The following is a 275188-nucleotide window of genomic DNA, read 5'->3' on the forward strand; positions in this document are numbered from 1 at the left end:
TGTTTATTACTAGCTAGGGTTTCATCTCAGATGTATGCAAATATCAAAGATTGTCGCTGTAGAAGGTCTTGAATGATGATCTCTGGAGCTTATGATGCTTTTAAATAAGATACCATCTGGCCTTTATTGGGCTAAAATCCGGACAGTTGGTGGCAGTAAAGTGCCTTTAATGGCAACAATTCTACATTAATTATGGTGAAAAGGGTGAAAATGCTGTGACTTAAGAACGTTTTCAGTGATTTAAATGAATTGTACGAATGTTTTTGGAATTAAGATTTGAAAACGGTATTTGCAGGTAGTCTGAAGGATGTGTGGCGGACAAAAAATGTTTAAAACTTCCAAGTTGTTGCAGTCGTCCTGGAGAGTAGTGTTTTCCTTTTCTGTTCAACTAAAAGCACGAATGCAGGTGATCTCATTGGAACAAGGTTTGGTGTTAACATGGTAGCTTGAACCCCATCAGAAGAATACTTTGCACATCTATTTTATGAGGTGCATTGAGAGGGAGGAGGAGTGGATCAAAAGCTGCAAACCAACTCAAGCACTGTATAACATGCAAATTGTTTATTTGCTGGGGTTTGTTTGCAGCTTGACTCACAGGACCTCTAAGTTCACCGGCCATTAATACGATTTTACAACAAAAAAAATACAATTTGAATATGATGAATATAAGCAGAGGTTTAATTACTACTAGTTATGTCAATGAGTTAAGTACTTGAACTTATCACTGATTCGTACTGTAAATCACCATCGAAGCTATGAAGAAACAGGTCATTGGTTGACCTCTTAGAATGAATGTTTTATATTCCCCTTTGAATAAGGGCCCCAACTGATAATGGTAACAGTGACTGTAGGGGGCAAAGGTCAGAGGTGAGAGGAAAGGTCTTGCAGCTGTACTAACAGATGGCTCTGGGTCACTCTCCTCACTGTGTGGACACTAAAGGGTGTTTTTTCGTGTGTATTGGACCGAAGCAGTGTGAGGGTAAATGTTGGCAAAGGGCAGCACTGAAAAAGTACTGAACCTTTTACCCCTTAACTTTGTAAATACATCAAAATGTGATATTTGCTCTGATCCACTGCCTCAAACACAGAACAACATATATGTCTAGGTTCTTGCAGGAAGGCATCAGGGATTAACAAAACTACAAGTTAAGATGTTCTCTTTCAGTCGGTGAACTATCTTCTTGGCTTCGGATAGATTACATTGTGAAACTTGTTTTCATGTTTTGCTGATTTTGGCGCTGTTGGGTTATAAAAACATTTCCAAACCCAGCTGGAAAAATACAAAAAAGCTAAGAAAGCAAGACTGGTCTACTTTCCTGCAAGAGCTACATGTTGAGGAGTCTGAAATGTCTGCCTATCAGTGATGATCTGCTGGATTCTACTTGAATACCTATATCAGGGCTGAAAGGTTGATGAGGTAACCAGGCCGGCGGCCCCTCACGACCTGCCGCGTTTGAGTTTCTGTCCGTTGCAAAAGATGGATGTTGACCCCAGTCATCCAGGGACCTGTCAGCTAGTTCTCAGAAAGAAGTCAATTAAAGTTAATGTGTTACGTTTGTGGCTGGAATTGAATCACCAGACTAGACCGATAAAATGTGTTTGCAGTCTTCCCCATTCTGCCAAAAAAACATCTGGATGTAACTAATAATCAAATTGGATTACTTTTGTACTCGAAATCAGATGCATTGAGATCAAACAAAGTCAAAGAGATAGGATGAATTACTGTAAGCCCTACTCGAGCTTCAATGTCGAAGCAAACTGCATACTGCCCTTAGGAGCACATTTGAGGTACTTGTATTTAACTTTCCACTTTGAGGAACTTTATACTTAAAAATGACTCCTTCACATTTATTTGACTCCCATAGCTTCTAGTTACTTGCAGATTACATTAAATTAAACAGGTTATGAGGTTTTTTTTTTACTTGAGACAGTCTTGGTGAGCTGTTCCCCCAAAGAAAGACCCTTAAACGTCCCAGATTATTTCATTATAATAACGGTTTGGGACCAAATTAGGTGCAACTATCTTCTCATATTTCATTAAAAAAGCAAACGTTGTCTACATAACCACTACCTACATTTAGGATCATTTGGTTGATACTCCTTATGTAGCCTATCTTGAATTAAGGACCTTCCTTTTTATTGATTGTGGTATTGGTACTTTTACTGATGGAAAGTATTTGAGTGCCTCTACCAACTCTGGTAAAAGCTTGGCATTGCTGTGACTGTGAATAACATCTTAACATCATGAACAACTAGGAGCAGCAGTGTCTGTTTCCTGATTAACCAGCCAGATGAAACTATTTTTAAAGTACCGATCGAAAGCGATATCATCATATGGGAATATTAAGGTGAAATATCACTGGCTGAGCGTAATGCCAAGGCTCACTCCTGCACTTGTTGCTCTAGAAGCTTTTAAAAGTGCCCTGCACGTAAAACGTTACAAAACATTCCTACTAAAAAGAAGGAAAAAAAAGAAATGTTGCCAAGGGAAAAGGTGAGGCTGTGTATATTGCAAGCTGAGTATGAGTGCATGTGAATTTCAGAAAGCTTACGATGGAAGTATTTGCTTGAGGCTTGCTCTCTCACACAGAGCCCTGCATCACAGACTGAGACTGAGTGTGTAATGTCCAACCTATAATGCCTTGTTAACCCCCTGCTCTGCATGTTTCAGGAGAACTATCATTGATAATAAGCTAACCCGCTCTGAATTAGCACAGTGAGGATGCCCTCAGGGCTGTATCACTCTCTGACATGTGGCCAGTCAGAAGTTTCTCAGAGGCATTTCAGGACCTGTGTCAGAAAACTTCATAAAATATTAGAATCTATTTGTAACCCTGAAGAAAACATCAACATTTACTACAAGATTTTTTTTTTTTTAGCTAGATCATTTGCTATTAAATTCAACCTGTCTGGTGCACAAGCTGAAATTCTGCCCAGTCTGATTTCTGTATGAATAAAGCATGCAGTGAATGTGAACCTGTGCCTGAGTATAGGACCGTAATGCTATTGGCTCGCCCCGGCTGTGTTATCAAGAGGTGTGATTACAGTTATGCTGCTGAAGTGTCAACACAGATTGACAAAACACAGCCATCTGTCTCAGGGATAAAGATTTAAATCCAGACTCACGGCAGATAATAACAAAAACTCTTTAATCAGTCAAAGAGCCAGAATAACGTTAAGGTATATACTAAATACAAAGCACGATAGATCATCATAGAAATGATATGGCACAAAGCAAACAAAAGAAAAGAAAATAAGGATAAAGAAATGATAAAATGGCAATCGACAAAGCACAGGAAAAAAGAAAATAATAAAATCTATGTATAGGATATAATCGACAAATAAAAGACAAATCATCATCAACAAATCATTTTGTTACAAGCATTGATTGTCACATCTAACTAGGAATATTAGTAATGATTTTCGTTGTTTTATTTCAACCATTTTCCCCTTCTTTGGTCAATGTTATTTTAACATACAGGACTCCACCATTTTTAAATAACTAACTAATCACCTTGACCAATTCCTTGTAATTTGTTCAATTATTGCTACTCTTATTAATAGGAATAAGTGAGAATATTTATCTTTAACATAAACGATCTGGTAAAGTGAGTAACCTCAACACACTTTTATTGAATACCATCATCAGCAGAATTTGCCATTTACAATATTTGCAGCATTTAACATGGAATTCAATACTTTTCGTCATTGCACCCATGTTCAGGTTTATCTGATTACAAGAAATCTGCATAACGTAATTACAATACAAAAAAAATAATGAGCTTTAATTAGCCAAGATCACGTTTGAAAAAAATGTGAATTTGGGTTTCTGTTGCATTGTTACCAATCCTATTACCCTGTGTAATTTAAAGAATATGAATTTAGTATATTAAATGAAAGAATAGCCTCTTGAGCACATCAATTCCAAGGTTGTTGCTCTTCTGCTACAGCAGTCCATGTGGCCTTTAATTAAAAAAAAAAGAACATACACAAAGGAATCAGCATCTCTCAAATGTAACACTACACACATTACTCCAGTTGTTCGAGCCAGTACTGCTTTTTTGGCTTACGTGCCTGATTACATTTAGAATTAATCAAAATCTACAGATGTTCAGTCTGCACAGGAAAATGAGAAAGCATGACATCAAGTATCTCTTTTCAGGTATAACGTGCACTGCAGTTACTCCTTTGATATCTCTGTGTCCTCTTTTAACAGTCTATGCCCCTAAATTAACTCATGTGATACAATATTGTGGAAAGAATGTTTATGTATGCGCAGGGTCAGGTTTATTTTGAGGACGAGGGTGGAAATAAGGATTTAGTCAGGTCGTGGGATAGGGTGAAAGTCAGGTCAGTGTTACACAGTCTGTATGTTTCAGCATAAAGGCCATTTTTAGGAAACTGGGCACCTGATCAACATTCAACTATACAATATAGTTGAATTTGTTTAAGTATAAAACATTGTGTGGTGTGTTTTTTTAAACAATGCAACATTTCAAACTGTTTTTTATGGGCAAGCATTTGGCTATGACTTGATAGCTTAAAAATAAAGTTGTGAGTATTCCAATATCCATCTTCCTGTCTATACTAAAAACATAAAGAGTATACATAATGCCTATGTCCATGATTGAAAACATAATGTATGCACTCGTCCAGTATTCGATCGTCCAAAGTTTCACCATTTTTGTTCTATTTAGGTTATTGGGTGATTTTTCAACATTTGGCTGATTGGAAAAAGGGAGGTGTCGCTAAACAGGAACCTTTGCTCTAGTGTTGGGCAACATTGACTCCGTAAACACAACTCTTAAAGTATGTGGGTCACACTACAGCTTTTCTTAGTAAAATATTTAGATAAATGTTATTCACAAGCTTTTGCCTTTTTACTTCTGATGGTAACTGATGTGAGTCCCATGGTCCCCTAATGTGGCTGAATTATTGATAAATATAGTGTATAAATTCAGGTTCACAATACATGTCCTATTCCACCCAAAGCTATTTACTAACAACATCATTTTAGGAGGTCTTGTACAGTTTTGAGGCAACTTTATACTTCGACCTCAATACTGAAAATGATTTTGGCGTAGTATTTAAATCGCTATAATTTCATCCATATTATAAACATTTGTTAAGATTAGCTCCACCATGACCAACTACAGGAGTTTAATGCAGCTCACACATTTATGATATTATTAGACTTATACAATAATAATATATATGAGGAGTTTTACTTCCAATAGATAATTTGTACTTAACTGTATTGTTAATACCGCGTATATACTAATACAAAGTGTACCATATTTGTTCTGCATTAGATCAATTAGAAAGTTACTGAATCACAGCACAAGTTCACTTTACTTAACTTGCTTTATTTATTTTTTCTTGTATAAGGACCTGTCTTTAAACCTTGATTTAGCAGTCTTTATAGATTGATTATTGAATAATCATTATTCAATCAATCAGTCACGATATTTGTCCTCAAAGGGCAACTAGAAAGGCGACCAAAAAGAGTTGGAATAAACCCCAAACCCCAAAGCACATGAACACACTATACATTTCCATATAAAAGTGTTGGCATTAAAATAGTAAAACTCTTAATACAATTAGGTCATCTGTGGATTTCCATTATGTGGACATGTTGAAAAAGTAACCCTTCTGTTTACTCGTAACAGAAAACTAAAGTACAAACACTCACGCGCACGTGCACGTACACATTAGGAAACCTGAGCAAACTTTTTTCGGCTGAATCAGAGGTTTACTATAAAAGACCCAGCTGCCTCCCGCACTTTCTGCACTGCTGACCTGAGACCCAACATGCAGACTCTCCTCCTTGTGGCGCTGCTCGGATCCTTCGGTAAAAAAAAATCCTATTCATGCACAGGGATCGTTTAATCACATATTTACTAAACGCTCTATTATTCTGAGTTGGTATTTAATTTACCCGTCTATATGTGTTTGCAGCCGCTGTGTTCGCGGCCCCCGCTGACAAGGTGAAATGGTGCGTCAAGTCGCAAAAAGAGCTGGACAAATGCCTCAACCTCGCGGCCAAAGCTCCTGCATTCTCCTGCGTGAAGAGAGACAACACCATCGACTGCATCATTGCCATTAAGGTGAGGATAGTGACCAGTGGTGTAAAGTCACGAGGTTTACTCAAGTACTGTACTTTCAATTCAAAATTGTACTATTTAAATGTTTTGCTCCTTTGTCAACTACCACAAATATAATTCAGATATAAATCGTGTACCTTTACTCCACTACATCTATTAAATATCTTAAGTTACTTAAACAACACTTTAATAAGAATTTAGTTACACCGGGTGTAACGTTCACAAGTAACACTGCAGCATGGAAAGTAATTACAATTAACTGCACCTTAAGCAGCTTTGATAACACATGAATGCATTAATAATAATTACTTTTGAAATATAATTCAAACTTATCATCTATTATTGTGGAATGGGACAATTTGCATGAGTACTTTTACTTGGGGTACTTTAAATACACAATCTGAGTACTTTTCCCACCTCTGAGAGTATTATATCTAGAGAATGCATACACTTAATGAGATGTGATCCATAAGGAATCACACCAAAAATATTCTTCAAAACTGTCTTCAGTTTGATTTGATATTTCAGCCAATGAAAATGGCTGATAAATGGAGATTGCAATGGCGAAAAGTGGTGATTTACCAAGTGAAGGAAAGTAGGGCTACACAATATGCAGGATGGCCCTTTCCGTTACATAACATATAATAATCATATTATTATTTATGAAAGGTGTTAACAGTTTTATTCTTTTAGAGCTTTATTTGACTACTTTACATATTGTAATTGTCATCGATAACATTAAAAAATGAGTTGGATATGTATGAGATGAAAGTTCTCAAGTATAGTACAAATATTGTTAAAAATAAGAAAAACTGTTTTGGCACAACTGCATTTAGTTTCTCACAAGTTATGCAATATAACCATTGATCACATGCCTCTGAGCTGTTGGTGCTGGTTGGTAATAAAGTGTGCTTTATAACAGGCTGGTGAGGCAGATGCCATCACTTTAGATGGAGGGGACATCTACACTGCTGGACTGATCAACTACGACCTGCAACCCATTATTGCTGAGGACTACGGTACCAGTAAGTAAACTTATCAGCTGCCTCTATTGATGAAATTATCTCGAGAAAGAAGTTGTCTTATAGCATTATGTATTAAACACATGTTTTGACTTGCTCACAATTGTTTTGCACTCATCCAGCTTCAGAAACCTGCTACTACGCTGTCGCTGTGGTGAAGAAGGGCACTACATTTGGCATCAAAGGGCTCCAGGGGAAGAAATCCTGCCACACTGGTTTGGGTAAATCTGCAGGCTGGAACATCCCTGTAGGCACTCTGTTGTCCATGGGTTTAATTCAGTGGACAGGCATTGAAGACACCCCTTTGGAAGACGGTGAGTAACACTGAATCTTAAGACAATCCAAAAGTCAATTAAGTCATGACTAATAGAATGTACTTTCCTCAGTATTTTTTCTTGGGAATTTGTGTCATTTTTTATCCCTGCAACCTAATTTATTGTAAAGTTCTACAAGTTTACTGTGGCAATGTTAAACCTGTGGTTAATGTTGGACATTATACTAACTACAACAAAACCACTTGCTTCTGTTTCTTAAAATGTTATGGTTTGACTTTAAAAGGAAAATGCATTTGTTGTGTCATTTAAACTACAGACAGAAATTACAAAAGTGAACATTAACATTCGGTTTTACCATGGTATTTGTGACACGTCAAAAAACTAACTTTATCTGGGAGAAAACATGTGTTTGACTATTTAAGGGCAACACAAACATAATATAATATTTGAAACAGCTCCATCTTGTAAAAGAACTTAGAACAGTATTTCTAAAATCTCTTTTTTCATGCAGCGGTGAGCAACTTCTTCTCCGCCAGCTGTGCCCCCGGGGCAACACCTGGCAGCAAACTGTGCCAGCAGTGCATCGGAGACTGCTCCAGGTCCCACAATGAGCCTTACTACGACTACGCCGGAGCCTTCCAGTCAGTATCGCTTCTACGCAGTTAACTTTGAATATGATCACAGCTCAATCCTGGGACATTTTTGTTTAATGGACCTGTTGATCTGTAACAGGTGTCTAAAGGACGATGCTGGAGATGTGGCTTTTGTGAAGCATCTTACTGTCCCTGGTCAGTCACACATGTTCATCTATTATATTGAGTTTTTGAATAATTTACTTATATATTATGTTAACCAAGCTCATGTGTTTCAAATATGTTTTTACAAATTGTTATTATTTATGAATAATTGTTTTTCTCCAAGTCGACTAATTCTATTGAAAAGCTTTTGAAGCTTTAATCACATACTGAAATGGGAATTAATTTTACTGTTAGATTACGCTTGGATTTAAAACCACCGTTTAGATTCTCACTCTTGGTCATAATTGGCATAACTGATATCATATTTGTGGGATTTGACCAATAAATAGAACAAAACTTGACTAAATGTGCTAGGTTAAGACATTTATTTTTGAATGATTGTAAAAATTGTTGTGTCACACATTCAGATTCCGAAAAGGCAAACTATGAGCTGCTGTGCAAGGATAACACCAGAGCGCCTGTGGAAGACTTTAAGACCTGCCATTTGGCCAAAGTACCGGCTCATGCAGTTGTCACCCGCAAGGACCCGCAGCTCACTGAATTAATCTGGAATAGCCTCAGCTCAGTACAGGTATGACATTAAAGATGTACTGTACTGCATAAAGAGTGAGAAGTAAAGTTGAATAAGTGAGGAGATGGAGAAATACCGTGAATGAGGACATAAAATGACTGATTTAAACATGTTACTTTTCAACATTTCAGGGCTTTGATTTGTTCTCCTCTGAAGGCTATGCACCTTCCAAAAACTTGATGTTCAAGGACTCAGCAGTGAAGCTGGTGAAGCTGCCTGCAAACACAGACTCCTTCCTGTATCTGGGTGCTGAATACATGAGCATTGTCCGTTCCCTTAAGAAAGGTAATGTTAACACAAATAAAACACACATAGAGACTAGACATAACAGGCAAAAAAGAAACATTCTTCCACTGGTCAATTTTGAGAGTTTAGGCTATTATATCACTTTAGACTAGTGAATAGAAATCCTTCAAATTAAACATAAAGGTGTTTATTTTACACTTTTTTTTGCATCTCAGGTTTTAATTTCTAAATATACAAAAAGTTAGCATTAGATAATTCTTCATTTGCACATTTAAACATTTCAGAAAATTCAAAAAAGAAATGTCATGGTTAAAAACGTTTACCCTTTCACCTGTAGTGTTTCCCCCTGAAAATACAAACCATCACTCAAACACACTTATTTAATGGCAGACAATGACTCTTGTTACATATCTTCTCAGAGCCAACAAGCGCTAGTTCCTCCGCCATTAAATGGTGTGCTGTGGGCCACGCTGAGACCAGCAAGTGTGACAGTTGGAGCATCAACAGTATGGGTGATGAGAACACCGTCATTGAATGCCAGAATGCCGCCACAGTAGATGACTGCCTGAAAAAGATTATGGTAAAATTCTTGATGATGAAAATATGGGAATATCTTGAGATATACTTTTAATTTAATGATGTTTTATTCTGATTATATATTTTCTCTATTATCCTGTAGCGTAGTGAGGCTGATGCGATGGCAGTGGATGGAGGTCAGGTGTACACAGCGGGAAAGTGTGGCCTGGTGCCAGTTCTGGTGGAGCAGTATAATGAAGGTATGAGGCCTACTTAGAAACCATCCCATACAATCCTGTAATTGAATTCAACATTTGCACATGAATAATATTTGGATCTCTGTCTTCACAGACTCGTGCAACAACCCTGAAGGTAAAATTAAATGTTAAAATATTGTTGTATATTGGATAACAAAATAACATACATTTACTTGTTACTTTTAACTTATCTTGAACCATAAAGATTAGTAGTGTGTGATAAAATGCAGCCTTGACATGGTTTTAATATCAGAATATAACAATACCTGTTTGCACATAATACGCTAATTTATAATAATCTCTAGAGAAGTTTCTTGGATTGAGCTGTTGTTTGATTCTACAAATGAGAGGAGAGTGAAAACGTTTTATTTCCTTATATAACACTTTGTGAAAATGATTAGGAAATTACGGAGCAGATGATCTTTCAAATTTAATTAACTGTAACTTTAAATGATCTGGCACAAAATGTTTGTAATTCGAGTCCTCCTGTACTTCCACTCTTGCAGCTCTGGCCTCCTCTTACTATGCTGTTGCTGTGGTAAAGAAGAGTTCAGGTTTGACCTGGGAAACATTGAAGGGCCACAGGTCTTGCCACACAGGTGTCGGCAGAACTGCTGGCTGGAACATCCCCATGGGTCTAATCTACAAACAGACTCAAGACTGTGACTTCAGTAAGTGACCGTGTGCTCTTCCAAAGTGCAAATACGTTAGGAAAGAAGCCTAAAGCTGCCAAGATCATATTTTTGATCAACAGTATTAAGACATATTTGTATTGAATGTGCAGTACTTACTGTTGCAGTGCGTTTAGACAACTCAAAGCGCTTGGTTGGCAATAATGTTTCCTCCAAAATGTGTCTGAATGTAACACCTGCCCACTTTGTCTCCTCCTCTCCTCAGCCAAGTTCTTCAGCAGCGGCTGTGCCCCCGGATCAGTCCCCAGCTCTCCATTCTGTTCAAAGTGTGCTGGTAGTGGAAAAGCAGTTGGAGATGAGTCAAAGTGCAAAGCCAGTGCTGAAGAGCAGTACTACGGCTACGCAGGAGCTTTTAGGTAGGACAAAGGACAGTGGACATTCATCCAATCAGCACTTTTTTTGCAGCTGCAACGCTGGTAGCCCAAAAAATAGCACAAACTCCTCCTAAAGCCCCAAACATGTAGTTTTTACATATACTGTATGTTTGGGCATGGATTAAAAACTGAAGATATCTTGTATTAATGAATTAACTTGTTTTGCTGCTTTTTTAAAATTTGTATTATTTCACTTTTCAAGAGACCCAGGCTAGCTGTTTATCCATGCTTTATTCTTTAAGCTAAACTAATCTAAGCTAACTGCCTCCTGACTAGAACCCTTTCCTCTACATTCAGGGGTACCAAAGGTATTTCCGTGGAATTTAATTTTTTCATCTTTGTGTCGTTATGTTTTGCTTCTCATTGTAGGTGTTTGGTTGAGGATGCAGGGGAGGTTGCCTTCATCAAACACACAATTGTTCAAGAAAACAGCAACGGTGAGAGACTGACACTTACCTGTCTTAATCTCAGCTATTAATGTGTTATTTATATAAAACTCAACATTCCTCCACCTCTTCTTATCAAAGGCAATGGTCCAGCATGGGCTGCAGGACTAAACTCTAATGACTACCAGCTGATCTGCCCTGGGAAGAGCCCAATGGAAATCTCAGATTACGCATCATGTCACCTGGCAAAAGTGCCCGCCCACGCTGTCGTGACACGTCCGGAAAGAAGGAACGATGTTGTTCGAATCCTTCAAGGACAGCAGGTCAGTGATGATTATTTTAGTTCATGAGGCATAAGATAAATAATAAAACATGCATTTTTCTAACTTACAACATCATGGTTTTAACTCTAAACCCGGGTCGAATTCTTGCCTTGATATGAGTGTTATTATATTATATTAGAATTAGAATAAATCTTAAATATAAATAGGTGTGTTTCTAAATCTTTGTTTTTGTTTACAGACCATTTTTGGTAGCAGTGTCAGTGGTGCCCAATTCAGGATGTTCCAGTCAGAATCAGGGAAAAACCTGCTCTTCAAGGACTCCACCAAATGTCTCCAGGAGATTGCGGCTGGAACAAATTATAAAACCTTTTTGGGAGAAGAGTACATGAATGCCATTTCTTCACTCAGAAGTTGCGGTGAAACCACTCCAGGTTAGTACTATTATTGTTCAAATGAAAACTAACACGCAAAGAAGATTAACTTCAACATTGTATCTTACACACAAAAAACACACATTTGCATCTGTTCGGCATACCAAAGTACATTTTAATTTTTTTTTTTCTTCAACAGATCTGGAGAAATCTTGCTCTTTCCATAAGTGCCAGCAAAAAAACTAGTGGCTACCATGGACCATGAGGTGCCTTATTCAGCCATCAGTGATACTGGCACCTCACTTCACAACTTCAACCCCCTAATTGCCTTTTGTATTTTCTTACTGATCCTGCTGTAGACCCATTTTTAAAAGAACAACCAATAATTGCAATACCACAACTTACAGATCAACTTTCATGTAAACAACCACATCTAGCTTTTTCCATGTTGTTGAAACATAATGTTACATTACCTTTGTTATTGGATCAACTATGTTATGTTAACACGTGCTTGACTTTTCTCAAATAAAGCCTTTTAATGCTCTTTTGTGGTGACAGTATATTGTTTTTTGGAATAGTGCCCTGTTTAAGCATTAGTATTAAACGTCATCAAAAAGCACACAGTAGTATCGTAGTGAAAAGAGACAATGTTTTTGTCCTCCAATGTGCTTCCTTTGCCACAAACTGGAACAAACGTGGCTGTTATCTGTAATTTAAAGCTCTGTTGTAAAACACAGCTGGAGTCTAAGGTCTTAAGAGTGCATGGACTTGATTAACAATCTAACAGGTTATTTTAGTAATAAATAAATCCTTGTAAAAAAGATGCATTAAAACATTTCTTACAACCAAATAATCACCAAAAAGTCTTTTTTGGGGACTCTGATAAGCTTCCAAATATCAAAATAATCTTGTTGTAGACAGACAGAAAAAGCAATATCACTAAGGGGAGGTTTCATCTGGATCTTTTTATCACCTTAGGAAATAGACAAACAAAATGTCATTGACTTTCATTGATTACCTGGCCAAATAAGCACACAATGAGGCCCTGTGGTACACATGAACTTTGAGTCCTTTTTGACCTCCTGTTTGTGGTAGTTTGGTCCAACTCAAACTTACTTAATGAAATATGTCTGTTTAATGTGAACACAGGGCCCGTCTACAAATGATATTTTCCACGCAGGTATAATGGGCCTTTCTTACTTCAGGTTATATTGTGTTTTAAAAGAGCACATTCTCAAACCATCTGCTGAAAATGTTTTATCATGATGGTTTTGGGGGCTTTTTAAAAAAAAAAAAAAAAGGAGCAAAAGGCTATTGATGAAGTTTTAATAAGCATTTCAGTCATTATTAAATTGAATAAGAATTGCTCCAGCTTTCTTTAATGTGGGAAGTTGATGTTTTACACAAAAGCTGATTGTTAACTTAACATATGTGAGTAATGTACTGTCTGTGGGAACCACACAGTAAATTAAATAGGCTTACATTGAGCTCCAAGAAAGTTATTATCTGATATTAAAAAAAGTGATTCATTAACAAAATAATTGGAAGATCAGTTAATAATTGAAGTACTTAAAAAAGTTAATTATCCCTTTTCCATAAGCCACAGGTACAAATGGGCTGTCCTTAGGTAAAAAATAGAATACAACATTTTAATATGGGGCATTTCATTGGCTAAATCATACTAAACTATAAAAAGGACATGATTAAGCAGTAATTAATTTAGGATTTCCATTTTATGTTACTTTATTATTATTAATAATAATAATTAATTCCATTTATTTTAATGCGCTTTACATTACATATTACATATCAGACATGTAATACATCAGTACTGTGGACAATATACCCACAGGAGCAATTTAGGTTGAAGTGTTTTGCCCAAGGACACAACAGCAAGACACTTCACCCTAAATTGCTCTACTATACAACAGTATTTCGAGAAAATATCAAATGCATGCAAATTATAATAACTAGTATAAAATAATAGTCAGATATTGGTAATTTGACATACTTTTAGTACTTTCAGTATGATATGATGATTATAATTAGTACTTTAAAGTGAACAAGTGGAATGAAGTTCTTTAGGAGTAGCTTCCTACTACTCCAATAAAATGTTGGAATATTTTTTCTATCCCACATCATTCTTGAATGTCACATTATTCTGAGGCATTGACGAATTTATTCGAGCTCCTGTATCACATGACCAAGGAAACGGCCTCAGAATTAAATTTTCCCGGAAGTTTGCCCATGCGACTGTGAGGCGCACCGGCTCCATAGACAGAAACATCGCATTATGGCCTCACTCTGAGCCTCCTGATGCGACAGTTGTGTACATACCTAACCGGCAATCCGTCACCATCGACGCCCTGATCATGGACCTCCAGTCCAGAGGCTTTTTTGGGGGCCATCGGAGTTGTCATTAGTACTCCCAAAGTACGATATTATTTGATTTTGAGCACTTTCACTTTTGCACGCCCGGGATTTAAACCGAGGTGACAGTAGTAGCACTCACCCCATCTGCCGGTCAGCTAAGCTAGCTCGCTAAGTCCATAGCCAAGAAGGGCATCACTTTTCTTTTGGAGTAAAGGACAAGGAAACTACAACACCACTACTTTCTATAACAGAAGACTGATCAGAGGCTGATTTCCCGAGTTCCCATCTAACTGCATATTCTCTATTGATTGCTGGTAAGAATAAAACTCACGTTGGTAGTGCTAGCTTGAAGTATAAGCCTGGCTTCATTTTTGTCAAAGGCACACAGGCTAGCTATGCTAATGCTAGTAGGTTGAACAGGCCCTGCCGGCTGTCAGTCCTCTCACTGGCACAGCTAGCCTGCTAATCTTGCCCAGGACACGATAGCCGATCAGAGTAAATGTAGCCGTATCGTTTGAGGTTAGTTTAACGGTAGGTACTTAATCTGGAGGTATTATTTACAGTTGCTTAGCTGACATTAGCTAAAATGACAGCTAGGGGTCCTCGCTCTCGTGGTTTATCTTCATCTGGTCACCCTTATCACCGACGGCTCTCCGAGGTGACGCTAGTTAGCACTTCGTCGTGTCATAGTTATAAGACGATTTTCCACATAGTTTCACATCTAACGCATCGATTGTACCGGTTTGACTGGACGCTTGCCGTTATTTGACTTGTTAGCTTAGCAGTAGCTCAAGTTTAATGTCAGGTTGACTGTTTAATTTTGCTGGAGGAGCTCGCCGGGCCTTCAATTAAATACACTTCGTAGGACAGGGCTGGGCTACATCGCTAACCAACATTAGCTTAACTGTAACCTAATCGGTGTCAAGAGTTGCAACATGTTGGCTAGTACCGGCTTATCTGCTGTGCTCCAGTTTCGATTTGTCAACATATTGTCCATCACCACAGGAAGATGATCAATATGAACTCTGTAGTTTAAGGTTGAATGTGGACATATGGTTCAGCCACGTAGCGAAATGTCTGACAGTGGGACACGTAATGCTGGCCGGCTAACGATTTAACCTGCCTCGGCCGGGAATGCTGCCTAGTTAGCGGCCCAGTCAAACGTCATTTTATTCTGATACTTCGCTAAGAGACAGTCAGAAGCTTTCCCTTAACTATATGTCACATTAAATAGCGATTCATAAGTATGCTGGCCATATCTGCTGACAGAACCATATGGTAGCTTTGTGCATGGATGCCCTGTCTATAAAGAAGCATGGCATTAGCTAGCTGCTAATGGTAGTTCCTGTGTCAGCAGGTGGATGGTGGATGACACGTCTGCTGGTAGTATTCACCATATTTTATCATTACATTTTGTCATAGCTCCTATTTAACGATCCTTTTTCTTGAGGAGAAACTGTAGTCATTTATTTATAATGGGTATAGACTTAACGGTATTTGCACATGTAGCTAGCACACCCAGGGGGCATTAAAACCAATGTTAACACAGTAAATGAACTTTGACCTGAGGTATCCATTTTCTTAAATTCCCTCAAAACAACACCAGTCCAAGTGATTTGGTTCCAAGCAGGTATGCATTGAAAGTAGATCTCCTAACCATATTCCCCATTTTGTTTTTCCTGCTTGACAGTCAAAGTCCCCTATTTTATATTTGGACAAGAGACAGCTTTGGGTACACATTAAAACAAGCACATGAGTCAGTCTCTTTCTGATTTGAGCAATACATACAGATGAAGTTAACTCTATTTGCTCATAAGACGGCAAGCATGAGCCATGAAATATGCAAGGGACCAACATTGTGGGAGGTGGTGGCGTTATCATAGGCAAAACCAGAGACCACACCCTCACTGCTTGGTAAGATGATGCCACACTAAGGGTTCATGTCTTCATATAGTGTTGAGTTATATCTAACCTGTATGACTGTAGTTATCAAATGTAGCAATCCACTTTGAAATGAAAGTAATTTTCTCTTGATGCCTGTGTTGTACAATGTGTTATGTTAGTTGTGTATGTATGTATATTTACTTGTAGGTATATCTTTTTTGTAATGTATATTTGTAGTTTTTAACCCTTGGGATTATAGGAAACAGTATTTTATCTCTCTATCTGTACACACATACTACAAGATTGACAATAAACTTGACTTTGATTGACTTAGACTTAATGCCTAATTGTTTATTATCTCTCTCCTATTTTTCAAAAAGGCTGGCAACACAAAGCCACCCTAATGCAGAACCACAAAAGAACGTGAAATGAACAAACCACCACAGCCTATAACGGGACCCACTTCCGTCCCCAACCCCTCCCCATCCCCTGGATTGACACAGGTGAGACCCACTGACTTTGTTTAATACCAGTTGTTATTTTTTGTATAATTAAGTTAGGTAACATTTATTTTCATTTATTCTCTCCTGTCAAGGCTGCCTACGGTCCTGGACAGCCCCCTTCTCTTGTTTTTGCCACCCCCCCACCTCCACAAATGAACTCTGCACCGCAGCCAAGACAGGTATTGTTCACAGTGCAGTGTTTTTCCTTCTGCTAAAGTTTTGATTTCAGTGGCTTAACTATGGGATATGTTACCTTGTATGGGAACCCTCCCTCTTCTAGATTTCTGACACGGCTATAAGGCTTTGGCTAGGTCTCTGTGTGTGTTTTGGCCTTTTGCCATGTTTCTCCTTGAATGTCAATCTTGACTTCTTTCCTCTCTTCTGCTGTCCTCCCAGTTTGCTGCAGGCCCCCGTACTTTACACCAACAGGTACTAACATCCTGCACTTTTCCTTACATCCCCAATCTCCTCAGTGAAATGCATGCTTTCAGATCCACATGGAGAATAAATGAGCTTTAGTGTTTTATAAGATAAAATAACTTTCCTGAGGTCCAGTTGCATTTAACTCTAAATCTAATTCTAATGATGCGTATTTCTCTGTAGGAAGTATTTTTTTTTTTAAGTTGTTGGCCAGGTCACAATGTTTATTAGATATCAACAAGTCCTATATTTATTGTTTATCCATCATGCACCTAAAGATTTTGTTTTGAAGATAATTAGTTTAAGTACCTGCAGCATTCTAGCATTGTTTTACTGCACGCATGCGCCTGCAGCCTGTAAAGTGATTCTTTAACCACTCGAGTTGGGACCTGAAGAACTTGAGTGGATCGTACTTCTCTGCAGACCTGAACAGTTGCATGTCGTCGGTTTGCGCTTACTGTTCATGCATGGCTGATAAAATGTTTTGCTGCTGCCTCCCTTTCTTTTCATTCTTACAGCTTGTAATCTTAACCTTTCACATTGTCTCTTGTCCTCATTTTCACTTAAATCTCCCTCCCTCTCTTGCTCTCTGCTCATGTGTTGCGCGGCTGAAGGGGGGATACAGAGCATTACAGGTAACAGCTTTTCCCTTCGTCTATCTAATTCCCTCTTAACTCAGCTAACTTCAGTATAGCAATGAGATATGAGAGTCAGTACTTGGTGTAATTCAAATTAGACTCAGTGTAACTCAAGACCTGAACGTGCTGTACATATTGGCAGTCACAGTGAGTGCTCCAGCAGAGTTTAGGTCTGTGATGGAACACACAAGTATAACACATGGGTTAGGACCACAATAGCTAAGACACAAAAAAAGTACAAGGACCATCAGGTTTGCTTGTGCTTCTGACACTCTTCATCCTTCTTTCTTTATCTCCCCTCATCTGTTTTCTAGAGTTACTATCAGAACCGACCAGCCCTGGCCCCGAATGCTCCAAGGGTGCCTACGAGTAGTGGCCCCCGACCTGTCGGACCCACTCACGTCTACCCGCCCAGCTCCCAGATGATGATGATTTCCCAGCAGCAACTGTCTTTTGCTGGCTCCCCTCAGGGATACTTTCTCCCCCCTGGACAGGTTGGTTTACTTTATTAGTATTACTTAGTAATCATCCATTTGACAAATGAAATGCATATAACCAGTCTACCCAACAACCTGCCCACATGACAATAATTATCAAGTATATCTTAATGATCACTGGGATAATAATCTTGCTGACAGAACCATATGGTATGAAATGTACATGTTGTCCCACGCCTACTTTGCTCATCACATTGCCGTACTGGCACCAAAATGGAAGTATTTCCTCTTGAAGAAATACAATATGAATAATTGGGGTGAACGCCCAAGACATTTACATGTAAACAACTGTAAATGTTCTCTTTGGATCATAGGGATTATCTCCTCCTACAAAGTCAGAATAAGGAAGCCCCGTTTAAACTACTGCCACGGGGAAAAAAACTAAATTGAGTTAAAACTAATTTCCCATTAATATTTGTCAAGTAGCAAAGAGTTACAAGTGTCACAGAATGACAAATGGTAAACTCAAAAAGACTGAAACATCAACAGCCAAAGAAAATCAGTCTTCCTGCTTCCACGAGACTGACTAAAGTGAGGCTTTGACTTCTACAAAAGGAACTATAAGCTGCATTTCGAAACAAATTATGACAATCTGCACCAATGTGAGTTTATTATCTTCCAAAGACAGGTGTTAAAAAAAGAAAACTTCTCTTTTTTGGGTTAATACAGTGCTTTCCTGTGAAGATGAAGCATCATCTTTAAATCTTTTGTTGCAATCTCCGTCTCTTTATTATGTCTCTGCAGTACCGGGCCCCATATATGTCTCCTACACAGTATCCGGTGACCAGCGGTACAGCAAGCTTCTACCAGGGAACTAGCCCTGCTGAATACCCTGCTTATGGTAAGGGGTGACTACCATGATCAAGCACAACCAAGCACAACTATAAACATGGACCGCTATCAGTTAAAATCTTTAACACCAGAAACCCACATTTAACTTAAAGCATGTAGTTTAAGTCCATATCTTTTTGCGCGCCTCTTCGAACGTATGGTATCGCCGGGTGTGTGGTGGTTTTGCTTGGCTGCTTGGTGTGTTTAATGTCTCTGTGGGTGAAAACACTGCTGTATGTGGTGAAGTGCCAGTTGCTTGTAGTTTGGCTTGATTCTGCTTTGGCCTGTGTGCTCTCTATCTGCAGTCTCACCTGACACTGCCTTACAGGTTCCATGAAATGGCTCTGACCAGAATTGTGTCCTTTTGTTAGATGCATGTCTAAATAAACATGCTTTTGGGGTTGGATTCATGTAAAGAATAAATATTACTGATAGTATCTAGGCCAAACACTACCTGATACAAGCAAATATTTAAGTATTGCTGCTCATGCTACACATGAAACCATTTTTCAAACACACATTTTGTGTTACTGTTGAAGCATCTAATTTGTGAGGAATTGGCTATTTAAAACGTAAACCTCACATGTTTTGCTAACACACACCCCTGAGTGTAGAATGATTTAGTGAACACATTATAAAACTTTCCACAAAGAACATTATGATTTGAATGATTGATTTAAAAATAAAAAAATCTTAAGATGCATAAGATACAGACGGGAACACAAGGTAAGAATACGTCAAAGGCTTTGTTCATTTCATGGGACCTTTTTAACACCCTGCTTCCTCTGGATCCTCTCATTAACTCATTCTGCATCTGTCTCTTCCTGCCCTCTCTCCTTCTTTCCTCCCTCTCCCGTCCCTCACTCCCTTCCTCTCGTTTGCTGCGTTGGTTCAGAGCCCTCTCTTGCTGCGAGGGAGAGGCGGGGTGGTGGGGGGAGAGGGGGCGGGCGAGAGAACGGCCGTCTCTCTCTCCACGGTGCTCCTCTCACCTCCCAGCGCTACCCTGGTGAGTAGTGTGTGTGCTTGTGTGTTGTTCAGCAGGCTTTAGTGGCAACAATCTCTGCGGCCCTTCCTGTCTCTGGTCGTGTTTTTAAACGTGTTTTACTTTTCTTTGTTCTGTAACCCAAATGCTTGCGTTTAAATGTGAATGGGATACCAACTAAAGGGCGCATACATAAAGAAAACTTTCACCGACGATCATACCTTCAGAAAATACACCTTAATGCACACTGTCAGTGAGGTAAAGGTTAAATTGAGGGTTAAATTAACCTTTTGGCAACATTTACAAACCACACTTTGTGAGCAATGCTGATATCATTCTCTCTGACCATATCCTTCAACATCCGCTGGACAAAAAAACTAACCCTTGCCTCGCAGATTTCCTGCTAGCTGGACCGAAATTCACAACAAACTGATTTTTAATAAAGAATCTCTCAAGTTAATTGTTCAAATATTCAACAAGTCATGTTGGCTGTTTTCCTTCACTATGCAGCACTTTAACAACCTTCCGTCTGGATGTGAAGGTCATTGCTTCAAAAGCGTGTGTCATAGCCAATTTCATTTGTGCGTTTGAACCTTAAAATTCGCACAGGCAACCTTTAACATCCAGGGTTCATTTATCCAGTTTAATTCTACCACTTGAGTAATGGCGGTGTCATTTGATATCTCAACATATACATTAGCCTGTAGATGTGTATAAGCCTGTATGTTAATAATATGTACAAGTATTTTTTTTGCTTTGATCTTGAACAACTCTTATAGACTTTCAGTGTGGATTCCTGTTTTCTTTCCTACAGGATGTGTTTTATTTGTGTAAAGTTTAAATCATGAATGAGGCTAACATCCACAAAAAGCCATGTTTCCAAATATACATGGCAAAAAAAATGTTTTTTTTGTCAAGACTACAGGAAAAAAAATCTTGTAACTCTGGATCGGAGCTGCGTCTTACAGTTTTGGGATTGTTTTTCTTTTCATTAATGCTTTGTATTGTTTGATTTAACTGTTACAGCAGGAGCATACTATCCAGCACAGCCGCAGTACTCGACGCCTGTCCAGCCGGCACCGGTCATTATTAACACCGCCCAGCAACAGCCACAAGCCCCGCCTCCTCAGCAACCACCACAAGGGCCACCAAAGAGGGAACGCAAACCGGTAGTGTGTCTCAACAAAAGGGCAGCGCGCCTCTTGTCTGAGGTCAAAAAATAAATAATTGAATGGACAAAAAGTGTATTGTCAGTTCAATGTGGAACTTTCCCTTTCACCTGTAAATGACAATAGAGTTCACCATGATGGGTGGCTGCTATAGATCAGTAACGACCGCATCGTGACATACTGTCTGTGCTTTAATGCTGGGTACATGTTAGAAATCTAACAAATATGTATCCTACCTTTTTATAGATAAGGATACGAGACCCCAACCAGGGCGGGCGTGATATCACAGAGGAGATCATGTCAGGGGGAAGATCCACCACCACACCAACTCCCCCACAGGTGAGGAGACATTTTGAAAAGACTGTTTTTATGGACTCCTTTTAAACTTTGATCTGAAACGGGAGGTATGGTTATGGAAAGTATGTTTTCTTTTATTCTAAGTCTTGAATACTAACGAGTCATGGCTCTGTTAATCTGTGATTACAGTTTTGTTTTCCTTATCTAATTTCTTTTATCTCTAATTGTGAAACAACCAATAATGTATTATCTACATTTTTATGTTTTCGAATGTTTAACAGCATAGAAATAGTAATGATAAAACAAAACCTACAGCTTGAGCAGGTCATAACTACTTTTTTAGAGAAGATACATTACATTTGGTTGGCTTGTTAGCAAAGAGTAGTGTCAGAGAAAACAAAGCACAGCTTTTAAATTCTCTCCACACCTCCAAACTTTTTTATTTTTCATAGCTTCACATCTCTGTGGTATGGTCTTATCAGCACAATAAAAGTCGAGCGCGGTGTTTTAATAGAACAAACAATACAAAGACAGGCAAATACACACTGATGTTGAGCTGTGGTTATATTTTCTGGCTCGTTTGCCTCAACAGGTACACAGAGTTGCTAATTTGGTTGTACAGAAACACTTTAAAACACTGTTCAATACACAGTACACACTGCAGTCTTTACCATAGGGCTTAATAATCAAGTCTTTGTAACAGTCACAAAGGATTTCATAACAATTACTTATTAAAGGCAGTGATGTAATCTGTGTTTCCTTTTCGTTTATCAGAGATTTAAAAACCTTATTACTGTTTTGTGACTGCAGGCTTCCACAGCAGAATCGAGTCCTGCACAGACAAACGGTGAAGTTACACAGCCAGCCACTACAGTGATTAGTACAGGTCAGTACATTTCCTCAGTTTTGTTTTACATAACACATACAAGATGGCTATTACACATTTTCCAGATTGTGACTATTTTGTGTGTTTTGGTGCCCAGATGAAAACACTGAGCCTCCTGTGAGCGCTGAAACCCCACCACTTCCTGCCACAGCAGAAACAGAGCCTCTGGAGGAAGACCAACAGGAATCGGATGACCAGATGACACCGCCTGCTGAGTTAGCCGCACAATCTGTAGCCCCTGCAGCCGCTGCTGAGGTGCCATCCCCATTGAAAAAGGACCTGCCGTCTCCCTCTCCCCCCCCTGCAGCAGCAGAGCCTACTACTTCTCCTGCTAAGGCCGAAAATAAAGTTGATACTAAATTAAGTGACATGGTAGACGCTCCTGTCACCCCTTCAACATCATTAGCAGCAAAAGAGGCGCCTGTCAAGAAGGAAGAACCACAGGCTGCCCTAGCTCCCGCTGAGAAGGCACTAGAAAAGGAGGAAAAGGAAGTGAAGAAACCGGAGAAAGAGGAGCAGGTGGCCAGCGCTACGTTGGAGCCTGCAGTTGAGCTTGCTGCAACAGTAACCCCCGAAAAAGAGGCAGAAGAAGAAACGACTACAAAGACAGAAACCAAGCTTTCTCCACCCCTGCCCTCTTCAGAGGAACCTGCTGCTGCACAGACTCAGAGTGTCGCCCTGTGCTCTCAAACTGAGCCTGAACCCACACCGGCTGAGGCGGAAGAGCCTCTTCTCTCCAACGGTCTTCCTCAGGATGCTGAGGAACTCGCTGATGATGCGGCATTAACAGACACTACACCCCTTGAGAAGCCTGATGCGTCGCCATCTCAGGAATCCACACCTGTGGCTAAAGCGGCAATGCCTGCCCAGGAGGAAGTAGAAAAGGAGGAGGAGAAGAAAGAGGAAGATAGTAAGGAGAAAATAGAAGATGCCCCTCCTGCCACTGTAAGCTCCCCTACAGAGGAATTTACTATGCAAGGTAGGGTGGAGTTTATTTTGGCTCACGTGTATGTTTGTTACTGTGTTTGCGGTAGATTTAATTATCAACACTGCTTCCTTTTCATAAAGCTGCAACATCCGTGCCAAAGAAGAGGAAGAACATGAAGGAGCTCAACAAGAAGGAGGCTATCGGAGACCTCCTGGATGCCTTCACAGAGGTGAGTGTCAGTCCAGATGACTACTTGAAAGATTAACGTTAACAAAAGGTCACAGTGTTCAAGTGTCTTGCAGTTTCAGATGCATCGACAATACTTTTGAGGATATTTTATAACACTACATTCTGCAACAAGTAACTAGGTTACCGTAACATGTCCTCATCTCTTGGTGTTTTTGTTTGCCGCAGGAGCAAGAAGCCAAGCCTGCTCCCGAACCCTCGTCCGCACAGGCCGACCCGGCACTTGTTGCTCCGCCTGAGCCTCCTGCTGAGGTTGTGGATGAAACCTGGGAGGAGAAAGAGGATAAGCAGAACGAGAAACCTAAAACAAAAACTGAGCCAACTGAGCAGAAATACCAGTACAAAGAAGGTAGGCTGTCACCAACATTCTCTAGAATTGGCACTTGGCGCCCCAAAAATAGGTCAAATGTGTTCATAATTTAGTATGTAAACGCAACAGTAGATTCATATATAACATTATTCATACTACTCTTTCAGAACAATGGAAGCCGATAGACCCAGAAGACAAGAAGCGGTACGACCGGGAGTTCCTCCTGGGCTTCCAGTTCATTAGCGCCAGTATGCACAAACCTGACGGCCTGCCTACCATCAGTGATGTGGTCCTGGAGAAGGTAAGATACTTTGAGTGAATATTGGAAAAGAAGAAAGCCCCATAGAAGGTTTTCTTTTAGTTTTGGGAGAAAGTAAGAAGTCCTCCTTGTCCTGATATTTTTCTTTAACCATTAAGGGTCTTTTCTCTTTTTAACTTCAGGCAAACAAGACTCCGATGCGCCCTCCTGACCCAGCTCGAATGATGAATGTTGGTCCTGATTTTACTCCCTCTTATTTGGGGAACCTCGGAAGCAGATCGACGGGTGGACCACGAGGCCCAGTGAGTGAAATGTTTCTCTTCATTTTTTACTATGGTTTCAATCAAAATCCCATGTTTATGTTAAAAAAGGTTTCTTTTCTAAATATAGTTATAGTTGCATATAATATAGCTAACTATGTTTCCCTGCCCCTCTTTTTAGCCACCTGGACCACGTCGCTCCCAGCAGGGTCAGAGGAAAGAGCCCAGGAAAATCATCCTCAGCAGCATGTCCCTCGGAGAAGACATACAGCTCAACAAGGCTGAGAAGGCCTGGAAACCCGGGGTGAAAAAGTCCACACGAAGCCGCGCCGCAGAGGAAGCCGAAGTCGAAGATGAAGATCCCGAACAGGCCAAGACTCGAGAGCTGTTCAAGCGCCTGCGCAGTATCCTCAACAAGCTCACCCCTCAGAAGTTCCAGGAGCTGATGAAACAAGTGCAAGAACTGACGATAGACACAGAGGAGAGGCTGAAGGGAACCATTGACCTCATTTTCGAGAAGGCCATCTCAGAACCCAACTTCTCTGTGGCCTACGCCAACATGTGTCGCTGCCTTATGGGGGTAAGTCGTGTGATTTTATTATTTCCTCCAGTGTTGACTTGATGTTTTGTGTCTGTGCCTGATGAAGCACACTTTAAACACTGCCATTTTTGTTTAACACATTTTTTATCCATATTATTATAAATCAGATGAAATCTGTATACTAAATAATGTGTTTATCCCTCAGTTGAAAGTCCCTGCCACCGACAAACCGGGAATTTTAGTGAACTTCCGCAAACTGCTGCTCAACCGCTGCCAGAAAGAGTTTGAGAAGGACCAAGACGACGATGAAATCTTTGAGAGGAAGCAAAAAGAAATGGAGGCTGCCAAAGAAGTAAGAAATGTGATCTTTTAACGCGACTGTTGCAACCACCACATGTTTTCGTTGTTTAATCAGACTTGAATGATCCTATTACTAAGTACATTTTCCATTTGTATCTGCCCCCAGGGAGAGGAGCGGGAGCGCTTGAGAGTGGAGCTGCAGGACGCCAGAGACCAGGCCCGCCGCCGCTCACTGGGTAACATCAAGTTTATCGGCGAGCTCTTCAAGCTGAAGATGCTGACAGAGGCCATCATGCACGACTGCGTAGTGAAACTACTGAAGAATCATGATGAAGAGTCTCTGGAGTGTCTCTGCAGGCTGTTCGCCACTATCGGCAAAGACCTGGACTTTGAGAAGGCCAAGGTAGTAATAATAATACTTTATATAGCGCTTTTCCTAATGCTCGAAGACGCTTTACATACACTCTAAATATAAACCTCACGTATTCATTTATACTAATCCCAACATTTTAAAGACTCATACAATCAGTTTTTCTTGTGTCCCTGTTAGCCTCGCATGGATCAGTATTTCGCACAGATGGACAAGATCATCAAAGAGAAAAAGACTTCCTCCCGAATCCGCTTCATGCTACAAGACGTCTTGGACCTCAGAAGGGTAAATATGAATTCTTCCATCGTGGGATATTGTAATAAAAGTATCTACGAGTTTATGAGTTGCATAAGAACCATGAATGTCTTTAACGAAAATGATGGACTGTTTTATAACCTTCTGTGATCCACAGAGTAACTGGGTGCCTCGTAGAGGAGATCAGGGCCCTAAAACAATTGACCAGATTCACAAGGAGGCAGAGATGGAGGAGCATAAGGAAATGATGAAAGTCCAGCAGCTTATGTCCAAGAAGGACGGAGGAGGAGGAGGCGGCGGCGGTGGAGGAGGAGGCGGCGGTGGAGGCAGGATGGGAGGCAACATGGGGGGCCGAGGCTCACACACACAGGGAGGCCGTGGTACCAGCCAGCCTCAAGACGAGGGCTGGAACACGGTGCCCATCTCAAAAAACAGACCTATCGACACCACCCGCCTCAGCAAGATCACAAAGGTAACGCCAGTCACATTTTTTTCTTTAACAATATGACATGTTGCAATTGTTAAGAGTTCGTGTTCAATGACAGTGTCAACTGGTCATCAGATTTAAAAGCATCTTAAGTCATAGTTTTCTTAAAGGGTAGTTATGGTCAAAACATTAGTCTCTGAAAATCCAATTTAAGGTTTTCACTTTGTTTATCTCAAGGCCTTGTCACCTGTCAGAAATTCCAGTTAAGTGTTTTAGGTCTTGAGTGTTTTTTGGATGCAGCTTTAGAAATTACCCCAATTCTTTTACAGTTATTTGTCTCAATTACAACCTTTCGAATGAAGCTGTCTTCAGATTAACCTGATCATTTAAGACTTGTAATTGACTTGTTTGTTAATGTAAATGTTGTTTTTACTTTCAGCCTGGTTCTCTGGACTTCAACAATCAACTGTTGGCTCCAGGGGGAAAAGGCATTTGGGGCAGCTGGGGCAAAGGCAGCAGCGGAGGAACTGGAGCAAAACCAGCAAGCGGAGAGCCAGGTAAAACACCTACAGTAAAAAGACAGTGTGGTTTCAAGTGTTTTTAGCGATTGAGTGTTAATCTGTCCTTTTTTAACTCTTTTAGAAAGTGGTCGTCCTGCTACAAGCACCGTCAACCGCTTCTCAGCCCTGCAGCAGTCTGGCTCCGTGCAGTCTGGCACTGACTCTGATCGCAGAGCTCCTCAGAGGTATTAAAGCTGCACATATTTCTCATCAAGGAAAATGTTTTCCTTGATCTTTTCTACCAGAGCAACTGGCCTGAAATGGTTTATTGAGAGAGTTTTTGGACACATCATGAGTAATGTGGATCTTTCTGTGTCACTTACAACCTTTAGGTCAAGCTCGAGCCGTGAGCGTGGTGGGGATCGCGACAAGGATCGCTTTGACCGATTCGATCGCAACGAGGGACGGGGGGGTCGTGATGACAGCAGCAGCCGCAACCAAATCAGCAAGAGAAGCTTCAGCAGAGAGTCTCAGGAGCGAGGCGGGAGGACCGGAGACCTCCGGGCTGCGACTGAGCCGGTGCGTCGCGTCGCCAGCATGACTGGCGATCGGGACCGAGGAAGCCGCGATCGTGGGAGTCGGGACCGTGGAAGCCGGGATCGTGGAAGCCGGGATCGCGGAAGCCGGGATCGAGGAAGCCGGGATCGCGGAAGCCGGGATCGAGGAAGCCGGGATCACGGCAGCCGGGACCGAGGAAGCCGAGATAGAGGCGGCGTAGACCGGGCCCCAAGCAAAGATCTGCCAGGTGACCAACCCAGTGAGCAAAGATTTGAAATAGATATCATGATAGACAGACGTCCTGAAGGGATGGCTGCAAAATCAGTGGTTGCAATAATATTTAACCCTTACTGTTTCTTTTTTCTCTGCAGTTAAGCGTGAGAGCGCCCCCACTCCTCCTCCTTCTCTTTCCAAACCTGCCTTGAGTGAAGAAGAGTTGGAGAAGAAGTCGAACGCCATCATTGAAGAATACCTCCACCTTAATGACTTGAAGGTACAAACATGAAGCCATGTCAACTGGCACCGACAGTCATTTGACTTCAATGTTCACTTGTAATCAGGCAATGCTTGGTCTTGAAACCGATCCAATGGTCAACATCTTGTGTCTTGTTTTGCTGCTGCAGGAGGCGTTGCAGTGCGTGACAGAACTCAACTGTACCTCACTGCTCTACGTGTTCGTGCGGAGCGGCGTGGAGTCGACGCTTGAGCGCAGCACCATCGCTCGACAGCACATGGGCATGTTGCTGCACCAACTCATAAAGGCCGGGGCATTGCCCACAGAGCAGTACTACAAAGGGTGAGATTTTAACAGGAAATCATCATCAAAGATTTTGACCTGCACTGTTTCCATGCTGACTAACCCTAACTCTTGATTTGACAGATGAGAAATGTGTGTTTTCAAGTGAAACTAAATGCTGTGTTGTTTTTTGGGACTGCAGGTTGGAAGAGACCCTGGAGGCTGCTGAAGACACGGCAATAGATATACCTCACATCTGGCTCTACCTGGCTGAGATCATTACCCCCATGCTCCATGAGGGAGGCATCCCTATGGGACAGCTCTTCAGGTGAGCTACAGCAAAAATAATTAAATCAAATAAGTATCAAATATTTGGAGCAAAAAATGTCTCATAAAACATTGAAATGTTGAATAACCGGGATGTTAAGTAACATTTTTAAGAACAATTCTCTGGCTCTTAAAATGTTGCCAGATTCTACACATGCAGTTAAAAAAGCATAGATCCTGACACATGTTTTGTCAGCTTCTCAATAACACTCTTCACATTCACCTTTTTTACTTCAATCAACTCTTAATACTTGAGTATTACTGGTTTCCCTAATGATGGTAGTAAGGAGACAACTAAATAGAAGTGTGTGTGTGTTGTGTGTTCAGGGAGATCTCTAAGCCTCTGGTGCCTCTGGGGCAGGCCAGCGTAATGCTGATACAGATCCTCAAGTTGCTCTGCAAAGAAATGGTACGTCTCGCATGAGTATAGAATATTTTGAATGTAAACCTTATGTCATCAGATCCTGTTGTGCAAAATCTTAGTAATTTGTGAATATTCACGGTTTAGACACACTGGATTGAATGTTTGGTTTTTCCCCATCAGACCCCTAAGAAGGTTGGGGCCATGTGGACAGAGGGTGACCTGAAGTGGAGTGACTTCCTGCCTGAGGGTGAAGACGTCAACGAGTTTGTCACTGAGCAGGTCTGTAGTACAAAACATAACGATTTATTTTGTGTTGTGTGCCCGTTTAGCTTTTTGGAGGCACAGCGAAGTATCATTAAGAGTATGTTTTAAGCTGTGAGAGAAGACTTTACACAATCATGTGGAAATCAGACCAATAATGTGCCTATACTTGTCTGGATTATATATGATTAAATAAAGATATTTCATCCAGGATAATTGTTAAAACAAATGCAGACCTTATGCCACACCCACCAAAGCCTCATCCTCTCTGTCGTTTTGGGTGTTAATTGGAAAAAGAAGAAAAGAGAATAAAAAATGAAGGATAGCAACTGGCGTTAATATGAATAGCTCAATAGGTAAATTAAATAGTCAGCATGTACATTGATTACACTGGATATATAGAAATTCTGTAACCTTTTGGAAATTTGCAATCTTAACAAATGAGATGTAATGGATCTTTGTTTCAAGAGTCTGGAAAATGTTGGTTCAGAAACCATTTTAAAAAGGGAATTTTACACAGTTTTTTAAATGTAGAAAGGAAGTTTTACAAGTTGGTCACTTGCAAGATTATCCTTAATTGTCTGTCTTTTTTTTAATTTAGAAAATGGAGTTCACCATTGGAGAGGAGACAGAGGAGAAGAAAGACGAGGAGAAGAAAACCCTGACTGGAGAGGAGATCAGCAAACAGCTGGAGAGACTCATCCAGGACAAAGCCAACAACCAGCGCGTCAGAGACTGGGTTGAGGTGTGACGTAGTTCATGTTTTACTTCACAATCCCATTTTCTTTTATGCCATAAAACTGTGCAAGTCATTTGTTTTCCCTATTAAACTGTTGTTGTTGTTTTTAGGCTAACTTGGACGAGCAGCAGACCACTTCCAACCAGTTCATACGAGCTCTGATGACGTCAGTGTGTCAGTCTGCCATCATATGTAAGTGTGAACGATGCCGTCTGTTTTTTGGCTAAAAAGGATCCTATACATTTATCTGTTTGTCACCACTGATGGTCTTCTCATCACAGCATGTTAAGACCGTTTCAGTATTGCTGATCTATCGCTGTTCTGTGTTTATTGACTGAAGAATCACAAGGTGCAGTTAATTGAACAGCCCTCTAAAGAAGACTTTGAGATTTTGTCTCTCCTTGTTTCAGGTGACACCCCATACCGAGTGGATGCTCGGCAGATCGGCCAGAGGGCCAGTCTGCTGCAGAGATATCTGTGTGACGAGCAGAAGGAGCTGCAGGCCCTCTACGCCCTCCAGGCTCTGATGGTGCACATGGAGCAGCCAGCCAGTGAGTCATCATATTAATCTCCTAGTATTTATTAACTGTATATGGAAGTTATTTATCTTCACTTAATGATATCTTCATGTTGCATCTTATTCACAAAAGGACCCAATAATCAAACTGCTTATTGACGTTTATATTAATTTACTGTCATCTCTGTGTGGTAATGAGCCTGTTGCCATTGTGTGTTTTGCTTTTTAATATAAACGGCTACTTGGATCATTATTCCTCTAGTGAGTAATACAGTTTTGGACCTTATTAATAATTTTCCAAAAGACACGTAAGTAATGGGATGGAAGAGTCTAGATTTGACAATTAAAAAGAAAAAGACTTGTATTGGTTATATTAACACTGACATGCATCACAGACGCAACAGCCTGAGGTTATATTTGCTGCAGTAAGGCTTGTGTAAGCTTTTTTGCGCTTCCTCTGCAGCAAACAGTTTTTCATTAACACTGCCAGATCAGTGCTGACCCCTGTGTCCTCTCTCTGCAGACCTGCTGCGGATGTTCTTTGACGCCTTGTACGACGAGGACGTTATCAAAGAGGAGGCCTTCTACAAATGGGAAACCAGCAAAGACCCTGCGGAGCAAACAGGCAAAGGTGTGGCCTTAAAATCAGTCACCGGCTTCTTCACCTGGCTCCGTGAGGCCGAGGAGGAATCTGACAAAGAATAAAAAAGGCTGAACTAAAAGCTGCCGCCCCCCTTTGGCGACGTGGGGGCTCTGCAGGCGGCTGCAGAGAGTCATGGACATTATTGCCATAGAGGCAGACTCAAATCAATCCTCAATGAGGATAAATCTTTATTATTTGTTCTTTTCTTCGAGGAATGGACTCAGAAAACAATCATTTCTCTCTACCTTCCCTCTCTTGCTTCCTCATTATTCTCCCACCTGCTTGTCACAGCAAGTGTACTCTTCAAATAAACTTGAAAACTGATTCAGCAGGATTGCTTGTTAACGAGGTGTGAAGTATCTCACATCACTACAGAACTGTTTTCTCACAATAATACAAACCAACAGGCTGCTTTTTTATGGTTATAGATAATTTTAATGCCTAACATCTTATCTGATCTTTAAGAATAAACAGCAGGGCGTGTGGTGTAGTGGAATCCCAGAAACGTCATGCCATAATGTGTGTTCAACCCAAACTCAGCTCTTATGTCTTTGTCCCTTACTGGAGTGTGCAGCATGACTGAAGTGTGTTTCTATTAATGATACAGTGGACGAAATGTCGATAGACAAATGTACATGAACTAATCTTAATTTGATGGATGGAGTTTTTAAAGCAAAGGTTGTCTATTTTCTCTTCCTGTTTCACAACATGAACTTACAAAGGACAGAAACATGGAGGACCAGTGTTGATCTTTGACCTTGACTACTGGGGGGGGGGTCTTAATGCTTCCTCTAAGCCATCCTCTCCCATCCCCAGTGGTGAGCCACACTGACTGACTTTTCATCTTTACCTCTTCTATACTTAAACCTGAGCTGTCGTAGAGGACTAATGACCCAATCACCCTTAAAACTTGAAATCTACAGAAAATTGACTTGATGAAAATATATAAAGTGTAAAAAAAAAAAAAAAAGCAACACAGAAACGATCCGAAAGCCTTTTCTACTTCAAGTGGAAACTTATTTCAGGAGCGTTCTGTAAATATATAATGATAATTACTTCTTTTTTCAGTTTTATTTTTCAGAAGCGGTAAATTGCTGATTTAATTGCAGTGTAACCTTTTCCAACAGAAACAGCAGTTATCCGGATGCAGAGAGGTGCTTTAGATAATCCATTGATTATTAGTTGTATTGGAATTTTGTAAATATTTTTTGCTTTCTTTATTTAAGAAATTATGCTTCTTTTGCATCGGAAACTGGAAAGATGAGGTAACAGAACATTGCAAATAAAGGACTTATTAAGTTGCTGAGCTGAGTTTTGTATGATTCTCTCTGGTGTTTGTGTGTGTGTGTGTGTGTGTGTGCGTGCGTCCAAATCAACTGACCTTTCCTTTTTTTTTTACTGTAAATAGTAAAATGTAGTTTTGTTTTTTTAATGACAATAGGATTAGTAGAAAAACAACAGGTAGAAGATTGCAGCACAGTCAATTGCATAAAAAAAACTGAAGGGCATTTACAGATATAAACCAAAGTCAGCGGTATCAGGTCAAAAAAAGCGTTTACCCTAGTATGTTTTTGGTAAATGGAGTTCAGAAAGAGAATTGAGGTGAAAAAGTGAAATCCTAGCTTTTGATTTGGAAATGTTTGTGAATATATAAAATTGTAATTCTATATAGGGGAGAAAAAGTTGGATTGGATCCTCTGTGAAGGTTGAATCATGACTGCATTATCCCACTAGGTCACCTTGGAGAAAAATGGGCTGTAGACCCCCCCACTGAGCCCTCATTTTCCAACTGAGTGTATGCAGTCTGTTGTCTGGTAACATACATTTACAAACCCTGTAGCTTGAGTATATTTAATATATCAATAAAATGTCCCAAAACTTCAGCCTTTATATTTTTCCTTGTATGTCAATAACATTAAATGATTAAATGTAATATTAAGGGGAAATATCTTAAAGGGATATTTCTTTACAATGTAACTCAATTTTACCAGAGAATTACAACATTAAAAAAAGAAAACACAAAAAAAGCCTATCAGAATAATAAATAAAGCTTGGAAGGCTGAAACATACCTAATTTAATGTATATCATAAAATAATGGAAATAACAGGAACATGCATAAAAACAAATGGAATATGATAATGAAGGATAACAATACACTTGATGAAATAAGATACACATTTGTGAACATAAGTGGGCAAATAAGGGGAAATTGTTTTTTTCTAATTACAAAATGTTCTTTTAAAATATATTTCCAGCCTCTTGTTGGAATCAGACTGCAGTGAATTCCGCACATGAACCGCATGCCCCCTGCCGAGTCTGTTTACCACAGCACTGTGAAGTGTGCGGTAAAGTAGCCTAAAATCAAAGCAGAAAACAAAGAATAAAATATACATGCAAACATTGCAGCAGTGCTGTTCAGGAGCAAATCTGCAGGTGACTGTCTTGATGCTGGCTCTGCGGGGACGAGGGGGGTGGGGGGGGAGAGGGGGGATGTGACACCGCCTCGCGCTTATGACGCTTACCATTGGGAGACATTTGGACAGCCAAGTAACCCACATAGCGAGCAACAAATGGTGCGTCTGAGCTGGAGACCTGATGCTGAAGACAGGAGCATGATGTTTCCGCACACTGAGAGCCATTGATGCTGCACTGCAGAGTGAGCTGCAGGGGCTCAGCCCGCTATCATCTGTTGATCGGATTGGAGACAATTAAGCGCATTATCATGATGAGCGGTCCCACGTACAGGTAGGATCGTTACAGAACACCGAGCAGCGTTAGTTAAGGGGCATGCAGGGCAGGGGGATCCGGGGTGTTTACCCGATGCAGGTATGGAGACATTGGTATGCAGCTGCAGACTTCAGAGGTTGCCTGGAGACCTGCTGCTGCTGCATCTTGTTATTTTGCCCATAATTGAAGGATACAGGCCTGCAGCCGTCAATGGCGGTGATGTGTTGCTCAGCCGTCAGCGTGTCGCTTCTGTTGATTGAATTTCCCCAAAAAAACATCAGCACTGCGGCTTCATACAGATGCAGGTGTTTGGCTGCAGTCGACCCCACTTGTTGGTCCTGCAGAGAGAAGTCACACCACAGGCTGACGATCACCCTGTGAGACATTTTTAGTCATGTTTGTGTCAAAAAGGGCAACCTGCAGTCTGCCTCTGCAGGTACAATACAAAATAATACAAACATTAATGTGAAAAGGAATTTAAGCAGCACGATCACAATTGCAAAACGCTGCTACATGTTGTTGTTTTTAGGATAAATATCAATTAGCAGCATGTGTGTCAGCTGAGAATCAGCATGTTGAAGAGGGAGTCTTTTTAAAAAGCAACATCACATAATTAGCTGCTTCAGAGAAGCCAAATCATGCAGGGGCAATGGTTCAAAAAGAGAAAACAAGCAAATATAAAAGAGAGCAGTCACAACACATTTTACTACTTATCATTAAAATTATTGGTTCATCTTTAATTATTCTGTTTTTTGTCAGTAAGGCTGTACATTTTGAATATATTTACAGCAGAGTTTCCAAAAAATGGGGTCCACACACCTTAATTGGGTCACAGCCTAAATCTAAGTGTTCCCAAGATAATTAATTGTAGGACTGAAACAAATAAATACTATAATTACTAAGGTATCCTCCAATAATTGTATTGATTCACCAATAGTTTCATCTTTAAAATTGCGAGCATTTTTTAAACATGTCTTTATATGTCTTGTTTTGGCAGTCCTTAACCCATTTTTTTAAATAAAAAAATTAATTAAAAAAGCCTGAAATATCCACATTGGAGAGTCTGCAAAGGAAAACACCCTTTTCTGACAATCAGTTTTCAAAATAGTTTGCTATTATGTTTTCTCCAAATCAACTTATTGTCGCAGCTTAAACTGATTGTAAAGAAAAAAGAAAAACATTCTTATATAACATAGATTTACATTTGTTTCTGTCTGTGATGGTCTTTTCTTCTCCTAACCCTGTCAACTAGCTACAATTATCAAAATGAAACATTCAGAGAGGTACATTTAAATTTAGCAGAATCTATAGATGTAAAAATATATTTCCTCTGACAAGGAATGTTTCGATGAAACACAGACTGAAAAGGTATGGAGGGGAACTGCTGGTTTGACAGTGTAGGTGGTGACAAATGAGGCTAATTGGCACATGACCTAAAAATAAGCTGATTTTAAGTGTGTCTTATTCTGTCAACATGTTCTAAGACGTCCATGGTACTGAAAGTCTTGTGGTGTGTTTATCACTGTGGAGCATGTCAGACGTCTGCTGTGCTCACAGGAGTGTTTTACAGCATTGAACGTCACCCAGTCTTAGCATCCCTGCCCCCTCACTGTGTGCCTCTGACACACATCTACTGTGATTTCTGACTTTAATGTAAGCCAATAACTGCAGGAAGGTGGATCTCCTTTGGGAGTTGATCTTCTCAGGGATATCTGTCAAGTCATGCACATGCTCAGTTTGAACAGGCAACATGTTGTTAGACTCACCTTGCCTTCAAAATAAGACACATTCCCTTAGCTTCTGCAGATTTAGCTGAGCCACCAGATCGACCTCCTGCAGCCATGTGTGTCTTTGTTTCAGACGAGTAGTTAGTAGGGTAGCTATATCACTTTTAATAGGGATCAGCTGGCTGGAGTTGCTTAACGGAGCTGGTCAAACACCATATGTCAGCCCAGCCTACAACTATTGTAACAGGTTCCCCCGGCTTACAGTGACTTTAGCAGCTGTTGCAGTTAAATGTAGGGCATAGCTGTTTGCTCGTCTGCCTGGTGGTTTAATCCAGAAAACCCAGGCTGTGACTTTCAGTTGTGTGTGTGTGCTGCGTTGTGACACCATCGCTGCACAATGAGGCTGAAATCCAGAGGTAGAGAAACAAGTGAGATACTGAGAGAAGAGGTAGGAAAAACTTTTTTATATAGCTGTTTGGGATGGAGCACTTGTTCTGGCATGAAGGCCTCAACCGTGTTTGTTTGTGATCCATATTTGAATTTGAGCTTTTCATTGACATGCTTTTAGAAGGTTTCTCACAGTGTAAATATTCGCCTGGTAAACATTTACTGTTTTGTGCACAACTTTGAATATCTGACTAGAGCTGGGTATTACCCAAGCAACTAAGTTCATTTTCTGATTTGTCTATGTCAGGGTGTCCAAACTATTGCCCAGGGGCCAAATGCGGCCCGTGGTCTATTTTGAATCGGCCCTCAGCAAATTCAAAAAGTATAATGGAATAGAGACCCACAAATGAAACTTGTACTTGTCTTGTATTGTACTTCTTACATATATACATAAACAGACATTAAACAGTAGTAATCATGTGTTAATAAGCCCAATTTTCAAATCAATTCAGTCAATTAAAGCTGAAAACATTTTCTAACAAATCTTAGTTGATGAGAAAAAATCCCAATAACCTATTTGCATAACAAGCTTGAAATATACCCTTCATATTTCCCCTTATTATAATTAAACTGAGGCTTCTGTTTTAAAGAATGAGCTGTCAGCACAATAAATGGAACCCTGTGGAGAGCTATGATGTAGGCTGTTTGTTTCTTAAAGCGTATCCAAATATCAAACATTATTTACCTACATTTGATTTCTAATTTATAACTTAATCTATAAGGCAATATACCTCACCTCTAGTGAGGGGTGCAGCCCTTCGTATGTTTTTCTCTATGTGCAACAAGGACTTTTGCTAAAAGTCTAATCTGTCTTGCAGGTGAAGTCCGAGGAGAGTGAAATGATTCCAAAGTCAGGAAAATCTCCAGCAGACTCGAGGAAAAGTGTTGGCATCCATGAGTTTGCAGCACTTGCCAGATCCTCTTTAAATGGTATTGTCTTTTTTATTGTTTTTACTTGATGAATGAATGTCGAGAACTAAACGTCTCCTCTGTGTGCAGGTATCTCTCAGGCAGTGAGGGACCATGTGACCAAGCCCACCTCCCTGGCTCAGGGCCGGGTCGCCCACCTCATCGAGTGGAAAGGTTGGCCCAAACCTGCGGAGCCACCGCCAGCTGCTCACTTCAACTCCTACAGCCATCTTACCGAGGGAGAGAAGGAGGCGCGCTTTGCTGCAGGTATTCATCTCTGCCACCTTCAGCCAAGGATGGGTTTTGTATCCAGCTTTTACTGCCTATAGCTAGCTGTTTGCGTGGGCACGTCGTAGGTGTCATTTACACTGGGGATGTTGATTTGGCTGATTTTGTCTCTATTACTTAAACAAAATTTGCAAATAAAACTTTGCACCAAGAAATGCTAACTTAAAAGATAGTTTCTTGATTTTTTCCCCAATCCTGGTGATTAGCTAAATTGCCTAAAAGTGTTTAAAAAAATATTATGACCCCTCATGTCCGAACCAGAACACAGTGACACCCTTGGGGCACGTGCCTGCTCTTGCTTAGTTTGGTTTAGCTCCAGTATCATCTCCTGTCAGGCAGCTAATCCCGCGACACTCCTGCCTGTCAGCGGTCCGCTCCGCCCACCACTCTGTCTCTGGGGGGATGTCTTGTATTGGCAGCAGATGGTGGCCTATTAGACTCTCTCCCAGAACACTTCACTGCCCACCGACGGTACAACCACTCCTGCTGTTTCACTGTGACTCATCCTCTCTGGCGCCGGTGACATCAAGGGAGGGAGGGGGGGATAAAGAGAGAGGTAGTGACGGATGATTAAGTCTTTTTTTCCTTCACAGTTTGATCAAAGCTCCAAAATAAGGGCTCCTTTTCCTGCCTTTTTAAAAGCTTGTGACACGACCTGAAGCAAATAGTCGACAATTTTTAGTTAAACAAAATATCAACAAAGAGTTTTTCATGATCAATTAGTCACTTTGCTCTAAAATGTAGATGTCAGATACTTTAACGTGATTATTCAGTTTTTCAAGATCAAAAATATCATTAATTGAATATATTTAGGCATTTCGGTCTGCAGGTTAAACAAAGAAGCATTTTGACGATGCAGTGCAAGTTTCACAATTTATTTGATATTTTTTGGACAATACTATTTTCTATCAAATAATAGGCAGATTATAAATTTACTCGGTCTGACAAAAAATGGAAAAATGTCCTACTATTCTGTAAAAAATATCAATACGGAAAACAAATACACTTTAAAAAGTTGCAGTTTCATTCTGAACTTGTTTAATAAAGACATAGATGTACTGAGAGAAAAAAACAGAGTAATCCTATTTTCCTTTCTCCACTCTGTTAGATACATTTATCCTTTTAAACAAGTCATACAACGAATATGAAGGTGTCAACAGATGTTAGCAGGATACAAAAGACAAAGATTTATTCAATACTAATCTTAAATCTTTCCTTTTTATTATAGAAATATGTACATCTAAAAGTTCAAGTAAAACCAAGGAAATAAAATAACCATATTAAACGATGCAATAATCCCTTAAATTTAAGGTTGTCATTATTGTATTGGACTTGTTTTCCCTGCTAGGAGTGGCGGAGCAGTTTGCCATCGCAGAGGCTAAGCTGCGTGCCTGGGCGTCTATAGATGACGACGAGGAAGACTCCAACGATGAAGAATCCCACATCAACGGACAGACTCAAACCTCCACCAACGAGAGCTCAGGTACCCACAGTCTCTTCCATCTTGTTCATTTCATCATCTTCATCTTCATTTCTGAATCATCTAACAAATCGCCTCATCTTCCCATCCCGCTTCCCCACTTTTCCATCCATCTCCAGGTGTTCTGACTCTTTGCTCCTCCCTCAGACGGCGCCACGTCCCGCCCCATCAGCGGAGTGCCGAGCCAGCCTGAGGGCGATGGCGTTGAGGATCCGCCCTCTGACAGCCCCTTGTGCACCGGCAGCAGCAGCAGCAGCCTGCTCGGTGGTCGGCCTACGTCTCACACTGACCCTCAATCCTCCGAGACCAACTCTCCTACTCTACCCAGCGACTGCCTGAGCCCCTTCCTGGATGAGCAGGAGGTGGAGGAGGAGGATCAGGAGGAGCAGCCGGCTGTTTCCCAGGAGCAGCACAGTGAGGTCTGCATCCACAACAAGCCTGAATGGAGGCCCCGGGCCCGGAGCAGCAGGTTCGACTCCTGCTACTCCACCTCTCACTCCGAATCTCCTGGAGAGGAGGATGAGGAGGACGAAGAAGAGGAAGGCAGCGTGTTTCACGAGTTTAGAGCGTGGCAATCCAGCCGAAGAAGCTTCTTCTCCGACCGTGCCTCCTCCGGAGTGGCGTCCTTCGATGAAGAGGAGGAAAGGGAGGAATTCCTGGAGAAGAAAGAGTAATTGATGTGATGTGTTGTCCATCTTTATGTCTCTTTGAATCTGTGTTGATTCTGGATATGATGAGAAAGTATATTCTGCTTTCACTGTAAACCTCTCTCATCCTCCTCCTCGTCCTCTCTTCCTCTGATCATCTCCTCTCCACTCACTGCCTTCTGTCTCCCATCCTCAAAGCCTTTCATGTTCTGGTCTCGCTCCGCCGTTTATCGCTGCCGTGAAACAGTATATATATTTATTGGAGAGTTCAACCAGAATGTAAAGCTGTTGTTCAATCTGAGTTTTGTACATTTGTTTGTGGAGAGTCATGTGTTGCATTGGTTTTCTATGGATATTTTGTAGTGTTGTTTTCTCTGGGTCATGCTGTGTCATGTGGGTCGGGCTATGTTTGATACTGAATGTCTGAATGTCATGAATATATAAATAAATGATTTTTCTAAAAATGAAGACTGTCTTTTTTTTCCTTCAACAAACTGAACACACAAGACAGAAAGAAGGTGTTATTGTTTTTTTAATTTAGTCATTCACTCATGTACAAAAACAATTTCATGTCCTCTGAAAAATAACAATGGCTGTTGGATTTCAAATGCATAATTCTCCTATGTACAATATCATGTACGTAGATCTCATCCGTGTATTTTCATATGTACAAAGCATATACAGGCCAGTGTGCCATATAAAGGGAGAGACTACAGACTTATTGCTTAACTATATACGCTGCAAATTAGCTTATACACTCTCTACATTTAACTCCTTATACTTTGTCCTATATGGCGAGCTCTACGTCACATCCTATATACTAACGAAAAGTTAAGACGTTTTTAAATCAATGCACAAATGTTTATACAGAAAAAAATGTGCCGGAGTTGGTGTGCTGCGATGACATCACACAGGATTGAAATATGGCTTGAAAATTGTTGCATGAAAATAAAATACATACATCCATTTAAGGGTCTTAACAAGGACTCAAACACAGTTTGCTCTTTTGGCGATAGAGGCCAGGCTGGATTACATGTACTCTCATAAAGATACAGCCAGTTTTCCTCCGTTCACTCGGAGCTCAAATGTTGTTCCTTTATCGTGCTAGAATCACATTTAAACACACAATTAAATTCACATAGCAGAAATGTAGAGGCAGTATAAGTCACAGACAGTCGACATTGCCCTTAATAAATCAGCCCCTCTAAAGCCAAACCAGGCTACATGTGCAGTAAATTATACTCATGCTAATTACAATGTGCTTCACCATTACTTGGAACCCTGTTTCTAAGCTCGGCAGACCTTTGGAAACTGCCTTTGAACGCTAGATCTGTGCTGATTTGGGGATTTTAGAGGTGATATGGACACCATTATTTGGCAGTAAATGGTGTGTGGTAATTAAACAATGGAGTCTGGACAAACTAACGATGACGCATTTGCTATTAAACCCTCTTTTACTGCATTATTACTGTATATTTATTGCATATCATCCAACACTTTTATGTTTTAATATTATCAGCCACTCTGTAGTGTATTGGTCCACTTATAGTGAATAGGTAGTAGTTTCAAATCATACCATCATGTGCTAATTTGTTCTTCTGTGCTTTCTTGTCTATATATTAGTTATCACCCTCCATGATTTGTGTGTGACTTTTATTCTCCAAGAGCTAACGTAGTTGAAGACATGATAACTGGATTTTATTTTGGCATGAAGACTCAAAATATGTTTAAGAGTCCAATATCTGAGTATGGAAAGTAAAAAATGTCTCTTGCACACACACAAAACACGCAGATGGCTATATTCTACATTTTTCTTACTGTCAATAAAACCCCATGAAAAGACAAAACTAGTGTATTTGTAGCCCACCATAAAAAAAAGAGCTAAAATGAGTCCCCAACGAATGCACTAGTTACTTACGTTTGAGTATTATAGATTACAGTACCCAGCTTGCTGAAGGGTTTAAAATAATGTCACGTAAAGTACCATAATTATGTGCATAAGCTTTTGATTATTGGCACCTAAACAGAGAGCTTCAAAGGTCGTTCTTAACCTTGGAAACTGCAGTTGTACTCAATTTAAGACACACAATTTAACATTGGTTAATGATCAGTGAAAAAAAAGAAGGGATATTTTAACATCTACTATTCCATGATGACAAACTACTTCTGTAGATGAACATCGGGTGACATGATCAAAATCTCTAGATCTCCACTGATTGAGTATTGCACTCCTTTAACATTGTCCGACTCACAAGGGACAACCTAAATAAAGGTTCACAATTAATGCAGCAGATTGTTCTTATTTTAGCTGTGGCTAATGTAGATGCAAGCAAAGAAGACAACCTACAGAGGTCTGATAGTCTCACTTCTCTGAATCTGACTTGCCAATTGAATCGGATTTCATGAAGGATTTCTGAAGCCACAAAAGGCTTTGTATAGTTTTTATTTATACAAACGGTAGTACTCTCCGACTTCCAGTATTGGCCCCACAGCTATGTGACCCACCTACAAGCGCAAATGTACTAGAGTCTTCTCATTGCAGCTTTACGCGGTTTTGATGTTTTCAGGGGATTTGTTGAGTTATAAAAATATAGAGTAAAACCAGCTTTATCCTTTAAAAACAGGGAACTGCATGGTTTGACAGAAACAACATGATGATGATGATAAGTCACATGTACTCATTCTCACTCACTCGTTCACACAACGTTAGAAACACGGTATCTAGGCTGGACTGGGAGGTGAGAGCAACCTCTACGAATGTAAGAAACGTCGACATTCACGAGGTGGCAGCGAGGATCCCCTCTGGTCATTCTGATTGGTCCTTAGTGTGGGCGGGGGTACCCTCTCCCTCAGGTTCTGATTGGTCCTTGTTCAGAGACAGGCTCCTCTGTTCTTGCTCGGGGGGATCCGGCTCAGGAGTGTGTGTGAGTGGGTCATAGTCACAGGCCAGCTCTGACTCCTCAGTGTGGGAGGGGCTGCAGTCAAAAGTGAACTCTGATTGGTCCTCGGTGAACGACGGGCTCTCCTGGAGCACCAGCTCTGACGACTTACTCGAGGCGTCACCAGGGCTCGTCTCAAACTGCAGGTTTGCTTGGTCCGAGAAGTTGATGGGGATCTCTTGGTACGTGAGGTCAGGCTGGTTCTGCACATCTGGACGTTTTGGTTCCCGGGGCAATGAAAGCCCCCTGTGGCGAATGCACAGCTTGTGTAGTTCTGTTACCTCGGACACGTTCGAGCTGTTCCCACTGTCACGGAAACTGGCCAGCGGGGGGCGCACCTTCACTCCAGTCACCGTCACCGAGCCCTCGATGGCCTTACGCAGCTGGACATGAAGAGTGAGAGAAAGTGGCAGTAAATTTATTGCATACAAAAAGGAATGGGGAGGGACAAGACGAGCATTAAAAAAATACATTGAATTCTTAAGGAAGAATACATTTTTCTTGCATGCATCTACGTTGAATGAAGACTATAAAAAACAGGGGAAAATATTGTTTAACTGAAGTCAATTGATGCCACATGCCAACTGTGGCATCAATCCGTGTACAAACACACAGCTCAGGCAATGTAATCAACGTCTGAATGATCCAGTCGTATGTGCAGTACTTCTCAAATACATACATCTTCCATAAAACCTCACAATTCAACACTAGCACATAAACAGTCTCATTCTTGAGCTCTACAGTACGGTGCGAGACTGAAACGTTTTATCTGTTTCGCAATTCTACAGTTAACGTTGAGGTGAACTGAATAATTTAAAGGTAATCTATTATGCAAAATCCACTTGTGTTTTTCATTGTGGGTTGTGCAACCATTAGCCAATAACCAACCAAAGTAACACCTGCCCACCTTATCACCTGAATGACCATTCATTTGTATTTAAATCTAGAGACACAGAATCAGCACTTCTGGAACAGGGCTGAAACAGATGGCTATATGGCATGCTACAAGTCATGGTATGTTTGGTATTTCAGCCAAACACTTCAGAGACATGTTTTGTATATGTCTGAGACCTATAATATTGTTGGAAAAGAGTTTTACAGGGGACCTATTAATAAAAGATAATTAATCATTTTAGGGGTTAAATTTGTTTTAAATAATCATATCAAAAAGAATATTCTCCATCAGAAGCCTGAACCCGTAAAATAAAGACATGCAAACCTCTTTGAGAGAGACGACTCCAACCAGACGTCCCATGCTGGTCACGTAGGCGTGGTCCAGACCCAGCAGAGAGAAGATAGTGTGGGTCTGTGGAGGGGGAGAGAATAATGACCTTTACTTGATTCAGAGAATAATCTACTTTTACATTACACTATTGTTTCTTTTACAGCAATAAAATAATTGAGTACATCTTCCAGAACAAATGAGTGATGAGTGAGTGTCCCTCCAGATGGTAAATTAGCTGATATTTTGCAGAATGATCCCAACATTAGTCAACACATTAAAACACCATTAAGAATGACTTTATAATTAAAGTGACATTAAGTTCCTTCAAAGCACTTTGTAAATAATTCAACTGGGGTTCATGGACCTCATAACTCCCTACAGTTTTAGTGCCATGTGCTATAAGTTGTAACACCAGGAAAGCCCTTCAGTCTGATGGTGAAACTCACAATAAACTGCATTTTAAAGGCAATGTGTAGTAATTAAACACCTGTTCAAAGAATGAATGTGGTAAAACACATATGGACGGCATATTTTCAGGACATTGATTGTTTAATATTCATATCATATTATGAAGTCAATGTGATGTAGACTGATATTGTACCTTATGCAGAGATGTTTGCTCCACCAGCTGGAAGGGAGCGGGATCAATCTTGCAGTTCTTGAAATCCACCGGCTTGTCGAGCTGCTGCTCCTCCCACTCTGCTATCTGCAAGCAGAACAATAATGAAACAATTACACTTTTAAACTTCAATTTGTAAAACATGTTTGTATATTTCCTATAAATGTAGCTCTTACGTCTGATGGAGTCATGCCATCTTCCGTTTCAGTAGAGTCCTAAAAGACAAAATCAAGTAAGACATAAATGTACCCTGTTTGGACACACACAAAGGTTTATATACACAAAGTTGCACCATTAAGTACACTACATAGTGTACCAACACATACACATTGTGCAGGGAGCCTTCTGAGGGGAGGATCTGTTTGTTGGTGTTGGTGTTGTGTGTTAAATACAGAGCTGTACACAAATTAATCACTTATATTTAGAGTTTCTTAGGTTTACGCTGATATTTGATTTACATGTCAAACTGTTACATATTCCCAGAAAATGTATAACACCTTCAGCGTTAAGACTCAAACACCGTTCAATTAAACACAAATACACAATGACACCACCACACAGAACGCATATTAACAGCAGTCACAGAGGTGGCTGATGAAACACTTGTTTTACACTGATGTTGAAAAGAAGATGAAACCTTTACTACTTAAAAAAAAAAAAAACAGCCCCATCTCTCCTCTTCTCTGCAAAGCCACTCTGACGCTTTGTATGGTGCGCACCACAAATATTTTGGCCCAGCACTCACTACGTGCATGTCGCAAGGCAACGGTTACTAAGCAACAGTCTCTAGGCGGCAGACAATCTTACCGCCATGGAGATCCGCACTCGTTTGGGCATGGGTTGTCTTTTTTCTAGAGGAGCCGGCCCAGCCGGGCTCTTCCGACCGATGAGAAGACATGAGCACAGCACAACATTAACAGAGATTCACAGTGTTTCCCCTTTACGCGGCGCTGCTGCAACATTGGATCCCCGTCTGACTTCTAGGGAGAAGTCACGTGACTTGGGCACAATGTTGCTGAAAGGGTATAATTATAACAGTACAGAAGAAGATAAGGGCAGACAATCTGTAACAAAACCCAATGTTAATACAACATGGGTTATGCAATGCCAGAAAGAAGGGGTCTGAACACCTTACATTTTTGTTTGGGACTTTAAGTCGTTGTGATTCTCTCTATGTTCCCTTAAGGAGCTATAAAGTGGGAAAAAAATGGCATTGCACATTTTCACATACTGTTAAATCAGATTTTGGTTTTCTGATGAAATGCCTTGACAACTGTTGTATGGATTTATGTCTCCCTCAGGATAAACTGTAACAGCTTTGATGATCCTTTAACTTTCCCTCTATAATCCATCAGCAGGCTAACATTTTTATATTGGTCCAATAATGTGGTTTATCAAACAATATCTGCAAAACTATAGACATTGGAATTTGCAACACATTTAATGTTCATTGCCTGTTGGGAATGTGATGAACATTCACCTGATATACATCAGTATACTAACACTAGCAAGTTGATGTTAGCATTTATCTCAAATAACCACCTTAGTCTCTCAGTGTTCTTCATTAAAACATGAGAAAAAGACAAAAAAGTAGGAACAAATTTAGCAGCGTTAAGACTTCATTAAGTCAGAGGGTGTTGCACTGATTTATCCTTACTTACAAACAATAAATGACCCCCCAGTGCATCAATATTGTTTGAGGGTTGAAGATACATTTAAAAAATATCATACCCTGCATATTTACCAAGAAATGTGAACATGCTGGATGTTCAAAAAATGTTGACAGGCAGTGAAATGCTGCGCAATGCCTTATACAACTATACTGCACTGCATGATAGCACACAGGAAAACCCTGCTGCCGGTGGGTGGATCCTGCCCGTCAGCAGGAAGAGGAGGAGGGCCGCATATGGTGGACTCAGAGAGAGCACACGCCCACATGTAAGAGACACGTCACATTCACACGTGCACCCACACATATATATTGTATCCCGCTCTTTAACTCACCTCCATTAGATCCTTATCGTGGTCAGCACAGGACAGTGTCTGAGAACCTTGGGATAAAAAAAGTGTTTTTATTATTTCATGTTCTCGGTATCCAACGTCACCGTAACTCTGTATGTCTTAATGTGTGTGTGAGTGTGTACTGATGTTAATTACGTACTATTTGGCGTCTCTGTGTCGCTGATGGCGGACACAGTCTTCAAGGCGGATTTCAGAGGAAGTTGAGCGTTGGCAATCACAGGGCTGAACGAGGTAGACTCCTCTGTGGAGATCTTGGTGAACAAAAGATTAACAGACGAAGCCAAACACAAGCGCACATGCACACACACAGACAAACACACAGGGCAACAAACAAAACAAGGACAAACACGAGCACATGCAGATAAACAAACAGGACAGGTAATGGCACAGGCGACAGAGACACAGAAGACAAGTGTTAATGTTCCCGTGGAAATAAAGCATTTTAAACAGTTAACAGTTATCACTTACCACAACAGGTCCATCTGTGCCGTTACCTACTGCTACATGCTTCACACATGCTGTGGTTGATCCACTCTATGTCTACTGCTGTAACCCAACCCAATCCAGACTTTTTTCCCCAGCCCAGCCCTGGCGCCCCCGGACGCCTCACACCTGTTGGGTGCTCACCAGGAAGCGGACCGCTTGGCGACTGGTGGTGGAGGCGTTGATGTGGGAGCAGGGAGAGCTGGGCGTGCTGTCGGTGGTGAGGCTGGGCAGGTGATCCTGGGTGCCGTTGTCCTGGGCAAGTTGGCGGAGGTATTCAAGCCTCTGTTGGCGGCCCAGCTGAACAGAGAGCAGCGACTGGAGCTGTAGACGCTCGATAGAGCCCAGCAGGATCATGGACTCTAAAAGAGAAGGAGGAGACAAACGTTGACGGAAAACGTGTTAGGAAATGAGATAGAATTAGTGATGCGGAGAGTGGAATGTAGAATAGTTGTTATGGAGGGGTTGTGTCAGAATACTTTAAAACTAAAGTCAGTATTAGTCTTAATGTCTTACTGAAACTAATACAACAGTCTGGCAATGAATTCTACTTTATGAAGTTTATTGTTATACTATGCCCGGTTTTATTTTCATGTCTTTCATTTTTGTATTAATATTACCTGTCCCTTTTTAACCCTGCTCACCTAATCCTACTTCCCCAAGTAGTCCAATATTTATACCAGCCCTGATCCTTTTTGTTTGCTGAAAGTAGTTTTGTTTGTCTGTAAGCTGCCTGCTGTGCCTGCTTTTCAAGTATCTTCATTAAATCTTCATCTGTCAGTCTGCATGCGGATCCTTTCTGCTTGCCTGATCTCTAAATGTCAAAAATAGAATTTTAGCTTATAAGCATATTACTTTAAAATGTGATGTTTATTCAGAATGTGTGGTGCTGTTGAATTCCAATGTGTTTACATTAAATATAAATTATTCTAAAATGTATCCTACACTCATTTATATAAATGGGGGGAGAAACAAGGCTCAACCTTCATGATGATGTATTGCAATATCCTTTAATTACACTACAGAATGACTGAGTGTACTGTAGGTTGTAAATTATTCTTGTAAAACTATTTAAATAATCCATTAAAGGGTTGAAGCCATTAAGACTGAATAACAATTGAGCAATTTGTCCTGGGAAGGCTGGGTTGCTCCTGAATGATTGTTGCATTAAAAAAACTGTATTTCTAAAGTTCTTGACCAGAGTTATTCCTGGGACTAATTAGTAATTAGGGTATTTATTAAGACTTAAACATCTGAATATATTTTTTTTAAGTACTTACCCCTGGACTCAACCAGGGCGAGCGTCTTGAGCTGACCAGTCAGCAGCATCTCCTGCAGGTCCCGGTAGCAAGAGTTCAGAGTGATGTAGCGCACATCCCTGACCATAATGTCCTCCACACGGATATTATACTTCCTGAAACATCAGAAAGGGGAACCAGGAGGTGTTGATACAAGAGAGGGAAGGAAATGAAAGGCAAGAGAAGTGATACAAACAAATGAGGGCACAAAATCACACAGATAATAACAAATATAATTCCATCTGCTCATTTCTTGAAGAACAAACAGGTGGGTAATGACAGACACTCACTCGTGATGTCCCATGCCAAGTTCAGGCAGATAAGGGAGTTTCTTGATGCGAATGATCGAGTCGTAGAGTGATGGTTGGAGCGATTGGGCCACGGCATTGGCCAGGATAACAGCGATCATCACAGGCAGGATGTGAGAGATCTGACCGGTCAGCTCAAACACTATGACCGCTGTGGATACAGTGTGGGTGACCGCTCCAGACAGCGCTGCAGCACCTGTGTGGGAGGGAATCAGAGAAAATATGTTTCGGTCTTGTCTCTATAAAGCTATTCACAAACTTTTATTAAAAAAGGATTACGTGTGTGAGGAGGAATCTGTCTCAACAGGAATACAAAAGTGAACAGTTTAATACGTGGTGTGTCTTAATAAATCAGAGAGGGAATGCTGCATGACAGCAAATCCAAACCAGATTTTCTGCAGGATGTCGTTCTGATTCATAACATTTAGCGCCATCCTGTCACACTAACCAGTGAGCCAAGACTGTGGCAATTTTGTATGAAACGATTTTTCTATTTTACTTCGGAACAAATGTGGTGTTCAACTTAAGTGGAATCAGTTTTCATCAATCTTATTCTATAAGTGGGCATGAAGTGATAAGAATGGTTGCAGCTTTGCAGTGGGGACAAATTCAATCGCACAGGAGAGAGGAAAATTGGCTTGAAAAAATAATTGTGAAATTAGAAACAAGATGAATTTAACAAAAGGTACAGTTTGTAGAACAAGACGAAAAGAACTCACCAACTACAGCATAACCACCGGGAACTATGGGATACACGCTGCCATCAGCATGTATGCCATCAGGAAACATGGTTGCCATGACCTCTCCAACAAGTCTGCCAAATCCTGCACCTGCTCATTGCACAGAGATAAATTATTTAAAAAAGTAAGGCAAGATTGTGGGTTTATCAAAAGTGCAGAAATAATTACATAACAAAAGGATATTCAAATGCAATCAAAAGTTAGTTGACAGGTATAGAATAACAAGTATATTGCAGTGAAAGAAATCAATTATTTGAGTCAATTAAAGGACATAAAAAAATAGAAAAGTCCTAATTTAAAAGAACCAATTTGCATCAGTTTGTTCCATATATATGATGCATGAAAACCGAACGCTGCTTCTCCATGCTGAGATTTGACCCACGGGGACTGAAAGAAAACTAGACTACTTAAGAGGTCCGGATGTTTTATGAAGTAGCAATAAATATCAGAAATGTATTTTGGCCCTAAAACCTTTCAGTGCTTTTTAAACGGACAGTAGTATAAAAAGGGGTTGTTACCACTGCAGTAGAATCGTTAGGAAACACTGAATAATTTACTCACCGATGAGAAAGACTGGCATAAACGCCCCGCATGGAACAGGCATGGTGGTGGCCACAGCAGACATCCAGAACTGAGACAGAGACGAAGTGTGTATGACAATAAGTAAAAAGGAATCAAATCTTACACATTTTCTAGACATATGTCAAAGGCCTACCTTCATAACGATGAAGAGGACGAGGGTGATGAAGACATTGACCTGCGGATGTTTCCAGCCGTTGTGGTGGCTGATGTAATCAAACTCCTCCGCCACGCCCTGGCGGCACCACGTACGGTTGTCAAACAGAGCGACCAGAGACTCATGCTGCGTCAGCTGTTCGGTCGACACAATATGAAAAGGTTATCGGAACGTTATTATATAGATGACAGTCTTACAGGAGAATTAAAGGTCAGCTTGGGATCCACATCATCATGAAATCCCTTCAGCTCGAAATGCTGAATGTGGTACGTCTGGTGGATGTGATGTAAATGTTTTATTGTTTGTTTTTAATGAATCCCAGACTCCCTTAATGATATCATTAATGAAAATGAGTGGAATACCTTGGTGAAATAAGGAGCAGGAATTGAATCTTTTCTGTGCACTGCAAAGACACTCAATTTTGAACTTGTGATTTTGGAGATACAATACAACTCCACTTAAAATATTGCCTAGAAACTAGTATACCTTTCTTGAAGGCAGTGCAAAAGCTGGTCTTTTTGTCAAGATTGTTTCAATAATGAACGTCACAACACAGGACAAATAAAGGATGTTCTCTCCCTCACAAGCAGAAGTTTCTTTCTTTTGACAGTCTGAGAGGATCAAAGTGAATTCAAATGGCTTGTTATCCAGAATGATTGTGGAGTGTACAGGCAATATCAGCCCAAAAGTTGTTTGCTTTGCAACTTTAAAAAAAAGCTCAAACTACATTTTGCTTTGTTGTTTCAATTGTCAGATATTTCCAGTTGCAGCACAAGGTGTCTGAAAAAGACATTTCTTTGCACAAATGCCGCAGTGCTGCTTTAAGCAAGTTATGTATAACACTATGAAAATGAACATTTGTTTACTGTTGGTTGCATGAAAAAATTTGAAGTTTTTTGTTTTAAATGTTCCTTTATTTAGAGCAATCCATACCAGTTACCATGGCAGCTATTGAACTTCTTCTCTTTTAGGATCTTATAGGAGAAGCACCAACTCTCTATTCATTCAAATTACCATCAATCATCTAACAACAGTCAGCAGGCTTCAATGGTGTCATAAGAGTGTGAAAGTATTTTCTCACCTGTCCCGCCATGAACTGCCCTAAGCCTGGAGGGAACGTGAGAGTGGAGACCAGCAGGGTGACGAGAGCGGGATACACCAGACGCCTGACAGGAAGAGAGGGACTGCGGGGTCATTAATGGGGCTGCCTGTCACACTGTATGTGCATGCTTGATTTCTGGGTGGTGAGATATAAATAGCTCTCTGTATTTATATGAAAAGACATTACCTCCATTTCCCATGAATACATTTAACAGGAGCCCCTTGAGTGTCTTACACTGACTATGGATAAGTACTTATTTGTATTAAGGAATAATTCAATACTTGGAGAAATTTGCATATTCCCTGTCTTGCCTGAAGTAAGAGAAAAGGATTATTACCACTCATGTCGGAAGAGTATCAATCATCTTATCTCTCGGCAATAAGACAAATAAGTGCATTTCGTAAAATGCCAATCCACAAGGGTTTAATATTCTCTGTATGGTCAGAATCAGTTACTCACTTCCTGAGCAAGAACTTGTTAATAGTCTTCTGCTTCCTCATGCACTCCACAATCAGCCGGTTCAGGTAGACAAAGAGAGCGCCACCAAAACCACAGGCAATCCTGCAGACAGACAAAGACACACCTGTTTGAAGGAGCAGAAAAACCTCCCAGGACAAAACAAAACCAGCTGCACTGAAAAGCAATCACACTGCCACTGAAAACCAATTTTAGTGCCTGGTTAAAGAAGAAGTAGGCAGTTTTTTTTTGGGCATCATTGGGCAAAACATTTCATAGTGACTTTTCAGCATATTCAACTGGTCGGAAAAAAAACAAAACAGTTTGAAACCCCTTTGAGCGTTTCAAAGATTTAGAAAATCTAGTCCCCAATGGGAGACTTTGGTCGATCTCAGGTCATTTTACAGCGCAAGTGTTCCTATTGGCTGTTCTATAAATGCACATCGCCTCCCTACAGGTGGTGAAGGTCTGTAAATCCTGCAGAAAAGCCAAACCTGCCAAAACTTCAAAGCAACCTGCAAAAAAGAAAGACATACTTCTCAAAACAGAAAGCATTACAATATCAGGTAGTGTTACAAAAAGCAGAGCATGTGCAGATTGCTCATGTCAATGCTATTTAATACTAGCATCAATTGTCATCAGCTCTGAAACACTTTAATATTTTAGCTGGGGGCTCAAATCAAAGTATGTCAGTGTATTTAAGTCTACAAGGAAAATAGGACGGAGATCCTCATATAATACTCGCTAGAGCTTTCAGATCACAATAATGATCAAGATGATGTTTGAAATAAAAGACTAGTAACTAGCATGTGCATATGCCCATGCTCATCAGTGGGAGGGGCGAGGAGTGAAGGGCTCTTTATTCAAATTCTGTTTATTTTGCCATTTTCAGAAAACCTCAAATAAAATTACTGAAAGGGTGTTATTCATTTTTTCCCAATGATGTCAAAAGATACAGCTTTAAATCCCTTTTCTGGGACTCTTTGACAGGTGCAAATAATTGTTAATCTTTGTTTTTATACATTTAATGGGTTTTCACATCAAACAAATCCAATTTGGCACATCACAATGGTAATACAGTCACTTATTGTAATCAGCAGAGTAAGAAGTTAATTTCATGCTCTGTTCTTTGACTACAAATCAACCTTGAGCCTGCAGCAGGAATGTGAATGTGCCTATAAGGAGACTACAGAGGGACTCGGGGCTCAGATCTCCTCAGTAACAGTAACTGCTCTGGGATCAGGACTCAGTCTACTGTGGCGTCAGTCCAGAGAAAAACACTCACCCGAGGATGGCGAACGCCGGCAGCTCCTGAAGGTCAAACGGGAAGTCAAGACGGAAACGGGTCTTAAAGAGAGCAGTGATGGTCTCTGAAGGAAAGAGAACTGTTGTAGACTGCACAGCAATTTGTCTATTTGTTACAGATGGAGATACGGACTTGTGAATTGGAGACTCATTCTTATTTCTTTATATTTATATAACATCCTCTTACGAATACAGAATCACATAATTCTACCATGCTAAAGTCTACACATGTATAGAGATGCTGTCAATAATAATATTTATCATGGCCCTATAGACATGACTGTTAACATAAAGTACGTATGATAAAACTCAAAACTTTCAAATAACATTCTTTATCTTTTTAACAGATCTCATTTATTTTATATTATGTAGAGGCAAATCCATGACAAAAAAGTGCCCTATTTTTATTCATTAACAAGATATTTGTTATTTTTTTCCAGTTTGTTCCTTTAGAAAAAACAGAGCAGGAAAGAGAAAATGTGTGCTTTCTTTGGATTATAAAAATGATTATCTCAATGATTCAAAACAGGTCTAATGTTTTTTTCCCAAGAAATATCATTACGCTTCAATAACTATCGCATCCAGACAAATAAAAAATGTGCAGAATAAGGACTTTGATTTAAAAAAAACCTAACCTTCCTCCTGGTTCCACACTGCCAGCACTCTGAATATGAAGGCGCTGAAGGTGGCAGCAAAGAAGCCCCTCCAGTAGTTCCTCACCGCAAAAAACGTGGAAGTGACCTCAATGCTGAACAGCACCCCTGCACCAAACAAACAAACAGCATTTAAGAACATTCAGACTTTACTCAAGAAATGGTTCAAACAGCCAGGATAGAAAACTGCGAAAACGTTATGTCTACATTTACATGATCCATCATAAGTTGGTGATGGCTACTCATTTTAATCACGTATCCTCTGAAGGTCACAGATAACCAAAGCACATTTGTTTTATTTACATTTCTTTCTTCCGTTTCCCTCTTTGTCAAGTTTTCAAATATTCAAGTAGAGTAAACCTTGTTCCCACTAAAATTCAATAATACAAATGACAGAGTTAAATAAATATTATTAACAACCATAATGTTAGCATTGGCCTGCCTTGGAGACATTTCAAAGGTATTTTTATCTGCATTTCATGGATCATGAACTGAAAAGTCAAAAGGGTACAAACAGTGGGGAAGCTCATTCAACCTGAATATACATCCAAAATGTAATGCCAATCTAGTCAAGAAGTTCAGAGATACCGTAAGACAGAGATTGACCAAGAATGTAAATATACCTACTGTTAGTGTCATATTCTTACCTCCAATAGGAGCAGCGAAGCAGCAGCCCACTCCCACTGCACAGGCAGCCGACAGCATCTCCGTGTTCCTCAGCTCGTTCTGCCCGACAGGAGTCAGATGCACACATACAGGTACACACACAAAAATCCCAACAAGGTACATGTACGTGCAAATGCCACAATCACACAATACACAACAAGTGCATTTGTCATGAAAAGCCACCAACTGTCAACACTATTACTATAAAACTGCAGCTGTATCTTTTCACACTCAATGAGATTACATATATGAGCGATGGGATATGGGGGGCCATAATGGAAAAGCCAGGTTTGAGTGATGAAATCATGAGATGTTTGTATAGAAGCAAAGACGGCACAGATCGATGCCTCGCTGTGATGGTTCACTGAACAGTATCAAACAGCGCAGAGAAAATGGAAAAGCATCAATCTCTCCTCTGCTTCTGAAATGGACAGCATGGATTATTAATGTTGATGAAATTGGCAATAATGAAACTATCCGACTGGTGCATTTCATACCTTGCTTCCCTCAAAGGGCTCTTCCTTTAGCAGTAAAGGTGAGGGAAAGAAAGAAAGAAATATGTGTGAGTGTGATCTGCGCGAGTGTGGAGGTTACCTTTGATATCTGCTCCTGGAAGACATCCAGCTTATTATCCAAACCACACAAAATCAAACAAGCGGAGGATGAGCTTCAGCAAAACAGTCTGGATTCAGCTGTGAACTGAATTAACATTTCCCCAGACAGATCATGTTTAATGGCTGCACAGTTGACCCCTGGACTATTTCAGTCTTTCTAACTGTGCTGAGTTTTTCTTCCTCCACATTGATGCAGTCTATCTTCCTCCGTACTCATGGTGAGGCTGGTACATGTAGGAGAAGCACAGCACACTGTCCACTGCAGAAATAGATAGAAGTCCAGGGTATGGTGGCAAGTGAATGGAGGTGAGAGTGTGTCCTGGGGAACGGCAGAAAGTCAAGTAAAACATCACAGACATTTTTAGGATTAACTTTTTTTTTGTTGCAGCTTCACTCCTTTGAAATTGATTCTTTAAACAAATCATGACTCAGAGTAGATAAAGCATGTTACTGGGAACCAGATACTCATAAAATCTGGAGAGATGTTGTAAGGAATTGTAACGATAAGTGGATTCCAACCTTTTTGTTATGAGGTGACGCCCATCAATTCCTAATATATAGTTTAAAAAGTTTAACCGTATTCATTATATAAAGGCTGATATTGGTAACTGTTTTTTTAAATGATTAAACTTTAACTTAGTTTGGGCAGCAATCGAACCCCTACTACACCAAAAAAACTGAAACAAAGACTTTAATTAAATGTATTATGTCAACAAATGACATATAATTATATTAGGTTAGTTGAAAGCGATAATATTAAGTTTGAATTAAAAATATGAGGTTCAACTTAATAGTATTGCTCCAATAATATAATAATAATAATAATATATATCCAATTAACCTAATAGAATTAAGTGAAATTAGTTTACATAATACATTTAATTAATGTCAATGTTTCCGTTGTTTCGGTGTACCTGGAGAGAGCCTTGACGTTTCAACTGCTTATTCATCACTTTCAGTTTCCTGTCTGAACTTCTGCTCCCACTTGCTTACTAGTTTACAGTTAATATCAATCAATGTCAACAACAACTGTAAATGTGATGGCATGTTTCTCCAGAAATATTAGAGTTCATTTAGAGGACAGTGAATGTACCAGTAGGGGACAGAACCTGTGAAGGCCCTAACGGTTAAATCTCTCAATTGAGGTATGCATTTATCAGTGAAGAAATCTGAGGTACTTTTCTTAATGTGGTTACCATCCTCACCATATAAATCCCTCCGAAAAGAGGAGCCATGACTTTACTCAGGAGAGCGGCGCACAGACTGGCAACATGAACGAAGGGGCCCTGAGAGACAGGATGGAGAGAGATCAGGATGTTAGTGGCCTTGATACGACTGAAGGCACATTTTAGTTCATGGGCATCATTCAAAAAACCTTGCCAGTCAAAATCTGCTCAAATTCAAACTTTGAGGAAATGCAGGCGGTTATTAGCAGTAATTACTATGTTACTTTAATGAGACTGGAAGAAGCAGGATTATTAAATCCTCCCAACTGGGAAACTTCAAAAACTGTCAAGCAATCTGTCATGTGTAATTTGCACAGCCAAAAACACTGTGATGGGAAGAGATGAAGGAAAATTAATCCTCTACCTCCTTTCCCAGAGGCATCCCACTGCCCAGAGCACAGGTCAGGCCGATGACTTTGGCCACGAACGTCTTGAACGTCAGGTACTCCTTCAGGACGACGCCCCTCAGTATCGTCTTCATCTCAGGAATACCTGAACCTGGGGAATAAAAAGGAAGAGATGCCAGGTGGGGTGATTGAGTTGAGAGAAACGATGAGTTAAAAAAAAAGCAATTCCAGAGAGAGATGAGGGGAATAAATTAAGAGTGAGGGAGTTGGGTGAGGGGGAAAGCTGATTGATATTCATATAGTTTCTGTATGCACATCTCATCAGAAGTTTAGTGTATGGATTTCCTGCAGACGTTACCACTGAGAGACCTACAGCACATGTCCTTGGACACCTTATGCTGCATTACAGAGCCAATTACATTGCTCAAACACTGAGATGTGGACATAATTAGATATAGGAATACATATACCTATGCATGAATTGTTGACATTGGTGTTAGTGTGTGTCTTACCAACAGCCTGAGGGGCCAGTATCTGTGTAAATCCCGCTGAGAAAGTGATGAGCACTACAGGGTAGGTGACCCAGGCGATGTATTGCAGAAGCATGTTACTGTCCAATCCACCATACATCCACTTCTGTGCTGCACACACATAAACACAAACACACAGAATTTCATATCAGTATAATGCAGCAGAAAACCAACCCACCTAACAAACAGCTTCCTTATGCATCAAGATTAATCCGCTGTGAATACATTAACATAGTTCCTCTGCTCTTCATTATCGCTCTTTGACCTCCCTTTTCTGCTTTATTCATGAGTTTTACTTCACCTGCTGTACAGCAGATTGGTTGCCTCTTCCTCCTCCTCCTCCTCATTCATTTTTCAGCTCTCTTAAAATCAAACTTACCATCTCATAAAAATTGATGAGAGGCCAATTGATATATATAGGTGAGACTTTTTTCTCCATCATAACAACATTTTTTAAACAAACCGTTTTTCTCAAACATTGCCCATAGTGAATTAAAAGTCATCACTCTTGCTTTGGTCAGGGCAGCGGGGGGAAAACTCAGACATTTTACAAAACTCAGACAAAAGTACAAAAACAACAATGAAAAGGTTCCCATTACAGGTAAAAGTGTATTAGCGCTGTAATGTTTGGTCAATCCACAAAAAGAAATGCAGATAATGCTGCTGTCTGCTTTTATCATATATACTTTATTTTATTGAATATCTTTGGGTTGAGGACAGACCACACAAGACATTAAAAAGTTAAAGACTAACGTATTTCTTACATTTTATTGACCAAACGGCTAGTAAAGAACTCTGTACACAAGAATATTTGACCATTTCTGCTGGTCCAGGTGGAGCTAGATTTAATTATTATATAGTTTAGGACAATGGTTAAGCTACACAGAAATTGTGTGGCTTGACTAATAGTGATTTTATTATTCACAGATATTTTATCATGTGAGAAAAAGGGACGACAATTTAGATTTAAACCTCAAAAAGTTATCTGTAAAGGAGTGAACTCCTTACAGAGGATTTCCTTTTTTTGCAATCTAGTTGGCACATTAGTTTGGACCTCAGCACCTGGTGGATTAATTAAAGTGACAGAGTTAACATTGATAGTACAGTGTGTGGCCCCATTTATCGACCCTTTAAATATTGATAAAAGCCACTCTGTTAGCTCGCTCAACATCAATAAACCTCTGCTTAAGCAGGCCCGGTCCTTTGTATTCATATTTTCTACCTTCACATCACATCTCATAGATTAATACTTTGCAGCCTCTGTAGGAACAGCCTTTTATCCACTGTCCATCTATCCATCTTACTTTCTTGCTTTTTCCTCCATCTCTTTCCTACCTTCTTGGCAGAAAGCGATGGCGTAGTCCATGACCCAGCTGACCAGAGCCATGAGCAGCCCAAGCAGAATAAGGAAGATCCAGTCCTCCCCCACTCGCGAGATCAGGAACTTCTGGCAACGAGACGCACACACTGAGGGCACAGAGACAGAAGGATACAGAAGTTTAGAGAAAGATATTTGTGGGTGTGAAACTGAAGAAAAAACGTGTGTCAGAGGGGAAGTTAAAGAAATGAAGAAAACTGTAGTGACATGGGAGATGGGATTGCAGCCAAGGCTAGTCCATCCAAGAATATTTAAATGGAAAAAACATTTTGAAACCAAGTTTGAAAGGTTTAAGATCAATTTAGAAGAAATGTGAAAGATGAAATTAAAAAGAAGGTTATGATTTAAAGAAGGATGAGGCTGTGTAAAACATGGTGTAAGATTAGTATTGATAGATTCTTTGATAGCTCTCCATTTCACATCTCCAGTATATAAGGCCAGTATAGGCAATACTCAATATGGGCTGATACAAGTGATACATTTGAAGTATTTTTACACCAGTGTATAATTGACTGGTATTAAATGAACTGGAATAGTTCTGTGTTTTCCTTTATCTATAGATGGCGTCTCAATTTTCAATATAAAACTTGTTAAATTAACTATTTTAGGATGTTTAACACTTTTGTTTTATACAATTATTTTTTATGGGTATTTTTCAATCTTAAAACACCGCTTAAGCTCTGTGATTCTTATGATCTACATGTTTAGCAGGGCCACTACCAGACTATCAGATCTTATGTGGTAAAATGCATTCAAGAACATATTTTGCTCAACTCTTTCTAAACTATAGAGAGATTTTTGACAAGGTGCAGAAAATGAATGTCTATTCCAATTGAATAAGCTGTTTTGAGGGCGAAACCTGAGAAAATACCATAACATTGGTCTAACCTTGTGGAAATAAAAGTGTGGACAAGATTTAATCAATCTTCTGGCAAAGAAATGGGGAAAACAAACAATAACTCTCAGGTGGCATGAATAAATTATCCAGTTTCAGATGAAAACTAGAATGAATGGTTTATTTTAGAGACAATGAGTGGAGTGGACAGGGAGATGTAATCAGTTTATACAGCGTGGGTGAGCCGTGGAAGAACAATAACAAACTAAAGATGCTATTATGTGTTGAATCGTCATCCACCTCAAATATAAAGAATAAGGAGACAAGAAAACACTGTGTTATTGTTATAAATCTACCACTACATTTTAATCCATAACTCTGAGCTAGGTCATCTAAAAGAAGCATCACTGGACTCATTTCCTCTTTTTTGTCTGCGGACAGTGCCAAAGCCTGGAATTCCCTTCAACACTGAGTATTTATAGATGTGCTCGTCCCAAGAGAAGCTTTAAATGTGCCACTAACACAATTATCAGATCCCTTTCATAAAAAAAAGTACAGAAAGTAGAGATACTTCAAGATTTCGTTTTTTTTAAATGTCGTTTGGAAATCATGAAAAAACGTTTGCGAAATAAAAGAATAAGAAAAAGCAACATATTTGATGATGATAAAAATAAGTTGGTCAATGGAAAAAGAAAAAACACAAAGCGTGGTACGAGAATATTGTCCTAACACTTCATGATCTTCATTTCTTGATTGTTTGATTGACATTGCTTCTGTATAGATATAATAATATATATATATTCCATATGAAAAAAGTAATTGCAGCAGTTTTGCTGGTGCAGGATTCAGAAGTCTCCTGAGGACGGGAGGTGGGGTACAACGATGTGCATAACAAGCAAGCTGCCACCAGCAAAGCCACCTGCTGGAGGTGAAGTTGCCAACAGAGAACAAACGCATACAAACCTATCACACTGTTGACACATCTAGTATGTCAGAGAGAAACAAAAAATAAAAATCTATCTGTGCAGATTACACTGCCATGTTCTTCCCTGGATCTATAATTTGTTTTTCACAGTTCATTGGACATTCCCATGTGCACAAAGCTGGGGAAATTCACATTCTCATAGCTTCTTCTTTCTCTTTACTCTTGGTTCTCTCTCAAAACCCCCCCCCACACACACACACACCTCGTCTGGCTTCTGTACATACTTCTCATTGGCGATCACAGATGTCTTCTCCTGATCTCGTTATAAAAAAAAAACCCACCCAACGCCAGATATTTTCTCCACCTCTGCTAGTGAATCACATCACCTAACGGAAAATAGCTGTAATCATAAAAATAAAAAAAGACTAAAAATACAGGAGACTTTTAACCTATAAAACAGCACATTCAAAAAGGTGCAAAGTCAGTGTGACATAATACATAATGGTGCTTGGAGAAAATCTGAGTGAAGTCAGCTATAAAATCCCACAACGACTTACTCTATGAGTCAAAATAAACACAGTGCATGTTTTTAGCTTTCAATCACCGGTAGCAGGGCCCTTAGCTGCATGTGTAGGCTGGAGTTACTGATCTGCACAGAGGCACACACTCGTAGTCCATCACCCACAGAGATGATGATCCCACACAGATACATGAGGGGAAAACACTAAAAACTCCCACATCCACCAAAATCTGAAGGGTTATGTTATTTAACAAGTAAACAGCAGTACCCGTCCAGCCTGAGCGTCTAAAGTAAAGTCTAAAAATAACCAACACAGCTTGATCTACGAGCACACAGCACAGAGACAGCAAGCACACAAATCACTCTGGTTGGCTCCTGATCTGAGAGTGATTGTTTTAAATGGCTCCCATTACAGCGAGCGAGCGAGGCTAGGCTGATATAGTGAAGCTCTCACCTATGGTGCAATGTATCGAGCTTTAATCGGATCACTAGTCACAAGGGCAGAGAGGCTGGAACAGATCCTGGAAAAAAGTCACACTGGCTCACTTGTGTAAACACGTAAAACATCAACAACAAAACCGCCTTTCTCTTATTTTCCTCTTCTCACTCACTGAGATTATGCTGTTTTTAGATTCTCAACCAAATCCGCGGTGAAAACTAACAATCTATGTTTTACTTATTGGTCCATCAAATATTTTATACTACAGCCAGCTACAACTATATTTCCCATCATTTAGTGGATGTAAACAGGTTGTACCATTCAATGAGTTACACTGTGGGCTGAAACTTGTACTTCATATATTTTCAGCTCATTTTTGTTCATAGTTTGGCCCATTTTTCATCATTAAGAGTATGCTGAATTAGCCATTAGGAGTTACTGCTTGCAATGAACCCATAGATAAACAATAACATAATATTTTTAGTTAAATAAAATATTTAAATAAGTCCAATTTCATTAATAGTTAACAGTAATGTAATTTTGGATCGTTATGTTTTATTTCATTAGGTTTAATTTTCATCTACCACATTAATTCAGGTAGAGTAATTCAGATGGAGCTCTTTAATATTTATTTTTAAACAGTGTCTTTGTTACAGCCAGTAGATAGCCCCAAACGTCAGAGTGGATCGTTTATTAAGTGGAATAATCTGCCGCAGTGTACTCATAATGTTTCAATTTATGTGAACTGACCTTTCAGAAAAACATTGCTTCTCTGTTGACGTGCAAATAAAATCCCATATATTTAAGTACCACGCAAAAAACAAGGTTACATTTAAAAAATAAAAATAAGCTCATTTTGAGGACGTAAACACCCCATCAGTCGGTTAATGTGGAGCACATCTATCTGAAGTGGAACTCTCGTCTGGTACCACTCCCTTATCTGCAGCCATTTGGGAAGACTAGACATAAAATAATCTGACAGTTCAGATCAGAGCTCTGCAACCACAAAGAGACACACACACACACACACACACACACACACACACCCAAACATGTACACGCTGGGCTCCTGGCAGCCAGCAGAGGGGGCTGTCTTTGTCTGACATTGAGACAGCCTTGTTGGTTAGAGGTCATTGCTCACATCAGTCCCATTTAATCTTGTTCACATCCTCTCCAGATGTGTCCGGTAGCCCCTCTGCTGTACAACTTTCAAACAGTACAACAATCTCTCACACACAATCACACCTGATTTACCTTTTTTCTGAATATTAAACACTTGCATTGGTCTGACCTTCACAACATGAACACGACGTGCACACATTGTACCTGCCCAATCACACTCTGAATCAGAGATGTTGGGCTTGATGCACGATCACTTACTATGGCACTTTGCACAGGGGTCTTTCTCATACTCCAGCAGATCTGCAGCACGACTGCGAACGCTAGTGTTCCTCCGCAGTCCTCCACCATCCCGTACACCTCCATCCCGTAGGCGGGCCGCTTCCTCCTTGGCATACACACCCAGCTCCTGGGTGTACCGCCCATACATCTGTGTGCATGAAAGACAGAAAAAGACAGCTTTTATAGCTACATGTAGTGCAAGTACGAGGCAGTGAAAGAAATGTCATAAAACAGTGCTTGATCACAGAACAGAGTCAGCTTGTGTAAAAACAGTGAAGTTCACACTCAGAGTAAACAGGTGTCAGATGTTTCACTGCCTGCAGCTTTTCTGCAAAATCCACCCAGCTCTGACTCAACTTCTTCTCAGACAGCCGAACAGACAATAAGCTCCACCTGTCAGCTCCCAGCTCATTAACTCTGCAGGGCTGCCACACAATTGACTCCTAACGATGAAAGGCGGAGTTCTCAGCAAAGGACACCTAATCGATCATGTATAAAGCCTGGGTCTGAGCCATAGGTGCCATTGTTGCAGCTTTGGTGCATTGACTATTACCATGATGGGGCTTTTCAAATGTCTCTTTGGTGTGGTGGTTGTTTTTGCTTGTGATGCGTTTGCCCAGAATCCCTGGATGCAACAGAAACACCAAACTACTGTTCCTCCTCAGTGGCCGCAGCAGCAGCAGCAGCAGCAGCTGAATGTTCCTCCACCTGAAGCTCCCTTTGATAAATGCCAGGTGGAGCATGCTAACAAAATTCAGTGTGGGACTGACGATATCACTGCTGAGCAATGTGAAAGCATTAACTGCTGCTTTGATGGCAGGCAATGCTACTATGGGAAAGCAGGTATTTGTGCTCTTAATTTCTAATGCCTCTCAACTGAATGCTGCAGTTGAGTGTAAAATGTCTGCTATTGTGAAATTCATCATTTTTTTTCCTGCTCACCCAGTGACTGTGCAGTGTACCAGGGATGGCCAGTTTGTGGTGGTTGTGGCTCAAGATGCCACTGTGCCCCACATAGATGTGGATTCAGTCAGCCTGCTGGAAACAAACGACCCCTCCTGTTCTCCTGTGGGCGTCACCTCAGCATTTGCCATCTTTCAGTTTCCTGTGACCGCATGTGGCACTATACTCAAGGTGGCCTCTCTTTGCTTTAGTTCAACATGGGTTAAACCCTGTAACTGAAAAACAGCTTTAAGCTATACAACTCAAATTGAGAAAGCATGACTTTCCCTGGCTCAACCTGAGAAATCAGCCAATTCTCCCACTTGTGAAGCCTGAAACCGAATGCCTATTTATTTTCCTTCATAAATGACAAATGAACAATTTATTTCTTTTCAATTACTGTTGTCGATCGATTTCCCCATTTAAACACTCAAATGTTTTTCCTCCTGCAGGAGGAAGAGGGTTATGTGGTGTATGAAAACCACATGTCTTCCTCATACGAGGTGGGAATTGGACCCAGAGGATCGATCACCAGGGACAGCCATTTTGAGTGAGTTTGTGTAAAATCAATCTCCCTTATTGGCCTATGTGGCCTACTAAGGTTTCTTGAGATGTAAGGTCCTCTGCTTGCTCTGCACAGGTTATTGTTTCAGTGCAAGTATTCTGGCACATCTGTTGAGGCTGTCGTCATGGAGGTAAACTCTGTGCCTCCACCTGTGTCGGTCGCTGCTGCAGGGCCCCTCCGAGTGGCGCTACAACTAGGCAACGGCCAGTGTTACTCAAAGGGATGTGTTGAGGGTGAGTGGCACGAGACCTTTAAAACAATGCCAGCTAATACTTTTTTTTTTTTTCAAGAGTAACACTGATAGGGTCTGTTTGCAGAGGCCGCAGCATATAGCTCCTTCTACGGTCCAGCAGACTACCCAGTCACTAAAGTGCTGAGGGACCCTGTCTATGTTGAGGTGAGCATCCTGGAACGGTCTGATCCAAACATTGTCCTGAACCTGGAGCACTGCTGGGCCACTTCCATCTCCAACCCCCAAAGCCTTCCACAGTGGGACCTCCTGGTTGATGGGTATTTAAAGAAGTTTTTTGTTTGCATTGGAGAATTTACTGTGCCTTCTGTCTTTAAAAATGACTCTTGTCTGCACCAGGTGTCCTTACCATGACGACCGCTACTTGACCAGAGTGCTGCCTGTGGATGGCTCCTCTGGGCTGCCTTACCCTACACACCACAAACGTTTCATCATTCAAATGTTCACGTTTGTGGATCAGAACAACTTTTCTACTCACAAAGACATGGTACAGTTTTTCATGGCATAATAATGGTCTCTGAAGTTATACTAGATTTGTGGTTTCCCCTAACTAAATGTGCAACTTAAACTTTTCCAGGTGTTCATCCATTGCACAACGGCTGTGTGTTATCCCAGCAGCACTAACTCCTGTGAGCAGCCATGCCATCGGCAACGTAAGTAGATCAACTGTAATGTGTTTGCAATTATCAGTTTTTAATGGTCAATTACATTTGTGAAAATGTAGTGTAACTTAATTTCAATTGTTAACTTCGAGCCACAGCAAATTGCCAAACTCCTGGTCTTAAACATAACGGAAAGTAAAGTCCACACTGAGAATGAACATTTTTAAACTGGAGGGGGCAAAAATTGCTGAAATTGGTTAAAGCATCTGACTTGACTTGTATCAAGAGGAAAAGTTGAATAATTAAAGCAGCTCCAAAGTTACTGTTCACTTTCCATCTCTTGCAGGACGAGCTGTATCTGCAGTGAGGAAAGTTCCTTCAAGTCGGAAGGCTCTCGTCTCAAGTGGGGAGGTGATCCTGACTGAGCAGAAGCCATCTGCTCCCAACACCATATCGAGGAGATGACGATCCACTGGCAGCAACGAGTGAATTTGTCTTTTTAATAAAGCTTGTTAAAAGCTCGCAATTGCAACTGTTTTTTTGTCTGAGGTGCTTTTTGAAGGTCCCTTGCTATATATTTTCTGCTGAGGTGGATCTGCGCAGAGGCAGTGTAGTCGAGCATGTAATTCAAGCTCTCACTTTGTGCTGAGAAATCACAAGATTGCATTTCAATTTCATACTTTGAAGCAAGTCTAAATTTAACTGACATGTGACTATATAATGTAAGACATGGAAAATGCTTCTTCTAGTGACACTAGAGAATGTTGCAATAACTAGAATTTGCAGCACTGGTGGCATGAACATGCCTCAAATGTTTATTTTCATTCTAAAACATTGATATTTCTAGCTGGCAACATTAATATGAGCATCACGACTTGCATGCTCACTGCTTCTCTCCTTTCTTGTGTCCTTCTATTTTTTGATAACAGTCCCTCTAGGTTTCTCTTTATGCTACAACTTGCAACATCTCTCCTCCACTGCTATACGCACCACCTCCCTTTGTCCCACTCAAACCCATCCACCCCCTCCTCTCATTGAGATGGGCATCACGACTCCTTCAGACTCTTTCTGCTCTCATGCACAGGAGGTGCAGAGGGAAAGCAGAGCAGCCGTACAGGTTCACTCTGACGGCGTAGCAGAGAGAAGACCACGCTGTCAGGGATGCTCATCTCCATCTAATTTAACCTCCAAGCTGCGGGAAAGCATTTAGGCAAAACGCTACTATTCATCATCAGAGCAGCACGCCATCCTGTAAAATGGAACATCCCATAGGATTCCGCCCAGGTTCCCTCTGACAAACACTAACTACTGCTCTGTGGAAAGGCATTAACATATCAGTGGAGAGAAATGTAAACATGTTTTGCCACTGGTTAAAAAGGCTGTCAATTAAAACAAACTGTAGAGCAGTATGCACATTGAATACTCAGAATTGGAAAATTTAGTCAAATATCCAGGCAAAACTGGACTCGCGTTTAACTACTCTCCTTTTTCAAATCTTAATCTCATCCACTAACGTACAAATGGCAGAAATATAAACTCACTGGCAGATTCCAATGACATTTTTCAAGTCTTCTGTCTGCATAGGGGTCAGACATGTCTCAAAGCTGCACTGAAGAAAACTCTGCCTCTTAATTTGATCGCAACTACCACGTTTTAAGTTTCATGACAGTATCTTGCAGAGTTGTAATGCTACTGTGGTGACAATCTGTCAGACTGCATAAAAAGGCTTTTGTGGTAGTTTTTGCTACCATGGTTGTCTCCAAGAGCACATTTTGCATCACAAGGTGAAACGTTTCCCTTAATTAGCTCTTACAGCTTTTTTTAAAGTAATGCAACATACAGTTTTTAAGGTTTATTATGAAAAGACAACACAATCTTCACATCACAGCAGTCAAGACAATCTATAAGACTCAGTAGGACATTCAAATGTGCAATGTCATTTTGTTAATTCCTACTCTTTTTTTTTTTGGCGTCTTGCCTTTACTGGAAAACAGCAGATGAGATACAGACAGAAAACAAGGGAGCATGAGCATGCAAAAAAATCCCCTGCAGCCAGTTGCAAACCACTGATGCTGTTGAATAATGGATTTACACAAACAAATGTTGCACATAGTAGGAAAAAAGTATTCAAAAAAGCTCAATTTGAAAACCCAAATATTATAATCGCTTTCAGGGCAGTTTTACTTCATCCAAACAGATCTTGATGCATAGAGGAAATTGACAGACTTACCTGGTCTATATTTCTATTATCACAGCATTTGTTACATTCAAATGTATTTAAAGCTACAATGACTTTCAACTTTCTTATTGAATCTTGTGTGTTGGCAAGCACATTTTTCCTTTGCCCACACGTACAGTATAGACACACAAAAACCCACCACCAGCACCAGACAAACACCCACACAAACCAGGCCTGTGATTCTTTCTTTGGCCTGCGTGAAAGCAATCACTGGCCATCTGGAGCACGGCCCCCTGGGAGAGCAGCAGGTGGGACCCTGTGGGTTAAATGAGCTGTTATCAGTAACCAGTTCACCTCCCACGTGACAAACTTCTGTATCTACATTAGTCAGTTTACCTCCCACATCACAACCCTCTACACCCATTCAAGTCCAACTGCCTCCCACAGGTTGCTATTGACTGGTTTGTCATAGACTATAATGCCCACAGAAAGGACAGTTCCAGTGTGAAATAGTTTCACATGGGAAAAAATTGTTATCCATAAAATGAATGAAAAAGGTGAAAGACAATCCAACTCACAATCATCCATTCGGGAAAATTCAAATTTAGATCAAAAAGAGGAAGCTTTAGTTGAGTTGAGAAGCAACAGTTATATTGGCTAAGTCACCATCAATCAAACATGGCTAGTGCCATAATTCTCCTATTAAATATCTCATTATTTAAACAATAACTCTTATAGTTGCCACCTAGGAACAAATAAGAAGATGTTAACTTAACTATTTACCTACAAAATGTACTTTTGTGCCACAAAAAGACTGCAAAGTGACTCATGGAGGTTTATCATTGTCGTCAGACTCGTTGATTAGGATTACATTATTTTGAATTGTTCAGAGTTTTTTTTTCAACCTGAAACCAAGTAATTCAAAGAGTTCTCCTTCAAAACAAGCAGTAGTTTCACGTTAAATATCAGTGTTTCCTCTACATAAGTGCTACAAGCTTAAGGCTAACATTGACTCAGCTAGTTTCTCTATTATCTAAAGATTCAGGGTCCAAAGTTCATCTGCCAGATGAAAAATGTACAGTTAAACAGAGAGTGCACCACACGTCCAGAGAACATTTCTTCTGCGTCAGACCCCCACTTTACTGCTACATCTATCACTTCGCCACCTTTCTCAGTCAGATCGTGTAACAGCCTTGCACACGATGAGGTAAAACAAAGTTCTTTATCATGCAGCCATTTCCAAGGCACTGCAGGGTAAATTTTTCATTGTGAGGATACGGCAAGGACAAATATTTGACAGTCTAATGATTAAGGTTTGAGCATCTAAAACTCTCCTCTTTTCTGCGGTGTGTGTGAGAGTACAGGGAGCTATCACTGCGGAGGGGGAAATGGATGTTTCAGATTTATAAACTCCTACATACTGTTGTGGCGGTGTGATTACTTAAACGCGTGCTGAGTGTGTGTATTATTGAGACCAGGGGAATACCAGGAGCACTAAAGCCTAATCTGAGCCATGCAGCCTCCAGGGACAATATTGAAAATTGAATTAGAGGAGGAAGTGACAAGTTTGACTCATCCCGCAGTCTACATTTGCATTAATATAGGTACAGGCGTCTGCTTTTAGAGTAGTAACCCATGAGTCAGAGCTCTCACACACACACACACACACACACACACACACACACACACACACACACACACACACACACACACACACACACACACACACACACACACACACACACACACACACACACACACACACACACACACACACACACACACACACACACACACACACACACACACACACACACACACACACACACACACACACACACACACACACACAGTGAAATGAACGTCAAAAACCTTGATGCTATCGAGCAAACCCTGTGCAACGAGATAAGGGAAAATACACACAAACACACTATGACCATATTAGTAGAAAGCAGCCCAAAGACGGGGGAGGGTTTGGAGCGAGGGGGGTGATGTCAGAGAGACTGAAGAATCAAGCTGAGAGAGTGACATCTTGTCAGAACAGGACTTGAAGGGGGGGAGCTGGTTGTTTTGTGTAAATCATGACACTCATCTACAGAGATTGCATCTGCAACAGGTTTAAAAAGAGAGTGACCGGGAGTCAGAACAGGGAAAAGAATCACTGAAAGTCTCCCCGTGGTGGTTTCTACATTTTAAGATCGCAAGTTTTAAATGCGGTGCTAAAGTACAATTTGGAGCTAGTACAGTGTATCTATTGTATGATACTTTTTATTTCCAAACTTCTTTTTTCCAATACATTTGAATATACATTTTTTTTATTCACAGCACCCCTCTAACACAGATGGCCGCACCTTTCATCATGAGAAATCATCAAGACCTTGATCATTAGAGACTCAAGGTCACGTCGACATCTAACCAGCAACGCTGCGGTTAATGTGACCTGATCTACCTGCTGAGTCACGTACATTATGTTTCTTATTTTAGAAAAAAAACCTGAACATTTTACTTTACAATATTTGCTTAACAAGAGTTTGATAAGCAATATTTTATTAATAATACTTCCATACTTTTTCTCAAGATCTCGATGTTTCATCCAGCACTATTTATTTCACAAAGCTACTTATTCATCTTGGGTTATTAATGGATGTGTATTATACAATTGATTAGGCCCTACATCCTCTGAGGTGATTTATAACAGAGGGAACATGTTTATGTATCTTGGCAGCTAGTTATTTGATACGTGAGAATACCCTTCACAGTGCAATGAGCAGGGTCTATTTTAACAGTGAAATCTATTGAGATGGACTTTGTCTGTCTGCAGTCTCTGCAGTGGGCCGTAGTGACGCGCAGGTAACAGCACTACTCGGAAGTGACAGAAGCTGAAATGGACTTAAGCCAGCCTCCGTGTGGGAGAAACCGACAGAGTGCTGACTCTGAAGAACTAGACCCCCCTTAAGAGACAGCGCTATTATGTGAGTGTGAGTATGACAGTAACAGAGGAAAAGAAAGATGCTGCGATACAACAGTGATGTGTGTGACAGTCAAATCCTTTTCACAATGTCAGAGCTTTCTTTATAAAGCGCCTCATTGTAGCTGCACTAAATGCCGATGAGATTTATGGTAACAATATTTAGTTACAAGAAACAGAAATCCTCCAAAGTGATGGAAGTGAACTTCAAACAGCATGCTCATGTGTACCAACCCAACTGGTCTGTGACACCTTCCACCAAACAATGCAAAAGAGAAGAGGGAGGCAACAGATCTCACAGTCCAGTTTTTTGGGAACAAAGTGCCTTCTCACTGCTGTTCAGGAGACAATCTGTGTCTTTGATACACAGTGCAAACTGACAGTATGCAAATATGTAAGAATGTACAGTCTTAATACTTTGTGTGCACTTGCACCCATATTAAATTAAATGTGTTGCTGGAGAAATCATAATTGATACATTTGGACAAAACGGCTGCTAATCCTTTGTCTCAGTGGGCTTGCTATGTTCACATAAATCTTGAATGTATTGTGGCTTTAAATATTTATCAACATATGGAATGAGATACAAAAGTGGTGTGCCTTGAATCAATCATCTTGAGTCAGTGCAGCAGGTTACATAAAAAAACACACATTCAGAAAGCCCGGCAGCTTGTGTGCAGTGTATCCTTTCACCGGTGCTGCAGTGCCCTGTGGCGAGGAGTGGGGGGATGGTGGAAAGCGAGGTGTAGGTTGGAGGCTTTCCTTTTCAGGTAGATCATGACTTTGATCCCTGCAGTAGTCATATCCCCAAGCCTCCCGCTGCTACAAGCACAAGAACATGGTGTACCTAACATCTGCTCCAACAGAGTCACCATAATCACTTATTTCCACATACGTGTAGGCAGGTATACACCTACACAAACACACACCCACATGCAAGACCTATAAGGCAAACAAGCCCACGCTTCTGAATGACACATGGAGACCTCCCACACCTCTGAAAAAAGCTTTTGAAAATATTTCATAGGAAGGCTACTACAGCACTTCAACACCACATCATGGTCTGCCTCTTTTTAATTCAGTCTCTGGTGTGTGTCTTCTTCACTGTACCTGCTCTATCCCTCCATCCCACGAGACGCCGGGCGATGAAACCACATAGTTACTGCCTTCTATCCCAGCAGACGCTGCACCTGACAGTCGTTGTAGAAGTCAGTGACCCATGCACCAAACCCTGGCTGCTTTCCAACTGTCAGTCTCTGCTGCATCTCCACACAGGAATGAGAAACAAACAGCTATAGCTGCCTACAAAAGACTTCCTACACACTGATTTAATCATGACTATCTGAACGATTATAAATAGCCAGTTTATTCTCTGTTTTACTATTGCCTTTGGATAATGACTTCAGAGAGGCTAGTGGGGATGCTTTCTAAGAAATGTGTTTGGTGCAGAGGCAGAAAATACCGAACAGCATGAGTGTTGCTTAGCACAATTTATGAATGGATATCATTTACATACCAAATAATTGTTTTCTTTGTGGTTGATGTTGCAAAAAGGGAAATGTAATCATGGCCATTTGCAGTGTAATTATATCAATTATTCAGCCGTTCAGCTCATTTATATGATAAGTTTATAATTTCCGACCATATTTTATCTAAATGGATTTTCACAGCCATACTCACTGATAGTAAAACTCCAGCACCAACTCCAGCCATAAAACAAATAAGATATTTTTGTTCCATTGTAAAACCTGACAGGTAATTATCAGCTAATCCTATGAAATGTGAGAGCCAGAAAAGCTTAAATACTGGAGGGAAATGGCAATTTTTAGTACAGTAGCTGTGAATGACATGACATTTCTGTGCCGCTTCATGGTGGAGGAATTATCAGACACATCTCTATTTTTCTCTATCTGCATCATCAGCTCAGTCCTGCCACACAGCTCCAGTTGTTCTGTGCATCAAGAAATTCAAACCACCACATGGCTAAAACCCTCTAAATCTTGCTGATGGCAAACAATAAAAGACAGAGGATCCTTTTGTCAACATTAAAATCCAATTTTAGACTGCAGCCACACAGGTATAAACTCTGTGAGCTTTCCCTATTTTATTTAAATGTTTGGCTAATATTTGTCTGAAAACACAGATGCTTTGTTTTACCAGAGGGAAAGTATTTGATGACTATTACTGCAGCTTTACACTTACAAAGTATTGAGGCACAAGCAGCATTAGTGCTTGCATGTGCAGAAACTCACATTTATTTTAGAGGGAATGGGCTGGTATACAGGAAGTTAATGATAAAGCCATTGATCAGAGTGCTATGTTCAAAGGACAGGGAGGGGGTAGACGACACGTTCCAATCTTCAGAGACAACGACTGCCATTTTACATTAGTATTGATCTTTGCACTGAGACATAAAGCACAGCATTGATCTTCACACCAACATAAAACAAAAAAAAAGACATCTGTACCTCTTGTGCAGCCGCACGAAGACATACTGACTGACAGATTTTGCACATGTGAAAATATATACACAAAATAAGAAAGGAAGATGAGAAATAACTGCAGTCAAACTCACAAATCAGGGTGGAAGGACACTTTTATCCACTGATTTGCCTCACTGCCGGCCTGTCTGTCTGTCCCTTCATCTGAATATACATACCCCTGCGTGGAGTGCTCCAGGGTATCATTGTCAGCCAGGACATGAGTGGGGAAAACTGGTGCATGAACCAATTAATATTCAGAAACACTCCACTTTTAGTTCATAAGTAGAAAAGGCCGCTCTAACAAGCAGGAAGGGCTGAGGGGAAGATGATAGAAGAATACATGAGGGGGCATGAGAAGTGACAAGATCTGCTGGATAAATAGAGGAGATAAGGAAGACACAGGATGTGAGCAAAATACATTAGAGCTTAGTAAGCAAAGCAAAGCTCTAATCTCATATTTCAGTGATTTTCACATTTTAATAATATGACCGTTAGGCCACAAATTCATCTGACTTGGTTGAGTCTAAATTGAATTATAAAGGGGGGGGCATGCAGAGAAAAAGATTGATGCAACACCTGTGGATCAAGGTTAATTAATTAAAAGCAGTATAGCAGCTACAGGGAAACATGCGAAATGGGAACAAAATCAGCCAACAATGACAATACTATTCTGATTTATTGTATAGGCATATTCCATAAAAAGCTATCCTTTCCCCCGGCCACAGTTGAGCAACCAGCAGCTGAGCCTCCAATCCTGCGGCCAAACCGGCATCCATGACAGCGGTACATGCCTGACACATGACTGAAAGCATCATCTATGACCTCATCCGAAACTCACCAAAGTTTGTTGATACTGAAGCGTCCGGTTTTCGGCCTTGTCCTTCACCATTGCCGCAATATCCTCATTAAAGTCACCCTATCCGAAACTCCCAGGAGCCACGAGAGCGCGCGCTAATTAGTGTGCGACCCGGCGCGGCTTACTGCCATCACACGAGCAGCGTGTAACAGGTTTCTTATTATCAGCTCTCCTGCATGATGCAAAGCGCCGCCGCTACCGAGATGTGTGTATGTGTATGTTTGTGTGTGTGCCAGATGAGAGCACGCTGTAGCTCAATAGCTGGCGCCTCGCAGCAGCGCCGGTGCGGTATGACTGCTAAACACCGCCTCCTCCTCCACTATCTGTGCTACTGTCTCTCTCTGGAGTTACTGGATCTGATGGTTTTAGTAGTTTTGTGTTTGTGCAGATGTGTATAATTATGTTGTGTAGGGTATGTTGTGTTTTTTTGCGTGATAGTTTCAACTGCCTATTTGAGTCATAACTGGATTGATTGAGGGTGATGAGTAATTCACAAGGGTGAGGCTTGAACAGCAGGATGAATGGCTTTGTCATTGTCAAAAGACATCTACAACATCACTAAAATCGGCTGTGGCGTTAGTAAGCGAATAAAGTAGTGAAGCTGAGCACCCATTAGTGTCTTTATAAGTAGCCATTACCTCATCCACCTCACTGGCATGCAGCCTAATAGTAGTAGTTTCAAGGAAAGTGGTACCATTTTTGTACAATCAGTTTATAATTTCTGTATTTGAGTTCTTTTAAAATCTCAATCCATTAAAATATGTTTTACTTTTAATGTGGTCTTACTCTTGCATACAGACATAGGTCTCAGAAGACAAAATATTGATCAGTGTCAAGACAACCGAAGACAAGAAATCCTGACTTTTGGTTCGAATGGGCCAAGCTCTAACATTTTAGAAATCACATAATGCAACTAAATGTAATTATTTACCTCCTATTGCAAGCTATATATTAAAAATGTAGAGTATCAGAACAAAATCGGTGGTCATCCATCAGTTAAGAGTTCAGAAACCTGTAGATAACGTAATGAGAATGAGTATTGAAGCTTCATGTTGGAATTTATAGATTGCCTCATATGTAAGTGGTGGACAAAAGTATTCTTGGTGACCTAACAGCCCCATAAGCAGTATTTAGCAGTGAATTGCCATGCTCACCATGGGCACCACACAACACTCCCTGTTGACGCTAATGCTATAATACTGTCTGGAGTGTTTTGCCGGTTTCACAACCAGTTCCTCTGTAAATTACTAGGATAATCTTTAAAAGGAACCACAGCTGATTTTTTGTGTTCACAAATCCACTACATTCAGGAACATTCTTGTCTTGCACCTTTCTCACAGGACATGGCAATGCTGGCATAGATGAGACAAGGGACAGTCCAGTAGATGGCGGTAATGCAACACTTGTTCCAATAGCCATAAAACTCAACCGAGTAAAATATAACATAGAAATGCTACATATTGTACATGACATAACAGCATGTATAGGGAAAGAAAAGAAGAATACAAAAAACAAAAGCCTTTGGAGACTAATAAGTAACTGGAGTGATATTCATTTCCAAATAATCCAATTGTTGTATGAGTTTAAAAGGTAGTCTAGTAGATTATCGATTGGTATTAATTAATTAATTAATTAATTAATAATTAATTAATTGGTATCGATTGGTATTTAATACTATAGTATTAAATGAAGAATAAGGGGAGTCTTTTAAGCCATTCTCTTTTATCAATATAATACAACTTAATATATTACCCCGTATAGGACATTTTCATAAAAGCTTCAGGGATAGACTGAATGTTTGAAAAGGGACTTTAGTGTCTGTGTGTGAGCTTGCAGAATCACCTCACAGGAAAAAATATATCCACCACTTAAAGCTCCCACTTGAAGGTGTGTTATATTCTCAAATCACTTCCATTTCATGGATGCCACATGCATTTCAATACTTTGAGCTAATCCTTCAGGGCTCTCATAAAAAAAAAAAGCTTTTCCGAGGTGCTACTCATTGACAGCGAAATGTATTTCTAAAGATGTGCCAAGAGAAACTCACACCTGAAAGATAACCACTGTTCCAAGGATTCAGTGCTGCTGCTTTTTCAAGAGCCAAACATCCCTCATGTTTGCCAATATGCCCTCAGTTTAATGGGAAATACAGGAAACTAAACATTTCAGGACATCAGAACTTTCTCAGACTCAACAAATACCTACTCCTAACATTGTGTTTAAATTGTACAACCAAAGCAGCAGGTCGCTAATGCATTCACGCTTTAAATGGATGGCATAACATGAAACAATTCAACTGGTCTCAGGCCAGCTTTCATTTGAATATCAAACTCTTAGATCCTGTACAGGTTAAAAGACTTAACTCTTCTGGGAGTCATTGCCTGTGACTGGCTGACTCATAAAACGGTCCCGCACAACCGTGTAGCTGATTGGCTGTTGGCAAGGCAACTAGTTCAAAGCCCTGGTCCGCACGCACCTGAATGAACGAAGGCCTCTGAAACCGCTGAGTGATGGGAGGGATTTCACCCAAAAGCCAACAGTGACAAATACATCATTGAAACATCTCATTATTCATGCACATCATGTTTGTATGCACCTTGTCCTCACATCCTCTCCCTCTCTCATAACTGAGGCTAAAGAGTGTCACTGACTTCATTTTATCAGTGAGCAGGCAGGCACAAGCAGACAGGAAGGGGTACAGTGGCCCCGGCAGCGAAGAACTAGGTGCTCTGCTGCCCCGAGCAGCAGTACACTGACCCACATTTCTACAGGACTCTTTGGAAATATAAACCACCCACCTTTGCATGGAGGTTTGGTAAGAAAATTACAAAAGCAAGAAACACATAACCCCAGCTCTGTGTGACAGTGAAGACAAAGATCAATGGTCTTCCTGCATCAAAACAAATCAACGTCCATGCGATGATGAGAGAGCATGAGAAAATAGTCACATCCATTTTCCAGGCCTTATAAGAAACTGTTTTGAAGAATATTAAATTATGTGAAGGATTGGTAAAGTTTGATTAGTTGTGAATTAAGTGTGTGTCATTGCATAGAAAGCTATATCTCGGTTGTAGGGAGTTCAGAGGTATAGTATCAGAAAATGTCCTACCTTATATTATTTATTTGTTTTGTCATATCATGGCATGAAAGTAACAGTGAAAAAAAAAACAAGGCATGAATGTATGCATTTTCTACTGCAATACATTTACAGTATTAAAATGACATTAGTCATTGGTGACATACAACCACCTGTTCACCTTTCTGTTTTGCATGGCAAGTTTTTCAAATGTCATTCAGCAATTCCTGTTGGCGTCACCTTACAGAAAAAAACTCAAAAAATGACACCAGAACAGCAGTAAATACACAATAACACAATCAGACCTTCAATTACCATTTGCCCTTGAGCTATATATTGTCAAAGTTCTGGAGACACAAATGGATTATTCACTTTAAAGAGAAAAAAAGAGGAAACATACTTACGGTTTCCCCAGTATCTATTTTCCTCCTCCTTTTTCTTCTCTTCTCCTTGGGCTACGGATTCAAAACCGTCAGCTTTGTCCCTCCATTGTGCCTTGACGGAATAAAAACTGAAATGAAAGGGCACACAGCTACAGGTTGCAGTGCGCACACTAATGGATGTAGTGATCGGGCAACGAATGGCTCCAAAAGGTTCCCGGTGAAATCACACTTCACTCAACCGGAGAAAAATCTTGGTAGATCCCACAAACTGGCCCGTCGCTGATGCGCAAACCATGCAGCACCGCGCCAAACTTGTCAACACGGCGCGTAATTACCGGTGTTGCGCCTCCAAAACTGCGCACAGCGGGGCAGGCAGCTGCTGGCTGCTTTGGAGACCAGGAGCAACACAATTCAGCCGTCTGAGAGCGCGGCTGAATGGGATTGTGAGGAAAATAAACTCTATGAAAAGACGCTACAGTCTACTCATCTGTTCCACTTGAGGTGGGAGGCAGGCAGCGGGGTACCGGGTGTCGTGTCCGTGATGCATTGCGGGTACCGTCAGTTCCATGGCCCGCAGTTTTCTCCTTGTGTGCAGAAATCCAGGCGCTCCGGTCATTGTCTGCGGAGCCGCGGCGCGCATTCGTCTTAATTAGTGGCAGTGGGGTTTGTCGGCAGAGATAGCAGGAGGCTTGGAGGGGCGAAAGCAAACCGTAAAGTGTTGAAGCTCTCCTCTCTCCCTTTCGGCATATCCCCCTCTCTCTTTTTGTATACAGCACACACAAGCGCACACTCTCTTGGGGTTTAATATTAGACGGCATGCGTCTTAATTATGGCACGAATAAACGTCTTGGGCAAAATAGAAAAGATCAGGGGCTCAGTCTTCAGGCTGAGCTGGGATGATGGTGTTGAACACGTGTGTCTGAAATGAGGATGGATGGTGCATTGCCTCATGTTTTCTCTTATCCATGTCTTTGACAGCTAATATACCTTCTCAACCCCCCACATGTCAATTGAATTTAAGCCCATCGTGTATTCCAGCTGCGCCCTCCAGGCAATACAACCCGAGGGATGATTGTATGTATCCGGGTGAAGACCGCTTGTTCAATTCTTCTCCTGGGTGATAAATGCTGCAAGTGTGGCTGTTAAACGATCCTTTGAAGGGTAATCACGTTGTCAGTGAGTTCACCTTGTCCTCTCTGCAAAGAACAGAAGCATATAAGAATATATAAAGCACTATAACAATCTATGTGGTATAACAACAAAATAAGTTACTAAATAAAATGTTAATGTTAAAAATGTCTGACTTTCTGTCAACTTACTACCTTTAATGATTAAAACACTATTCTCCATATCACTCCTATTGCACACCCAGTTAAAACACCACAAATAAGCTGCACATCTGTACAAAACAGCTAAAATTAGTCAAAAATTACACCCACATGTGGGCTTTGTAACTTCCTCTGAAACCAATTTTGTGAATTATCTTAACCTGAGGTGCTACCTCTATTGGCTGGAGAAAACTGTGCCACAAGGTAAATAGTCTCCAGCAGTAGGGACTGATTTGTGATGTTAGCTGTGCAAATGGAGTCTTTCACAATAATAAATCATTAACCTTTTAGTCAGCAAGCATGCTGCCCACTCAACGCTCTGAAAACTAACCCTTGCCAAAGGAGAAGTAAAATAGTCCCTCTAATATCAATGAAAGCCATTTTCAGTCCGTAACATTTTGTTATGCTGCGCAGCAGGAAAGTTGAAGCGCATCCTGCTCTCAGGCTAGATAACACTTGGACTTCCCACTGCAGAATGAGAAGGTGGGAAATCAAGTGGTGAGAAGACAAAAAGGACACACAGCTCCTCTACAGTGGACACAGGGAATTATCCACCTGGCATATTTCTTAATGGAACAAATGTGGATTCATCGGGAGTGGCCAAGCAGGGCATGGCGTTAAGCAGTGAGTAGCGAGTCCAAAAGGTTTGATTTACAAACTTTGTAATGCGCTTTTTGAACAAGCTGAACAAGCTGACGTGTGGCACGTGTGTGTGTTTGTGTGTTTGCCCAGGACTCCTGCTGCTCTGTATGGTAGCCTCTGAACTGTGGGATGCTGAGCCCAAACCCATAGAATTTGTGTGTAATAAAGGTGCCAGGCGGGCTATTAACATTGTGGCAGAGCTGGAGAGTGCACTGGTGAGGCTATAACTGTCACAGATACATTTGACCAACATTTCTCTGTTTCTCTTCCCCATGTCTCCCATCAGTCCTTCTACAATGTGTCTATCAATTGTCTCCTTCATGTCTCCTTCCTTGCAGAGTGAATGTTATGGCTCAACTACGCCCTCCACACTGGTTCAGCTACCCTGTACCGAGCTTCACGTAGCATCTTGGGAAAACAAATCAGTATGTTGGCTCATAGTTGAGTCCAAAATCTCAAAACAATGCTTTTCTAGCTTACTTACTATTGGTTTAATAAGGATCAACTTATCTTTAAAAATATGATTGTCTTAATAATGTCCTCTGAAACATATTTCTGTATGTGTTACCTCAGGACCAGGAGAAGAGAGGAGACATAGTTGCATCCTTGAGGCTTCTTGTTGAAAGTGTGAAGGTGTTCAAGGCCCAAAGCCAGCCGGGATGTGCTGCTTTACTTCTGCAGAGACTAGAGAACAACATCAACAACTACCTGCTCATTCTCACACCCCTTCAGCTGAGTGTAAGTGGCAGTCACAGTTAAAAACTGTATGCAAACTAAAATACAAGCAACAATTTGGTGATTTGTTGGAGATTAGTAGACATTTGGAGGTTAAAATTACTATTGATTTAACTGGAACATTTCCGAATGTTTTGAATACATATAATAATTTAAAAGATCTATTCCACAGTTTAGAAGTTCAAGTCGTTCACCAAATACATACTTACTTACATACATATAATACACCAAAAAATGGTTCTTGAAAACTTTACTTTTTGCATCTGGATGCCTTTTTACCTGTAAATCACAAAATCAAAGTTAACTCAGTCTGCAACTCACACAAAAAGAAAGAGAAAGTAATGCCTCAGTGTATTGATGATCACGTGTTGCCTGAATCAGACAGAATCTGGCAAGAACATTCACACAAAGTGAGTGAAAACGTGTTGATGGAGTTCTCTCTCACTGGTTTGCATTTGATTTAGAGCCATTATCAGTTTCCTCTGGTGTGGAAATATCCTGGTTTCTCATAAATCTGTGACTTACTGGATACTATGTGCTCGGGGACTGATGATGTTATGTTAAGTGACCCCAAGCCTTCCTTCCTCAGGACAAGACGAAGATAACAGTGCATACTTTCCCAGTGTGACACAGTGCAACATGGATGTCTGTGATGTGTGTTTTTATGTACTATCTTAAAAATTGTGAGGCTAACTTAAGACCTCCTATCAGTTTCATTTTTAAAATCTGTGTTGGGTGCCATGTCACCCCCCTTCTTGGTTTTCCCAGCCTCTTTCTCTTTTCTCTTTTATCATGCTCTGTTTGTTTTAACAATGAACCTTTCTGTTTGGACCAGCAGGGGCCAGCAGTGAGTCCAGGCCTGTCTTGTGTTCCTCGAAGCACCCAGAGTCTCAGCACAGTCCTGTTGAACTACAAACAACTGATTTCAGGCAAACTAGAGCGGTTTGTGATTAACCTGGAAGACAGATGCAATTCTAATTAACATAGGAACATACACAATGGACCTATTTTCTTCACAGACTGGTGGAATCAAATCAAATTGGTCCTCCAAGGTCGATAACCAAAGAATGAAATCCAACAGAGGAAAGCTGCCAGAGAGATCTGGAGATTCTCCTTATCCTGTTGTTCGGAGACATTTTTTTTGCACCTTGTTGTGGCTTTCACGTTTTTTTATAGGTGAAAAGTTTGCTTTTTTTATATAATGTAACTTAACTAAGTAAAAATAAGAAATATATACTTTTCTGCTGGCCATTAAAAGCAATTAAGAGTATCATGGACAAATGAATGTATAACAGGAAGGCAGTTCTTTTTTAATGAGTCAACAAAACTATGGATGCTTTAAAGTTTGTTCTAAGCCGATAGAACCATTACAAGCCTACAATCTGCAAAAAGTCAACCTGACTTGGATTCATGTTATTGATCCAGATTTGTTTTGCTCCTTAGTCAGTGGTAGTGTTTGCAAAGCTGATGAAAACGTACAAATCATATCCAGTTGCAAATCGTTTTATTTCATCTAAATACTGCAAGTCTTGGCCCATTGGCTTAATTTTAAAAATCAAGGACACTTACTGGGCATTTATGCAGACAGGTCAAGTGTTCCTGGTATGTATTTACAGAGCAACTGTTCATTCTCAATGCACTTTTAGATGTCTCTGTTTACATTTTGTATTTTAAGTTCATTGATTTGCTGTATTTTGTGCGTTTTTCTATACATTTTTCATTTAATTTAGGAAATATATCTTGCCCGCCTTTGTGAATTTTGTATATGTATATCCAGATTTTGCATTTTAAGAGGACATTTTATTTAGTAAGTAAGTTTATCAAAACAATATAATATGGAATAAACTATGATTTTGTACAGCCATTTATGGACTTACTTTTTATTGATTTATTTTGTGTTTAGTTAGTTAGCAGTGTTGTACAGTAACTTAGAACTGCACCAAAGACAATTTTAAGGGGACTTGTACTTTACTTGAGTATTTCCTATTTTGCTACATTGTACTTCTACCCCACTACAATTTAATACATTAAGTTACTCTGCAGATTTGGATTAATAATGTGAAATATAATGCAAAATTAAATAATATTTTAGTTACACCTGAAATAACATTCAGAAGCTACCCTGCAGCAAACAACGTTGTTAAAATTAGCTGCACCAATAATTATGATCAAAACATATCATATACATAAGTCTGAAATGGGTCAAGCTGCATGATGAACACTTTAACTTTTGGTAGTTTGAGTTTATTTTGATACCAAAACTTTTTTACTTTCACTTGATTAACTTTTGTATTGCAAGACTTTAACTTGTAACAAAAAACTACTAGTTTTTTACTTAAGTACAAGATTGAATACGGCCCTCTATTGGTTAACTAGACACTTCGGCATGGATAGGAATTCGATTTAATAACCAAATATTTTATTCCAAAAAGACAACACAACAGAGCTGTTTGGGACTACTTAAAGGACAGTGTAGTTAAATATTAAAAAATCAAGTTGTTCCAAGTCAAAGGGGGGAGTTGTGTAGGTAGGCTATCTTCTTTTGGCTAGCTAGTTTTTTGCTAGTGCTAAACAAAGTAACCGGTGGATTAATCAAGGACAAACTGGAACTGATTGGATGAGCCCATTACAGGAGGCGGGGTCGTTTTATCATCAGCATACCTTCATTACTTGCAGAAGGTGATGAAGGTAGGTGGATGTTTATGACGGCTACTTGATGAAGTTAACTAACTGCTGATACGAGAGTTAGAAAATGTCAGCATAAGAAGACGGCAGGTTGAACCTGTGCTGTTCAGTTAAAGCCAGCGATCTGAATGTAGCGTTAAATACCACAAACTTAACCACCATGTCGGAAAAGACTCCTATTCTACATTACCGACTTAGCAGCGCAAGCACTAGCCCGGAGCCGAAAGATGTCCCCGATCCCAGCAAGGCCAAGTCGGGCAAAGACGGTCGACAGAGACATGAGAAGAGCGCCCGGAAGCTCGGGGTTGTGTTTGGCGTGGTCGTACCAACTCTACTGTCCATGTTTAGCGTCGTTGTATTTCTGCGAATTGGTAAGTACAAGAGTGCAAATACATTTTATACTTGGATCTGATACTCTTTTCCCCGAAAACTTCCACGTTCGACTGAACAAATGTATAAATAAGGAGTATTCTGAAAAAAAAAGATCCTTCTGGTTAAATTAGAAGCAGGCTAGCGTGAGGTGCGTTCTTACATTGGTGGTTAGGTGTAGGCTTACAAGAAAATCGATTAATCCGTTTAATAGCTATCCATTGTCTTTTATCAATGATCAATTTAATGTTTAGCACCCATGGTGGAGCCTAACCCTATAAACATGCATGTTATTTTGCAAATAAAGTAACGCTTCAGGCCTAAATTGAACATAGGGCTACTTTTATTAATCCGATTTCCTCCTACCGCTTGTAGGATTTGTTGTGGGTCAAGCAGGGGTCTATCAGTCCATTCTGATGTTCCTTGTGGCCTACTTGATTATCACAATGACGGTGCTTTCTGTCTGTGCCATCTCCACGAATGGGGCTTTAGATGCTGGAGGCGCCTACTGTATCCTTTATTTCTCAGATGTGTGCTGCAGCTTAAAACCCTCACTTGGATGTCTGTTTGTGATTAAGCCTGTCTAATGGATTGCGGGGGGAAAAAAGTTCCTGCTTCTAACTTCTTCCCAGGATTTGCCTTATCCACCCACAGTTTGGTACAGGCTTGCTTTTGGTCTAATTCGGTCAGGTGGTTGATCTTTAACCATGTCATCAAGCAAACGCATTGTGTCAATTCATAGTTTTTCTCTACAAAAAATGGATTCAGAAATCCCTTGACTTGGATCCCCAGATATGATCAGCAGAGCCCTTGGTCCAGAGTTTGGCGGCAGCATTGGGATCATGTTTTTCTTTGCCAATGTGTGCGGAAGTGCTCTTTATGTTCTGGGTCTGGTTGAGGCTATCATGTCTACCTTTGGCATCCCAGAAGGTAAGGTATGTTAGGACATGGTGTGACATCCAGGCTTGAACGTGTTGATATATCAATAAACTCGGTTTTATTGTCCCTTCAGAGGGCACTGCAGTTGTTGCAGGTGTCCAGGTGTTGCCCTCAGGATACTGGTGGTCTCTGCTGTACGGCACTGCCTTGCTTTTCCTTTGTTTCATTGTCTGCTTGGTGAGACTGCATTATTTTATTTTACTGCACATTTTTATACAAAAGAATCATGTGACTATTTAGAATAAAATGTATAAATCCATGCTTTCATCTTTTTCTTCACAATTTGTTTTTGATGATGAACTCAACTCTTACAAACTTTTAGCGCAGTTGTGAAAACTATTGTCATCGAGGCAAGATTGAACTCAATGAATGTCATGGATCTTCTTATTATAGAGATCTTGCTGAATTGTTATTTTTTGCCACATAGTGCCAAAAAAACAACTCTAACTGAAATGTCATTACAGGTGGGAGCCCACATCTATGCCAAAGCCACCTTTCTTATCGTCATCATAGTCGCATTAGTCTTGGCCACTATCTTCATCAATTTTTTCATTGTGGGGCCCATTGTGGTGATGTTGCCAGGGAATTCTGGGCTGAACGGTACCAGCTCGAGAACTGCAAATTATACTAGCTTTCGGCGCCTCACCTTTGAGGGCAACCTATTGCGTAAGTGTTTTTCATATCATCAGATGTATATGTTCACTGATAATTGTTTATGCTTTCATCATCTTAAACCTATTTAAACAATATTGGACCTGTTTTGAAGAAAACACAGCCTTTCGATTTATATAAGCTTTAATTTGTTAATTGAGGACTTTGATTTATTTAAGCACAAGAAGCAAACACTGTATCTAGCATTTCAGAAATCCCTGTCAGTTAGTCTAAGTGAGCCTTTACTATTATAAATAATCCCGCCTCCTGTCTCTCCTTTTAGCCAATTACACAATAGACTACACCACTGGTGCCATGATGAGTTTTGCCAAAGTGTTTGCTGTCATGTTCAATGGCTGCACTGGGATCATGGCAGGATCCAACATGTCAGGTAAGATGGCATTCAAACAACTTCAATTAATACATTCTTAGAGGGGAAACGATGTAGTATAGTACAAAACATTTCACATCTAGAATACATGTGTAAACCACATTTTTCTGCAACCTCTTGGAGAAGAGCCTTTAAAAGGAGTTAAGGCAGGTCTAGAAATGTGGACTTTGGTGGATCCAATTGAAGACCGAGTACTTGACATATTTATATAGCAGATAATAGCTTTGATAGATAACTGTTTGTTTAATAATCAACTTTTGTTGTCTGATTTCCAGGAGACCTGAAAAACCCCAGCTACGCCATCCCAAGAGGAACCCTTGCAGCTGTTCTTACAACGTTCATCACATACAATGTGCTTAGTGTGCTGGTTGCAGGGTCCTGTGAACGGTAAAACACAGACACAGTACAACATATGAAGAAGTACTCAATTGAATGCTATTGATTTCTCTTAAAAAAATGCTCAGAACCCTGTAGTCGCTTAAATATTTTTGAGAGATGGTGTATGTTAATTTACTTTTTTATTTTTTTTGTGCTTGTACACATGTCAATTGACTTAAAATCTATCTTTATTAACACATTAAGTTTGATAATGTGGTTTTATTTTGAACTTCTTTCAATTGTCCTTAGTAACCTTCTCCAAAAAGACTACAATTTCCTGGGAGACATCAATATATGGCCACCACTGGTGACAATTGGGATTTACTCCTCCACCATTTCGGCTGCCATGAGTAACCTGATAGGAGCCTCCAGGATCCTGTATGCCCTCTCCAAAGACAACCTGTTTGGTCAGATTATTAAACATGCATTTGTCAACTGCCCAATGATGAAATTAGTTTATACTTTTATCCCAAACTATAGAAATTGAATTCTAAAGAAAGAGCAGCCACTTATTGATTTATTTGCAGATTGGGGATTCAGCTCATTTGGCCGTGATTATTATTATTTTTTTTTGTAGTGAGAAGATTTTGCATGCTTCTCCCGCTTGTTTTATCAGTGATAAGTGGTTGATTCATAGCAATAAAAAAAGCATATCAAACTCCAGCTGGTATTTTATAAAGCTGAGTCAACGTTTTAATAATCAGCCATCTGTTGAAAGAGGCCTCCCATGTAAAATGTGAGAACTTGACACTTGTTATTAATTTCATCCTGTCTTGTTTTCCAAGTGGAGGCATGTTAATTTGGAAAGCATCGTTTGACAGCAGATGGCTTGCAGTGTTGACTTTCTCAGAAGAAGAAAAAATCCTCTGTGTGTTGGGCTTAAGGGCAAGTGCAGTATGACTAAGTTGTTTATCTGATTAAGGAGCAATAACAGTGACTATTGGTTTTGATGTTTTATATTTCTACAGGTGGTTTCCTGTCTCTGGTTAGGAAAACCTCTCTGAGTGGGAACCCCTGGGCCTCTGTGCTTGTTTCCTGGCTGCTTGTACAGGTAAGCTAGGAAACTGTATGTGAGGAGTGGGGACAGTTTTCCTCTGTGGATTACATTGAGAGTGACTCTCCTTGAGCTCTACTACTACTTCTACTGCGTGTTAGTTTAGTGACCTAGTTGCCTTGTAAAATTACTTTTTAGCAACTCTCCAAATGGAGGTGTTTTACAAATACACATGGACAGCCACACATAAACTATTATAACTACAAAAAAGTACAATACAGGGCAGCAATACATTTGTAAAGTTATATAAATATAGCCACCTATACATTTACATTTTCAAGGGGTGTTCACTAATGAGAAAGATGAAATGTACAAGGTCACTCTAATCATATAAACCTTAATTGCTGAAATAACATCACCATTGACATGATACTGTATATTGCAAAATTGCTTATTTTTTTTTGTAGAAAATGCAGTGTTGCCCTGTGTGGTGTTAAAAGGAACAGTAAAGCTGGACTTGCTAACAAATTTGCAGCTGCCAAACTGATCGATAACTGTTCCTTCATCTTCTACTCCGGTGCAAAACATAATTTACTTCGAATTGGTTGACCGTTGGTCAAATTACGCTTGTAAGGTTTGAGCAGGGTACTTTCCAGTTAATCTAGTAAGTCAACTCTTCATTTCACTTCCATGCCACTACTTTTAAGCATATTCCCTAGCATGGGTTTGTATGGTATATGGTATAGCTTTTTATGAAACGGTTAGGCTGTTTCACAGGGTTCGGGGTCAAGGGACACCACAGAAAGCTACTCATGCAGATTAAGAGTTATATTGTTGGTATACATTGTTAACACAGTCAGTTGTAAGAGCTCACACACTTTTTGTTGTTACAATATTGCAAATTGTATTTGTAAATGTTTAAAATGTGAAGATGTAACCTGAGTGAGATCCAAGTAGCACCAAATACAACATATTGATAAGCCAAACTGCTGTTCTTTATCTATTCCACTAGGTGGTGCTGTTTGCTGGTAAATTGAACACCATTGCTAGTATTGTAACCATCTTCTTCTTGTTGGTCTATGCTGCTGTGAACCTGGCCTGTTTGGCTCTTGAATGGGCTTCTGCACCAAACTTCAGGTAAGATGGTTGATATTTGCAGGCTTTCTGTTTTGGTTTGGATGATTTTGGCTTCAATACACATTCTCTCATGCTGTTTGCTTTGTTTTTCAGACCCTCGTTCCGTTGTTTTACATGGCATACCTGCACACTGGGCATTCTTGGCTCACTGGTTATGATGTTCCTGATCGATGCCATTTATGCATTTGGCAGCATAGCCTTTATGATGCTGCTGCTGATGCTTATCCACTACCTTGGTCCTATCAGCAACTGGGGCTACATCAGCCAGGCGCTCATCTTCCACCAGGTGTCACAAAAAACCCATTGTCTCACCAAAACTACAATATGATGCAAGTATGCATGAATAACTACATCATCACATCTCTATTTCCTCAGGTGCGCAAGTACTTGTTGATGTTGGATGTGCGCAAGGACCATGTGAAGTTCTGGAGGCCCCAGCTGTTGTTGATGGTGGCTAACCCTCGAAGCTGTACAGGTCTCATGACCTTTATTAATGACCTGAAGAAGAGTGGCCTCTATGTACTGGGACATGTAAAGCTTGGTTTACTTGGTAAGAATTGTGTAGTAGGAGACGGATGCATAACTAGTGTTATGTCTTAATGTGTCTTATAAACCTACACTTTTTAGTATTAAAAACTCACCCACTGATGGCTTTAAGATCGAGTTTAGCTTTTTAAAGAAGACAAACTTTATTAATCTCTTACAGGGAAATGTCTTTCTCTAAGGAGCCTTTTTTCCTCCACTTTGCAAATGTTTCAACAACTAATGCAGAATTGTTCTTTTAGACACACTTTTGAGAGTATGTGGGTCTTTTGTGTGTGTTTCTGCAGATGGGATGCCGTCTGATCCTCTGCAGAGCCGTTATGACTCCTGGCTGTCTCTGGTGGACCATCTCAACATAAAGGCATTTGTCAACCTTACCCTGGCAAACTCTGTCCGACATGGAGTTCAGAACCTGCTTTTTATCACAGGCTTTGGTAGGCAAGTTTAGATTGCAGCTCTATGGCAATGTTTTATTTTCATTATTGAAATGGTTATGTAATTTGCAAACTTAACAGTTGTAATCCAAAATACTCATTTGTCTGTTTTCTTCTAGGCGGAATGAGGCCAAACACCCTTGTCCTTGGTTTTTATGATGACTGCATCCATGAAGATGACCTTGAAGGTAAAATTCTCTTGTCTACAGGCACAGGCTTTGATGCAGTGACCCCATCCATAGACCCTGGAGAGCTTCGGTCTCCCTTCTTCCCTAAGTTGAGGAGTGCTGAGGACCTGAAAGACCTTGGAGGGGAGGAATATGTTTCACTGATCGCAGACGCCGTAAAAATGGGAAAGAATGTAACTCTGGCTCGGAACTTTAACCAATTCAACCGAGAAGTATTGGATTCAGGGAAAAAGATTCGGAGCCACCGACGCACAACAGGGCCATTTGTTGACGTGTGGCCGTTGAATCTGCTTCGACCAGACAGCCGTGCTTACGTCGACATCTGCTCACTGTTCTTACTGCAGTTGGCCTGCGTGCTTCAAGAGACCCGTGCCTGGAAGCACGCACGACTCCGCCTCTTCCTGTGTGTGGAGGCTGGTTGCAGTCTGAAGAAAGAGGAGGAAAAGAAGCTCCGGTCGATGCTAAAGGAGCTAAGGATTTCAGCTCAGGTGCAGATGGTGGTGTGGGACCAGGTGCTGGAGCTGCACTGGCAGAGACAAGGAGGAAAAGTGAGAGGGAATCCGGTAGAGTCTGCACAGAACGAGGAGACAAGGGAGAGACGAGAGGAGGCTGAGAAGCAAAATGGTTTCCAATTGTTTCCCAACAATGCTGCTCAGCTGACCGATGAGTATATCTGTGCTGTCAACAATTTGATTCGCAAACACGGTGCCCCTCAGCCTGCTGTGCGTTTCCTGTATTTGCCCCGGCCACCAGCAGACACAAGCCTTTACTGTGCCTACCTCCGCCAGGTGGACATGTTGAGCAAAGACCTGGGCCCAACTTTACTGATTCAGGGAGTTACTCCAGTGGTCACTACTGACCTCTAAAGCTCTTAACAGTTAATCTATCAACTACCCTGATCTAGTATTGTTCTTGCAGTACATTGGACTGCACCTCTTGCCACCAATTTATTATTACTATTATTATTATTGCATTTATACAGTTAATGTTTCTGTTTGTAATATTAATGCAAAATTGATTTGGTGAAAGGAAGTTTACTTCTGATGGATATTGCAAGTTGTTTGTCTTTTTCATCCACACTTGGAGATGGTGCTATAGTGGAATAGGAATGAGTGATTTTCACATTTTGTGGGGTCAAAGGAGTATAGGTGCTTGCAGTGCCCTAGTCAGGAAATATTGTGTAATGTAAATAGAAAAATACTGAAATTAATTATTGTATTGCCTCATATCTCTTTCCTTCAATTTCATATAGAATTCAGAAAATAAAGATATATGAAGGTAAAAAAACCAACATTTTGAATGGTCTTGTATGCGGTTGTCCAATTATGTCTGATATCCACTGAGGTACTCCTCAGCACTTTGATGTTACAGGTTTTGTATCTCAAACTAGCAGCCTGGACAATATTTCTACGTGTAGTTTTTTTTCTTTATACCTTACCAAAGGTGCAAAATATATGTACAACCAAGATAACATTTTTATATATGTTTATAGTTCTGGTTTTGTTGGTGGGTTGTATGGAAAAACGTATCCAAAGGACCAGTTATTTCTTACAATAGATTGCAGCTAGCCTGCCCCCTGTTTTGACACAGGATTACAGGAGCAAAGCAATGAACTGCATTGGAGCAGTAAAAGAAGTTTTCTATCAGTTTGTTTGTGTTGTGGACTGTTGTAACTTTTTGAAAGAGACGGTGGTAGACCAGCTGTGTGCATGTTAAAATTGTGTTTTTTGTCATCTGGTGGCTTTGGTGGGAACATGCATTACTGCTTCAGTATCCCACTGGAATGGGCTGTTTGATGGCAAGGTACAGAATGAAATGGGTTTTGCTACTCCTCATCCACATCATTTTTTGCTTTGCTTTTGGGCCGCCTGTTTGTTTTTACAAACTGCTTGCGTGCGTACTTCAATCCACCATATGTAATACTCTGACTATGGATAAGTAGCTCACACAACCCCACCTCAAAACATCTAAATGATCCTGTTAATTCATCTGGGCCTTTTCATTCTGTCTGAAGAATTTTGAAACAATGCAAACCTAACATTTTCACAGGGCACACAGACGTATTGGGCGTGCATGTGCATTCTCCAAACAGGTGTTCAACCATGTCATAAAGGGAAATGTCTTGAATACTAAATAATAGTTGTTTAAAATAAGATATATATTTTGAATAAACAATATATATATATATTCTTTTTTTTTAGTTCTGTAGAAGACTTTGTGTATGCACATGTGTTATTCAATGACAACTACCTGAATGACGCAGTTTATCATTTGGTGTCGGAGATGGGTGGTGGGCGATGGAGAGACTGTACCTTCTGATCTAGAGCTGAAGCCGCCTGTAGCATATGTCACATTGGTTAGTAAAAAAAATCCATGTGTTGGCAACTAGGAGAACTAACACCCGCATGCACGTCACTAACAACCTGCATGTGGGAGGGAGTGTGTTCACAGATGGAGGCAGATTGGTCTCCCAGTACCATAAATATTTACCACGTTGACAGTCGAGCGGGAAGCATGAGCATCTAAGATATAGTAGAGTATTGAGTTTTATTTTTTCAAAACTTTTATTTGGATATCACAAAGAATCAATTGCGAACCAGAAAAAAATGTTATTTGGTGTTTCATCAACAATTATCTTACCTAAGCCAACAAATGTTAAGATATTGGGACTGAATCACTTCCGACTGATGATTGGCTTGGAGAGGAAGATTTCCTGGCGTAGGAAAGGCTCAATTAACTGTGGTGTAATAAACGGTGAATATTAAAATCACGTTGGTCCTCTGCTGAGACCTGTGTTTGTACACGGGGATCAGATACTTGAAAAATGGACAAAACATAATTTAAGCTATATATTAGTTTCAAATGATTTTAGATCATAAAATTGGAGGGGAACATCTTGTACCAGAGATTGTATTACAGAAAAATGAATATTCATATGCCAAAGATGTTAATTTCCCTTTCAGTGACATCTGTAAGTTGCAGAGTTTGCTTGACTTTTCAAATACATTTAATAAACACTGTTCCTTTCTTTTTATCAATAATTGTTCAGTACTAAGTGATCAAAAACAGGTTATCTAAAAACCAATCTTGCTGATTCGGATTACCTGAACTCACCCCATTTCACTTTAAAGTGCATAGAAATAGTTTATCTTTGTAAAAGGAGCTGAAGTGTGAAGTGGCACTGCTGACTAATATCTGTTTTTTCCGACTACCATGTTGGGAGAGGGATCCTCTCAGACTTCAGACTTGGAAATAATTCTGATCTGCATGTTTTCATAAAACATCCACTGATCAGTAGGAGGAATTTAGCCATACAGGGACATCCTCCTGTCACAACATCACTCTGATTTAGAAGAATACTTCTCTGAACTTCTGACCAGAAGATCGTTCTGAATCTGTCATGCATTTGCCACACTCTGGCAGATGAAATGTTTAATAAGTCATAAGATTTTGGAACTAAACCCTTCCAAGATATTATATACATGTACTGACACCAGCCTACATGTCACTTACAAACTGCACGTGGGAGGGAGTGTTTTCACAGAAAAATGAGGCTCCAAGTCCTATTTAGAGATACCACGTTGATAAACATGCAAGTAATGATTGAAGGGTTGTAGATGTACAATGAACATAAGCACATGTTGGCCTTAATTAAGATGGAAAGTTGGTTGTATTTTGTAAAAAACATTATCTGGCAATGTAGCTTCTTCTAATCCTTAACTCACTTTAACAGATTGAGTGTTTTAGTGATGCTCAGACCTGGATTAAGGTTTGTGTTTTCATCATTGTGGTCCTCGTGTGTCTAGTGGTAAGAACTATGTATCAGGAGTGTTCTCAAGACATCCAGCAATTAAGCAATATCCTTATCCCTAAAGCCACAAATGTCCTCAGCCCTGAAATTAAATATAGAAAAAGTTGTAGCTGGTGGTAGTCCATCCCATAGTGGTTCTAATATCTGTAGGCTAGAAATGTGTTCTTTACTTTCATGTCTTTGTTCAGGTTAACTTGTATTGCCTGTAAATCAATTATTTTGTATTTTGATCAAAGGTATTGAAGGGACATAGAATGACAATAAAACAAAGTATCCCACATCATCTTGAAGTAAGCTTTGAATGCCTACAGCTAGTGACGGAGTGTTACTGAGGAAATAGCTGCACTTGTCATATTTGGAGGAAGATTGCATTGTCAATGTAAGCTTCTACCGCCTACTTCATGCACAACCTCCATGTATTCATAAGTTATGTTATATTATGATAACACACAGATATAAACACCAACCATATAATTTGTGTCTGTTTTGTACTGCCCAAAATAGGATATATATTTTTGGAAATTGGGCTGCCACTTGTGTGGTATTCTTCCTGGCAACAGAAATATCCACTGTGTTATCATACACTGAGCCCCTGAGTGTAATTTTTGAGAAGTCTATAAAATACATACAGTATATTAGTCCGGCTATGGATAAAAGAGAACATTTACAAGTTTTAAAAAAATATTGTGGAAGTATTGTACCTACCAGCAGCATTTACATTGCTTTATTGCAGTAGTTATACAGTGTATGGTTTTTACATGCCACTGAGCATCATAACTCTTTCCCAATCATTATCAGATACAACTGCACTGGTAAATATCGTGTAGACTGACTAAATAATCACAGGTCAACTGATAAGGAAATAAAAAAACTGTAGAAGTGGAGCAAGAATACTAATAACCTGCGCTAATGACCTGTGGGTCCTTTGGGAAAAAACAATAAAGTAAATAAAGTACCTCATTACCGGTATGGTGACCCAAATAGAAACGTGTTTAGTGCCTTCATGATGTTCAAACCTTGATTTATCTGTGTTAAACAAAACATCCTGCAGAACATTTATTATTCCTAATCTGTCAACTTTTGTTTAGTTTTATTGTCATTCACCTGGCCCTTTCATAGAGTGTTTGATTACAACAAAGACTGAGCCTAGTGTCAATCTGACACTTTAACTCAGGCGTCAGAAAACAATTAAGTTTCATCCACATGTTCCTCCATTTTTTCTGGGTCTTATCAATCCAAGTATTCGGATCCTGCGTCACTGATTGCGCAAGGGAGGATTTGCTGTGACCTGTGGTTTCTTTTCAGTGGCACTTGAAACACTAATTTCATGCCATCTGGTTGATTTTTCTTTTAAATCTTGAGGGCCAGTTTCAATCAGACTTTGCTGATTAAAATGACCCCATCAACGGGTCTATCCATACATCCATCAAATCATATATCCATCTGTCAGTTCCTTCATCTATCCATTGAACCATTCCATTTTTCTTCTCTCACCTCTCACATGTTCATGTGAGAGGAAGAAGATGAATGTTCATCTGAGAGGAAAAGGATGTGACTGATTCTTAAAATATGTGTAATGTACTCATTTTTGGGGCTGCACTTGACACGTACTTCTCACCTTGTCTATTTGCTTCAGCTCAGTATCACGGAAAGCACAACGATCAGCTATTTCTGCCTTCCGGTGCTGGTCTGATATACTGATACTGATGACAATCAGATTCTGATGACAGAATTAAGACAACAACTATTTTAATTGTGGTATGTGTTTCAGTGGTTTAGAATTTGAATTATATAAATAATAAAATGGAGGGGGAAAAAAATTGTCCAATGTGGAAAATTGTGTAATTTACAGATCAATGCAAATGAAAACTAGCATCTTGTTTATAATTGTGAAGTGATTATATCTTAAGAGCTGATACTTTTCCATGACTCACAGCTTTGTCTCAACATTCAGTGACTACAAGGTGTCTCTCCAGAGCAGATGGTAAGACAGTGTCACAGGAGTGTCTGTAAATGTGCGAACTGAGGTCAGTACAGTGTGAGAAATATGTTAATTTCACATGTGTGTTTCAGGATGGAATGATATATTACTGGGTAAAGACATGATACATTTTCCTTTTTAGGTCATGCTTTATACTTCCTGTGGTATATGTACTGTTGATTTGGGTTTTTTTCTGTTAATACTCTGTTATACTTTTCCTTATATAAAAGGTTATTTTGATTACTGATAAAACTCAGTCCAGAAAAGCAGGTTGTCTGCATGTTAGCTCTATGATAGATTGGAAGATGTCCAGGGTTTTCACTGCCTCTCGACCAGTTCGAGTTGAGACACAATACATCTCCTCATGAATTTGTAAAAGATAAGTGTGTATCAAAATAGGATAGAGGAGAGGATTTAATAACAAAAAAGGAATTTATTGTTTTTAATTTCTTCATGTTGTACACATTTTAAAATCTGCAATGGATAAAGCAGGTTACCAAAATAATAGCACACATCATTGTTTGATCTTTCACTTTGTCTTTCACATAGTAAAACGAAGGAGATTGGTGCATTAGCCACTCAATTGCAACACATTTCAAAATGTGCACAGTCCCTCTCTCAGCATTTGATACATGTTGCAAACAGAGGACAGGGAGTAATAATACCACAAAACAAGTATAAAAACATCCACACAATATGATAAATTCAGGGGAGTCCAATCTCAGCCACTAGATGGGCTATTGTGCATCTCCTCAGAATTTATTTTTATAATTGGACAAAAGGAACATTTTCTGTATGATTGATCACTCTCTGTTTAAGCATTGACTTAAAAAGTATTTAATAAGTAAAATACTTTAAGACAAATTAAAGGCAGATCTTTGAACACACGTGTGCTAATGCTATGCTTTATGTACCATAAAAAAGCCACGCAATGTAAATGCAAAACATTGTTGCTCCACTGCAGTGATTTGTGTATTAATTACTATTATTTGTATAAGAGCCACGATACAAATAATCATAGAGTTATAATAGACTACATCGTTATGCAAAGTTGAGGAATTGGCATGCTTAAGCAAATTATTGCGCAAAACAGCTACCCCACATTGGCGACCCTTTTATAACCGTTTAGATATAGTCCGCGGCACCGACTCATTCAAGGGCTGCAGCGTCGTAGTGATTTGCTCTTACTTCTGACACGAGGGAAATTGCCGTGGGTTTCCACGTGAAAGCGATGTCATGCTTATGTAAAATGACTGACGGCGCGGGAGACCAGTAGCAGCACCGAGGAGCAGCCTCATCACCGCCTTCCTGGAGTTGGGCAGCGCCTATTGGTTAAGAGCTGAGAGCAGGTCAACGACTGACGGCTCTCTGGACCAGTAGGCGGAGGGCTGGAGGAGGCGTGGCCCAAAATGAGGTCACTTGTTTTCACGAGTCCTGATGTATCCAGAAACCTGAACGGGAAAGAACAGTGTGACAGTCCAGCCTGGGAGAGACGATATCCGTACGCTTTCTCTTTTCGCTCTGAATACAAGGCTTTTTTTTTACAGAGACAGCGGGATCAGTAGAGGATTTTCCTTTTGTGAGGTTGGTGGAGTTTAATTATAATTCACTGTATGCAAATGTAATGCAACGTTTACTTGCATTTTTTTTGTTGCTGCCTGCTAGAGATAGAGAGAAAATATGTTTTGAAGGGCGAACATGGAATATAACATCACCAAATGTTATGCATGAACGTAAAGCATAAAAGTTACATAACTGTGTCAGTCTGAATTCCGGTCAGTAGACTACACCAGCCCTGCCCACACTCTTCTGTCACTGTCACATGAAAACGCCGGTACATAACGCTTTATATAAAGTATTTCCTGCAGCATTGCATGGCAGGAGGCTTTATCCAGCACCGATTAGAGCGTTTGTGAGATGTGAGCGATTGGAGTCTCATCATGCATTGCACGTTAGATTTGATGTAAATAATAAAAGCAAGACATTAGCTTCTTGGAGTAATTCGATTAATAATTTGTATTTTACAATTGTCTTTAAGCTTTATATGGCGAAGGTGATACTTGAAAGTCAACTAATATGTCATAATTGTGTGATTCTGGAACTTTTTGTGAAATTATGCTTTCTTGTCGCTTGCTTGATGACTGTATACTCTGCTGTAGTAACAACACCGAAGGACCTTTGTGAAGATGCTGAACTGCGCGCAAAGTAACATCCTGTTTCCAGATTATTGTGTAGTAGCTCCAAGACTTGTTGGAAACATGACAACATCTATTAATCTATATTACCCTGGTTAATTCTTCTTGTTTGTTCGGGCCATTACCCTGGATGTCAACCCAGTTCACGCAGGGTTAAGAAAAACTACATGCAGCGGGTTGATAAGCAAACGGGGTGATTGTGATCTTACTACACTACCGTATGCTATCTGAAAAGGCCAACAGATTTGTTAATTAACAACCGAAACCTTTTCCTATCCTATCGTACTTCCAGATGATACTAGTCATCCACAGATGTTCTGAAAGTTTCTAATCAAGTGAACAGTTTTGAATACATATATTGACATTGTTCAAGGTTTCAAGGTTTCAAGGTATATATTGACATTGACATATATTGACATTGTTATGCCTCTGCACAAGGAACTAATTTATTGAACATATTTCAGTCTTTTGAATTGACTTTAAAAGTATTTCTAGAATTTCCAAGGGCCTTTTTTTGTGTAGTCCTTCATTTTTGGACTTTTTATACCATCCTTTTTAGTGTCAACACAACTAACATTATCAACTGTACCGTTACAACAGTTTATAAATAAATATCAACCTCACAGATTTTGCAGGATCAATTAATGATCTGCAGTACATGAGCGTCATGCTAGGAAACACATATCAGAAATGCCCATGCTTGCACAGGCTTGACACTAACCTGGATAGACTAACTTGGTTATATTAAATAAACACATATTCTTATCCCCATGCTCAGTTGAATAAAGTAAGGCAGGGCATAGAGCTGCCTGTCTTCAGCCAGAATAGGAAATATACCTTTTTCCATTGTGCAGCGGAGAGAGAGGCATGCCACTGAATAGACAGTTTATATTGGAAGACTGTCAAGCTGGTAGTAATACATCTCTACCTGTGCTGTAAATCTAAAGTTTGACCTTAATTTACAGTTTGGACTAATATTTGTGTCACTTAGTTCAAATATTCCCGTGACTAACTTGGTGTACAGTTCTGCCCCGGCCGTAATTTATTCTTCTGTAAAATATATCTTTCTGTATATTTCTCATTCTGCTTACATTGGGTATTTATATATCATAATTATCTTCAATGATGCTGATTTTTTACGAGTATTTATAACACTGCTTATCATATTACACACTTGCTTGAAGCAACAGAAAACGGGGCTTAAGTTCATAACTGGGTATCAACATGTGGTGGCATTCAGATCAACACTGTCTAGTGCTTTATGCGTCCAGGGGTGGATGATCTTTTGAAAGGATTGGAGGTCTCAGATGAGACAGCCCCACTGTTCTGAAAGGTCATATTGTCTGAACAAGGGAGCATTTGGACTGTACATCAGAGATGCACCTGCAGGGCTGAGAGGTTAAACCCTGCTATTTGCTCTGATATCACACCAGACAAAAAGAACCCCTTTTGAAGGGGGATTAAAAAAGGATCAATTGGTCTAGCCAATATTTGGTTATGTGTTTACATCCAACTTGATTAGTGCATAGTTCAACCATATTTTTTTCTTGATATTCAAATATGCGTAACTTGCAATCAACAAGCTTTCACTAATATGTATACTCTCTTTATCCACAGATCAATCATCACCTTTCTTTTCTCAACTGACAGGCTTTTCCTAATGTCGCAAGATTCAGACTCCAAGCCCTACTGCTTCTCAGTGCTGCAGGACCAAGATGGAACTTCATGCAGCTCCATGCCCATGGGTGCCTCAGGGTGCAGCTCCATGGCACAGCTGCATCGGATGGGTGGATACAGTCAAGGTGGGCCTGACTTAGGCCTCCCCTCAGAGGGCAGCGACAGCAGCGGTCAGGACCCTCCCGCCTCGAAGCACAAGCATCGCAAGAACATCCGCTCTCGATCGCTCCCTGAAGAGGACATGGAGATGAAAAGCAGTGGCTCCAGCGGGAGTGGAACCGAATCACACGGCAATGAAAGCCACGGCAACGCAAGCCGTGGCAATGAGAGTCTTGGCCATGCGTCAATGGGCAGCTCCAATGGCAACAGCAAGGACTCGGCAATACTGGAATCTTCTGAAAGCAATAAGAGGTCAGTGGAAGTTGAGGCAATTAAGGCTTGTGCTTTTGTCTGGCATGCATATTGTGATTGAGGGGAAAAAAAAGAGAGAAAGAGAGAGACTATAGTTGGGCGCTACTCACAAACAATACAATATAGTTGCAAATGACCAAAACATTGAAAAGAAATGTCAATTTTACTTTGTATACAATACTAATGTAATTATGCATTACTTCAAATGCTAAAAATGGTTAGTGACATTGAAACATCAATTAATTAACTTAAATATATAATACATTTTATGATTTGTGCGTGTTTGAATGGAAAACTTGTTTAGCCATATAATCAAGCTCTACCAAACCAATGTTATTTTTCTGAACTTGTTTAACCTACCTGTTTAAAACAGCATGGGATGAAATTAACATACCGGGTATTAAGCAGTGGGAAAAAAATATTGCTTCTGGATTGATGTCATCCAGGAGGCTGGCTTTTCCTCGTGTCACAAACATCATGATTCACCCATCTGTCGCCCTCAGTTGTGCAATCAAGGGATAAAAAACATGGTTGTATAAGTGTCAAAACAATGCAGGCTAATGTACCTCTTAAAGAAACAGTCACACACTTTCAACAACGAGTTTGATACAGTTACAGGAGAAAATTAAAATCAATATAATAATAAAAATAGCTTGTCTGTAAAAACACACACTGTTCATTGACTGACCCTTCAGTTTGAATTGTTTTTGTTTTACAACCACAGATTTATGTCCTTGACTTAAAATGGTTAAACTGTTGGTGGTTTAATTTGTGTTTACTATTTTATTTACCTATATTCTAGAGAGGTTTTTTTTTCTTCACTTTTTTGGGGGGGAAAATGTGCTCAGGCACTCTTGAGAACTGATGGCTAATTTTGATATATTAAGAAACGTGCTTCTGTTTTAAGAAGCTATTTATGAAAGTGTTCTTTATTCTTAGCCGGGTAAGTATGTTATACATAGTAACCTGAGTTGTTGTGTGTCCCGGAGTGCTCTGAATTCAGCGTATTAGTGTCGAGTTAAGCTTGTAGGTTAATGAAATGGATCACACAGCACAAACTAAATGAGTCTTACATCATGGTTGCTCCACCACAAATACATACAACAAAACCATTTCCAAATTTTGGATCAATAAAGTATACTTAATCTAATCTAAGGATTTTCTTTGTTTGACAGAAACAGGCATGAAAAGGATGGCACATTTTTAAACTACATGTTGATTTTTACAAAACGTCTATATTTTTAGTGCATTAATTACTGCACTACTCAATTTTCTGAGGAAAGTGTTTAAATCAGTTGATCTCCCTCTCTTTTTGTGTCTCTCTTTGAAGTAATTGAGGTAATTTCTGGCTCAAGTTTGTTGCAAATTGTTGAAATTATCCCTCTCTCCACAGCTCAAACTCTCACAGTCCGTCTCCTCCGAGCAGCTCCAACGCCTTCAGTCTGCTGAGCTCAGAGCAGGACAACCCATCAACCAGCGGCTGCAGGTTAGTGCACTGACCACTGATACAACACTGAAAACAAATGAATCACACAAAATGACTTAAGGCCTTAAATATTTTACATTAGAAGTTAAATGATTAAAGAAATATAAATCTATTTTTGAGGAATTGCTTTTCTTGTTCAAGTATCTGACTTGCCTGTTTGTGTGTGATTGTGCAACTTGCAGTAGTCAGGAGTCTGCCAAAGCTAAGACCCAGAAGGAGATGATTAAAACTCTGAAAGAGCTGAAGCTTCACCTGCCCAATGAGAAGAGACACAACAGCAAGTCCTCTACACTGAACACCCTCAAGTACGCACTGCGCTGCATCAAACAGGTGGAAGGTAAAGAGCATTTAAAGCACTAAAGCACTAAAGCCTTACAATGCACTCTACAATATTATTAACTTTATGAAATATAAATATTAATTGAAAATGCCATTTCTTTTGGCATTTTCTGTAAAGTATTATTCTATACACATCTTAGAGAAGCACAATACATGTTTTCATCATTAATATGTCTTTGACTTGGCATCAATTTCCACATACCGTGTTTTCTGTCTTGTATATTTTGTTGTGACCATACTTTAATCCATTTACTATCTGTGGGTTGCAGCCAATGAGGAGTATTACCAGCTGCTGATGACCAATGACAGTCAACCTTCAGGCCTGGACGTATCCTCTTATACGATAGAGGAGATAGACAGCATCACTTCAGAATACACCCTCAAAAACAACGTGAGTACCTGAATTATTAGTCAAATAATAAAACTGTTCAAATATTGACAAAAAAAATACTTGATTGTGTTTGAGCATTATTGTCAACCATTTGGATTTTGTCTCCTCAACAGGACATGTTTGCAGTAGCAGTGTCTCTCACCACAGGAAGGATAGTCTACATTTCTGATCAGGCTGCCTCCATCCTCAACTGCAAAAGAGACGTATTTAAGAACAGCAAGTTTGTGGAGTTCCTGACGCCGCAGGATGTTAGTGTGTTCTACAGCTTCACAACGCCATACCGCCTGCCTTCCTGGAGCATGTGCACTGGGGCAGGTAAATATAACAGCTACATGGCTCTCTCTCGCTCTCTCTCTCTCTCGCCGCTTCAAAACGTTGGCACTGGCCACACTGTGGATGGATCAGGTCTTTCCTAGATTCAGCACATGGTTAAACCACAGACACCAGCATGTGCTCTGCGTTGTCTCACTATCTCACTGCAAGTGAGTCCCAGGTACCCTTCAACAAAAACACACCTTTTTGCTGCAAACTCCAAAATTGTGGAATGAGCTCCCGATTAAAATAAATAAAGTACTTCTGCTGTTCTGAGTGTGTATCTTTATGCACTTTTTGTTAATCACTTTAGATTAAAGCTTCAGCTAAATGAGATGTAATGTCAATAATACTTCAGTTAGATAATAGTAAAAGTTCAGGAGGATTAAGTCAATGATCTTCACACTGTCACATTTTCAAAGTATTCATACAAAATTGAGATCAGTAGTTTATTTCAGACAGTTAATCAAAGCTTGATCTCCTGCTGGAGCAGTGACCCAGATTCAGCTGGGTCCTGTTGCTTTATGAATTCTAAAAAAAAAATCTTCCTTTTCAGAGTCATCACCCCCTGACTGCATGCAGAAGAAGTCCTTCTTCTGTCGTATCAGGTGGGTTTGTGCGTTGGTTCAAAATGTGGTGTTGGGCCATCTGTTGCTCTTGCCTGCAGTTTTTAATCGTGACTTTATTCCACTCTGGATGTCTTTTTTCGAAAATGTGTCACATCAATTGTGAACTGTAATAGGAGGCTTTTTCAGGCCAGTGTTATACATATAGGCAGACGGACACAATCATAACGAACCTTCAATCTAATGAAATTACTGCTTTGCAAAACGTATTGTTGTTATCACAGCCCCAGAGAACCACTCATTAATTGTACAAAGACACGGATGGAACATAGTTAAACACTGCCCCCTAGTGTTCAATAAACTAACCCGGACAGAGATGATTTGTGAAGGCCTGTACTTAAATTAAACAACCCTAACCTCATTCGAATTGTTTAATTTATTTTGACCTCATTTCCAGTGGTGGTAAGGAAAGCGTGGGCCTTCTGCAGTACTATCCGTTCCGCATGACGCCCTACCGGATGAAGGTTCAAGATACAGTTCATGCTGAAGACCAGTTCTGCTGTCTCCTGCTGGCGGAGAGAGTTCACTCTGGTTATGACGGTAAGAACAATTCATGATAAAATAACAGAAAAGCATGAGGAAAATGTTTTGTTCCAAATCTTATGACTGATGTTTATTGGAGTTCCTCAGTTATTATGACCCTCTGAATTGCCCTTTCATGAGTTAATTGATGTGTTAGACCATACCATATTTATTACTAAAAACATTTACACAAATCAGTCAGATATGGATAAGTTATTAAGAATCCAAACTATTTTGTTTTACTCCTGCGGCTTGTAACTTGAAAAGGTTTGATATAGAAGAAACCTTAACAATTGAAATGCTTTCTCTTCCTTAAAGCACCAAGAATTCCGACTGACAAACGCATCTTCACCACCACACACACTCCGAGTTGCATGTTTCAGGATGTAGATGAGAGGTAAGCGATTTCTGGATGTTTTTTCTCTAAGCTTAAACCAAAACTTTACCCAAACTATACGAAGTGGTGTTGTTGCTTGCTAATTACACAATTCATCATGTGTCTTGTGTGTTTCAGGGCGGTTCCTCTCCTTGGGTATCTCCCCCAGGACCTGATTGGCACACAAATCCTCCTCCATCTGCATCCCCATGACCGACCAATTATGTTGGCCATTCACAGAAAGAGTGAGTCCCCAGAATGAAATAGATTTCAGAAGTTTCCGTGTCTGCGCAGGATCTCTTTCCCAAAGATGATCTAACTGTATTACTTTGGTTTTCTCTCTGCAGTTCTGCAATTTGCAGGACAACCATTCGACCACTCCTCCATCCGGTTCTGTGCGCGAAATGGAGAATATGTCATTCTGGACACCAGCTGGTCCAGTTATGTCAACCCCTGGAGCCGCAAGGTGTCCTTTGTTATGGGAAGACACAAAGTGCGAATGTGAGTATTACTGTCTAACTGATGTCTAGTCTGTCATGGTTGCTTTATGGGAATTTCACAATCGATTATTGATACATCCTGATGTGCTTTTTGTTCACCAGGGGCCCTGTGAATGAAGATGTTTTCTTGGCTCCTGTCTCCTCTGTCATTGAGATGAAGACCATGGACTCTGACATCCAGGAGATTACTGAGCAGATCCAACGGCTTCTGCTACAGGTGAGAGAGGCTAAGATATCGATTGTTGATATATAAACAGCCGAGGGATTTAAGCAACATCCAACCAAAAAAAATGTACATTTAAAAATAAATTACTGGGAAGAAATAGTAAAAACAACCCAACTTTTCAACTTTGTTCCCTCTCTGTGTTTGCAATCAGCCGGTCCATAACAATGGCTCAAGTGGTTACTGTAGTCTGAATAGAAACGACCACCTTGTGGGCATGGGCTCCTCTAACGAGAGCCTTAACAACGGCAGCGGGGCCAAGATCCAACAAGAGGAGGAGGAAGTGAGCAACAAAGCCAGACCGGTGAGTGAAACCAAAATACTCACAACTTAGTACAGTGGGGTCCTGCTACAGGATGATATGGGAATAGCTAATACTTTGGAATTATACATATTGAATGACCGCTACCTGATTGTTCTTAACCTCGACAGCAGGAGGAATCAACTTTACGCCTCTGCGTTAAATATTTCTTAAAGTTGATGGAATCAAGTTGGCCAATTATAAAATAATCCATTCTGTTTAATTGATCAAAAGGCTTAATATAATGTCCAATCAACACATTTGGTGTCTATTTCACAGCGGACCTTTCAGGAAATCTGTAAAGGAATACATCTTCAGAAGAGCCTGGAGCATCAGACAACCAAACCAGACATCAAGAAAAGCAATGGCAGTAAGTCCAGTTGATAACTCTCGGCTTATTTATCTATAACTCTTTGAGTGTTTGTGTCTGAACCAGAGACAGCTAAAAGCTGTTGTGAAATTGCGCCCCTAACTTCTGTCCTTTCTCCAGTAGAGTGTATACAGAGAAGCTCAGCGGTGGTGCGGCCAAAAGACTTGACGCCACTCTACTGGAAGGACACCGGGGTCACAATGGAGGAGAACCGGTCCTCCTCCAACGAGGAGACGGTCTTGAAAGATCAGACCCTCTACTCCTACCAGCAAATCAGCTGTCTGGACAGTGTTGTCAGGTAAGAAATAAAGGCATTATGTTGATGAATAATAACCGGGGTACTTATAAATGACGCAATTCATACCCAGCCATGTGAAATGTAATCAAGATTTGCTATGGAATAGATAATCCCCCCTCCATTTTCACACTAAGCCAAAACATTCATATGTACATTTGTTCAGTGGTTTTAACATTCAGGCTCAATTTAATTGGTTTCAACCTTGTAACAAATAATCAGTATGGTTAAAACAAGCCATACTTAATGGCCTAAAATGCTTTAATGCCGATGATTAGTTGATTTTTAACTGATGTTATGTTGTTGTTGTTGTTGTTGTTGTTGTTGTTCCTGTAGGTACTTGGAGAGCTGTAATGTTCCCATCAGTATGAAAAGGAAGTGCCAGTCCTCCTCTAACACCACATCCTCTAACTCGGATGAGGACAAACAGAAAGGACCTAACAGCATGCAGGTGTCTGAAGGTATGTCTCACCACTTCAGTTTTACTACCAAAGTAAGGAAAGCAGACACCTATTGTCACCTCATCATGCGGGCTTTCACTAGAAGTCAGTATCACTTGTTCTCTGTTCTCTTTGGCAGAACCAGCCTTGTTGAAGAATCAGTCTTCTCTCTCCGCTTTGGAAGATCACGACAAAAAGTCCAGTGACGCGGCCACAGCGGTAGTGGGCACATCCCTGCCCCTTTCTGTACCAAACAAACCCGAAAGTGTGGTGTCCATAACCAGCCAGTGTAGCTACAGTAGCACCATAGTGCATGTTGGGGACAAGAAACCTCAACCGGACTCAGGTACAGTGCCGTGAAAAATATTTCCAACCTGATTTCTTCTGCTGTTGCATACTTGTCATAAAGAGATATAAGATCTTGAGACAAAGGGTTCAGAACTAACAAACATGTAAAGTAGCTAATTGTTTACATATCAACAATTTCAAAAATTGTAAGTATTGGCCACTGTCAACATTTTTATCAACAATAACCGCCTTAAGTGTAAATCATTTTAAAGTTTATTATCAGCCCACACTTCTTCAGCTTGGACACTGTCCAGCATTAGCTGCTTTTTGAAGATCTTAATCTTCTCAGAGTGATAAATATGCAGACACAGAAGAAATCAGTAAAGCTGCTTTTCACAGCACTGTAAATTCAACTTTATGTGTACGCGCTTCGTTCTCCGTCTCTTTACATGTGTCTTTACATGTGTCTTTACATGCGTGTGTGTTTATCAGTGGATGCTTGGAAGCTTATATGTCAAACACAAAAAAAGTCAACTATTTCCACAATTTCTTAATTCTTATTTGGTTCTACTCAATGTGCACAAAACGTTTGCAGGGTTATTTGGTCCCGTCCAAAATGACTCTAATGGTGGTGCTAAAAACTTTTTCTTTTAGATTTAATCTAAAACTATTAATTTGCGATAAATAATAATCTTATGTTAGTAAAGAGCTTCATTGCATTAAATCAGCAATTTTGATTACATTTAATTTGGCACTTTGATTAAAAAAATGCGCATATAAGCAGTAATTCACCACCTTAGCAAACATAATGTTTCATTGTTCCACAACTTTGAACGTCATCGGATAATCTAAATCTTCAGAAATGACGAACAGAGAAAGCAAACAAATGTGTACCATTTTTTTGTAAATTTTTTGTACAAATATAAAACATTACTTTCAATAAGCATTGTGGTAATCCTTGATCAAGTGAGTGAGCCATACTCAAGGCTAATTGATCCACCCCATGATGGAAGGCATGTGAATAATAACAGTAGCCCTGGAAGCGGGTTCCCACTTTTTTCCATTTGTATTTTTAAGGCATTTTTTCCATGGTGTCCGTGACTGTGCCAATTGAAGCTACTACAACGCTCGTTCAACACTGCTTTTGTCTTCGTCACTGTCTATGCTAAATGTTGTTTTATAAAACTCTTTTTTATTGCCGATGCGTATGTTAAAGTTCTTTCTATGCTGTCACCCTCTGACATATAGAGATCATAGGGGATGTCCAAGGAACAGGAGAAACAGTAGAATCCAGCCAGAGCCCCGGCGCTCCTCTCTGTGTTGTTTCACCTCCCAGTCAAGAGAGGGAGTCCTATAAGAAACTCGGGTTGACCAAGCAGGTTTTGGCAGCCCATACGCAGAAGGAGGAGCAGACCTTTCTGTATCGCTTCAAGGAGCATCAAGGACTTACAGCGCTTAAAGAAAACTGCTCTCAGTACCTGGAGCGTCAGAGGGAACAGATCGCCAGCTATGGTACCTGACCACCACTCTGACACAGCATATCAAAAGCCATAAAAGGATAATAACACGGTTAAATTCTATCTGTTATAATAATATTTGAAGTCAAATAGACTAAGTTGGACCCTCACTGCATTCTTAGACCTCTGTAAATTTGTTCATTACAGTACATTATTATAAAATTTGGCAATTGGGGTCAAAATTAAGACCCAGGTTTTTTTTAATCTTCCTGCCTTTTTTTCAATCAATAACTTATTTTGTAAAGTTCTAAAAATGACTCAACATTGACTTATTTTGATCCTCTGTAGCTATACCCGCTGCTCAGTCCTCCAAGCAGGATGGACCAATTGCAGAGCCCACCGCTCGGCGAGGTACACGGAACAAGAGGACCAAGTCAAAGCGGGCGAAGCAGATGGAGTCCTCCGACAGCACAGTGTCCCATCACAGACAGCAACACCTGCGGCCTCCTCTTCTAAACCACGGCCTTAACCTGACCTCTTGGTCGAGCTCTGACACCTCGCAGTCAACGTTCCCCATGGCTTACCCCTCCGTGATGCCAGGCTACCCCCTCCCGGTGTACCCCAGAGGCAGTTCTATAGCCCCTCGCACAGACGCCACTCTTCAAGGCTTTGTGGACAATCAGGGTACCCAGCCCCCTCCCTGCCCCCCACCCATCCACACTTCTCCCTACACCGCCCCTATGGTCACTCCTATTGTGGCTCTCATGCTGCCCATGCCCTTCTCTCCATTGGCCCCCTCACTGCCACCTCCACAGCCAATGTACCATGCAGCCACTGCTGGCTTCCCCACCCAAATGCAGCCTTTTGGTCAGGCTGCCTTTCCAATCCCAGGCCCCTTCGCAGCGTCTCCATCCTTCACTGTCCAGAACCAGTTCAACTCACCAAACCACTTTGCTCTACCGTCGAACTACATTCCCCCTTCGTTCTACTTTCCTCCAGTCTCGGAAACCTCAAAGGCACCCATGGTTGAGAGCCAGTCTCGCTCCTCCACGCCGCAGTCTGGAGGAGGTGGAGGCCCGGCATCTCCTCCCCTGTTTCAGTCTCGCTGCAGCTCACCCCTCAACCTGCTGGAGCTGGAGCTGTCGGTGGACCGGCAGGACAGCACAGCGTTCTCCTCTGGAGGTCAAGGGAATACTATTGCAGAAAGGGAGAAGGGAGCCAGTGGAAACCAGGCCAAAGAGAGGGAGCTGAGCAGGTAAACAAGAAAACTTACTTTTTTAAAATTTCAATTTTCCCTTTTAATTACCTCATCAAGTCTCCTGATGCCTATGATTACTCCTCGCTAAAATTCCTTAAACTGTAAGGATAAGATGTCAAAGCCTCCCTAAACTTCATCATTGTGGGTTGTTTGTTCCTGTTTGTAGATTGTGGCATGTTCCCCTAAGGCATTCATTCATATTTCACTCACTTTTCAACAATGTTATGCCATCTAGAGTACACAGTAATTCATTCAAATTATTAAATAACAGTTTCTTGCATTTGTATTGCTATGCCTTGTATTAAGTCAAGTCAATCTCGACTCCTCAGATAAAATGTGGCCTAGGGTGTTAACAAATCATGTTATTATCCCTTACACCCTTAGCCTTCACTCAGTCTCCTTGGTCCTCCTGGACCCTTGTATTGCGAGGGCTCGCCCTGTGTCTGTGATCGTTTGTCTTGGGATAAAGTGTGCTCTAGAAGGTCTTGCAGCAAAGAGGTAGGCAAATCATTAAAAAAAATCCTATCCCATTCCTTCTAAAATCTATATGTGAACTATAACTGTAACTCTTTTTTCGTATTCATGGTTTAATTATTAGCATTTTAATTTGCCAAGAGTAGCATTGATTCTAACTAAATCATGAGACGAAGAAACCATCTAACATTGTAAAAAATTAAATGTTAAAAGTATTGCGTTTACTAAAAAAAGGTCCTGAAATGTACTTTAGTACATAGTATTGTATGTATGATTGCAAATGCATACACTGTCTTTGATTTGCATGCATGAACCAAACCAAGGTTAAAACCATACAACAGTAACAGTCAAAACCAGTTTAAACGAAGGAAGTGCTGCAGTCTGCTGGCCAAAGCTTGGAAATCAAGCTCGCCTCAATAACGTCCTTTCAATGTTTTTTCTTTTGCAGGCAAGTTCACGTGGCGATGGGAACAACAGTGATGCCAACTCTTTGTCCAGCGACATGTTGGACATTATTCTCCACGAGGACTCAGCCGACTCGGGGTCCATGGGCTCTGGATCGAATGGTTGTAGTACTTCAGCCAGTGGGACCTCCAATAGCGGGACGTCTAACAGTAGGACATCAGACAGTGGTACATCAAAGAGCAGGACATCAGCCAGTGGGACCTCCGGCAGTGGGACAGGTCTGAACTTAAGCTTCAATCTTACAAATTTATAATGAGAACAACATTACACATTCCCAAAGACAAATAAGCAGGAAAAAGTAGAAAACACTAACAGAATCAGCTTTGTTCTCATTTGAATTACCTTTATTGCAAACTTATTCATAGTTTGCTCTTTTGGTGTTCTCAGGAAGCAACAACAGTAGTAACTACTTTGGCAGCGTGGACTCGTCGCAGAACAGTCAGAAGGTCAAAGGTCACCTGAGTGGCAGCGATGGCAGGCCTTTGGAGATGGACCACAGTGAACACTTTATCACGTAAGTACTGCAGGAATTGATGTGTTTCATAGTATATTAACCTTCTGTTTGTTAATGAGGGATAACGGTAAGCTCTAAGAGAAGAAACTCTAAGGGTGGTGATTGCAGGGACCGTTTCTGACCATTAGAGGGCGCCCTTGACATAGGGCCTTGCATTGTCTTGGACTGCAGTTGTACATGTTTAGATAAGGCTTTAGTGGCAAAAAGGGTTAGGGTTAGGGTTAGGCTAACCCTAGTTTGCAAAAAATGAAACATTCTTGTTTTACTGCTGGTCAGATTTTTAACTGTGTCTGTTATTTTATTCCTCTTTATCTGCAGTGACATCCAGAGAGTGCTCAGAGACGACAGAGAGAAGCTGAGGATGCTGCAGAAGAGCCAGCCGAGCTTTTCAGAGGAGCAGAAGAAGGAGCTGATGGAGGTGCACACCTGGATTAAGAGAGGAGGTCTGCCAAAGGAGATAGACATCAAGGTAAAATTAATTTTACATAGGCTGACTCTTAAATGGAATAGCTGGAAAATATGGGGTTTAGTCATGATGGTTTTAATATATTGGTTTACCTACCTTTACATTTATGAGTCTTAACATTGACAAAACGAAAAGGTTTTGGACTGACTTGAGAAGACATTTCAAGACATCACTTTGTGAAACTGGGACACACAGTAATAATTATTTGTACACTTTACAGACCAAACAAATAAATAATGAGAAATAGAAATAGTGTTTGTGTACTGGTTTTGGCTGGAGATGTTTCTTGGAAAAACATCAAAATTGTACACCACCCCTTTCTCATTGTTTCACAGAGGTGCACTTTATTCTACGTCACCTCTCAACTTCTCCTTTTATCTGTGCTGCCCAGGCGTGCTCCTGTTGTAACAGCGTCTCGGAGGCAGCAGCGGTGGAGGAGGAACAGGCAAACCTGGACATCGGTGAAACGGAGACACTGGAGGAGGGCTGTCAGCGGAGGCCCAGAGAGGAACCCTCAACCTCAAACTCTCTCTCAGATACTACCAGCTAGACAACAAACTCTTCAAGATCTTCAAAGTGTCATCAATTACCCGTCAGACTCTGTTTCTGCACAACTGTGAAAAGTGGCCTTCTTTGCGTGAAGCACTTAACTCTTCTCACAACATTCATTGCCGTCTTAAGTCAAAACGTTTGTTGAATGTAAATATATGAGTGCTGGATTCTGTGACTGCATATGTTCATTCACACATTCTGTTTAGCACTTAATATAGTGCAGCATCTGCATTGATAGGTCATAGGTGAAACGCAATGTGTGCCCATGCACCGAGCAGCACAGTAGATGTCGAACACACACAAACAAACCAGAGGCTGCATCATTCACATGGCAGGAAGTGGCTCTTTGGTGTTCAAACTGCTGCGGTAAAATAGTTGATTCAGCTTTTTGTGTCGTGATTTCCTCAGTTACAACAACAGCACGCTGATTCAGCTTGTGGTAAAAACAGGCGGAGTTCAATTTCAGTAACTCCTCTTCAGTGTTGTATAGCCATCACGCACTAAATGAATGCACATTTGCACTTTGTGAGCTACACCAGATAAAAGATTAAATGTGTTGTGTTTAGTCACTAGTAGCAAATTATGTCCAAAACACAAACTTGCTCCCGAATGCAGCAGGCATGGACTCACAATCTGAAGCTTTTCACCACCTCCATCCTGAAAACATACTCCCATACCATGCAATACTAAACGTACAATATTATATATTGAACTTAAGTGATGTAATACTATAATGTATCATAAATGGAAAAGTCCATATGTTACTGAACACCAGGTACGATGTAGGTGGTGAAACCATTATTGACTGAAAAAGATAAACAGCATTTAATCACGAGTGCATGTTATAATGTTTATGAGAATGTATCATTCAAAGGGAGCTTTGTGTCACTTGTAACCTTATGAAGTTTTAAGTTTTCAATGTTTATGCATATTTCTATTTAGCATCTTTGTCAGTATCACCTGTGAAACATGACTCTCATTTAAAGAAACTTTAATTTAATGCATTTCAAAGCTTGTGTGAATGTAATGGTCTCTGAGCATATATTTATATTTTTTCATACATCAATTACTTCTTTTTGAAACAAATGTGTATTTTTCATTCATCTTAAAAGAACCAATAGTATTAATATTAAGCATACATGTGTTTCAAATGTGAGTTGTGAAATCACCATCAGGAGAAATCCCACCATGGACTGGAAAATACTGGTATGTTGTTTATGGTGGGTGGTAAATGTAAATTGGGGGGGGAAAATTGTTTTCCCCAGTTTTCAAAGTGTGTCACATAACACTTGTAATGGTCTGATGTTGACCCTCATAAATGTGGAAAAGAGCCTCCTGAGCATCCTGTGGAAGTGTCTGAAGCTCATTACCGTTTTGTGTGGTCATCTCAGAAGTGGAAGTTTAGGGTTATTGCACGGGTATAAAGCACACAGATGTCAAGTGACTGTGGAGAGCTTTCCTTCACTTTGAAGCTCATCTGCTCTTCATGGCAAATTGAACATGTTCCTGAATTTGTCATTTGTCTTTCTGTTATTTGAACAGGCACTGACAACAATGCACCTTTTATTTCCCCCTTTTTTAAGTGGCGAATGTTCTCGAAATAAAACGTTGCCAAATTTTAATGTGACGGTTAAAATGTCTGCTTCTTTCTTGCATACAGGCTATAAAAGACGTGTCATCGACAAGCAGCACATATTACCTTAAATAAAACAAATACGAAACTCATTTAGGTATGACTTTCTTTAGGTTGTTAATGGGCCGATCAACAAATTATAAACGATTTAGAGAACGACAGCTATCACTGCTTTACAAATAAAGACTGATTTAGAAATGACGAAGAAGATCAACCTTAATATGTTTAAATATCTCAAAGGGACCATTATAACAGCTACGGTAGTACGTTTTTATAATATGAATATGTATAAACAAAACGTAAGAAATGTGTTCTACCTCCTGAAGTCGTGACATTCACCTTCCCAATGCAAATGTCTGTCTGGGTAGACACTTAGACAATAGCCGGGATGTGATGGTCTCGCTCTGCAGACAGTCCATGGCTCGGCAGGCCGGATCAAAGGACCACCTCCCCCCTCCTCAACAGTTCACACCTGAAGTGAATTAACAAACTGCCCTCCTGCAGCGGTCATTTGCACCTCTGGAGTTCCGCAAATCCGGTTTGGTCACCGCACTGATCCCGACTGCACCAACCTCGTCATCCTGTCAGGTTGTGACAAATCAGCAGATCGTTCACACGTTGTTTAAGAAGCGAAATGTTCGATTTTAGATGTAATGTATTATAATATTATGTAAGCTGCTTTTTTACGATACAAAAGCCTCGATTGTCAAAGCAGTGTTGCTATATAACTAAATTAATCTACTCAAGTACAATTTTGAGGTAGGCCTACTTACTTTAGTTGAGTATTTCCATTTTCTGCTACTTTGTTCTTCTACTTCACTAATTCAAAGATAAATCGTGAACTTGTACTCCGCTACATGTATTTAATGACTTGGTTACTTTATAGATTTGGATTAATGTTGTGAAATATGATCAACACTTAAGACTTCAGTTACACATGAAGTAAATTCACAAGCAGTATACAAAGTGATTAATATAGGTGCACCTTTACCAGCTTTGATTACACTTTAATGCATCAATAATTATAATCAAAACATTTAATATATATTATTCTGAAATGAACCAATCTGCATAATGAGTACTTTTACTTTTGGGAATTTAAGTATATTTATATGCTAATACTTTATTATTTTTACTTGAGTAACCTTTTGAATACAGAACTTTTGCCTGAGTATTCCTACACTCTGGTAGTTCTACTTTTACTCTTGTACAAGATATGAGTACGTCTCCCACCTCTGTGCCAAAGTAACTTGTAACTAGTTCATCAATAAATGCGATTTTACCTCTAAAATAGGCTACTGTATTGCAGCTGGTCATGGTAGAGCTTATTTAACCTAATGTATATACTGTTGCAATGTCATCTATAATAATTAATCATGGACTTTGTTTTGTTTTAACAATCTGCAAAGTAACTGATAACCGTAGTTGTCAGGTAAATGTAGTGCCGATACAATACTTGAGTAGTTGTCAGGTAAATGTAGTGGCGATACAGTACTTGCAATATTGGATATACATGTATGTAATGCTAAGTAGGAGAAATGCTCTACTTTAATCCCTCAACGCTCTCTGTATAAGTCTGTTTCTTGTCATTTCACCAAAGATCCCTCTCAGTATGGGTCAAGAAGTGTAAGAACTAACACTTGGACATCACAGGAACGCCATCTGACCAGAAATGGATTAAGACTTGCAGCCTATTCGTATTCATTTGTAGTAGCAGCTGACAGTGCGGAGGCAGAACAGTGTCTGTGACACTCACCAGGAACACAGAGGTCATGTCTGAGGGTGCAGACACAAGTGTGTGTGAATAGGCAAAGGGCTCTAAGTACAGGTTGGCATGCACAGTATTAACATGTATATCAGTTATTGTATATCTTTTACAAGTCATATGTACTGAACTATTTGGCAAAAGATCATTTTTCCCCCTTTATGAAAGCCCCATATATAGTGCAATACCATGTGAGGCTGATAACTTAAGTGTCCTTCAAAGTGAAACTATTTCCATGATTGAGCAAGTTATTGTTACCATGTTATTTTAAAACTGTATCATTAAAAAAGCTGGAGTCAGAGAAGTTATAAAACCCATTTGTCAACTCCTAAACTAAGCCTATATAAGGAGTGAGCTGATTACTCATTTCACACCTCACAAATGCCTACGATGTGCTAAAAGATCTTAGAGAGAGCAGGATAGAGAGAAAGAGGAATGCACACACATGGCCCACAATTGCAGAGTAATAACCAATATCTTACAAACAGCCGTGGGTGGGTGGATTGTGGGATTCTCGAGTGTAAAATGTGCCATTTTTCTAGAAGAAGCTGCACAAAAAAGGAAGTTGTCAAAAAGATATTTATTGAAAAGTTGAAACTTAGGCAATCAGATGAGGTAGCCTACTAAAAGTCATTGGACATTTATAAATACAAAGTTAAAAAGACACACTAAATACAAAATAATTTACACACAACTAACAAAGCATTTTAGTGGGAAAGCTATCTTCTATACAGCTGATTCATATTCAACATGTAAATATTTACATATGCATTTACCCCTTCACTGAAGGCTGGCCCAACAAGGCCAATACACTTCCAAATGCAGGCCCTACAAGTCTCTGACCTCTGCAAAACAGACTTAATTACATACTTTATTTATTAAATACAATTTAGTTTAATTGTAATCCCGCAATACAAGATCTTCTTAGATGCCTCTCAAAAAGTTGTCATTTCAGCACTGAGGTCTACCACACAAAACATCCTAACACAAAACCATTTAGTGTTGAAAAACATGCTATTCCCTTTTTACTGTTCTACCATGGTCTCCACATTGACTTTGAGTAACAAATGAGAGGTAAGTTCAACACATCCTGGCTGTCAGCATCCTCCTCTGAAGAAACATGACTCTGCTCCGAGTCTGTGCTCTCATCCAGGTCAGAGCAGAGGTCATCGGTGGAGGTGCTTGAGGGGGCTGGGGACACCAGGGCCGAGTACATGCTTTCAGACAGGGACCAAGTGCTGCGGTTACTACCGGGGCTCTCTGACAATGTGTCTGGCAGCAACACCCGGAGGCGGTCCTCCTCGTTCAGGGGCATGCTCTCCAGGAGGTGGTTCAACAACTCTGCGGCCACTGTTGGATCAATCCCCGGGCAGCTGGACACAAAGGTGTGCACGTCGTGCATACACTGGATGTAGCCTGCAGCAAACCGCTCACAAGCCTCCCGGTTCACAGCGTCCACTTCTACGGATAAATTAGAAAAAACAACAGTGAGCAATGAAGTTAGCAAAACAAACCACCAACCAACCAACTTTCTGTTGTGATTGGCTGAGCAGCGGTTGAAGATGCACACCTGTGGCCGCATCACAGTTAAGATATTAATGCGCTAACCATTTCTAATTAATTCGTGGATACGTTTAAAATAACTATTTTGTTACAGGGTGACATGAATGCAATATGCTAATTTGACTTAATACTTGTTGGTTAAGTAACAAATATATCATGAACTGTTGCTTAATGGCGTATGTTACTCCTGTACGTAAATTAAACAATGTTTACCTTGGGCCTGGTTTTGGAGGACGCTCTCCACCCGTTTCACTGTCATCTCAAGCACTTCGGCATTCTCCATCTTTGATTGTAACTGCAGCGGGTGACACAAAACAAAACGTAAGTAACAAGAGCTGGCAACACAAGCTAGCAAAACAAAGTCACACATGTATGACGAATAACACTAGCGTTACACAAATAACAGGCCCGAAAGTATATCCATAGTTTCTTACGTCTGAATCCACCATGAGGACTCTGAGTTCTTGTAAACTTTCATTGATGCGAGCCCTCCTTTTTTTCTCCACCAGAGGTTTCCTCATCTGGCAAAAACAGTACAGACAATGGCATTAACGTACTTTTTAAGCTATCAGCCAAGGTAAGCCAGATATTGATACTAAATCCTTACTCTGACCCTTACCTTTCTGTCAGATTTGATTCCAGTGCAGTTATCACCTCGGTCCGTGTCGTTTGTGTTACGGATGGGGGCCATGTTGTTAAAGTTTAACCCAGGCGCTGCCAGAAACCCTCTGGAGGTCGGTGAGTAATCCAGAAAGCCGTTAAAGCTCGTTAACGGGACAGATGGCCGGGTGATCTCAACAGCCAACAAAGCTTGCAGAGGGACTGGGCTCCTAAATGCTGCTCCGTGGGGGCTTGTGCTAGGTATATATGACGGCTCATTTACATATGAATGGGGGAACTGGCTAGGAGAGCAAGACATATCGAGAGCGCGCAACGCTCATGTCCGCCAATCATCAGTGGTCATGTTAGCTTTTGTCCTCGATATAGTCGAGAACAAATTTACCATAATTTACCACGGATGTAAAGTAACTAAGAACATTTACTCAAGTCATTTAGCAGTTTGTGATTAATGATATGCAATACAATCAACACTTAAATAAGTTTAGTTACACCTGGAGTAAATCCACAAGCTATCCAGCAGTATACAAAGTAGTTAAAATTAGCTCCACGTTTACCATCTTTGATAAACTTTTTAATGCATCAATATTATTAGAAAATGGTCCAATCTGCATAATAAGTAGTTTTTTTCGGAAGTTTTTTTTATGCTAACACTTTGTACTTTTACTTGAGTAACATTTATGAGTACAAGTTATACAGATTTCAAATTATGAATTCAACCAGAAAGGGGTTTAACAATGTTTTACATATCCGCAGCTGAAACAAATAAGAAACTAACATATTTAATCATGGATCATTATAATCACAGTCCTTCATATGTAGGTTATTTAAGTCTTGCTTTTCTCTTGGTAGTGCCATGATATATCTTTGAATACAAAGACATTATCTTTTTTGATACATGCATTTTTGAAAAAACATTTTGGTACGACTTACTGACACTAATGTAGTACTTCAAAATGTTACCTTTTTAAAACTGATATTCAAAGCACGTCCTTTAAATGTATATAGGCCATATATCTGCTAATTCTCACATTGCATCATTAGTCAGTTCTCCTATTAAATGCTTGATTGTGAGCCATCAGTTCACCTATGGGGACTGGGCAAGTGCTCCATTCCCTCCGAAAAACAACTAATGTGAATTGGACGATATGAGCCATTTGTCAAGTACATAGCAAAGTGTAAAGAGTGTAAATAGCCTCGAGTCTCTGCAAATGAACAACAACCTAAAACAGTGCTGGCTGGAAAAAAAAACCCAAAAAACCAGCACCCTTGGATGATTTAGTGACATGATTACATTCTCTGTAAGTAGTAGAGTAGAGCTTATTATGTCGTATCATCTATTTAAAGCGTATGCATGCAGTGAGTCATAATGGCACTCTGTCATGGGTATCCACATATAGTCACAATGGCTGTGTGGATGTCTCTAGTTATTACGCCGTTTGGTCTGCAGTGATCCACTATCATAACTTCATTGATTCAGTACACTACTGAGCCTGGGTGCTGGGTGTAAGGTTTAAGTTACAGCAATAAATATTAACATCTGATGATATGATTAACTATGATATTGCAAAGTTGTGTCCTTTCACATTTCACTTAGACTTTGATGTATGTTTTAACTTTTATGTAAAACACTAATTCCACACTAAAGCTCAACGTTTATACGAATGCTCATTATGCTCATTTTGTTACTTTACATAATATTGCATAATAATGTACTATATAATATACTATTTATTAAAATAAAAATTAAATACTCAGTGCAAGGCACATATTGTTCCTGCACTGTTATTTATGGTAAAATACTAAATGCATGAAATGCTTTGCTGATGCCCATTTACTATTATTATAAGTAATAGTGACCTAGAGCGAATCGAATGGCAGTTTATAGCTTACTGGGTGTTTGAAACAACCCTACATTTCCGGATGGAAGTGTTGAGAACAGAACAGGAGATGCAGCTTTAAATAAAATACGGAAAACACTACCATATCGGGCACTTGCCTTCAGAATAAGGGCACGGTGTAGTCTTATATTCTTACACGAAGGGTACAATTGGTCATTTTAATGCTGATTAGCTTTGGTCATTAATTATATTCAGATGTTTACCTAACAGACCATAAACGGCGCATTTCGAGTTAAATGTGGACATTGTAACCGGACTTGGACTCTTATTTTGACAGCGGCGAGGCGGCTTTTCTCCAGACCCACACAGTGCTTGTTCGTCAGAGAAGACGCTCTTCTGAGGTCACTAAGTCCCGGGGGCGAGACTGTTCTACCGCTATATAATCTTCCCTGCTCTATGGATGAAACCAGCGCACTAAAATCAGCTCAATAGATAAAGCAAACACACTCTTTAACAAACAAACATGGTGAAGATCACTTTCCAGACGGTTTCGGCGCAGAAACCCGAAAAAGAAATCGATGGAGACAAGATCATTATACCTCAGGCTCACGTGAGTTTGCACAGTTTGATTTTTCTATTGTTTCGTGTTGTGGCATTTTTCTTGTGTTTCAGTACTTTATCAGTGCTCATTTAAGGTATACCTATATGTTAATAGCTTTAATATAATTTTCGGTCCATGGATCATCATGTCACCCTATGGGATTTGCTTTTATTCTGGTATGATCTGTTAGTGCAAACATGCTTATATATAAACAAAAGCCATTTTGTGTACATGATGACATTGCAGTGATTTTGTTAATGCAACCGAATGGTTTAAAATGACGATACGTACTGCAGTGTATTATATTGCTCTACAAGGTGCAGTTACTATATATCTGAAAGGGGAGGGGGAAATGTACTTAATCATTACAACACAGGGGAAGCTGTAATTGCAGGTCATCCCTGCCTGGGGATGTTGACATTACGTCACCTTGTTTGGACACTGCGAGGACACACTGCAGATGGCCGTCCTGTAATTTTGCTTTCAGCAGAAATGACTCTAAATGTTTCATATGTGCAGGCATAAATAATGAAAGTGAATATTAATATGCAAAATAAATGCCTTCTCTTTACTCAGTTAAGCAGCATGTCAGCAATTAGCCTTAAATCTCCCCGGTTTTTCTCGAAATAAGAAAACAACTAAGCTGTTAGATGCGGTCACTGCACCAGTCAGTGACGTCACAAGGTGTTTTACCACGTAAATCCAGCAGGTAGCGCCTAAGAGGACATGTGACAGTGACAGAGTGTGATAACCAAGTATAATGTGTGTTCTGTATAAATATTGCTCATGAATGATTTTTTCCTTTCTCAATATTAAATGACAGGAGTTAGAATTTGTTTTTTCCTTGTTCCTTCTGGTATCATATTTTAAGGATCTGGATGAGCTAATCAATAGATTTGAGTTAATTTGCAGGGAGCTGAACATCATCAACATGAAAGTCCTTAGTTTCAAACATAAGGCTCGCACATGGACTGCTTCAAATATGATAGATAGATGGATAGAGTAATTCATTGTGCACATGATTGGATTATAGAATGATCCCTTATGTTAAACCTAAATTATATATTTATGTTTTTTTAAATAAGTCCAGCTTTTCATAGCCTCCTTTCTGGACTACCTCCCAGGAGTTCATCATGATAAAAATATCTGGCTTAAAATGGATTCAAGCTGGCTGTCTTAGCCTCCCTCCCCCCCCCCCCCCAACACACACACGGTACAAACAATGAATACCAATTTGTGACGCATCAATCCCTTCTACGATCGATTTTTTTCACCTGTTTGTTACGTCAACAGAAGGATAATACATGATCTAAAAGGCTGAGTGGATTCTGATTGGCTGCAACAGTATGCTAGGCGTCAGAGCCAATGTGTGTAGAGCTATTAATATGTCTGCCTCTGCTGAGGGACTCCTCAATGCCAGTCTTCTCGCTTTGACTCCCACTGAGGGTGCTAGGGAACTAGCAAATATGGAGTGTGGAAGTAGGTCTCCAATAATAATTCCAGACGGCCACGTGCCAGCATCTTCGTCAGAGCCTTGCACAATCTGTTCTCCCTGCTTCTGCTCTCCATAGCAACAGTAGTAAGGAGAGGCAGCAGATAGACTGAGAGACTGTGGGTGGGCATCTGGCATGTCTCATTCATGTCCGTCCTACGTCTATCAGATCTCCTCTCCTGACTGATGACTTAGCAACCACCTCCCGTCAGAATTTACTTGACTGTGAGGGGGACATCACTTCCGCTGACACTCCATCCATACTCCAAACATAGAAGTAACTTTAATAAAATAAAATAAAAATGAGGCATTAACATTAACACAAATATTGACAGAAAAGGTGTAGGCTCAAGGTTATTATATCAAGCCTTTTTTCAAAATATATTTTCATAGGCAATTTAATAAACCTATATTAAGACATTAAGCTAAAATTGTTATTTTTTTCTTGGCTGCTTACGTGAAATGCAAAGCCCCACATGTCAGTTGCATCAATTTTTACAAATAAAGTGAAACATTTTGTGTTTCAGGAACACTCTGGGTCCTTTTTAAAATACCATGCCTTCCTAACCAACCTGCTTTCTTTCCTTTTTACAGGAGAAGCTCATACTTCCTGTTGGGCCGAAGAAGACTTTTCCAACTGGCCTCTGCTGCCTGACCTTTGGCCTGGTGGTCTTCATGTCAGGACTGATGCTGGCTTCTATCTACGTCTATCGCTACTACTTTATACCTCAGGTCAGTTCACTCTACCTTCCCTGTCTTTATATCCTGAACGCAGTGGCACATAAATTTAATGAAAAGAGAAGAAGATAAAACCTAAAGTAACTGTCAGTTCTAACTCAGCTCTTTTGCACCCCATTAGCAGATTCCAGAAGACAGCTTGTTCCACTGCCGGGTTGTCTACGAAGACTCTGTGTTCGCTCCTATGAGGGGTCGCCAGGAGCTCGAGGAGAATGTTGGCATCTATCTTGACGACAACTACGAGCAGATCAGTGTACCTGTGCCACATTTTGGAGGCAGTGACCCTGCCGATATCGTCCACGACTTTCACAGGGTAAGTTAATGCCTCCATTAGTTTGATCTCATTCTATTTTCCTGCTCAAGTGTTTCATTATTCATTCATTATTGTTTGGATTGTAACCTTTTTTTATTATATTGATTTCAGGGCCTCACAGCTTATCATGACATTGCTTTGGACAAATGCTACATCACCGAGCTAAACACAACTTTGGTGATGCCTCCACGAAACCTGTGGGAGCTCCTCGCCAACGTCAAGGTGAGGCGCCCACTACACGTGCACCTGTTGTCACTGGTGAAGCTATTGTAAAAGCATAGCTAGAGATTAATAGTTTGTGTTTCTTTGCCACAGAGAGGGACATACCTTCCTCAGACATACATCATCCAGGAGGAGATGATGGTTACAGGGAGGGTGAGGAACATGAGGCAGCTTGGCCCCTTCATCCACAGACTTTGCTACGGCAAAGAAACCTACCGCCTTCGACGCCGCAACCCACACAGACGTAAGTGTACCCATGCAATTCCATTTCCAATCTGCTCAGCAATTAGTGCTGAAACCAACAAACTATTCACATATGACCTATAAAATGTCAGAACATTGTGGAAAATGTCCATCCAAGTTCCTCAAAGTCCTAGTTGATATTTTTATGGCTTCATTGATATTCACTGTAATACAGCAAAAAACAGGATATCTCCAAATTCGAGAGGCTCAAACCCCATTTACCTTGAAAAATAACCCTAAATATTCTATCCATAAATCTTTGACCAGATAACCAATATTTTCTGTTAATCCAGTAGTTGTTAAGTGAACTGATCATTGCAGCTCGACAGGCAATATGATATGCTAAATATTGAGTCATGGATCACTTCCGCCAATCATCAGTCTACTTCACACGAAACCTGAGAAGTGACCACACAGAAAATAAAATGCAATAGTTACCGAATAAGGGCTTCCTGGTAAACACGCAGATATTGGGTCTGCTGTGTAATACACTCCTCTAACAGCCTGGCAGTCTGATCTGTGTGTGTGTGTGTGTGGGCAGCCTGGGAACTTCCTGCTGTGTGAGTCAGTGGCAGTGCACACATCCACACACTACGGAGGAGGTAGTGATGCACTTCAGTGATCTCCTTTCGTTGGTGCCTTTGATTGGCGTGATGCATAAAACTTCCCCTGAGTACATATATGGATGTTCAGTGTGGTTTAACGCTGATTATTCAAAATGAACAAGCAGAAAACCAGTTGAACACAGCAAGCCTCTGCTACTGAACAGATTTTCTAAATGTGTCTTTTCTCTTCCAGGTATTGACAGGCGCGAGACCAAGAACTGCCATCGCATCCGTCACTTCGAGAACACTTTTGTGGTTGAGACTGTCATTTGCGACAGGTTCTAAATCTGAGGCGGCAATCACAGCCATCCAACTCTGAAGCCAATTTAAAACCATACCTCTTAAATTATTTAGGATTTTAACTGCACTTTAAGAGCAAGTGTTTGTCCAACAGCTTTACTTTCATTTTTATTTTTTTGTCTCAAGTTGGAAATGCTCTTCCATGTTCATGTGAAATGTCTTTTTTTATTCAGCCAGTTTATTTGAATGAAGTTATGAATGTGTTTGGATATATATGTTGTGCACAAAATGTTACTGTTAGTTACACTTGCATCAGAAAACTTTAATTTAGTGATTCGTCATTATTGTTATTTTCTAACCTAATGCACTGTAGGCGTCTGTAAAGATACTTGAAAGCTGCTTTCACAGTGCACTCAGGTTGATATGTTCTTTTTTTATTTTGAATGTCAGGAAATGGCATATACCTCATGTAGTTTAGACGTTTCTTTGCTTGTTCGTATCATTAATGAATGGTGTGTATATAAGGGTAATTGTTCCTAAGCAATATATACTGTAAATTGATTTTCATCTGGATTACCTATTGTTACATGCATAGATTTTTATCTGAAATCGACTTGTTTTGTGAATTATTTCTTTATGGTTTGTCTCTACATTTCTTTTGGTATCACACTTTCGTACTCCTTGGATATAATGGCTCTAGACTGTATTTAGTAGCAGTGCTTTAGGAGGACAGAAGGAACCAAAGTCTGCACTATGCTTAGTGTTAAGGATATATGAAATATGTAGAAAGAATGCTTTTTAGTTAGATCACTTACTGTAGATGATATCAAAGGCTTAACTCATTTTGTCTCGCTCTTTCTCTTTACTTGGATTTTGCCTGTTGTCTTTAGCTTTGCCAGTCCCCAAACATTCCTATCGTGACAAAAAATCTTTACATTGTTCATGTGTCCCAATTTGAAGAAGAACAAGATTTGGGGTGTCTATTTAATGTACAACCTGGAGCCTGAAAGTCTCTTTTAGGAGAAACCTGATTTGTGCTCACATTTCATCGTCCTAGATTACCTTACTTTATTGTACAGTCAAATGTTCTTCTAATATCCTGCTGCTTTAAGAATAAATGATCAAACTTAATTTGACTTTTGAATTTTTTTTCATTTATAGATTTAATACATCTTCTGCATCATTAATCCGAGTCAGCTGCACACATTAATGGGTTGCTTATGATTTTCATATAGAACATAGCTGCAGCGTCACTGTTATGAATGTGACACATACATCACAAGATGAATCTCATGTGTTCCACTTCAGTTCTCTTCCAAAGAGGAAGCTTTGATTTCATAAAGAATATCACTTTGATGAGAAAGCATTTCTTTCTGTAACTCTTTACTGGTCATATAATAAAAACTTGAGCTTTAAAGTCACATCGGCCAAAGAAATATGATTACAAAATACAAACAAAATCTGCATTATCAATTGTAAGGGCTTTGTTCTGATTATTACTGTGAAATGTTTACATCATCTATGTTTTATTTGGTCCGAACAGAATCTTAAGAGATTAAAAAAAAAAAAAAGTAAAAGGGCAAACAGATAGCGAAAATAAAACACAAAAAACGTTTACTGTAGGCCTACTCAAACAAATAATATTGAAATTCAACATCATACGCAATAAAACAATAAAAACGGCTTCTAAATACAGTTAAGCCCTAATTGAAACGTGTGAACACCTTCCACTGTTACCACAAGAGGATTCTGTTCAACACGAGCAAAATAAGACACAGCAGCGTTCAGCAGGTAATGCATGGACAACTTTACAGTTTATCTTTGACAACATTCACATAAAACAAATGTCCTCTATTAAACATATTAATACCAAACAATATTATTCAAAATCTTAATACACACAGTACTTTTAACAACCTCAATTATATTGCACATTTAAAGCTACATTGTAAAATAATCCAACAAAGAACTCAATTTAAGATAACCTTTACACTGCTTATTTATAAAAGCATATCATAAAATATATATTGTTGTGAATCTAAGGAAGTTGATTACTCACACTGTCAGTCAGTTTGATTTCCTAAAACATTCAACCAGACTTTCAACTTATTTACTTCCTCATTCGTATCAGTTATTGAAAATATGTTAAGAATAAACTCTGTACAGATACATTTTAAAATCTAAACAAGTAGAACATCAATGTCAATAAGCATCAGGCATTATTTATATAATAATGTACAGGATGGAATCATGTATTTAAAATAAAATAACCACGTAAGAATATCCACAATGTACGGGTGTGTATGTTTGTGCTGCTATATTCAATCACTGTTAAATGTTGGTACTTAATTATAAGGAATATTTCTTAAACAATTCCCAATGTTCCCGGACCAAATTAAGAAAACACAACATTTTAAAATAGTTTTTTAAAAAAAGTTTTCTAAAATATATTATATATATATATATATATATATATATATATGTATACTAATTAATTTAATTTATGAGTTTTCAGATCTTTACTGGTTCATGTGTTGATTTATTCATAAACCAGGTAAGATAATATTTAGAATCCTATTTCAATCAATATATAAGTAATTTTTTTAAATTATTGACCTGTTTTAAGTTGACATTTTAGGTAGTTACGCATTTTATACATGAGAGATAATTAAACCTCATGATGATGTTTATTATAATTAGTTAAGCGTTAGAAAAACTTACACATTTACTGACTGTTTTGACCATTGAACCCAATTGGTGGATCTGCAGTAGAGCGGCTTTTGACTTTATAGACTGCAGAGCTGTGGGTGAGCTGCTCGTGCCCTGTTTACTGCTTTACATTTGAACCGTAATACATTAGTTTGTCAGAGTGCAGATTGGATAACTTTAAAGTGGTTAACACCATCTCACAAGCACAGCCATAAATCATTTCAAAAGAAAGTTTATATTTTTACCACCCACAGAGCTCTCGGAAGTTATACAGGCGTCTTTGTGCTTCCTGTCATTGGACCAACTCATGTATTACTCTCAAGAACTAATTGTGATTGCATTTGGACCTGTTACACGTGTATGACGAGTTATGAAAAAAGCTTCTGAAAAAAATACACCCACTTTGTCAGTTTCACCGCCCTGCTTTGAGCTATAAATCAAGAGACCAGGTTTCCTATTCACCACCAGCCCTCCTCTGACAACAAATATTCATGTTAACTTACATTATTTTTGCTGTCAGACCTCTGAAGTGCTGACGGTGGCTCTTCTTTGTTTTGTAATTGATCTCCTGAAGCTGTGTTTGGTATTCCTCACCTCATGAGCGATGAAGTAGTAACACAGAGCATCCAGGCAGCAGGTGACGTTGGACAGACACAAGGCTGTCTGTATAAACAAGCTTATCCTGGTCTGGTTGTTGCAGTCTTGAATTATTCCTTGGTGTACCTGGAATCATGTGAAGGGACACAAAAAAGAAAAATTGGTCAAACACACTGCCTTCGTTAAATTGGTGATGTAATGATAATATGAAATGTCAAATACAGTATACACAGACATTTGCACAACAATTCATAGATACTAGTTATTTCTAATGCATGTCCATAGAACAGCCTTTAAAATATAAAAAATAATACATGATCAAATCTTTAAAAAACACTCAAGGTTTTACATATTCTTATCAGTCTTATTGAAGATGATCACTTTATCAGACTGCCGTGTTAACGCCAGTGATTGGTTTGCCTGTACTCAAGGATATTTTGTGACTCAATACAAACTTTCTTTTTTATGGTTGACTGGATTGGCCACGGATGCCATGTTTGGCACTAAAATAAAAAAAGGGCTTTTTTTACGTAAGGTATGTGTAGATGATATGTGTTGAAAATGATCAAACAATATAACCATAGGCCCACTGGTTTGTTATTTCTTCAACCAAACAAGGCAAACTCACAAAAGTTGTCAGTATTTTTGAAATCCTGATCACAGGAGTATTTTTAGATTTCTGACAACATATTGTCTGAGTTCAGTTTATTCAAAATGAACTAGCAGTTTATCTCACCAGAAATTGCAGCAGGATGCCAACGTGGCTTGGGGTGAAGGGCAGCAGGAAGGCACTCAGACTGCTGTAGATGATCTTCACACAGGCCCGGCTCTGGGGGCTGTGCTCGCCTGACTGTTTAAGCACCCAGATGGTCTGAATCGAACAGCAAACCACCACCAGTGCAGGCAACAGGAACCCAAACACCTGCAGGCAGATGATCACCACCGGGCTCCATACTTTTGTTGAAAATCTGTGGAAGCAGTGGAAGTCCGACGTCTGCCCGGCCTCCCTGAAGCGATAGATGATGGGAGAGAGGGCTGCTAGCACCAGCACCCAGACCCACACGCATGTCCCCAGAGCCACTTTGGGTGAACGCAGTACTTTGGCCTTGTAAGGGTGACAGATAGCCATCCAACGATCCACAGCTATGCACATGATGGTATAGATGCTGCCGTAAATCCCAACAAAATACAGGCTTTCCAAAACCGAACAGAACGGTTGAAGGTCAGCGGGCCAGTGGTGTTTGGTGGCGTGCATTTTGAAGGGAAGGGGGAAGAGGAGGAGTAGGTCCATCAGAGCCAAGCTGGTCATGTAGATAGTTGACTCCGTCCATTTCCGCAAGAAGAAGCAAAACACTAAAAGTGCTGCAACATTGAGATTCAGACCAACGAGGAAGATGGGAATGTAAATGCTCAGCTCCAGATACTTCATCAGGTGGTCCACCTCCTCAAACGAGCAGTTGTTTGTCATGCTATTGCTGCTGCCGCTGCAGAGGAAGTAGTTTGATTTAATTTTAAAAGCTCTGTGATGATTTCAAAGTGAATCTGTTTTTTCCGTCATTGTGCCCACACATAAACGAATAGATGTACCACTGTGCCAACACCTGTGGAACCTCTCTGTTGTGTGGGTTCAGATGCTGTTGCTTTTCAATGTACTTTCTGAAATGTATCAGCCAAAGCCACAGTAGTTTCAATCACACGCACTATAGTTAAGTTTCAATCCTATGCACAATATGCACCAATGCAACTGTATTTAGTTAAACACTTATAAACATTATTTCAAGAATCTGAGGCTCAAGTGATTTTAGAGTTACTATGCATTCATCACTCGAGGACAAAAACCTAGATTATTGCTAGTCTGATAAGTAAAAAATGTTTTTTTCTGTAGCCATGTATCGCAAGGGAAATTTAAAAGAATCCACCTAGCCTAAAGTATAGTAGAAGTCACAGATGATTGCAAGTGATTCAGATTTTATTCGATCAATGTCATTCCAAACAAATGAATAGTCTTGTATTTTGCGATTACTTTATTCCAATTGATTCCTTCTTATTTTGAATGTTTTGCAATTAGGTTTGGCTTGTAGTTTATATACATATATACATATATACATAAATGCAACACACATTTGCTATTTTATCGAGATTTAACAACAAAATTAACCTTCAACTTTCTTAGTATCTTGTTCAGTTAAATCTTGATGTTTTCTTACCTCACGGATGCCAGTCTGGGTTTAATGTTCAGTGTCAGTCTGGCACTCTGTGCTGTGCTAGACATACTTCTGCTTTTATATCTTTGTTGTTTCATCACCACTTCCTGAGGCATGCAGCGCAAAATGTGTGTTTTAAGATGTGCGTTATAGCCCGCTTAGAATCAACACAGGTGAGCATGACCAGCAGTCACACTATATGCTTTTTAAAGATTCAAAGTAGGACTAAACAAAAGTGCATCTGAGGCTAAAGGGAATGACAATTTGTTAAGATATTTATTTGTGAACAAAATTCTTGCATACATTTAAATGTAGGAGCTAGTTTAAACGTCAGAGGATTCCTTCTATGGGATTGTGAATTTGAATACAAATTGTAACTTTATCCATCCAATAGTTGTTGAGATATTTTAACCTGGACCAAAGTTGTAAATCTAGTAGTGACACTGGATTTTGGTTTAAGACTAAAAAGGCACACATATAGAAAAGAACACAAACTTAAACAGGAAAAAAATATATCAAATGAATTTAAATGTAATATTTGCAAAGAGCAAGGCTGTTATGCCCTGAAAGAAAAGGTATTTGCTAACATCACATGTTAATCATGTCCAGTGTTGGGTGTAACGTGTTAGAAAAGTAAAGGAGGTACAGTAATGTATTACTTTTGCTGTAACGCAGTAATATAACGCATTACTTTTGAAATGTGGGTAATATAATACCCGATACAATTCTCAGTAACGAAGTTACAACACATTTTAATCCGAAATGATGTGGTGTTTTTTTTAACGTTTTTTTGTTGTAAGAATTCACAAACATCGCGAGACATCCCGACACCAATGAAACAATTGTGCAGGTACAATAGTAACTCAGTAAGCCTGTTTACTATTGGTTAAAACGGCTGCAGAAACAATGGAGAGCTGCAGGCTCGGAGAAAAGAAAAGAAAAAGACACGAGTACGCGCATGCCATAGCAACAGAAGGTAACTTTCCCTCGGGCTACATGCCACTTGAACCCCGAGAAGTTAAGAGAATCGTGGCAGAGTGTTGAAGAAATGCAGCCTCTGTCCTCCGTGGAATCGTCGACTTTTAGAAAGCTTGTCAGCAAAATCCCCGTTAACAAACCAATGAAAAGGTGAGCTAACATTGCCATAGAGACTCGTTCATATACAGCAGGTTACTGGTTGGTGCAGAGGCTCCACCGACATGTTATTAATAACACACAGCGACATAATTTTACCGTATCAAATGTTATTTAGCCCACTTAAACGGAGCATGAGTTTAATTTCTAGCTCTTTTCGTAATGTTCAGCATGTACTGCCAGATAGCTTTAATTAATGAGCTGCAATAAACTACATTTTAGGAATATAAAAACTAGCAGTAGTCCCTAACAGAGATGACTCCAATACTTTCCAATACTGATTTCTGTTCTAGTGCTACAATTGGTATTAGACTGTAGAAAATGCTGGTTCTCATAATTTAATACCAATACTGATAGAAAAGGAAGACTGAAAGCCCTATTATTCAAAGTGTTTAATGTTTCAGGACTCTGAGAAGCTCCAGAGACAGATTTGTGAGTATATTTGAGGGTTTCTTGGTTTCAAGTGTGGAGGTGTGTATGCAAAGTTTCAGAATATTGTTTTTGTCTCTTGTTTTTCAGGTAAAAAGCTAAACATTTTAATTATGATGTTGGTGGGAGACGGTTTGAACTTTAAACTCAGTTAACAGATACATGCTTTTGAAGGGTTATAGTACAAAAACACAAAGGGCCCATAAGTCTGAGGAAGCTTTCGTTTCTTGGAAAGCCAAAAACCCTTTTTTTTTTTTCCTGTAAATGCAAATTAGGCTGGCAGCTATACTGCCACCTACTGTTGGTGAGTGACTTTTGAAACACACATATTTTATGATCAAAAAGCATTTTTACAAACTGATGTTTATCATCTTGAATAAAGAGATTATGAGTATGTAAAATACAAAAACAATGCTGCACAGGCACTTTTTTAATTATTAGGACTGGCAGTACAAACCCTGTTTCAAACAATTCTCAATGCGTAAAAAAAAAAAAGAATAGTTAATTAAATAAAATAATGTGTTGATTTAGAGGTTATGTGTTAAAAGAAACACAGAAGTCAAGGACGTTTGTTTGTTTATTTATTTAACTTAAATCTCACAAAATGATTTGGCATTGAGATTACCATGGCATTATCCATTTGTATGGCTGAGGACTCTTAGGTGTAAATAAAAAGGTCAAATATTATTTCTAAAATAATTTCCAAACCCCTGCAAATGAAATCATGACAAAAAAACCTACAAACACTCACGAGTGCAAACACAAATTCCTCCACATTCTAACTTAACATTTGGTCTGCACGCAAAAATCAACAACCAATCTACCCTGTTTACATTTACAGAAGAAGCCTTTCTTAAATGTTTTCTTATTTGGACAAATGTTTGTAAATGGTGCAATACAAACTTGTATAAGGGTGACACCAAGGGACATTTTAAGACATGATTTTAGCATAATTATGGTTTAAGACTAAATAAAACCTCATATGTATCTTTCTTTTTGAATGAAAAAAGTACAATACAGACACTGACGAAAGCACAGACACACACTTCATGTACAAATAGACAGCCCACAACATTAAAGGCCCTTTAGAGCATGCAAGATCAACAGGAAATACAAAGTGAATGACATGGACATGCTATGATTTCCACTGGAAGAGCCAGCCAGTTTCTAACATTATACCTGCAGTAACAAGTGGACATGTTGAGCAACATTTAAAGTGTGTTTATAGGAAAAACTGTAAGTCAGTCACGGGACCTGCCACAATTTATAGCATCTACAGGGAAGCAAAAGACACTCATATTTGCAAAAAAGAGTTGAGAGACTAAGATGAGAGGGGACAGAGAACATACAAACACACACGAACACAGGCACATAAGATTGGGATATTTTCACTCTAGGAGGCGGTGTACTTCCTGAGTGTGATGACGATGAGGGCGAGGAGGACAGAAGCTCCCAGGAAGACGGCTATAACAACGGCTGTGATGGCCCCTGGCCCCAGCAACCCTGCACACACAAACACACGGTTTTAATAATTTGTATACATATAATTGACAGAAATTTGGAGTATAAAGTGATGGTTTTACACTCTTCATCGAGCAGGTCTGGAGAATGTGTGTTGTCCTCGTAGTCGAAGGTGAAGGACTGCTCCGTCGTGTCATGGTTAGGGTCTTTGGTGGTCACGTCACTGGGTAGTTCTCCGGACATGGTTTCCTGGGTGTCTCTGATTGATGAGTCTGCAACTATGTCTGCAGACCAAAAGAAAAACTAAATTCCACTGGTTTTTAAAAGGGATGTTTGTATTCTTTGAGATAGCATTTAATGATGTCCTTCTCCATTGTCAGTACCAACAGTATATGGTGGCCATCATGACCATAATTTGGAAAAACAGACAGACACACCAACATGGGAGCTTGGGTACTTCTGTACTGGGATAGCAGATCGTATTTAAATTACCTAAAGAAAGGCCCATGCTTATGCTAACAGTATTTTTACATCACAAGAATGGGAATTGCTTGTCTAACTAAAACTAACACATCGAAGCAGCGGTATATCAGCGGCTCCTGTGTTCTTTGAATTAAAATGACTTGTTTTGTAAAAGGAGTCTGGTGGCTTTGACCATATCATAGATACCTGCTTATCCCACCATTAGACAAAATTGTCAAAGCAATTTAAAACAGTGAAAACATTTAAAATAAAACCTAAACTTAAACTGACAATTTTTTTAATTGGCTTGGATATATTTTGAAGACCTCCCTATACACCATGCTGGTGCTACTGTCTGTTTCTCCAAATTCGGGGAGTGCTAACGGCCATGTACTGTCCATTATTCCACTTCAAACTATCTGAACCGTAGCTCAAGCATGGCTGATCTACAAGGAGTCACTTGCAGTATCATTTTACCGTTTGTTTTCTAGAGGTAGTAATTTCAGTTACGATGCAAATGGCTTTGCTAATGACTCTGTTAAGACTTTTTTTCTGGACGTGGAGACCTCAGGGATGCAGAGCTGAAAACATGGCCCCATCTGTAATCACCCCAACAGCCTCTCTCTGTCTCACTGGGCTAACGGCTCAGGATTACGCATAAGGATTTCTTTGTAGAAGATAAACATTTTGACCGTTAAAGCTATGGTTGTCTTTTAAAATATTTCAAGGTTTCAACAAAGTTTGTCTATTGTCTAAAAAACTCCTTCAACCATAATTATCCAAACGGAGTGGTATATATGTTTTGCTTTAGCAGGAGAGGTAGTTGTTTGTGCGTGAGGCTCAGGTTGTGTACAACTCTCTGTGCCAATTATCCTCTCTTCTCTTTCCATCCCAAATTGTCCTCTGACATTCCTCCCATCTGAGCATGAAGTTACCCTGAGACTTTTCACACCTCTGCAGTAGCCAAAGAAACAAGGACTCTTTTCTGGGCCACATTTCTGTGTCCTAACACGACATTTTGTGTTGTTAAACCACCAAAATAACGATTCTTGTTGCTGACATCTTTATAGTGACAGCTGTATAGCTTTCTTTTGAAATCCAGAGGAACAGAGGAAAAAGTTATCTCCCCACATAAAACGCAGACAGGCCCACCCACTCACTGATTCACTTAACCTATCCTCAACTCTACACATATCAACAAAACCATAATCCAAACATATTTACACTCAGTTTATTTATCACAATACATTTACTCTATAGCCTCTGACGTCCTTGGTAAACTTTCTTCACATCTTTCTTCCTCTCTTTCCTCTGCTATTGTGAAAGGAACATCTTAGTATCTCTTTTCACGATTACTTAGGATGAGTGCATATGATAAAATCTTAATTAAATCTTAATTAAACATAAGCATGTTAGCTGCAGTATAATTCTGATATGCTCTTCTAATGTGAGTATTTTGATGCTGCTTTGTTGACTGAGTTGTGTGCAGCTTCCTGTCCTGTTGCTGGCTGGAGGTTTGGAGGCCCGGGCCTCTGGCCAGCTTAGCCATCAATGAGGCCTTCAGCCGAGGGCACAAAAGGCAGCTTGTGCGGCCATGGAGGGCGTCGGGCTGCAACCAGTAACAACCGGCCAGGCCCAAACCGGCACCGGCTGTGTACTGGATGTCAAACAAACTTGTTTATTAAATAGCCCGTGTGTGTAAAAGGCTGTGCCCTCTGGACAGCTTGATTTAATAGTAAGGCAAAAATAATAACATGGTGTTTTCCGTTGCCGTTTGTTTCCACGTGGAGGAGTTCACTCAAGCTTTTTATTTTGGTTTAAAGCATTAACATAACTGAGGCCTCCAGGAAAAAAAAAACATAATTCTTGTTGACTGACAAGTCGGTGGAAACATTTTTGTCTGATGCACTCCACAGCTGAGCTACCTTTATCATGAAATACCCCTTTATCAAATGTTCATCATCCATCAAGTGATTCTTCTTTCTTCTTCTTTTTTTCTATTTACCTAAGCTACCTGTTGCTAACTGTGTATCCCTCACTCTAACTGCCTGTTGCTAACTGTGTATCCCTCACTGTAGCTAACTGTGTATCCCTCACTGTAGCTAACTGTTGCTAACTGTGTATCCCTCACTCTAACTGCCTGTAGCTAACTGTTGCTAACTGTGTATCCCTCACTGTAGCTAACTGTTGCTAACTGTGTATCCCTCACTGTAGCTAACTGTTACTAGCTGTGTATCCCTCATTTCTAGCTACCTGTTGCTAACTGTGTATCCCTCACTTCTAGCTACCTGTTGCTAGCTGTGTATCCTTCTATAGCTAACTGTTGCTAACTGTTAATCTAATATTTGAATTATTTTTAGCTTACAATCTATCAGTCAATTATTTTGCTTAATGTGTATCCCTTACCTTTAGAAAACTGTGTATCCATTACATTTAGCTAACTATTTTCTTGCTAGCTTAGCTTTGCTACAATTTGTTTCTACTGCAACACAAAGCTTAATTTTATACTCAGGTATGGCAGACTTTGTATTTGTATATTATTAAAAAAATAGTTTCCCAAGTGTGCAATCTTATTTACATTTTTAATTTTCTGTAAATATATATTTAAATGAAATCACAATTTAACTTTTTTTTAAGGTTTGTATTTTTTCATGTATCACTAAAGAGGTAACCCCTATGGTACAGCAAGGACTACCTAGGGTTAGGAATCATTGCACACTTTTTAAAGACATGACTGAAGTGCCAAACAAGAACCCTGTGCAAGTCCAGACTCATAAAAACCTGGCAGACTATAAGGGAGGTTGTTTTCAGAAACTGAAAACACAGAAGGCCATTTGTTGGTAGACCTCTTCAGTCAGGATTTCACACCAGCCGGAGAGATGACAAAACACGCAGACGGGTTTGTGAGAATGGCATCCTGGCCAAGCAACTTAAACTGCGGGTGATGCAGCTCAATCATTACATCAGTGGACGTGTGTCCTTGCTTTACCTTTTTTTTTTTTTTTTTTTTTTACTTTTAGGTGATTTTCAATTGTAAAATAGGTTTGATATAAGGAAGAATTAGGTTACAATACTAGTGATTAACCCTTCTCTGCTTTGTAGTACAATGCTCAGATGTTATTCTGGTTTAGTCAATGGATTGGTTGTTGATGTGGTCAAGAAAGCTGGCTCTAGTTGAAATCATCACATACTCTACATGCCAACAACAGACAGATAAGAAGCAGCTGCAGAGTGGAGAGTCATTGTGAAGCAGAACTTTAAAACATTTCTCTTGGCTGTGTTTAAAGAGTGTGAGACATTAAAAACATCCATCCACATTGAATTGTACACAATAGACAATGCAAGATATTTTTTAGTAAGGTGTAGTAGACAGGTCATGGCACCTCAATGTTAGAAATGCTAACATTAGGTATGGCACAAAGCCTTTCTTTTAGGCACAGCAGTTTTGTGAAAGGGGACAGTAATGTTTTTTTTTTCTTTCACAGGACCTGATGGGACAAGCTCGACTTTGCCCTCTCAACCTTTACGGAGACCTTTGGGACTGAGAGCTCTGCTACAGTGTACACTTTTTTTCCAAGTATATTTGAGAGATGTTGCAAAGAGAAACAGAGAAATACAGTAAGTGAAAGTGAAAGACAATACGGTTCTGCATGGCCGGGGAATGTAAAATCAATATTTCCGAATATTAGATAAAGCCAGGATATAAAACGTGTGATGTCATCAAGCAAAAAGTCTGGATCTGCATCATGAATAATACATTTAGGCTTTAGTTTATTGATACTGTTCTAAAAAAAATAAAATCCCCAAACATTCCCCTGGATTCTCTGTGTCATCTATAACTTATTTCCCAATTCATTGTATATGGAAAATACCTAGACTTTATACTCAAAAGTGACATCACTCATCTGAGTTTTATCAGTAGTGTGGATTTGGTAGTCGTTTTTGTTGACAATTTTTTTTTTCTTTAACCACAGGAATGTATTTTGAAAATCGTAAATGTTCCTTTAAACATTAATGTGTTCTTTAAATAGCACTTATGAAGAAACATGTTAATGTAAATAAATGTTAATAGAGGAATACATTGAATCTGCTTCTCACTTCTATCTCCCAAATATCTGTACATACTTGAAATTGTTGATGCTTCACTACCTCAAAAGGATATTACACAAAATCACTTCAACCTCATAGCTGGAGTCAGAGGGCGGTAGGTATTTGGGTTTGTATGTACCATGGCATCATGAAAGCAACTGAATCCTCCTGTTTGTCAAAGAGCAGCTTTCACAGCTCAGAGTCTCAACAACTGCATCATTTACATCGAGCTGCAAGCTCACACATCCAGGCCTGTGAATATATGTATGTGTGTGTGTGTGTGTGTGTTTATGGAAAAAAAGAGGGCAAAAATGACACGTACACACACATCTTTGATTTGATACCTACAGAGGAGCCAACCCAGCCCATGAATCACCTTAAGCAAGAATAGAAGTTTAGAAGATGAAACCTTAAAATAACCTATACTAAAATGTTTTGGGTAAAATGTTGATACCATTCATTGTTGCGTTATTTTTGTTCGTTTTTTTTCTTTTAATAAATCAGACTCAAGTGTTCTTGTTTCTTCTTCTACCATAATTACTTGTAGCACAAACAGGTAAGGCTGCAAACTTGTCAGCCAACCACAAAGATAAAATAAACATATCAACCACACTTAAAAAGAGGTTTACCTGTGTGTACAAAGGCGACCAAGAGGCCGAGGAGCACCAGGAGGAGGAATCTGCGGATACTGCTGCTGTGAACCATGGTGGCTGCGAGGAACGAGATGTGCGTCTCCGAAACTCCTCAAACTTCAAACGAGTAGCTGACCCTGGAAGAGGAGCAGGAGAAGAGTACAGGGGAGCGCAGCAGGGGGAGAGGTAGGCTACTGAGGGGTGAGAGAAGGGGTGGGACTAGGTGTGCACAGGACTGTCTGGACAGTGTGGACTTTGTGAGCACATCATCGCAGGGCCCACCCACTCCACACTCCTCCGGCTACATAGTTGGGTGTTCGGTGTAAACATTCAGTGACCGCTGACCTTGGACAGGTCACATCAAGAAGGTCCCAGCAAAGAAACTTTTAAAACGGCAATGATGGAGGAAGTATAGAGATGTCAAACTCTGAAAGGATTAGTAGCAGAAATCTGCAATTTCAAAAGAGATATAGAATGAATTGCACTGCAATATATTATTGGATTATCGTACCTGATGCATAGGGTTGTACCGAATGACAACTTTTTTTTACAAAGCTTATATTTAGGTAAATAAATAAATAAAACATTTTCATCTTTATTGATGTCATTGCCCTTAAAAGAAGTGTGTATTTGGAATCAACTTTCTAAAAGAACAGTGCAAGCGGCAAGCTAGATGGCAAGCGCAGTAAAACGTGTTTATTTTCCTTTAAAAGGCTTAACAAAAAACATTTGGGCAATTGTAAGGATACCTTTTATCTTGTTCTATACATTTTTACTTATGGACTGTACCAGGCTTTAGAGTTTTGAAACCGTTGGATTGCACGAGAAACAATCCTACACAGCCACAACTGGAAACTAATACTGGTGATATTAGTAGTATTCGGTACAGTCCTGCTGATGCAACATCTAAAAAAACTTTTCAAAGAGGGTGCTCCAGCATGTGAGTATTGGATTTCTAAAAAGCAGGGGAACTCAGAAGAAACAGATTATAGCCTAATAAACATGATCATATTAAAGTAATAGGATTTGAAAAAACGTCAGTCTACAGTGTGGGATCAGGCTACGAAAGGGTGGGTCATACATCCCATCATCACTATAGCTGTGAAAGAATTGAAATCAAAATGACAAGATTTGCCATTAAAATAAAGTGCAGATTCCCCCATTAATATAGTACTTAAAATAATATACACCCTTTAGCCTATGCTCTTAAGTCAAGGGTGTATTTCAGCTAGATAGCACTTAGTTCTAGAAAATAAGGGTGTTGTGTTTTGCGAAGTGACGTTTTGATAACAATCTGTTTGCATGGCGAGAAAGATGTGGCTTTTCTTTAGAAGAAATTCTCTTTTTGTGGATTTGAAAAACACCATGACTAATAAAATGTCAAAGTGGACCACAACTTTATAGGAGGTTGCACTTTCAATTATTGGAAAGTTATCTGTATTAGCATCTCCTTTCTGTTTGACACAAACACCTGAAACATAGAAATAACAGTGGGAAAGGCCTGTTACATAATTACTCATCTAATGATATGTGACCTGTGAATGCTGATACAGCTATTCATTTCCAGCTCATTAAAATGTAGTGTGACCGGGTGAGTGTGTGTAACTTAAGGAACACGCACAAATGTGTTGTTTTCTGAGTAGTTCAGACACAGGTGTGAACAGCCCAAACATAAGACTGTTTTATTATTCCATACCGCAATAAAAAAAGTATGACTCCAGCAGATCATTTTTCATATATTATAATACAGATGCACAATTGAAAGTTTATTCTTTAAACAGCCTAGTATTTTACAAGAAATAGATAACTACTTGGAACTTTTTGATATGTCCTTAAAACAGGACATTAGTGGCCACAAATCCTTGGGCTCGACTTTTGTCATCATTATCCATGAACACCCAGCAGAAAATAGGGAGGGGAAGAGAAGGAGGGAAATGGAAGGGGGGGGATTAAAGTGAACGGGGAAAAACTTTCAATAAATTAAACAAAAACAATGGATATAATCTCTAACCTTTCCCATAATACCCCAACCACCCTTCCCATATATCCACATAAAAAATCAAAAAGAAATCCCATACCATGAAGGCCAAATTTGAAGTCACTGAATTTTAGGTAATGATCCGGGAACAAGCATCTGATAACAGACATCAACTCTTCAGCCGACCTTCTCCAGAAACTTCAGTTTATTCGGTGAATGCTCTCTGGGCAGCTCGGATGTTTCACTGGCCAGTTTGTTCCAGTCCATTTTCTCTGAGGGGTTTTCATCAGATTACAGGTCCGAAGGCAAAAGGAAAACACACCCTGCCTCAGAGATGACTATTGGTTCACAATCTGAAATTTAAGAGGGATTACCAGAGTACATCTGATAAATGAGAAACTGAAAATGAAGGTGAATGTTGTGGAAGCAGTCGGGGAGGAGGGCAGTGTCAGGGGGTTCGGGTACAACGGCTGCTGTTCAAAACGGATACAGTCAGTGGGGTTTGCTTGGCTTCAGTCCCTTAAAAGTCCTCCAAAGTCTCAATCTCTCCCATATTCAGTCTCTCAGATGATGCATTCACAGAAAAACCTGAAGAAAAAGTGAGTTAGCAGATGTGGTAAAGCAATGACACGTCGGCAGGTCTTTCAGATTCAGCAGACTGGTGTTAGCTCTTACCTAGAAGGCTGGGGTCTGCGCGGACCATTTTCTGCTTCTTTTTCTTCTTCCCTGAGGTGACGGTCTCAAAGCGCTGCTGCTGGACACTCGTATGGTTGGACTGATAGACTGACGATGATCCACCCCATACAGAATCCTGGGCAGAGAGAAATGCAAATTTAAAAGACTGAAGTTCTGGTCTAAGTCGAGACGTTACCACTTCACTTGAATGATTATGACAATTATGCACAAAGACTGAGCTGGGTTAATGATTATTCAAGTTCTATGGAGATTGATTTCATGGTAAAATGAGTAAAAACACAAGACTCCTGCCATTTCATGACAAAACACGATATCCGACGGGGGGGAAACGGAAACATTGTGGCAATACATTAGTGAGAGACACCCCGAAATATTGCCCTGTTGGCACATTATCAAAGTATATGAAATGCATCGAGACGGCTTATGCAAGAGGAACACATGGACATGTTTGGTCTGCATTCCCATCAGGAAATGAGGAATAAGCAGCGCAATTACATATTTTGGGGCTGATCCAAAGGGGGTGACGTGAGGGAGGGAGTCACAGGGTGAAATATAAATAACAGTTGTGGTTCATGGACTATGACGGCAAAACAACGTCAGAGGTAGCTTGCTAACCAGAAATAACCCAGACTGCAATCTATTTTTGGGGTAGCAAGAGGGACAGATGTCTCTCACATGAACATCACCGTACATCACATGTTGACTCTTTAACTCGCTGGTACGGTTTTAGCCTGACTCACCTGCTGCTGCTGCTTGAGGACTTGCTGTTGGTTCTGCGGTGCCGGTTTCTGTTGGTTAGCGTTCTGTTTGGCACGTCGCTCCAGGAACTGCTTGGCAAAGTCCTTGGCCTCGGGAGTGTCCCCCAGGTAGGCCCGGACGTAGTCGTGCACCTCATACGGAGAGTCCACTTCTTTCAGGAAGGATGCAAACGTGGGAACTGCCAGGGAGACGGGCGGAGAATATATATTGTGAGATTGGCTTCCAGGAATGCTTTTTCCATAGTTGTAGGTGGATGGCCCTTGCTAAGATTATTTTTAAAGTCTCACCATCCAGATTGTTGGCCGTGTTGAGGGTGTGCAGGGTTTGCTCACACCATTGCATGAAGGTGTCTTGCTTGCTCTTGTTGACCCCTTGAAACAACTTGACTAACTTCTCCTCCTCCTCTGCTTTCTTATTGGCCCGCCCACTCACAGAGTTACTTTACGTGTAGATAAAAACGCAGGAGGAAGACAAAAAGAAGTCATTAGGATCTGTGTATAAGTCATATCCATATATGGCAAGACTCCTTTTCATCCGGAGGTGGTGAGGAAAACAGGTTTTATTTTTCTATTTTTGGTCTTTTTATTAAATACCTCAGGTTTGCGTTTCCTTTGTTGTTCTTCTGCGTGCTGGCTTTCTTGGTTGAAGGCAGTTGCTGCACAGCGTCTTTCACAGCCTCATCCCAGAAGCCCATGTTAGAGTTGTTTGTGTCGCCCCAGATGCTGCTGGAGTCCGAGCCCCAGTTCGTGCTCGGGCTCGTGTTCATGGACCCCCACACCGAGCTACTCAGAGACGCCGTCTGTGATGAGAGCAAGACAGTGTTACATACGCAATACATTTCATTACTAATTAAGCTGCATATTTTTTCCTCAACTTATCAGTTTTTTTGGCCTTCACAAAATAACAAAATGCACATCCAAATGTCTTTAAACCCAAGGTGTTCAACAGTGTTCACACAACACAAAGAAAACAACTAAAATGTACTCCTTTAGCTGACAAGACAGTACAAAATGGGCCTCTTACAGTTCTGTTTTGACTGCGACTCTGTTGTGGGACGACAGGCTGTGGTTGCGGTTGCTGCTGTGGCTGTTGCTGTTGCTGTTGCTGTTGCTGTGGCTGCTGCTGTTGTTGTTGTTGCTGCTGCGGCAAAGGCTGCTCCTTCCGCTGTTTCATCTGCTGGGCTTCTTCCCTTTGAATCTCGAGCAGAGATTTGGTGGCAGCTGGCTGTTTGGCCACACTGCCCCAACTAGACATCTTGGCCTGGGGCTGCTGAGCCAGATGCAGGGCCTGCTGCTGCTGGAGCTTCAGCATCTCCTGCTGCTGGCGTCGCTGCTGTGGGGGGGAGGAGGGATAAATAGGACATGAGTTAGTGTGCATCAAAACGACAAAGATGAAAAGGAAATGGCAGACTGCTTGCCGTATTTACCTCCTCCCGGGTCTGTCGTTCTCTCTCCTCTTCCAGTTTCTGGATCTCGGCCAGTGACAGGGCGCTCTGATTCTGGTTTATAACGCTGACCGACTGCTGGCCCCACTTTGAAGAGGATGGAAGCTGCAGAGCAGGACGATGTATTTAATGACCTTACGTATATTTTGTACTGTCCATTTTAGCTGACTCATCCTCTGTGCCCTTACCTTCATTTGTGCGAGCTGCTGCTGCTGCTGCTGTTGCTGCTGCAGTCTCCTGAGCGCCTCCTGTTGCTGCTGCCTCTGTCTCTGCAGCTCCTGCTGTCTTTGGGCCTCCTGCTCTCTCCTCTTCTGCTCCTCCAGTTGTTGTTGGGCTAAAGCAGCCGCCGCCGCAGCAGCTACTGCCTCTTCCTCTGCTCGCTTCTCCTCCTCACGCCTCCTCATTGCTTCAAGTTCCTCCTGCTTTCTGCGCTCATCCTCCTGATAAAGTAAAAAGAAAAATCTGTTTAGAAATGTCATAAATCCAGATAGGAGGTAGGAAGAGTGTGACATGGTTTCGTCAGCGTACTTGTTTGCGAAGGAACTCTTCCCGTTTCCTTCTCTCCTCCTCTTCCCTCTGCCTCTCTTCTAATCTACGGAGAGCTTCTCTTGTGCCATTCTTTCCTCTTCTTCTTTTTGCCTGCGCTGTGCCTCATCTTGCTCTCGCTGCCGTCTTAATGCCTCCTCCTAAAGATTAACAACACCGTCAGTCATCACAGAAATTGCCTCACGGTGAAATAGTAACTCAAAGGCATTCAGTTCTGCAGATTGATATTGTGTGAATGCTCAACCTGTTTGTGCCGTGCCAGCTCCTCTTCTGCCAAGCGTTTGCGCTCTTCCTCCTGTCGCGCCCTCAGGGCTTCCTCTAGCCGTTTCCTCTCCTCTTCCTCCCTTTTTGCTCTCATTTCTGCATCACGCCTTTCCAGCTCCAACTGTCGGATGGGAAAAAAATGATCATGGTAGAAAACATTTCGGACTAATCCTATATCTTAAAAGCTCATCATTTAAAAATTTAAGATTTTCCATTAAATGCAACTCGTACTTCAACTCATCTTTCGAAACACGAAACAAGGAATTGCATACATTTCATCCAATCATGACGTTAGATGAGACTTTCCAAACCCATTTCTCACTGACAACAGAAAGCGGAATACCTTTGCAGACTTTGACTTCTCTAACTGTTGCATCTGCTCGATGGTTGGAGCCTGAGCCACGGAGTCTATGGGTAGATCCCACACGCTGCTTCCATCCCACGCTGCTGAGTGTGATACAACATGATGCATTACACCTGCTGTAACATGACAGATTGCTTTATTTTTCTCATGCGATAACAAAAATAAGCAAAACATTGCAGAATATTTAAGGTAGAAACTCACTGTTTTGAGCAGTTTGTTGAACGTTGGGTGTACAGGAAGCCTGAGAGGACGTGTTCTGCATTTCCCACACAGAACCAGTATCAGGTACAGGCAGGGAGCGGGTCACAGGAGGTAGGAGGCTCTCCGACGCTCTGCAAAAAACATACGAAAATGCCTGTTAATGAATAAGGCTGCACCTAACTTTATTATTGATTATTCTCAAGATTCTTTATCAAAACATATTTAAAAAACAATTATTTCAGACATATATTAAATAAAATGACATGCTGATGCTTTCCCTTTCATTAAGGTTGTACTTCAGTGATAAGCCATTACCAATTTACAGAGACACATTGATGGGCTCTGTCCAAATTACGCCGACGATTTCTGGGGAAATCCATGCTTTGACTGAGCGCAGCAACTTGTTGCAGCCCCCATTATGCAAAATGATGTATACACATGTAAACAGTTTCTCAGATTGATTGCCCAAGCCCTAATAATAAATGCAACCCTGTCTTCGATGGAAAGCAAGGCAAGATTTCTAATCACTTCACCCCGGGTACAGATGTATTAAGAGGTAGGGTATCAACCTGAGCTTGAGTGCCTGGTATTGCTGTAGAAGCAGGTTGATCTGCTGTTGGTGTTGCTGCTGCTGTTGAAGAGGAGCTGAGTTCAGAGTTTTCTGTTGAGCCAGCGCCTGAGCATACTGCTGCCTGAACATTGGAAGACAAATGGAGAAGATCATTGAGATAAACAGGAAGAAGATGTTACCATTTACATAATGAAATGTCAGTAGACACATAGTGTACTTCTAGGTTCAGTTCCTATATGCATTCATGTGATTACATGTTAGTAATATATCATTTACAATTTCATTAGGTGGTGGAGAGACACTTTGATTCGTGCAGCATAGATTAACTCTATTCCTGTATTAAGTGCAGGACATGAAGTAGTTTATAAAAGAGTGGATTTGTTATTGTCAGAATGAAACATAAGCAATCATGCTGCAAATGCAAACTAAAAAAAGTGTTGAATGTGAGAGTGGTGTACCTGAGGAGGTATTGATATTGGAGCTGCTGCAACTGGTAAAGGTTGAGAGCAGTGAGCTCTTGCTGCCTCTTCAACCTCTCCTGATCACCCTCAGCCTGCATTACATAAGACAGGATCAATCACAGCAGTTAACACCAAAAGGTAGATACAAACTAACAAGTTAAGACCTCAGAGCTGAAGCAATCCAGTTGTGCTAAAAGCTAATATTGGCCAATTTCCACTAAAGGTGCATCTACTAAATATCATTTTCAAGCGGGGTGATTTCATATTCAATTGGTTGTTGCTATAGAGATCATGCTCACAGCTGATTAAATGTCATTAAAGTTTAACTTTGGCTGCCAATCTCATCAAAAGGATAGTCAGTAGATTACTTAAAAACACAGAAAGCAGTTATATATACAAGCTGTATGTTTTGCAATCTCAAAGAGAAAATCTTAATTTCTACAAAGCAAACCTTCACAAAACGTATAAAGTGAAGAGAGCAAGGTCTTAAAAGAAGGAGTACATGAAGTATTACCCTGACACATCTTACTGCGAAAAAGAGTGGACTATCACACCCCCTGCTGGCTAGCATTAGCAACTAGAACTGATAACAAAGCAAACCTTTGGACATGAGGAATGAAACATATCAAACACGTACCTGTAGAGGAGGCGGAGCTGGGCCTGGTGTGAATGGTACTCTCCCCCATATCTTAATTATGTCCCCCAGTGCTTGGAACACCTCGTCACACCCTCTTTTGACCAAGAGAGACATGGTGAAGTAACCGGCCTGAAACCACTCCGTCATTTCCGGGTTACTGAATGGACCTGAGAGAGAACAGAAAGACATTCAGGGAAGGTTTTGGAGCGGTTTTGAAAAAATAAAATGTAAAGAATTTAGGTTCCATTTTTAGCACATGACACCTCTTCTCTCACCCTGTATCTCCCCTTGCGGGTCTTTGTAGAACCACTTGAGAGCGGCTTCGTTGGTGAGCGGCAGGCCTGCAGGTTTGGGCTTCTCTGAAGTTTTTACTGTAAGTCTGTCGTCATCCACCACACTATCCTGTAGGTATGCTACCATCTTTTCTGCCTCCTGGTGAAACATGGGGAATAAGACACAGAATTTTAGGAAGAAATTAGATACAGTGACCATAATTAAAACCAAACATAACAGGGTTTTGGGGATTTTAGTGGGCACGGGTTGTCAATATCGTTTTAGGGTCTTTAATGGAAAAATGTACTTTTAATCTCAGTTATTAAATAAAGAATAGTCACACCTCTGTTATCTTTTTAAAGATAACCTTTCCAACATGCGCAAGATTTGAAGAGATACTTCAATTCAGTCGGAGATCTCATTTCTGTTTGTGGAATAGAGGCTAGCCTGATGATCTCATTTTCATTTTAGATCTGCCATCTTACCTGCTCAAAGTGTTTCAGTCCCTCTTCTTCATCTGTGTCGTGTGGCAGAGAAGTGGGCCTGCCAATAGGTGCCATTAAACTCGAAGAGAAGGACAAACGATTGTTCATCGCCACGGGAACCACCATGTGTTTTTGCGGTAGCTGGACGCTTGGTGATGGAGCAGATACTTCTGCAAAGAACAGCACGAGGGAAAATGAGAAATTAGGTGGTTCAATAGGTGTGGATAAAAGTCATTTTTAAAGTGAAATTAAAAACTCAAATCCCACCTGCAAGGGTTGTAGAAATGTGGTTCATGGGAAGGGACTCGAGCATGCTGTTAGACATGGGGACGTGCAGGGGGGCTTTGCAGGTCTCTGGGGGCAGCTCCAGCGGTGGCTGCCGTTCGATCGGCCTCTCAGCCTTTTCTGTTCTGTTGGGCTGGATCAGGGACATAGACTGAGGTTCGGAGACCGGAGGAGCTGCAGGTAAAGCCTCCTCTGATGCTCTCGAAAACTCTAAGAAAAATAATAACAAAAATATTTCTGTCTTCCTTAGGGCTGATGTTGCAGTACTCCACAATGAACATGTTACACATCAGCCATTTCTAGTCAGAGACAAAAAGGTGTTAGACTTTCAGTACCTATGTAGCTTCTTAATAAATCTGTGGTTAGAATTTGAGTTTCTCTCCTAAATCCCTGTTTGGACTTTCAGATATCAGATTTATTTCACTAACTCATGTTTGCGTTCAGGTTCAGTATGACAAAAGTTATGCAAAGTAACTGCTGATGGAAATCCAGCATTTCCTGATTTGCTGCTTCATATTAAAAGCCTTTCAAAAGAAAAGCGACTTTTACTGAGGAGGCTGTGTTATTTAAATCTGTTATCCACCGTTTCACAGCCACTCCTCCTAGGAAATGAAGCAGTCACACCTTGAAACGTGTAGCCATACTGCAATGGAAATGCAAATCCCTGCTGTATTGGGCTGATGCAGTGAGTCAAACCATGTGTAAGGGAAAACAACATATCTGACCTTTTCGTTCAGACTCCGTTTCAATAGCTTTGGTCCCCCTTGAGTCGTCCTCTTCCAGGCCCTCTTCACACTCTTCCAAGGGTTTGAAGTCCAGCTCTCCCTCCTCCAGAATTGGCTCCTTGGAAGCCTTCTGAATACACAAAAAGAACAAAATTACAGCAACTACAAAGCTATGGTCACAACGAGGTGATCTGCTCCATAATATCTAGTGTGGACAACACATTTATAGGAATAAATGGCAAACCATTACTTCATTAAAAAGAAACTCATTGATTTATTCTAAGGTTTCCTCTAACCTTGAGTGAGAGAAAGGCCCCCGATGAGTCGAAGGTGCCTGCCTCCTCATCGGCGTCCTCCAGACACCACTCTGGCAGGCTGTCGTCGTCCAGGCTGCCGCTGCCTGATCGCGGCCTCCTGTAGCCGCGCTCGTCTTCTCTGGCATCAAATGGGAAACGGCGACGCTGATCTGGGTGTTCCCGCCACCCTGCTGACCGAGGCCCTTCTGCTGAAAATGTAAAAAAAAAAAGGTTTTTTAAAAATTTTTAAAGGTAGCATTTTGAACCAATCGTAATCTCAAAATCTACTGTAGCCTCACGAAGATAGCTACAATGATGCCTTCATTGAATTATCTGTTTTACATAAAACATGTTCATTAGTACAAGTATACTATGCTGATATCCACGCTGACAAACTCACCACCATACAAAAGGAAAGTTGTGCTTGAGAATTCCCTTAAGTTAGCAGATGGTAAGAATGTATTGTAAGAATATATTTTGCCATGCGCTGAAATAAGTGTGACAGCCCCACAACAGTTTACAGGCTGCTACACAATTGGACCCTAATCAGTAGTAAGCTAATCAACAAACACTGCAGGTCACATATTGGTTAAAGGGTCAGTACTGCCCCCACCTGGGCTCGGGGGGCACCACCGCTCACTGTCCCATCGAGACCCTGCCGGGCGCCAGCCCCCCTCATCATCCTCACCATTCTGAGCAGAACGCCAGTTCTCACTCTCTGAACGCGTGAAGTCGTGCTTCCTCGGTAGGCCGGTTACACCATCTTCGAAGTTGACTCGGACTGCAGAAAGTAGTGGGTGATGGGTTAGTTAAAGGTTAAGCTATCACTGTTATTTACTCTGAACACTGGTCAAATTTAAACTACAAAAGCACACTTACTGGGATTCAGCGGAAAATGTCCTGGAACAACTTCAGCTGAGGAGACAGACAGCAACAAATAGATAAGCCAGTGCTTTTGCCAATGCATAATCATGTATTGATTATTTGTGTCACATAATTTCACACTGACCTGGGTCTTTTCGACCTGGTTTTTCAAACCTTCTTTCTCCCCTACGGAGATAAATAAAAATACATTAGGTAGGCTCAATACATACATATTGAATGAAGTTCTGTATACGGTTAAAACAAAAGACTTTTAAACGTAACACCACAAATGGACATCTTCATACCTTTCTTCCCAGCTTTGGGAGCGATGCATCTCCCTCACTCCACGACCAAAACCTTCCACATCATCAAAACTTCTTTGGTAAAACCCTCCATCTCCTCTTCCCCGGCCTGAAGACAACCACAGGTTCACATGACTTAACGTGACCTTAAGAGGTCAATTTGCTATTGACTATGTGTGACTGGTTAGCATGAACTAGTCTCTAGGTGGGATATTCAACATGTGGTCAAAGGACCAAATTCAGTTCAAACACCAGCAGAGGGTCGCACAAAGCATCTGAGATTTTCCACGTCAGAATGTCTATAACACGTTCTGCAGCTGGTATTAGTATAAGTATTGGGGGTGATTAACTTTATTACACACATAAATATAAAGCTGAACTACCATGATCCATGCACAAAATCTGCTGTATCATAAAGCTGTACCTTTCCATATGTATACAAAGATGCACAATAAACAGTAAAGTGAACAAGAGTTAAAGTGGTGAAGAAAGTGACTTAATTGACAGCTCTTGAGAGTTGGTCAGTAGGTTGATCCTACAGTGTCTGAATGTATGTGTTCTTGCTACCATCAGTCTGATTTCCAACAGGTTTATCCATGTTTGAGACACATCATCAACTCAAGCAGCTGCAGCAGGGTGTGCTGAGTAGGCACAATACCTACAGAGTGCTAATATTACACTCCTTGTCCCAGCTGGTGGGATTCTTCAAAGGCTTCCTAAATATCTGTACTTGTTGTGACTTCTGAAACTGCATAGGGAAATGGCAAAAAGGCATAAATAAAGAGTAATTTAAAAAAGAAATCCACCATAGTGCTTCCACCAGCAGCTTTGTATCCTTGAAAAGAGCAGGGGAACATGAAACATCCTTGTATGATCTTAATTAAATTCTTACCTCTACCCCTTGAGGTACTTCGGCCTCTTGGTGCCCCTACTATCGGACCGCCTCCACGCCCTGTCAGCCGGAGTACAGCTGAACTGTTTACAGACATGGAAAAATTTCTCTGCAGACACAATTGGGGGAGGGGAGGAAGGGGGACAAAAGACAAACTCTTAACGTTCTGCATCGTGCTTTGTCTTTATTTGGTAGCCAAATTGCCAAAAGTAATCTAAGAAATGACAGCAAGGAGCCGAGGGCAATATGATATTTACGTTGGACTGAGGGTTAAGTCAGGAACTGTTTCTGATCTCTGACCAAGATAAAGACTTGGAATAAGAACACCTACCTGTTCCTCCTCTGTAAAAGACACGAGTGCCAGGGGTGGCAAGGGCTCTTCTTGCAATATGGGTAGGAACTCTTTATCGTGTAGGTCTATGGGGATCTGGCAGAGACAAAAACAATAACAAGGAGAATAAATATCTAATCTTGGCAGGAATACAACTTGTTTAAGTTATTTATTTAACCAGTATTTAATATAATCTGGAGGCCTACCAACCTTGTTGTCCTTTACATAAAGTGCTAACATTTCTTCTCTTCCGTAGCGATAGTCTGCGAGTTTATACTTTGGCAATGCAGGTGAGAGGGGTGGAGAGGCGACCCCGCAGCCACCTCCTCCACCACCACCAATTCCACTGCCACCTCCTCCAGACAAGGCACGGAGCCTGCCAAAAGACAGGGAGAGAAAGGGTAGTAAAAGCAGAAGGGATATAGGAAGAGCAGTAAATAATTAAAAAGCTGAGGTGGCATTAGACATGTCTGAACATGTATGGAAAGCTGCAATGGGTTTTTACATTAAACCAGTTTCACAACCTAAAAATAATTTACATCAGAGCAATAATGAAGTGATGCCAGTTCATTTACCATTCTGGTCCAAAGTTAAGTGTCTGGGTTTCGGCCATTATCCTCGAAGTTCTACAGATATGAAAAGGGGGAAAGGGATTAGTGCCACTCATCATTATATATCATTATAGTATAGCAGTACCACTGTTGAAAAATGAAATGTACGCATTGTGACTGAAGTATTTCCCTCAAAATTGCACAGAAAAGAGAAATCCTACATATTAACATATGTCACTTATTTTATTAAACAAACATTTACTAACAATTCAGTAGTTTTATGGATTCAAATGTTAGCTATCTTACCTTTCAAAAATCGTTTGAATCTTTTTTATTAGTAAGACTAGATTAGGTTATTGTGAATTTAACTGCAGTCTTGCAATCAATTATACCATAACCGTTTTTAGTAAAATCATTTATTTTTAACAACTAATTTACCATAGCAATACTCAATATCATTTCAAAAGAAATGTAAAGTTTTGTTACCAGCTTTAAATAATTACATCTCCTCAGGCTATATAGCCCATCCCACTAGCACACAAGCAGTGTACAATTACAATCTGCTAAAGCTATTTTAGGAAGTCTCCCAGTCTGCAAAGAGGGTCTGGACACCTGTAACTGACAACGGATGCAGCCTTAAGATAATAAACCACTAAAACATTATTTTTTGGTAATAAGATTTGAATTTTGTTTATCCAATGCCAAGACTTTTCGCTCGGATTTTGACTGGAAAACAATGATTTATGACTCAAATATCGGGCACAAACGGCGACAGTACACACACTGACCATATGGAAGCCAGGATAAGCCACGTGTAACTTGGTAGTTAAAGCAATAAATACGTTAAAGTAACACACATTGGTGGCAATTCTTCTACACGGCTTGCAAATGTACCAGTGTTAAAATAGAGTATCAAAGTTTAAACAACGGTATGATTTGTAAGAAATTACTTTTGATCCTATGTCGCAAACTACCCAATCCGTTCCAAACAAAACAACTTTTAAAAGTTTGGTTTATGACTTGATTTTTTTGTAAACAGGGGACATGAATTGAATCAAATAAAAATATGACAAGATCCCCGTGTTCGTTCATAGTTGTCCCGATTGTTAACTTAAAACTTTCTGTACATCGTGTAACGTTAACGCAAATCAAACACACAGCTAAATAACGCGAGTCACAATGACCCACCGTGCTGTAGTATATAGTGGCTAACGCTGGTTAAAACTACTGAAGCATGTTAACGTCGGCAAGAGCCGAAATAGTCATTCGGGAAGGTTAAGTAGAAATCATCACTAACGTTGGCTAACATAGCAAATTAGCCAGTCCAATGCATGGGTATTTTGCTTTACACAAGACGAACGTAACTGACATTACCCAACTACTTTCCTATCGGATAAAGGTTGACCGAGGATTAATAGTTATGTTAAATGTTGGCAGCAGAGTTGTGTTACTTTCTAAATGCATTTGCCACACCATGGTATGCTTGCTAGCCAACGGTAGTTAGGCTAGCGCGTTAGCTAGCCATCTGCCTTTTGCCAGCTAGCAATACGCGTTATATACCAACGTAGCTAATGTCCGCGTGCCATAGGTGAATATAAGATACTGTACTGACATCAATTTGTAACCATAAGAAAATACGCATTGCCATATGATCTAACGTGTATGACCAAGGCAACATCTGACAGAGGAGTTAATCCCTGTCCTAAATGCTAGCATGCTAACGGTTGGGCTAACTAGCTACACGCGGCCTTCTCGCAGCCTGGATCCACAACAACATTTCCTCCTTTAACTGTCCCGCACTTCACTCGCTACGGACGCGCATACTGAGTCACTGGAGCCCGGTGCTGCGAGGCCAAGTAAACATGTTGGTTTAACAACAGTCCAAAGCACAACAGTTCGTCACAATATGACTCTCTGACACGGAGCTTTACCTAAATGTAAGATTGTCCTTCGTTAGTGTATTAAACTTTGGCTGTCTTACCTCTGCTTGTTCTGACAGCACAAGGTTTGTATGCGAGTTGTGTGGCGCTCTCTCTCTCTCCCTCTCTCTCTCTCTTGCTCTCTCGCTCTCTCTCTCTCCCCGCTTTCCACAAGATGGCTGAGTTTAGGTCACATGACATCGGATAAAACCCGTATGCCGTGGACAGATTTGCTGACTGGTGCGGTTTTCACAAACAACGAGGTGAATATTCTCAATGTTTTTTTTTAAATCGATGTCATGTTGGACAAGAAATATCAATACACACATTAGTATATAAATCTATAAAGGCATTGATAAAGAAAATATAATAAATAATCAGCAGTGTTGTAAAGTAACTAAGTAGCCTACATTCACTCGAGTACTGTATGAATACAATATTAAGACAACTGAACACTAGTGCAGTCAGTTACATTTTAATGGATTGTGGCAGACATACAAATAAACGGATGTTGTCTGCCACTGGTGTAGAAATATAAGTATTTTATTATTATCCCAACATTGTCCTAATGCTAGGCTATCTGGTGTTTGGTTTCCACCTGTTAAGGGACGGCCAATTTAACTTTAATGTCGATATTAAAATGTTAAAAATAATTTCTCTGTGTTTGTGGTTAAGTTAAAAATATGAAGTTAAGGATCCCCTGCAAAGTTAAATCTAACATAATCACCTAAGGATCATTCTGTTGTGAGTTTTCTCAAATGTTACTGCCAGGTATTTGGACGTCGGCTCGTTGGTCTAGGGGTATGATTCTCGCTTAGGGTGCGAGAGGTCCCGGGTTCAAATCCCGGACGAGCCCTTGCTTTGGTCTTTTTGCTTGCGTCTTTTCAGTCTTTTAGTTTTTTATTTATTCTTACAGATAATAATTCCTTTATTTATTTATTAAACTTACCTCTGTCTGTCCTCCATAGAGAACATCTGTTACATATCTTAAAGATGTCGAGGGTTTATTTGACGGAGACGCTGTTTGGTGTGATCTATTTTTCTTATAATAAATAAAACTAATATCAAAAGGATTGACCCCGACGTGATTTGAACACGCAACCTTCTGATCTGGAGTCAGACGCGCTACCGTTGCGCCACGAGGTCCATTCCAACATATACCGTCCCCATAGAGAATAATTGAACGCTAGTATGTCACAATAAGTTGCCTCATGGTCTATAAATAGGCCATTGTAACAGTGACGTGTCTAGGCCGGTTAGCTCAGTTGGTTAGAGCGTGGTGCTAATAACGCCAAGGTCGCGGGTTCGATCCCCGTACTGGCCACTAAATTTTGCATAAATATGGGAATAAATGCAGTAAGAATTAAACAATGCAGATAAAAAGATAATATTGATATTAAGACAAGAAAAAATAAAATATGTAAACAAATAAATAAATGAATGTATGAATAAATACCAATTGAAAAAAAATCTGCACTTTAAATACGTAAATACATATATTTAATTCATGTCTAAATTAACGTTCATTTACATTTGTTTGTTCAAACTTATATCAGTTGCCCTCCTCCATAGTCAATGTTTTTCGCTTTATCTAGGTTTATATTTACATGTTGTTTTGGATGCATATTTTTCTATCAATCTCACAGTCTTACACGGCCTACACCGCCATCTGGTGGACTTTAGATGGGTCGAATAGAGATAAATAGAAAAAAATAAATAATAATAAATAAATACGTAAATAAAATAATGAACAAATAAATGTGGAAATGAATCCAGGAATAAATACAAAAATAAATATGGAAATAAATGCATAAAAGTTGAGAATAAAACAGAACATACATTATTACATTTATTGAATTTATTTTTTACATTTATGTTCACTTGTATTTATCTGTCTGTATGTGAATTAAGTAGGCAGTCCTTACCTCAGTCTGAAACATGATTGGTTAGAAGATTGTGATCATTTGTGGCAGATTTTGTTTAACTACTTGTGACTGGCTAACCTCGCTGATTCGTGTTCGGTCACACAGTGTTCTGTTTAACCATTAACGATATATGAATAACCGATTTGACTGAAAATATCAACAAACCTTTGCGTTTGCCTGCTTGTACTATCAAAGCGTTGGTGGTATAGTGGTGAGCATAGCTGCCTTCCAAGCAGTTGACCCGGGTTCGATTCCCGGCCAACGCATACTTTTTTGCCAGTGCTCTCACTTCATTTCTATATTGCTGATTAGCTTTCCTTTTTACAGCTAATCATAGAATGTGCATTATCAATGTGGAAACATGTAAGTTGAATATTAATATTTTTAAAAGATTTGTTTTTCAGAAGTGTGTTTGTATTTGTTTATCTAAATAATTTGTCTTTATTTATAGAGCAAACCTGAGACTCGTAACCACTTTACATGGCCCAGTGTAATTAACCTCGGAGAGATTTGATACATTCATGTCATTTGTCAATATTTATTGCCTCAAACGTAATGGCTCTGCACAGCCTCCCACACTAATAGCTCAAGCTTGTGGGATTTAGTGTGTTCATTATGCAAACATTAGAGATGGTGTGTCACTTTAGCACCTGAAAGCAAGCTCTAAAAGTATTTCATTCCAAGCGAATGTTATTGTGTTTCCTTCACAATAATTCCTTTTGAGTACAAGGCCAAAGATCTCTTCACAGTTGCACAGGATAACATTTCCCTTCTTTTAGATTTTTGCACTCACATCTAAAGACTTTCTGATGGACATTATAGAACTTCTGAATGTTGATACCTTTAAAAAGTGCCACTTTAGCTTAATGAATATGCAACACTATATCTTCTACAGCAAGATAAAAAAAGAATAACAATACATGCTGACTTGGAAAATCATATGTTTATTATTCCATCACTTATTTCATCTTTGCAATTTTTTCTTGATTCACTGGAAGGTTTTTCCTTTCTAAAATTTTAAGAAATTATCATCTGAGGAAAAATGTTTTCACTTATTTTCTCCAAGTGCTGACACACTAAAAAAAACGTATCCTTTGACAGTGTGTCGTTTGGAGGGTCACAAAGGTATGGCATGCCTTTGTCTCTCTCTCTCTCTCTCCCAAAAACACACACACACACACACACACACACACACACACACACACACACACACACACACACACACACACACACACACACACATACACACACACACACACACACACACACACACACACACACACACACACACACACACACACACACACACACACACACACACCGTATCAACAGCATTGATTGATAATAATAGAAGTAGACGTAGACTTGCTGAACAGGAAATGTGTCACTGTTTCTCCTCTATCCCCACTTAGTTCATTTGTTATCCTATTCACCGGTGTTAATCCTGCTTACCCTCTTTTTCCCTCTGTTGCCATGGATATGCTATTCCTATGGCAACTGCAGGCCTTTCTGCGTGGCCTCGGGCCCCCACCGTAGAGGACTCTCCGAACCTTTCATTACACATTCCCTTCAAGCTTGCAGAAAAATCTCACAAGTAGCACATACTCTAACTCTCTCTCTCTAACTGTTGCCCTTTCTTGCTCCCTCCATCCCCGTTACTCTCTTTGTGTCTCTGCCCTTGATCTCACACCGCTGTGTCATACGTGTAAGTCCTGGATGCTCTGTCATGCTCCATACATGTCACACAGCTGTGTTAGTGTATTTATATTTCCTAAATTACTCTCCAGGCGTCCACTGATACTAGATGCCGATGCTGGTAGGAAGAGCGTTGTGATCAGATTTGAATCGCATGTATCGCTTTCATGTAAAAGTCAGAGACCCAAGCTTTCTAATTTCCAGTGGCAATAGAAACCAGAGCCCCATCTTTAAAGATGCATGAGACATCTTGATCCACGGAGAATAGAGATGGAGGCTCTGTCAGAGAAAGTGTTTTCTGTGTCAGAGAGTGAAAGTGAGGAAGAGGAGAGGTTTCCACAGATGATAGTGAAGTTGCCAGTGGCAGTGTGGGCCCGGAGGCCTCCGCCTGCTGAATGAACCCCATCAGCGTCGGGGAGTACCATGGGCTGCGGGTGGGCTCGTCCCTGCTCGGCATTGTGGCGGGCTGCATCATCATTGGGGTGTCCAGGGAGTGTGACGCCGATGCTGTAGGAGGGATCTTCTTGGGAGCGGGAGGCCTTGGTTAGTGTGTGTCAAACTTTCTAACTGCTGACCTAATTTTAGAAAAGCTATTTACAGTAGAAATAGTTATTCATTGTTTGTCGTGATGCATTTTGCCTCGAGCCTCTACACCCATTGATTATTTCTGAAATGTCACAGTATATCATTGGGAGATTTGTTAATGTAAACAACTTAAAACATACGTACAATTATTTGATCACCTTAGTACTGCATGGTTTTCCTAATTTTTACAAGACTGGCTTCTATAAATGATTTTGACTCGATCTTTATAGACACCGCTATATCTCTACCAGGTAGGATAGAGTTTCAACACTCAATTAGATCAATCAATTAGTCGATGAAAATGTTATATTTGAATCAAATAAAATATGTGGCTAGTTAATCGAGAATAAAAATGTAGTTGTAGTCCTTATAAAGAAGAACCTACACTACCTGCATCAATTAATAAATAAACTACTAGCAAATATTCTAGTTGTGTAAAAAGGAAATACCATTTAGTTACTCATTTGGATGTTGTGTTTTAATAAGGTCATAAGAAAATAAATAAAATAAAATATTGAATGATAATTATTATTTTTACATAAACAGCAGTTGAATCTGGGAGAATCCAAATCATGAGGAAATAAAACATGAATTGAATGTTTTCAGGAGGACAGTTCATATTCAACATGTAAAATGACTAATATTTTTTTAATACATTTTTAAAAATCCCAAATTAAAGTGAAAGCATGTGGCCTGTGACATTTTCCCTTCACCAGCCTTGCAAAACACACCATGTGATCATTTGATACAACAGTGTAACTGGAAGCGACTGACAGCCTGAGGAGTTTCACTGCCAAGATGGACAAGTGAGAAAGAGAAAGAACCAAAGGCCAGGGCTTTTGATCCAAGGACGACAACATTAGCATGCATTGTTAATGGTAAATGTATTCTCGCTGATGATTTGATCAGCTCTCAATAATTCATTTGTGTTACTTATGTGCAAATAAAATTTGGCAAATCAAAACTGTGGACAGCAGCTTGACCGAGACTCTGGCAGCTCTCGTGCAGCTAAGTAGCATCTAATGATGTGTTTTGGGGCTTATGTGCCTTGATGCCTCCTCCGACACATAGGCTGACTAATGAGTATGAACAGAGTGTTCTCGGCAGATCCTTTTCACTCCTTCTGCAGTTTCATGACATTTTAAGCACATGCATGCATCACAGCCACCCTCAGGACCTGCCAGTGTTTAATGCCAGCTCTTGTGCTTATAAGAGAAATCAATAACTGTGGAATTGGAGCAGAGTGCCACAGAGAGGCACACAAGCCCTGTGGTTCAGAAATTACTTTATACTTTGAGCTGAACAGCAGGAAACATCACACACTGTATCTGGTATAAAATAATCTGAAGGATGTTTCATAATCGTGTTATTGTCGATCATGATTTAAATGAGCATGGAAACTTCTAGGAAAAAGGGAAGAGAATGTGGCTATATTTTGGTGTGGCTCACATGCAATATATGGCAATTGTGCAAATGCAATTAGCAGAATGATTAGTAGAAATCTCTGCTATAATGAGATTTCTCTTATGAGCGCAGTACACAATATTCTCTTTTCTACACTCCTAGTTAGTTTCAGGCCACTACAGTGCAAATTCAGGTCAAAGAAAAATTAAAAGGTATATTCACACTACTACTCTTGTTCCTATTTCTTATCTATGCAACCAATAGTGATTAGGACACTATAGTAGTTTTATGCTATCTGCTTTCCAGGCCTGCTCATAGCAATCTACCCCTTCATTAAAGCCTGGCTGAACATCAACAATATTCTTCCATCCTTTGGTAAGATGTTTTATATTTTTGTTCATTGATTGAACACTCAATTTGTATATATTTTTTATTGTATTTAAAATAAAATGTTATTTTGTCTTTGAATATATTTTCACTTCACAGGAAACTTCAGAGTGCATCCCGCTGCCAATGTTGCTCCTGATCAACTTGTGGAGACAATAAGAAGAGAAGGTAAGTGAGCCTAAAGTGTTTTGTTTCCTTAGAGTTTCAACAGAAAAATAGAGAATTAGACGATTAATGGTTTTCTTCTTCATAGTGAGCCATTTAGTTCATGGTCGTTATTCGTTGATAGCAAATGGGACACCTGTCTGTTCACTGGAGAGTTAACACCAGTGAGAGGTGTTGCATTTCTCGGAGTGCCATTGAAAAAGTAAAAAAACAAGCATGTTTTCTTCTTTCATAACTGCTTTTGCTTGACCTAGAAAATATTATGAGATCAAGGAAAGATGTGAGATGTGATAGAAAATAGCCACTTCGCTAAGGGAATTGCATTAAAGTAACACCTGTTGAACATGTTCATGTGAATGTTAGTTCATCAAAATATATTACTGGTGGTTTTACTGGTGATGTTTTTCTCCACAAAAGTTCACTTAAAAAAACATTAATATATTAAGTATTATGGAGTGATGATGTGTAGATAAGATATTGATACAACCTGTAGTTGATCTTCTCTCCTTTTTTCCTGGCAGGGACTCAGAGTCAGCTCAACCTGGAGCGCTCTAAGAGTCGAATGGGAACCTTTGTGGAGGGCGGACCGATGGCTGAGCCCAACCCAGATGAAGGGTAAGAGTCCAATATAATATCCCTTTCCTCAGTTCTGTATTTAAATAAAATATTTCATGAAAACTTCTAAATAAAAAAATATTTGTCTTAGTGCAATAATGTAAGGAGGTTGCATGGTGATATCTTATAGTTGCAATTTTCAATTCACCTTTAGTGTCTCCCCTTTATCCCCTAAGTGTAAATATGCTTTCTAAAGGTTTTTCCACACGCATGTTGTTAGAGAACTTGTATTGTATATACCTTTAGCTAATTTTTCAGCATGAATGGATATGTAGTCAGGCCTTAAGCAAAGGCCTTAAGTTGCCGCTGAGTACCTCAGGAACACCTTAAGGTTTTTTGATATTTCTTTGAATTTGGCACAAACATTCACTTGGACTCAAGGATGAACTGAATATAATTTGGTGGTCTAAGTTAGGATCAGTATTACCTCTAAAAACCAATACCGGGCATAACTAAAGAATTCACACTCAAATGATGATAATGTAACACAAAGGTTTAATGGAATCACATTAATAGCAAAGTCAATAATAGTTATCATATTTAGGTATGATCCAAAAAAAAGCCATTCTTTGTTTTGACATTTATGAATGATGGACTGAAATAACTGAATAATATTCTTTAAATAAAACTTCATCTTACTGAGCAATACTTAAAAAAACAAGATTTAAACTAATAACTGAGGTGAATTTTAATACGCTGTGCACATATCAATACACTCATTATGCAGTACAGTTAATTTAAGAGTAATTTTAGTATTTGGAGCTGATTAATTGACCATCATTGAAGAACATGCTCTGGTGTGTTTCAGGACTTCAGACCTGCCAGACGTCTTATCTAGACGGAAACTTAAGCAGCCTACTGGTGATCAAGACCTGCCATGACGTCAACATATGTCCAACCTCACTAAACCTACTTCATTAGGTTTCCTTCAAAAACGAGGATCTCCTGTAGAGCTCTTGTATCACCCGAACCTGCTCGCGTGTCAAGATCACCTCATGGTATTGTTTTTATGTGGCCTAGTAAACATCTCTGAATATTACATTGTTTGTGATTGTTAGAAAACTTTTTCCGAACTTCCTTCCAATGAATGAAGCACATTATCCCAGTAGTTTCAATTGCATGCAGCTCATATCATCATCTCACAATGTTCTCAATATCTGTCATACTGTATATGATTATGGTTGTAATGTGACGATGGGACCTCAATCAAAATCAGCTCAATTACCCATTGCCTTTATTTGTTACAGGAAACATATAAACATAAAGCAAATTGGAATACACGTGTACAGGTAGACACAAACAGCTACACAGTGAACTGCACCCCCGCAGTGAAACATAATACATTGATATTCAGGACAGCACTAGAGAATGGCTGCTGCATTGGAAGCGGCGTGGGGAAGAACGCTGCGCTCTAACAAAAACTGTGGCGTGCTGTGAGGCTGAATAATGTCGGCAACAAGAGCTGAGGAGTCAGCAGTGCCTTGATGACAGCCAGCAGTTTGATTGACAGGCCTCAAAACATACTATGTGAGGATTAGCAATGGAGGGACATATAACAAACACTTAATTGCTCATGAATGTAATTGACAATTAAAACTAAAGTTATAATTGGGAAATTAAAACTTCAGAACAAAAATGGAAACCAGCCTTGCCGAGTTTTCTGTCCCAGTATGCTCTTCTTAAAATTAAATAAAAACACTCACGTTGAAACCAGAACTGGAACCATTTAAAGGGTCAACTCACTCAAATCTAACCACACACTGTAGGACAGTAACTAAATACATATATTTAGTACGTTGATACATTTCCTTTTTACTCTCCACTACATTTCAACTGGAAGTATTGTGAAAGTATTGTCGCTTCAATAATTTGACGGCTATAGTTACTTTACAAATTAGGATTATATTAGAATGTATTTGAGTATTTTCTACTGTGATTACAGTACTTTTAATTAGGAAATGCACCACAATTCACTAGACTTAATTGAATTCCAAGGGTTAGGATGCAAATTAGCGACCATTTACAAATGACTTACAAACATTTATAACACTGCACACTTGTGTTTGCTTAATGACATGACTTAATGACATGATCTAACATTGTGTTTTAGAAATCAGCATCAAGTATAATAAAGGTGAGCTCGTGAGATACAGGCAAGATGCAACAGCCTTGTTCTTCACACACACACACACACACACACACACACACACACACACACACACACACACACACACACACACACACACACACACACACACACACACACACACACACACACACACACACACAGGGGTTGAACACTAAAGGATGGATGGTTAAGGAGGAGTCTGGGAGTCGCATCCAGAGGTCCATGGAGGAGAGAAGATGCTCTCGCGACAGATCATCACATATATGTAATAATGAAATATGACGACTCCACACCGGCTACCGGAGAGATGCCTCGCATATTTTAATGGTTTCCCTCCATTTCCGTTGCGGGGTGACCTGTCAGGTGCTACGTGCGTCTCGGTCCACACCAGGGGCAGCGCACCGTGTTGCGTCTGTGTGTCTCAGTCAGAAGAAATGCCATCTCACATAATTTATCTTTCCTCTCCTCTGTTCGGATCCATATATTCCACACCAGGTTGGATCGCTTCGCTCTTGTGATTGAATGGCTGTCATGACTTGTGCCCTCAGGACTGTGACGCTACGAAATCAGGAAGAAAACCCCTCGCTTGGTTTTTATGCGTCCTTTCAACCTCTCCGTATTTTCACCTGGTAATAAGACGTGGGATCTCCGTGATAGTTTACTGACCAAACAATGGGAAGATATTCAGTTCATCGACATAAAGGGTAAGATGATTTTTTTACGGGTTAATTTTACAGGAATGCAACACATCAGTGCAGTAGCCTACGCTAAACATGCGTGTTCACGCTTCCTTAAATCATAGTTTCTAATTAAACGTACTGTTTGAAAAATATTCAAGGTAATAGATTCACTAATTAACAACAATGATTTCCTTTCCCCAAATCCCCTGTCCTCATGTGCAGTGTATGCTCTTGAGTGGATGCATGCTGGAATGAAAGGGCTGATTTGATTGCAACTAAATACTGAAATGCCATTCACATAGTGGCCTTGCTGGCACGAATGATGCAGCTGCAGTGCCATTACACACATTTTAATCCACAAAACAAGATAAGATAAATAGTAATTCTACTCAGGCATGATATTTTTTATCAAGCAGCACTTATGACTTATTTTTAAAGGATGGAAGTCAGGGTGCATCCATCTTATTCACACTGTGTGATGATGAGCTATCAATAAAGTAAAATTCTCCATTGAAATCCCATCATTACCTCTTTGACAATCAATGTTTAATCCAATGTTTTTGTCTGTCTAAGTTTCATGACATGTACTTTTCTTATATTGTTTTACATAAAATTTGAGCAAAAAAGCTTCTTAATTCAATGTACAGTTCAACAGTTGTTCACATGTCGTACAAGCTTCTGCTGTACCAGACCACAGCTTTACTGTAAGAACCAACTTTAACTGTATCAAATAATGCTCATTGTATTCCAGGTATTTATCATGCTATGTCTAATTAATAGGAATACCAGAGTTAGGCTTGTTTAGAGCTGTCCAGTACAACTTGTGCACGGAACAAGAGTAGTTAATGAAGTGTATAACCAGATCACAAGATCTTATTTAAGTTCAATGAATGTATCTATTAAAAAAAACCTCACAGCTATAATTTCTTGTCATTTACAGACAAAGATGTTGTCCTGGCTGTGAATTTATTTAAACTTTGCCATGGGGAAGACACTGGACTGAGATTTGACAACACAGTGGAAGAGACAAAGGTGAAGACATGGTCATCACTGACAGAAACACCGGTACCCCTGTACCTAAAAAAGAGCCACAGAAGAAGACGAGGAGGAAGTCTCGCCCTCATGGCCTGCCCTCCCCGGCTCTCTGCTGTGCCTGCGGCCTGTGCATCATGCTGGCTGGACTCAACATCACCCTGGTGGGAGCATTTGCTTTCAGCACGCTGGTGCCTTCTGCCAATCCCCCAATCATCATCGGACCTATCTTACTGCTGGTGGCCTTCTCCTTTTTCGGGGCCTGTTGCGTTTGCAGCCGTCTCCCCCCTCCAAACAGCTCACGGAGGTCTAAGGTGGGCGGCAGGGGTGGAGGGCTGATGGGACATGGAGGGTTGGCTGGTGGCGCAGCGTTTGAAATAGAGACCAGTGAGCACACGCTGCAGGACACCACAGCTGTGCAACTCAGCCCCACATCCTCCCGTGGATCCTCCCAGGTGTCCAGCCCTGAAAAGGAGGCACCTGATGCGGCCCTACCAGGACCCTGCACACTCTTCACCATGGAGACCAACGGCTCTTCTTCTGTGTTTGGCACAGCAGTGTACTCGGCCTCCACAGCAGGAGGAGGGGAGGTGAGGCTCAACCTGCCACGTGAAGAAGCGGTCGCCTAGCAGAGCAGAAACTCTTCCAAGTCCGGAGTGCTGCCAGTGTAAATATCCTTCTGGGCCGAGGGCTTGCTGAGTGTGATTGTGTCCTCTAGTTAACGTGGTGCCATATTTCTGGTTGTGAACAGTATGCTTTTGAATTTCTTGCTGTGCTGCCAACTGGTAATTAGCATGCAAAGTTAATGAAACATCCAAGTGTTTGTGGATCATAGGTGTTGGAATTCAAATTCCTACCTCTATTGTGCTGTTTCGTTTTTTTTCTTACTTCCTACAGGTTTTGCTTATAAAGCTGGGCATTATGAACAGTTTTCATGTAGTAATCAAACAAAAAGGGTCTTAAACCATAAGTATTTATCTCTCACTGCTACTCTGGTTAGTGGAAAACCTACCTGTCAGCAGTGATTTCAGAGGGCTTGAATGAATAATATGATTGTTTATTTATTATGAAGATTTAAAGATCAGATGTGAAAGGTCAACAGTAAAATGTATAGGTTCATTTGTTTTGACATTTGGCATTTTGTGTGCCGTTCTCACTGCTGAACTTGTTTTTGGGGCATATTATAGTATAGGTCACAGGGGTCCCAAAGCAATATCCTCTCATCTGAGATTAAATCCTCTCTATTGAGAGTTCTCTTTACAAAAACACAGTACTCTATAGCCAATGCATTTGTGATAAACCACAGTGCATATATAGAAAAGAGTATACTAACATGTACCGTGTAAAATGTTGAATCATGGAAGTGTTATTCTTGCAGTTTGACAAATGGTCACCACCAAAACATCAACACTGTGAATATTGTGTTTCCTAATATACTTATTTTCTATTTCACATGTAAATTTTCATTGAAGGTAGTGTAGTCGCCACTATTTTAAGGTTACACTCATGCTATTTTAATTAATTTATAGTATTCACCGTGAGGCAAATAATTGTGTCATAATAATGATTTTGGTCCTTATAGATTTGAATTAACAGTGGGAATCCACACAGGAATGTACTGAAAATGTGAACATGTGATGTTCATAGTATTGATTGCCTATTTTTTATGTCTGCCATGACATCCTTTATATATAACAGAAGTTAACCCCCACTGGACCTTGTATACCTACATAAAGATGGGCAAGGACATAAGTCTGACAGAGTTTAGATAATCACATTGCATAAAATAAAATGTGTCCCCCATCACTGTGATGTCTTCTTGACAAGACACATTCAAACCCTGGTTTCCTTTGAAAGGAACGTTGCCTTAGACTGAGACATCAGGATCCAACTAATGAGGGCTATAATAAAGTGCACAATAGCATTTCTCTCCAGAAAGCCTTTGTTGGGCTCTGGATTTCTATTCCATATTGTTAGGAAATACTCAACATTTCTCTTTTATTGTGGGTACAACAAATGCATGCCAATGGCTTTAATGTTCACAGCAGAGATGTATATGAAGTAGCAGGAGAGTGAACACCTGCATCCAGTGGCCAGAGCATTCCCGTAAACAGTGTTAACCTTCATTTTTTGGTGAAATAGCTCCTCCGAACAACCAGTTCCTCTGTCAAATATCTCTGCCTTGTGCTGAGCTCATTTTTTTGCATGATGAGAGGAACAGAATAATGGAAATGCAAACATCCTGGTGTGAACTATTGGTGTTTTGTGTATATTTTCATTTGTGTAACACTTCTACAAAAATCTGGAAAATGTAAAAGATAGAATATTTTTGTGGAGATTATAATTTGATGATGATCCAAATGTGAATCCTTCCAAAAAAATATATAAATAAAAAAGGCTCTTTCCAAAAAAAAAGAAGAAAAGAAAGTTATTTCAGTAGAACATGGGGTTGCTCATTATCTATGCGTGGCATGACACTGTGTTCCCGCTACACAGCATTCAGTGTCTTGATGAAGGGATAGAAATATAAATGTCCAACTGATTTTTTATGTGTTCATGTTTCAAACAAATTCACTGTAATCTTGTGGGCAGAGGCCATTTTTGGGGGCACACTCTTTGTTACAAGGATTATTTATTTCAAGAGGCAATTTCCATTATTTACAGCATTTTGTAGGAAAACAACGAGACATAAAGCATAAATGATTCTTAAGAAAGAAGTTACAAAACAGCTGAAACCTTTATGTTTCAGTTATCTTTGACAAACCAGCCTCCTGTTCACCAAAAGAAAGGCTCCTTCAATATCACATTCAGGGATACAACTTAAGGACTATTTTCATTATTGATTCAAATTGAAGATTTATAATTTTATCAAACAGTAAAAAAAAAAAAAAACACAAGGGCATTCAATTTATATTGATCAGACAAAAGATTTCAGCTGTGAAAAAGATTTAAGCTATGAAAAACTTTTCACGCTTGCTTGTGAAATCATTTTAATGAATTCATCTTTTATCAACATTTTAGCAGACACATTTTCTGTCAATTCATTAATCACACCACAGTTTCTGCTGTGAAATCTAAGGCTAGGCTAGGTAATGCTGGTTTGAACGTTTTCTGTAAAGTGCAATAGAAATGCTCCTTATTCTTCAACACAGCACGTTTAGATATCCTTAGATAAATAACTTAATATGAGCTCAATCTGGCTCATCTATAGGTGAGATGTATGTGTGATTAAAGATTTTAACACTGGGAGGCGGCAGAGCCATTTCTATGAGCTTCAGAGCAGTTATATAAAGTACGGCTGGTGTTTTACATCAAGCCAATAGATGTCAGTAGATCATAACAACCCTGTTTAGATGCTGTCAAGATAACTATGCTGTAGTAGGTATGATTTAAGTGATTTTGATGACATTGTAAACAGCATATTGATTATTCATGGGCGAAAATCATTAGAAATTGTTTGCTGTTTCTCAAAGCATTGTGTTGATACGTTTGCAAGATAAACCTGCCAAAACTGTGAGTTTGTTTACATCATGTTTCAAGAAGATTACTTTTATCATTGTCTGAGAACAATAGACGGTGTGTTAGGCAATCTCTGCTGATAGTACTAATGGCACCAAGGTAATTAGAGCATCATTTTGAGTATCCACAATGATGATAAAGCTCCCCTTGTGCTCACAAAGGTGATGACAGCAAAAATCTAGACTGGCCTAATTTCTGAGGCAGCCCACTGATGACAAAAAGGAATTATGATCGATTTTTTTTCTGGCATATCAGCTCTATAGTGACTGATTGCAATTTCACAGTTGACTTTCTGATAAAACTTTGGTTATAGTTTTCCACTGTGAGTTTTAAATCCAGTGAGTCTTGGTTGGCAGTGCAAAAGATGAAAGGCTATGAGGATTAAGAGACTGACATTTTGCTGATAGAAAATCCATTTGAGTTTTTATACATATTAGAACAACGTGACTGTGCTCAACCCATTTCTTTGCTCTGCTCATAAATATGCCTTATGCCTTTTAAATACAATAATGACAAGGTCAGTAAAACTGTCAGTGATCACTGTATGAGCCAAAACCATCAGACCAGCGTTACATCAGCAGCACATAATGGGATTTTCTGTCATTAAGCTTACACATGAACAGTCATACATGAAAACGACTGACCCGCTACTCCACTTAAACTCCCCTTCCCCACATTTCAACAGCTTCCAGGTTGATGTTGCGTTACAACTGTGAAACATGTCCACTTCCTGCATCTCGTGCCTGTTGGCCTTCACCGAAAAGGCTCATAAAACATATGAAATGTTTAGCCAGCTGGAGGCTGGAAGATGTATTGCCTTCTGGAGGAGCACAGGTTTGTAGGTAAGCTGCAGCCTGAGGACAATATTACAATGTTTATGCTCTCGGTGAGTAAAGGTCAGGGAGGGGGGTCATGCCACTGCAGTCAAGCTTAGTTTTCACAAAAGAAGGGCTCACATTGAAGTCACCGTTTGCACTTTGGACCTTCATGTCTCCCTTGAGTCCTCTACCTTTTTCTAATTCCATTTTTGGTGGAAAAAGCTTTGAATTCCACAAAAAGTACACTAGGAAACCATCTCTTGGCCTTTTAATCAACTTTAGCATGTCCAAATTGCAGTTTTACAGTTCCACACATACTCCACGCTTGTTGAAAAATTACGTTTCATGATTCTTTCTTTCTCAGCGTGACTGCTCATGCCAAATTACGTGTACTGATAAATGTTTTCGGCAGACACAATGACTGAACCTTTGACCTGGATTTCTCTTCTATCACAGCAGTTATCAAATGTCCTCTGATTGTAAAAGGGTTGCTTTAAAAAAAAAAAAAACAATAGAGCACTGTGTTTGATGTCTGTCAGAAAATCTTAAGAGATGTTAGGGAGCGCAGACGTGCTGCAAAAACAAGCTCCAGTAAATGTTGACACTACCACTATTTGTCTCTTTCAAAAGACATTAGTTGCATGTTGCATCCATATTGATGAATTGCAAGAAACACCTCCGGTAAGAGCAGGCTTCCCTCAGTAGCACAGTGTTACAAAACAACTAACAGACTCTTGGTACATCAAATATTATCAGTGTACAGTCTCTCTTTGTTGACATCTTTAAGCAGATTATAAAATCGCTCTTGTTCACACAGATACTGAGCTGCAGCGAAGACTGACGCTGATGTTCACGATATGCTGTAAAGGTCTGGAGATTAGAGGCAAACATGCACAGCTAACCTCAGATGTCTTCATGTTTAAATGCACACTGACAAATCACTGCTGCAGCCACACACACCTGCAATCACAAGCATCCCATCCGCTCTAAACCGGAGTGTGGCGGATCTGTTGATGTGGTTCTGTTTGGATGTGATTGTGTGTGAGAACACTTTCAGTGGAGTGAGTCGGCAGAGGAGGGGGATGGAGGGTGTAATCAAGCTGAAAAGATTAGGGGAAGACGAGCTGCTGAGGATCTATGGGAGCAGACATTGGTTATATAACCCTAACCCAGTTCACTCCGCTTCCAAAGGCAGACTTGGAGGAGGGGGATTTACTGAACTGGGGAGAATCCTTGTGTTTGAACAAAAAATGAAGGAGGTCATTGGTTATCTGTACACAGTGTCTGCCTAATAACAAAGGGTGTCCAGTTCTTATTCAAAACTCTATTTCTCCAGGTCAGTATGGAGGTAACAATGAGTTGAGTTAGAATAAAAGCATTTACCTTATTTTATCTCAGAAAAAAAAATCGAATGATTTGTTATTATTGACTTTAGTGTCCACCTTTAGTTATTGCTTCACCGCACTGCTGAGTACAACAACATATTTCAGGTCCTTTGCCTGCAACCCTGCAAGTGTTTACTCAAGATTGGTCTCTGAGTACCTTTGAACACGTGATATGATCAGAACAAACAGCAGACAAACTTTATTTCAAATGTTGATGGTAGTGTTTTGTCTTACATGTGCAATGCAGGACAGAGGGTGTCAATGCTGTATAGATTCTAAAGCCCCCTGAGGCAAATTAGAAATGTTGGGCTGTATCAATAATCTGTTATGTGATTTGATGCATGTGCAGGCCTTGTGACTGATAGGCTGTTTCTGCTGTTCTCTATGAAAAGAGAAGTTTAAGGGCGACATGAGGAAGAAAGCCCCTCACATATAAGGGGGTAATGGTACAGCAGATTCGATCGAACCCATCAAGAGTCCAAATAGTAATGCCGCAGTGCTCTGCATACCAATCACTGCTGACAATGGGTCCCAACTCGTCCATTCACCCTCAGTAAATGGCAGTTTATTCAAGTGGCCGGGCTGTTGCATAACCTCGCTTTTCACATCTATATGTGGGCCCTGGGAGAAGGAAACATACATAGTACACACAGAGAGAGGGGATCACATTGCAGTTCTGGGAAAATATAAAAGCACAACTTTGCATTTAACAGTGTGACCACCAGGACATAGTAGCTAGATGTGCGTAGCATTAATTAGGGGCGGCCAAATCAATCACTCTTTCCTATTTACAGCCATTAACAAAGTCGCTCAATGTTTTTGCTCTTAGTTGCTTTAGTAAAGCTTTGGCTGCCATGCACACTGTGTGGACAGTAAGCCCTGTTTCTGTACTCAGTGACTGGGTGTCTTTGACCTGTTCTGCGAATGTTCTCCTGTTGCACGTGGGCTCATGTTTAACCAAATAAATCGATAGACAGACTGAAAATAGAATGGTGGTTTTCCAATAATGTGTAAAGGTGATGACTGGACAAATATTTAACTTTTCTGACCAACAAGTCAAAACAATATTTTTTGGATTGAGGGCAGAAAGTTCACATTAACTGAGGAGAGTTGCACGTGATTTCTAGATGAGTACATTGCCGGGATATTTTCATTTTATATAGATAATATTTGATGAGACTGCTGCATGCTATGATGCAGGGCAATTTGAATCAATTGCATATTATACTGGCGTATCCTGCAGTGCAATATGTTGATAAACAACATGTTGTACTGAAATATTCCAGCAGAGGCCCCCATTTTTCATAGAAATTAAAGTGGCATTGAATAACACTTCTCCACAGCAGACTGCTTCAGACCGGTTTGTGTGCTCCACATTTGAGGAAGGTTGTCATACTTGAAAATTCACGGGACTCAGCTGTCAGCTCTTTCTGTGCCTTATTACACCAATGTGATCTGGACATCAGTTATGAATTCACGAGGGAAGGACCTCTGATTTCTTTATATTCATCAGCAGTTGCATAAATGGAACTCCTATGATCTGTGTTTTTGCAGCAAAGGCAACCTTCTGTCATTACAATGCAGTGCAGATAGCTACTTATTGTGCCTTTGTCCCCGCATGCTGTTACGTCTCCTCTTGTGGGTTTGTAATACTTTGATAACAGCCTACCATGTGTGTCGTATCACTGGAGAAAGGATGATAGGTAGTTTTGTACCTGTGCACTGTTCAGTTTACCACTTAAATATACATTACATGGAATAATAATGATATGATCCGTAAGAGGAGACGGCTGAGGAATGACCCCTTGATTCAATTAAAGACCTCATCACAGGATCCCAACAAGCCAAGTGTTGCGTATCAGGTATTCACTGAGGCGTCTTTAAATAAATGATGACATGATCTTTGATGCACACTAAAGAAGGCCACCGAAGTAACTGAAAGTCCCTTTTTCCAAGTTCATTAACTTTGAGACAGTAGTGCAGGAAAATAATCTTGTTTTTTTAAAGTATTTGTTATCCAAGAAAATTACTCTTGAGGAGGCAGCACCAAGCTGACTAAAGTGTAGGGAGGTTAAAGCCAATTTTACGCAAGCAAAGCAATTACTGCATTTAAAGGTCACTTTATTACAATTTTGCTTGAGACTTTCTCAAACTGTTGATAACTAACCACCGTACACCCACAGATGTATGTAATATTTTAGGATGTGCAGGTGTTTTATTTCTTAATGTGTGTCCTGATTGTGAGGCTGTGATTGCACACTGAGGCAAATACCAACCAACTAATATTGATTATTGAAAGTTGAACAACATATATTCTTTCTATGCCTCTGTTTGCAGCAATGTTGGACTGAAAAAAATGTGAAGCTATATATACCATTTTCAATCCTTTTGGGGTTCCATCTATTATAATTAGCAGAACACCGCATATGCCTTAGATTTTTCAACAGATATTATTACTATTATTGATCAAAATGTCACACATAAAGAGTACAACGAGAAAAAAGTCCTCTTCCGGTTGGAAGAAAAAGGTCTGATTTAGCGTTTTGCTGGTAGACACTGGCCACCTGTGGAAGAGAGGAAGTCCTCCTCACTGTGCGGCCCTTAGGCAAGTTTCACAGCAGAGAATCGGTTTGCCATGGCAGCGGCGATCGGCACACACGGCACTGTGGGGGTGGTCGCTCTGTGTCAGCACTCATTACCATCTAGAGCCTTGGTGGACCTCTCTTCCAGGGCTCCTTTACAGGGAAATAAAAGAGAGATGCTTTACACTTTAATGACTTTCCCACAGTGGCTCTCCAAAAACAGCTCCCCTTAAATTGCTTTGCCCTGGTGGAGACCAGAGGAGACTCCCCAATGCTCACCAGAGGAAGGGAAATACTGAGTCCACTGTCTGACCACTCTGCAAGGCCAGCCAACAGGGGGGGAATAATCAGGTCTTTATATGGCATGGGGCCTACTGGGGACAGCCTCAGTATTGTCCCCACAGCCCCCTCTCTTATCCTGGTCTGATTGTTCCTCTGGATCCAACACATGGTCACGTTGCAAAACCCCCACAAACCAAAAGTTGTGCACCGACTTCCACCAACAACAAGTCCTGACCCATCAGCCAGGGGACGTCCAGTTTAAAGTAAACACATGAAGCTATGTGTTCTCTCACATCTAATTTAATAACAGTCCCTTTCCAGGTACTCGTTCTTGTTTATATCATCTGTTGGCAGGTTTATAAAAGTAAATATGCAGAGCTGTGTTTAAGTGGCTCAGCACAAGCACATGTCTACTGTCCCCTTCCAAAAAAAGGATTATCTGTTTGCTGGAGTTGCCTGTTGACAGATGGGAAAATGAATGGTTACCAAAGTGTGACACGGGACTAATATACATCTTTCTACTTAAAGGGAAATGGTGAAGTAATGTCAACATTGCTTCAAACACACAATCCATATGTCATCACAACGTGATGTAACCAATTATGTATCCCAACTTTAAATGCATAGAATTGTTGCAATTGTGCAATTTTGGCCCCCTCTTTTCTCATGTTGAACACATTCTCCTGCAGTTCCTGAGTGATGTATAGGCTATTTATATCTATTTCATTTTTCCTTGTTGAATAAAGGCGAGGTTATGACACATTCTGGTGATGTAAAAGGCCTGTATGTGTGTACTTGGCATCTAGGATCTTATGTAAGACTATACAGTATGATAAATAGACATTTCTCATTTTCAACTGTAAAACTCAGAATCAGAATAAAAAATGATTAAAATCCACATTATAGTGATCCACCTGTCCTCCTTACTAATTGAGTTCAAAGTGTGATAAATTAACAATGCTAATTTTAGCTCAGTTGTATGTTTTTTCTGCAACGTGTCCGCAAACAAGGCCCTGTTAAAGTGGATTACAGCTAGGCATGGCATGTGTAATAAAATATAATCCACGCTGTAGCTGTAAATCCTCCCTGAGCCTGCTGTGTGTGTGTGTGTGTGTGTGTGTGTGTGTGTGTGTGTGTGTGTGTGTGTGTGTGTGTGTGTGTGTGTGTGTGTGTGTGTGTGTGTGTGCATGCGTGTTTGGGTGTGTGTGTGTGTGTGTGTGTGTGTGTGTGTGTGTGTGTGTGTGTGTGTGTGTGTGTGTGTGTTGTAGCCAACAATGGGGTATGTATGTTAAATATGTGCTTTGCCTAAGCTTCCCTTAAAAACACTGATGTCCTTCAATTGTAACATCTACAATTGGCATATCAAATCTCCTATTACTTGTGCTGCGACTGCAATAAGTAGGGTATTTACCAATTCATCTGGTGATTTTCTTCTAATATCTAAAAACCTTTATGATGAACAGGTGCCCTTGCCTTGGACGTTGCCCTGTTATGTTACTACCTTAGGCATGCTGGAAAATTCTGCATGCTTCTTATATATAGTACTGACTGACAGTGTGATGAATTATTTCTATGGTATCCTGACTTTTCCTTTAGAGTCACGATAAAGGCTTGCAACCGGCAATTATTTTCAGCTATATTGTTTCTCGATTAATAGTTTGGTAAGAAAATGTAGAAAAATGTCCATCCCACTTTCTCAAAGTCATCAAATATATTCAGTTAATAGAAAAACAGATAAAACAGCAAATGTCCATCATTGATAAGCTGCAAACATCTTTTCTGCTGTCTGTGCATAAAAAACGATATCAACAAACACCGATTATAAAAAAGAGCTGGTTATTATTTTCCTGTCGACCAATTGTGGAAGCTCCAGCTAACACGATAAGCTAAGAAGTTGAACATGGTTTACATTATAGGCCTACCTGCGAAACATCAGCATGTGTACATTAGTATTAAGTGTGAGCCTTAACCTTAAAGCACACCTGAGCCTCAGTGAAACCTAATTTTCACAGAAGCACAGGGACTAAAACAAAAGTGACCTTGGGAGAGTTGAAAAGTTCTCTTCCTGATCTGATTACATGTTTTCACCTGTCGGAGTCCAAAGAGAATAAAGACTGACAGAAAGAATAAGAGAAAAGTATAACGTGAAACTGGAAACCACACATCGGGACGTGTAACTGAGATGAAAACCGTGTCAAAGTCCACACACGTAGACTATTGTTGTAACACCTGGTCGTTAAGAGGTTGAACCAAACAGGGTATTTTTTTTACTGGAGATTTGATCACTGCTGAATAAGATAAAAAAAACTATGACCACATCCTATACGTTTGAAAGAACATTGAGCATTTACAAATATAGCTTTACAACTGCTCTAAAAGGCTGCAAGTGTTCAGAGAGGACATACAAATGTCAGGCGACACAAGGATGCAGCTGTTTCCTTGACTTCCCTGACTCATGGCTTTGACAAAGCTGACTCATGAAGAACAGTCACCTCCCTTGCATCATGCTCACTTAGGCTACTGCTTACTAAGACGTCTGACTCTGAAAACACTGGATCTGGTGGTTTTTCCTTAACGTGTTTGTAGATGTCATTACTGCAGAAGAGTACGACTAAAAAAGGGGAACGGAGGATTGGTACTGCGTTAGAAGTTCAGAAGCATAACATTTTCATATAAATGTTTCACATTGTCCAACAGTGGAGACTTTTAAAATGGCTGCACACAGCAAAATGAATCCATAACGTAACATAATTTAAAATCATACAGGAAAAAAAACATTTAATTGTTTTAAATAGGTCAATGACTGTACTCTGTGAGACACAATATTTGTCTCTTTAGTTTGCTAAGTGTAAGGCATTTTTCACCTGGTAGTAGCAAACTTTGTCCACTGTTTGAGGGCCAACAGCTGAGGTGGTGGACTATCTGTGAGTACTATTGTCCCATTATTAAGTAGACATTCAACTTATTACAATGACTGATGCTCTGTTGTCATCTTGGCCATCGTGCTTGTTTGTTGTCTTCCCTTGTGTAGGCTCAGTTTAAAAACGGGTTTGTTTTTAGCTTAATGGCGTTTGCGTTTGTTAGCTAGCTAGCCACTGGTTAGCCTTCATATAGGAATCACAGAGGTTTTGTTCAAGATAATGAACATAGTTAACATTGTAATCGTTGAACATCAGCATGTTATCATTACGGGGAATGGGATTGTAAACATGTTGATCGTGGCATTTACCTTAAGCCTGCTACTCTTTGCTGCCTGAGACTGCTGTAAACAGGGCTGACGAAAAATCTGAATACGGTAAATGTGCTTTTTTAAAAGTAGCTGCATAGAGCTGGATACAGAGGGGATAATTCTCTTTCTAATTTACAATGAGCAACACACTTAAAAAATACCTTCATTTTATTTAATGTTAATTTTAAAGTGGAATATCAATTTCTTATTTGATTATAATACTGGTGGGGGATCTCACTTAGGCCTACTGAGACTATTGAAGTTGCACTTATAAAACACCTCCACCTGCAAGTGCCATCTCTTTAAAGGACCCTTTGCAATTTTGTATAATGTTGTTATTCAGTTGAGAGGACAGCTGAGCTCAAAGGCTTTGAGGGATGCCAGGATAGCTGTGCCGGGTGTCAGTGTCCTTTACCCTGTGATTGGCATAAGGAGAGCAGTGACGCAGCCAGCATGATAGTGAGATCAGCTTATAAAGAGACACTGCTTTCACATAACTGGTCGATGAATGGCTCCTGTCATTTCATCTTCTGATCTGCTGCTTTTTTGGAAACAGTTGCAACATCAGGAGGCAAACAGCTTGACATCATAATAACTTTTGATTTGAAGTAATGCACCGGCTATGATGAAAAAAGAGATTCATAGATCTGTTATGGAAGAGCTGTAGCCTCCTCTTCTGTGCTAAGGAAAAATCTGACTTTCAATAAAGATAGTTTATCAGATCAGTTTTGGATGATGAGCTTTGTTCGACATTTAGTCAACTATATTGGGAATTGTTATCTTTTGCATAAGAACATGGGATGAATATGGCCTATGGAAATGAGGTGTCTGCACAAGTTGAAGTTTAGGGATGATAGAGGCATGTCTTTGGTATAGGCAGATAAAGGCTTTATAATTATATATCGGCATCGGCAAGAAATTCATGTTTTGCATGTAACTTTACTTTAAGTAGTTTTCTTATTTTTTCTGTGTGATTTTGTATTTTGAAAAGCATTGCATTTGTCTGCATCTGTTGGTGGTTAGTAGCATAATGGCACCAACAATCAGCGAAAATGGGATGGAAGAAATCAGAGTATTGAATATCGACAAAAATCCACTATCATGCTTCCCTAGAATAGGACCCTTTTTACAATTGCCTCAGTAATCTAATCCTCCACCAGCTTTCACTGAGAGGAATGGATGAAAGGTAGTAGTGACGTGTCCCAACAGCCCAACCAAAACGCTAATATATTGATACAGTGTGGGAATGTTTTAAGATTTCCTTCATATTCTTGCAGAAATGTTCCTTCCTTAAACCAGGATTTGGACTTGCAATGTTCAAACGGGCAGCACGCGCTCCACCTGGTTCAGTGCATGCTGGTGCAGAGAGTACAGTCAAAGAGGCTTATAGCCATCCACTCTTAATGAGGCTTTGCACACTGCAGGCCCCCCTGTCAAGAACAATGACCAAGCTGTGTGTGGACCTTTTCTCTTTGGTGTGGTAGAACATATGGAAAGCTGTGTTAGCTGGTCAGTGGAAATGTGTTGCGTCCTCAGCCGTTTGTCTGACTATTTCTGTGTTCTCTGCTCAGGTGTTTCCCAGACGGCTCTTCAAAGGTATAGAACTTGCATAACCCTTTGAGGCATAATGCTCTCCTCATTCTGCTGCACATTGCTGCATATGCACAGCGATTACATTTCAGCTTTTGCAGATCACCAGGCCAGTTTTGCATGAGTGGGCGGCTTTTTACGTTTGAAGTTCGAAAGAAGCTTTAACCCCTTGCCAAATAATGGAGCCATTGAGATCCGATGGGGCTGAACTCACTATGAATAAACAAGCCCCTCTTACATAAACAGCTAGCAGGGCCAACTCTAATTATCATATAGCCACAAACAATGGGCTTCCGAGCTGAACTTCCTGTTGTCAGAATTGGTTTGGACTTTGTTTTATGATGGGTTTGGACATTTTGTGGCATCATCCTGACTTTTACTGCAGCGTGATTTGGTCATGAAATCAACACTTTTTCCTTCAGGTCATGCTCAGTCCGATAGTCCAAAAGTTATGGATTAGGTTTCCTCTACAGTAGACTTGTCATGCAATTTATGTTAACCCCGTCCCTGACCTCTCGGTGAACTCATAACCAATCAATCGGTCTTCACAGTCTGCTAACCTAAGGGTAAAGGCTGCTCCAGTAAATAAAATATACTGTCGATAAAAAAACAAATTTTATAGGTCAATGTGTTGATTTGCTTTTGTTCTTTGCATCACTGTAGTTTGTAGGTTTGTTGCAAAATACCAACGATAACCGCAATATTTCAAAAATGAAATATATACAATATACCAAGACATCTCTCCTGGGTTTGCGTTCATTGTGATCCTTCACAAGAAGTTTTTCAAAATAATAATAATCTTTTCTTTACTGGATTTTGTAGACCAAAGAACTAAATGTATTTAATTGAATAATCAAAGTGTGTTAGACTTTTCACAGTTTATTTCAATTATTTAAACCACAAACAAATCAAACCAATTATATTTGTACTTTGTGTTTGTTTTAGCTTTATGCAAGTGTAGTTGTTTTTCTTAACTTATCAAAAAAAAACATATAGGTTTTGCACATTGCTTTTGTAATAAAATATTACAAATAATATATACGTTATGACTATTACAGATATATCGGTCCTATGAATCTTTGACTCTAAATGAGCACAGGGTCGAAATGTTCAGGTTAATTCGCCTCACAATGTGACAATAGTAAGGTGACACTGAGAAGGAAAGTGAAACAAGGCTGGTTTTATACACATAAATAAAACCTTGTTCCGTAATAAAATACTTTATTATGTGGAAACAGCAGACATATTGAATTTCTTGAAATGCTGACAAAGAGTTGAACTCCTGCCACAGAGAACAAGGTGTCAGAGAGTCATTGTAAACTTTAACCTGATCATGGCTCCTATTCAAGAGATTTTCTCTCACCGCTCTGGAAACATAAAGAGGCCATTTGTGGTCTTTGTGTTGGGAGCTTTAATTAAGATGGCTCAGCTAAATATCTCTGTCAGTGTGTGCATGTGCTACACTGTATCAGAGATGGTTGGATAATAGTTCCTTCAGTCTGTTCTCAGTTTTGCACCCCAGAGACGAACAATCAGATGCTTCCAGCCTGACTTGGTTCGGGCCGAGCCGGGTGATGTTACACGAACAGGTTGCTGTGTGCCAGCTAAATGAATTGGGTCCATGCTGAAGGACAATTCCCGTTTTATCCCGCTGTCCCTCTTGACAGCTCCTATGCAACAATGACCTGCTCTCGCCGATGCTGTTCCCACGGTACGTTCGGCAACCAGGGACACACTGTGTGGTTTGTGCTGTAAGAAAGCACCAGTGTGTGCTTACCTGTGTCTGAGTGTCTGTTTAGTAGCCCAACATGAAAGGGAACTGATTAAATGACACCCAAAGAACAGGGATGAAAAAACTTTGAGATAAAAAGAAAAAAGCAGACAATAACACCTTTTTAAAAATACCCATTTTGAAAGTTCAATAGTCTGGGGAAGCTTTTAGAGATAGAAAGAAATTAGCTTCTTTTGCATGCTATTGGGAAAACTTTCTCTGAGAAAATTACAAAGAAGATGTGAAAATGCTGCAGAAGAAGTTTCTCCAGACAGCAAGGAGAGAGGAAAATGTGCATTTAGGTAAGGGTGTATGTTTTTGTAGACATATGCTTCAAGGCTATTTGCGTTTTGAACTGAAGTTTTTCCCTTTAGGCAGCTTTACTTTGAGAAGATTTGAAAACCTGCTCAGGCCGATCCAGGAAATCTCTGCCTTCAATTTATTTGAGACCAAAGTTGAACAAATTTCAATTTTCTGTGTTTGCTTGAATTTCTTTTGATACGGTAACAATCAGAGTAACATCCAAATGAATAGGTTATTTAGTTTCATATGTTCCAGAACTGGAGAAAACTCCCAAAGAAAAGATTCAGATACATGCTGTAAATTGAATTCTAGATTATTAAACAGCTTTTCTGGCTTAACACATTATGGGAAACAATCATGTGATTGTTATGGTCTATTGTTGCAGGAGATACTGTTGGGTATGTTATGCAGAGTCATCTTATTACAGAGATACGTCCATAGAAATGAAATCTTTTTGCAAATTACCTGTTCATCTGGCCACTGGAGGGCAATCCCTAGCTTCAGTGTCCACACTGGTTTCACTGGTTCGGACTCTCGAGATTTCAAATTGTTTCAACACAGGATAAAAATGGGCAGGACAACGTTTTAAGCACTTGATTCACAGGTGTTTGTGCTAACCACATTTAAATGATCTTTTCTGAACATAATCAGCCACATTAATTACAAAACATGCAAGGTGTGACAAGCAGTGCTATTCTTCACCCACCAACATGCCAAGATCTATAGAATTTGGCTAGCCCAACAACCTAACTGACTAGGGTTGTCTCTGTTGTCTGTTGAGATTGGTCACTTGATATTAAGGTGCATTTTACACACTATTGTTTGGCCAGTTTGCAAGACGAACAAACTCTTATGAAAGCAAGATAGGTGTTAACGTTTAGTGTACTTGAAGCTTACACTGGGCTGCAAATCACTGCCCTCTCCAACTGAGAATTCAAAAAACAAACACACAACAACTTGGTATGAGATGGGAATTGTTTTGGTCTTGGTTGTGACTCTTAACACAATGAGTTCATTTTTCTTTATTTGCAATTCATACCTCAGTTTCAGCTAATTTATTACGGACCATTTGCCTGCATTAAGCACAATGAGCTGTTATTCAAGCCGTGTATTTTGGAGAGGATAAGCAATGGAAAGACACTCTTGCCTTTTGTGGTTTTCAACGGGACTTAATTTGCCATGGACTTGGTTTTGGACTCAATTAGGTTTGATGGACTAACTAAATAATCTAAAAAGTCACCCACTAACCTTCTGCCAAGATAAATCAATTGCCTTGTATATTACATTCAAAAATGCATACTTTCAACCACCATATTCCAGGGCTGAATCTTCTTTTGATGTTGCAAAGCACTTTACTTATCTCTAAACAGTCGTCTAGCAATGTTATGGAAAGTCTTTGAGACGTCCTGGTGACACACCAACAAACTAGCAGGTGCAACAACACCACCGCCTGTGGAGGAGTATCAACAAGACCCCCCCTTCCGTTTTATCAGAGGTGAACATCTGAACAGTTCTCAGAGTGAACAAGGTTTTGTCACATGACATCAACACTGACAATTTTGCAACTGGACAGTCGTGTGCATCAGTAAAGTAAAACTACAAATGGTAACCGACATGAAAACATACTAATGATTGCATTACAATAACAAAATAAAAACTGATACCATTTCTTTATCTAAAGGGTAGAGTTGCATGTCCCCGTCTCCTTGTTTGAGCTGTTAAGTCAAACATCAGTGGGAAAGATTATAACCGGTCTATCCACCCTGTAATCTCAGTTATTTCACCTTGCTAATGACGTAGATTGTGTTACAGTGACAGCTGCTCTGCCTGGCTGTTCACATAAGTGATTATCATAAGATATGTGCTTTATTTACTTTGTAAAACACAACCCAATGTGTACAGCACATTCACAGGAGCCTTCAAGGTTAGTGCTGTACACCTCACCTACATTTTTAGACTGACACAAAACCAATGTTGTTTTCAAAACCTCCATGCTGTATAATCACTGTGTCTTTTGTGGCAGAACCTTTTGATTATGTGTAATTTTATTTAAAAAATAATTAATTTCAGTTTTTTCAATTTCTTTAATGTTATGTTACCAAGTGACTTCAAATATATACCAGATACTACTACTGGACTCAACAATTCCTAGAATATTTGAGATATTTTTCAATTTGATGTGAATATTTCAAAGCATTTGCTGTTCTTTTTAATTAAAATCTCTTGAATTTCTTTTAGTAGCTTCCATGTTATGTCACCCAATAACAAGAAGCCACCAGTAGGACAAACAACTTTTTAATGGATAATAGGGAGTTGGGAAAAGTTCAGCAATTTCTTTATTGCAAAGTATAATTAATTTTGTTTTTAATGTCATGTAACCCAATTAATCGATATCAATGCAGCATTGAATTACTGCACTGGACAAGCAAGTTCTTTTAACTGAATTATAATCCACCTTTGTTTTACATGAACATTGTGGAGCATAATGTTTATTGCATGTAAGAATTGAAATAAAAGAAAAAGTCATGCGCTTTCATTCTCTGAAATTTTGCTATGACACACGTTTCTCGGTTTATAAAGGGAGTAGATGTATTCTGTCCAATGGCTGGTCACTCGGCTGCAACCCCCCCACTTCATGACCTCCCTGAAACCTCTGCCCTCCACTGGGGTGATCCTATTTCTCAGAACAGGTTGCGGACAAACACGAAGAACACAGCCTTATGGTAAAATGCGTCATCCCCGTCCAATGTGCATCATTCCTTTTTGATTACTGGCTGTGGATTAGAGGAAAATTGATTCACCATGATGTCAATCCTTTGAGCAAAGACACAGCAGTTTGTATTCTTTGCTCCTACTTTAGGCATTTACTCTACTTTGTGCTGTGCTGTGGTTAAGTCTGCCATTATTGTTTGTGTGTGTGTGTCTACGTTGGATGAACTGAAGAAAAGAAAGGATTTGCTGGGATTAGGCCCCTGCAACAGACTGATGGCTGTTGGAAACTTGCTGTGGCTTCATCAGATACATGATCAGGCCTTAATCTTACATCAGCTCAAGAGGGTGTGGGGGGTTGGAAAGGGCACTGCTTTCGTGTAATCATCATAAAATCTGGGTTAGAGGGAGGCCTCCATCATTCAGCTAGCAATTTCTCCGCTGTTGTGGGCAGATTGCAAGAAGCAGACAAAAGCTGTAGAAAGTTGCACGTGTGTGTGTGTGTGTGTGTGTGTGTGTGTGTGTGTGTGTGTGTGTGTGTGTGTGTGTGTGTGTGTGTGTGTGTGTGTGTGTGTGTGTGTGTGTGTGTGTGTGTGTGTGTGTGTGTGTGTGTGTGTGTGTGTGTGTGTGTGTGTGTGTGTGTGTGAACTCATCTTTTCTCTGTCTGAGAGACTCGTAAACCTGACTAGCTATTGGCAATTATGCAACAACGGACCTCAGTCTCTTTCAGTTATCCGATTCATTTAATGGGAACAAAGATTAAGCCTGAGCCTGGTTATTGTTTATTTCACAACAACACCAATTATATCATTATACATATATAATAAGAATGAGAAAGACAAATAAATGTTAAGCCTATTCAGAAAGATTGTTTTTAAATAATTCACCTTTTCGAGATCAAACCCATATACGGTAGTTAAAACACTTGACAGTAACTGAGAAACTAATTGCTGGAATGTCCTTTCAAAAAATAATCATTATGTAATCATCAAATTAACACCATCAATTGAGCTTTTCATGTCGTCTCACACACGAGTAATTACAGAACAGTTTTGGCATTATGTAAACGCTGAATGGCAGAGAACATTACAATAACGTCAATGAGTACAAAATCTGGCAGCTTTACACAGAGTGTCAGTGTGCTTTATGTGCATAGTCGTGTGTGTAAAATCTGCTCATGTGTTAAAGACGGAGGCCATACTTTCGCAACGTTACATAATTACGATGTAGCTCAGCATCTCTAAAGGAAGGAGGTGAGGAGTAAACGCAGGTGCGAAGCAAAATATGATTCAAAACATCTGTGTTTATTTCTGTATTCATTAGTAATCGACCATTGCAAATTTCATAATATCATCCGTTTACACCACAGGGTTATCTAGAGATTGACACACTGTGTGCTGTTTTTGGATCAAATGTATTTGTAAGCCTTGCTGAGCTGGCCGATACGACTTACTGGACTGATATCTTTTCCATTGTTCCAGCATGACTAACTGGGGAGGATCCCTGTTAGCTTTGACTTCTTTATTACTTCTCAACTTCTCCAGTTTGTGATTATCAAGAATGAATGATAAAACAAGTGTGTCTACATAAAAAAAGTTGTGTGTCTCTGAATATCTATTAGTTTAATTTCTTTCTTTACTGCATCTAACTCTTTGCAATTCAGCCGGAATTATTGTGTTGGTTTTTTTTTGTGAGTAAAACTCACTAAAGTTTAATCAACAACATTGTCATGCTGTGTACATTTTGTTCTGTTAATATTTATATATAAACCCAATAAGAAAATGTAACTGCAAAAAAAAGACATCGTAAGTTTTACTATAGAAAAAGATCTGTATAATTCTTCCAAAATTGCGGTTTACGGGTGAAAATACGAGAACTTTAGATAGCAAAAAAAAAAAGATAAGTTGTTAAAGAAAAGAAAAAAGAGAAGAAATCAAACTGAAATGTATTAGAAGCTAGCCAAACCCAGGTGTTTGTAGACTCCTTTAAAGCCTTATGTGTATCAATATCCTTAGAAGGCATACATTGGCTCATTTTTGCCAGTGGTCATCTCTTGTTCTTTTAACAGCACAAAGCAGCGTCATCTACCTCTATGCCACACCCAATTGCCCCGTCATCTTATGTAACATCAACCTGCGATATCTGCGTCTACAGCTAAAAGAAACGTCTCAAGATTAATTCATGTACAAATGATCTTTATTTGTTTTCCATTCAACTATAATGATTCCATGTGACTCTCACATAGACTGCGATCAGGCATACTGTGCATTTATATTTAATGATGAAGGAACACTTTGACATTGAGGTTTGTCCTGCAGTTTTGAGTAATGAGCTTACTAATAAACACACCCCTTCATGTTGCCAGAGACATACGTGTACAGTCTAGCATACGTGTGTTTGCTTAAAGGCCGGGGTGAAAATCAGGCCAATATGAATGCTGGAAGAATAAGCATTCCCTTTGTCAGACCTATAAACAATACTCAGGTGTTCAATGGGGAAATGACAAACAGGCTTCTCCTGTCTTAACTGGTCGGGACTAGAAGCACATGGATGGACGAACAAAGGAAGACAAAGCAGTTGTGTTTTTACTCTGTTCCTATTATCTTGTTCCTAAGGGAAGTACCGGTTCACCATAACCAACACTGGACTTCACCCTGGTCTTTTGCCTAGAGTACAACCCTGTCTTAATGTCCTCAGGTCAACATGCAGTACTGTTTGTCGTTTGTGTGTTGAGTAAATTGTACGAAACAATTTGTTTATTTGAATTCAAGAAAGCAATGGAAGTTTTGCTTGCATTGCATTACGTAAGATACCACCAGAATCAAAAAAAAGAAAGTAACATTAGAAGTGCAACAGTGAACCCACATTGGGCCTTTTTCTAATCAGCTCCAAGATCAATGTGTTTTTCTGTGCCATCGTTTCCTTGTTGCTAAACCAATTTAATTGGATTCAGACTTTTATGACGACACAGGTTATGGGGGTTCAAAGCACATCCATATGCAAACACAAAGAAAAAAAAAAGCGAATTTAACAATAAGTAAACAATTAAGTCCATAAAGTTAATCCTTAATGATTCAGCATTTTCAACCGAAAGTAGAACGCCAATATCTCCACAATCTAGACAACAAGCCTCTGGAGCTCAGTTCTGGGCTGGTAAGACAGAAATGACACCATTTAGCTACTGTGTTTTTTATAGATTTGATTTCCTCATAAACTGGTGAAGCTTCAGTAAAAATACAATAGCCATTACTCGAAATTACTGAAGAGGATACTCCCTTATGAGCTATTGAGATAAGAGGAAGTACACTCAAGCTTGTTCATTTTCTAAATATTGTAAATATGTTTTCACATCCAACACCTCTTCCGCTGAAACCCATTGTGTGATTACAATAAAGCTTTGACCATATTCTCGAGGTGAATAATGTCAAAGATAAGTACACTTTAATTGGATTATTAGACGTGATACCTCTTCAAATACCTGTGTGTTCAACAGCCAATGTTTTTCGTGGTAAATCGTTGTCATTGTGTAAAATGATCTACATTATTGTATTATTGAGCTTATAGACAGTTTTAGCACTGCTATCCAGAGGTGTAAAGTGCCTTTACTAAAGTACCGCACTTAAGTACAATTTTGAGGTACATGTACTTTACTTGAGTATTTCCTTTTTATGCTTCTTTGTACTTCTACTCCACTACATTTCAGAGGTAAATGCTGTACTTTTACTCCACTACATTTATTGAATACCTTTAGTTACTGTGCAGATTTGGAATAATCATGTGAAATATAATCAACACTTAAATCAGACTTTAGTTACATCTGGAGTAAATTCACAAGCCTGCAGTATACAAACTGATTAAAACTAGCTGCACCTTTACCAGTTTTGATAACACTTTAATGCATCAATAAAAACAATCGATACATAATATATATTATTCTGAAATGTACTATCTGCATAATGAGTAGTTTTGGTACTTTAAGTATCTTTTGATGCTTACACTTTTTCTACTTTTGTCTCTGTAGGTTAACTACTGTATAGCCAGATAAATATGATACATGATGATATACTGAGTAAGCTTTTAACATTAGAAATGTTAGGTTATTCCCTCCTGACACTGTCAGTTGTCATTGATTTTTATCTTCATACGCAGCCCGGTCACTAATACATTTCCTGACACGCCTTGACATACAAGCACTATTTTTGACCTGCACCGTATTTTCCACTTTGTAACATAATACTAATAAATGGTGTCTAAAACATCTCCAATATCACCCCAAACAATTTCCCATATGCTTGCCAAGGTGTGCAATTTTCCAGTGTAATCCAACAAGACAATTAAAATGTAAATGCTTTTAAGCCAACCACTCCCTTATGAGGCATACTTTATATCGTCATCATCTTTTGATAATGCTCACTGTTTGACAAACCGACAGACAGCCAGAAAAGAGCATTCAAGGAAGTGCACAAGTAAAAACCAAAGTCACATCAGAAGCACATGTAAATAACTATTATTACCATTATCATTCTGGTTGTGGAGGGGGGTTTGTTTTAAAATAAGACAGGTCTGCTATGTCCACAGAGGGCAGTCACACACAGAAACAGCTTAGTTTGTGTCTGGAAAGCTAGGGGTTGTATTCAAAATGCTTCCCATGGAAATTCTTAGAAGAAAAAGGTAATACTAGATTGTGTTAAAGATAAGAGGTATTGCCAAAGCAACTAAGCCATAAGTAAAACACTTTAAAGAGTAAGGAAGAGGACTTTTTAGAGGACGCTGAGGGGAAAAAAGCCAGAAAAACGACAAGTTAAGGAATACAGATAAGATTGAGAAAGGAAAATGTTGGTGGTTGATGTCAAATAAATATTAGCATAGGAATAGGCTGTTTTAGTAGATATTTTCGACTACTTTTAAATTGTAGCTTATTATTCAACAGAGATGATCATTACAAAAACAGCTTTCTGCACCAGGCCTAAATAGAGACCCATTTAGTTAGGCCTACATTTTCATTGCTCATTCCATGCCCTTTAATACTTAGTGTGTATTTTTATTCATTTATTTAATTATCAATCACACATTAAAAGAAAGCGTCAAATTCCAAGCAATGGGGTTAACTGCATCTCCTACTAAGGTAAAAATGTCTGTCCCTTCCATGCTTAGAGTTGCTTCAAGGATTTTTATGTGGTCCTCAAAGTATAAAAATCTGTCTTATGACAAATATAAAAGTTTATATTTTAAATAACGTCTTTATTGTTAACATTTGCTACCACAGCAGTTAAAATATACACAACCTTGCAGATTATTTTATTTGTTTCTTTTTGCATGTTACTTTGAGACTCAATGTCTGCAGGTCTCACCATATGACGGTGAATTGTAAATGTCCCCGCTGTGGGACAAATAAAAGAAGTACTTTTAGTCCACTACTTTTCAGATGGAAGTATTGCACTTTTTATTCCACTTCTTTTCTGTAAAAGCTGGAGTTACTGGTTACTTCTCAGATTGAGATTTGACATAAAATATCTGTTAAAGAATAAACCACTGGTTGTTACTCTTTCAGGCTTATGACCACCTACAAAAAGGAGTGTCTTATTGGTGCTCCCTGTCCCTTTTCAGATGTTTTGTGGGACTCTTATGAGTTATGGCACTCGTCCCACCTCGTAAATCTTACAACCCCTCTTGTGAACACTTGGAGAGGCCCGATCCCTGAGTTGGGAAACACTGTACTAAACTACCTTAATGTATACGAAGTGGGCAACTTTATACACATCACATAGTTTAAGGAAGTAAAATTACCTTCAACCCAACCAGGGTCAGCAGTACTTATGCACTAATGTATAAGTATTACCAAAGATCATCAACATATTAGTCACAGGAGCTATTTTCATACTTGCTATACATTTAGTTGATAACACTTCTTTCCTTCTAGTAGGATTTTAAACGCATGACTTTTACTTGTATGTGTATTCTTACATTAATGTGTTGGTAAAGGATCTGAATACTCCTTTCTCCTCTGTCCTTCCCTGATATCGGATCATTGTTTTCTATTGAAACAGTGGAATCTTTTTGCTGTTGAAAGCATTTTTTGACAAATTGTCATGTTTCCTGTTGAAGGTTGCTGAACCCAAGTGTTATATTTTACATGACGCACAAAGTGCAGAGTGCGTACTTAACTGGTAGTTTTGTGTCATTGTGCAAATTTGAACTTAGAAAGGTGTGTACAGCTGTGATGCTGAGTGTGGGTGTGAGAGAGTGCTTCTGGAGAGAAAGAATTTATGGCTGACTCATGTGTGTGTGATGTTGTTCATTAAGCTATTGGCAGAAGTGTCCATTCACTTCTGAAGTTGACCCAGAACGTTGACCTGTTTGCGAGTCAATCCTTTAAGCAAACAGCCTGAGTATAAAGGCTGCCATGTGAGAGGCAGCTGTTGGCTTCATGCAGCCATATGTGACTTCTTTCTTCTTTCTCCTGCGGAAAACACCAACATGCTCATGGATGAAGGCTTTAGCATTATATTGCTCCAATTTTAATCTGCTTTACATTTTTGCATGAAACTTATCAAAGAAAGCTTGATTGTTCACATTTTTCACACACATTTTGCTCTCAATACAAATACATTTTCATGTGATCAAGTTTCAGTCCTATCCTCTTTGATCCTCAGTCAGTAACTGGATTCAACATATCAACAAGTCTTTATTTATTTAATCAAATCTGGGATATAATTGTAATTTCCATCAACTAGAAAGTAGCATTTCTTTTCTAAATGTTTTGCATGTCTTCGGTTCTTTTATATTTGAACTATCTGCTGCTGCTGTAATCCAGTGTCCCTATATTAAACAAGAAAGAATCATATTACTGTATATAAGGTTTTAGATTTGCCACACTAAAGGAAAAAAAGTACAAGGAGATGTTTTGTCTTCTGTTGGGACATGGATGGGTTTGGCATGCTTAATTAGGAAATGGAAAATTACTCAGAAATTGGGTATGGGGGAGTGTGTGGATCACCCTTTGTTTTGTGTTAAAAAACGGACAACCCCTGCAGAGTGCTGGCATCTGGCCATCACCCTGCCAACTATTCAAGTCATAGTGTGGCTTTTGGTGAAACTGAGCAAACTGTTGTTGTTGTGACCGGAACAGTTTGTGAGCTTAAATGTCAAAGCTAGATTATACATTCACCACTTGTTTTTCCTCTGTAAGAAGTTATCCTTCAGAGCTTTCTGCCAGAAATTGTGTATTTTAACCAAAACCATGAGGTATTCCTAATCCTCATAAAGTTGAATTAACCTCAGGAGATTTCTGGGCGAAAGTCCTGACATGCAATGTATAACATTTTAGTATTGCTGGATGCAAACGAAATGTTTACACAAGTGCAAAGAATTATCTAGGCAATGTATGGCACCAACGTTTTGTGCTAGGGGTTATAAGTCTTAATGTTTAAAACATTATTTCAGAATCAGAATCAGAAGTGCTTTATTTATCGCAAACTGGGAAATATTTGTGTTGCAGCAGCGAAATACAAAGAGAAGCAAAACAAATACAAATAATTAGAACAACAACAAAAAAGTAAACATAAAAATGAATGAAAATTAATAAAAATGAAAATGAAATATACAAATTTACAAAAAAGCAATAATAATAATATAGTGTAAATGTACAATGTTGAAGTGTGAAGGAGTGCATGTTAACTCCAGTTTACAGAGAGGCTATGGAGCAGTGAGTTGTCTGCCAGCCAGAGGGGTATTATTGTACAGAGTTATTGCAGTGGGCAGGAATGTTCTCCTGTTTCGGGTTATATACTGTATATCTGAGCAGATGCTTTACTCCAACATGCTTCATATTTGCAAAACCGTTTTCCCTGTTAAACCGCCAATAACATTTTCATCAGTTCTGACTGTCTGTGCTGTGTGAAAAAAACCAAAAAACAATGGCAGATAAGTGTCTGCACTGCAGCAGCACTCAAAACTGTGTCACTGTGTCATATGTAATAGCATGACCAATCACAGTGCAGGTAAGCCTGAGTGGCTGTTGGAGGATCTAGCATCAGCCTAATCACACCAGAGTGCTCTGCCAATCAGGATACCTCGAGTAAGGGCACAACATCTATGTCAGACACCAAACGGAGAATGTGTAAATGCACGGTGGATGTTAACATGCAGCTGCTTCTTATCCTCTGCCCCTGTAGACAGCGCTGTGGTAGCACATGTGATACGGGGGCTAACGTGTGCACGTGTGTGCAGCTTCCCTTTGTGTGTGAATACATGTGAGAGTGAATATTATGTGCAAGTGTGGGAAGGAATGTGCAAGAAAACGTTGTTCTTAAAAAAGATACATGTGGTTATGATGAAATGTGTTTGTCCCTTGCTCTAATAATTCAAAATTCCTTCAGATATACGCAAACTCATCCTGTTTTCTCTTTCTCAGGATTATGCATGCTTCTGGCCGAGAAATAAGCCATAAAATAACTTGACCTCCATGGACATTCCCTCTCTATCTTTATCTCTGTCGTCTGTTCTCCTTTACAGTATTTTTCACAAAAAAACATCCTTTGAAGCTGTTTTGCACATTTCACTATTGCCTCATCTCTACCAACACATGGCCTTAATGCAGATGTCCCTTCCCTGTTGCACGTTGCAGCAAGAAGAGCCAGTACTGGTTTGAACTAGTATGATTTGTTACACAACACAGCACGACTGAGGAGAATCATACTGTATATGCACTGATAGAGAAGCCACAACCTTTCAAAGTGTTGGACGTTCCTTGATGCTTTTCTTGCAGCTTCGTGTGCTATTATTACGTCAGATTACCAAAACGTCAGTCATTATTTTTAATAACATGTAAAAGATGGTACAAAGTTATAGGGCATTTTTGCAGTGCCGTAGTGTGAGTGCATGCAGACTGAATAGCATCTTAACGTTGTGTTTGGCCAGGGGGGGTTGTGCAGCTCCATTTATTAGACCCCATTTCATTTTTTTCCGCTCCTTACATAACATGAGTTTTTTTTCTCACACAAGAACCAGCCTGCACATTCCGGTGGTCGTCATAGCAACAGGGCAGCATCCCTCTCCATCCTTTGTCCAGTGTCTCCCCGTCGTTTGAGCTTCCCAGGCGGAAGGTGGTTCGAATTCTGCATGCAAATTAAAGCCCCCCCTAATTGAGCTTCGACACGAGGAAGTGGAGGGGAGTTGAGACGATGAGTGAATGTCATTAGGTGCTTTTCACACATCCTAGCGGGGTGTTAAACTCAGCACATCCTGCAATGGTATTTACCACTCAAGTGTAAGAGCTGAACACAAAAGATCCATATAGTTTTCTGTCTGAGACTTCGATGGGAAAATCTGTAAGAGGGAGAAAGTGATGCTTTTGGTTATGTTTTGACTATCCACATGATCCAGGGGATACAAACAGGTATATGCACAGATGGGATGAGTCGATAGGATGAGTCAAAGAACATTATGTCCCTTTTTGCCACTGGGAATAAAGGTAGTTTTCCTGGGAATACTGTGTTTTTGGTGTATAGCAGGAGTAAGTGAGTTTGCAGATTGGCCCTGTTGTAGTCCTTGATAATTTAGAATTATTTGTATTCCATTTAAGGTATAAAAGCATAGACACCTTTTAAAATATTCCATAAACCTAGGATTGTGTTCAACATTGATTCTAACTCAAATTAACTTGATTAACCTCTAGGGCAAAAAATAAAGTTTAAGGAGCAGAGAGGTTTCAGATTTTTGGCATATTAAGCAAAACAGCCAGACAAAAACAAAGTTAGAGTACATGTGTTGGCTTCAGGACAGCCAAAATCCTCTGAATCAAGATTAAACCTGCCCTTAACTTTATGATTGGTCAACAGGTTCCTGGCAAAGCCAATCAGAAGCTGAATAACGTGCTGTTGAGGCAGGCTGGATGTAGGGGAAAGGTCTCAAAGCAAACTTTTGGTTGCCCTTCCCCCGAGTGTGGAGAGAACACCACAAGTAAATGTTTATGTCCAGTGAAGGGAGGATGCGTTCTTGTGAAGTGCGGTTGAAAAGCTTTGCCTTTTTCTCAGTAGGGTAACAAAGAATCCCTTTACTAAGGTTTTATTTGTGACATTGACTCCCAATAATGACTTAAATAATGCTGATTTGGCACATATGTTGGTATCCATTTGCAAAGCTTGGGGTCACAGATACAGTATGTACTACTGCTCATTTGTCTAGGAAATGTTTGCATTAATTTTATACACAGTCTTTGTATTTGCCTGAAAGTCATAAATCAATTTTACATGTATTCTTTCTCGATTGTTCCCCCTAAAATCAAGGTCCAATTCAGCTGTAACTAAGTTCAAAATAAATGTGTTTTTGCTGTATTGTCTTTCTTATGTGGTTTGTTTGTTTAATAACAGGATCCCGACAGGTTTGTTCAACTGTCAGAGGGTGTGTAGTTTGTGACACAGCACTTCCAGTAATATTGGCTTCGGGCTTTATTTCCAGCAAATGTCTCGTGAGTACACAAGTTTACAGCTCCGTCCCACAGGCTCCTAAACACCAGCAAGAACAAAGCTGCTGTTGTGCTCCTGCCAAGATATGAGCCAGACTGACATATCGGAACATTTGGCAAGAGACAAGCCTTTACTCAAGTTACCTTTAGGTGTTTTACTGAGTTATTGTTTAGTGTCGGCAGGAAAATTATATCACCAGATGGTTGAACAGCTTTTACAATTCTGTTTTAGACTACAAACCAGCAGCAAATAAGACATTTGCTGTTACGTTAAATGAGGGTGAGAAATAACCAGTTTCCTAGGAGGTCTGCGCAATCATTAATAAACGTGTAGCTTTGGCTTCATAGGTGTTGATCTCCAGCTTGTAAAGTGAAGTATTTGGAAACGTTACCTTTTAGTCTTGAAGTCAAGAGTCACAGAGCCATGTTGTGATAAAAATAAAAGTTTTAAATGTTTCAATAAAAAACACCAGGTCCAGTAAACATGATGTTTTACCAAATCAGGTGCATTACAATATCTCAGTTAACAAAAAGGATAAAACTCCTTGAGGAAATCTACAAATGGCATCATGGACAGATCCACCACATTTGAACAACAAATGTCTGGGTACAGACATCTACAAATTGTACCTTACAAGTTGACCCAGTGTGTCAAAATCTGAAGACATCAAAACATTGCCATTTAAAAATAGACACTTCATAAATCAAAGAATTAGTTACATTTAAGACTGGATACTTGAAAAGGCAGGTCAACATATATTAACAGTACATGAGCTAGTCAGATTCTTTTAGTTACACATGCTGTCCGGCTTAGCAGCACTACTCTTCAGTGTCCATGTGCTTTTTAGTTCATTTTAGTCACCAAGAGACAGAAAGGGAAAGATATGACATGGGCTAGAAAACAGTGTTACAAAAGCCAATCCCTTCTAAAGACAAGGGGAAAGGCATACCCTGCCATTACCAGCGATTAACTACCAAGTATATCATTACCTTGTCATATTTTAAGTTGACCAGCCAACTTTTAGCCATTACATGAATGTTAAATTCTCAGTGGGAGAAAAAAAATAAAATACAGTACTAGTTTAAAGAAAACATAATGTCAGGGAGGGCAGTGGAAGTCAGTCACTGAGTTGCGGATTTAGTATTCCGCAGGTTCGTCTCCCTCTTCACTCAACAAACAGGTGCGGATCAGAGCCTCGGTCACTCCGTACGGGTCGCAGTTGGCAGATGGACGGCGGTCCTCGAAGTAGCCCTTCTTCTCCTGGCCGACGTTACGAGGAATACGGATGCTGGCGCCACGGTTGGCCACACCTGCGGAGAACTCGTGGATGTTGGAGGTTTCATGGTGGCCGGTGAGACGGCGAGCGTTGTCAAGACCCCCTTTGGGATCATAGGCACGGATGTGATAGCTGTGCCTCTTCCCAAGCTTCTCAATGGATTCTTCAATAGCTCTGTAAGCAGAGAAAACAAAATTCCCATCAGAAATTTGAAATTCATGCATGTGAAACATTTTTAGATAGGCAGAGGGGTTAAAGTCAACTTTCATGATGCTTTTGACACTCACTTTAATCCACCCTCTTCCCTCATCTCTTTCGTGCTAAAGTTTGTATGGCAGCCAGCACCGTTCCAGTTGCCGGGGATTGGCTTGGGGTCAAATGAGGCAACAACACCAAAGTCTTCACAGACACGGTGCAGGATGAAGCGTGCCACCCAGAGATGATCCCCCATGTTGATACCTTCAGAAGGTCCAACCTGGAACTCCCACTGAACACACACAAATTGATTATTATAATGATATCTTTTTTAATTTAATGTAATTCATAACACACATGTAAAAACGCAAAACGTGGATTAAGCTTTTATCACTTTTACCTGAGCAGGCATCACTTCTGCATTTGTACCACAGATGTCGACTCCAGCATACAGACAAGCTCTGTAATGGGCTTCCACTATATCTCTTCCATAGGCTTTGTCAGCTCCCACACCACAGTAGTAAGGACCTGTAAATGCATTCATTATTAACAAAACATCTAGACATATATTCATGTTTCTATGCACAAACTCTCTAAACTGAATGCTTACCTTGTGGCCCAGGGAAACCATTAGATGGCCAGCCAAAAGGATGTCCGTCTGTGCCCAGAATAGTGTACTCCTGCTCCATGCCAAACCAGGGAATTTGGTCCGCCACCATCTCCATAATTTTTTTGCAGGTGATACGAAGGTTGGTTTCTGCAAGACAAAAAAATAAAACGCCGATTACGAGACTGACAACAATACAGTAAAATACGGTTTCCCAGAGCAAGACAAGTTCTGCCCTTTAAATAGCAAGGCAAATAATACAAGGATTACTTTGGAAGGTAGGCAACTATTTTTGATTTGCTTCAGTGCTTATTTAAGATGATCTTGGTTTTTCTTCAAAAAACAATGCCATCTCCAGTACATTAATGCCTAAAATGGTTAAAAAAATTATACACAAAAGTACTGCAAACTTTCAACTCTCAATACAATTACTTTTTTAGATTGCTTAAGTAATAAAGTACTGATTTAATTATGGATTTTGACTACACTAGCATCTGTTGCTTTACTGTATAATATTTGTTTAGTTTTCTGACAATTAAGCTGTGTAATATGCTTATGTACATAATACATGAATAAACCTTTTGCTTGTACTTAATGTGAGCAGGCAACAGTGTGCCTCCCCTCCCAAGGAATGCAAAGTCAGGCTAAGACTCTTAGTATTTGAATAGTTTGAGGGCAGACCCAGTCAGTTCAGATTGCATGCTGGTTTAATGCAAGATATTATGATAACATGAAAATGAAATATATGGACACATCTAGATCCAAGTTTACTACCCTTATAAAGTAATGTCACCATCCACATTGTACTGTCAGACCAATCAATAGACTTCAGTTGAAGGAAAAAGGCATATTTCTGCTTCAGTTACAGCAGCTTTGATTGTCAAATTACTTTCATTTGTAGAGGGAACCATTGTTTTAAAATAACTGATATTTTCTTTTATATTAGCCCATTCATTAAAATGTTAGAGACACTGAGTTTCATTCTTGTTACCTGCAGGTTTGCGGTTGTACTTGAGCACTTCACAGAGCACCAGCTTGTTGGGGTCTTTACGGAATGGATCCCGGAACATGGCAGCAGGCATCAGATACATGTCGCTGTTGGAGCCCTCAGACTGGTAGGTGCTGGAGCCATCGAAGTTCCACTCAGGTAGATCTACAGGAGAAGGGACATAATAGTTATATTATGAAGGACTTAATCATATGTATTTATATACAGTTTATGGAAGATTGAGGGCATTGCTTACCTTCGATGCTTTTTGGCTCACAATCCAGAGTCCTGGTTTTGCAGCGGAGCCCCTCTCCTGTTCCATCAATCCAGATGTACATGGCCTGGACTTTATCCCCCTGAGGGAGCTCCATGTACTGCTGCTTCACAGTTTTACTCAACGTGGCGCTGGAGGACGTGGCCATCTTATTTCCTTCTATAACACACCTGAGGATAAGGAGAGGAGAGCCAGTGTGAGACCTGGATGAGCTCTGAATCACATGTTGCGTAAGCGGGCGCAGAAAAACAAAAACAGCACCATTGTCTCCTCTTCCAGAAAGGAGGAGGGACGAAAAACACACTGAGGATGTCAAAAGAAGCCACATTTCCAGTCTTTTCCCCCCTCTAGTTTGGAAACAAAGGGAACTTGCCACCGCATGTCCATGACCATTAGGATTAGGTTTAATGAGGCAGCTCATAAAGGATGGCACGCTGACAATCTCATAACAAGGCAACAAAAACCAATGTAAATTCGGCAATAAATATGTACATTTACTTAACATCCTGTTGCCAAAACGCCTATTATAGTAGTCATGGTTACTAGAGTTGACTGCCACCATGAGACAACATTACATCATATGCTCCCTCGTCCGTATCCAGCATCACTTACACTAATATTAACATACCACTTGTACATATAACATCTTAAACTGAATCAAAAAACTGGATCCACAGGAGAGAGAAAATAATACCCATGGTTGGTAAGATCAATGTCTCAAAACTGTAACATTGAGAAGTCTGGTACACTGAGTAGGCTACACGCTGAGTTTGAGCACCACAAATAACTTAGAACACACAGAGAAAATAAGTTGTATTACCTGCAACAACGAGGAAATCGAAATAAAAACTAGAGGACTTAAAGGTCCAATGTCTTGTCGTGTGATATCTTGCTTGTGTCTCTCTCATTCTCCGGTACCAAGTGGCGGGGATCCTTGCACATTTATAAGAGCAGGAACTGGGACGTCGTCTCTTTGATTGGTTGAGGAAGCGGCAGCGTGTTAGGTCCAAGGCTGATTGAAGGCACATGCAAGCCCGGCCATTGGATAGGCTGCACACCGAAACGCAACGCCCTCTAGCAGGAGCTCGGCCGCATGCTGCTGCTGCAAGTGCACGTTCTTGACTCACTATTATGTGTGTGCAGCCTTATCTTTACGTATGTAAAACGATGTAACGAATTATATTTAAAGTATAAACGATGCTGCGATGGAAAACGTGCTTCATTGTTGGAAACGGAACCAACAGTGTGGAACAACATGTCAAAACAACCTCAGCACCAAACAATCAGGTAGTTCTCGGTGCAAGACGCCACCCCGTGGGGGAAGACAGGTGCTGCATGGGAGTACTGGTTTAAATGGTTATGGTTATGTAATCCCACTAAGAAATATCGTCTGGTACACTCCGGTTTAGTCCTGAATGCACCCGTGACCAAATCATGCGTAAAGGGAATAATCCTTAAAATAATCTGGAACAAAACAAAATTGTTGTTTAAAGTCAAATGAGTGTGATGCCTATCTTGGGTTATTTAAGTTGCCAAGGTACTCATTGCATGAAATTGGTAAAGGCCACCTTTGCAGTTTGATTTCAAATGAATGAATGAAAGAAGGGAGACCTTTTACCTGCAGTTTGAAAGGCCTTCTTAACGTGTCAATAAAAGGAAATTGAAGAGGAAAACAAATATGCTCCCATGTAAATTAATGTCATTGTCTTGTTGAATACTACTATTTTTCTGTTTATAAACAGCAATGACCACACCTTTATATATACAATCTATGGTTTTAACAAAATATGACGTGTGTGTTTACATTCAGCATTTAGATTACCAACTAGCTATCGTAACTCTGCTAAAGCTAGGCTAGTAGCTTAAACTTTTAGCAAGGATTATTTATGAGATGTTGTTATATTGTCATGGTTGGGTTTAGCCACTGCTTCAAAGGGTTAAATGCGGGATCAACCAAATTCCGTGGTGTAGTAACGAAGTAGATTTACTGAAGTGCTCTACTTAGATTTTGAGAGACTTTACATTTTTTGCAACTTTGTTATTCTACCGCACTACAATTCAGATGTAAATGGTGTACTTTAACTCCACTACATTTATTCAGTATCCTTTGTTACATCGCATATTTGGATTAATGAAGTGAAATAAAAGCATCACTTAAACATGACTTTGGTTACACCTGGAGGCTGGAGTAAATTCACAAGCTACCCTGCAGCATACAAAGTAATTCAAACATGCTCCACCTTTACTAGTTTTGATAACACTTTAATGCATCAACCATTTTTATTAAAACATATGATGACTTGGTCTTTGAGAATATGAGATGGACATTTTCCACTACTTTTCTGACATTTCTTAGATTTAATCATTGATAGTTATAGTTAGTTTTCTCATATGCATGCATAGTGAGTTACATCAAATCAGCTGGCATGGACATTGATGTTGTTGACAAAGCACTGGCCCTTTTGGATACCTTCTGTAGCTGCAAAGCAACGTGAAATGTTGTCAGTGCCAAAGAGCATGGAGACATTGCCTCGGGCCTTATTCCTCAAGACGCCCACTGACCTTGTGGCATTAAGCTTGCTTTGAGCTGTAAGTAAGGGTGGTGCTGTATTGAGACAAATGAACAGGTCTTAAGTTGTAGTTACAATGGACAATTTGAGGGGAGACAGTGTAGAAAAACTCCTAATGATTGTCTGCTAATGGCCAGACTGTGGGCTAAAATAGCTTACTGTGGCAGAAGCTGGACATTTCTTTTATCCCGCTTCTAAAGAAAGAGGATGTGTCCACCAAAGCTCTGCAGCAGGCTCTGGAAAACAGGGTTTTGCAGTGCATGTACGTTGTTGTGAATTAGTGTAGGAAGTAAATTACCACAAACATGTATCTTATCAGCCTGCAGCCCTCTGGCAATGTTGTGCCCTGGATTCAAACTAGTGGACAGGAAGTGTGCCAAGTGAATTCAGCAACAAAATGTTAGTATTCATATTTGGAGACTCTCCCTTCTATGACACAGAATGACATTTTATTGCTTTAGTATCCACGTTGACTACAATACTGTGTCCCTTTTAAACGTTGCTTGTTTGGACTGGTTCTGGCCCCCTGTGATACACTGAGGACAAAAGCTTTGTTACATACTGTAATAATGTGCAATACTTGAACTGTGTAATACTTTAATTTAGTCTGGCATTAATACTGTGTTTATACTGTACATTTCAAGTAATATTTGTTTATGCGATTCATGCATTTTACATTTTATTATTAATGACAATTTGGATCTGGATTTTTACATTGTTTTATGTATATTCTTCCATATGTATAGTTATAATTGCATATTGTTGTACATTATATGTCTTTCTTATTTGTATTAAATTAACCTGTGACACACTAAAAAACATTGTATGACATAGCATCCTAAAAATGATCATGAACAAACTTCTGCTTTTGTTTTGTCTTGCAGTTCAGTGGATGGACAGCACCACCTGATGGACTCAGACCTCCAGAGCAGCAGATGAAGAAGAAGAGGAGGAGGAGAGACTGTATCATGATGTGGCAATAATAACAACACTCTCTCTGAACCATCAGACATCTATCTACTCTGGAGGGCCTAGGGGGTCAAGGTAAGACCAAAACAATAAAGAACTGAGACTTCAGTTTTTAGTTGGAAACATATTTTGGGAAAACATACTGATGTTTATTTTTCATTAAGTCACAAAGCAGTATATTTGAAATCACTTTCATGGTATTAAGGCGATTCTTCAAATATTTATAAATAACACATAGTACACCGATGAAACATTGAAATTGAATGAAAATGGACGTTTATCCACAAAAAACAAAACAAACATATGTTTGTTAAGGGCTTTTAACCACATCTTCGAGTGGTTGGGATGGCTCAGAAATAATGGAGATGGATGGATTCTAAAACCAAAGCTAGTTCAAATATTAAGAAATTGCCATAGTAGCTGCAACTTGCATTAAGTAGTTATCTTAACGTTTTACAAGACATTATATAAACCTAACCATTTAAATTAAAAATCTCCAATAAAATAAAAATACAAATAATAACATATTATATACACATATTATATGCATTTATATGGAGATTTACTTTTAGTGTACTTAAAAAGAAAGGGATGGAATCTTATTTAATGATGATTTGGTTCAGTTTTTTGACATAATTATATTTCATATATTATTATATATATTTCAAATACAAAAATGACTTTTTTAAAAACATTTTTTATCCTGGACTCTTATATCACTGTCCTTGGCAGACAAAGAGCAATCGAAAACTAAGAAACTGTATTCAAATAAATATGTGGAAATTGTCAAAATTAGGGAGGTGGGGTTATGCTTTTTATTTAGATAAATGCTGGGTTATTGTATGTTTTTTTTTAAAAAGTCGGGTATAGTATTAAAATGTATTACCAGAGATTTCAGTTCTTTTCCCCCTTCCACTGTTAGATTTCCTCTTTAAAGTAAAATAAAATTAAACATTGACGATGTGTGCGCCAAAGTCCAAAATAATGACACACAATTCCTGACAACAATGTTGTGTCTGGGCTTTAGTTCCCTCATTATATTCAACAAATATTCCCAGATTGTCATTGCCAATGTTTTGTCTGACTGACATATCTTTGGCTATCTGTAACACTTTACATTATTTTTTACCAGGCCTTCACTTTATCTGCACCAGGAAGGAGAACTACTGTCAAATGTATCATGTCCTATACAACTAGCTCTAAACAAAATCATTTAACAAACAGAGTAAAAGGTATCCTCGGATTCAGACAAACTTAATAAAATACATAGTTAGTGGTTTCTCCAACATTTAGTAATTGCAATTATTTAGGGGATTTCTGGATTCAACCACAGCAATGCATTGTTCAAATATTGGTAGCTTACATAAATATGACACTTACAGGATGATTTGTTGTTTACTGTACACTATGTAACCAGGCCATTCATTATTCTAAATCTTCGACACTTATCATTATATTTTTTAATTCTGAAATACATCTCAAACTCAGGGTTATTTTATGTACTGTGCTGTAGACATTTACACCAGGGGATACATCAGTGCAGAGTGTCGACTTGCTGATACCGTGGGAATCTGATGTATTCACAAATTCACTTTAACATGATGACATGTCATAATACAACTGACAAGTGTAATATAAGTGACTAGAAGAAGTTTTACTGTGTGTACATCTCATGAGTTACTCCCACATCTCTCTTTATCATACTTATTATCCCAAAGCAGATAGACAAATGAGTGACTTCATAAGAGAGAGACTTTCTATCAGGTCAGGGAGCAAAAACATCTCTTTAGATGCATAGAACTAAGCGCAAGGCTACTTTTTAGAGCCTCCATAACCACACTGTCACAGACACTTTTCCCACTAGTTTTTGTGTGTAGTGCATCTGCAAAAATAGAAGACAAAACGCACAATATAAGAAAACTAAAGATTAATTTAACCAATAGCATTTTAAATGATTACCATTAAAATATTCATGGTTATTGCATTCATTTCATAAGCATACTTTCTTTGGCTAGGATAATTTTCCATTGAAAATTTGATATTGTTAAAGAATCAGTTATACAGTGGTATGCAAAAGTTTGGGCACCCCTTAGGAAAACCACTGCATCAGTTTGTCACTTGCTGAGCTTTTGAAGCAGCAACTTCATTTTAACATATGTTATACCTTATGGTAACAGAAACATCTCAGTAGTGAAATAACTTTTATTGGTCAAACAGAAATATGTTTATGTGCATTCAAACAAAAATAGGCATGTGCATAAATTTGGGCACCCCTAAGAAATAATTCCATTAATATTTAGTATTGCCTCCTTTTGCTGCAATAACGGCCTGTAGACGCCTCCTGTAGCCACAGACAAGTCCCTTAAGCCTGGCAGGTGGTATTTTGGCCCATTCTTCCACACAAAACGTCTCCAGTTCAGTCAGGTTTCTTGGCCTCCGTGCATGGACAGCCTTCTTCAAATAAATCCATACATTTTCAATGATGTTAAGGTCTGGGGACTGGGATGGCCATTCCAGAACATTGTACCTGTGCTTCTGCATGAATTCCTTGGTGGATTTTGATCGGTGCTTAGGATCATTGTCCTGCTGAAAAATCCAACCCCGGCGTAGCTTCAACTTTGTGACTGACTCTAGAACATTCTTGTCAAGAATCTCCTGGTACTGTAAGGAATTCATGTGGCCCTCAACTTTAACAAGTTTTCCAGTACCTGTGCTAGCCACACAGCCCCATAACATGATAGATCCTCCACCAAATTTTACAGTGGGCAACAAGTTCTTTTCATTGAATGCAGTGTGTTTTTTTCGCCATGCATACCTGTTCATGTTATGACCAAATAACTCAATCTTGGTCTCATCTGACCACAGTATTTTGTTCCAAAATGCTTCTGGCTTGTCCAGATGTGCTTTTGCATACCTCATGCGACTCTTCTTGTGATTAACACTCAGGAAAGGCTTTTTGCACATCACCCTTCCAATGAGCTCTTCCTGGTGCAAAGTACGCTGGATTGTGGAACGGTGAACAACTACACCATCAGCAGCCAGATGTTGTTGTAGTTCTCTGGAGGTGGTCTGTGGCTTCTCTGTGACCATTTTCACCATCCTTCGCCTGTGCCTTTCCCCTATTTTTGTCGGCCTACCACATCTTTCCTTCACACGGACTGTTCCTGTGGCCTTCCATTTCACAACTACGTTTCTGACTGTGGAGACAGACAGTTTAAACCTGTCAGATAATTTTTTGTACCCTTCTCCTAATTTATAATGTTGGATTATCTTAGCTTTCAGGTCAGTGGAGAGTTGTTTTGAGGTCCCCATCTTGCCACTCCCTAAGAAAGAACCTAGGCCAGGCACAGCCAGCTATTACCTATGTTAAATAGCCTTTTTCATGATTGGTTCCACCTGTCTTTGTAATTGAAGGTCTAATGAGCTAATCAAAGCAATTTTGTGCAGCAACCTGTCAGCTATAAATCCGTACAGGTGTTGAAATGAATGCTATTTATAAGGGTGCCCAAACTTTTGCACATCCCATTTTTTGCATTTTATTTTATTATAATAAAACTATGTAATGCTACCCTAAGAATTTTGGTCTGGAAAACACTAAAACGTCTACATCTTTGTAGGAAAACAAATGTTGTTGCTGTGATCTTCTATTATAAAGGAAAAGCAAATTGTCATGAAATCTCAGAGGGGTGCCCAAACTTTTGCATACCACTGTATTTAACCACTGTTTTACTTAAGTCACCATCTGGCCCTCATGCCTGGAAATAATGTATTCCAGATCATTTACCAATATGAAATCTGCTAACTAGTAATCATACTTTTAATCAATGTCCAAAAAACACTCATTATTTTGGTGCTGTTTACCAATGGATGCAGTGCTGCGATCCACCTGTTTAGTATCAGACCTAATGATAAAGAACAGGTATTGGCTGTGTTGCAACCCATTCACACTATTTACAGTTTTCTTATTAAATTATTTTACAGTTTGGAAAAAAGATTTTACAAATGACATCACATTATTTCATTATTATTACATTTCATTGCTAAACTGCTAGACCTCCTAAGGTGAGGTATTAAAATCTGTATCTAGAGTTGGATCGCTCATTCAATCAATTGAGAGCTTTTTTTTCATTTAACCCTTGTATTATGTTGAAAAAAAATTACATTGATTATGTTGCGGGTCATTTTGACCCATACTGTGTAAATGCACTCAAAACAGTCAAGAAAACAGGTTAAACCAATAACAACTTTATTTTAGATTACATAAACATTTAGAAAAGTGACATACAATACATTTTTAATTCCAACACTATATTTAAGAACTATTTAGTCTAATCCTCTTGTCCTCCTCCCGGGTCAAAATGATAATTCTTCCCTCCTTCTTTCCTCCTGCCATGCTCTCTCCTTCCTTCTTCTCATCCTGTTTTCCTTCTCTCTGTTCATCCTCCTCTATTCCCTTCTTTTCTCCCTTCATTCCTTCCTTCATTCTTTCCTCCTTCCTTCCTTCTTCTCTTCCTTCCTTCCTTTCTCCCTTCTTTCCTTCCTACCTTCTTTCCTTCCTCCCTTCCTCCTTCCTTGACCAAAGAAAGCACAAGTGCTACGTTTTTCCCTCTTCATGAACACATTTCTTTTTAACTTTGACTTCAACTTTAACTTCATCCCAGCGAACTTTAACTTTTCAATGTTCTCCACATTTTTCTTCAACATTTTCAATGTTCTCCACATGATGGACAGAATGTTACTGTGTGCTTTCTGCAGATGTAATTCTTGCATTTCACACAAGAGGTACTTGTTTTACTGTCCTCTCGGGAGGGACAGACCTGGCATCTTTTCCTTTTTTTTCCACCTGTGTCCACTGGATGTTGGTTGGGTGAGGTTGGGTTGGGTGAGGCTGCAGGTTGGTCGGGTGACCTGAGCAATGACAGCTGCAGCTGCTGGGGATCGAGCTGGCCTGGCTCGCGTCTGGATCTTGGGAGTGATAAGTGCTTTGCCGAGTTCTTCCAGGAAAAGCCGACGTCTGTACAATTTGCCGGCATTCCATTTCTGGTTGATTGCACTCCACAGGACATAGGCATTGTAAGCAGACACGTCCACAATGTTGTAGAAAATCACCAAAGGCCAACGGGCTGTCTTGCGCTGGCAGCTGTATGTTGCTGTGACTTTGTCCAGATTGTCAACTCCTCCTTTGGTGGAGTTATAATCCAGGATCATTTGTGGCTTCATGTCTTCTCTTGTGCTCAGAGATGCATCTGTGTGCATTGTACTCATTACAAGAACATTCTTGTTTCTCTTTGGGCAGTATGAAACAACTGTTGCTTTCTCAGTGAAAGCAAATATTGAGGAATGCAGAGGTCTGCCCTGCATCTTCAGAATTTCAGTGGGAAGTTCTGGCTTATTTCTTCTGACTGTTCCCAACATGGTCAGCTTTCTCTTCTGAAGTTCATCTCCAAGGCGGTAGGATGTAAAGAAGTTGTCACATGTGATGTTATGACCTTGCAGCCCTTCACTCATTTCCAGCACCACACGCATCCCCTTGATTCTTCTCAGATGTTCCTCCAGGTAGCTTTCCAGTGTATACTTGCATATTCCATGCATAGCTGGATTTTGCATCACAGGCTGCCCATATTTTGATGCCATACTTGGCGGGCTTGTTGGGCATGTACTTTCGGAAAGGACAGCGCCCCCTGAATGGAACAAGGCGCTCATCTACAGTAACATGGGGACCAGGATTGTACAACAAAGGTAAAATTTCAACCCATTTATCCCACACATCTCTGATCGCAGCTAGTTTGTCTCTTTCACGTCGACCAGCTCTGGTGTCGCGGTTGTCAAAGCGGATCACACGAGATATCATGTGGAATGTCTCCAGAGACATTGTTGCACGAAAGATTGGCCTTCCTTTCTCTTCATTCCATAGACTTGCAGTTGCTTCTCCCTTTGACCTGTACACTCCAGCTAATAACAGAACTCCAATGTAAGCATGCAAGTCAGTCTGATCCAGTGGCTTCCATTTCTCTTGAAACACACGTCTCCCCTCCAAGTTGGTCATTTCCAGTATAATCCTCTCTATTGGTGAGGATATGAAGAGCTGAAATGCTGATTGAATCTCATCAACTCGTGTGACAGCAAATCTTGTAGGACCGGGAGTCATTTTGATCACATTGGAAGATGACAGTCTGCCTCGGCTTGGGTGTGGTGATGTTGACCATTTTATATGACCGTCCTTAGATGCCCATGTCCCCTCTGTGGATGATGATTGCTGCATTCCTTGGTTTTCATCTGTTGGAGGAACAACGGCAGACTCGTCCTCTGAATCCTCCTCATCGTAGGAAAATTGACAATCTGGATCAGCAATAACATTGTCCTCTGTCTCTGAAAGATCCTCTGGTTCTGAAATATCTTCCTCTACATCACTATCCCAGTTCAAAATCTGTGATAAAGCCTCCTCAGCTGCCGTCCTTCTGGAGCTCATTTTTGGTGAGTTTGTGAAAGAGATGACATGAGAACAGTGACAAGGACAAGTGTGAGAAAGTTCCCTCTCTTCACACACCTGGCTCTGGGTCTCAGAGGCAATCAAAATACAAACAATTGTACATCAAAGTAAAAAGTACATCAAAGAGACATGTTTATTTTGGATCTGAACAGCTATTTACCCACATTAAAGGGTCTGGGTCAAAATGACCCGCAACATCATCTTTGTATACAAACTCTGCACAGACATTCCACTACACATCAAAGTGTCCAGATTTTACACACCAGTTCATGACCCTAGATGATGAAAAGTCACCAAATTTCATCAAGAAAAAGAAAGGATAAACAGTACTTTGGTCAACACAAAAACTGAAATGGGTCAAATTGACCCTTAACATAATACAAGGGTTAAGGACAAAGAACTGCAGTGCAATATTCACATTGGTAGTTACATGACTGATGAATAAAGTGAAACACAAGTTTATTTTAGGTGACAAGTACCTTTTTTAAATAGTTTTAGCACTTGGACCTCATTTTTGCATTCAACAAAAAAATACTCAGTCTTCCTAATATGTTGTGAACTCAGACTCTCACTAACAGTAAAGATCAGTTTCACTGCAATGCTATTAATCAAGGATACACATGACAAAGATTAAAACATGGCTGTCGACATTGATGCATGGTTACGTGATTAAAACAAAGCTTTCTTTGTTTTGGAGAATCACTTGATATTCCAGCAGAGGGCAGCAGCTACCAATTTAGGACTCAAGTGGAGTCCATGGTTTCTTTTATCAACCACTGAGGTACTGAAGTGACATCTTCCCCTTTAACCTGTAAATGTTTCTTTTGCTGATTTAGTGTAATTCACTGATTATAAAGGTGATATTAACCTTCACTTTTATAAGTACTATTACATGTCTTACCTTGCAAACTGGTATGTCAAGCTGTAATCGAGGGCCTCCATAGATGAAACTATAGAGAGAGGGCAGGGTGCAGTCAGGCTATTTTTAGCAATGATATCGATATAATGTGTTGGAAAGATTTTGCAGTCTGAGATACAAACAAAGGATGTTGTTCACATAGTGACTCTCCCAATGGTTGCTGTATTGTATGATTATATATTCTCAGAAAAATGATTTTAGGTAAAACTCATGTTCCCTCCATACTTTAAAACTGGTTTGTAGCTCGTCACTCAGCACAGAGGTTGATGAATAACCATGCCAAGCCTCTTATGCCTTCACCCCGCTCAACCTTATAACAGTTAGGTTCTAACCCCTGCGACCCCTCTCCGTCATTTATCATCATGTCCTCTACTAAACCACAGGACAACACTCTACCTTAAAAATTAATAAGGCCGACAACATACTTGTCGCTATTTCAATGCCCAGCATGTCCTCTGTGACTCATCGGTTCAGCTGTAAATCAGGCCAGGAGGAGCCTCGAGGGATTGTGTTCCTCTAAAGCTCCTTCAAAACACTTTATATGGAGCATCAATAACCAAACACTTTGCAATAACACTTATTGGCACGGCAGTATGAAATACTATTGATTGTTCAAATGAAAATCAGCAGGAGCACGAGCTGCTGCTGGGATTTTTGCATTTTCTCTGGTTTCTGTCTGTATTCTCTCTCCGGTATCAGCGAGGATGAAGGCAGAGCGGCGTGAGGCATCATGGGTTATATTTAATCCAGCCTTGCTCTTCTTTGGGATAATAACTTTTTTGCTCCATTCCAGGACTTGTCTGTCATCTTGACATGGCAATATCTCCCAACTCCACTGTTTCATAGTCAGTTTCATTTACTTCCAAATACCATTTCACACCCTGCTGGCTTTAACTAGGTATTATACAGCGTGTGGGGAGAGTGCTGCAGATTGAATCGTGACAGAGACAACAACATTTCTAGGGGAAAATAAGTGAATATTGTAAGTGGCAGACTATATAAAATGATTTTTTGGTTCATTTTCTTGGCAGGGATTTCTGTGTTTGTCATCCTCGTCTCTCCTATTCCTGATAAAATGGGCTGCCTTTTATTTAGTTTTTCTTCTTTAAATTAAAACTTGTATGAAAAAGCAATGATATAATGCTATGTTATAGTAGCTGATATCCCGAGAATATTGATATTAATAGTATTGGGAATATTCATTACACCTTTTAACTTAATTGTTTAACAATTGCTCTGATCATTTTCGATGGTTCTTGTTTGTTTTTGCTGGCTTGTCAGTCGCCATAGACATTATTGTGATAGCTAGTATCCTGGTGGTTCTTTTGATGCACTAAAGAAGCAGCACTCTTTTGTTTTACTGCTCGGAATATTATGGGTTTTATTAACATTGTGAACTTCCAACAGCCTCTCTGTGAAAACCTACAGTCCCCCTTTTTAATTGTTGCTAAAGCTGACTCTTTTTTCCCATATTCAAAAAGTACAAGACCCAGAAATTCCAATAGTTTTTCTAACACACAGATAAACTCAACGAGAACCCTAGGTTTGCACAAGTATAAATGTTGTAGTAAATGGCTCAAAGTGTTTAAACAACACGTTAATATCTGTTTCCAAGTCTTTGTTCCGACTGCAGATGAGTGACACGTGAATTAGTTTTCGGTCAGCAACACATTTTTCAGATTATTCTCAAACAACATGAATGCATCAAAAATATTCAAAAACGTTAATGAAAGCGAAACATTATTTATTCAACATCCCTGTTATTTTTAACTGATCGAAAATGTAATGGGCTCTTCCTTTGCCCAAGCAACAACCTGCCACCCAGTTTCATGAAAATTGAGTGTTTTCCTGTAATCCTGCTGACAGACATGCAAACTGAGCTCAAAACCTAACCCCCTTGACTGAGGTAAAAGTGCCACTTGCTTTGTGTCTCACAGATAAACTCGTTCCCAACAAAATCACGATGAATGCTGATTTTTTTCACAGATGTTATTGCATAATTTACTTTCAGTCTCTTTAGCACAACAATGATTTTAAGAGACAGGAATATTTTAAGCGTTTATTTATTCTTCTCCAGTAATCGCCCAGCTAACGCCCTCAGGGGCTCCATGTGGAGAGATTGCCCATGGATGGGTGTGCCATGATGCAAGTAGGTGGTCCTGCCCATGGCTTGGTGGGTGAACATGGTGTAGTCCCTGCTGCCAATGCCGCTGACATATCAGAGCTGTTTATTAAGAGGATGACAACTCTATCAAGCCCCATAAGCGGGCCCTTGTGCACAGGAGTTCTTTTGTTACTTTCAGGGAGGGTGTCATCAATCTTGCTGCCATGCTACTCTCTTGAGCTGTTGATGGCAAACACGATTCCTCCCTTTCTGCCTGGCCTCTCCCGCCTCGCAGTCTGGAATCAGGCGTGGTGAAGGGGATCGGGGAGATAGGAGGACTTTCCCCGAGAGTGCCTTTTCTTGACAGGCGACAGAGCGGACCGTTTGGACACCAGGGGTGGATATATGGGACCATGTAATGAAAAGACGTTGACAGGACCTGCTTGCTCTGTAATGAAGGTCCTCTAGAGCTGTGAATGGATACACACATCTTTCACGCTTTTGTCTCCCTGCCTTTCCCACAGAATCTATCTCATCCATTTCAACCAAAAAAAAGAAGAAGGTGTAAGAGAAGCATCCCAGACAACAGCTCACAGTGTTAAACATTAACATGCAACAACGTGGTGTGAATTTTTAATGAAACAACAACTTAGTTGATTTACACCTACAGTTTGGAGCCTAATCTCTTCCGCATCAGCCCATGGTGCAGTTGAATGCTCTCCCTCTCTTCTCTCTCTCTGTCAGTGCTACTCAAGACTCAGTGTAGCTCACAGAGATGGACTATGATGTATGTACTCCACTTTAGCTTTGGCTGAGGTCACAGACTCCATAAATGTCTTAGACAAGTCTGATATTTTAATCTCTTTTTAGTGAGGGGATGTTGGGCCTTTGCCCAATCAATACACAGGGCAATAGCCTTGCCAAGATATCTCATGGTAGCTTTTCATTGTTCTGTCTGGAAGCTGAAATGTCAAGCAGAGTAGCACTGCTCAGACTGAACCTGAAATACGGCTGTCTGGAGTCAAAAACATTATTTTCTATAGTGTATGAGCTTCTGACAATTATGAATGCTGCAATCACAGTTTGGAGACGACTCCTATCTGAGGAAGAGGAACAGACTGACGTCTGAAATTTCCTTTTTTTTGTTCTCAAATCAAGTCAAATCTGTTTAATTTATCAGTCAACAATAGCCCAAAAAGCTAGAGAGCGGGGGAGCTGTGCTGCTGCCTTTGTAAGCACACACAGCCAAAAATATCAAGACTCTCTCACATTAACATTGCTAATTTGTTTGCCAATGGTCTCCAAGGCGCTGAATAATTGGCTGTGAGATATTGTTTGTTCAGGTGTTCCGCATAATTGAATTCTGTATTGAAAATACCATGGACGAATGTTGGAAGAATACTGAAAAGAAACATGTACTTTGTGATACATTTTCTTTGAAATGGAGCTATTGTGTAGATTAATTCTCATCCCAATAGTGACTAGTGATGATTGCAGCACATTAATTATCTGGCTAATGTAAAAAGCACACACGTTTTGAATTTTAAAACAACTCGTGTTCACCCGTTTCCAATTAATGTCCTGTTGTTGAATTTCTCTTTGTGGACCCTTTTAGACATGATGTGGTTTCTTTGCAGATTATGACCATTGGAAACTCACTGATTGATTTCATGCATCCATTATTCTGCTGTAACGCTGCTTTTGTCAGCGCTCTGCTTTGAGCTGCGTGCTGATAAGGCCACTAATGTGTGTTGCTGTGTAGCCCAGCCCATATGCACATGTGGAAGTCATATAACGTCCAGCTGGACACATGTGTTGACAGAGCCGGATGATGTATTTGATCATAGTTAGTTGTGAGGAGGGTCTTGCTGTGGTTTGATTTAGCTTCCCGACGCTGACCTAATGCCTCAGCTCAATCAGTCACATTGTCCTCCCCTTGACTCCTCACCCCGTGATCCTTTCCTCCCACCCCAAAGGACTCAAGAAAAACAACCCAAATGCTTAAAACCCTCCCTTTGCTCAAACCCCTGTCTGCACTGAAATAAATTAGATATGAAATCAATGCTGGTTCCTCAGGTTGTTTTCCCGGAGTACTCTGCACTAGGTCTCCCGGCAGCAATGTAGCACTGGGCCTTTTTTCTCTTAATAATACATCTTGTCACTCTTGATAAATAACCTAATCAACATGTTAAAATGTGCATTATTATATGATTTGGGGTATTCACTAGTAAAGGTTTTTCAAGAGATTTAAGAAAGTCAACATACAGCCTTTTGCGCGATTGAAGAACATGTGGTTCCAAAAGGTGACTAGCGACAGATTGAATAACTTTTTCATATCATCAAGAAAATACCCAAATATATTTGTATACTGTATAATTTTTTCCTAATGTGACTTAACCAGAAGGTGTCTGTCTCTCACTGCAATCACTAACCTTTTGCAAATCCTGATGGCACGAATATCCATGAGCGTATGATGTCATCTGGTGCCTTATGATGTCATCTGGCGCCTTATTCTCCATAGTGCTAGCTACTTTATTGGAAAATATTCGGAGCTGCTGCGCAGAACGGATTTTGTTTTTTAATGGTACTTCAACATCTCTGTTGGTTATATAGGCATCATGTTTTGACAAGAGTAGAATAATGCCTGCAGTAGTAAAGTAGTAGTAGGTTTTGCTGCAACATTTTTTATCCTTTTAAAAAAGAAAAAACTGTCCATCATGAGTCTGACAGTGATTTAACATGACACCTGAAGTTGGGAAAACTACAAAAGACTTTGCGGTTGCCTTGTTTAAAAAAACAAACAAGTGTTGAGTATTTTTTAGTTCTCTTCATTGTATATATTTAGTTTCCAAATCTGTGTCATATGGTTACCTCACTGTTATTAGAGCTCTTCTCGTGCTTCTGTTTATCAGCCTGTGTGTGTGTGTGTGTGTGTGTGTGTGTGTGTGTGTGTGTGTGTTCGACTCTCCGGTCTGATAATCAGTGACAGAGATGTTATAGGAGTGTGACAGAGTTCTATTTGCCATAACTGACATCTTCATCCCATCACTTTCCTTGTTTTTTTGCAACTTACCAAGTGCTGGCATCTGTGGTGTTTCCAGGCGGATACACTGCAGTGGAGTGGGAATTCAGAGGATTCAGACAAGGCCACAGCAGCTCAGGCAGGTGGAGAGGAGGAAGAGATGTGCACACAGCAGCTCAGGAAGAGATGAGAGCGAAAGAGAGAGAGAAACTGACTTACTTCTCGTAGTACACATGAAGTGTTTAGCAGACATGCTGTCAGATTCAGAGGTCAGGGGGGATGATTGTATCGACGAGTTTTATACGCTAGTCGTAAGTGAAAAGAGACAGAAAGCAGGCTCGAACAGCAAACGCTTGTGATGCAGAAAAGCACTATGTATCACCACATGCAGTTTGTGCTGAATGAAAACTAAATCAAAACAAGAAACTCCAATTTCCACAACACCTTCTATATATTCCAGCGTTTTGCTACCTCAGGTAACATGTCCAATTTAATTTAGCTTTTGAATTTCATTTACACTTGGAATCATCATCTAAACCCTAACTCAACTCTATTTATTTGTAAATACTTTATGACTTATGGATATCATGATTGGCATTTGTAGACTGAGGCATTGAGTGCTTGACTGTAGCACACCATCATCTAATTATAATCTTTTTTTCAGTATGGAAACTTGCAGACAGTACAAAAACCAACATATATCTGGTCAGGTCTAAATGTGTGAGTATCAAGCACACAACACTATTATAAATGACATCCATATAAATAGACAATTAACATGGTTTCATTATGTTTACTTTTGTTTGTGAAAATAGCAGGCTTTGTAATTCAGTGATTTGAATTTATAGTATTTAAATTGACAGCCAAGTTCTGTACTGACAAAACAGGTAAACTGTTCTTTGTGTTCATGTATGCACACCGATTTCTTTTTACTAAAGCTTTGATCATTTCTCTCATCTCACTCACTTCACACTCAGTTGTACTCTCACAATTTACATGCAAAATTAGAAACATAGTCCACGTCAGACATTGAACTTTATTGTAGTTGTAACAAAGTCAGAGCAGACGTGAGACATTCATCATTTATAAACAAACACAGCTTCTGTTAACAGATTTATAGTGCAACAGTAACAGCCTATTCTCGCTGTCTAATGAAAGCCAGGATTTTCCAAAGTGTCAACTTAAGAAAACAGGCTTGTTTTAAACCTTTTTGACAGACTGCGTCTTTAGATATATTATGGGATTCAAGGTTTAGCCTGAGAAAAAGAAATCAAAACATCTACACTAACCTCCATTGCAAACACTCAATTGACTTCATGTAGTCATTGTAGTCGCACCTTTTTTGTTGTTGTTGTGTCTTAAATTAGTTTTAATTTATCTCTTAAGAGCATTTCTAATCCTTACATTTAACAAGAATGAAATAACAAAAATAAGATATTTTTCCCACATTTGGATGGTATTCTACATATCTTGAATGATAAACTGAGGGTTTTATTACTTTCCTCAAATTTCATGCATACATACAGTTTGTAGTGTTTTCAATCACTGTCTATTAGTCTTAAAACAGATCTGCTACAAAGCATGGCCTGTATATGCTCACTAAAGGAATGTGCCCTTTTTATTAGCTAACAGGAGTACATACTGATACAGAGCATTTAGTATAAGAGTAACTTAAACTGCACATATGCTTCAGTCCTTTGTGGAGGAACTCTATTTGCATTAGCAAACACTTTGCATGGCAGAGATCTTGTATGCAGATTACTCGTCGGTAAATCTTTACGTGACTGAATGGATGCTTAAGGTATACAGTGTTTGTGACACAAAGTAAGAAAGGGTGTTGTGTGTTTCGCAGAGGCTTTTCAGTTGCCAGTGGCCCGTGATGCCTGACCCCTCCCTTTCTTTGTCACCGCTGGCGCTGTACTCTGTTTTCTGCCATCCCCGTGGCAACCAGCGCCGCATGCTATTGTGTTGATGTTTGTCCACAGCTAAGGTGTCGCCTATGTGTTTAATGGACCTCCCAGTCCGCTTCAGTGTCCGCTTTAGAGTCCCCCAGCAAAGCTGAGTAGCCGGGCCCTGCCACTGTTTGTCCCTGGGTGTCAGTGAGTCGAGGCAGGGTGGGGATGAGATAGGGCTGATAATGGCTGCTTTGTTCCTTTGCTCGATGTGTTGAAGCTGTGCTCCTGTGGACCAGGAGACGCCTGGTCAAACAGAGACACACAAAGGCTCTGGAAACGGCTGGCCGTGGCCCATTCTCCACAGTCTGCCGTGCTGCCAACACACACCACCTTCTGCGGCCGCGCTGAATTACTACCCTCGCAACCTTTCACACATATAAAAGCACTCTTTCACTCAGTGGGAACACTGACATTTGCCTTTTGTTGGATACAAAGGATTTTTTAATACTAAGTTTTTTTAGGTGATCACTCGGAGGCCATATACACCATTAGAATCAGAACGGGGGCGCCCTTTTGAAGGGCATTCAATTTATTCACTCGTAAAAGCCACACAGGCATTATTACTTGATTCAGTCGAGCTTAAGTCAAGATTGATGCTTTTTTCACTGCCTTTGATGTGTAAGTATTTTGCTTTTAGGATATTATTCTCACTTGATTGATTGACAAAGTAGGCACAGAGCATCCCTGATATCCTCACTAGTGTTAGACATTAACGAGAAATTACTCCCCATTATTGAGCTTTTAACATTTGCAGAAACGACACATGGCTGCACAGAGAATAGTCATGTTTTGTGGTTCTGAGGGGATAATGGGGAATTTAACAATCAATAAGAGTGAAAACCTTTGGAATGCCAAGAATTAATCTCCAGAGCTAATGCGCCACATATTCTCATCTACCGGCTGGTGTTTTAACCTCTTTAGCATAGCCCCTCGAGGAAATGGGGGATATGATTAGGAATTCGTTAGAGGGCTTCTATTTTTATGCTGATGACACACTTTCTTCTCCCGGGCTCTGAATGTTGCTGGCTCTTGACTTTCTCACTGTCTTTTCTAAACTAGATCAGCTGTTTACCACCGTGTAGGAACGTGACATGAAGTTCACTGACTAAAGCAGCTGCAAGCAGGAGAGGTCTGATATCAGTCAGAGAAAAAAAACCTCCTCTGTCATCTAAAAGCCATTCACAGCCTTCTTTAGGTCCCGAAAGGCATGTTTGTTTTTTTCTTAGCTGCTCCATTTGCGTTGGACGTGCAGCCGTGCCACCTGCCTCAACTATTGACTGTGAGATACAAAAAGGATGTTACAAAACCAATAAAGGGTGCCATACAATTTTGTTGAAATCCAGCGTTTTTGTTCATCCTATCATGTTTGGAGCAGATTACAGTGTGTCCACATATCCCCGCTCCCCAGGGTGCCTTCTCCGCGGTTCAGGTATTGTGACCAGGCAGGCGGGCTGGTGGCCCTGGGCCCTGGGCACATTGGAGAAGAGAGGACAGTGGCTGCATTTGTTTCCCACTGAAAGGGATTACAGGTCCTGACGGCCATGATTAATCACCCAGCGGCAGACATCTGAATACGGCCAGGGAAAGGTTCAACTTTTTAATTCATCCCACACACAATCTATTCAAACCAGCTGTTGGCGCTGCTTCCCCTCATCTCCCTGCTCTTTCTTCTCAGTGACCATTGCCTTCTACTGTCTTTCTCTCCCCATTTATGGCTCGCATAATTATCTGGGGGACGCAGAATTGTTATAACTGTGGGGGTGCTTGGACGACGCTCTGCGCTCAATTTTTATTGGAGATGGGTTCCTTTCTTCTTTGTGGGTGAATTGTTAATTGACTTTGTTAATGCTTGTGGGGATCAGTGATTCCTCCACAACAAATGACCTTTATGGCGCTCAGCGTCACATATTGTTTTGTGTGTGTGTGTGTGTGTGTGTGTGTGTGTGTGTGTGTGTGTGTGTGTGTGTGTGTGTGTGTGTGTGTGTGTGTGTGTGTGTGTGTGTGTGTGTGTGTGTGTGTGTGTGTGTGTGTGTGTGTGTGTGTGTGTGTGTGTGTGTGTGTGTGTGTGTGTTGATCCATTGTGACCTTTTCTTATGTCAGGTGTGTTTGTGCAGAGGCAGAGAAATATTCCCCTCAAAGCTTCTTTTCCAAAACACTTCAAATTCATAAACATTTCCATGCCGGTAAGACGCTGACAGACAGCTGAATTCCTGTCTTTTGAATAAATTTCACATCTCACCATGTTCATATCCACTCATATGAGCAGGCCTTCTCATTAAGACTCAGCAGGTTATATGATGGTATTGCTGGAATCCCTGGAGCAAAATGAACAGGGACAGCTACACTGCTTAATGCAAGGTAGCCTAGCAACAGATAGTGGGATGGCGGTGGAAACATACCCTCATATTTATGTTTACATGAGAGAATGATTTGTCTGTCAGGCTGATGGATCCTAATGTTCTCCTCTCCCCGGGGCTTTTCTTGTGCCGCACGCAGGCCTGACACTTACCCTGAAGGACAGGCACCACCTTCCCCAACACGCATGAATACTTAATACTGTTAGACTGCATTTATGCAAAGAATGGAAATGGCACTAGACGAGAAGAGGGGGGCTGAAATGCATCAAAAGCATGACACAGTGTGCATCACGAACATGGGGAGGAAGGCATAGAGAATGACTGCAGACATAAGGACAGATGCTGCAGCTTGTTACTTTTCTGCAGTTTATTCCTCATAATCACATGCAAGTAATCAGATTGTACTTTCCATAGTTTTATGTGCGTCACAACCGTTGACAACTGTGACAAAATAAACGTAAGTCACTTCCAGTAAGTACAGTATCTGAGCTATATGACTTGATAGAGTCCGTCTTGACTGTATGTCCAGCTCCTCCGGGGACAGACTACATCAACTCAATTAGCCTGGCACAGCCTGAGTATCAGCACCATAGATTAGATTTCACTCTGCCTTGTTTACCAGAGAGCGGCCCGCAGAATAATATCTATACAATTTGTGCTTTCAGAAAAATGATGATGGTATCATAGCGAGGAGCAGCAGATATAAGCTTCTCCTGTGTTGTGGTATAGGCTATAACTGGCTGGGAGTGATATAAAAAAGCCTTTTGTCAAGAGATAGGCATATCTCCGTTTATCTTGGGAACTTGTTTCCATAGTTACATCAATGTTGTTGAAGTGTGAAGATCAGGTATTCCAGAGAGTGATCCTTTACATGAGCTTTGCTTCTCTCATATTGATTTTGATCCTACATTAAAAAAACAACAAAAAAACCTAGCCTACTGCAAACTGTCTGAGAGATTTTGTGGAAGTAATAAAAGGGCCAAAAGTGGCGGAAATGTGCCTGAGAATAAACCAAATAAAGCATTGAGATATTTTGAGATATCTTGGTCAGGTATTCCTGTCAGATCCACACACCACAAAGCATGCCAGCGTCTGAGACTTAAAAACTAATGACTGTCTGTAACAGCCGATGATCGCTGTGTTGTTAGCCACATGCTTATGTGTTCATGTGAGATCTCCTCAACAGCGTGCTGCTTGCTGTAATGCTAATGGCTCTGAGAAGAGAGTTAATCACTGCTGCGCGGTTAGCCACATGCTTGCCTCTTGCAACATGCATAGTGTGTTCCAGGGGTTAGCAAAACACTGGCGTAACACATCATCGCTCTTTATGAGGCTGGGGCCGGCAAGAGAGAGAGGGGGCCCACAGACGATGCTAAAAAGACGGTAATGACAGCCATTCACCGCAATCCAATTATGCAAAAGGGAGTCTAAACAATTCCATCATCCCCTAAATTAGATTGTCCTAACGAGATAAAGGCACCAATTAATCCTGAATTAATTTCTACAGCTCATTTTCCCCAGAAAACACTCTAATATGCAAATGCAAAAGAGAGACAGAGAGGCATCCTTCTGCAGAGGTTTACACCACCTTATGCTCGTTGGCTTTTCTGTTTGAGTGATCTTATGAACTTAGACATATGCTGTGAGGGTGTAATGAGGGAATATAGCATGTAATGGCTCAGGTGTAGCCCCGAAGAGAAAGAAAAGGCACATTACACTAGATTTTATTTTTAGAGCTGAATGAATAGAATTGGGTTATTGAGACAAGATTTATGTTTTCAATTTACTCTTTAAAGAGCTACTACAAGTGTAATGAAAAGCAACTTTAAGCCAAAATAAAGCAAATTAATCTAAGGAAGAATCTAGATTTAGTTTATCTGTTAGGGGATCCAAATATTCAAATGATTCTTGTCTGACTGGATAATTAGCATTTGTTCAAACTGCTTTGTGTACATGGTCGCTATCCTGTAAAAACCTTCTTCTTTTTTTAACTGTCCTGTTCTCGGCTTATGACAATCATGTTATGGGAATAAGATGTGCACCAAGTTTATGATTATTAACAATAACTATTTAGATTTGCATCTTTTTGCAGTTGTTTTGGGGTTATTTTGCATGTCTTTGTGGCTGTTTAGTATCTGTCTCAGATCATATTGTGGTTTTTGATATATCTTTGTGGCTGTTTTTTGCGTCACTTTCTGTCAATTCAGGTTTCTTTGTGGTTTCTTTTTGTATCTTTGTGTGAAAATACATTTTCTTTGTGTTCGTTTGATTGACTTTCCAACTAGAAATGTTAACAGTCCTTTCAAACAGAGACTCTTGACCCCTCTGGCCCCTGTGCCTAGTAAGGCCCTGCTTAGTAATTCATCCATGGTGACAGTTAATTTACCAGACATTTTTCAAGATTTGAAAATATAATTATTCAGTTTATAAGAATTTTCCTAAATCTCCATATATGTTCAAACAGATTTTCAGCAAAGATTTGACTTTTGTTCAAGCTAATCCAGTTGAGGGTAGCCAACCTAACCACAAGATGAACGTTAGCCTTGAACAGAGTAAGGGTTGCACATGAGACTGTAAATATCGCCTCGGTTTGAAAACAAAGCAATTAATTTTTTTGTTCATCATAATCATCATTATCATTTTCACACTCCTAATTGTCTCGCTGCCAGCTGTCTCGAGTTGTTATAATTGAGTGATTTGACATATTTTCATAGTGCCTGAGATGCAATCTCCACCTCTGGAGCAAATGTATGTTTACACAAGTAACTGTTCAAAGTTTATGTAAAACCTCAACTTTCAGTGTTATTATTTATGATCCATGATTTAATGACTTTGGCTTTTTGAGCATAAATCTACACCCTCCTTCATACTGGAATTAATGAAAATTTAGAAATGACTCTTTACTCCATATATTATCATGGATGATGTCTTTATGAACCTGGTTTGGACCTTGAAGCACAGTATTTTATTGATCGGCAGTGAGCTACTACCACCTGTGCAACCCCCAGTGATGACAGAAACAACCAGGCTGTCAGTTGCCAGGCAATATTCACAACCACTGGCCCACATCAGCTAATTACCAGCAGAAATCACGTATTGACAGATAGGCCCATGCATATTGATCGGCCTGCGCTGCCACGTTCTAAATAACCAAACGCTAATGAATCATTTCCCTTTTGGGAGGGAGGAGGGGGAAAAAAAAAAAACATTAGTCTTCTGCTTGACATCATACCTGTACTGCACATAGCACATGGAGGGAGTACACACAAATCACAGCAAAGTCTCCCAAGACTTCATCTGCTCGTATATGCACCACCTCTCTCTCTTCCCCTGTCTGTCTTATCTGTCTCTCCCGCCATCTTTCTCACCCCGGCCATCCCTCTCTGTGTTCTGTGTGGCAGTTATTTTTCATCGCGGGGAGCTGGCCTAGGCAGTAAATACCAGGCTCCTCAGACTGCGGACCCAGAGTGACCCTGCAACCTCCTGTGTCTCTGATGCCTCTCCCAAGGTCTCTCATTCCAAGGCCCCTATGATGCAGCGCTCTGGCTGCAGCGCAGACCCTGTAATTCACCAGCCTGCTAGATCGCCTGCCAGGAGCTATTGATTTTTGTTTCCCCAATCTCCAGGAGAGAGGGAAAGAAAAGATTAAAAACACTTTGTCAGTTTGGTAGGGAATAAGAATTCCGCGCAGGGGGATACCTAGGAGGGCACGGGGTCATGGCTGAGGCACTGTACGTCTTTATGGCTTTAACTATTTCCACACCAAGGATATCTCTGTCTTGCCCTCTCTTTGTATTTCTGTATGAGCAGGGACAATTCTAGTGAGGAAGACAAGCAGAGACTTTGCAGTTGTAGTTGCTCAGGGATGACCTCTCCCGCTCCTCTTGGTGTGCACTCTGCAGTATAAAGTGCGGGGCAATGATTGTGCACACACACAAAAAGATTGAAGGCAGGAAATCAAAGCAGTTGCATTAGCCTGATTACTCTAAAGCCCTGGTTTAATTGCAGCATGGTGATTGATCAGATTTCCTCCTACACTCTCAAAAACATTACTTCATCAACGTTTTACTTTTGCTGCAGTTGCAAAAAATGTAATATACAGAGGAACCCCTTCCAACTTTCAGGAAGGCTAAAATATACCTACAAACATTTTGGCTTGAACAAAACTGAAAGAAGTGTTCATGTCGCTTTAATACTATTTAATATGCATGTTGTAGACACACTGAGATTGAGCATATAAGCACACTGAATATATTTTAAGACACTCATATGAACAAGTCATAAGACATGATATTATCCATCCAAGAAGAAATAGTTTGCCTTACATTATTCATCCAAATTTACAGAGCTTCAGGGAAGGAACATATAGGAAAACAGGATCCACTTTAAGGTCGTGGAGTTTCAAATGGAAGAAAGCATCTCAAAAATGTTCTGAAACACTGTATTTAAGTAATTATAGTTTCCATCACTGCCTCTCCTTGTGTCCCTGAAACCGGACATTTCACTTGCCTATTGTTTTTAAATATAGTTGTTGATGTTTTTTCGTGCATTAGAAGCCTTTCCCATGTACATTTGAACACTTAAAAGAAAAAAAAACACCATATTTTATTCAGCGAGAAGGTATCTCCAGCAGGACTATTGTTGTGTGAACTGAGATATTCTTAGCCTGAAAATCGAAAAGAACTAACTGCCTTTGCTAAAATTAGATCACTCCCTTAAAGATCAGATTGTTTCTCTTCACGTTGATGCGCTGAGTTATTAAACATTTCTGACTTTTGTTCCTTCTCACCAGATGAGTGAGATGATAAATTGAAAACCCTTGTGCTCCAAGTTCCCCTAGTTTCCTATTGCAGTCATTTGGGACACACACACAGTCAGGCTATGCTAATGTGATGCCAATGCATAACCCCATCAGATTGTGTTACGCATGGACGGCTCTTATCATTTCACCCTAACTTCCAACTAAATGTGGAGAATGCCTTCCCCCTGACATTAGGGTTTGGTAATGGTGCCTTTCAGGGCCACTCTCTTTTTCTGAAATGAAATATTCATTCATTGGCGAAGACAGTCTTAGAGGAAGTCTGAAATATGAATTCATGGTTCCAGCAGACATTTCTTCAATATTTGATGGGTCATCAGGGCTCTTGTGTCTAATACTGCGCAGTTCTTACAAATCTTCATTTCATCCTTTTTTTATTTAATTGTGTTTAGCCTATCTGAGCAGGTTTGTCCCATTTATATTAAATAACAAGAAATGCCTGGCCAAGAATATCAGCAACACAGTTAGAACAATTAAAATAAAAGCACATATGTCAGACTCACATTGGAAAAATCTGATAGAACATTAGCAAACAGACATCCTGCACTTAATAGAGTCTTCTACATTTTAGAGCTAAATACTTGTCTGTACGTTGTTGTATGCAGCAGGTGCAGAAAAATGCAAAGTCCAAGAAGGTTCATCATACAATTCAAACCTTATTTCCACCAAATCAGGCCTGAAAATATGCACAAAAACACCTCAGGGTAATTTTGGTACATCATTTGTTCACATTTTAAACCTTTTTGCTTTGAAGACAATGTTTTTTTCTCAACAGGTTAACATTTCTTAAGTACAATCTGTAGTATGAAACCATCAGCCGGTGCACACAAAATCAACTTGATTGCACGCCAACAAGGAGAAAAAAGGCTTGGAGGTGGGCACGGTAATCCAAAGAGAGCGGGTGGTCCGCTTGAAGGCATATCGTTTTTATTCTCTCATGCATATTCACTTCTAAGCCTCTGAGTATGCAGATTAGTCTTGTCTGAACAGCGGACTCTCCAATCACATCCTACTTTTTCTCTTTCTTTCTTCTTTCTCTCTAACTGCACCCTGCTGTGCGTGAGTGCATGCACAAAGAGTGTGTGTGTGTGTGTGTGTGTGTGTGTGTGTGTGTGTGTGTGTGTGTGTGTGTGTGTGTGTGTGTGTGTGTGTGTGTGTGTGTGTGTGTGTGTGTGTGTGTGTGTGTGTGTGTGTGTGTGTGTGTGTGTGTGTGTGTGCTTGTTTGCAAGTTTGGGGGCAGGTGGGTTTGTGTGTGCATGCATGAATAAATGTTTGGATGTGTGTGTGTTTGGGTATGTGTGTGTAGGTATGTGTTTGCCAGACACATGGCTTTGTCTTGTCCTGGCACTGTGCTCGGCTCACCAGATGTTCTCCTTTTTTATCATCCTCCACTTGCACCGTGTTCTTTGAGGTTTAGGGAATCTGTGTCGCTCACTTTCAACATGCTCTGTTGTTTCCTACTGTGATTGGAAAAACTACAAGCTTTTCAAAGCAGTGTGTAGTTAAAAAAAACCCTGAATATTTCGGGTCGTAGAGTAGCAGCAGGTCATTGTGCAGCAGTTTGTTTTTTTTGAAGAAAATAAAGACAATGGGCCCCAGGTTCCTTGTGAAGTCCCTGCCCTTCATCTACAAGAGGTCAGAGTGTAAACAGAACAACATGCAGCATTTTGCTCGAGGACATCAGGTGCGTGAGTAGAGCATTTGGAAGTTAATTGTATTTAATTGCATGTTTATGATCACCTGCTGTTCCACATGTACACCAAAGCTTGATTAAAAAGCTAGAATAAAAAGTCTGATTTGAGAACCACTGCGCCACACTGAAGTCACTCCAATGTGGAATTAAATCAAGCTGTCACCTGGTCAGTGCCACCGCCCACCACACACACACCAACAGACACACTCCCATCAACAAACACAGAGAGCTGTCAAATGAAGCAACACTTGTAATTATGGGAGGGGGAGAAATTCAGATTTATTTATTCCAAAATGAAGCCTACCGATTGATGGAGGGACAGCTCTCCTCCATCTGTCATCGTTGAAGCCACACTTGTTTGACACAGGGATTCATTCATCTTGTCGTCTTTGACAGTCGGATTTTCCCGGCGCACTCCCACCAGGAGTCACACAGGATTTTGGAGGCAGACTAAAAAAGAAAACACTCTGTGACAAGGAGCAGGCTCTTTATGAATGCAAATGAGTCTGGGAAAATTCACAGAGCAGCTAGCGGGCTCCGAGGCTCCGGCATCCGTCACATCTCCACCCACCAGGCACAGCCCACGCTTTGCCAAGAGGTCTAAGGGCTTACAGGGGCCCTGCAGCAAGAACAGACAAACTCATGAAAAAGGGCATGGAAATCCTGTGGCTGACACACACTGCGAGTGCCACTGGTGACTATTATTTCACAGAAATGATAAGCTTACTGTATTTACATGCTATCCACTGAATAGCTGGTGGGTTTTTTAGGTTTTATTATAAAACATTCATCTCCTCAACCTTCTATCTGTGTGTGTGTGTGTGTGTGTGTGTGTGCATGCTTGCGTGTGTATGAGTGAGGATGCGTCACTTGTATCACTTGACATTTGGCTCCCCTTTTATCCTGTTCCAAGGATGGTAAGTCAAATGCTATGTGACAGGTCAACCCCTTCATATCAGTCATCCTTCACCCTGACCCAGCCACAGCTACACAAAGATACATCCAGATCATCCACACTAAAAATGATCACAATAGCAACACGATACAGGAAAATCCTGCCGGAACATGTTTATTCAAACAAACAGAGAAACGCAACATAAAATCTCAATTTCTAACTGACTATTGCATTAACTGAAGGAACAAAGAAGCAGGTAACATTACATTGTTCTCCTATAAAAAAAAACCTCTTTCTAGATATCAAATTTCAGAATACATTAAGCAATACGTTTCATCTTTAAGGGGTTACTAAAAAATTCCTTATGTTTATTGCCACAACTGAATTTAATGGGTATGTCAATTTTACACATCCTCAGATTCATCATGAGGAGTATTACTCATGCTGTAAAAACAGTTTTCTGTTGCTGTTAAGGGAGTTGAAAATGGTGTCATCAGGAAACTACACATTTTTTACATAAAGCCTGTAGAATGAAATTGGGGCTCTAGCCCTGGAAGGGAACATGTAATGAAAGACGCTTTTCAGTTGCATTATGGAAATAGTTTTTTTTTTTTGGCAGTTGACATTTTCAGTTCAGGAAAAGCACAGATAAAGATGGATCGGTTCTGTCGAGTGTCCAATTCATGTCATTACAGTGTGACAATGAGCCAGGGTTAAGTAACGTCTCTTTGAGACAATTGTGTTAGGGTGGCTACGATCGGTATTGAAAGATTAGTCGCTGACCCCAAAATACTTTCTTCTATTTCAATACAATAGGAAAAGCTGTAATATGATGATGGGTTTAAACATCTTGAACTGCCTCTCTAGTATCTGTTGACATGTTTCTAGTATAGCAAGAATGTATTAAGCATATATGACTAAAAGGATGTCTCGACCTCTGCTGCATGACTTTTGACAATGAATATGTCTCTCAAAACTCCCTCAACTTTATGGAGGTGCGATACTAAATCTCAGAGGCAATCCTTTAATGAGATGATTTATAACTTCACATTAACACCCAGACAGCTGTGCAGGTTTTCCTCAGGTTTGTTTCAAGTATATCCTTTGCTTGAAAACTAATCTAAGGTGCAAAGAAACTGGAACTTGTGGGTATTTAATTTTATTTCAAAGAAGGGTGGTCAACAGAGGCCGAGTAAGGGCTTGCAATTGCTGACTCGGCTCCTGTCGCTTAATCTATTTGAGGTGTGATTAAAGTTTAATTCGTGCCCATCTTCTAATGCTGGCCAATGTGTGTGTTCTTCAGCAGTGAGTAGTTTCAAGCTGAGCCCAGGTCTTTTCTCTCTGTCTGGGCCTCACTTTATTCATGCCTGAGGGACGCCAAGAGCTGCAAACAACTGAATTTTTCATCAAGGTTACTTCCTGGAGAGATGTGCCTTGCAGTTGCTGTTCTCTCCCTCAGTTTGTTCCTGGCTCATACATAACTTACCCTGCTCTGACCTGCAGCTCTCTGGGAGCAGTGGTCCGACCCTGGTCCAGCCAGAAGAACCACTGCTGTGGAGTCTGCTGTGTTTGCCTTATGATGTTTGTTATGAAGCTTGACATTTCAAAGGATTTTAGATTATAAGATCTCGGCTAACACTTAATTTAGAAACCCAATTCCAGCACCTATAAGCAGTTTAATTTATTACAACTAGTACATGCTACATAGCACACTATCTTGTAGAATAGAGCAGAGGCACTCATACACAGTTATTGAATGCTTTTCAACAGATTTTAAAACACTAAGGAATACTTTTTACACATGTATAGTTCATAAATGCTTTACACAGCTACATTGTATAGTGTGACCAAGCACTTCTTATTGGCAATTACATGGAAAAACAATTCAATCTAACAAAAGTAATCTAAGATTAAAGTGTGTTTGCATTTATCAAGTTGTCTGTACTGCTTGTTGATGTAATATTAGGTACACCATTCAAACATATTACATGCGTTGTTATGTGAGTGGAGAAAACTCTTGTGACAACTGAACCCTAAAGAAGCCATGTTCTATTCATAAGTGCATTATAATCCATGGTACATTCTGCCTTATTCCATATTAATGAGGGCAGCCTCACTGGATGATGGTAAACACAACTCAACAAACTCAACTAGTTCACATTTCTTTTGGGAATACTGACATCTTTGGCATTAACATTTTTATTCCCTGAAAAACAACTCTGCAACTTCTGGAGAAAAAAACATCTACTATTTATGAGAATATTTTTACATTCAAATTCATTTGCAATTATAATCAAATCCTTCTTTTTCCTATTTATTTGCCAGATTATTAATGCTGCAACAACACATTTAGTTTTAATTAAGGGGAAAATATGCAATGTCAGAGGATTTTCTTTCGCTTTCATTAAGACTGCTCTTTTTTTAAATACAGCAATTAGTGCCACAAACAAGGTCTTATTTATTCTATTCCGAGTTTACTTTACCAAAAGCATCCACTAGCAATAAGGTAATTTCAGTATTGCATTATTTGAATACATTTGAATTTAAAGCAAAGGAATGAGCTATTTATTCATTCATTTATTTATTCATAATTCACACAAATCTATGCAGCCCCCATTTTAAAATCAGACCTAAGAAGACTGATGTGTGTGAGGTATTGATCTGGATTTGAAGAACTAACCACAAATTGTTGTTTAGTATTATCTTTTTTTATAGATGATTAGGTTAAAAAAATACAAGAATAATGTTTTTTTGTAATGTTTGATTAATATTTTTTTCAAGCGTTAGAGTATGCATGTTTTCCATTGGACCACCATCTCTTCTGTAAGGTCTACAACACAAAGATAATCCCCAGTCATTATGGCCCTGTTAAATAGGGTATAAAATAAAGTAGAATGGCTGTTGGACAGCAGACTTCCATTTCAGGGCTGTACTGTGCAGTCTTGCAGCTCCTTAGTGTCAGACATTATCACCACCACTACCCTCAACCTCACCCTGCCCCTTGTGACAATTACTGCCCTACCTCCCTATTCAGCACGTAATGAGAAAACTGACTGATCGATTTCTGTCCAGCCAGTAAAAGAAGGAAAGGGAGCATTTGGATATAGCAGAGACCAGACTCTGAGGCACAGAACTGCAGCATATCCGAATGATGGTGAGACTGTTTTCTCTTAATTGGAGATAGTTTGCATGCAATACAAATATTACGCGTTGGATGCAAGTCGTAGTTTAAATACACGTTTGGTTTGGGAATGCAACAAACTGTTAGTTTTATTAATGATAACTATTGAGATTGGTTGTTTTAACGGATGTTAAACCAAACAGAGTATTCCTTATCTTGCCAGGTAAGATAAACAAAAACAACATTCATATTTGATTAATTGGAACAAGTACATTTTTGGTATTTCTTTAACGATAAAAAGAGTAGGCTACTCTAACACTGTCAGACTCACAATGAATATTTGAACAAAAAAGGGTACAAATTGATGCATAAAATAATATGTAAAGCTTTTATTTTGTTAATGTTTGCTGAGTTGAGGCGTCTTAAACATTTTATGTCCAAATGGCAACATTTGCCCAGAAGTTATATTTCCACGGTTTGGCCACTACAATAAAAAATACATCCAAGCCTGCTATCTTTCTGGGGGCTTGTGCTAGCCCCAAGAAGGGAGCAATAGCTACTATAGGTTTGATGAATTTATTCTAACTTAAAACTTCGAGATGTGTTTTTCATTTTCAAACATATAGTCATCAGACCCAATAGACCCAAGTGACATCACTTGAGGCAATTTTTTCAGATTTTGCACAGATCCCTAGAGCCACAAAAGGCTTTAAACAACTTTTCCCCCTCATAAATGGAGTAGTATTTTCAGTTATATCTAAAAGGTCTTTCATGTGTAAATGTGATGGAGACACCCTTTAATTAATTTCCATATAACCACATCAGGATGTTTAATAGAAGGCTTGAGGGACTGGGGCATGGTGCATTTGCTATAACAACTGTTGTTGTCCCGTGTTACAACAAAAGGCTTGTAAAAGTGCTTCCCACAAACTAATAAATTCATCTTGATTTATTATTGCGTTGACTGATTACAAGGATGTAAATATTCAGCTGGAAAATATATAGTCAGGGTGACAGAGTGTCTTCCACAAGCACCACCATGCTGTCCTGTTGGGTCAGAGCTTCACTGCCACTCACAATTATTTATTAGGCTACATATTCACTCTCTATCCATCACCGTATAGCCACCCGGTCCGGTCACATCTCTTTATGTTTATTACAGTGTCCCACCTTCCCGAGGAGGATGATTGACGTTTTCGAAGACGACCGAGGTGGGACTTGCGCGCTCCTTCTTCTCCAATCGTGGCTCGAGGGGCGGAGGCTTTCCATCCATACTCTGATTATGAGTCAGTTACCAGACATAAGCGAAACAATAACAGTGGCTGGTTACTTTGTATCCCAAACCTTCCCAGGCAAGTTGAGTCTTTTGCGTGTTTTAGCGCATCAACTCTCGTTTCATATCGGAGATTTTATAAGAGGAGCTCAACGCGCTCCACTTTTAATCACATTAGGAGCCTTTAATGTTCAATCCTGTTTTGTTCCTTCCCTACAGTAGCCGTGCAGGAGTGGCCAAAGCCAAAAGCAGCGATTCAGATCAGATTTCACCTAAACCAGCTGGGAGAGACACGGAGAGAGAGAAATAGAGAGAGAGAGAGAGAGAGAGAGAGAGAGAGAGAGCAGGGAGAGGGTTTGTCAGTCTCCCTCCTCCCAAATCCAGAAAAGCTTACCAAGGAAAAAGGAGGAGTGTCGGGGCTGCGAGAGACGCAGAGGAATCCAGAGGAATTTCCGAGGATATTTTCTCTTCTTTTTACCCCTCTTGATATTAACATTTAAAAGTTGGAGTCGAGGCAGCAGGGACCGTGGTCAAGGATGGACGAGCAGCCTCGGTTGATGCACTCCCACGGGGTAGGCATGGCCGGACACCCCGGCCTGGCGCAGCATATGCAGGATGGCACGGCGGGGACGGACGGAGAGGGAAGAAAGCAGGACATCGGAGACATATTACAGCAAATAATGACCATCACAGACCAAAGCTTAGACGAAGCACAGGCGAGGTGAGGATTTACTCAAAAAACACTTAAATTAACCAGAGAGCGGAAATATTAGCCAATGTTGTTGGGGATGTCGGGGGAGATAATAACATTGTGGTTTGTGTCTCTAAATGAAAGCAATTACGCCCAATGAAGTGCCGTGGCTGCGCGAAAGCGAAAAAAACATACATTAAAAACTTGCCACGGTATATATTTGAATATTTATAACAAACTTTTGGGTTATTTGTATTCATCAAAACTATTATTGTATTATTATTGTAGATAAGATTGATCTGTTTTCAGTTGTTTTAAACTGTGGAGAAATTGGCACTCAAACACTTCTTGTACCTTGATACAAAGGAGCTTACGTTGAAACCCACTGCTATAATAACATGTTGCAGATCTTTTCCTATAGTTTTGACCGTTGACTAGTTTTTACAAATAATTTCAATAAATATAATGCAAAATACATTTGAGTCATATAACAGGTTTTACTGGCTTCATTTTGTTGCATATTATGTTTCAAGTAAAGACTTTTATTCTCTAATAGTGTATGTATGTGACAAAAATAATTTGATTCAAAGACTATGGATTCAGTCTAAATATGATTCACATTTTCTTTGCTTTGGCTCCTGGGTGTTTTAAAATAAACGTACACCTAAAAAGGCGAAAACAGCCGAAAAATATTAGTAAAAATCATCTTCATGATGACATTTTTTTATTTAAAAATCTTTTAGGCGTCTTTGTTACTATTGCCACTTGTTTGAATATTGATCTGGAAAGGGATGTCCTGTCCCCTTTTTAGGAAACATGCACTGAACTGCCACAGAATGAAACCTGCTCTCTTCAACGTGTTGTGTGAAATAAAGGAGAAAACAGGTAAGAAGTTAATTTTGTTTGCTGGATTTCTGTTTTTGTCTGCATGCACTTACTGATAGTGTTGAAAATATTGTTTCTGATATAGTATTAAAGAGTATTCCTTGTCTTTGAGTATCAATTATTTATTTATAATAAATATATATTGTTGAAGGTTAAACAAATACAATATAGACCCTGTTCATTGTCATATTGTTTTCGAAGCCACTGTCATTTACTTGGCTCAATTTTTTTATTTAAATATATGATTTCTGACACGTTTCCCTGACAAACGTCACACACCATGCATGGGAACAGCAGTGGCCCAAGATGAGGTGTTATCATTGGACAGCAATTTTTTCATTCCGACATTTGGGCCTTTCTTTAGCTGGGCTTTCTCACCCCCTCTCTGTCGGTTTTTCTTTGCCCAATTTGAAAGTGTTGCTAAGTGAGCTGTTTTAAAATGCAGATGCAGGTCAGAGGGATTTTCTGTTTATGTTTGCAACATGGGTCAAAGTCGCGAAAGGGAATGTGTGAATTATTACTCACTTAACAGCAGATTAAAAGAAGAGTGGCTCACATGATGAAAGCCTATGAATATTCTCTGAGGGATGTGGCAGAGCGCTGGTTAAGAGGCTGCTTTTCAAGGGAGGAAATAAAAGAAAATATCCAATTCAACCTTATCTGTGAACACAACTTTAAAGCTGTCTTTGAGGTTACTGAGATAGCCCTGTCGCTTTGTCTGGTCGGTCGCAGTCACAGCCATGATGTTAAAAATATACAAAGCTGGTATGGAGGGAAAACCATTTTTCCGTATTTCACATAAACTCTCATTCACTGACATTTAATTTGTATGAGTCAAAGGTTGGCACAGGTTTTCAAAACAAAAAAAGGACAAGGGACACTTTGGGATATTCACCAGAACTGAAGAAAGCTGTCTGTTTGGAGGAAGCCACAGTAGGTTGGGGCCCTGCTTCTAAGTTGCAAGGCTTGGAAAAGTGAGAGAGTAATGCCTGGCTCTTTGTAAACTGTCTGGCGTCTCCCTGGGTTCAACCAGAGTTCGTTTCCAAAAAGAAGAACAAAGTGACTTGGACCTTTTCCTGGCTTTTCCCCCTGCCTCTCCTCTCTTCCCACCATTCTTGGCAACCCGAGATTTCACAGAGCTTGTGACGAGAGAGGCTCCCCTCAGCCTGCAAATTAGGACCAAGTTTGGAAATGAACATATTTCAACATAATTTATATTCTCTCTTCTTTTATGTATTGGATTCGCTATTATTACTCAAAGGGTTTCTGAAAAGCATTCCTCAAACCACAAATCAGCAGGCCGTAAATAACTGCGGTGTTTTGATAAAGAAAGAAAAGCATTTAAAAGTTAAGAATAACCCAAGCAATTTATGAGAATCGAGCCTTAATGGCTGCCTCACTCTGTCCTCCCTGTCGACGTTTGAAGAGCTGAGCTGCGGCTCATCTTCGCCCATAGGAGGTTTGTGCAGACGAAACTGAAAATCCTTTCACTGCAGTGACAGAGAAAATGACTCAAACCTTCACCATGGCATTTACAGCCAAATGTGCTGAGTGCAGTGTATGCGAGCGGAGTACAGCCTGTAATTTGTCAGGTCTTTTTTATATTCTTTACAAAGAGTCAGCTTCTCCTTGCTTTTTACATTGTTGCAGTCAGAGTCTCTTTGAGAAGAAGTGCGAGCAAGAGGAGACGAGTGCAGCAGTTCAGATTTAAAGCAGCTTCTCCTCGACCTTTTACTGAAGAGAGGAGACATTTCTTTAGATCATGTATCATTTGTTGCATGTAGTTATTCACATGTGGTGCGTGTTCCTTCTCATGGTATATCAGTGCTGTGTGAGTGTTGACAGAAGCAATATGGGACATTGCAGCAGTGAGGTGTCCATTGGCAAGCAGCTGACAAACAAGGCGGGAGTGCATGCCAATAGCAGACAGAGCAGGCCTTAACTGATGACCCCACCCCACCCCGCTCCCTGTATATTTGTGCCGGGGTCGGGCCTGTGTCACAACGAGAGAGTATTTAGCAAGCTTAAACAAGCTCAGGTTCGCACGCTGGCTTATGGAAAACCAACGGTGGAGGTTAGTGTTACCACTCACAGACGTTCCTTTTGGCCGCCAGTGTTGTATATCATGTTTGTCCTGACTACCGGCCCCTCGACACTTACAAAAAAACTATCATCATTGTTTCTACAGTTTCCTGAGAAGCACTAAGAATTTGTTTTCCTGTGTTTGCTTCACATCCTGTGAAGAGAGTTGGAGAGCTTCTTTGTTTGCGTGAAACCATTACAGCGAGGGAAGCTGGCACGTACAGGTTGACTAAGTAAGAGAAGCCAGACACCAAGTCAGTGTTTCTGGGTGTCAGATTTCAAGCGTACTCTCCCTCGTTCTCCCCCTCTCTTCCTCTCTGTGTCTCTCTATCTGTGGGCCTGGGACTGTTTCGTCAGGCGACTCTGTGTCAGCAGCCTCACATTACCCCCATGCAGGCTCGGGTCAGATGGAGAGCTCCTGCATGACTAATGTGATCAGACGGATAATGCATTACACCGCTTGAACTTATCAAAGCTGTAGACCTGCTGAATCAGTTGTCCTCCCCCAAGATTATCCTGCTAATTAGACTTGAACACACATTTTAAATATTCGCACTAGTGTTGGTCTGGTCACTTTCAAGGGTCCTACCATGGATCTTTTGGGAGAAGTAGTTTTCATCATTAGACATTTCTTTCGATAACTGTCCTGAAAGTGCTGTGCTGTTAGAAGGGTTTCAACTAACAATTATTTTCACTATTGATTAGTCTGCCACTTACTTTGTTGTTTAAATGAGAAATCGTTTAGTCTATGACCTTGGAAAAAAAGACCAATTTGACTTTATATTTCTTCTTTTATTTGACTAAGCAGTGCAAAATGCTAAGATAGTCAACTTACAGTGATACAAAACAGAGAAAAGCAGCAAATCATCACCATCTGAGTGGCAGAAACAACACAAGTTTGGCTTTTTGCAACAAAAAATACTAATGATTAATCACTTAAGTGGCACATTTTCGTACAATTAACTAATTTCTTTATCATCTATCGGTCTCAACTGTAGTCAGTAGGCTGGGGATAAATGTAAAGCTGCATGATGATAAAGCGTCAAATGACTATTTATGGTACTTCCTGTAACATTATCGTTAAATGTTGATGGAGGTACTAGTTGAGCTCCCATGAAGCGACGGACGGACTGGTCACTATGGCTCCCAGTGCTGCTGTTTTTCAGTATTTAATTGACATGGCTGTCCATGATGAGTTCAGGGGTTAGTGTTGCCTCTCTTTGTTACTCTCCTCTCATCTCCAGTGACAGATGGAGGCATTAGTTTCCAATGTGGCGCTGTCCTGAAACTAATGGCTATGTCCTTGGTTTCCCCGCGCGGCTGGGAGACTGTATATCTGTCCCCGGCTTGGATGTGCCGAAGCAGCAGTTTATCCCCCCCATGTTTTAGTTTCCACAGAAATAAGACTGAACAGGACTCTGTCTGTTCCCTCATAAATGACTTTGAATAAATAACTTCTAAACGAGTGCAAAGTTTTCCTTAGAAAATGTTGCTGGGATTTGATTTGCGTGTTTATAGGAAACTATTTCTCCACTTACCAGAAACGTTTCTCTCTGTGAATAATAATAAACAAGTCATATATTTTTCTAAGTAGTCTTAGTGGGGATGTGTAAAGCCGTAAGTTTATCTCTTCTTTTACAGTGAGTTATATCAAACATAAATAGACCGGATTCCATTTTACCCACTGACATTTCCTCTATATTCATATTTATATTCTTTACAGTATCAGTGCACTTCAGAAGCCACAGCGTGTGTTTTTTGCTGTTTCCTGTCCTCTGGTATAAACTCACTCGCAATTAGGACAGCTAATATATTATGCAAATGTTGACTGGCTTAATTGAGACATGTTAATCATGTTTTAAGAGGCTAATTACAGCCCTGTATATCTGAGGTGGGAGTTGTAATTAGCCGTGATAACAGATCTGGATGTAGAATGGTCGTACTCAGTGTGGCGACGTATGGCTAGAGTGTTTGTGTGTGTGTGTGTGTGTGTGTGTGTGTGTGTGTGTGTGTGTGTGTGTGTGTGTGTGTGTGTGTGTGTGTGTGTGTGTGTGTGTGTGTGTGTGTGTGTGTGTGCGTGCGTGCGTGCGTGCGTGCGTGCGTGCGTGCGTGCGTGCGTGCGTGCGTGTTGCGAGAGCAAAGCTAGGTCGCTAGCTGTGTTTTGTTGCTTATTTTTTCAGCGACTTTAAGCCTTTAAACAAAGTTTTCATACATAACTGTTTGGTGTCTCTGCATGCATGCAAGTTGAGTGTGTCCCTGTCTGTGTAATATATCAGTTAACTATTGTTCGCCCCATATACCCTTTTAACAATTCACCTTCATGAAAATAGCAAGAAGGACAGATACAGATATCTATCAGTTCAACTGCTCAACAGAAAAATTAATGCATTGCATCTCTATCTATATTTTGTTTCCTGCACTTCTCAATCGGTTATCTGATGCAGCAGTACTGGCCATTCTGCAAACCGGGCTTTTATACAGGGCTGTGTTCTTAGTTTTCTGACAGAGATCATATTCAGATCCATTACGCTAAGAATGCCTTCCCACTTATCGAATATAAAATTGCTTTAGAGAGGAAATTTGCTCAATGGCAGAGTGGAGTTTCTTTTTTTATCAGATGTTTGTCTCTGGAGCAGCTTTTAGTGTCTACAAAACAGCTCTGGTGACATTATTGCTGCTGCAATTGCCTCAGCCATTGTTTTTCTTATTGGTGCTGTTTGGATATGATTGGATTTTCCACAGTCTGGTGGAATTGCCTCACGCAGTAGGACCGGTGGATATATCCTCATACTGTTGCCATTGAAACACCTGCAGATCTTATTACTGATATGTTCATGAGGCTCTAACTGTGTACTCCAACTACCTCTGAATTACACAGTTTAGTTTTTTATTTCTCATAGTATTACATCTGTTTGCTTACATGCACACCATGTCACCTATTTCCCCCCATCTGTTTAACTGAAGAGACATTTCCTTTTTTATATAAAAATGTAGCTCCTACATACAGACCCGTGAATGATTTGATGGAGGTGGTTGCCCTGGCAGCTGATAACCTTTAATTTGAGGTGTGGGATCTCATTTCTCTGGCACCCTGCCAATACGGTGTAAGTGGCGTGTTGGCAGCATGCTGTGGTTGTATAAAAGGAACCCCCCCGCCTTCGATGAACAGTCAAACGTAAAATGGCAAGCGCTCTTCCCTGGCTGACTTAGTAAAAATGACATAAATTAATACATGCTGCTTAAATGGGACCAAGATTAATGGTTGCCTTTCGCAGCGGCTTAGATCCACTGTCAGTCGCTGCTCGCTGCCCAGATGGAATCAACACCAATCAATGAGGCTACCCGACTCTCCCCGGATCTCTGCTTAGGATGTTAGCAGTGGGACACACACACACACACACACACACACACACACACACACACACAGACCCATACAGACTTGCGCTAACGTTTATTTCCATAATCGACTACTCTGCCAATTATTTTTTGATTAATTGTTTGGTCTATAAAATGTCAGATATTATTGAATAATATCTTTCCCAGATTCTCAAGGTCCAGGGTCTTTAAATGTCATGTTACCCAAGTTTAAGATAAAATAAAACAGAGGACAGCGGGAAATCCTTATTCTTATGTTCGGCCATTTTTACATTAAAAATGACTATCAAAATAGTTTATTTTTATGTCCATTAACTTATCAACTACATAACCTACAGCTCTAATTCAGAGACATAGCACAAAATAAAAACAAAAAAATGAATTGAACCCTCGTTGATGCAGTTTTTCTCTTCTATATTTCTTCATATAAACTCATAGGCATATCCTGTATTACTTCCCATACAGTGGGGTGTTCAATCAGGTACCACAAAGTCAGATGGGGAAGAGCAGTGAGGCTGATGGCTCAGTAGTGATTGGATGTTTCAATTACTGATAGTAATGCCATGGTGTAGTGAGTCATGCAGTGCAGATAGCACCATTTATTTTAATCAGGACAGGGGAGAGATGGGTGTGGATGTGTCTTTCTCGTTTCAGAGTAGTTTCACATTTAGATGCAGGGGAGTGTGCTCTCTCTCTCTTTTCTCTCTCTCTCTTTTTTCACACACAAAAACACAAATGCACAGACACACACACACATACACACACTCAGGTGGATTGAGAGTGGAGTTGAGGTTGCCGTGGGTAACGCATAGCGACAAGATACTCTCTCTGTGAGCTATTCTAATTTATGTTAATAAACCTTGCTGTTGCCGTGAGAGACAAAGGGGCCACAGATGAGCCTTGGTAACCTCGGCACCTTCAGTGGAAAGGAAACGCGCAGACAAAGAACAATGCAGACACACACTCGGAGAGAAAAAGAAAAGAGGAGATATCGAACTGTTAGAGAAAGACATAAATACTGTGGCGGCGGCACAGAGCGATGATAAATTTAGCCACACAAAGAGTTGTTTTTGTGGCTGCAAAATCAAACAACCTCATGCTGGCAATCTTCAGTGTGGTGTGTGGTATCTACTATTTCTGTGTGTGTGTCAGAGTGAGTGTTGGCGGGGCAGAAATAGGCAGGCAGGCGGTCTCTTGGGATTGTTGCTGCTAATTCCGTGGAGGCCAGAGAGACTCGGGGTGCTGCAGTTTTGGATCACTCCCCGGGGCAGATGTGACACCACAGGTAGCATTTAGCACGGTAGAGCTAGAGCATGAGTGTTAGCAGAGGTCAGCACTTGGCCTAGCTGCCTGGCAGTGGAAATACCTTCTCATTGATGCAGATAAGGGCCCTTTAATCTGCTTCTGAAGTAGTGTCGGTTTTTCACAGGCACAAGCAGGGAACCCTCAGCATGTATGAGTCAAGACAATAACAATAAACTGACTATAATATGGATTAAACACTTTTTCTTTGCTGTGTCTACATTACTGTAAAAAAAACTATTAGCAAGACAGAACTGTCATTATTGTGAGATCATTTCCTTTGTTTACTTGAATCAGTTTACATTATTGTCACAAATTCTCATTAATCTGAAATTGAACCAGAAAAAGTGTTGATTTTCTCAACCACCAGCTGCTTGACTTGTTAATATTGAAAACCCACTTTATGTAGATATTAAATGACACATTTCTAGACTATTATATGTTTCAGTGTGAAAAATAACCAAACCTTGATATTTATAGTCTCAAGTCTGATGTGTAACAATGTAAAATATAGGGTATTTTTCATAGTATCTGTAATGAGGATTGATAATGCAGCATTGCCTCCTCGTTGGTTCCCTGTACTGTAGATATCTATATACCGACCCAGAGAGTGAAAGCTGTGGGTTTCCTTTGTGCCGTCTGTCTGCCAGCTTGCCTTTGGCGGTGTTAGTTCTGGACAGTTAACTCCAACTGAAATTATGTTAATTGCTGTCATTTTCTTTTTTCTACTTGAGCATAATCAGCAAATTAAATAGTTCTGTTCATTTATTACCAAGCCACTTCTAACCGAGTTTTTACCCTTCAAAGATCAAAAGTTAGGAGGTAGTTTGCTCCCATGATGTGTGTATGCATGTGTATTTATGTGATCAAATGTAAAATGCATATAAAGGCCTTGATTAACCATTTATAATTGCAAACACTGCACAGAAATACAATATCAACACATAAAAAACATTAAAGTACGGAAACGCTGCGACCAATTATTTGCGTTGGGTCTACAAAATTTCAAAAATAATGAACAATGTAAATTCCAGTTTCTCTAGTCCAAGGTGATCTCTTTAAATGTCTTGTTTTGTAAGCTTTCAACCTGATGTTCTCTTTAATAGGATTTAAAACAGAAAAGCTGGCCATTTTCTGCCTGTTTTGCATGAGAAATGTCTTGAACAATTAACGAAGTGTAGATAACTGATCTTTCTCATTACTGCTGCATTTTAATTTACTGACCATAATCATAATCATAATAATAATAATAACAATACTACATAGTAGAGGAAGAAGTCAATTACTCTTTGACATTAAAATACACAATAATTAACACAATGCACATTTACCCTTTTTGATGTCTACTCCTATAGAAGGAGTTTGATTACCATTGTAGTAATAAATGGAAGTTCATTCGTATAATCGTACAACTATAATAATAGTTTAATTTAAAAATATATGTATTTGACTTTTTCCATACACAAGGCGATCGTACTGAAAAATCTTTATTTATTGTCTCTTTTTATCAGGCGTGACCGTGTGCAGCACTGTTATAGATGTGTGGGAGCCTTCAAAAATTGAAGATGTCCTGTTTGGTTTTCACTTTATACAAGGCACCTTCTGCGTGTGTGTGTGTGTGTGTGTGTGTGTGTGTGTGTGTGTGTGTGTGTGTGTGTGTGTGTGTGTGTGTGTATGTGTGTGTCAGTACCTTGTTCAAGTTCACTTTCATCCTAGTTGTTAATGAGGCTTTTAGTGTTTTTTATTCATGCTTTCACCGTTCGTCCACAAGATCTGAACCGACGACCCCATGACTCCGCACATGCATCTTACGCCTTCGGGCGAGCAGCTCTTCTTCTTCTATTATATTTTATTTGGCTTGCTGGCACCACCTTGTATCCCGTTTTATTGGACATGTCCTTCAGCACCATGTTTAGCTGTCTCCTCCCCTAAACACATAAAATTCCTTTATGTTCCTATTACTTGAGTTTATGAAGAGCATCTGCAGCCCCCTCCCTTCCGATAAGATCATATTGATAGATTGATATTGGGAGAGCTGTAGTGTGATAAAGGCGCCGAGGTTAAGAGCTTCTTGGATAGTTTAACCTTGATAAAACAGTTGTTTCAGTGAGGCTGATTTTGCCCCATCCGTCTTCATCCGTCAGGGCCCCGCTGAAGTATGCAAATGAAGGCAGTAGAGGGAAGCGCCGTGTGCGGTTAAATGGGGCGTTGCGAATGTGCGGTGTACCGCGCCAACGGGGTGATACTACTTACTGTCCAAATTTAGTGTGTCTCTTCTGAAACATCCTCCCCCCATCTTCCTTTTTGTCTGCATTTCAAGAATATATACAGCCCTGAGAGGAACTGTGGCCTCTAGTAAAATGATTACAGCTGTAGCAGCAGAATATCAGTTTACGCTCGGACATGTGTTATATTATTACAGATTTTAAATGTTTGTTTTTGCTGGAATTTAGTGCCTGCAGAACAGCGTGTTATCCCTTTATTTGTGTCTTTGTGTGCGCAGTATTTACATGTTTCAGCAGGTTTTATTGCACGCTCCAGCCATACATTTTAGAATATGGCTGTTTATTGCACTAATTAGCGAGTCTTGAGGTGTAAGGGTAATAATCTTTATGATAATAACTGTTTATGCCTCGACACTGCTCTCCGTTCACAGTTTACGTTGCTCGGGCAGCTTCATTTGCCTGATTAGTTTTGTACCTACTCAGCAACATTAGGGATGTTTTTTTGTGTGTGTTTGATTCTCTCATTTATCTCATGTGTCGGCGTATTGATTGATTCCCCTGCTCACTCATTATTTTGTTCTGTTCCTCACAACTCATTTTCAGAAAGAGGGCCAGCACTGAGGCCAGAAACAGATACTGTGTCTCCTCTCTGCTGTCTGACTAGCCACCACACACATAAAGCTGTCAATCAGGAGCTTTCCTGCCTGCCCTTTGTTTTGGAACGCCAGCTCTGTGGGTGGGTCCTCTGGGTGATAGATGGCTCAGGGAGCCTATCGGACTGCAAGAAGCATCCATCTCTGTCTGAAGCCTGTTAAACAAGCTTGGGAAAGCAGCCATGTAGTCCTAACCACCACTGGCCTCCACTAAAAAAAACCATTAACATTAATGAAGGATAGCTTTAAAAGTTCTTCAGTAATAGGCTTGAATTAGATTTATGAGTCAGATAGGTTGCCAGAGAGTACGTCATGAAAAATGTCACTGCTAGATACATGGAAATGAGCTTCTGAAAGGTCTCGGGACACTGTTTCAGTGAGGATTTCAGATCAGCATGGAAACTTTTTAGACTTGTTTATGCCCCCTCAATCATTTCCCCAGCAGGTCTTAAATAAAGCAACAGCTTCAGAGGCTTTGGCTTTGAGAAAAAGTGGTGTTTGAAGCTTTTAGCTAGTGGTTCTCCAACTTTAATCAATAATGTACCCCCTTTGAAATAGTTTGTTAGTCTAATACCCCCTGAGCAGCACAAAACATTTTTCGAAAGCCTATGGTACAAGAAAGCACTGCACCTTCAGTATCTGATTTACTACAATCATTAACTGAAAAATACTCAAGTTATAATAATTGCTTAAGAGTTGCCCTTGATTTATTAAGAATCATTGGATTATTTTTCACATCTCTGTCTTTCCAGATATCCATCTTATTGACTAAGTGTCATTAAATATCAAAAATGGCTTACAGATCACACTGACCAAACGTAATTGTTCACGTCATTGCGTTTGTTGTGGCAGTTGGTCATTCACAACAGTTAAAGATTACATTGAAATCCGAATATTGAATATTGTCAAACTTACATTTACATTATAATTATTTCACACCCCCCCGTCATAGTACCTTTGCTGGTACTGTCTTTGAGGCACCATTTGAGAATCACAGTTTTAAGTGACTGCACACAATATGTTGCTCCTTTTAAAAGGGGAAAAAAATAAGTTCTTAATACTTTTTTTAACGGTCTTTCATCCCAGGTGGCACTGGCCATTTCAATATCTTGCAACCACCACTTTACCTGTCTGCAAGGTCCCTATAGATGGCTGATGTGAAACTGCCATTAGCCAGCCAATTCCTCAGCCACAGATTACTGTGCCAGTACGTGGTAATCACAATGTTGAAAAAGGTCTGATTGCACTCCTTCCAACCTACAAAGTGTGGCATAAATGGGTTTTTCGAAGGTCTGCGGTCGTTGTTGGTATGTCATCATAGTGCATTAGGACTGTCAGAGGCAAAATGGCAGTTTTTGAAACCTCTTTCATTTTGTGTGAATGTTAAAAGGATGCAGAAATACACTCGGACCAAACCAGGATTACAAGGCCGCAGTGTACAGAATAGGACCTCTTGTACAAGCTGCAGCACTTTCCACTTTTCCATTGAGAATATTGTTATTTTAAATATTTCTAATTTCATACATCCCTCACCCTCTCTTAGTTTCTCCCTCTGCCTCTCCTCCTCTCGCTCCTTCTAACCTCTGATGTCATTAGCGTTGGAGGGAGGTTGAAGGGAGAGAGGGCTTTGCTATTCTTAATGAATTCCACTGTGTCTTCGTACTCCCCCACCTAGTTAACCCAACCCCCCTCCAATGCTTGAGGTGTCAAATTAGAGCAGCTGGAAAAGGGGAGAACAAGGAGATGGACAAAGTACATCTCACCCCACCTCATTTCCTTACCCTCCTTCACATCACCTAATACAACATGATATTCATGAATCGTTTCCATGGACAACTATGCAAAAATGGTTGGATGCACTCCACATCTTCACTTTAATGATTAAGAAGCTGCTACTGCAGTTAATAAAAAGCTACTCATACAGGGCGCACTGAAATTACAGTTAAAGGAGCAATTCACCATCAAGCAGTGAGGTGCCGAGCAACCGTCTGATGTCGTGTTGAGAAGTGTTTTCAGCACAATGCATTTAAAGAGTCAGAAGTAAATAATCATATTATGCAGGATGGTCTCTGTGAGTTTTATAATATATTACTGATTCATGGATTAATATGTAGATGCATTTTAATGTTGCAGCCGTTCAAGTGAAGCAATTTTCAAATCTATTTGATATATTGCTGGGTTTTTATCTAATACTGTTCGTGTGTTACCAGCTTTTTAGCTTTTTACCATTAAAATAAAGCACACGTCTACCTTAGCATATGTTGACCATGCAGTTCCATTAAAGAATGATTTCCCACTCTCACTTTGTTGATTTTAATAATATTTTGTAAAATGTAGAACCATTCAGTTTTTTACAAGAAATAAGAAAGGAAGGAGAAGTATCAGAAAAAAATGCAACAAAGTTTTTTGTCCAAGCAGGCATCCCGATATTTCCAAACATACCTAAGATGTCAGGCGGTTTTAAGATATGCTTTAAAATGATGCACAAAAACATTAGGAATAGCTCAATTTAATAGAATAGTGTGAATGGGTTTTAATATTGCACGTCCTATTAAAGGTAGGAAAAAACTGAAAAAAAATATATGTTACAGTGAGAGAAAAAGAGGTGTGTCAGGGAAAATCTAACTGGATGTTAGGAGCGTCACCTCAGCTTACCTCGTCTACATTTGTTCCAGTTCATGACTCCCTTCTGTCCACACAAGTTGTTTCTTGTCTCCAGAAAGGAAGGACATGAACTTGTTGCATTCACTGCATGTACAGTGGGTTGTATTACAGAGGGATAGTGCTTGTGACAGTGATAACATGTCGTATACTGCTTTGTATATCTCTGCAGGAAACGCCTTCTGATGTCATATCCTCCTTAGTTTGGCCTTTGGTCCTCAGGATGCCAAAACCCGCCAAACAGACACCAAGATGCAGCTACATCGCTGGTGGCAGTTTTTAATGATGTTTAAGTGTTTCAGGGTGGATTTTTCCTGCAAGCCTTAGCAGAGTTGTTGTTGTCTATTTCACCCCGGCGTTAACGGTTGATAGTCCTGACTCAACATAGAGCCGACATCCCCCGGTGGCTGTGCTTACTCACTCCTGAGCCCGGCGTTTAGTTTTCCTTGGCAGACCCAGGCCACAGCTCATTAGACTAAGAGAATGTGCCTGCCTTAATTAATGATATGTAAATATCCTTGAATTGGCCACATTTGCATATTAAGAGAGATTTGTGGAATCTGTGGAGTAATATATTTTAATTAGGGATTAATTAAAAATAATGAGAATTTCATTTCGCCTGGCAGGTTGTGTTTTGTGTGAAGCGTGTGCCGGGCCCAATCTTTGAACGCTGAGGCAGCTACCAACATGTGGAGGAAGCTCTGCTCTTCCAACCCTCTATCTGCGCTGCATACAAACATGTGCGCGTGTGCCCTCAAACACACCAGACACACACAAACACACTCTGGCATCACATTCCTTGAGATGCCAGAGGCTTCCCAGGGGGTCTCCACAAAGCGCTGTAGCTTTGAAAAGCGGGCGAGGAGGGTGGGCGGGGATGGGGGGGGGTGGAGCAGATTCAACACCCACAATATGTTTTTGGGGATGGTCCCAGTTTGGCTCAATTTCATCTCATCTCATCTTTCTGGTTTTTTTTCCCTGTGTAGTTGGGGAATGGTTCTCAGACATGGAACGCTAGTTATGTTGGCAATTATGTTAATGGGATGCCATTAGGCCATGATTGCGTATGAGCGAATGGGGAGAGAGGGCACGTTTTCAGAGACCGGTGTCAATGTCTGCTTTGATCCACTTCTAGGAGACTATTTGCCAAAACATTTTCCAACATGTTCTGTAGTTTTTTCACTCAATAGATCTTCAGCAAACAGTTTGACCGTCATGTCAGGGCTTGCTTATTTTCAGGCTATTTGTACTGGGTAATGATGTACTCAGTGTGTTTTTCTCTGACGGCTGTGAAAATAAATCTGAATAGAGACAAAGAAACCATCTGTCATCAACATCGCTAATAGCACAGATAGCACGAGCACTATCACAGCATCTCCTAGGTGGAAATCATCCCTATTACCAAGCATCAAGGCTGCTTCCTGCTTCCTGATGCACCTCACAGCAGCATCATACACAAGCACACTCTTCCCTGTTTTCTCTAATGACGATTTTTGATGCATTTGGTCATTTTCAGTCATTTTCATAGAGCAGAAGGATGCAGTAAATGTCTGTTTTTCTTCAGGCTGGGCTCGAGGCAGAGAGCTCCTTTGGCATTTGTGATGTGTCGTCAGCGCGCTGATGTTATTGATCCAGGACCTTCCGAATTCATTAGGAGATCCAGCACAACTGTGCTGCATCTTTATTTATGTTGCTGCCCCCTCCCTGGCCTGCCTCTCTCTCTTTCTCTGCCTCACTCCCTGTCTGCCTTCGTATTTCATCCTCCATGCATTATTCTTTTATTATTCTTTTACAGCTGCCTTATCGGCCGCATTTTGGTGAGGATAAGACCTGTCATCTTTGGGTCTTGTCTGGGGGGGATGATGGGAGACTTTAGGGGGCAGAGGATGGGTGTAAAGAATGCCTGCTGTCCCCCTTTTTTCACCGCCTGAAATGGACCTCTCTCTCTCTCTCTCTCTCTCTCTCTCTCTCTCTCTCTCTCTCTCTCTCTCTCTCTCTCTCTCGCTCTCTCTCATTTTTTTCCTCCCCTACCTTGCTCTCTTTTACTCTCGTTGTCTCTCTTTGTAATGAGAACCTCTCCCTAATTGAGGGAGCTGCAGCGATCTGGCCGAGGGCGGCAGGGTTAGATTGTGATACTGGCTACGTGACCGTTATGCTGATAGAGGTGGCAGATCAATAATTTAGGCCCTGACCTTAATGGTGGTGTTAAAACGCTCATTCCTCTGGAGTCTGGAGGCCTTAAAGGTGCAGAGTTGGATAAAGCCACGGTGCTGGCTGGATGCGGAGGTGGGAGTGGGGGATGGTTGGAGAAGCAGATAAGAAGAGAGCTGGAGAAAGGCAAGAGAGAGAGCGTGTATTTGCAGTCAGCCGCTCGGTCTGTGAAAGGAGGGATCATGAGTGATGTTTTTCCTGCTTCCACATTCACACGCTCACATTGTCACCAACATTCATCCTCTTAGTATCTATATGAATGCCATAAGCTTTTTAAAAATTTTCTCTGGACTGTATTTGGTATCTGGTTGTAATCCGTTTTCATAAGAAATCCTCCACCCATTCCCACTGAATGCATCACCAGACACCAGAAGTGAACAAAGACTGCAGTAACGAGTGGGTTTAATCTGGTTCTGGGCTTGTCTTGTGCTCCTAGCTTAAGGCCATGCACATTGAGGATTCAGACAGCCATCGATTTGATTCTGAGGGACATTAACGTCACGGCCTCATGCGTCTCTCTGAATCTCTAAGACTGGACTCATTCCCTGCTGGCAGGACGCGACCATCTCCCCTGCTCCTCCCCATCCACCCACCCAGCCAGCCAGCCACCCTTAGGGGATGATATATTAGATATAACCAATTCAATTTTATGCAGCCAGGACAGACGCCCTGGGGACATAAACACACACATTTTTAATACACTCCTCACCAGGAAGCCCAATGCACCAGAGCCTGCGGCTGCCCCGGGTCTCCTCTCACACTCAATTATTAATGTAACGGCCGTAGTGGCTTAATTAAATAATAAAGACAAGCTCTCTGCAAAGGAATGGGCCAAGGACAAGTCAGAAAGGAGATATGGCTTTTCTAAATGTCTAGTTGTGACATATATGAGGATGCAGTGCTGTAAATATGTGATATTGCAATTACATTTGGGTACACAAAATGTCCTATCCATCACCTGATATACATTGATGTTTTTATATTGGGTCACTATTTGTGTGACTATTAAAGGGGGAGTCATTAAGAAGAAAGGAGAGGTCATCTTTGTCAAAGTGGTTCATCTTCAAAAAACTAAATAATACTCATTTGAGGGTTAGGTGTAGACTTTTTGCTGTAAATACCAGATTTACTCATAAGTCAATTGTCTTGATAGTCAGGTCAAACAGGGGCTTGTGATCCCTCAACGACATAAAAAGAATGATTTCCTCAGATTATGGATTCCTGCCACCTCAAGGGCGAGCCAGAGGAAGCACTCTGTCTCCGATGTGATGAAATGTGGCGTTATCTTTTACTTTGTTTCATTAGATTCACTGGAGATTACACACTCTATCCTCAAAGACTAGATTTTCCAGCTTTCTAAGATGAGCGATCTTCTGGCCTCGGGGCAAAAAAATATACTTCCAGCTCCCATCCGTAGCCGCGTTTCTGGGGGTTCATGTCTGTTTTAAATTGCAATTAATTATTCAGATTCTTTTTGAAATGCAGGGTTACATTTTGAGTGGCTTGTTCAAAGGCAAAAGCTGTATTGTTTTTTTTCCACTAATGGCAAGAATGCTCCGCCATTAGATTGAAAAATAGGGCCATTGTGTGTGTTGACTTGGTGGCGTACTGCGATGAAGGATTGCGACAAACTGGAGTGTTTAAATCGGCGAATTGAAATTAATGCCCTCTCAAAGCTGGGCTTGCTGACGATACATTAAAGCTAATACTCCAGCGAGGTTGAGCAAACGTTTGTTTATATACATGAAATACGCTCGGAGAGAATGAAATGATTGGATTTTGCCCAAGTAAACACTTATATTAAAGAGAGAGACAAAAGAAACAAATTGTGATGCAATGAGGTGTGGGCGCTTTCTATGTTTATTGTTTCGTCTGTGTTTTTGAGTAGACTAATCTATCCTGACACCTTTCATTTATATCCTTTTTTTAAATCCGATGTTATTTTTGTTTTTCTACAATTTACCTTCTTTTTATATATTTTTACCCTTATGTTGGCCGAGAGAAGGTCCCTTCCTTTTAGTCCGCTGACACATTGAGACACTTTCAAAGGTCATGCCTCAACTCAGTCTTGTCACATCACTTATTCAGTCTAGTTTTATTTATTCATGCCACTTTTTGATTTTAATAATTTAATGCAGTGAAATGTTTCTTTCATTCAGCCATAAAGTGCTTGCAAGGAATGTTGACGTCTCTGAAACTATGGTTATATGGCCTCTTTATCAAACAATTCTCCATGTAAAGTGTGAGCTGTTGCTGTCAGTTTTTCACTGTAATGTGTATCGATTGAAATTATCCTCTTCCACTGCAGCCAGAGGACCTCTCAGGTGCGGGGCGGAGAGGCAGAGTGTGGATGAGGCTCTTTCTGTACTTTTCTTTTTTCCTTTAGAATTTAATGCCAGCGGCTGAGAGTGGTATTTATTTTCCTCACACTCTGCTCTGCTATCCTGGAGTTGGCAGAGTGATTTTGTAGAATAGAAACATTATAGACTGTTAGTGTCAAAGTGTTAAATGTGATGTATAGAGCTGGGGGTTTCAGAGGGAGGAGGGTGGACGGGGTTGAGGAGGAGGCAGTAAGGAGGTGAGCACTGCCAGCCATAACTGGAGCAAGGTGCTCATGGGAGAGAGGAGCCATCCACCATGTGAGGGATGGCAGGGTAATGTGGCGGGAGGTAATGGCTTTTCTCAGTCCAGTGAAACAGAGGGGAGATCATTAGGGGCTGCCGTGCCGCACCGCGCCGTCCGTTTACCCCGACTCTGCCAGCATCTCCTGTCAGAGCAGGGATGTGGAGACACTCATTGTGTTTGTCTGTCTGTTTTCGGTGGCCCTGGCAGCATTGCTCCAAAGAGGCAACAGTGTTTGATTATTATTTTGGGCCTTTCTTACCAGAATGGATAGACACTGACACTGTGATTTACAGCTGCGCTCAGATATTTCCTTACCAAATGCTTCTCCAGCTGTGAAATCAAATCAAATGGCGAGGAAAGACCTGATGACAAAAACAAATCTCCTTGACTTCTCAATGTTGCCGTTATTTAATCTTGTTTTAGATTTCCACTAGCAATTAAGTCACTTGGTCATTAAGAAGATGATCATTCTAAAGTGTTGAGATGATTTAAGTTAATTCTACTTTGTTTCATCAAGGTTAGGTTTGACTTTGATCAATTAAAAATATAACAGTTTGTAGTCACACATTTTATATTACAAGCAGCAAGGTAACATTTCTTTATATTTCACAACTGAAGTCTTAATCAAAAGAGAAATTGACTTCACACAGAGGTTTGAGAAGTGTACAGACAAAAGGCTTCAGGTCTCATTGTGAACGTCTATGGCAAAATAAACATGCCTCCTTTTATTTTCCTTGAGGTTATTGTCGGCTTTGGTCTGTGTTTGTTTACAAATCATTACAGTGGTTGACATTTGTGTCTCACTACAGTAGGTATGATGAAACACATTATAAGTGCATGTTTTTATCAAAAGTGAAATTGTCTTCAGAACAAACATATAATTTTGAAAAGCTGTTTTTGAAGATTCACACCACTGTACGGCTGATTGTTTGAAAATCTATATTTGTTTTTTCTATATGCAGCTTGAAGGTCTGAACTTTAATTGTAGGGAAGGACTGTGATGGCATGCTTTTTGCGACCTATGTTAGAAATAAAGGTGTGCTTTGTGCATCAACGAGGACTTCTCAAAACCGGTTAACAGCACTTTGAGCTGTCGGTCGATTTTTGCCCTGGTGAGCCTCCAGCCGGCGTGACAGAGAAGATTGGACGTCATTAAGGTCTACACTCTCTCTGCTGTCTGGGGGTGTGTGAAATGGGTTCTGCTGCTGCCAAAAGCATGGACTGTTATTGTGTATCTCCATCGTCGTCCATGTGAAATCTCAGAGAATGGCTCACAGCACAGACCTGCATATTCATCTTTCAGTGTCGTTTACCTCAATGTACTGGATTTCCAGATGTTTCTCTCTTTTCCATTTTATATGCCCTTCTGTTATAGTTGAAGGTTGTTGAGGAATTCACATCTCTGACAAGAAGATTCTCCCCGTGCCGCTGTCAAGACTAATTCATGCCGTATGAAAAAAAGCTTCGGAGAAATATGATCGCGCCTGTAAAACGGACCAATTACTCCCCATTGACAACCTTCAAAGCCCACTTTTATTGGCAGATTCAGCCAAATAAAACTTTATTGCACAAGCGGAAAGGGACGCCGTCATTTTTGCATAGCTTTTCCAAGCCTAGCGTTTATATGATCGCGTTATTACACCTCTGTGACATTTAAACTTTATTGAACAAGACTTTAAAATCTGTAGGCAGTATATAAAAGATGGGAGGATTTATTTCTTTCAGATGGGGCGAGAGTCCCCCAACAGTTGAGACGGGTTGACATGGTTTTGTTGCTTCAAAGAATTTGGACACAAATGTTTATGGATGTCTGTAGTCTTTTATATTTGTGTTTGGTTCATAATTTGGCTTACATGTACTATTATTTTCATTATCAATTAATCTGCCAATTATTTTCTTCTTTTCGTCAATAAAATGTCAGAAAACGGTTCCTTTTCAAACCTAAAAATACATTGCATACATATGGTGAGTGTAGTCGATCTTATGGGGAAATCCCAGGATTAAAATTATACCTTGAACCAAAAAAACACTATTTCATTATTGATAAAGTCTTGAAATCAATTTTTCAATCAATTGATTAAGTAATTTGCCAAAGCCCAGGGTGCCCTCGCCTATTTTTGTCCCACTAGCTGTCCAAATGTAGGGCTGCAGCACTTATTTTCATTATTGATTAATCTGCTGGTCATTTTATCATTTAGTCTATAGCAAGTCAGAAAATAGTGTCACAATTCTCTGAAATTGAAAATGAATTTTCCAAATTGAGTTCTCTTAATATTTTGTCCGAAAGCCGAAGATGGATATCAGTTCATGATCACATAAAAAAAGATAGTTTTTGACTTTTCATCTGAGCTCCCTTCTTTGAAAAGATTTCCTAGACAGGCAGACAGAGAGAAACCAAAGCAGAAAAGGAAAAGGCACAGGGAGAAAGGTCCTGCCCCCCTCCTCTGTGTAATTAAAAGGGGGTGTCTGTCAGGGGCTGCTGCTGCTTTGTGTGGCCCCATATGTTTGGGCGCTGATACAGGGAGGATTATGCTGTTTGGAGGCCTGATAACAGCCTGTTTATAACCCTGGCACATGCTGTAGCCTAATCTGGCAGTAGCACATCGCTCCCCAGCTCCACCCTCCCAAATTTCCACAGAAAAAACATATTGGCCATTTCTCTCCAACTGGGCGAACAGTCATGACCCAAAAAGACTCACCTCAATCTGCTTTTTGATCTTGGTGTGATTTTACAACAGGTGTAATCGTAGTCAAGTTTGTTGTGTTTTCTTGGATGATCATCATCTGTCTTCATAAACTTGAGGAGTTTATGTGCTGCAATGTTCCCTCTGCTGAACATATTCTCTCTGTAAAGGTTTTACAGTATGTTGAGGAGGTCTACAGACACAGTTTTACATCCACCTTTCCTCTCCTCCTCCTCCTCCGACGTCAGTGTTCCCTTTGTTGCAAACTCCATTTTCATGTTTTTAATCTACTGTACAGGCTGATTAGTTTGGTCTTTTGTTCTCGTGGTGTATTGCCTTTCAAACAACTGCGTGCGCTAAGTCCTTTGTGCTCTTCGAAGAACAGCTTGAAATAGTTCTTTTGAATGCTTAAATCGTGCTTAGCCTTGAATGGCTACATGATTTAATTTAATAAATTAATTCAACACTAGTTACCTAGTATGGAGTCGATATAATAAAATATCCTACTGTTATAATTATTTGAATAATATCCACTTTGTCTTTTTCATATGAGCAGCATTGGAAAGTAAATTAAAACCTTTACTCAAATACTAGATTTGATAAGATCTTATACAACACCTCAGTGAGAAATGTTCTCCTTTTCCTGCACTATCTATATTATTTAGCTGTAATGACTGTTACTGCAGCATACAAAACCTTAAATTAGTTAATAAAATATGATTAATAGTTATTGATTAGACTACCCAACAGTAAGAAGAAATACAAATTCGTCCATTTCAACCAACTGCCACATACAACTACAGTTTAGGGTTATTCTGCATAATGAGTACTTATTTTGTACATGCTGTATATTTGTGGCTAACACTGCATTTAGTATTTTTTATGTTGTATTGCTATTTTTGTTTAAGTGAATGACCTAGATGCTTTCTCCACCAATGGAGGAGGTGAATATGCTTTTTATTTGTTGCGGTATTTGATCAGAGAACAATGACTGAAATTCAGCTCTTGGTCCACATAATTCTCAGTAAGTCGGGCCTTAAGAGTCCACGTTAATAAAAGGGTTCAAAGCTTGCTGATGAGTTTCCACCGCGCTGAATAAAGTCACTCTTGGTAATGCACTGTTCCATGGTGAGGACCCTTAACCGACACACTGTGGGGAGAGGGAGTGCTCGGAGTGGCAGGCAAAGAGAACTGTCAACCTGTCACATTTCTCCCTCCTCTTCCCCCTGATAAATTAAAGTTACACAGTGTGCGTGTTGTAGCAGCGGAAGGCTGTGCAGAAAGCCTGGCTCCTCAGGTCTCAGGAGATAGCTGGCAACTAGGTCAGACTGATAATGTAATCCGCTGACTGGATCCTCAGCCCACTACACCCTGAAAGAAAAGCATGACAGGAAAAAACGAAATTGTAGGAGGAAAAAATACTTTTATTTGGTGTTGCATTTAATTAACATTACCTATCTGCCTCTAGTTAATCAGGTTCATGACGTTATAATGTCCAGGGAGCCTATTGTGTGAAAATGTACTGAAAACATATCTAGCTTGTGTTTGTCTGCCTGTGTGACTGTACTTTGATTATTCAGAAAGTGCAATCCATGTCGATATACCTCACTCTCCTCACAGGGGAATCTTATTTACACAGATTCATTTTCACTCGTTGTCTTTGCACCACATACTGCAACGCACATCCACTACAAAACAGTATCATGCGAGTCCGCGGGGAGGGAGTGACAAGAATAAGTTTCTGCATCAGCAAGGTGCATTTTCATTCCCATGCAGTATTCCAGAGAGGCTCTGTGGGCCCACTGTGACAACTCTGCCTCCCTGCAGGTGTGGAAATGAAACAGGGCCTATAAATAGACGGGCAGCTGGGAGTAGAGCGCTGTAGAGCAGGGGGGAGGGAGGGAGAGAGGAGATGTCCAGCTGGGGATGCAGGTGTGTATAGAGGCTGACCGACAGAATATGACTGCTGTCTCACCCAGGGGGCCGGGAGGGAGTGAGAGAGGGAGAGCGGGAGGGGAGGCTGTACATCCAGTTTGAAAAGTGAGTTCATCATGATAGGAAGTTAAAATTAATTAAAGCTGAGGAATTAAATACTTTTCACAACATTATTGTGCAAAATAGTTAAAGGGCTTCAATATTATCCCTAACAATATAATCTTCACAAATAATAATAGTGTAAGTTCATATTATTTAGCTGTTTGTTTCCCCTCACTGAAAAAAACATCCATTTCAGAAAACGGGTAATCTATGTTGATATACAGTATACTGTACATGCAGTACACATTTGTTTTAAAAGAAGTGACATGGCCTACAGTTGGAAATTAAAGATAAGACCAGCGTTACAAAAGAAAACCCTACTGCCAAGTCTATATGTAAAAACATTTTTAGTTCTTGACACTTAATCAAATTTACATTTTCTTTGGAAATAAGAGACAATGACAGTGGAGTTATACTAGTTCAAATGTGTTGCCTTTAAGTTGCAGCTTTGTCCTAATGTACTAAAGTATATGTTTTGATAAAAGTATATTTCTTATTATAATTCCAAAACCAAAGATATAATTCTTTAAACGGTGAAACATAGTGTAAAAACGTGAAGTGGATTAAAAAAGGAAAGGAAAGGTCCCCTTACAAGAGGAATAAACTGTAACATCATAGTGGTGTTGATCATTTCTGACACACGTGTGCAGTCCTCTGTATGTTTCCCTGCGCCGGTTTGGTGAGGTGGTTAAAATGAACTGAGTGCAGCCTTGATAGATCGTTTGACGCTGTTTCCATGGTTACGGCTGTCTGACTGTTGAATGTTTTGCTGCAGACGGCGACTCCATGTGAAACCGTCATTCTTCTTTTCCTCTTCTTCCCCTCAGCACCATCTGCACAGGTTGTACCCCTGAAGGCAGCATTTGAAATTTCAGCGCACAGAACAAAATGAGTGAACATAATAAAGCATGTTCTTGTGTATTTAAATGATTGTGCAGTGAGACAAAAAATAAGGGTTATGGTGACAACTCTAATGTTGTTTAAAACTGCTGCTGGAAAATACACTATAGCACATTTAAAGTGATTTAATTTGGTAATGTTGCGGTTTATCCTATATTAGGTTTGACATTTTATTGACTTGTTTTTATGAATGCATAGTATATATTATATTGATCTTTCAACACAGAAGGACCAATCCATCCTTACCTCTGCATTACACACTTCACTATATCGACAGAGCTGACCACTGCATCAAGGCAACTGCTTCATTTATTCTCATTGGCATAACTGAGCAAAGGCTCTCATGTATGATAAGCATAATATTTAACAACTGCAGAAGTGTATGGAAAGTATACCAAGATGTATGAATGTAGCTATCTCCTTAGGGGATGCATGATATTTACCAACTCACTTTTGCCAATTGCTAGTATACAGTACACACATATTTTTTCCACCTAATTGCTGCACACACCAAGAACCTCATATTATTATACCTACTGTTATCATGCTGAGACAGATGGAGACATAAAATGTACAAATTAACTGGGCAAAACAAGCAAACTACTTTATCTAATGTTACATGTTTCATATTAGCCTGTCATATTGGACAAAATATACAAAGTTAATATTTTGTTTTAAAGCCTTTACTTGCAAAATACGGAGTAAAATATAATTTTGCATCCCTACTTCATTTGTAGTTAAAAGTATTTAATTACAGACACATTGTTCAGTGTTGTCTTCCCTGAGTTTTTGCTGTTTCAGCAGATTTTATTTGTTATTTTTTAAAGTCCAAAGAATTGATATGTGCTTTGGCATTTCCCTTGTCACCCTTTCAGACCGACACAGCGACCCAGGTTAAACTCACATTGGTCTGAATGGGTCAGTATGTGCTTTTGTGAAGTAAAATCTATGCTACTGCAAGTGTAATAACCTGCAACAGAAGCATGAACAAAATGGGTCAAGTGTTGGTTGAACATGCGTTCCCTCTTATTTGAATGAGATATTAGTGTTTCTGGCGTGTGCCGCTGTTGCCACAGGGCTGTCTGCATAGTATAATAGTTTGCTGCATTACAGAGAGCAGTGTTGTCGTTATTTTTTAAAATCAAACTTCAGCTTTTAGGGCAGAAAATGGTGCTTTCATTCCCGACGGATGACTCGATATGCTTTTCATGTAAATGACGTCTAGCACTTGCACGCTGGTGTATGCATTAATGCATTAATTCCTCAGAACTATATGCTTTTTTTAGCTGGAGGCAAAATGACACATTCTCATCAAAAACACTCCCCCGCTTAGAGTCCCAATGCACTAAGACACACACACACACACACACACACACACACACACACACACACACACACACACACACACACACACACACACACACACACACATTCATGATTGACAGCAGGAGCTCCCCCTGACCCAGTATTCTGCTACAGTGGGACGATCCCACAGGCCTGTGATTAATGACTAGGCTTTATCCGCTAGTGGTGTGGTAGGCCTGCCAGCCGGGCCACTTAGACTGCCTGGACCACTACCTCCGCTGTAAACACACACTCACAAACACACACACTCTCTGGCTCTCTGTTTCTCCATGTCTCTCTCTCTTTGCCTACAGGCATTGCGTTGTCATATTCATTGTTACAGCTCTAAACCTCTGTCCCAAGCTGACCCCTTCAACACACACACACACACACACACACACACACACACACACACACACACACACACACACACACACACACACACACACACACACACACACACACACACACACACACACACACACACACACACACAAAACAATACTATGAACTCAAGTTTTGCTTTTGTCCTCAAGAGTTCAGCTTCTCATTGCAAACCTTCTTTAAATATTATTTACATTTCCTCTTCATTAGGACTGTTTAAATAGTTTGGAATGAACAATCATGCACAAGTACCACCTCATTTGTCTTTTAAATAGTCTATTTTGTTTAAACAAACTAAAGCCATCACTTATAGCTGGTTCACTGGTCAGGTTAAAGAGCAGATTGCGAACTGGATTTTAAGAAAGAAACCAAATGTTTGATCTATTGCTGCTCTCACTAACAGACAGTGATGCCTCACATTGTTTTCTCTCCTGACAGCTAGAGGCAGACCAAGCATCACCAGTCTTTTGAGCACCGGGCCTCGGCCAAACAGTAAACCTCACTGGGATTTCTGTAGCAGTGACAGCGTCCAAACAAACTGCACACACAGCAAAACAAAGCTGGTGTGATTTAGTCTGCCTTGATGGGAAGCTCCCTGATAAATTCAGGGAAAGACTATATTTCCCAGTGGAGCAAATCCCTCACGTGTTACAATATTAATGGGCCCTCAAAGCCTATCTAACATTTGGATGGCATTGGTCCACCTGCCAGATTCAATGCTGCAAGTTAAAATACCAAACATTTTATTCAGCACATATAGTATTTGGACATAACTAGATCTATTATTGTTATTTAATTAATGAGTTGATCGAAAGACAATTGATATGCAGCTGCTATTGATATTAATCATGTTTTTTCAAGAAAAGTCCCAAAAATGTGTAGGTTTCTAAATGTGAGGAATAATAATATTTTGTCTCGTATATGATCACAAACTTAATATCTCTGTTTTGGACATCATTTGGAATAATAATACATTTACACAATCAATCAGTTAAGAGAATAATCTTCAGATTGGCTAATAATGAAAATAATGATTATCTACAGAAAATCTATTAATGAAATAATATATTTTGAGATAAGTCCATCATTTTAAGCATTTCCAGCTTCTTGATCATTCTGCAACACCCACCACACACTGACTGATATTTTTAGCTTTTCCATGGTTTGTCATGGGACCACAGAAGTGTCCTTTGTAGTTTTGTCAGAGTGTGATCTGAACTTGTGGGAGGCTTCAGGGGTTCTTCAGTTTCACAGACATGAGGAAACTAAAGCGCGTGCCAGTTATCCTTCCCGTACAATCTCAGAGTTCAAAATATAGGAGGTGAAGCCAAAAGCATTACAGCACAGGAGTATCACAGCTGACCTTACCTGTCAATTCTTATTATTCTGAAAGTAAATGTACTTCCTGATGTAACACTTACTTGACCTGCGACACACAGATACCGTAGATACGCAGGTGCTCAGTTTGGGTCGTATCTATATATAGAATATACAATCGGATCATATCTATATACAGAAGAGGCTTGGGTATATGGCTAACAGCATTATCATGCCATTCAAAGCACTCAGTGACCACTTGTGCTTTATGGGGAGGAGCATTGTCATCATGGAAGACATTTCTCCCCCTGGAGACAAAATGCATCATAGGATAATCTAAGTAACCCCTCAGAATATGTTTTAATAGTATAGTACACACTGGACCATGTGACTCTGAATGGACTAATGAGCTTAAAGTCCTAGTTTTTAAATGACATTCACTCAAAGATTTTTTTAGTGCGCAAATAGTTCAACTAACCTGTTTTCAAGTTGTTGCTTTGATTTGAGCAGTCCTTTGCGTAAGTTTTCCCAGTTGTGTTTAATTTTTACACACAGGAAGAAAAACTGCGAGCCAGGTTTGCTATCTAGCGACGCTGTGTAAAATGCATGTTCACATGTTGTCGAGTGAAGCCGAGCACAGCGAAGCAGAACCACCAGCACTATTGTCTACGAGCAGCCATATGGTGGGTGTCCTTGCGTGGTAGCTTAAGGGAGCCTTTCTCCCTGAGATGAGACAATTTTGTTCAGAAATAAAGCTCCTCTCTCAACCCTCCGTGTTCATCAGACCCAGCCCCGTCAGCCACCTCTGAGATCACATGCTGTATCACATCCCAGCAGAGGGCCTGGAGCAGGGATGGCAACCTGGGCGTCCCAGGTAGACCCAAACAATCTCTGTCACATGCTCTCTGTGTTTCCCCCTTGTCAAAAAGCCCAGCCCCTGCTTGTGTAGCCCTGCTCCATGCCACCAGATGTGGCTTAATTTACTGCGACTCTGCTAATTGCTGTAATTAAGGATTAATTACTGTTAATTACCTTCGCATAAACTCATCACCAGTCAAAGAGCGGAGCCTTATGAAATGTGCCATGCACAGGAACACACACCGCAGGGACTTGAGGCGGATTGTGTTACTGGACCTTTTGTTTTACGTCTTGTCCTGGTGCGCAGGGATGGCTTGTAGGGCAGCAGTTAGGGCAGGACGTTAGCTGTCATGGACCATCTCCTCCTGGCTCCTCCACACGTCACCTCCTCACCAACTCTTGCCCTGGACAGCATGCCGACTGTCACTTCATCATAGGCAAGCATTTATTTTCTGACAAATTGGATAAATTAAGAAAATCATCGTAAGATTTTTTGTAGTATTTTGTGAAATGTGTTTTTATAGCATATAGACCAATACTACTAATATTAAACTCCCTAACTTTTGACCCAATGTGCTTTACAGATTAAACAGGTTAAAGCAGAGTCAGGTCTTTAAATTGGATTTTGAATTGAATTGGTTCGAGTAGAGATATTAGCTTGGATGTTTAGACTGGGATAGGTCTCAGAATTCTGAAATTAGATAGCCAATGGTTGCGTGAAGTAGTCATGAGTGTCAGATTGACCGCGTTGAAAAGTTTTGCACTCTTTTTCGCTTGCTTCTGTCATGACTACCATTGCGGATAGAGGGCTTTATAAATGAAACATAAACATATTTTTTCTTGGAGACGCTTGTGGAAAAGACTGATGCTGTTTTTTGGAAGGAAATTCTCAAGTGTAGGTGTCCCAGGTTCAAAATTTGGACACCATTATTGCCTTAAACCCCCATAAAAAACGTGACAATATACCAAGCCCAACCAAAGCTTTGATAAAAAGTTAGTGTGACCAGTGTACTTTATGTTTTCCTGTACAGGCTTCTCTCTCCATAGGTGTCTTTGTCTCTCTGCTTAAGGGCCGACTGTGCAGCTCGCTGCTCCCGAAGCTCATGACTTCTCCTCAGCTATTCAGCAACCGTGGTTTCCAGTGCAGCCTGGAGCGGTTAAAACTGCATGGGCTGAGCATGAGTTTGATTCAATGAAGAGTATATATATTGTAAGACACCTTAAGAAAGACTGACAGCCAGGGGGCTAATGTATTGTCTATTATGAATAATGAATTATTTTAATGAAGACTCTTAAATGGGGGTTCTCTGCTTGGTGGCGGGGCGGTGCTCTGAATGGTCTTCTCCTCTGGCGCTGGCTGCCTCATTATCAGGCCAGCCCCTCAGGCCTCAAACTGGCCTGCTTAAGCCTCAGATGATGACGATAATTACCGTTATTAGGAGTAGCTGCAGGGGGAACTTGTTCTGAAAAACACCAAGCTGAGTTCCTGCCTCGCTTGCTGCCGCCGCCACCACTGTCGCATGAGAAACTACCGATCGCCAGTGGAGAAAGCCAACGAGGGAGAGACAGAGAGGGAGAGGAGAAAATAAAAAAAAAAAAGGAGGGGATGAGGGGAGCGGCCACCAAATCCGCCTAATGTGACGCCTGTCAGCTCGTCTCCCACCAGCTGTCACCTCCCAAATGCACTGGGGTTCATTTTTTTAATTGACACCTCGCTTTCCTATTCCATTTCTATTTTTCGCCTTTCATTTTTCTTCCATCACTCTCTTCGCTCCTTGCCTGAGCCATCCACATGTACTCGTCTTGGCCTGTCCCTCCAGTATTTCTTTGGTGTTTTTCCTCGTCCTTGGTATCCCCCTTCCCCCCACCCAGTGTCGAATACAAACACCCCAGCTCTGCCTCCTTTTGCACATGATACTCGAGATGGCTGATAAAACATAAAGCTGTTTTAGAGGTATTTTATGACTATGCCCTTGTGTATGGAGGTTGTACAGCTTCCCATTATCTGGTGATGGAGAGAACATTTTTGGCCTGAGAAAGTTTCCCATGATACACCACAAATCTAGCTTTCAGCTTACAGACCAGAACATTTTGAAACTATTTAAACAACACAGTGTTTAGACTAAAACAATTGTTTCTCATTGCTGCACAGACCTATCCTTTAATTAGTGATTTCATAATGATTGTCCTTTCTTTATAACAGCCCAGATTCAATTCAGTAGAAATGACCACATGTACAGAAAATTGGATATAATGACATATAGCACTGTAGTTTCCTCTAGTAGGTAGTGATTTTATATGAAATATGGCACAATAATGCATTTTAGGATGAATGCTTTATTTAAAGCTGGTGTTTAAATCTCAATGTAACTAAAATATATCTGGAGTAACAAATCTTACCTTTAGACTCATTTCAGACTGTTGGAAAAAGCCCTTGTTTAGCTACTTGTTTGGTTTGGATTAACACTGAGTTTACACATTTTCTCTTTACAGATCTTGGGGGAGTATTACTTTGCGTGTGATTACAGTTGTTGAAAGCATTTTGTTGCTCCATAGGGAGATGCAAGAACCTGATAAGTGAGGCTAGTGTCTCGAGTCTATATTAACTGCTGCTAATGTAGCCTACCCAAATCTCCAGACCAAACCGTTCTTGTTGGAGGTGCATTTGGGTTAGTTTAGGTGCCATAAAAATAACGATGTCTCTGGTTCTGTTAATTTTTAAAAACTTTTTTTAAGGGGTTGACAATATTCAAAGAGCGAGTAATGCTAACTTGGCGGAGAGCAGCTTCCCATTATTTGATGTTAGTGTGAACGGCTGCAACTACAATTTTTAAATTATTGTGTAATCTGCTGATTAGATTAGATCTAGAATTAATACATTCATCATTTAATTTAAATAATGTTGAAATACAATGTAAAACTTAGATCCCATTTTCTTTTACTTTAAGGTGATTTCTTTAAATGTCTTGTTTTTTTGTCCAAAACCCGAATCATCTTATTTTCAGACAGAACTAGCAGGAGTTGAAAACAAGATGTATAGTCCTTGCCAGTCTGTTAAAGATAACATTTTATTTCCCATGAGTTCACCGTTACACCGTAGATCAAGTGTTCAGCTTACAGTTGAGACTCAATTAATAACACAATATTTATAATAAAGCAATTGTTTTCATTGCATAGACTTTATTGTGTGATACGTTTAATAATCCCATAATAACTGTTCTTTCTACATTAAAGCCCATATTCATTTCAATGACCACATATACAGTAAATGTAATGTAACATAATGTTCATTTAGTGTTCTCAGTAATGATAATAGCATTGCTAAGCACTGTACTTTACCTCTGGTGTGTGGGTCAACATAAAATAACGTGCTGCGTCTCATGAAGTCTGTGGAGCTTTATTGTGCTTGCATCACATGCAGATGAGAGCAGGATGCTGAACTCGTTGGAGGAGCGGGGAGGGGAGGATTTGTATTAGTGATACTTGTCATGTCTGCTGTAACTCACACTGCTTTTTTCAGGTTCCTAGGTTGTTGTTGTTTTGTCTCAGAATGTTGTGTGGCAGGGATGAATGGTGGTGATGTTACATTATCATGTGGCTGTCGCTTTCACTCCTGCTGACTGGTCTGTGACAGGCCCACACACACACACACACACACACACACACACACACACACACACACACACACACACACACACGGCTGTGTCAGGAGCAGGCCTGATTTATTAACTGCTGAAACCCTAGATGACGCGTGCCCACACAATCAATACAGAGCACAGCCACTGCCTGCCCCTCTCTGGGGTCATGTGATGTGGACAAGCACTAGGGAAGGAAGGACACACACACACACACACACACACACACACACACACACACACACACACACACACACACACACACACACACATACACATATACACTACAGCGCTGCAGAGTGTATTGCATTACTGTATTGATGGGAAATGGATCCAGTCCAGCGTTGGCTGCATAACCGCCAGTCAGAGGCAGGAAGGGTAAACTTTCATCATGGCTGTCAGGGACATCACTGCTGCCTTGTTTGACCGTAAATCTTCCTAATTGTGACAGAATACTTCAACATCATTAATTAAACATGTTTTCATTTAAAAGCACTCGCAGGGCGCCGGCTGGGTGCTCAGGGTAGTCTGCCAATGTGCATAGCTGTGTATTCATCCTGTGTGTGTGTGTGTGTGTGTGTGTGTGTGTGTGTGTGTGTGTGTGTGTGTGTGTGTGTGTGTGTGTGTGTGTGTGTGTGTGTGTGTGTGTGTGTGTGTGTGTGTGTGTGTGTGTGTGTGTGTGTGTGTGTGTGTGTGTGTGATTACAGTCATGCACACAATGTATGTTTGTGCGGCTGTGTGTGTGCACCTTGATATCCTCTGTATGAGTGGGTGGCTTAATCGTCATGTTTATTTACACTCCTGTTGTCTGCAAACAGCAGGCAGTGGCACGATGGGTATGAGCCAGCCCTTAAGGAAGTAAAACAGCAGAAATTAATTTAGTCAATAGCCAAAAACAAAGGCTTATTCTTAGAATTCCATTCATTATTCAGGAAACTGCTCGGGAATTGTTTATGATACGTATTCATATTTTATGCCTTGCCTTTTTGGGTTTAGTGCCCCACATCTCAGGGAAGGAATTATACAAGTGCATGCACAAAGGAAAGGAGGGAGGAGGGAGGAAGGGGGGTAGGAAGAGACAGAGAGGGGGAATTGTGTCCTCTCATTGTTCAATTAAGTCTGTCGGTAATGATCAAGATGAGATGATGGCCATCTTCCTTTTATAGATACTAATCTGTGACTGCCCGTGGAATAAAGAAAGTGCAGTATGGACTCCATGCCTTTGTTTTGGTATAATAGACTTGAAGTGTGTATGAAAGGTTTCTGGTGTTATACTAAAAGTGATGTGAGCTTGTGATGTATTGTAATAGAGGGCCTTCTCGCTGTCAGGTGATTATGTTAATGTATAGTGCATGGTTGCAGAGTTCACAACGAGCACTCTGACTGGCATTGAGGTCTAATCAATTTCATTGCTATTACTGAACAGAAATAAATAAAGCTGATGGCTGTGGTTAGGGTAATTATGCCACAGCACAGTGAATTGTTTGATTTTCCTTATTAATTGTATTTATTTAATCCATTTCATGCTTTTAGTTGTGCACTCAGGGACTTGGAGGGAATGAATAAATCACTCTTAGGCTCATTAGATTCCCCCTCTGGTTGGGATGTGCCACTATTTTGTCAGAATTAAATTGGCGAGTGTTATAATTTCCCGCTGGTGTGATTCACATGAAAAATATCCACATATCCGTCCACCAGCCCATGTGCACAAGCGCCCACACACACACATGCGTCTGCTCCACATCTGAACTCCTGACCTTTTCCAGCCGTCTGATAGCCATTGACATTTGCCTCTTGAGCTGAGCTTGCTCACGTGTTCGAGCTGATGGGAATGGATGATGTTATTGCTGGAGGAGGAAAAGATAGGGAAGGAAAGAGGGGCAGGAGGGGGGGTGGGGAGTAGAAAAGAGAAGCACCAGGGTAGACAAGCTCCCCGGGAATCCATCTGGACCCACTGCTCTCCAGAAAGGTCACAGGGCGACTCAACCTTACATCCTCATTACAAAAGAGCCGTCGCTGTGACTGTGGGCTACAATATGGCTTCACTGCTCTGTCACACAACCTGTCATTTACCCTCAGTGTCCCCAGTCATCATGGAGAAGACATACAGGGTGTAGTATTAGATGGCCCTCCTCAAACATTTTGATAGATACATAGATTAAAGGGAATATGAAAGATGTTGTGGCAGCGTGGGCTTTGTCTTTGTCCTTGAAGACAGTGGATGGAATAGAGGGCTGCACCTGGTCGCCTGTTTTCAGCACCTCAGAGAAAAGCAGGACGCTCTGCTGCTTTACCGAGGGAGCCTTCTGGTGGCCAAGAGAGGCAGGGCAGTGCAGCTGGTCTTTAAATGAGAAATTCAGGATAAAATACCTCTGTGCTGTATGCGGTTTATGTGGGAAAACATTAATGGATAGATACTCTATTCATCCCAAATTGGGAAATTCTTTTGTTACAGCAGAAATGTTTTTATGTAAAAAAAAATAGATATTGTTTTAATGGACCATTGTAGAAATGGAGTCAAGTCATTTAGTGTTTTTCACAGTTTCACAGTGTGATTGTGTGTCAGGTTTGTTTTTGAAATTATCAAGCTTCTGATTTAAGCTTTAAGCCTAAGCTTACCATTTTTATCAGTGTAACGGGCAGCAATTACTTTTATTTAGTTTAAGTTACTTACAATTGACAAATAACCCCAAAAATTATTTCTGCATGCTTAGCGTAAATAGATACCTTGTGTCTTAAACTTTCCTTCATCCCATTATTTGCCTCACTGCGTTTATTTAGGCACAGTGAACTGGAGTATATCAAGAATTGTTTTTTCAATCTAATCGTGACAAGATTTGCAATCATCTTAAATCTAGGGTTGCCAAAAGATTCACAGCACTGCTTATATTGAACCTGTGTCACATACTGTATGTTCCTCAGATTATCTGGGTGTGCAGATGTGAGCAAGACTGCATTGGTTTATGCGTACATACATTATGTGTATGTTGTTAGTCCATGTCTGTCTCAGCAGGGCTGTCTTTGTTGTGTGTTTACGCCTCCCTCTCGGCACGCTGCGAGCTGACTGTCAGCTGAGAGCTGAGCGGCTGTAGGAGTTTGAATACGTGCAGGTTCAAACACCCCAACCTCAGCATCCATTGGACGAACATCCTAAATTCTGCCAAATGAAGATTACTTGATTGAATGAAAACTGCTCTGGTGTTCCAGGTGTAATGTTAGAATTTTGTAGCTATTTGTTTGTTATGAGAAGAAACTCCAAAATACTGCACACCCACTTATGATGATTATTTTTTGTTACAGTTTAATGTCAGAGTATTACAATCAATTCATAATGATGAATCACTGAACAACTGATGACTGACAAAATAATGAAACTAACACTTTTAATACACCAAAGCACATTGCCTAATTGTGAAGACCTACTTGGCAATCAACTGGATTCTGTTTTGGATATTTGTGTAACTTTTTCTGGATCTATTTGATTAACAGTAGCTCAATCAAATGTTTTAAGGTGTCTGCATGAACATGCTGTTTCTAACATGTGTTATTACTTGCTTTCTTACTTACTGTTTTTCCTGTTTGGAAAGCATCTGACAAGATAATATAGCCATCAGCCAGAAACTAAACCTAGCCAGAGCATAAGGAGAGCAATGAAAGATGAACTCTGATGGAAGGCTGTGTTAATTATTTTTTTACATGAAATGATAGTCAGAATGGATGAAATTATGGTTTTATGGTCCTGCCTAGCTGCTGGCCTCTGTGAGGCGGCAGGGTTTTATGGCACAGACTTGAACTATTAAATCGATGGCAATATAACAGGAGTTCACACTGTAGGCTGCAGTTAAGAGTCTTTCTCAGTCAGAATTATTACACCTTTCTTCTCACTTTGAACATCCATGTAACTGAGGCTGTATTAGTATAATTTTTCTTACGTTGTCTTCTCCCGTCCTCCACAGTGCTCAGTATCCGTGGTGCCCAGGAGGAGGAACCTCCAGATCCTCAGCTGATGCGCCTGGACAACATGCTGCTGGCAGAGGGCGTGGCTGGGCCCGAGAAAGGCGGCGGGTCGGCAGCTGCAGCAGCCGCCGCGGCAGCCGCTGGCGGCGTCGGTGCGGACAACTCAGCAGAACACTCCGACTACCGAGCCAAGCTGTCTCAGATCAGACAAATTTACCACACAGAGCTGGAGAAATATGAACAGGTGGGGGGTCATTTCTCAGCCATTATTATTCTTATTTATTCTGTAACACAAATTCATATTGTCATCTGAAAATGTGCACATGTGGTACTTCCATGTACCACACAATGAATGTGGATATTACACTTTATTCCCGCGCTAAGCCTTAATTCAATCCCTATACTAGGAATGAGAAAAGCACTGTTTAAAATGTTCCACCTTTTGAATACACCTTTTTTAGCAATAGTATATTTCATTGTTTTACCATTGTCTCCTCCTCCAAAATCCTCCCACTACTCAGGTGACGACTATGGGATGTGTTGTAATTTTAAATTTCTCTTTTCTGTTTAAATGTGCAACTACTGAAAAAGTTGGACATCGTCTCGACTGGTGGTGGATATGGACAAAACTTTAAAAAAAATGTCAGTGATTTTAATCTTTATAAATTATTACATTGTTGACATGCACAAAAATATGTGTCTTGACTTAAATAAGTTGCAAACATGTGTACTGTCTTCTATATGGATGACAAAAGATGTAGTGGTGGTACATTACACAGTTTTACACCACTTTCAGGGCGATGAACAATAACCTACCTGACCTCTGAAAAACATTTTCTTTTTAAGGATAACAAAAGGAAAATGCATGAATGCAGGGATGTAGACTTGGCATTTATCCTTTTTATATCCAGTTTATATGTTTTCCCCCAATCCCTATCTTTCTGTATATTGTAAAAAAGAAAATGCAACTGAGATAAATATAAGACTCTCAATTGCCAAGAGTTAAGAATGTGAGAGTCAATATATTGTTGTGGCATTGTTTCCAAATCCTTTCCTTGTCCTGTCCGGTGCATGTTGGAAAAAGTTTCATCTATGAATCTAAAATTGGAATGATATTTATGGTAGATAAGTAAGTTATTGTCCCCAGAATATTTTAACCAAGCATAATGCTCTTAAAATCAGCTCTCACAGGCCAACTCATGACACGACAAGCTTTCAGAGATGTTATCTTCAGCAGGCAAGCAGCCATTATATCAGTCACACACCAGCTCTTTTCCAAAGACTGTAACGTCTTGTCATTTCCTCGGAAGTCAAAGCGTCCTGGGTTTGTCATCTTCTCCGAGGAAGGCTAGTCATCACTAACTGTCACAGTCAATACACACCTGAGCATTTTTGTGTCACCACGCTATGTACACCTCGCACGCGTATGAGTGAGTAGTGTCTGGCGTGTGTGTGCAAGCAGAACGGCTGCTCTGTGCATCACTTTGACTGACGTAACCCTGGTGTTGACAAGCAACAGACACCTTGACTCTGAACGCAGTCATATCCAGTGACTGATTCAGACAGAGAGAAAGAATGAGGTAGACTGAAAGATGGAGTAAAAAAGAGAGCGAGACAGTTTAAACCTCTTGAACGTTAACGGGACTGAAAGCCTGCTGTCATTTTAGATTTCTCTTCACTTGTCACATTTTCTCTTCCATTGAAGAGAAGTCTTTTTAATATTCAGTTTTGCAGCCTCCACTGTATGACTCCGCTGCTACATTTGTTTGGCGTGAAACATTGCACTGTCTGCTGCTTTAATTTAGACTATCCATATACCCTCTAACGCTGGTGCTGTTAAACAGTCAAAAGGGCTTCTACGAGGCCAAGGCCCACCAGTGAAGGTGCGGCCTCTCCAGAATCCAATTTCAGCCCTTTGTTCAGTCTGTAAGTGTTGATCAGCCATGATAGTTCTTCTTTTTATGAATCCTGTCTGTCTGTGCATCCAGGCGTGCAATGAGTTCACCACCCATGTGATGAATTTGCTGAGGGAGCAGTCTCGCACACGACCCATCTCACCCAAAGAGATTGAGCGCATGGTCAGCATCATCCACCGCAAGTTCAGTTCCATCCAGATGCAGCTGAAACAGAGCACCTGCGAGGCCGTCATGATCCTTCGCTCACGCTTCCTCGACGCCAGGTCTGTGTGTGTGTTCATGTGGGCATGAAAAATGTTTAGCATTCATACATTTTGCTCAAATATTTTTCTTTATTTTAATAATAGGTTAATGTGCTTGTGTTGCCATCGGTCTGATAGATTATATTGTGTGTTTTCCTGGATTTTTTAAATAAATGTTCTTCCCTTTTTGTTTCCTGAATGTGTTTTTAAAAAGAAATGTTTTTTGTTTCAGAATGGTTCAAATAAACTGAAGTACCCTGATTTAAATAAAGAATCTAGTGGTTTATCTTTAATAACGTTCTGATCTGTCTGTCTCCTTTCTGCCAGACGAAAGAGGAGGAACTTCAACAAACAGGCGACAGAGATCCTAAACGAGTACTTTTACTCCCACCTCAGTAACCCTTATCCCAGCGAGGAGGCCAAAGAAGAGCTGGCCAAGAAATGCAGCATCACAGTGTCACAGGTAACCAGAATAAACTGAGCAACTACTTTGATTTTGTCGTATAAAATAAAAACATTTTTTGCTACTCAATTGAGGCCTTGCATGATTTAAGATTCTACTTTGATCGGAGTCAATAAGTAAAACCTAAATCTACATTCACTTACTATTAGCTAAGTGATACAAGATATGTAATCTTATCAATATGTTGCATTATATTAGATTATTACATTATATTTAGTAGAAAATAATGTGATGTTTTGGTTTGCATTTCGAAGGAGATAGCCTTACCAGACCAATGATAATCTAATGCTAATGGGGGTTGTTCTAACTGGTGCAGGAAGCACATTCCAGGCTTAGCTATTGAGTATTTGTATTTAACACTACAAGTAAAATGCTACTGAATGTATCCCTATGGATTCAAAATTTGGTAAGGTTTAAAGGAAAATTCCGTGAATATATCTGAATGCTTGTAAGATTTGATACATCTCTCAGTATGTTCCTTCTTCATGTGAGCTGTTATGGTGCTGAAAGTATTACTGCAAAAGTTTGCTGATTCATTTCTTAAAGCTCATAGTAAACACATAAATTATAGTGTAAGTGATTGAATGGAACAACATATATTGTATATTTAAGCAGACTTGGGTTTAATTGACAGATAAAAAAGTATATTTTTCTATTTATACAAAAATATGTATGTTGAACATTTAAAGCATGACTAAATTAGCTTAAAATAAATATAGATGTCTGTGTATATTATTATATGTATGGGAGTTTCCAAATGAGTTTTTTTTTCTAGACCAGCAGGTCTAAATTGGATTGAATTTATTCAGTGATTTAAAAAACCCAAATACCACTGGACTGCAGTCATTACACATGTTAAAAATCATTGAGAATAAAAACACATTAAAGCCTGAGTGCTTATTTCACTTGTGGTCATCTGGATGTGTGCATGGATATCAGCTTAAATTCACTACGACTCACCAGCTGTGTTTTGTCATTGCTTTTTTAACAGGTATCAAACTGGTTCGGGAACAAAAGAATCCGGTACAAGAAAAACATCGGCAAGTTCCAAGAGGAGGCCAACATGTACGCAGCGAGGACCGCAGTCAGTGCAACCAGTGTGTCTGCTCACGGCAGCCAGGCAAACTCCCCATCCACTCCCAATTCAGCAGGTGAGAGGATCCCCACAGACCATTGAGTTATAATAACTCTATAGTTAGAAGAATATGAACATATTATTGTTATACCAGAACAGATAGATAAACAAGAGCACTATAACGTTCTTATTCTTTGCACCTGATCCTCAACTCAAGATCTCTGGTGTTTTTTTTCCCTGACTAACCGAAGGACTCTCTCCTTTACTAACACAGTAATATAATGAGGCTTTCTTGCTCTTCCATTATTTTCCTCCTTTCCTGCCTTTGCCGTCTGTCTCTCTCACTCATGTTCTTTGTCTCTCTCTCCCACTCTCTCTCCGTCTCTGTTATTGACCTCTTGGTCTTGTGGACGTTAATTTTTCCTGCCTCTTGTCCGGTTGACCCTGTGTATGCCATTAAGCTGCTCAGAGGGCAAGCGAAGTCTTTTGTCATATAGAGACTTCGCAACTGTATTGGATTAGGACCGGGTGTTGAAATCAAGTTACGCGATGGTCTCTTTACATCTGGGGAGCTTGGGTCCATTAAAGGACGAAGACGATTCTTTGGGTCTTCCTGCGGATCAATTATTACTTCCTTAATGAAACACTAGCAGCACAGACATTTAACAACAATACAATCCATAAGGCTTGTTTTATCTGGACCTAAACAGTTTTATGATGATTTTCTGTCTCATGGATCTTGCCGGTTGATTTTTCCTTGTAGATTATGCTTCCATGATATTCTAATGTGCCCATGCTGCATCTGTAGCATGTTTGTAGAGAAAGCCTTTTTCAATATGTCTGCAGCCCCCACCAACTAACCCACTCAATGCACTTTTGCTTAAGCATGATCATTTTAACTCCTTTTTCTCTTACTCTTTTCTTCCTCTGTCTCTCTCTTCTCTTTCCTTTGTCTTACCCTCTTGCTCTTTTTCCTCTGCCTCTGTGTATTCTCAGGTTCTGCTGGCTCTTTTAACATGTCAAATTCCGGAGACTTGTTCATGAGTGTGCAGTCCCTCAATGGGGACTCATACCAAGGGGGGCAGGTTGGGGCCAACATACAATCCCAGGTAGGCGCCTCTCCAAGCTTACACCCTTTTGAACACGGGAAAACCTGCTAAAACTAGTCAATTTACTCTTTTTCCATTTTGAGTAGATGAGTAGGCCTTTTTTTAGCGTGTCAAGTCTTTAACGCACCGGAAAAGAGGGTAGATTATTAATGGTGGTTACTTATTCAGTCTCTCCTGAACCATAGTTGCTGAATCTTGTGAACAGATTGGAAATTCTAACAAAGACGTGTTTGATGATGTGTTTGTTTTAATCAAGTGTGTGTTATAATGGTTTGCAAGGTAACATTACTGTTGTTGTCCAAGGACTCTGGTATCTTTAAGGAGAGCATATTAATTGTACTTTCTGTACTTCAATTAGTTGTAATAATTGCCCAAATCCCTGTTGATTTTATTTATTACTATATATTAACTTTAACGTGTGTCACATATCATGGCACTAAAAAAGAGAGACAAAAATGAAATTGTCCACCTGTGTGTAATGTTTCTGTCACTGCAGATCGGTGCCGGAGCCGATAAATATTTGTGACTACTGCAGAATAATTTATCTCTGGAACGATATGACCTTTCATAGTGAAAACAAATGGAAGGTGTGAGTGGGTGTTAGTGGTTTTCTTTTTGTCCAGTGGGAAAAAGGGGATTACTCAACAAACTCTTGAGCTTGCATGTTAAACTGTTCCACCTCTGTCCGGTCTGTGCAGCCCACAGTAACTTGACCTACACTGTGCAACAAAGGTTACACTTAGCCTAAAGCTCTACATTAATGTAGAAGTAATTGTCAACCCACAATTGAGTAGACGACTGCAGACAGTTTTGGAAACGGTGCAATACTCATCAGCACTCCTGACAAGAGGTCACATAGCCACTGGTGAACTGCAGCGCCCTGACCTTGCCCCAGTGGACAGTGATGACCAGCACAATGATTCTGAGTGTTACAACTCTCACCATAAATTAAGGAATCACTACCCGTGGTAATATTCTCATTTGGTTTTGGTGCTTTTGGCATCATTTCCCTATCCCTCCATCCCCCCTTTTCTATTCAGATCAGCTCTCCAAACGCTTTAGGTGGTTCATGAATATGCAATACGGAAGACCCTCATAAGAGGTAAAGAGGTCTTCAGGGTTAGCCTTTTAATTATTAAAACTCATGTTCCTCTAAAAGGGTTATTGTCCGAACATGTAAGAATGGCCTTGCTCTCAGGGATTCACAATTAAAAGAAAGCCAAGAGAAAAGATGAAGTACAACTTTGACTTTATTGGCTTGATGAGGTTTTGTGTTGTGAAATCCATGAGGCAGGTGTGTTTCCGTGAATAAGCTGACGGCTGCAGTGGTGAATCTCCGAAGGACATGGAAATGAAAGATCTGACCTCGGTTGCACCACACTTTATTGGCAGCAACAATGGTTAAACGTGTTTTAATGGGAAATTTCATCAGATCATTTTATTTCAATAGTTCATTTAACAGGGTCCATGTTCATACTGTTGGGCCAGAGCTAGAGGTACAGGTAATGTTCAACTGCAGTTCCTGCACACAATGGAGACTGCTGGTATGCCATTAAAAACAAGCCTCTATGTCTACATACACAGTAAACAATATTGTCAGTAGTTTGCAGCTACACGCAGAAGAAAGACTAACCGTTACATTTTTAATGTCTGATTTTGATGTGTTATTAAAACACAAATAAATAAGTAATTAGTTACTCATTGTCATTTTCTTGTTTTTTTGTCCTTTTGCAACGCCTGTTATCCAGCTTGTAATAGCAGCCAAATCATTCAGATTCGCTGTTTGTAACCTTTTCCTGTTTATTGTACCCTTTCACTATCAGACTGACCTTTCCTTGTGCATGGCTGTCTTTGTTATCCAGAGCTTTTGTCTGACCAGGCCTTTTGTCTGTGTCCCTGCCGTTCCAGGTGGATACTCTTCGCCATGTTATCAGCCAGACCGGAGGATACAGTGACAGCCTCGCAGCCAGCCAGATGTACAGTCCACAGGGCATCAACGTAAGACCTGTAAACAATCTCCTTCTGTCCTCCTCTACATTTCCTTTGCTGTCTTACTTTTAAATGAATCTCAAGTTCCAAGAGGTGTATAATCAGGTTAACTTACTAAATGGATCGCGATACAATTGCTGATTACGTGAATTACCTAATCCAAGGATTTAGTAACTTGGTTGCTTTCTGTTACTTTTGGATTACCTCAATAACAAATATGCAAACAAAGACAAGATAAAAGCAATCAGAAGCATTTAAAAAAAAACTAATTATCAATGTTTATTAGGACGCAGTATTGTATAATCAGCATTGATGTTTGGGAATGTGCTGCATGTTTTTTCATACCACCAGCGTCTGTGTTTAGCAAGAGAAAAAGCAGAAGTTAAATGAGAAAACCTCTCCTTCTATCGTTGTTTTTACCTGCTTAATCAGAAAACGGGTAGGCAAACTATAAAGGGGGATTATGTGCTTATATAGCGTTACTTTAAGTACACTAGTCAGACTTCATTTTGATAATTAAGGCACGTGCACAGCTGGAAGCCGGTGAGCCCATTACGGTGATGTTGCTCCCCTTTACTTTTTTACATCTCCCCTTTGAAGAATTTACAATTTACTAAAGGTTACATCCTTTTTTTAAACTATTCTTAAACAATGTAAAGCCTTTTTTTGTATCCTAATAATATAATGCATTTCCATATCCTTTGTCCCTTCCCAAGCGTGTGTATAATATTGGGTAATTTTGTGTGTGTGTTGACGTGCCACTTAGCAGAGTTCGGGCTTTTGTCCAGCCGGTTGCCCCCCTGCTCCAGTCGTGCCCTCAGTGGCAGGCAATGAGGCAGCTACCAGGCTGAGTAGCTGGACACGCTCCTGGTCTGTCGGAGGATATTAGCGTTAGCGAGACACCTGCAGTCGACAGGAACAAGGACACAGGTGTCATCATCCCTCCCGACGCAGCTCTAACATTGGCATCATAGGGCAAATCATACCTCCCAAGATCAGCTAACGAGAAAAAGTTCTAAGTTGCTCATTCTTAAAATAACTCTTTAACTAGCCTGTCAAAGGCCGGGTCCGTTTCTAGGTCTCCTCGCTGGGCAGGGCAGGGCGGGACAGGCAACACTGGAGGCGGTGTGTTCGCATGTAGATCCATAGCGACAGGCTGCGCGGGGCTGAACAGAATCAATACGACAGTCACAGGGACATGAGGAGCGGGGCTTTGGGCTAACAGTCCAAGCACATTGGTCGAATCATTCATCCACAGGAACAGCGGCACTGACAGCCAAGCCTGCAACACCCCCCATGCTAAAATAAGAACATGTAGGCATCAAGCCAACATACAACTGGCACAACTGGAAATAGGTGTTCAATGTAGACAAAATCCCTTTTACATAAAGTGCAAAACAAAAACATCCAAATTAAGTAGGATTTTGGGCTTGGCAACAAAGAAAATCTCATTTTAATACTGACTGAATAAAACTCTTATAAATGACTGGTCTAAGTATGAGTATTAGTTCATTAGTATACATTCAAAGAGCTTAGCCTCCAATTCTGCAAAGAATAGCCAGTAGGTTTTTAAATAAATCTTACCACTGCTCGGAAATTATTTCCAAGATACTTCAAGACCCTTCTATCCATCTGGATAAAAACATAACCTTTGTGTTCCATGATATAAAAGATTATTCGTTATCCAAGTAAGATTCAAATGTTTTAATGTGCTATGCACATGCAGTGTAGAAATGGCAATGAAAATCTTAAGTCCTGAGTTCCTCCAACAATGCAACATAATTATATAAGAAATGGTAGCTAGAAATTCAAAGCTACAATGATTAGTCAATTGTCAGAAATATGGTCTTTCTGTAACGAAACTAGGGTATTTCTTTCAGAGGAACAGATGTTAAGCACTCAAATTTTATGGTAATGTTTGTAAGATTGGTAAAACTTTGGGATCAATAATTATTTTTCAGTAATGAATTGACTTATTTCTTTATTGATTATACAAGAATAGCTTTAGAAGTGGCATATAACCAAACCTTTAATGATTTAAGTAGTCTATTATACAACACTATAACAATCAAGACAAATTAATTAGATATGTCCACCAGGAATTACAATATAAACGAGTGATGTTTTTAACTTTACATTAATCATTATAAAACTAACTAAACAGCCCAAGTGAGAATAATAATTTACCAGTCTCACAAAAGAAAAAAGAAAATGATATTGGTGATGATGAAATAAGTTTCTAATAGTTATTTTATAATAATTCCATCTTAAACGAAATTTCAGTAAAGCTAGTGAATGAAGTGTTGTTGCTTCTATTTATTTAGCCTAGATAATATTTTTGTCCTTTCAAGATCTACTGACTGAATCTCGTGGTTCACCTCTCCTTCTTTATCCTTGACGGCAATTACACCCCTCAAATTGCTGGTGGGTGTTGCCTCTCTCAAAGACTTGAAATGTTTTTTCCCTCATTCTTTCTTTTTTTTCGCCTCTTGCCTCTGAATGCGGTGATAGACAGTCTTTACGCCAAATAACAGGGTTTGGAAATAAGAGGCTGCCAAAGCATGTCCCCAGTTCCACTAATAGCATGGAAATTGCAATTAATGTCCTTAATGGTCTTGAGTCAACCTTTTATCACGATTTGAGAAGGGCTCCACTTTAAAGAGCTATTTTTTCATTGTGATAATTTATTCTTTTATCAACCGTCTCAGGGGTGTATTCTGAGATATATGAAAGGTCTGCATATTCTGTGTTTCATCTCTTCTGTTTATCTCACATTATGTCAGCGATTTCCAGGAAAAATTGAGGGAAGTGGCGCTATAATATTTTTAATGAAGACTCTCTTAAAAACAGTGTTTGTCAGTTTTTCATGCTGACTGTAAAGTAGCAGTTGGACAGAAATCACTGCTATTGAGTAAGCTTTCATATTTGCATTTGAATTTTTATTACTTTAAGGACCAAATACACCTCCTCAAAGCCACTTCTATCTGAGTTTGAAGCAGTTTTCCACATACTGAAAGGCAATACTGTGAAAGCATGAGCAGAGTGATGCAGTGTATCCTGTTTCATTAATTTGAAATAAAGGATAAGGCTGGGGATATTCTTTACTCCTGTTATTGTCAGAAAGTCTTGTCAAGAAAGAACATAACAAATAATGTGTTAGTCTGTGTCTATAAAGCAACAGCAAGGAGATGATTATCTTAGTTTAGCACAAAGACTGGCAACTGGTAAAAAAAAAAATGGTATTTAGGTGTCCAAAGGTAACAAAATCAACCTACCCCCACCTTTAAAGGTTGCTACTTCTGTTTTCTACATTGTATATATTTTTCTTAATCCCTACAAAAGTGGAAATGATACATCAAGTTGAAATTACAAAGACTGGACTATTTCAAAGCTTGCTGCATAAATTTCCTTAATTCTTGACGACCCCCCTCAGGTTTTTTTATACGGCCTAAAGAAAAAACTGAATTTCATGTATTATGCATAAAACTAGTGATACAATCTGCCTGTTAGTGCAAAGTGAAAACATCAAACTATTCTTTAAAAAAAGCTGTAAATGTTTGATAAATATATATAGTGCATCAATACAAAATAATAAAACCTCAGTATTATCCTAAAACAGCCGGCCAATGTAGTTTTGTACTGAAAGAGAATTAAGTAGGGTGTACAAAGGTCATGTTTTCATGAATGGATTAATACACATTTGGTGCTATAGTGAACATTCACTGCAGAAGAACAGCTTATGTGGGATGTCTCAAAACAAACAACAGTGTCTGTTTTATTGGCTATACAGAAAAAAATGTGTACAGCCCAGCATTGTGACTCACTGATATGTTTGTAATCATTTTCGAGGAATAAGATGAATCAGGCTCTACAAAGGCAGTACTTAGTGGGATCACTTCATTGTTTGTTAAGGTATTCATGGGATTTGTTTCCAGTAAGAAAATATAGAACAGTCCTTGTCCTTAAAGACACTTGAATGCCAAAATGGTATCATACAGTACAATGTGATACGATAAAGCTAAATACTTCCTGTCTTATCTCCACAGACAAATGGTGGCTGGCAAGATGCTCCGACTCCTTCGTCAGTGACTTCGCCCACAGAAGGACCCGGGAGCGTTCATTCGGATACTTCCAACTGAATATATCCATTGCTCCACCTCATCTACAAAAAAAAACATGGACTGACGTTGCTATTCACAGTGTTAAACAAAGGAATTCACTGCCCCACAGTTTGGAGAGGTACTGTGAAATCCTAACCAGAAAAAAAGTAATATTTCCTCTGCTTATAACGTTGGACATTTGGGATACGAACAAAATGTTTCACAATAAAAATCAAAACAACACCCCAATCAATGGAGACATTTGTACAGATTTCACATTATATCCAGAGGGCTGGGGTTACTTGTCACTTGTAATGTTTTCACTCATTATGATGAAATGATATGATAAAGTAAATAAATCAAATCATTGGTTTTAACTGAAAATACTTCATTCTACCTCTCAGCCACTAAAAAAAAGTAGAAAAATATGTCAGTGACCATTATTTGTTTTGTAAAAATGAAACTTTTGTCTTTGCAAGCAAGAGGCACATCTTCTTACTTACATTTTGTTGTCTCTCACCTATTCTATGGTACGCCATTTAGACTTAAATATTGCTCAGTTGTTTACAATGTGTGCTTGATAAAAGTATGTTCATCTTCCCCTCTGTCTCCGAAGAGTCAACACAGAGTTCTGTCAGGAGATTTTACCTCTAAGGTAACCCTGTGAAGTATGTTATCTGTAAAACAATAAATAAATACTTGTCATCAAATCGGACAAGCTTGACATCATTCATTAAGATGTAGAATATATATCACCTTAAAAGCTATTTTTTCGCTCTGTTGGTTTTGGTTTCTACAGCATATTGGTAGAGTGACAGTCACAGAAAAGCAAGACTCACTGATGCAAAGAAAAAAACAGGAATGTTGCTTCATGCTGGACAAGGAGAATACTTTTTTCATTTACTTGAATTTTTTATGACATTTCTTATTGTGTTCCACCACCGCCACTCTGGAAGTTTTTGACAATGCCAAAATGCTGATGTGACCAAAACAAAACCATCAAGAAAAGTGTGTCATCATGGAGTCAGTTATAATATATATTCTTTCATCAAATAAATACAGCATTATGTCCTTTTCTTCTGATCCTAATGACTATCTTCTGTCATGAAGCTCTGGTGCTACAACCAATTGAATAACACTGTCCCTTAGAAAGAAATACGAGAAGAAATATCACTTTCTACGGAAGAGAAAGTTTGTCAAGAGCGTTTGTAACTGAGTTTGTTTTACAATACATAGCCACAATCCACTTAAACAGGGAAGTCATTATGTTAATAGTTTTACGGTGGATCCTTGCTCCTGAATCTACAGCACAGGTCCAGAAATGCTTCAGCATGGAGCCACCGATCATCGCCATGAAAGAAACATCTGGACGTACCTGAACTGCTGCTCGGCCGCTCTGATAAGGATATAAAGTTTCTCATTTTAATGAATGGTGTCCTATTCTGGGCGTTTATTTACATAGAAAGCAACTCAATATATTACTCTGCTGGTATTGCTTAAGTAACTCTAGAATTGAGACCAAAACAACGTAATCATTTGAATTTATGCTTGTCTCAGTACCATTAAACTGATTTTTTTCAGTATCAAACATCTATGGACATTGTAAATGTTACCCAATAAGCACTACAGAAGGGATAAGTCATTATGTCAAATAATGTGTTTTCTGAGCAGTCTAACTTTGTTTATAGACACTTTTATGTTGTGTGGCCTATTTGTTTTTTGTATTTTGTTATTTTTTAATGGTATGCTAAATGTAGACTATTACTTTTATTTTTTGCTTTACTTCTCTCGTGAATTAGCTCATGAATTTTCAACATGTGTTTATGTGCTTCATTGTGCTTGACTTGCTTTGTTGGAAAGAGTTTTCAACACATTAAAATTATATGTAATACATCAAGATTATACATCAGCATTTTGTTTTATTGTGAAGTTACAAGAAGCAAAGACTATTTATTTTTCTCAGCATCACACAGAGGCATCAGACGGTAATCACAGTCACTGTTAACCAAGGTTAGTGACTGCTGGTAGACATAAAGTCTTTTATGGCTGCGTGTTCCCTGCCTGCTATTATGGCTCCTTATCCACATAATAGTGAACATACACTCAGGCACACACACCTACACACTATACCAAAATACATTTTACCAAACGGTGGAGACACATCAGCAGCAATATGGCAAACAAATCTGAAAATTGAACTTTGGTGTTATAATTATTATGTCGATTACTTAACCACTTAACCCCAAACCAATTCATTTTTTGTAAAGATGTAAATCTATACAAACTGGTAATAAACTTATGGTTCAGAGTGAGTGCAGTTTATTTTAGTAAATACCATAAGCCTAAATATAGGCATATAAATATGGTATTTGTCAACCATGAATGTGGTTTATTGATGTGTTCATAGTTTTTTGATAACAGTGGAGGTAAATCCTGCAGAGCAATACAAAAAGAAACAAACAAAGAATGAGCCAACAAATTGCATATAGGTCATCTTACTAAAAAAACAACCAAAAAAAAACTGACGGTCACGGTCACGTCCTTGAAAGAACCTCCTTTCAAAAACTACAAACAACACCACTGACACTATCTGGCTGGACAGTTGCATGTCTGACAGAATTACTTTCATAGCAACTGAATATTCATAACTGGCACAACAACAGGGGCCATGGTATGAGGGAGCAGTTGGTTGTAAAGTCTACGGATGGTCACAGGCCTTGACTGCTGAGTGAGTGTGAAATGCCAAAGCCAGACTGCTCCCTGCGCCTGGAGGGCAGCGAAGGAGCCTCCCTGCTCTCACCAACAGAGAGGGCATCAAAAACAATCTGACAAGACTTCATCCAAAAACATCCTCTGGCTGCGCTCAGACGCTCATCAGCATGATGATCACAACATCAAGCCTTCTTTGTTATCATCTCTAACATAAAATATAATAAGAAATGCAGAGGTTTTCTGTTGTTTTTTAGGGATTTTGTCATGCAGCGTAGGTTTTACACCTCCTCATTCCCCAGGGGTGGTGACACTGTGCAGGCTGATTGAAATCTAATGTTGGTGTTGACATCTGCCTCCCCAGCTGTCATTGTACCACTGTTTATAATTACAGCTGGCGAAGAGGAGCATGGGAGGGAGGCTCAGACACCTTGTCTCCCCCCTCTCGCAGAGCCCAGCAGACTGCTCTAATGTGCAGTGACACAACAGCCCGGACCCCGCTGCTGCTGCCGGACTGACTGACCACATGAATCCCTGGGTGGTTCATTCTAAATTCACTCATTTACACTCTGTCTGTCTTACAGACACCAATTATATTGTGCACAGGAGATAGGGTGTGGCATCTGGAGCTCCTTAATTACAGGCCGTCAAGTCTTTTCTTTTCTCTTGTTAAGGCACATTAAATGAGTCATTGTTTCAGAATGTTCAATAGGGTGTATTAACACATTTTTTAAAAATTATTGAATCAGATTACAAACTAAAAGATTTGATTAGAAGAAAAGCAGGGTGAAAACACACAAGTGAGGGTCCCTCTCCACAAGATGGCGATGTTAACATTTTATTTCAAAAAACAGATTTAAAACCTTACATTTATCCTTTGACATCAATATTTGACAAAAGGCAAACAAATTCATGAAAACAACTATACTGAATGTTTCTTTATTTGTATCTTTTACATTTTTATTTGTTTTGTTATCTTTGGTATTTTTAACTGTGGATTTATTAATGTATACACACTAATTAACATTAGGCTTTTTAAGCTTGTTATTTCACCAAATGATCAATTAAGATTGATCTTTATCCATAAGAATACATCATAATGTATTTGTTGAGAACATTTTGTGATATTATTTTTGCAAAGTAACTATTGCTATCAAATAAATGTAGTGGAGTTAACAGTACAATACATTCAGTGATTAGAAGTATAAA

General features: G+C 40.0%; 17 protein-coding genes, 1 long non-coding RNA gene, 4 other non-coding genes and 1 pseudogene across 35 annotated transcripts; 15 read left to right on the forward strand and 8 right to left on the reverse strand.

The window, feature by feature from the left end:
- The first annotated feature begins 5717 nt into the window (after positions 1-5717).
- tfa (transferrin-a) lies at positions 5718-12400 on the forward strand. The gene is made up of 17 exons (XM_063886135.1): positions 5718-5851; positions 5959-6107; positions 7027-7129; positions 7249-7440; positions 7913-8042; positions 8134-8189; positions 8567-8730; positions 8862-9015; positions 9396-9556; positions 9656-9752; positions 9844-9864; positions 10256-10420; positions 10647-10797; positions 11185-11252; positions 11343-11524; positions 11724-11916; positions 12056-12400. The coding sequence occupies exons 1-17, from the start codon at positions 5812-5814 to the stop codon at positions 12100-12102; spliced, it is 2073 nt and encodes a 690-aa protein (XP_063742205.1). The 5' UTR covers positions 5718-5811; the 3' UTR covers positions 12103-12400.
- Positions 12401-14115: 1715 nt separating this feature from the next.
- Positions 14116-32180, forward strand: eif4g1a (eukaryotic translation initiation factor 4 gamma, 1a). Of its 4 annotated transcripts, none has more exons than XM_063885575.1 (32): positions 14116-14543; positions 16494-16616; positions 16709-16795; positions 17013-17045; positions 17651-17671; positions 17989-18168; positions 18916-19012; positions 21011-21195; positions 21400-21492; positions 22261-22336; positions 22434-23315; positions 23405-23493; positions 23679-23859; positions 23988-24121; positions 24262-24381; positions 24521-24919; positions 25086-25232; positions 25347-25583; positions 25731-25835; positions 25963-26277; positions 26672-26789; positions 26875-26977; positions 27125-27549; positions 27662-27783; positions 27914-28086; positions 28229-28354; positions 28681-28762; positions 28898-28996; positions 29580-29723; positions 29828-29909; positions 30128-30268; positions 30758-32180. In XM_063885575.1, the coding sequence occupies exons 2-32, from the start codon at positions 16542-16544 to the stop codon at positions 30937-30939; spliced, it is 5253 nt and encodes a 1750-aa protein (XP_063741645.1). In that variant the 5' UTR covers positions 14116-14543; positions 16494-16541; the 3' UTR covers positions 30940-32180. The 4 variants fall into 4 exon arrangements, with proteins under 4 accessions (XP_063741645.1, XP_063741646.1, XP_063741647.1 ...); XM_063885576.1 differs by having other exon boundaries at positions 27125-27537; XM_063885577.1 differs by having other exon boundaries at positions 21011-21153.
- Positions 32181-33380: 1200 nt separating this feature from the next.
- Positions 33381-39517, forward strand: fam131aa (family with sequence similarity 131 member Aa). Its single transcript, XM_063885361.1, has 5 exons — positions 33381-33623; positions 36598-36709; positions 36779-36955; positions 38325-38459; positions 38604-39517. The coding sequence occupies exons 2-5, from the start codon at positions 36619-36621 to the stop codon at positions 39128-39130; spliced, it is 930 nt and encodes a 309-aa protein (XP_063741431.1). The 5' UTR covers positions 33381-33623; positions 36598-36618; the 3' UTR covers positions 39131-39517.
- A 118-nt stretch (positions 39518-39635) lies between these two features.
- On the reverse strand, positions 39636-77171 carry clcn2a (chloride channel, voltage-sensitive 2a). 4 transcript variants are annotated; one of them, XM_063885736.1, is made up of 24 exons: positions 76196-77171; positions 61850-62018; positions 57708-57839; positions 56355-56483; positions 55860-55993; positions 55475-55555; positions 54153-54176; positions 53637-53715; positions 52972-53097; positions 52317-52401; positions 51035-51136; positions 50555-50657; positions 49453-49608; positions 49299-49368; positions 48717-48827; positions 47980-48193; positions 47672-47805; positions 46536-46753; positions 46048-46159; positions 45891-45937; positions 44063-44101; positions 43869-43973; positions 43262-43348; positions 39636-42425 (listed from the first exon to the last, which is right to left on the reverse strand). In XM_063885736.1, exons 2-24 carry the CDS (start codon positions 62016-62018, stop codon positions 41910-41912), a joined length of 2973 nt encoding a protein of 990 aa, XP_063741806.1. In that variant the 5' UTR covers positions 76196-77171; the 3' UTR covers positions 39636-41909. The 4 variants fall into 4 exon arrangements, with proteins under 4 accessions (XP_063741806.1, XP_063741808.1, XP_063741805.1 ...); XM_063885738.1 differs by having other exon boundaries at positions 76192-77171; XM_063885735.1 differs by lacking the exon at positions 76196-77171 and adding an exon at positions 72698-72876 and having other exon boundaries at positions 50555-50639.
- LOC134865911 (zona pellucida sperm-binding protein 4-like) lies at positions 62388-64755 on the forward strand. The gene is made up of 8 exons (XM_063885739.1): positions 62388-62713; positions 62817-63004; positions 63265-63362; positions 63453-63610; positions 63695-63887; positions 63967-64114; positions 64205-64280; positions 64576-64755. The coding sequence occupies exons 1-8, from the start codon at positions 62425-62427 to the stop codon at positions 64692-64694; spliced, it is 1269 nt and encodes a 422-aa protein (XP_063741809.1). The 5' UTR covers positions 62388-62424; the 3' UTR covers positions 64695-64755.
- A 671-nt stretch (positions 77172-77842) lies between the features above and the next one.
- Positions 77843-80743, forward strand: thpo (thrombopoietin). Of its 2 annotated transcripts, none has more exons than XM_063885740.1 (5): positions 77843-78126; positions 78235-78359; positions 78483-78569; positions 78718-78882; positions 79715-80743. In XM_063885740.1, exons 1-5 carry the CDS (start codon positions 78114-78116, stop codon positions 79859-79861), a joined length of 537 nt encoding a protein of 178 aa, XP_063741810.1. In that variant the 5' UTR covers positions 77843-78113; the 3' UTR covers positions 79862-80743. The 2 variants fall into 2 exon arrangements, with proteins under 2 accessions (XP_063741810.1, XP_063741811.1); XM_063885741.1 differs by having other exon boundaries at positions 77849-78126; positions 79718-80743.
- A 770-nt stretch (positions 80744-81513) lies between these two features.
- On the forward strand, positions 81514-89321 carry LOC134865557 (solute carrier family 12 member 9-like). Of its 2 annotated transcripts, XM_063885153.1 has the most exons (14): positions 81514-81935; positions 82309-82443; positions 82726-82863; positions 82946-83049; positions 83337-83538; positions 83807-83914; positions 84190-84301; positions 84542-84699; positions 85261-85343; positions 86299-86423; positions 86517-86709; positions 86799-86973; positions 87254-87400; positions 87520-89321. In XM_063885153.1, the coding sequence occupies exons 1-14, from the start codon at positions 81725-81727 to the stop codon at positions 88452-88454; spliced, it is 2826 nt and encodes a 941-aa protein (XP_063741223.1). In that variant the 5' UTR covers positions 81514-81724; the 3' UTR covers positions 88455-89321. The 2 variants fall into 2 exon arrangements, with proteins under 2 accessions (XP_063741223.1, XP_063741224.1); XM_063885154.1 differs by lacking the exons at positions 82309-82443; positions 82726-82863; positions 82946-83049.
- A 5454-nt stretch (positions 89322-94775) lies between these two features.
- Positions 94776-111043, forward strand: per2 (period circadian clock 2). Of its 2 annotated transcripts, XM_063886559.1 has the most exons (23): positions 94776-94964; positions 97193-97663; positions 99057-99149; positions 99332-99486; positions 99758-99879; positions 99993-100194; positions 100748-100799; positions 101215-101357; positions 101658-101736; positions 101854-101960; positions 102063-102216; positions 102318-102432; positions 102593-102742; positions 103019-103109; positions 103233-103407; positions 103741-103865; positions 103984-104190; positions 105381-105644; positions 105938-106844; positions 107775-108004; positions 108174-108300; positions 108619-108769; positions 109158-111043. In XM_063886559.1, the coding sequence occupies exons 2-23, from the start codon at positions 97236-97238 to the stop codon at positions 109314-109316; spliced, it is 4236 nt and encodes a 1411-aa protein (XP_063742629.1). In that variant the 5' UTR covers positions 94776-94964; positions 97193-97235; the 3' UTR covers positions 109317-111043. The 2 variants fall into 2 exon arrangements, with proteins under 2 accessions (XP_063742629.1, XP_063742628.1); XM_063886558.1 differs by lacking the exons at positions 107775-108004; positions 108174-108300; positions 108619-108769; positions 109158-111043 and having other exon boundaries at positions 103230-103407; positions 105938-107232.
- Positions 111044-113277: 2234 nt separating this feature from the next.
- Positions 113278-118369, reverse strand: LOC134866072 (transcription cofactor HES-6-like). The gene is made up of 4 exons (XM_063885993.1): positions 114899-118369; positions 114714-114800; positions 114493-114574; positions 113278-114177 (listed from the first exon to the last, which is right to left on the reverse strand). The coding sequence occupies exons 1-4, from the start codon at positions 115196-115198 to the stop codon at positions 113750-113752; spliced, it is 897 nt and encodes a 298-aa protein (XP_063742063.1). The 5' UTR covers positions 115199-118369; the 3' UTR covers positions 113278-113749.
- On the forward strand, positions 117102-122323 carry itm2cb (integral membrane protein 2Cb). Its single transcript, XM_063885994.1, has 6 exons — positions 117102-117348; positions 119426-119563; positions 119691-119882; positions 119994-120104; positions 120198-120348; positions 121146-122323. The coding sequence occupies exons 1-6, from the start codon at positions 117262-117264 to the stop codon at positions 121235-121237; spliced, it is 771 nt and encodes a 256-aa protein (XP_063742064.1). The 5' UTR covers positions 117102-117261; the 3' UTR covers positions 121238-122323.
- A 235-nt stretch (positions 122324-122558) lies between these two features.
- LOC134866071 (G-protein coupled receptor 55) lies at positions 122559-126795 on the reverse strand. The gene is made up of 3 exons (XM_063885992.1): positions 126706-126795; positions 125235-125982; positions 122559-124624 (listed from the first exon to the last, which is right to left on the reverse strand). Exons 1-3 carry the CDS (start codon positions 126768-126770, stop codon positions 124418-124420), a joined length of 1020 nt encoding a protein of 339 aa, XP_063742062.1. The 5' UTR covers positions 126771-126795; the 3' UTR covers positions 122559-124417.
- Positions 126796-127614: 819 nt separating this feature from the next.
- On the forward strand, positions 127615-136570 carry LOC134866061 (uncharacterized). Of its 2 annotated transcripts, XR_010166013.1 has the most exons (4): positions 127615-127830; positions 128241-128268; positions 133674-133806; positions 134921-136570. It is a non-coding gene; the product is annotated as an uncharacterized LOC134866061 (long non-coding RNA). The 2 variants fall into 2 exon arrangements; XR_010166014.1 differs by lacking the exon at positions 128241-128268.
- On the reverse strand, positions 129114-136419 carry snorc (secondary ossification center associated regulator of chondrocyte maturation). Its single transcript, XM_063885969.1, has 3 exons — positions 134907-136419; positions 129849-130010; positions 129114-129768 (listed from the first exon to the last, which is right to left on the reverse strand). The coding sequence occupies exons 1-3, from the start codon at positions 134980-134982 to the stop codon at positions 129659-129661; spliced, it is 348 nt and encodes a 115-aa protein (XP_063742039.1). The 5' UTR covers positions 134983-136419; the 3' UTR covers positions 129114-129658.
- A 92-nt stretch (positions 136571-136662) lies between the features above and the next one.
- On the reverse strand, positions 136663-149922 carry gigyf2 (GRB10 interacting GYF protein 2). Its single transcript, XM_063885968.1, is given in 30 exon segments — positions 136663-137475; positions 137563-137698; positions 138324-138520; positions 138630-138781; positions 138936-139141; positions 139366-139674; positions 139769-139891; positions 139975-140226; positions 140315-140394; positions 140397-140472; positions 140577-140717; positions 140940-141040; positions 141162-141292; positions 141731-141853; positions 142191-142285; positions 142831-142997; positions 143106-143262; positions 143589-143758; positions 143856-144083; positions 144599-144728; positions 144895-145100; positions 145508-145675; positions 145774-145809; positions 145904-145944; positions 146064-146169; positions 146953-147061; positions 147284-147379; positions 147494-147659; positions 147859-147909; positions 149816-149922. Coding segments are annotated over 29 exon segments (4008 nt in total). The 5' UTR covers positions 147897-147909; positions 149816-149922; the 3' UTR covers positions 136663-137407.
- Positions 149923-150537: 615 nt separating this feature from the next.
- Positions 150538-150609, forward strand: trnap-agg (transfer RNA proline (anticodon AGG)). Its single transcript has one exon. It is a non-coding gene; the product is annotated as a tRNA-Pro (tRNA).
- Positions 150610-150827: 218 nt separating this feature from the next.
- trnaw-cca (transfer RNA tryptophan (anticodon CCA)) lies at positions 150828-150899 on the reverse strand. The gene has a single exon. It is a non-coding gene; the product is annotated as a tRNA-Trp (tRNA).
- Positions 150900-151003: 104 nt separating this feature from the next.
- On the forward strand, positions 151004-151077 carry trnai-aau (transfer RNA isoleucine (anticodon AAU)). Its single transcript has one exon. It is a non-coding gene; the product is annotated as a tRNA-Ile (tRNA).
- Positions 151078-151872: 795 nt separating this feature from the next.
- On the forward strand, positions 151873-151944 carry trnag-ucc (transfer RNA glycine (anticodon UCC)). The gene has a single exon. It is a non-coding gene; the product is annotated as a tRNA-Gly (tRNA).
- A 1742-nt stretch (positions 151945-153686) lies between these two features.
- kncn (kinocilin) lies at positions 153687-157540 on the forward strand. Its single transcript, XM_063885970.1, has 5 exons — positions 153687-153916; positions 155669-155737; positions 155849-155917; positions 156436-156529; positions 157338-157540. The coding sequence occupies exons 1-5, from the start codon at positions 153769-153771 to the stop codon at positions 157408-157410; spliced, it is 453 nt and encodes a 150-aa protein (XP_063742040.1). The 5' UTR covers positions 153687-153768; the 3' UTR covers positions 157411-157540.
- A 1295-nt stretch (positions 157541-158835) lies between these two features.
- Positions 158836-162679, forward strand: tmem275a (transmembrane protein 275a). Its single transcript, XM_063886562.1, has 2 exons — positions 158836-159361; positions 160278-162679. The coding sequence occupies exon 2, from the start codon at positions 160378-160380 to the stop codon at positions 160996-160998; it is 621 nt and encodes a 206-aa protein (XP_063742632.1). The 5' UTR covers positions 158836-159361; positions 160278-160377; the 3' UTR covers positions 160999-162679.
- A 26770-nt stretch (positions 162680-189449) lies between these two features.
- On the reverse strand, positions 189450-193408 carry glula (glutamate-ammonia ligase (glutamine synthase) a). The gene is made up of 7 exons (XM_063885862.1): positions 193184-193408; positions 192346-192533; positions 192093-192254; positions 191105-191251; positions 190895-191022; positions 190587-190786; positions 189450-190473 (listed from the first exon to the last, which is right to left on the reverse strand). The coding sequence occupies exons 2-7, from the start codon at positions 192509-192511 to the stop codon at positions 190161-190163; spliced, it is 1116 nt and encodes a 371-aa protein (XP_063741932.1). The 5' UTR covers positions 192512-192533; positions 193184-193408; the 3' UTR covers positions 189450-190160.
- A 6719-nt stretch (positions 193409-200127) lies between these two features.
- On the reverse strand, positions 200128-202781 carry LOC134865678 (piggyBac transposable element-derived protein 4-like; annotated as a pseudogene).
- Positions 202782-224569: 21788 nt separating this feature from the next.
- Positions 224570-273169, forward strand: pbx1a (pre-B-cell leukemia homeobox 1a). Of its 4 annotated transcripts, XM_063886658.1 has the most exons (10): positions 224570-225271; positions 226053-226126; positions 260376-260620; positions 260968-261018; positions 262365-262555; positions 262862-262997; positions 263989-264148; positions 265069-265181; positions 267090-267179; positions 271217-273169. In XM_063886658.1, the coding sequence occupies exons 1-10, from the start codon at positions 225087-225089 to the stop codon at positions 271307-271309; spliced, it is 1338 nt and encodes a 445-aa protein (XP_063742728.1). In that variant the 5' UTR covers positions 224570-225086; the 3' UTR covers positions 271310-273169. The 4 variants fall into 4 exon arrangements, with proteins under 4 accessions (XP_063742728.1, XP_063742731.1, XP_063742729.1 ...); XM_063886661.1 differs by lacking the exon at positions 265069-265181; XM_063886659.1 differs by lacking the exon at positions 260968-261018 and having other exon boundaries at positions 224572-225271.
- Positions 273170-275188: the final 2019 nt, after the last annotated feature.

Source organism: Eleginops maclovinus, chromosome 6 (genome assembly GCF_036324505.1).
Source record: "Eleginops maclovinus isolate JMC-PN-2008 ecotype Puerto Natales chromosome 6, JC_Emac_rtc_rv5, whole genome shotgun sequence".
NCBI lineage: Eukaryota > Metazoa > Chordata > Actinopteri > Perciformes > Eleginopidae > Eleginops > Eleginops maclovinus.

Bases quoted from the DNA above. Each gene is read 5' to 3' on its own strand.
- kncn (XM_063885970.1), top strand. From the start codon at position 153,769: ATGAACCCCATCAGCGTCGGGGAGTACCATGGGCTGCGGGTGGGCTCG. The intron at 155,738-155,848 runs GTAAGATGTTTT...TTCACTTCACAG, and splicing joins CAATATTCTTCCATCCTTTG to GAAACTTCAGAGTGCATCCC. The intron at 156,530-157,337 runs GTAAGAGTCCAA...GGTGTGTTTCAG, and splicing joins GAGCCCAACCCAGATGAAGG to GACTTCAGACCTGCCAGACG.
- LOC134865911 (XM_063885739.1), top strand. From the start codon at position 62,425: ATGATGGGGCTTTTCAAATGTCTCTTTGGTGTGGTGGTTGTTTTTGCT. The intron at 63,005-63,264 runs GTGGCCTCTCTT...TTCCTCCTGCAG, and splicing joins CATGTGGCACTATACTCAAG to GAGGAAGAGGGTTATGTGGT. The intron at 63,888-63,966 runs GTATTTAAAGAA...TGTCTGCACCAG, and splicing joins TGGGACCTCCTGGTTGATGG to GTGTCCTTACCATGACGACC.
- pbx1a (XM_063886658.1), top strand. From the start codon at position 225,087: ATGGACGAGCAGCCTCGGTTGATGCACTCCCACGGGGTAGGCATGGCC. The intron at 261,019-262,364 runs GTCAGTGATTTT...CTGTGCATCCAG, and splicing joins GACAAAACTTTAAAAAAAAT to GCGTGCAATGAGTTCACCAC. The intron at 262,998-263,988 runs GTAACCAGAATA...CTTTTTTAACAG, and splicing joins GCAGCATCACAGTGTCACAG to GTATCAAACTGGTTCGGGAA.
- clcn2a (XM_063885734.1), bottom strand. From the start codon at position 72,748: ATGGTGAAGGACAAGGCCGAAAACCGGACGCTTCAGTATCAACAAACT. The intron at 55,994-56,354 runs GTAAGACACACA...TTTATTCCCCAG, and splicing joins ACTGGCCCCTCAGGCTGTTG to GTTCAGGTATTCCTGAGATG. The intron at 46,160-46,535 runs GTGAGCACCCAA...TTGTTCACCAAG, and splicing joins GCCAAGCGGTCCGCTTCCTG to ATCTCCACAGAGGAGTCTAC.
- tfa (XM_063886135.1), top strand. From the start codon at position 5,812: ATGCAGACTCTCCTCCTTGTGGCGCTGCTCGGATCCTTCG. The intron at 7,441-7,912 runs GTGAGTAACACT...TTTTTCATGCAG, and splicing joins AGACACCCCTTTGGAAGACG to CGGTGAGCAACTTCTTCTCC. The intron at 10,421-10,646 runs GTAAGTGACCGT...TCCTCTCCTCAG, and splicing joins GACTCAAGACTGTGACTTCA to CCAAGTTCTTCAGCAGCGGC.
- thpo (XM_063885740.1), top strand. The intron at 78,570-78,717 runs GTATGTTGGCTC...GTGTTACCTCAG, and splicing joins CATCTTGGGAAAACAAATCA to GACCAGGAGAAGAGAGGAGA. The intron at 78,883-79,714 runs GTAAGTGGCAGT...TGTTTGGACCAG, and splicing joins TCACACCCCTTCAGCTGAGT to CAGGGGCCAGCAGTGAGTCC.
- snorc (XM_063885969.1), bottom strand. From the start codon at position 134,982: ATGGTTCACAGCAGCAGTATCCGCAGATTCCTCCTCCTGGTGCTCCTC. The intron at 130,011-134,906 runs GTAAACCTCTTT...TTTGGTCTGCAG, and splicing joins GGTCGCCTTTGTACACACAG to ACATAGTTGCAGACTCATCA. The intron at 129,769-129,848 runs GTAAAACCATCA...TTGTGTGTGCAG, and splicing joins AGACCTGCTCGATGAAGAGT to GGTTGCTGGGGCCAGGGGCC.
- eif4g1a (XM_063885575.1), top strand. From the start codon at position 16,542: ATGAACAAACCACCACAGCCTATAACGGGACCCACTTCCGTCCCCAAC. The intron at 17,046-17,650 runs GTACTAACATCC...GCGCGGCTGAAG, and splicing joins CCCGTACTTTACACCAACAG to GGGGGATACAGAGCATTACA. The intron at 25,233-25,346 runs GTAAGAAATGTG...ATCTGCCCCCAG, and splicing joins AAATGGAGGCTGCCAAAGAA to GGAGAGGAGCGGGAGCGCTT.
- itm2cb (XM_063885994.1), top strand. From the start codon at position 117,262: ATGGTGAAGATCACTTTCCAGACGGTTTCGGCGCAGAAACCCGAAAAA. The intron at 120,105-120,197 runs GTGAGGCGCCCA...TCTTTGCCACAG, and splicing joins AGCTCCTCGCCAACGTCAAG to AGAGGGACATACCTTCCTCA. The intron at 120,349-121,145 runs GTAAGTGTACCC...TTTCTCTTCCAG, and splicing joins ACGCCGCAACCCACACAGAC to GTATTGACAGGCGCGAGACC.
- LOC134866072 (XM_063885993.1), bottom strand. From the start codon at position 115,198: ATGTCTTGCTCTCCTAGCCAGTTCCCCCATTCATATGTAAATGAGCCG. The intron at 114,801-114,898 runs GTAAGGGTCAGA...TGTTTTTGCCAG, and splicing joins GAATCAAATCTGACAGAAAG to ATGAGGAAACCTCTGGTGGA. The intron at 114,575-114,713 runs GTAAGAAACTAT...CACCCGCTGCAG, and splicing joins TCCTCATGGTGGATTCAGAC to TTACAATCAAAGATGGAGAA.
- fam131aa (XM_063885361.1), top strand. From the start codon at position 36,619: ATGATTCCAAAGTCAGGAAAATCTCCAGCAGACTCGAGGAAAAGTGTT. The intron at 36,956-38,324 runs GTATTCATCTCT...TTTCCCTGCTAG, and splicing joins GGAGGCGCGCTTTGCTGCAG to GAGTGGCGGAGCAGTTTGCC. The intron at 38,460-38,603 runs GTACCCACAGTC...CTCCTCCCTCAG, and splicing joins CTCCACCAACGAGAGCTCAG to ACGGCGCCACGTCCCGCCCC.
- LOC134866071 (XM_063885992.1), bottom strand. From the start codon at position 126,770: ATGTCTAGCACAGCACAGAGTGCCAGACTGACACTGAACATTAAACCC. The intron at 125,983-126,705 runs GTAAGAAAACAT...CTTCCTCTGCAG, and splicing joins CCCAGACTGGCATCCGTGAG to CGGCAGCAGCAATAGCATGA. The intron at 124,625-125,234 runs GTGAGATAAACT...ACATGATTCCAG, and splicing joins GCATCCTGCTGCAATTTCTG to GTACACCAAGGAATAATTCA.
- glula (XM_063885862.1), bottom strand. From the start codon at position 192,511: ATGGCCACGTCCTCCAGCGCCACGTTGAGTAAAACTGTGAAGCAGCAG. The intron at 191,023-191,104 runs GTAAGCATTCAG...ATGCATTTACAG, and splicing joins TGGTTTCCCTGGGCCACAAG to GTCCTTACTACTGTGGTGTG. The intron at 190,787-190,894 runs GTAAAAGTGATA...GTGTGTGTTCAG, and splicing joins CAGAAGTGATGCCTGCTCAG to TGGGAGTTCCAGGTTGGACC.
- per2 (XM_063886559.1), top strand. From the start codon at position 97,236: ATGTCGCAAGATTCAGACTCCAAGCCCTACTGCTTCTCAGTGCTGCAG. The intron at 100,195-100,747 runs GTAAATATAACA...CTTCCTTTTCAG, and splicing joins GAGCATGTGCACTGGGGCAG to AGTCATCACCCCCTGACTGC. The intron at 102,217-102,317 runs GTGAGTATTACT...TTTGTTCACCAG, and splicing joins GGAAGACACAAAGTGCGAAT to GGGCCCTGTGAATGAAGATG.
- tmem275a (XM_063886562.1), top strand. From the start codon at position 160,378: ATGGTCATCACTGACAGAAACACCGGTACCCCTGTACCTAAAAAAGAG.
- LOC134865557 (XM_063885153.1), top strand. From the start codon at position 81,725: ATGTCGGAAAAGACTCCTATTCTACATTACCGACTTAGCAGCGCAAGC. The intron at 82,864-82,945 runs GTAAGGTATGTT...TTGTCCCTTCAG, and splicing joins TACCTTTGGCATCCCAGAAG to AGGGCACTGCAGTTGTTGCA. The intron at 83,915-84,189 runs GTAAGATGGCAT...TCTGATTTCCAG, and splicing joins GGCAGGATCCAACATGTCAG to GAGACCTGAAAAACCCCAGC.